General features: G+C 45.0%; 15 protein-coding genes and 1 long non-coding RNA gene across 23 annotated transcripts; 5 read left to right on the top strand and 11 right to left on the bottom strand.

Moving 5' to 3' along the window:
- The first annotated feature begins 6385 nt into the window (after positions 1–6385).
- LRRC43 (leucine rich repeat containing 43) lies at positions 6386–13383 on the top strand. Its single transcript, XM_066562215.1, has 12 exons — positions 6386–6481; positions 6559–6813; positions 7046–7156; positions 7278–7417; positions 8014–8252; positions 8869–9047; positions 9361–9484; positions 9703–9842; positions 9970–10050; positions 10316–10507; positions 11009–11084; positions 13174–13383. The coding sequence occupies exons 1-12, from the start codon at positions 6392–6394 to the stop codon at positions 13332–13334; spliced, it is 1788 nt and encodes a 595-aa protein (XP_066418312.1). The 5' UTR covers positions 6386–6391; the 3' UTR covers positions 13335–13383.
- Positions 13384–13617: 234 nt separating this feature from the next.
- On the top strand, positions 13618–15847 carry B3GNT4 (UDP-GlcNAc:betaGal beta-1,3-N-acetylglucosaminyltransferase 4). Its single transcript, XM_066562141.1, has one exon. The coding sequence runs from the start codon at positions 14049–14051 to the stop codon at positions 15165–15167; it is 1119 nt and encodes a 372-aa protein (XP_066418238.1). The 5' UTR covers positions 13618–14048; the 3' UTR covers positions 15168–15847.
- A 2393-nt stretch (positions 15848–18240) lies between these two features.
- On the bottom strand, positions 18241–22138 carry DIABLO (diablo IAP-binding mitochondrial protein). Of its 2 annotated transcripts, none has more exons than XM_066562447.1 (6): positions 22053–22138; positions 21252–21366; positions 20918–21049; positions 19948–20058; positions 19763–19859; positions 18241–18852 (listed from the first exon to the last, which is right to left on the bottom strand). In XM_066562447.1, the coding sequence occupies exons 1-6, from the start codon at positions 22097–22099 to the stop codon at positions 18644–18646; spliced, it is 711 nt and encodes a 236-aa protein (XP_066418544.1). In that variant the 5' UTR covers positions 22100–22138; the 3' UTR covers positions 18241–18643. The 2 variants fall into 2 exon arrangements, with proteins under 2 accessions (XP_066418544.1, XP_066418546.1); XM_066562449.1 differs by having other exon boundaries at positions 20918–21046.
- A 1451-nt stretch (positions 22139–23589) lies between these two features.
- On the bottom strand, positions 23590–23927 carry LOC136564472 (uncharacterized). The gene has a single exon (XM_066562450.1). It carries the CDS (start codon positions 23818–23820, stop codon positions 23686–23688), a length of 135 nt encoding a protein of 44 aa, XP_066418547.1. The 5' UTR covers positions 23821–23927; the 3' UTR covers positions 23590–23685.
- Positions 23928–26751: 2824 nt separating this feature from the next.
- Positions 26752–35517, bottom strand: VPS33A (VPS33A core subunit of CORVET and HOPS complexes). Its single transcript, XM_066562149.1, has 13 exons — positions 35406–35517; positions 35254–35319; positions 35047–35174; positions 34400–34589; positions 33502–33618; positions 32943–33117; positions 32053–32246; positions 30291–30417; positions 30057–30124; positions 29451–29588; positions 28935–29072; positions 28606–28774; positions 26752–28207 (listed from the first exon to the last, which is right to left on the bottom strand). The coding sequence occupies exons 1-13, from the start codon at positions 35505–35507 to the stop codon at positions 28014–28016; spliced, it is 1806 nt and encodes a 601-aa protein (XP_066418246.1). The 5' UTR covers positions 35508–35517; the 3' UTR covers positions 26752–28013.
- A 1356-nt stretch (positions 35518–36873) lies between these two features.
- Positions 36874–96512, bottom strand: CLIP1 (CAP-Gly domain containing linker protein 1). 3 transcript variants are annotated; one of them, XM_066562148.1, is made up of 28 exons: positions 96425–96512; positions 85839–86025; positions 84803–85371; positions 73201–73325; positions 71992–72208; positions 68570–68767; positions 68106–68209; positions 67525–67585; positions 66457–66489; positions 62988–63092; positions 60751–61695; positions 59493–59609; positions 58562–58619; positions 58246–58329; positions 57509–57665; positions 56783–56948; positions 56484–56699; positions 53202–55433; positions 51935–52072; positions 50693–50799; positions 47978–48101; positions 44071–44123; positions 41971–41991; positions 39389–39506; positions 38988–39147; positions 38829–38884; positions 37889–38013; positions 36874–37296 (listed from the first exon to the last, which is right to left on the bottom strand). In XM_066562148.1, exons 2-28 carry the CDS (start codon positions 85930–85932, stop codon positions 37074–37076), a joined length of 6606 nt encoding a protein of 2201 aa, XP_066418245.1. In that variant the 5' UTR covers positions 85933–86025; positions 96425–96512; the 3' UTR covers positions 36874–37073. The 3 variants fall into 3 exon arrangements, 1 of the variants encoding a protein (XP_066418245.1); XR_010784698.1 differs by lacking the exons at positions 36874–37296; positions 41971–41991; positions 53202–55433; positions 66457–66489 and having other exon boundaries at positions 37900–38013; positions 38124–38884; XR_010784699.1 differs by lacking the exons at positions 36874–37296; positions 41971–41991; positions 53202–55433; positions 62988–63092; positions 66457–66489 and having other exon boundaries at positions 37900–38013; positions 38124–38884.
- A 5711-nt stretch (positions 96513–102223) lies between these two features.
- Positions 102224–114023, bottom strand: ZCCHC8 (zinc finger CCHC-type containing 8). Of its 2 annotated transcripts, none has more exons than XM_066561977.1 (14): positions 113860–114023; positions 113035–113077; positions 112308–112382; positions 111706–111811; positions 110975–111052; positions 110548–110651; positions 109207–109272; positions 108147–108210; positions 107891–108033; positions 107089–107231; positions 105838–105953; positions 105030–105113; positions 104430–104544; positions 102224–103719 (listed from the first exon to the last, which is right to left on the bottom strand). In XM_066561977.1, the coding sequence occupies exons 1-14, from the start codon at positions 114020–114022 to the stop codon at positions 102917–102919; spliced, it is 2103 nt and encodes a 700-aa protein (XP_066418074.1). In that variant the 5' UTR covers position 114023; the 3' UTR covers positions 102224–102916. The 2 variants fall into 2 exon arrangements, with proteins under 2 accessions (XP_066418074.1, XP_066418075.1); XM_066561978.1 differs by having other exon boundaries at positions 108147–108207.
- Positions 114024–114493: 470 nt separating this feature from the next.
- On the bottom strand, positions 114494–128559 carry RSRC2 (arginine and serine rich coiled-coil 2). Of its 2 annotated transcripts, none has more exons than XM_066562076.1 (10): positions 128451–128559; positions 125933–126089; positions 125338–125381; positions 122534–122724; positions 121466–121609; positions 117978–118100; positions 117802–117881; positions 117002–117234; positions 115473–115562; positions 114494–115154 (listed from the first exon to the last, which is right to left on the bottom strand). In XM_066562076.1, exons 1-10 carry the CDS (start codon positions 128454–128456, stop codon positions 114975–114977), a joined length of 1248 nt encoding a protein of 415 aa, XP_066418173.1. In that variant the 5' UTR covers positions 128457–128559; the 3' UTR covers positions 114494–114974. The 2 variants fall into 2 exon arrangements, with proteins under 2 accessions (XP_066418173.1, XP_066418174.1); XM_066562077.1 differs by lacking the exon at positions 128451–128559 and adding an exon at positions 124349–124426 and having other exon boundaries at positions 122534–122746; positions 125933–125983.
- An 807-nt stretch (positions 128560–129366) lies between these two features.
- On the top strand, positions 129367–160606 carry KNTC1 (kinetochore associated 1). The gene is made up of 65 exons (XM_066562476.1): positions 129367–129492; positions 129617–129737; positions 130119–130234; positions 130546–130618; positions 131153–131230; positions 131364–131398; positions 131627–131737; positions 132611–132704; positions 133098–133150; positions 133534–133646; positions 134002–134056; positions 134705–134803; positions 135156–135199; positions 135302–135367; positions 135455–135530; positions 135702–135827; positions 135914–136003; positions 136573–136638; positions 137023–137084; positions 137472–137583; positions 138295–138438; positions 138666–138722; positions 138805–138906; positions 139141–139257; positions 139757–139900; positions 140165–140263; positions 140693–140796; positions 140898–141003; positions 141366–141500; positions 141909–142028; positions 142329–142398; positions 142470–142537; positions 142910–143202; positions 143386–143558; positions 143742–143819; positions 144379–144392; positions 144657–144798; positions 145255–145311; positions 145852–146039; positions 146137–146153; positions 146525–146594; positions 147265–147393; positions 147975–148091; positions 148479–148588; positions 148823–149033; positions 149973–150062; positions 150258–150429; positions 150816–150874; positions 151019–151235; positions 151825–151898; positions 152791–153001; positions 153082–153191; positions 153576–153625; positions 153971–154049; positions 154663–154781; positions 154903–155038; positions 155306–155401; positions 156021–156077; positions 156409–156463; positions 156546–156609; positions 157117–157246; positions 158132–158221; positions 158761–158906; positions 159679–159769; positions 160006–160606. Exons 1-65 carry the CDS (start codon positions 129367–129369, stop codon positions 160051–160053), a joined length of 6675 nt encoding a protein of 2224 aa, XP_066418573.1. The 3' UTR covers positions 160054–160606.
- Positions 160607–160758: 152 nt separating this feature from the next.
- On the bottom strand, positions 160759–165610 carry VPS29 (VPS29 retromer complex component). The gene is made up of 4 exons (XM_066562089.1): positions 165558–165610; positions 162566–162757; positions 162160–162395; positions 160759–161834 (listed from the first exon to the last, which is right to left on the bottom strand). Exons 1-4 carry the CDS (start codon positions 165558–165560, stop codon positions 161717–161719), a joined length of 549 nt encoding a protein of 182 aa, XP_066418186.1. The 5' UTR covers positions 165561–165610; the 3' UTR covers positions 160759–161716.
- An 857-nt stretch (positions 165611–166467) lies between these two features.
- RAD9B (RAD9 checkpoint clamp component B) lies at positions 166468–173860 on the top strand. Its single transcript, XM_066562351.1, is given in 11 exon segments — positions 166468–166501; positions 167171–167241; positions 168052–168201; positions 168422–168536; positions 169122–169221; positions 169323–169429; positions 171095–171201; positions 171625–171689; positions 172842–172955; positions 173253–173688; positions 173690–173860. Coding segments are annotated over 11 exon segments (1470 nt in total).
- A 702-nt stretch (positions 173861–174562) lies between these two features.
- Positions 174563–195542, bottom strand: PPTC7 (protein phosphatase targeting COQ7). Its single transcript, XM_066562288.1, has 6 exons — positions 195240–195542; positions 186060–186239; positions 183174–183372; positions 180946–181069; positions 179172–179301; positions 174563–177849 (listed from the first exon to the last, which is right to left on the bottom strand). Exons 1-6 carry the CDS (start codon positions 195439–195441, stop codon positions 177791–177793), a joined length of 894 nt encoding a protein of 297 aa, XP_066418385.1. The 5' UTR covers positions 195442–195542; the 3' UTR covers positions 174563–177790.
- Positions 195543–200042: 4500 nt separating this feature from the next.
- Positions 200043–213627, top strand: TCTN1 (tectonic family member 1). Its single transcript, XM_066562137.1, has 15 exons — positions 200043–200210; positions 201776–201896; positions 203787–203917; positions 204278–204444; positions 204853–204940; positions 205844–205953; positions 208520–208540; positions 208950–209075; positions 209634–209759; positions 210094–210178; positions 210526–210664; positions 210954–211110; positions 211804–211929; positions 212269–212413; positions 213163–213627. The coding sequence occupies exons 1-14, from the start codon at positions 200066–200068 to the stop codon at positions 212410–212412; spliced, it is 1686 nt and encodes a 561-aa protein (XP_066418234.1). The 5' UTR covers positions 200043–200065; the 3' UTR covers position 212413; positions 213163–213627.
- LOC136564271 (uncharacterized) lies at positions 204762–209502 on the bottom strand. Its single transcript, XR_010784697.1, has 3 exons — positions 208915–209502; positions 208444–208570; positions 204762–204934 (listed from the first exon to the last, which is right to left on the bottom strand). It is a non-coding gene; the product is annotated as an uncharacterized lncRNA (long non-coding RNA).
- HVCN1 (hydrogen voltage gated channel 1) lies at positions 213626–221048 on the bottom strand. 3 transcript variants are annotated; one of them, XM_066562140.1, is made up of 6 exons: positions 220949–221048; positions 217255–217487; positions 216684–216788; positions 216199–216430; positions 214272–214384; positions 213626–213978 (listed from the first exon to the last, which is right to left on the bottom strand). In XM_066562140.1, the coding sequence occupies exons 2-6, from the start codon at positions 217450–217452 to the stop codon at positions 213913–213915; spliced, it is 714 nt and encodes a 237-aa protein (XP_066418237.1). In that variant the 5' UTR covers positions 217453–217487; positions 220949–221048; the 3' UTR covers positions 213626–213912. The 3 variants fall into 3 exon arrangements, with proteins under 3 accessions (XP_066418237.1, XP_066418235.1, XP_066418236.1); XM_066562138.1 differs by lacking the exon at positions 220949–221048 and adding an exon at positions 218919–218974; XM_066562139.1 differs by lacking the exon at positions 220949–221048 and adding an exon at positions 218872–218955.
- A 705-nt stretch (positions 221049–221753) lies between these two features.
- Positions 221754–236697, bottom strand: PPP1CC (protein phosphatase 1 catalytic subunit gamma). Its single transcript, XM_066562170.1, has 7 exons — positions 236471–236697; positions 227588–227719; positions 226333–226563; positions 225141–225245; positions 223979–224202; positions 223444–223578; positions 221754–223008 (listed from the first exon to the last, which is right to left on the bottom strand). Exons 1-7 carry the CDS (start codon positions 236523–236525, stop codon positions 222919–222921), a joined length of 972 nt encoding a protein of 323 aa, XP_066418267.1. The 5' UTR covers positions 236526–236697; the 3' UTR covers positions 221754–222918.
- Between the last annotated feature and the right edge of the window lie 4948 nt (positions 236698–241645).

Genomic DNA, 241645 nt, shown 5'->3' with positions numbered 1-241645 from the left:
AAAATGAAATTAATAAATCTGCCTTTAATGACTGACTTTTGTTTTTCTCTGGTAGGACACTCCAGCTCTCTGTGCTTCAGTTGTCTCCTCCCTGGCATTTTGGATTTTCTTGCCTAGTGGAAGCAGCAGTGAGGCTCTAGTTGAAGTGAAAGGTAATAGAAGAGTGAAAAGAAGGATTTTATTTTAAAATCACCGCACAAGAGTTTGTGCTGGTTGATGTTATCCTTGTGATTGGTGCTTTTGATTTGATATTTCTCATGAGAACTTCTGATGAGTCAGGCCTGCGGTTCCAGGAGGTACAGCAGGGTTCAAAAACCATGCATTTAATTTTTCAGAAATCACAAACTTGATCTCAAATAAAGCAGATTGGTAGGAGTGGAGAGCAGTGCTATTTCAACAGTGATAAACCAACTCTTCAGCCTGCCTTCACTCTTGACCAAGCACTACAGATGCCAGAGTTATTGCAGTGATACTATCAAAGCTCTCTGGGAGGAAGCTGTGGCTGCAGAGCACTGTTTCTGTATTACTGATTTAGTGGTGATTTCAGGGAGGCTGCTGTAACTTCAGCTGAGGTGCCAGAAGAGTTTGTGAAGTGGTTTCTTTTTGTGGCTGGCACTGCTAATCCTTCAACACTGCCAAAAGTGGACCTACACTTGCTCTGTGGAAATGATGCCAAATGAAATCACTGCTGTAAGTGATTTCACAGCCCAGGGCTCTCTTTATTTCTAAAGGAATGGAATGGAATGCTCGCTATATTTTTATTTATTTATTTTAACCTATATTTTCCCTCAGGAGCTCATCTCTGCACTTTCTCCAGGAGATGGGCAGACAAGGAATGGTTATTTGGGTGCTGGGGAAGCTCCCTGTGTGCAAACCCAGAAGAGCCCCTGTTGTCATCCAGACAGATAACATCAGAGCAAGGTGTGTGTGTCACACCCCCAAAGCTTTTCCACCACCAAATGGAAACAAACGCAGGAAAGATGAGACTCATCACATCCCTGGGTCCTGCTGCTCCTTTCTGACACTCCTTAAGAGCCCATCTGTGGCTCCTCTATCCAAACCCTTCATTCCTCACAGGCCTCAAAAGTTTTGTTTTCGACCAGGATAAAAGGGGAACTGCATGTCAGGAGATCTTTGCTGGTGACCAGATCATGGTCACAGCAGAGATGCTCCCTGTGGCACAGGTGTATCCCCCAGTGCAGCCCTTCAGGGCTGGGGAGGATTTATGTGAGCCTGGTAACCCTGCACCAGGAGGGCCACAGGGCTGCAGGTGTGGGGCTGGTGCCTTTTCCTCTCTGCAGTGACTGTCTGAGTGTTCCCTCTGGAGAAGAAAACTCCTCTGTCTCAGGTAGCTCTGAGTGTTCCCCCTGGAGAAGAAAACTCCTCTGTCTCAGGTAGCTCTGAGTGTTCCCCCTGGGGAAGAAAACTCTTCTGTCTCAGGTAGCTCTTCCCATGACGTTTGGACAGACCTTCTGACTCACTTTGACATCTCAGCACTGCTGAGGAAACATTTCCCTTTCTAGGGAAAACACTTTTGTTGAGCTATTTATATCTTCAGAAGGTGAAACAAAAGCCGTGCATGGGAGAGGAAACCACAGGGAGCAGCCCTGTATAATCCTCTGGTTCAGCAAGGCTGAAGTGGTTTGTGTCAGTCCTTCACAGGGGTGATGTTTAACCCTCGGGCTGTGACTGTTTTCCTCCTCTGAGAGGTTTGCTGACCCCACCTGAAAAGGTCAGGCAGGTGTTGACTCAGCCTTGGGGATCAGCACAACCTCAGGCAGTGATATTTTTTTTTTTTCAACTACTCTTCTTTCTCTATTGAAAATGGGGGATAGGAGGTTGAGGTTTTACCTTCTTCATGTCATCACTATGTGACATCTCCACAGTTGTGTCTGAAGTGGGCCCTGTTTGGGAGGAATTCTTCCCCTGGCTCCAGCAAGGAGCTTGATCCCTCAGCTCCTCTTGGGAAACTTGAGTGCTTTTCTAGGATCCCCCCTCAGACTTCTGGGGGGCTGGCAGTGTAACTCAGTTGATATCAAACCCACTTTTCCTGGAGAAGTTTGAGCAGACCAAGGCCAGTGCAAAATATATTGTAGAAAAGAATTTGTAAAAAAGAATCCAGCAATATTTGTTTTATTTAATATTTTAATTAAGTTCCAGTTTCTATCCAAGGGTGGTAACAGGAAATTAGTAAAACCATTCATCTACTACATAGCAAATAGATCCTTCTCAGTATTAAAATATAAGAGTTTAAAATATGAATAAATAAATATATAAACTAATTGCTTAAATAGATTTATAAAAATAGATGTGTTGTATAAATTCATAAATAAAATTCCCTACTAGAGAGAGAAGTACAAGATCAGCCTGCTGACAATCAACTTTTCTTTTGAAAAACAACTGCAAGATAAAAATATAAATAACATTAAAATTACTGAAAATATACTTCGTTTATATATGTCAGGACTAGTTAATTAAATTACCTTGACTCACGTTAGTCCATCCTTATTATATGCTGTTGCAAATAAGACAATATAAATAGTTTTATAATAAATACATTCAATAACACATTCATCCTTTAAATATTAAATTAAACTGGATTATATAGTTAGAGAGAATAGCAAGTATATTATCAATGTCATCAAACTGATCCCATAACCCCTGGTAGGTCTCATTTCCAGAGACCTCTCTTCAAGTTATTTTTTCATCCTGGCACATCAAGCTGCTGCTGTGGAGTACAGCTTTCCCGTGAGCTGCATGATGTCCTCGTATTTCTTTAGCACCCACCAGATGTAGGTTTTTGTGTCTGCCTGGCTCATGCTGTGGCCCTGGGGCTGCAGCTGGGGCAGGTGCTGGCTGCTGCAGGTGTAGAAGGCAGTGCCCTGGCTCAGTGTGGTGCCCAGCTGGTTGAGGTTGGCCTGGACCAGACCCTTGGAGCTCTCTGTGCAGAAGGTTTCTATGTCACCTCCCAGGCTTTTCAGAGCGTCCTGGATGTGGTGCAAAGCACAGCAGTTTGCCTGGAAAGCTGGACAGGTGGGTATTCTGTCTGCCATGTCTCTGGCCTTGGACTCAACTGTCCAGGGCTCAGGGTGGAATGTTGCAGAGATACATTTGTTCTGTGGGGAAGGAAGAGGAGAGAGAAATTGTTAAATTGTTGATCCTTTGGTTTCCCTTTCTCATTTGTGTACCCCTTTGTGGGGTTTTTGGTTGTGTTTCAATCTTGTATTAACCCCTCCATCCCTCTGATCAAGCAGGCATTGCACAGAGTTTGCAGATTCCTGTGCATTGCTTGCCTTGGGTCTCAGCTTTTCTAAACCTTGGGTTCTATTCTTTGCTGTAGGGGCAAAATTTGCCTATTCCAGAGATCTGGTTTGGCCTTTGTGAGTTTCCATCGGTTTTGGCAGAGGTGGTTTTGATTTCAAAAATGAATTTAGAGGAAATGCCAATGTTGATTTTTATCAACATATTCTTGGGAACACAGTCCCAGGAACTGAACTTTGTCTGAGGCATTAGCACCTGGGTTCAGTGAATGTGTTTCCTTTCTAAGGAAAGGATAGGTGAGCAGGATTTTTGGCAGAAGTGCTCAAGCACTAGGGTCAGACTGAAGGGCAAAGCAATTCTCACCACATTTCCAGTGATCTGACTAAATTCCTGCAAGAAGATGCCCAGGGGACTCAAGAGACTGAGAAGGAGCACTGGGAATCAGGAAGATCCCAGCAGGCAGTGACCTGAGGCAAAGTCACCCAAGCTCTCTGCAGCTGCCCTTGCTCCAACTGCCCTGAAATAACACAATAACACTTTCCTTCTTGCATGGAATGCAGAGAACAGCTGCTTTAGGTTTTAACCCAAATACTTCTTTTCTGGTGGTCTTTCTAATGTTTTCTAATAATTCAAGAAAACATTAGACAGACATAGGCACAGCACATGGAAAAGGGTGCACTTACATAGAATTCAAACAACTCGTGTGCTTTCTGTTGTATTACTGATGCATAGGTTGGTATCTCTGTAGTGAAATGATTCTGCCTCTGGCCTGTAGTCACTCTTCTTTCTGATGTCTCTGTCGGTGCCATGGAGCCCAAAGGAACCAGTAAACAGAAGAGGAAGATTGCAAACCTGTTGATCTCTGCATTCAGATGAAGAGAGGAAACCAAAAAGAAAGAGAGAACACAATGATTAGTCTCAATCTTCTGCATAGCTTTTTGCAAATTTTTTTTAATAGTTTTGTGCAAGGTGATACATTTTTAAAGCATACAGGCATGAAGTGGCTGAGCTAGACATGAGCATCAGCCAGGACAACCTTACAGCCTGTAGCAAGGGTAAGTCACACCCACCTGCTCTGCATTCCATGGCGGGATGGGACAGCAGTGGCTTGGCTGGGAGCTGGCCTTGGAGCTGGTTCTGGAGCTTCTGCCTGCCTGGAGTGCTGTGGATGGGGCCAGCCAGGCTGCATTTAAGTGCTGTGGAGTCCTGCGTCAGTGGCTCCCCCACAGTATTTTTTTTTTTTTTTTTTTTGCCAGTGATAATTCGGGGTTTTTTTTCTTTTTTGAAAGATTACATCAAAAGTTGATTCAAATGTGTCTTCACTGATTGTGATCTACGTGCACAGTTTCAAACTGACATAGAGGGTGTCCTGTGTCATCTCTTTGAGCTTGCCTTGGCCATCCCATCTGAATCCTCGGGCTCTCCAAAGTGTGGGATTTAGAACATAAACTCTTGTTTTATTTATAAAGGTGGTTGGAAGTACGTTCCTGCTGCCCAAAGCCATTGCTTCTCCTGCAGAGTCAGTGTAAGAGTGGGCCAATGAAAAACATTGTGTGCAAGGTAGGTCAGGCCTCCAGTTCCATGTATAAATCCTTCTGCTGGATGCCTGTAAGACCCTGTTCCCAAGGAATGCTCAGGATCCCCCCTTCCCATCCCTGTTGCCCATCTCTCCAGCTCCCCTGAGGTTGTTTTCTACTTCTGGTAACCAAATGCAGGAAATTCTCATACACACCAAAATAGTAGGTGCTAAGTAATGCCAAGGAAGAGATGAGTTACCATGGCCTATGGAAAGGACAGTTCTGGCAGACACTTCTTTATTTGAGGGTTTCATTATTATTTGGTGGGAAAATGGAGACACAGAGAGAGAAAGATGTTTCTTTGTGCGTGATGTTCTTTAGGAATGTCCCTACAAAGGCAGTGGTGGGTACAGATGGCTCCTTTCAGGCAGAAGGGTGATCTTGGAAGGTTTCTTTGGAAGCACCCAACCTGCAGAGATGTGGGTGGTCAGTGGCCCACAGGAAGATCTGTGGAAGGTGCAGGAGCTTGTACATAAAAGATGCCACTGGGCACTGCCAGCCCCCTTCCAGCTCTCCCAGATGGGCACAGCCATGGAGTACTGGGATCTGGTCTTCCCCCAAGAGCAGGAGTATCTCTTTGTGCAGCACTGAAAGCAATGGGGCCAAGTTAATTTAAATAGTGATGCAAATAAAAGAAGCAGAATTTTTGCAGCTTCGCTGTTCCACAAACACAATTCAACCACTGGTAATTTTCTTTCAAAGACTTTCAGAAGATTTTACTTCATTTTCTCCTAAGGACAGCACTTTACCTGGTTATTCCACTCCAGGACATGCCGTTATCTCATAGCCTGTACAAGCTGTACACCTCCTTTCCTGTCTGTACGGGGCTGTGATAAGCTGCTGAGCTGATAAGGGAGCAGGTCAGCATCCGTCCTGTAAAACCCAACCTGAGAAGTTCAGCTTTCCACCACGTAACCATCAGACATCACAGGGCAGCTGCAATTCATCTGGTGAAGTTCTGCTGACACACTGCTCTGTCAGCCCTCTAAAATGGAATTTGTGGCCATTGCCGCAACACCTATCGCTGGAAAAAGGAAATCAATCTCTGCCTGTGGAGACCTGATGGTGACCTGAGACACAGCTGTGCCTTTTGTTCCTTGAGCTCACCTACTTTTTCCAAGTGTGGGAGCTGGTATTTTCAGCCATGAGCTTGTTTTCTGGCCTTAGATGGGTGTGTGGCAGTGCCCTCCACGTAAAGGGGAGAGCTGGGCTTTTGGAGCTGGCTGAGTTCTTCTGCTTCTTCCCTGAAGCCTGAGTGACATTCAGGACACAGATAAGGGAAATGGCAAATTCCATGCCACAGGTCCCCAGCCAGGCAAGAATGCTGATGCTGCACCCTGCAAGTGCAGCATGAGGCCACCTGCCCTTTCCCTGGGGGGAAGCAGCCCCCAGAACCCAGTGGGAACCAGAAAACCAGGGATTTATTCCCAGCTGGGAGAGCTTGGTGCTTTTCCAGACCTGCTCCACCTCTGCTTGGAGAGTTTGGTTCCATGGCAGCATCTCCTAGCAACAGGGACACAGAGCCAGGGGCTTCCCTGCCGGGCTGGGGCTGCATGGCAGCACCCGGCAGCGTCTCGGCTGCTTTTCAGGAGTACCTGCAGCACCTGGGACTGCAGGACTTCCCCTGTGGCCTTGGCAGCTGGGTAGGGCTCTGGGGGGCACAGCTGTGGGATGTGGCACAGGGCTGCCATTGCCTCTCCTCTCTCCCTGTTCTCCACAGAACAAATCCCGCTGCAATGCCCGCAGGAGCTCCCGGGCACGGCCAGCAGGGCTGGAGGAGGCTGTGCCACCAGGAGAGGAGAGCCCTGAGGTGCTGCTGGAGCTGCTGAGAGACCAGCACAGCCCCTGGGCACTGCCCCCTGACTGCAGCCCCCAGGCCCAGCGCCTGAGGGAAGTGGTTGTGCTGGCACCCGAGCTCCTCCGTGGCTCCAGAGTCTCCCAGCTTGTCAAGTCCCTGCGGATACTCAACAAGGGGGTAAGTGCAGCTGCTGGTGCCCATAAAGCTGTGTCTTCCTGCTGTCAGGGAAAACATGCTGGGAAAAGGACACCGTCCATCCCATGGTCTTCCCAGGTGCTGCAGCTAGAGTAGAGCTTCTCCCCACAGCCTCCCCAGGATGTTGTGCTAACCCATGTCACACAGATGTGTCCATGTCACCCTGGCCACAAGGTGCCTCAAGGACAAGTTGGCCAAACCCAGCTCTTTGCAGGTGGAGGAGGTGGATGAAGGTCTGCTGCAGTTCCAGCAGCTGGAGGAGCTCATCCTCAGTGCCAACCACATCAGCAGAGTAACCTCAGCCCATCTGCCCCGGACTCTGAAGGTGAGTGAGCAGGATGGGGCAGGAATTCCCATATGGGAACACAGGGAAAGACAGACAGCTCAAGGGGGTGCCAGGAACAGCTAATTTCCAAGGTGTTTGTTGTTCCTTCTGTCCTGGGCAGGTGCTGGAGCTCTGCTACAGTGATGTGGGTGATCTGCAGGACCTGTGTGCTCAGCCACCCCCGGAGCTCCAGCACTTAGGGCTGGGCTACAACCAGCTGTGTGGCCCTTCCCAGGAAAAGCACCTCACTGTGGATTTCTGGTAATGCCACAGGCTGAATGTGGGCTCCTGAAAGGGAAATGAGCAGATGTGAACAGCTGACCTCAAGCCATGGAGGTGGCCCTTTTTGGGAAAATACAGAAGGGAAAATTTTGGGAAAATTCAGAAGGGTTGTTTCTTTGCTCTGTGTCTACTCTCTGTGTGGAGTAGTCTGTCTCTGCTGTCTTCTGTCTCATGCCCAGAGGTTGTTTTGGTCCTTAGCAAGGTGTGGAATGGGGAGATCACCAGAGAAATTGCCCTGACACCCTGCCCATCCCAGTTCCATTTCCCTGGACAGTTTACTTTTTCCGTGTCCTTCCCAAAGCCACTGCTGGAATTTTGTGAGCATCTGAAGCATAGACTGCATCACCAAATGGTGCAGGGGTCATCAATGGATGCTAAAGAAATGTTTTTGTGTTGTGGGGCAAACTGGTGATGGCTCAGGAATTGGAATTGGCCTCCAGATTGGATTCCTCAGTTCAACCCAGTTTGTGCAGGGCAAATATGATTTTTGTTTCTGTTTTTGCTCCAGGGCTGTAGCTTTCTATCCTCAAATAGGTGCTGGCTGCCTTACATCCTTCCCTGGGTTCTCTCCTTAGGCCAAACCTTGTCTCCCTTGACCTGAGCTTTAACAGCCTCACAGACCTGCTGGGGCTGGTCTCCCAGCTGACCACCCTGCAGAACCTCCGCATCCTGCTGCTCCAGGGGAACCCACTGGCTCTCATCCCCCCTTACAGAGGCTTCCTCGTGGACAGCCTGCCCAAGCTGTCCATCCTCGATGACATCTACATATGGCCTGAAGAGAGGCAGCAGTTCCAGGGGCTGGCAGGGCAGCCAGGTGAGCCCTGCCTTTGAGGCTGCCCGTGCTGACCCTGTGATTCAGGAGTGGGGTTTGCATTGTGGTTGTGTCATTACAAGTGAGGTAGTTTCTGACTTAGGCCCAAGAACAACCAACCCCGGTCCCAGCACTGCCTCAGTGTCCTGGCCTGCCTCAGCTTTTCTGTCCAGACACCATCTGGTTTCAGATCATGCATTTCCCTCCCGAGCTGTGGCAGAAGGAACATCAGTACTGGGGGAGGTTCTCACATGGGGCTGCACTGTCTGCACACAGCAGTGCCACCTCTGGGGCACATCCCTGACTGGGATGAGAGCAGGAGGCTGGGGACACCCGGGGTGGGAAACCTCTCTTGATGGCCCCTACTCAGTGAGTTTGTGTGCTGGATGTGCTTTTTGGAGATTCAAACGTTGAAGGAGCAGAGCAGCCAAGGCACGAGGTGTTTGCATGGCTTTTAGTGACGCCACGTGGCAGTGGTTTGTCACAGCATTTGCACAGGCTGGCACCCAGGGATGCCAGCAGGTGGGACATGGGACCTGGAGGTTTCTGCTTGCTCTGTTCCTTCCTCTCTCTGGAAGGGAAGTGCTGCAGGTTCATGGCAGGATTCTCTTCCTTTCAGAGCTGATCAGGAGTGAAGCACGACTGGTTGTGAACATTGGGGAGATGAAGGGACTCCCTAATCCCGAAGATTTTCAGCAGCTGGAAGCTGGCTGTGAGGGTCCAGTGATCACCTGCAGCTACTGTGTGACCTACCAGTTTGCAGAGGGAGAGGAGCTCGAGGACAGGGGCAGTCCTGAGGTTGGTGCTTGATTGTGCTCCTGGAAACAAGCAGCATGGCAGGTCTGCAGGGGGAACTGCATCTCCAGGCTATGGGGTGATGGGCCTGGCATGGGGAGCAGCAGTGTTGGGGACAGAATTCCCATGTGGCTGCATCCAGCAGGACAAGCCCACATTCCACATTCCTCCTGCCCAGAGCTCTGCATGTGAGAGGGAACTCACAGTCTCCCTCCTGCTGACTGTGGCAGACCCTTTCCCTGGCGCTGAAGTCCCTTCTTCCCATGAGGGTGGGCTGGGGAATAGGATTTTGGAGGCAAATCCATCTCTCTTCCAGGGAACAGAAATCCATCAGAGTCCCACAGTGGCCACACTGGATGTGGACAGCTCTGCTCAGGACACAGGAGAGACAAAGAGCCATCAGGAGCCTGCAGCCACAGAGGAGCCCGAGGCCCACTCTGGTAATGAGGAATTATAGATCTTCTGTTCCATGTCTCAGGGCAGGTTTATGGTTCTTTGTGGGGTGTGGTGGCACCAGGATGTCCCTTGCAGTGCCAGAGTGCCAGCTGGGCTGCTCCTGGGACTGATGGACAATGACCTGGCACCAGCTGTGTCCTGGAGGTCCTTCTGTGCTGGGGAAAGAGAGATCTCCTCTGAGCTTTTTTGTGTCCCTACACAGCAAAGGTTTTTGCCACCTCTGCACAGCCCTGGGCAGACACCATCAACTGCAGCTACAGGAAGGAACACATTGCCAAGGACTTGGTGGGGCTGAAGTCCTACCTGGAGGCTGGAACCATTGTCTCAGTTGTGGAGGAGAAGGTGAGGGTGTGGCTGAGCTGGATGAAGGGGGAAGAGCTGCTGGGAGGCCCAGCCAGTGGCGTCACAATCCCTCTGGGAGGCAGGCTGGGATGGCAGTGACCCTGGGCCAGCTCCTCTCTCCGGGCAGGTGCTCTCGTGGCCTGTGGATCCAGACGAAAACTCTGTCACAAGTAAGGAAGGACAGGAGCTGAAGAAGAACGGTGCAAAGGTAGGCTGCCAGGAGAGAACAACGACCAAATTCTATCTCAGTTGCAAAAACAGTGATGGGAGAACAAGGACCCTTCTGCTGGGTCAGTCTGGTGTGTCAGAGAGTCAGACCTCTCCCAAAGTCCCCCCTTTCTGTGGGGGGAAGGCAGCAGCTGTTGGCACACACCTTGGCCAGGATGCAGTGGTGGGCAAGGGGCTGGGTTGGGGTTGCTTTTCTTTGATAAAGGGACCCCAACCTTCTGCTGAGGCCTGTCCCCATGTCCAAGGACAAGCAGAAAAAGAAGAAGAAGAAGAAGTCCTGCGAATACCGCAGTGACCCTCCCATTTGGAGCACCCTGGCCACCACGAGGGTGACCTTGGAGACCCTGCTGGCCACCGAGAGCCTGGTGGCAACTGTGTGTGACTTTGGGATCTTGATCCCTGAGAAACCACCAGAATCACCGGTTCTGGATGAGAAGGTAAAGAGCAGGTCCCAGGGCAGGGCTGCAGGCTGGGGTTCAGCAAATGCCTTCTCTGGCCTGGGCATCCATCCCTCCATCCCTCCATCCCTCCCTCCGTTCTTCTCTCCCCAAAATGGGGCTGAAATAGCCCTGCCTGACCACCATCCATCGTTGCTGGTGTGGTTATTTAAGGCTGATATTAGTGAGCAGTTCTGCTACTTTTTCTGGGCCTAGGAAAATAGATGAGTTTATTTTTCCATTCCAGAATGTGTAAGCAGCCACTCGTGCTTCCTCTGGTGCTCTCTCTCAGCATGGCAGCACATGCCAGCTGTACCAACTTTCTGTTTCCTGGATTCTCTTCTCTGAGCAGCCACCCTGCTGTGCTCCTGCTCCCCCTCACCTCTGTCCCCTGCCCCTGAAATCCCAGTGACAGCACCCAGATGATGACAGCTGGTACAGGACTGAATGAGGGCAGTGAGTATCAACACAGCCTTACTGTGGAAACATCTCTCTCCACAGGAGGCAAAAAAAGGCAAAGACAAGAGCAAAAAACCCAAAGGAGAGAAAGGAGACCAGAAAAACGCGGCTTCCAAAGGTGACAGAGGCTGGAGGTGGCGGGACAGAGGGCGGGGTGTGTGAGAGAGCAAACAGGAGCAGGGCCCGGCCACCCTGCCAGCCGCAGGAGCAGGGACTTACTCACATCCTGAGCCTCGGGCTGTGAATGCAGACATTGACTGCGGGGCTCTCGGAATAGACACAGCCCGGACTCTTTACGAGTCGGTGTCTGCACAAGCACCCGGGGTGGGCTGCCAGCTGCCCTGGGAGACCCACACCTACAGCACCCTGTGCCAGGGGACATCGGCAAAGCAGATTTTTGGGCGAGAAAAGTGCTGCCCACTGTGTCGGCTGCCAAATGTGGGCGGTGGCGTGGGCGGGCAGCTGGAAGGGCTGCCTGGGATGCATAATGAGCTCCTCATTCACTGCCAGCTTGCATCTCCAAGCACTTTGCAGAGGGGATTGTTGTTCTCTCTAGTTTGGAGATGAGATGCACAGAGAGCCCCAGGTGCCCCAGCCAGCCCATGGCAGGGCTGGGAACAGATCCCAGTCTGCTGTCACCCACCAAGAGACCACCCCGATCCCTCCAGGTGTGTCCCCTCCCTCCCCAGTGCAGAGCTCAGGGCTGCTCAGCCAGCAGCCTTGCTTAATCTGCCAGAGGCAAACCTCACCCTGCCTCTTGCAGGTTATTTTTCCATCAATATTGGTTCTGACTGCAAAAATAGCAGGGCCAGCACATCAGAGGGGTAATGCAAGAACGGGAGGAAGTGGGACAGGGAAGGGGTGGCCAGGCAATGCTGAAAAGCTGCTCGTGGGTCATCGAGGGCATGGAGAAGGCCAGGCCTCCCAGCACTGCTCAGAGCTACCAAAGGAGCTTTGTTTTCCTGCTCTGGCATCAGACTTAAGAGTGCAATTAACCCCCAGAGCTCCAGGCTGCTTTCCTGTGCCCTGTCACCCACAGCAAGGTCCCCATCTTTGGGGAGGCTCTCAGAGCTCTGCAGTCCTGGGCTGCATTCACAGAAGCTGGTGGCCTCCCTTAGTGACCTGAAAAGAAGAAAACTCATTGAATTGCTGTCCCCCACAAGAAGATGTGTATTTGCAATGTACACTCAGCCTGTTGCTGAAGCAGGCGGCTGCTGTCAAACAGCTCAGCTTCAGCAGTGGCTGTTCCTTCCTTCCTTCCCTCCCTGGTGTGTGGTCAGTGCGTGCACGAGGTTTCCTTTCAGCTTGAATGAAGGTAAAAGTGCTGTTGTGTGCACAGAAGTTCTGCTGCTGCAGGAAACCCACAGCAATTAGAGATTTGTGCTTAATTTGGTGTCCCCGTGTGCCTGTGCAGGTGGGGGCTGGCTTGGCTGCACTGTGAGGCCACTGAGTGCATAATTCAAAGTTTGAGTGCAAAATTCACAGTGCCTAAAGATGAGCTGCCCCACAGCTTGCTACACCTGCTGTCCCATGGCTGTGACTCACCAGAGCAGCCCAGCTGTGGCTTTTGTGGGGGGCTGCTCGAGCCCTGCTGAGCTCAGTGTCCCACATCCTGCCTGCCCCGTGAGTCACCAGCTGCTCCGGGGGTATTTGACACCTGCACATCACCTGGGGACCGCCCTTGGAGCTGTGACAGTGGCCATGCCCCGGGGCACAGGGGATGACTCCCAGCCCATCAGGGCTGTGCAGGGACCAGCACTCTCACAGCCGGGAGCTGAGGCTGATTTGCATCCCTCAGTTCAGCAAATGCACACAAATAATAAGTCTTCTCAGAGGAATTGGGATCACATCCAGGCTGCTCAAAGAGGAAAGGCAGCGGGCTTTGTCACAAGTGAACCATTTGCCCAGACACTGAAGGATGTCTTCAGAAGTAGTCTCACGTAGGTCTCATTTTACCTCGCACTTGATTTTCCAAGATCCTTGAAATAGTTTATTTCTGCAGCTTTCTTTTGCCCTAGGGCAATTTCACAACAAACAGCAAGGCTGCACCCAGGTCAACTGCCAGCCTAAAGATGCTTTTTGGGCTTATCATCCAAAATCATATTCAGTTTCCCCTGAAGCCCAGTCACTGCTGACACCCTTGCACGCTGCTGCTTTTAGGATCATTTACTCTCCCAAGAGAGTGACAAATGCACTTCTTACCACAGGAAAAGGAAAAAACAAAGACACTGCTGAAGTGGAGGAGGATCAAGAGCCCCAGCCAGTGCCACTGACAGTTCAATTCCAGATGCAGCTGCTTCGATGGCCCTTGGCAGCCAGCACCCAGAGCCAGGAGAACGTGGCCATGGCAGTGGGGAGCACACAGTGATGTGTCCGTAGCAGGAGCATGAGTGGAAATAAACCACACGGGAACGCTGCACGGAGCCTGGTTTAGCTGAACCGCCAGAGCTGGGAGCTGCCCCGGGGCTTCTGGCTGGCTGTGGCTGGTGCTGAGCTTCTGCTGGAGCTGGAGCGGGCAGGGGATGCTGGGTGGGTGTGCGGGGTGTAGGCTGGGTGTCCGCGCCCGGGACACGCTGCCCCGGTGCCGGTGCCAGCCCCCGCATCCTCCGCCGGGGCGGGGCTCGGCAGCGCCGGGGCGGGGCGGGGGCAGCTCCCGGTGAATCGCGGAGGGAGCGGAACGGCAGCTCCCGGTGAATCGCGGAGGGAGCGGAACGGCAGCTCCCGGTGAATCGCGGAGGGAACGGAACGGCAGCTCCCGGTGAATCGCGGAGGGAACGGAACGGCAGCTCCCGGTGAATCGCGGAGGGAGCGGAACGGCAGCTCCCGGTGAATCGCGGAGGAGGTTCCGCAGAGCAGAGCAGAGCGGGGGTTTTGCCGTACGGGGTCACCGTGGAGCGGCGGCTCCAGCCCGGTCTGCGCGCCCCGGCGGGACCGGGGGCTCTGGACCATCCTCACCGGCAGCACCGGGTCCTGGTGAGAAGCGGGGGGAAGCACCGAGCCACGTCCCCGTCCCAGGTAAGGTGGGAGGGAACGGCTCGTCTTCATCTGCCCGCCCGGGGCCGGTCCCGCGCTGGATGCTGCCATGTATCCCAGGATTAAAAGCCTGGCGCTTTACACCTTCTCAATCACGCTGCTGGCCTGCGTGCTTTACATGAAGAAGGAGGCGAAGTTGGCAGCATCATCAGCAGAGCAGAAAGTGGATGTGGTGGATCACAGAGTGCAGCCTTCGGTTCTGGACAGCGCTGAGCAGAGCAAGTGTTTGCCAAACTTGACCTTTGCCAATTCTTCTCTCGCCCTCCCGGAGCCTCACCGAGTCTTCCTAACCTACAAGCACTGCAGGAACTTCTCGGTCCTGCTGAGGCCTTCCAGGTGTAGCAAAGAGATGTTCCTCCTGCTGGCCATCAAGTCTTCCCCCATCAACGTGGACCGGCGCGTGGCCATCAGGAACACGTGGGGGAAGGAGGCGTCCATCGGGGGCAGGCACATCAGGCTGGTGTTCCTCCTAGGGCGCTCCGAGGCCAAAATCCAGCTGCAGCCCCTGCACCAGCTGCTGGCTTATGAGAGCCAGGAGTTCGATGATATCCTGCAGTGGGATTTTGTTGACGACTTCTTCAACCTGACCCTCAAGGAGCTGCATTTCCTCCGCTGGTTCACGGAGGATTGCCAGCACGCCAGGTTCGTGCTGAAGGGCGACGATGACGTGTTTGTCAACACTTACAACATCGTGGAGTTCCTCCAGGAGCTGGACCCTGAACAGGATCTCTTTGTTGGGGACGTGATCGCCAACGCCCGGCCCATCAGGAACACCAAGGTCAAATACTTCATTCCAGAGCCCATGTATGGGGCCACCTTCTATCCTCTCTATGCAGGAGGAGGGGGATATGTGATGTCTAGAGAGACAGTGCGTCGCCTCCAGAGCACCGCAGAGGACATGGAGCTCTTCCCCATAGATGATGTGTTTGTGGGAATGTGTCTGGCAAAGATGTCAGTGACCCCAAAGAACCACGCTGGCTTTAAGACTTTTGGGATCCAGAGACCTTTCAACCCTTTTGATCCATGCTTGTACAAAGAGCTGATGGTTGTGCACAGGCTGAACCCAACGGAGATGTGGATCATGTGGACGCTGGTGAAGGATGACAGCATCAGGTGTGCAGTGTCAGTGACACACAGCTACAGCAGGGGCTGGAAAAGGAGCTACTGATGAGCCCAGGGACTGTGGCTGGTGACAGGGTACTTAAACTAAAAATCAGGTTGTGGTAGAAACACGTCCGTTACTAACAGACTGCACTGGAGCTGTGGTTTGGTTTGCAGCGAGTCTTTTTCTGTTGGGGGTTACTTGAAGCAGTTGAATTGTCACAGGGTGGGGGTGTGCTCAGTGGCTTCCCAGCCAGACTGTGCCAGGGGAAGTCACAAGTGCCATCTGCACTGCTGGCCAAAGTCAGTCTCATGTGGGACAGCCAGCGATGACTAAGAAGTGACAGAGCATTTGAAATTTACTTGAAGGCATGGAAGAAAGGCCAGTATGTCCTGCTGGGTCTGCTGTGCCAGGGCAGCAGCCCCACAGCTCCTACCACACAGCAGGAGAACGGGAGTGGAGAGGGGAAGGAAGAGCTTCAAAATCCATGGCCTTAAGACAGCAGTGATGATGATCTGGGGGACTGGGCTCAGCCTCCAGCCCTTTGGCTTTTGCAGAAACTCACAAAGGTTTACATGCACTAGAAACTTTAGCACAAACACTTTCTGATCTGGTTTGAGAGGAGCCACATGTTTTCAATAATCATGGTGGTAGGAAGAGTGGCTGTAGCTTCCCATGTTGTGTGGGAGGTGTTTGGTTCATTGTTGTTGTAATGTTGTGTATAAATAAAATACTTTTCAAAAGTATTTACATGGGAATATTCTTAGGTCTTCTGAAAGCTAAGAGCCCTAAAAGCCAGGGAAAGCTGAGATCTGGTGCTGGGTATTTGCATTAAAGAGGAAAATGTTAGTGGAAATGGATATTTGCCACTTCTTTTTTGTGAGCTGTTCTCTGCCCTACTCAGACAAGATGCACTGACACAAAAGTGATAAATCTGAACGTGCTGGAGATGTTAATTTGAGAAAAGATCAAATATAGGACTAAGTTTTGGTGGTTTTTTTTTTTTTTTGTGAAGCTTATCAGTATCTTGCTGCTAGAGCAGGAGCTGTGGATGAGCAGGAAGCAGCCTGGAAGCCTTAGGGGAAAAAACAAGCAAATGAGTAAAGAGGAAGTGTGTGATTAGAGCGAGCAGAGTCCTTTGTGCTGTGCTGTCTGTCATTGCTCTCTGTAGTGCCAGCTGCCCAGCATCCATCCCCCACCAGATGGGAGCTGGAGCTTTCAGAAGGGCCTAGGAAGTGCTGCCAGGAGGCTCCTGCTTGTCCTACAGGCAGGGACACCCTGAGAGCAGAGGTGAGGGAGCTCTCAGTGGGATGTTGGGGGACTGCTGGTAGGATGTGCTCCCTTGGCCCTCTGGAGCACCTGGGGTAGCTCTGGCTGAGCCCCAGGGCTGACCCAGGCTCTTGGGGCAAAGGTGCCACCTCACAGGAGCTGTTTCTGTGCCAGGTGTGAGAAGGGGTTTGTCTCAAAGAATTGGTGGGTGTCTATCCTCAGGGTGGTCTTGTGCAAGCTGTTACTGTGTTTTCTGGCTGCAGCTCCAACAGGGTGTCTTTAACTGTAGTTGAGAAAGTGCCTGTGTGTAGTTTCAGGTGTGTAAACAAGGCTGAGTGTCAGCAGCAAGCCCAGGTTCTGGGCACTGGGCTCTGCTGCTGGTCCTGGAGAGGAGACTGCACAGGGCAGGCACCGTGGTGCCCTGTGAGCTGCTGTGCCAGCATTTTGTGATCCACTCGATGATTCCCAGTGCAAACTCAGGAGCACAGAGCATGATGTCATGTCTGTTGTGGGCTTAGGTGTGTGGGCTAACCCCCAGCTGGCAGCTCTCACTTCCTGACAAAGGTGAGGGACTCCTTTCTGCCCTGTTTTGGGGTGATTTGTGCTCCTCACCCCGACTTTGACTTGGCTGCGCTGCCTGGTTGGTTCCAGGCACGTTGGGCTGGATGTGTGTGGGAAGAGCTCTCGAGCAGAAAAAGCAGTACGTGCAGTGAAACGAGAAGTGGGGTCACAGCAGGGCTGGGAGCAGGCCCTGAAAGGGGAAGAGGGACTTTCCTGGCTTAGCAGGCTCCTGGCAGTGCCATGCAAACATCTGAGAAGAGTTACTGTGGCATCCTGAAAGGTACACAACTTGTTTGTGCACTCGGGTCAGGGCCTTGGCGGATGTTCTTCAACTGCACGAGGTACCAAAGGCGAGCAGTTGTGGTTAGAGGTTGACCTGAGACTGCATCTGGCTCCTGAGGGCTCAGCTGTGCCACCACCCCAGTAATCCTCTCATCACAGGTGTTTTTCCCCTAATGCTCCAGCCCAGAGCAGACGTGGGCAGCTCCCTGCAAGCTGAACTCCAGACTGTGCCATCCTCCTTGGATACAGCAGCACCCAGTGAGGAGCAAGGAAAGATGGTTTGGTAATTTTCTTTTTACGACTTAATCTATAAATGAACAGTGCTGTGCGCCTGAGATTGCATTTGTTCCAGAGGCAGCCAAAATGAGCCATCTTTTATGCTGCAGGTAAGAAAATTCAGGCACAACTCAATTTAGTAACACCAACCTTGATACAGATACATCAGATGCTAATCTGTGGTGAAAAAGCTTTGATTAATGTGTGATTTCTTACACAACCTGGCAGATAGGGATCCAATCATCAGTGATAAAGTTCAAGTGGATGCTGTTCTACAAAGCAAATTTCACACCAGCTGTTAAGTTAGGAAATTAACAGTGAAGGACACTCATGGTTTTGAAACGTGCAGTGAAACATTAAGCTTGCAAAATAAATAATTAAGATTATTTCCTGAAACTTGCATGGGGAAGCATTCAAATATGTAAAACTTTTGCTCAGTGCTTTGTAGAACAGTACACAGCAGCTGCCAAAACAATACTGTTTGTAAGTACAGTATATTGAAAATCAAACTTCCCCATTGCTTCCTGGGGAACCTCCCCCAGAGGTGATTCTGGGTGAAATAAGTTGCTGAGCTGAAAAAAACTGCACCAAGAGCCTGGGTGACTCCATGGGAAGTTCTCAGCTCCAGAGCAAATACTTCCCCTGACTGCAGCTCTGTAATTTGGTGCAGCAGCCAACTAGGAGGTTAAAAACTTTTAAATTCAAATAGAAAGCAAGGCCTAATTTCTTGCCCAAATGGCCACACCCACAATGAGCTTTTGCACAGTTTAATAGAGGCATCTCCTCACAGACATCATTTACCTCACAGGTTAAAAACAAGGATTTTTAAATACACTTCTCTGGCTGATCCCACAAACACACCAAGGGAGCAGCAGGACCCTCCAAGCAGAGACACAATTACCACCAGGCCATCCCTGATAACAGTCTTCACATTTGCATAGATAAACATTTAAATAAATGAATCCAAAAGTATTACAAACAAAGTAAGTTACAAACAAAACTGAAGCCTTCCAAATACCTGATTTGCAAAGCAATCCTTTTTTGGGAGGGGGGAAATATGGAATCACAGGCTTATTTCAGCAGTTTTACACTATCCCACACTTCAGAGCTTGGGACTGTTCCATTTGTGACTGACCCTAAGAGCTCAGTTCTGCTCAGTCCTCCCGAAGGTAAGGGTCATCATCTGAGTTCCCTAAAACACCCTGTGGCAATGAGGAGTCCTCTCCTCGGGCTTTGATGAGCTCATCTGTCTGAGCTTCAGCTAATTTGGTCTCTGCTTTCTGGGACAGCAGCCTCACCTCCTGCACCTGGGACTTCAGCACCTGGATGTGGCTGCGGGCTGTCACCGAGGCCTGGTCTGCACCTGCAGGGAAGGATTGACACCCTGGGTCACAGGAGCACAACCTGGGCAAACCTTCAGCTGAGGAAATGGATGGGACATCATCTGCTTTGCTGTGTGGTGAGGGCTTTTGGGCTGTATAAATGCACTTACTGTTCATTTACCTCAAGCCTTTTGTCTGCTTTGAGGTGTCACTGCTCCCTTGAATTCTCCCATCTTGGTGGGATACAGCTGAGGTTGGACAGGAGGGATCACCTTGTGCCAGTGGGTTTGAGAGCTGAGCCCAGCCCAGTCCCTGCCAGAACCTTTCAGTCCTCATCCCATCCTGGCACCTACAGCAGTGGCACTGCTGAATTCCCACCATTCTCCTCCCATGCTCCCACAGGTTTCTGGGTCTTCTCCAGGCACTTACAGAATTAGGGTGTCTCTGTATATTCACTGCTTTCCCTCCCTTCTCCCCTCCAGTAACTCTGCCCATTTACCACAAGCCAGTCCATAACTCAGTCTCAGAGCTCTCAAATCTCTCCAGGGAGAAAAAACCAAAATTAGTATATTTGCCTTTTTTAATATAACTAAATCCAGTTGGAAATTCCTCCTGGATTCATAGGCAGCCTTGGTTCTGTGGCTCCCAGGACTGTGTTTGAGCCTTGCATTTAAAAATAACGGAACTTTTCTCTCAGACATTTTTGGCCATGCTTAGTCCTGACCTAAACCACAAGTGAAGTTTCCAGGCCTAGCTCTCAGGATGCATCTACAGACTCGCAGCCTAAAGCAGAATGTACGTGCTCAGCACCTCTAAAAAGCAGGCACCAGCTGTCAGCTGTGGTGTTAACTGAGTGTACACTGTGTGTCTGAACTGGGCTGAGAGAGGGACAAGGGGCAGAGGGACAAGGGGCAGAGGGACAAGGGGCAGAGGCTCAGTGCTGCTGCTCACCTGACTGATACGCGGCCTCTGCCGCCATCTCCGACAGCCGCAGCGCCGTCATCCAGCTGGACTCCAGCCTGAGGTACTCCTGCTGCTTGGTGGTCATCTGGGAGAAAGAATCAACAAGGTGTAACACACCTGAGAGCTCTCCTGAGCTGTGAGAGGCAGATGGTGAGGGAGGTTGGTTTGCTCACATCCACTCTGGCTCCTATGACCACCTGCCAGACCGCGTCCACCTCTTCCGAGTTCATTTTCCCAAGGAGATTTGAGTATTGCTTGTAGAGAGACACCAGGGTATAAACTGCCTGTCAAGGAATCATTTTGCACAGTTACCATGACAGCCTGCACAGCTCTGGTGTTGGCTCAGTATTAATTAGCAAAATTACTCTCCATACACTTGATCTACTGACAAGGATGTAAACTGGAATGCAAATACTTTACTCAAATTGGCACTTTATTTGCAAAATTAAAACTGTGTCTTCTTGTTTCAGACTTCAGTATGGCTCAAGCCATTCTTCTGATGGAACTCAGTTCATGGTCTTAGAAAGGCTGAGAAGGGCAATAAAATGCCCAAGAACAGAGAGCTCAGTACACAGGTAATACAAATCACTGATATGAGTTTCTTCAGCCCCAGCTGTGAGTTTCAGGGTCATTTTGCCTAAGTAAAAAAAGGGACTTCTTAAAAGAGCATGGAATGACAGGACAAGGGGAATGGATTCATGCAGACAGAGGGCAGGGTTGGATGGGATGTTAGGGAAAAATTCTTGGCTCTGAGGGTGGGGAGGCCCTGGCACAGGCTGCCCAGAGAAGCTGTGGCTGCTCAATCCCTGGAGTGTCCAAGGCCAGGTTGGACGGGCCTTGGAGCACCCTGGGACAGTGAAAGGTGTCCCTGCTCATTGGACTGGATGAGCTTTAAGGTCCTTCCAACCCCAAACCATTCTGGGGCTGCCTAATTTTAACCCCAAAGCAACAGTTTAACAAAGCTAAAAGTAACTTCCACATCTGGTGTAGAACAGTGACCCCACAGCTCCCGAGGGACCTGACATCTTCAACCCTCCTCACTTTGGTTTGCAAAAGCCCATTTTGAGTGTGGTTTAAAGGGTGCAGCCAGTGGCAGAGCAGCTGGCAGTGCCAGCAGTGGGGGGTGCCAGGTGTGGGGCTCACCTTGGTGTACTCGGTGAGCGCCTCGATCAGCGCGTACGTGGTCTGGGAGAGCAGCGTGGCCGTGCTGTCTGTCACCAGGGACACGGCTCTTCTGATCAGGGCATCATTGCTGAGGGACCCTGAGCTCTGCTGCTGCAACACAAGACACCTGTGTGACCCTGTGTGACCCTGTGTGACCTGGCCACCGCCCTCCCCATGGACAACACTCAAACGCAACAATTAGGAAAAGCTGTGAGAACCAAACTCTCCCTGAGGATGCAACCCCAGGGGAGAACCAGGACAGGCAGGTGGGTTTGGGTGTTAAACTGGTGCAAGGAGGGGGTGCTGGGGGTACCTCCACGACGGGGACAGCGCACAGGGCCACCCCCAGCCCCACAGCCTGGTGCCACTGCCCACTCCTGCCCGCGAGGCCTCGCTGCCGGACGCTGGCCAGGACAGGGAAGCTGCGCCTGGAAAAGCAAGAGGCAAAGTTTAGCAGCAGGAACATCCCAGTGTGGGGTGGGAAATAGAGGCAAAGATTAGCAGCAGAAACATCCCAGTGTGGGCTGGGAAACTGGGATCAGTGAGGAGAAGAACACCCAGAAGCTGTTCAAGGGGAGCTTGTCTATGCCAGGTTTTTGTGATGCAGCTGCGTGACAGCGGATGAGTAAGTTTGTTTCAAATTTTGTATTATTGTTTAATCGTAAGTGCAAGAAAAGGCAAGCACAGTTATTAGTGCAATATTAATACTTCCAGAGAGAAAATGTATGTTAGCTGGTATGGGCACATTACTGATAGTCAATAATACTGGAAAATAGGTTAAGAAACATGCTTAAAAGTGGTGTGTGGTACATGCAGGTGAGAAATGTGACACGTTTGTTACAATCCAGCGACACTTGGGTCTCTGTGGGCAGTTTTATTTACAACCCAAGCTGTGTAAATGCCCTGGGGTCAGGGTCTATCACGGAAATACTCGAGCGGAAAAACAGAAGCACAGAGCAATGACAGGATTTTTTGTTGTTCTACAGCCATTTAATGAAAACAACCAGTGAATTTTCCTTCCTTTATGCCGCGTACTCTTTAGCCTACAGCCTGCGGGTGGGGAGCGCGGTGCGGGCAGTCCCCCTCAGCCTCTCCCCCCGGCCCGCCGCGGTACCTGAGCACGGAGCAGCAGCTCCGCAGCCACCGCCCGCCCGCCGCCATCTTGGCCCGCCCGCCCGGCGCGCGGGAAGTGACGTCACCCCGCACACCTGAGTGGGCGGGGTTGGGTGGGCGGGGCCTAGCGCGGCGCGTGCGCAGAGCGCGTGCGCGTGCAGAGGGCGGGAGCGGCGCGTGCCGGACCGTGAGGGCAGCGGCGGGAACGTGAGGGGAGCGACCTGGAGATGTCCCCGGGGGTGTCCCCGCGGCCCCTCCGCCGTCACGGCCCTGTGGAGCACCCCGACACCTCCTTTGTACTTCGCCGGTATGCCCAACATCAGAAATAGGGTCAGAAATAGGCAACGATTTACCCAGCTGCTGGGAGTGAGAAGGAGATTATGAAACATTGTTACAAAATGTGGAATGTGTAAAAATTCTCTTTAGAACGGGTTGTTCTTTGGTGTTTGGTTCTGTGGCTTTCAAGCTGGATAAGAATATTTCATCTGTGAAACAGAGCAGCCAACAAGCTTTGAGTGATGTCCAGGTGTTAGAAAACCAGATTACTTGGAGGTGGAATGGCCTTGATAAGGTTTTAGGGCTTGGTGTGTTTTAGTGATATTAGATTTGGGAAAGGTGAACAAAGCTTGGGAAGAAGGATTTGGACAAAAGGAATGTGGAACTTAAGGGTCATGAAGACATTGGGCAGAACTCCCCAGATAAGGAAGAAATTGAAAAATCCAACTTTGTTTCTGTGTTGCAAGCAGCTCCATTGGGTAAAAGGGAATTCCAGCAGGGCCAGATCGTGACCACCAACTCAGAGACACCAGTGCTCCTCACGGCCCTGGTTTAATTCATCTTTATTGTTCTAAAGTACACGATGCTGCTTTGATTTTGGGTAGTTCCATGCTAGTGATAATCTCCACCTTCTCCACCAAAGGTTTCCTGTGCAATTCCACACAAAACGGCCTTAATCAATTAAATATATTCTTTTTAGTTATAGCAGGAATTCCTGTTCTCTCTCCTGTTTTCAGAGACTGAGTCAGCACAGGTGACTTTACTGAGGCAGTGCTGTATCACACATTTTTCATCTAACTCCATGCTTTGAACATTTGTTCTAAAGCCTGGCACACCTGAGAGCACCAGGTAACAACTCTGTACCTTGTAAAACTGTAGGGAGAGGGGAACATAGTGCTGATCTGAAATGTCTTTTTCCAGAACTTCTAAAACAAATTACAAGTAATTTCTGTGTGTCTGCCTTCACACCCTTAATGAGGCAGAGCAGGACAAGGCAGGACTTGTTTGTTGAGATGTTGGAGTGGTGTTGCATCCCTGCCATCCCCTGTGTTGTGCTCAGCAGGGTGGGAATCTCAGGAGAAAACTGCTGGGAGGCTTTTAAATAGTTCAGAGTCCAGGAGACACAAAGAATCTGCGAGAGCCACAAGGATCTGTAAAGTGCATGCACAGGGATACCTTTTCTCTTTTAACCTTTATTGTTTTTACACAGGAAGAGAAGAGTGCGGTGAGGCAGCGAGGGCACAGAGCTCCTGCAGGTTCGGCGCAGGGGGAAGGCGCCTCCATCCCGTGTGCGGAGCTGTGCCCTGGAGCCGGCTGCCTCTGGAAAGGCTGTGGGAGCAGGAGCAGGGGCCGAGCCCTCACTTGAGCACCAGGAAGTAGGTGGTCCAGCCGGCCAGCAGCAGCGCCCCCAGCAGCACCGTGTAGCTGAACAGCACGAAGGCCAGCAGCTCCCGCAGCACCTTGAGGAAGTGGATGGCGAAGGAGTCCGGCATGGCTCTCCCAGATCCTGGGGCTGGCTGCTCCCTGCTCCTGCCGCGCCTGGAGCAGAGGAACAAGGTGAGTCTTCACAGCAGGGACAGCAGCCTGCCACGGGGAGAGCTCCTGTGACCACCTGGAAGGTTGTTAGTGACTGGTGTGGGCCTGTTCAGAGCCCTGCCGAGGTGGTGAAAAAACGTTTGGGATCTGATCAAAGTGTCCAGATGAGGACTGGTAAGGAAGCAGCTGGAAATACAGAGCCAGGCAGCGGGCACGGCCATGGGGGTGAGGCTGGGGCTGTTGCAGAGTCCAGCTGCTGGCTCCTGGGATCTCTCCCCTGGGGCTGTGCCTCCAGGAAGCGCCAGGATCAGAGCGGCCGCTGATGGTGCATTACCAACAGCCTGTTCTGATCAAAGTGGTCAATTCCTCCAAGGAAGCCACCATTAATATTTAATTCTATAATTGCATCTAATGGAGGGACTGGCACAAACTGAGCCTTTTGTTTAGGAATGACGAAAACTGAGGCTTAAATACAAGTTTGCACAGGCAAATATTTATATCTTGCGTTAAAAATAACCATTAATGGGAGACATGGGATAAGATGCCTTAGAATTCATCTTCTAGCAGTATTGTATAGTCATATGTACACATTGCTTTGGAAGTGATTGCTCATTTGTTAGTTTAAATTAAATCTGAACTTTTCCCCTAAAGTCACTGCCTTCTTAGATTTGAAGCTGTGAAAACCCACCTCAAACATTCTATTATCTCTTTAATTTACGTGTTCTTTTAAATTTTGATTGCAACCGTGCCTGATCAACAATATTGACGCTCTTGGTCAAGCACGAAAAGGGAGTTTAAAATCAGACTTAGGATAAAAACTAACCCACAAGGATTATTTCTCTTCTGAACAGCCTAAAGCCAGATAAACTAAACTGAATTCCTGTCCTGCTGCTTGGAATGTTTTTTAAAGAGCACTTCTGATAAGGAATTCACTTTTTGGTGTTGTTTAACAAGTTCAGCCATTCCATTCCAAGCTCAGGCACCTGTATACAGTACAGGAGTTACAGCATTTTAAAACCAGTTGTGGTTTCTCTGTTCAGAGCCTTACAGATTTCTGTCCATAGGCTGAGCGAGATTGCTGGTTATCAGAAAGATGCTGAGAAAGAAATAAACTGCTTACCCAGGCAGATGACGGGCTCCGCTTCGGCAAGTTCGTGTTCCTCCCTAGTTTTGTTCTGCAGCTGTCCCTTTTGCAGGGTCTGTGCTGTAGGCTGATCCTGCTGTGATCCAGGAGCAGAGTGAGTGTGTGTGTGTGTGTGTGTGTGTGTGCAGCCCACAGCAGGACTGAGCTCTAGGTGTGGTCAGCACTGGTTATGATCCGACAGCGCCGTGGTGCTCGCGGTGCTCGGAGCAGCCAAACACTCCCCTTCCCCTGGGGGCTTTGGCAACAGCACTTCCAGAGCTCCAGTGCCAGGGCTTGGAGTCACCAAAATCTGCATTTGTTGAGATGTGGGGTTTGCCTCTAACAAAACCTTGTGTCATCTTACACGTTTTATTTTGTTATCTCGAAGGCTGCAGTGCCTCTTGCTCTGTTCCCTGAGTGCCCTGTGCTCTGTCAGCCACTCGGGGGAGGAGGATGCTCACACACAGCTGGGGCTCATCCCCAGGGTGGGGCTGTGCAGGCTGAGCCAGGATCTTTTACCAGCAGTCAGTGAGGGCTGAAGGCAGCCTAATCCCTGCATGGTCCCCTGCAGGGTCACTGCTGTAGTGTCACCCTTACCCTCCCTCCCAAGGAGTCATCCCAGCCTTTTAGAGCTGAAATGATGCAGCTCCTTTGCAGTGAGGGGAGGAGGGAACCAGGCTCTATGTTTATTCTTAGCAAAACTGCTTCTGATAATGTATGAAAAGTGAAAGTGGAGGGGTAGGGGTACAGGTTGGGTAATATTTTCTTTTTTTTTTGGTAGTAATGTAGACAGCAGAGAAGGAAGATTATGTACTGCAAATCAAATCTCTTACCTACAAAGATATTATGATGTAGAAAATGGTCCCTTAATTTAATTAGGTTCTCTTGTTATCAAATTATTACCCACATGGTCAGCAGGGCCTTGGACAGAAGCAGAACATCATCAGCTGCTCAGGAAGCCTGTTAGATAGTAATTGCTCCTCCAGGGAATTGATCAGCGTCAGGATGGCTTTTATTTTCTTGTTGAATAGTTCCAGGAAGAGGCTTTGGCTAGGTGGAGGGGTTACACAGTTCTAGTGTAGGCTGCAATGTTGGTGATGATTTCAGAGTTTACCAAGTGTCTGGTGTAAACTCTTAACCAAAAAAAGTTTTGCCTGTAGTGTTACTGATTGCTGGCCAGGGAAAGGTGAGCACTAAAGGTGAGCCACTCTGTGTTTTCCTTTATTCACCTGTGGTGTAGCTCAGAAACCAGCCTGGTCAGTATTTCCTTGGGATTAGTTCAACTGTTAAAATTTAATTAAAAAAAATCTGGAAATTGTGATACTACAGAAACCTTTCAAGGCCAACCCAAGGACGCTCTTGTTGCTCTGAGTCAACTTCTTGTTTTTCTCTGCACAGTAATTTTTGATCCAAGCTTAATTCAGTTTTCCTTTTAAATACTCTGAAATTAGCTACTTTAAATGGAACTTGCAGAGCAAACAATCCATGTTTGCTCTTCTTGCATCAGAGGTTGCACCATGTTTTTTGTGAAGTCTGTCTACAAGCTGCCTTCCCACCTGAAAAAGGAGGTCTCCACTGACTGAAATTGTATTTTTCTTCAAAAGTTCAGAAATTCCACTTCTAATGTAGTATTACAGGTGGCAGAACAAAATTAAATTTTATGTGAGCCTTCGTTAAAAAACACCTGGGTGTTAGAAAAAGAGTTTCAACTTAAGTAACTCAGTTATCCATTTATCCTGGGACAGGGAGACATGGACACAGCTACTACAGTGCAGAGTTTTATTTTATTTTTGTATTCTAGAGAAAGAGAGAGTGCAAACACTTCCAAACAAAGATTAAATACATCTTTATTTAATGTCATTTAATAAGTCAGCTGGAGTTAAACAGAGAGAGGGGCTCCATGGAGGGTCTGACTTGGTGGACTTCAGTCTTAGAAAATAAAACAGATCAAAACCCACAGTCACAACTGTGACAACTTGGAAAATTGAGGGATTTATTGGGACATATTATACATGATAACTGAGGCAGTAATGTTTGCTAAGAGAGTGATTTAAGGTGAGGAGTGGGCTTTTTTTCTAGTTGTGTTTAAGAGTGAACTGCAGTGTGGAAGAGTCCCCAGTGGCTGTGAGGACACCAACAGTGCCCAGCCCAGCACAGGCACCACCACAGGCCCTGCTCTGCCTTCCCCTCTGCAGCCAGGAGCTGCCTCTTGCACAAAGGGCCCAGCCACCAGGCCCGTGGAAAATTCCATTTTACAAGTTTGAGCTCTACAACAGCTTGTGACAGCAAGCACCACAGTTTATAACCTGAACAGGAGGTGAAAAAAGTGTCTGTTTAGAACCCACTGTTTACTGGGTCCCTGCTCTTGCTATTTTTGGCCCCCACACAGGGAGTGTTTGTGTGTCTTCAACCATAAACTCAGGACACACTGATGTCATTCATACTCTGGAGGAGCTTTCCAGAGTCAGGTGGGTGTACCCAGGACAAAGGAGTCACAGCGATCCCTTCAGGGGACAAGTGAAGGAAAAGGCTCGAGGATCACAGGCACAGCTGAGTACAGATCTCTGACACATCCAATGCACCCATGGAATGGATCAGGCACCAGAGAGAGACAAACAGTATGGGAACACTGCTATGAAGTCAGGAATATAGAACATCCTGCCTCCTCAGCACCTTAGCAGGGTAAAAGCAGAAATCACATCTCCCACCAAAGCTAAACTGAAAGAAAAAAAGCAGCAATTGGCCACAGAGAAGGACCAGGGCCCATTCCTGCTGCCCCAGGCTTTGGCTGCCAGGTCAGACCATGAGCAGGGATCTCCCTCTTCCCCACTGTTTATCATTAATGCCTTCCAACCCTGCTTGTTTCCTTGGCAGTTCCACAGACAGCTGGAACACAAGTGCAGAAGGGATGAGGGTCATGAGCTGGTCCCAGGAGAGCTCCCTTCACTGCTGTGCTTCTCCAACAGAGCAGCCGTGCCAGCTGTGTCACACAGGGCCCCTCACATTTACTGTCTCTCACCACACACCCTAGAAAGGGGCAGGCTCCAGTTTCTCCATCAAGGATTTGATCCAGGTTGTGCCGTTGATCAGTTTTGTAGTGGCAATGATGTACTCTGTGCCCCCATCCTCCATCTGCGACAGGAACCTCAGCGCGGCGATTTCTGCGTACGTGACCCCGCCCAGGAAGAACACCAGGGTCACTCTGTTCTCACCGTGCTGACCTGTGGCTCCACAAAAAAGGTCCAGGTTGGCTTGGTTTGATTTTTACAGCTCCCCTGCATCAACTGTCAGTCAAACTCAAATGACCTGAATTAGAGGCTGGGACATAGAAATCCACAGTCTGCTCCCAGGATGTTTCTGTTTGAGACTGATGCTGACCCTCTTGCACATAACATTACTTATTAGCATCACAGTGTAAGTTTAGGGTTTATTTTAGTACTCTGATGAGAAGTTAAACCATTTGTCAAAGGAGAGTTAGGTCAATCTAACACTGCTGTGGGACAGGGGGATGACAGAGAGACCTGGACTCTGCCTGCCCTGATTTCAGTTTGCCTCACTCCCTGCTCAGACAGACAGACATATTTTCCTGTAAAGCACAGGAAAACAAACCCAAACTTACGCTTTTTCTGCAGGCCAGTGGGGAGCTGCTGCCTCTCCTCGAAGTGGGGCCCTGGCAGCATCTTCAGAACCTCCTCGATGCTGCGCCAGCCCGGCCGGGCCAGCAGCTGTGCCAGGCGCACGCTCAGCGGGGCGTAGCCGCTGTACACGTACGAGATGTCATTGGGGTTCTGGGGGACACAGACAGAGGGAGGGGACAGCAGGTCAGTGCTACCTCATGCTGCAAAACAGCCTCAAGGAAATCAGAAGCATTAAATAAAAAAGGAGGTTTTCTTGCTGCATATAATTCTATAGTTAGAGGTAATGTGTGCTGCTGAGGCGCCCATTTACCTGCTCATTAACATCGTCCATCCACAGGCGCAGCGTTTTCCTGATTGTTGGGTAGTTATTCCTGCCACCTGTCTGGGGTTTCAGGAGTCCAGCCTTTTCCAGGTTGTTTAAGGTCAATATATGTTCATAGCCATAAGTCTGTAATATGAAGAAATAACCTTTAATACTATGGCAATAACCCATGACCAGTGTCTAAAACAGGAAAAAAAAAAAACAGCAAAGATGTTTGTTTAAAAAAGATGTTTGTTTTAAAAAAGCTTTTTGGTTAAGATCTCTGTAGAGTATATCCAATTTAGAGTGTTGAAATAATATTAGTAAAAAGTGATATAAACCTCTGTATCTACATGTTGTAACACACAAAAGCACCTCCCAAGTATCTGCCCAAACAGAAACCCAGTGCTCCCTCTGTGCACGTTATTCAGGTGTAAGATGTGTCTGTCTAGAATTGAAGTGTAGAGCTGAAGATTTGATGTGGATTTTCTCAGGAATTTCTTCCTCCAAATGTTAGAGCCTAACCTGGAGAATCTCTCTTTTGTAATGGTCCAGAACCTTCTGCTTCAGCCCACTATTGCACACGGATTGCAAGCAGACTAGACGCAAGATCTTGATTAATGGATGTTTCTGAGCTATGCAGTCTTCAATATAATTGTTAACCTATGAAATAAAATACATGAGTGATTATTTAAAGAATCGTTAAAGTGCCCATCAGACCTGGAAATAAAGATCTGGTTTGCGTGGTTCTCCAAAACAGCAAGAAAGAGGAGCAGCTGCTCTCCAGGCAGCTCAGGACCATCTGAAAAAGTGACCCAGCTCTGGTTCCACCTGGGCTCTCCCCAGAGCAATCCCTCACTCAGTAGCCAGATGTTGCACTGAAAAATTCTTATTAATCATCTTCTATGTTCCACTGATCCCTCAGAGCATGGGGTGCCCCTGGACAGGTCAGGCACCCCAGCTGTGCACAGGCAGTGAGAGGTAACTCAGAGATCCATTTCACTGGACATCATCTAGATCAGATGTTTCCTCTCAAAAAAAGCAAAACGAAACAAAAAACCAGAAAAAAGCAAATGGAAAAAGAAAGTTTTTTGAAGATGTAAGAGTGGCTAATTGCCATTATCTGCTTACCTTGTCTGTGTCTATTCCAGACATGAACTCTTGCTCCACTGTTAAATTATCAAAGAAATCTTCAGATGCTTTGGGAAAAGAATGAAAATCAATACAAGAGCAACTGACAGCTTATGTTTTACAATTAACATTTCAGCAGAGATGCACTGGATGGTGCAAAGCCAGTTTTTGCCAGGCTGAGTGATGTCCACCAGGTTATCTGGCATCCTGCTGGATTTAAAGGATTCTACTCACTGGTGATGTCTTTGATGAGCTCTGCGATGGAGGTGTGGTTGGCCAGCGAGCTCCTCGCCGCCTGCATGTGAGGCAGCTGGGACACAAACTGCTTAATCTCTCCAACAGTCTTGGCGTGGTGCCTTTCCTGAGGAAATCCATCACTTGGGTTAGGCCTTGTTCATGTTAGTAACACCAAACAGATCATTTTATCTGCAGTAACAAGAATTGTTACTGCACTCCCTGCAGGGAGTTAGAGCTACGCAGCCTTTTAGACAAAGATGCTTACACTGAAGTCACAGCATTACCTGTAACAGCACTTGGATCATGGGCAGAGGCAGCACGTAATACAGCAGGATCATTAGACTGTTATTTTCCATTATCCCAGTGTAGTAAATAATTTTATCCACATTTGTCTGACTCCAGCCAGCACTAGCTGCTCCTCAATTTCCCTACCAGGGCAAACTGCCTTTTTCACACAAAGAGGAATTAGTTTGCTGCCTGACAGGGAGCTCTAGGCCAATGCTGTCAGAGCTGGGGAACGTCTCCCCTTGGAGCAGGAGTGAAAGGTGCAGAGGAATTGGCCTGGCAGGGTCTGCCATTCACTCTACTTGGTGGCAACAACATGCCAGGTTTTGGGGCAGGATGTGCTGAAGCACCATGCAGAGTTCAGCTCCAGAGGCCTGCACTGCATTTGGGCTACTTGCCTCTTGCTGCAACTTGGAATAAAAATAGTAATAATTTGACTCATATGTGAAGGATTTAAATGGGCAAGTGCAGGCAGGAGAGTCATGATGGAGCCTGTGACTGAAGAAGTCCTCTGCTGCCAATATGCTGCTGTTTCATTATCACCTATTACTGCTGACAATTTCTTAGAATTCTCTTTTTTAACAAGCAGTATGAACAATCCATCTTTAGCACCTCCAGCACTAATAGTGCAGAAGCAGAGCTGCACTGGGGAATGAGGCTGAGCACTCAGTATTTCAGTTAAAGTACCACCACCTCGTTTTAGATGTGGCAGAGGTTAAGCCAAAAAAGCCCCACCAAGGAAATACAATCAAAGAGTGAACAAGTTCTCTTGAGAGTCCCCATGAGATCAGAAAAATAAGATATAGAATCTCAGTTTATGAATCATCAACAGGATGTTTTCAACAAAACCACAAACATGCCCCACACAGCTCTCCAGATTTGTCTGTGACAAGCATGAATTTACAGTTCAAACCTCCTGCATGACAACTGACTTTTGCACATTTCTGTTGGTTCTGATGCCAGCCATATACTCTGTGAAAGTACATTCTGGTGTTTTATTGCTTAAAGCTTTTTGTCTGCATTCTGAAGGGAAAAACACCTTTCAATGAACAGGTAACAAGAGCAGCCAATTGGAATTGATCAGCACACTAAAAATCACCTTTGGCTTCTTGCAGAGGGAAGCAGCACCTGACTCCTGCAGACTGAAGAGAACAATTCCTGTTAGGGGATCTGTGGGCTCACACAGCACAAGGCTGGATTAGGAAAGCTCTGAGCAGAGGGAAAGCACCAGAACAGAGGTGTGGGGAGAAATGAGGAACCACATTACTACAGGCTTACTAAAAGGTGTCCTGATCTACTCAGAACAGTCCAAGTGGAGCTGACCTCACCCCAGGGCAGGGGAACAGACTGGAACAGCTTCCTGTTTTTTCTCTGGATGGGGGATTACTGTGTGGGAGCAGCTTGAGCTGCCAGTCCCAGCCCTGCTGAACACAGACTGTCAATTATCTGATGCACTGTAGAACACAGGCCTCACCTCAAAGGCTGCTGAAATGATCTTGGCTTTCTTGCTCAGCACTGACCCCACAGCATTGAAGTTCTTGTCTCGGATTTCGGCATAAAGCTCTTCTGCAGAGTTCAGCTGGAGCTTCTTGGGTTCTGTGGGGAGATCTTTCCCACCCTCCCCCTGCTTCTTCGGGGCAAACTTCTCAGGAGGGAGTTTCACATAAGCTACCGAATGAAAATAACCCTTGTAAGGACTGGAACTTCATCAGCAGAAGTTAAGATCAGCAGGCTGTGGAAATGTGTCCCCGTCAGAGCTGGAAAGAGCTCTGAGGAGCAAAGCAATATTAACACTCAAACCACTCAGTGCCTGTGTGTTAATGCAGGAGAGTCTGCCTGCACTCAGCCAGGGACCTACACAAACATCAGAACCCAAGTGCCAGCTGCCCTGCTTTCAGTGAGGCTTGGAGGCAGCCCAGCAGCCAGTCCATTCCAGCAGGAGGGATTACAGCCCATAAATGCCTCCCTGGAGTTTTCTTACCCCCTGAGGAGCAGGACAGCATTCTGAAAATGGCATTTCACAAACTGTCCCTGTCCCCTCAGTGTGGCACGTGATCCAGGCAGGATGGATGCTGAAGGCACACTTAACATTCCCACTCACACACTCCCTGTTCTGTCACTGTGCCTGCACCCAGCCAACAGCCAAAAGGTGCCTTTCAGTAACCATGGACTGTACTTGGCTCCCCTACCCAAGCAAAAAGAGCCAGAGTGGATCCTGATGGGCTCCAGCTTGGGACTGAACAACCCCCACACTGATTTCAGCTGAGCTGCTCCCACATCACATTTAGTGAAGCACAAACCCACCCAAGACACTGCAGCCTGCCCCAGGACACGGGCCAGCCGCTCCTTCCCCACAGGACTCACTGTTCTGGATGCCATAGATCTCATCGATCAGCCCCTCGTACGTCAGCTGCGTGGCCAGCGGCGTCAGCAGGTCCACGTTGCGGTCCAGCAGCAGGAGGGTATCAAAGACAGGAAATATGGAATTCTGGCTCCCAGGGAACTCCCGCTTCATCCTGATCATCATGTTGGCCACGTGCTGCAAGGAAGTCACATTGCTCTGGTTAGAGTGCAGGCCAGAGCAGATGGATGTGACCTCTGGGCCCTGCAGGCACATGCAGGTAAAGGAAGGGGGCGGCAGGAGGTACAGAGTGGCTGATGGATGGGGCAGGAGACACTGAGAAAACACAAGTCCTTCTCTGCTGCTCTCTGCAGCTCAGCAAGACAACAATGGCCAAAGCACTGCATTCACCTCAAGCTGCTCCCTCACCACAAAAAAATACCAATTAAACAATGGGTAATCAGAGAGAAGCAGAAAGGATGTGTGTGTGTCCTGGCTGGATTAAAAAAAACCCAGAGGTGCATTTAACCAAAGAATCCTTAAGGCAGTTTCAAAGAACAAGATGCATTTGTTCAGCCTCACCCGAGCACAATCGCCCTTCCCAAAAATCTGTGGGATGGTTCCGTAGAGAGCCTGCAGGGTCATCAGCCCCTTTGCTGCATGGTACAGACTGGTCTGGTCACTCTCCAGGTAACATTCCTAAAGAACAAGAGGGATTCTGATGGGAGATGTCAATCCAATACAGATGCTTCCACAGCAGAGCAGGGCCCATGTGAACAGTTCAGAGGAGACACAGGCTGGGGGACAAACTATAGCTGTTTACATATATGGACCTTATTACCTGTGCTGTCATTACATCAAATCATTTTTTTGATCACTAGACTCTACTATTTTTGAACTCCAGACACAAATCCAGTTTGATGGAGTAGAAGAAAGTGACTGGAAGGACCTTCTCCTGCTAATTAGGCCAATCAGAGCACCCAACACCTCATTACAGCTGCAAGCCCTGCCACATAGGGATACACATAGGACAGAGAGGGCCAAGAAACTGCCAAACTGTCCTGTCCTTGGATGCAACACTCTGGGAATGCAGGACATGCAGCTGGGATGTGACAGCTGTTAATGCTCAGTGCAGTGAGAACCATCACACAGCTCCCTGGCTGTGCAGGAACACAAACTGTGCTGGCTCCTTGTGACAACTGAGCGCTTCAATCCTCAGGAATGCTCCATTTGTGACAGTAACACCGGCAGCTGAAGCTGCAGGAACTGGGGTGCAGCTCGGTGTAGTGACGGTTCCTTCAGCATTTAGTGTGAAAACACACAGGGAAGTTCAGGCTTCAGGATCAAGCCAGGTTTGCTCTGCAAAGCCTTTCCTTGCTGTGCAGGTCACTCACAAACCCTCTGGGAGCTGCTGCACCAGCACCAACATCCAGCACAAAACCACAATCTGCTTTCCCTCGAGGAGGAGGTGAGCGCGCACCTTGAAGGCGCTCTCGGACTCCATGGAGAGCAGGTCCCCGTCGAAGGGGATCAGGTCCAGGCTGTACTGCTCGCGGTGGATGAAGGAGCCCAGCACGCCCTGCTCCTTCAGCCACTGCTCGCACAGGAGGCTGCGGCGCGGCACGAACAGGATGTGGAAATCCCTCTGCGGAGAGCGGCCTCTGTCTTCCCTGCAGGAGCAGAGCACTCGGTCACTCGCTGCACACGGAGCAGCACAGAGCACGGGCAGGGGGCACTGGAGTCACACAAAACAGGAACGCTGCACTGGGCCATTGCTGACTCCTGGATGTGTCAGTGTTCAACCCTGTGCAGCCACAGCTCTTGACACCAGGGCAGGGGGATGTGGCTGTCCCGCAGCTCCCAAAAGGCACAGCAATCCAAGCATGGCTCATTCCAGCTAATTAGAAGGAGTGTACGTCCTCGCAGGGAGGAACGCGCCCTCTGCATCCCAGCCAAGGTGAAGCCCCTCTGCCCACTTAAGCCGCACAGTGGCTGTGCTGCGGTTTGGTGTCTGCACATCGCTCTCGTTCTCTGCACAGGTGTAACAAAGCACACGGTGACTCGGGCCACGCCTGTCCCCTCCTCACGGCCGCCCTGCCCTGCCCTGCCCTGCCCTGCCCGCGGTACCTGAGCACGTTGTCCGTGATGATGTCCATCAGCTCCAGCTTGGGCCTGACGAAGAAGATGATGTTCTTGACGTCGGCCGGGGGCAGCCGGCCCGGCTTGAGCGTGAACATTTTCTCCACCTCATGCTCCTGCGCGGAAGCACGGCCGTCAGCCGAGTGCGGGAGCGCCGGGGCCCGGCCGCCTGCCCCCGGCCCCCGCGGCGCTTACCTTGAGCAGCGAGTACTGCGCGATGAGCCCGAAGGGGCCGGTCAGGTACTCGTCCCACACGATGGCCTGCGGGAAGGGACGGCGGGATCAGAGCGGCCCCGCCACACACGGGACCCCCCGGCCCCGCCGATCCCCGGCCCCGCCGTGCCCACCTTGGAGCCCGCGCACTTGTCCAGGAACTCGCGCAGCTCGCGCCGCCCCGCCTCGCGCAGCGCCGTCAGGTTCACCCGGCCCGAGCTCAGGTGCGCCGCCATGGCCGCCCCACCGCGCGTGACCGCGGGGCGGGGCCGCGCAGCCGCACAGAGCGCGGGGCGGGGCCGCGAGCGGCAGGGCCACGGCCGGGAACGGTCATGCGTCATGTGTGACCATGTGTGTGTCATGTGTGATCATGTGTGTGTCATGTGTGGCCATGTGTGTGTCATGTGTGACCATGTGTGTGTCATGCGTGAGCATGTGTATGTCATGTGTGACCATGTGTGTGTGTCATGTGTGATCATGTGTGTGGCCGCTGGCACCGGGCTGCACCCGGGACTGTGACCGGCCGCACCAGGGAACTGCTTCCCCCCTGCACTGGGCACTGCTGAGGCCGCATCTGGAGCCCCGTGTGCAGGACAGTGAGGGGCTGGAGTGTGTCCAGGGCAGGAAATGGAGCTGGGAAGGGGCTGGAGCCCCAGGAGAGGCTGAGGGAGCTGGGAAGGGGCTCAGCCTGGAGAAAAGGAGGCTCAGGGGGCCCCTTGGCTCCACACAACTCCTGACAGGAGGGAACAGGTGGGGGGGTCGAGCTCTGCTCGCAGGGAGCAGGGGCAGGGAATGGCCTAAAGCTGCACCAGAAGGGGTTCAGGTTGGACATCAGGAGGAATCTTCACTGCAAGAGTGATTAAATATTGCCCAGGGAGGCAGTGGAGTCCCTGTCCCTGGAGATAATTAAATGAGGATTGGATGTGGCACTCAGTAGTACCCTGGGCATGTTGACAAGGTAGTGTTGAATCACAGATTTGGTCTCTTCCCAGTTGATAGATTCTGTGATTTCCAGTGCAGCCCTTGGGCACATCTGTCCCAATGCAGAACCCCTCACACTCTGAATGAAAATGCAGAAAAGAAAACACTTTTTTTTTTTTTTCCAAAATATAACTTTATTATATATATGCATATATACACACACACCACACTCACTATATAGAAGCTGAAAGAATGCAAAACAGGGATGGCCCACAAACTGTTCCAGGTGTGCACAGGTGTGCACAGCATACAGGTTTCCAAAACCCCCAGCAGCTCCTTACCTGCGTCACTTCCACGTTTCACACCAAACCACAACCCAGAGCTCACGGCACCGAGCGACATCGCAATCAAAGGAGTAAATGAAAATAAAGATGAAATATTTCTCAACTCAGTCCAGTGTCAAAAAAAAGCTTAAAAATCTAAATGTACAAATTCAGCCTTAAAATGGTTTAGTGCAAATATGAAAATTAACAGCATATTTTTAAGGTATTTAAATAAGCTTTAATATAACTCTAGTGCTTCGTTCCTATACATGTTTTCCCACCAATAGATCCAACAGCACAGGGGCGTTTCCTGTTAAGGGCAGGACAAACCCAGAACCTGGGAAGAAACAGCATAAAGTCACTTGTTAAATCATTTATTTATCTTTCACTGAAGTTTGTTAAAAAGGGACAGGGGGTATTTATTAGTGGAAGATCAAAATATTTATGCTTGTAGGGACTCCGGAGCGGGCGGGCAGGGGAGCGGGGTCACTGTCCCTTGTCCTGACATTCAGCACAGGCGGCTGCTGGTGGTGCGGAGCTCGGGGGCGCTGTCCCCCCTCAGAAGGTCTCGTCGTCGTTGCAGTCGGCCGTCCAGTGGCCGAACACCTCGCAGGTGTCGCAGTAGGGCCGCTCCTCCCGCCGGCTGCCGTGGTGCGCCGAGTGCGGCGGCTCCTCCAGCGCCTGCGCCTGCGTCGGGCAGTCCTCGGTGTCGTGCAGGTCGAAGCAGCCGCAGATGTCGCAGAAGAGACGCGGCTTCTTCTTGGACAGGCTCTCCTCCTCACTGCAAGAGCAGCACCAGTCACACAGGAGCTCGTGCTTACTGAGACTCAGGAAACGCCACAGAGCTCCTCCAAAAATAGGATACAAACCCTTCTCCACCACCCTGCAGTGCCCCCACCATCCCCTACACTCTAATATTTACTGAACAAGATGCTGTTTGTGCAAGTATTTGCACGGAGACATTTAAAAGAAACACATGTAAAAGAGTTTCTCTTTTCCCTTAAGAGAGCTGAAGTTATGATACATCAAATAGGTTTTAGTTGTATTTATCTGGATTGGTTTTTCCCATCCCAACACAGCTAAAGCCTCGTGGGACCAAAGATTCTTCTGCACTTGGAAAGGGCCAGATTCACCAAGTCATACAACAGACATGTCACCATACATCAGTGTTTGGGACTGGTAACTACAGAGCACCACCCGCACCCCCAGTTACACCACAGTGTAAAGAGAACCCTGGATTCAACACTGAACTCAGGGAAAGCTCTGTCTGTCCCTCCTGACAGCTGAGATCAGACTGGAGCATTGTGCAGCTGCCAAGCAGCTCCACCAACAGTTCCCAAGACAAGAGCCAAGGTTTCCTTTAGGATTTGTACCTGTCATAGTTATTTATCTCCTCTTCGTTGCCATTGAGGGCTGCTTCACACATTCTTTGTATCTTCAAGTTCAATTCTTCATTTCTCCTTTGAAGATCCACTATCACTGAATTCAGGAAGTCGATCTAGGAGAGCCAAGGACAAGGACAGTCAGAGGGGCAGGGGGATGGCACCTCCCCCATGTGACCAAGGAACACTTGGGAAATTAACAGGGGAGGGAAGAAGTGGGACCAACCTCGCCCTGGCGGAAGGAAGGGTTGCCATCAGCAGGTGAATCCAGGGAAGCAGAAAACCAGAGAAAGATTGGTGGTTAGTGTATATTCATGACAGCTCTGGTGGCTGCACAACTGGGAAGGACATTTTTTAATCACTGTGCCTGACATTCATGATGTAACAAAGGCTTTAGCATAAGCAGCAGGTGATTCTATTCCAACCGTATTTTTCAGGCATTTCTTGGCACAGGCCCCTGAGGTCACTGTGACTGTCCTAGTCCAAATCCCATCTTCCTGTGCCAGCTGAGCACCTTCCTTCTCCATTGCTGCCAACCCTTGTTCTGAGTCCAGTTCTGCAGTTAGGAAGAACTGCAGAGCTTAGAGGTACCCAGGAGCCCATTTCTCCAAGCTGGCAAGCACCAGCTTCAGCTGGGCCACAGCTTTTCCTCAGGCACATCCAAGAAACCTTTGGGAATGCCAAGGAGCAGTGAGTGCTCTGCTGGGCTGCAGGGCACAACTTGCCACCCTCATTTCCTGTTTGTTCCTCACAATCCCTTGTTTCTCCAGTATCACTCATCACTTGATTTAGTATTTACTGTCACTGACATTTCCCTTTGGAAGCTGAGGAGCTACAAGATAAATCTGCCCATTAAAGCCCAGTAAGGACTGCCTTTGGAATAACCCCCTCTCCTACAGCCCCACTGCTGGTTCAGCATGCTCATGTGCACATCCAATACCTGCTTCTCTCTTGCAATTTCCTCCTGAAGCAGAGTAGCAGCGTCACCTTTAAAGGAAAACACCAGAGAAGGTACAATGTGACCATGGCTCAGTCAGAAATAATGTCACAGGCTCTGAGGGCACAGCCACTGGAGTGGCTCTCGCTTTACCTGAGGGGCTCATTACAGTCAAAGGCTGCTCGTTGCTTTCCTTGAGTTTCTGCTCCAAGTTCTTCACCTTTTCCTCAAGTTTCAGTTTGTCAGACTCCAGTGACTTCACCACTGACTGCAGCGTTTTTGCAGAAGCGTTTTCTCCGCGGAGCACCGTGATCTGGAAGAGTTGTTTGACAACACTTGGACCTTCCAGCACCAAGCCAGAGCACCAAGGCCAGGGCCCTTAAAGCAAGGGCTGAACAGCCACAAAAGCACCTGCCAGGAGTCACCTGGCTCAGCACAGGCAGCTGAAGATGCCAAGATTTAACTATGCCCCGTGAAAGAAAAATTATCAGCCAGCACACAAAGCCTCTGGCCGCAACTTAACTGAAATTAGGAATCATCCATTCCTCATTTACCTCATGCCTGAGTTTTTCCAGTTCCTCATCTTTTTGTGTGATCAAGGCACTAGTGACATTGATGGATTTCTGTAAAGATGCTCTCTCTTCATCAATTTCTTTTTTTAAAGTCGATTCTCTAAAAGAAAACCAAGTAAAGCCACAAGTCATCTAATGAATGGGTAACTGTGGTGGCCTAAAGTAATTTCATTTAATTTCAAGTATTAAACTACTGTAAGAAATGGTTCTTAAAAAACAAATTACAATTTACTACTTGACTAAAGTTTTATATATGTACAGGCATTTCAGGTGTTACAACTGTGGAAACAAAGCAAAAACTTTACCTAGGTAGTACATGCCAGAATCTGCATAGCACCGTATCCATTTGAATTTAAAGGAGCAAGTTAACAGACTGGGGAGATACAGGATAAACAAACATGTTGCACAATGTTCCACAAAACCTAACTTGAGAGTTTTGTTACTTCTTGAAAATTACTAACAAGCAACAAAACAGGCATGCAAAGCTCATTGTACAAGTTGTCATGCAAAGCATGGATGAGGCTGGAAATATCAGCTGGTCCTCACTAATTTCAGTGACATCATCATCATTTCCTGCACATGGAGAAACCACATGGGATTTGTTTTACTTCATGGGAGAAGCGTTAAAAAGAAATCCTCCAAAGCAGGCACAACTCTCTCCTGTGTACATATATCCAGTTTTCCCAACATTTTCCATGGATCTAACAGAGATAAAAGGCTCCTGCCTTAAGGCACCACTGCTGTGACACCCTCACACTGGTGATCTTCCTGACAGGTCACAGAACACACACAGTGAGTAACTGTCCTCTGATGGGAGGAGCATTGCTACAAATTTCCTTACAAGCTGAAAGATTTTGGTTAAAAAAGAAAACAACAAAGAAGTGACTTCAAACCATTAACTCTCCTCCAAGAGGAGCTGGCTCTTCAGTGCAGGCAGCAGCGCTGCTCTCAGCTCTGAGCTCCTGCAGGGACTCTGAACTGCTCTACACTCCCCAGCACTGCTGGGGGATCAGGAGCAGAGCCCATCCATGTGGGAGGAGGCTCAGGAGACAGCTATCGAGCAAAAATGGCAAAGTTTCCATCTCTGTGGTATCTACAGTTAGTGAGAGCCACGATACCCAGACCATGAAACACAGGAAATCTCACCCGCTCGAGAGCAACTCAACAATGAGAGCACAATCAATGCAGTTCTTTCATTGTTCAGATTGTACTCAGGAATGGAAGCAGCAAGTGGAGAATCTGGGGTTTAGAAAAGCTGAGGCAGCTACCAAACAAGAACCAAAATTTGATTTGGGTTTGGTACATTTTTACAATGAGAGAATCAACAGAAGTGGAAACACAACAACTTGCAGACTTGTGATCTTGTGGGATCTTGCCTTCAAATACAAGTTACAGTGTTAATAAAACCCAAAAGGGCACAGGCATGGAAAGGTTCCCTGGCCAGCCCTGAGCCAGCCGAGCACTCAAGAGCTCCACAGCCACCTCGGTGTCCTCCTGCAGGGCTCCCCAGGCTCTGCCTCCCTGGGGTGCTCAGTGCTCTGTCCATGGATCACAGGTGCTGTGGGAAGGATGTGCCACCAGTGCATGGGTGCTGCTGACAGAGCAGAGCTGCAAATCCAGGATCTGCTGGGGAGAAAGCCCTGAGGACATCTGGGAATCACATCTGGAAGTTGCTGCTCACGAGCTCTGCTGCACCCGAGTTCTCCCGAGCGTTCCCGAGCTGCGCATGCGGCTGGGGAAGGGCAGATGGAACCCCAGTGACTCAGCCCATGCTCAAGAGCTTGTGATTCAGCCAATGTTTCCACTTGGTCAGATCTTCATGGAGAGATCAGGACCAAACAGATGCTTTTGGCACAAATGTGGTGAATTTGCCATTTGTTGGGCTCGGCTTCAACCAGCACAACGCTGAGGTGGTTGAAAAAGGCAAACAGGGTGTAAGGATAGAAATAAAATATTTACAGACTCAGTACAGGAGCCTCGAATGCTAAAACACAAGGGGAGAGAAAGGAGAGAAGAAAAGAGGAGAGAAAACAGGAGGGGAAGAAGGTCCCTGTGCTGGAGCTTCGGGTTTTCTTTCCCTGGACAGTCTCTCCAGGAGCTGCTCCAGTGGGGGACCCAAAGATGCTGGACCTGGAGGAGCTCCAACCAAGGAAGGTGCTGAGCCCCAAGTGTGGATCACTCCCAGGTCACTTCCAGGCAGAGCCTGTGTGGAGTCACACACAGGGAATGGGAAATAACTGCACTGGGGGAGCTTGCAAGGAAAATCTTGTGGAAACTATTTTATTGAAAAAAAAATTGATTTAGTGAACTTAAACTCTTTTCCTGCCAATTCAAGTTCAAAACATCTGCTTACCAGCAGGGGGGAAATCAAAACAATAAAAATTACTTTTTAATTTAAATGCCATTTAAAAGCTTCACTTTCTTGAGAAGCTTAAACCATATTTTGAACAGTGTGTGGAAGGTGTGGGAGAAAGGGTTTTTTTTTGATTTAGCATTAGGAAAAAAAATCACCCAGATTCTTCCCTTACTACAAAAATAAGAAATTCTAAGAATGAAGCAAATACCTTAAAGTGCTACTGGGTAAGCTTTAAAAATGCAAGATAACAAGAACCACATGTTAGAAACATGGAGTACAAATGCAAAATACTTTAAGGAAGAACAATATTTGCACCAAGGGCCTTTTCTGTTTTGGTAAAAAATATATAGACCTTTTTTTTATTTTATATATATATATAGAGAGAGAGAGAGAGAGAGCTGAGTGTTTTACAAAACAAAAGCAAGACACCAAGGGACAAAGGCAGCCAAAATATGTACAACAACTTTACTAAAAAAAAAAAAAAAATTATTTATTGTAACGTGGATAGACTTTCTTGAGTCTTACCATTAAAGACACACAGATATAGCAAGGGAAGCAAGGGCAGGAAAGGGAAGAGAGAGGAATGAGATGAGTATCCATAAACAGCGAAGCTCAAAGACAGTCAGACAGCAACCCACACTGAACCCCAGAGCTGAGCCACACAGAGCCCCCAGCACCATCCACACCAAACTGCTGGCACTCCCAGCTGGAGCACTGCACACAGGGGGTGCCAAAACTGAGGGGGAGAATTCCTGGGGGTGGAAGGAAGGTGAGAAAACCACCCCTAGAGATTTGACCTAATTGAAACACAAAGATGGCTCTTGTTCAGCAGCTCGAATTCTTAAGGCAAAAGGAGGAAATTATCATCTTCCCATCACCAAATTCTGTGGATTTTGGGAATTCAGAGACTTTTCTCATTATTTTTACTTAATTAGCTCTTTATTCAGCCAAACCTTTTTCATTAGCACTGATGCCACATGTTGACACGTTCTGAGCCCCAGTGCCTGCAGTTTGCCTCAGCCAGGCTCTTCCTGTTGCTCATTTTCTCTTCTATTGCAGTTTATTCAACACTGCTGAGCAATGTCATTAAGCCAGTCACAGACTGGGGCACCTCAGTGTAACCAACTGAAGGTAAAGTCAAGGTAAAATTCACTTCACTGATTTAATTACTGTCTGAATTATTTCAGGCAGCTCACCCAGAGTCAAACAGGAGAAGGAAGATCAGAGCCACACGTTCCTCTGCAGAACTTACAAAGAGTTTGTCTTTGAAAATGTTCTCTGTGAAACAGAACAGCTGAAAGTACTGAATGACTTGGTGCCCACTCCCTCCTTCCTCTCCTCAAGTGACTTCCAGGAGTTACACTACTGAAAACATTCTCAAACCTGTTCAGTAACAGGCTGGTGATGCAGCTCATGGGGCTGCCTAAAGCTGGAGGTTCAGCTGATCCAGCTCTGACATTCCCTGGGGAACACCCCATGTGCCTGCTGGCCTTTGGAACCACCCCCCAGAGAACAGAGTGTCAGGGAATGACGAGCAGAGGAACAGTGATAATACTGAGTGGCCAAGGATGTGCATAAACACCCAAAAGCCACTCACTGTTCTTTGTTGTGGCCATTATAAATCCAGGAAATTCAGCAGGGTTGGTTTGTTTTTCCTGGAACAGCTGAGGTGTCGTGGGGAGCTGTGTTGTTCTCTAAGGATTTATGGAACTGCTTTTGGAAAGCCCCATCTCCCTCCAGGCACAGGGGCCAATCAGCTTCCCAAGCACACGCTGCAGACACTCACACTGGTGACCTGGGGCCTTTCCCTGAACAGCAGTTTACAAAGGGATGCCCCAGACACCCAGGACAAATGTCCTGGCATTGAGCAGCAGTGCTGAATGAACTGCAATAACCCACAAGGAACGCACAGCCTGAAACCATGAGAGCAGCAAGTGCTCAGTAACTTTTCCTTCCTTTTCCCTTTCCCTCTGATAACCCCCCTCAGCTTCACTGTATTGTCCATTATTTGTCAGGAGCTCACCAGGTCAGATCTGTGCACACACATTTTATCAGACTGAGGGACAATCCAACATTCCAGAGCACACTAAAACCAAACATTAAACTGGTCACTGCAAATAAGAATTACCACAATGTGGGAGGTGTGGAACTAAAGCAAATGTGGATGCTTCCATCTCTAATCCAAAGAGTGCAACAACTCAGCATTTTTCACCATGACACAACAGAAAAGAACAGCTCTTGGCAGTGTTTCTGTGTTCCATTTCTCTAGGACTGTGGGGTTAAACACACATCAGCAGGAACAACTTACCTCTTTTTCATCTCTAATAACTGGTTATTGAGTACTGATCTCTCCTCTTCCAGCTAAAACACAAGTACAGACAGACTCCAGTTAATACACCACAGATTGTTTCCTTGGTGTGATATATCAGAGCATCATTATCATAAAAGAGACGTGGGAGAGGCTGCAGAGCCCCCAGGTCCTCAAAGCAGCAGATTTTCTACTGGCACAGCACCTGCACCCAAACACAAACTGCTCAGTGACCAAACCTCAGCTAGTGAGGGCCTGGAGGTGCTTTGTGAGCATTTCCATGTCCTGTGCACACAGCAGAGGTGAGACCAGTGCTAAAGGACATTCCCAGGCCCCCCCAAGAACCCTCTGTGTCCCTGGCCATGGCTTCCAGCCCAGCCCTGGGGAATTGCTGGGTGTGCTGTGCTGATCATTGCACCACTGCCCCGGATTTGTTACTGCCCCTCTGTTACTCAGAGATGAATTATTGATCCCAAAGCTGCTGCCTGGTGTTTGTTACCACATCCTGAACCTGCAACTCAGTGAGGCCACTCTTAAAACCTGCAAAGCCTTCAGCTGAAATTATTGCTGTTGGTTCTTGGGTCTAAACTGGGCTAGGAAATGCAAAGCAACAGAAAGGCCCAACACAGAAACACTGGGGCAAGTGATCTTCTGGAATGGTTTAGAAAATAAGTCTTTTTCAGGCAAATTAATTATTTTTCACCAACTCCTCCTTCCTTCTTATTCAAAGGCCAAAGCCAGCAATTACTGCTCTGAGAACTGTCTGTACCAGCACTCCCTGAGCACAGGCTCCAGGGGGATTTCACAACTGCCAGGGTTCATCCTCAAGGTCAGCAACACATACATTTATAATGGCAACCCCAGAGCCCTGACAACAGCTCCTGTCCCTGACACAGGGAATTCTTTCAGCATTTGCAGATCCTGAGGTTCAGCACAGAAGGTGTTAAACACGTTTCCTTGAGCAGGCAGGGTGTCTGCCAGCCCCCAGCTCTCAGCTAAATGCAGCTCCCTGAGAGCAGCCATCTCCTCCACATTTCCTGACAAGTTACCTTCTCCTTCCCTGTGCTGCAGTGCTGCTAAACCCTCCAGGTCTGGGATTAACCAGGATTAATCACACAACTTTATTGATACAAAAAATAGATACTAGAAGGGTGTAGAGAGTTTTCTATAAATAATTCTTAAAGCAAATCAAGATGTGTCTCTCAAGGCAAGTGCCCACTGTGGGAGAGCAGAGCATCAAGGCACTATTGGGGTATGGCCCAGTTTGTCCTGCAGGTCAAACTCAGTCAAAACCCAGTTCCACCAGCAGCACCAGAGCAGCCCCTGATTCCCAGTTTCTGTCTGGTTCCCTGCCCAGAGGCAGCCTGTGTGAACTCCTGACATCTGTACAGGCTGCTGAAAGAAAGGGACAAATATGACAAGTCTGAGAAATGGGACTCCAGGGAGCTGCAGCTTCTCCAGAGCCCCAGTCTGACCCCTGGGTTCCAGGCCCTCTCCTCCAGCAGATTTCCTGAGTGAGGGCACTCAGCTCCTGCCCATCACACTTCCCTGCTGGCTTTTTGGATTCCTTGTCCTCTGCCAGCACTGGCATTTCTCTACAGTCACACTCAGCACCCTCAGAGCAGACCTTGCACACTGTTAATAAAAGATGGGCCAGGTGAGCTGCTGGGTATTTTTACACCTTCTCCAATGAAGTCCAAATGCCTGAGCAGGTCTGAGGCTCCCAAAATGCCACAACAAATAATCTGAGGCCAGCAAAGTTGCCCGAGCTCAGTATCTATCTGAATGTGACTCTTTAACTAATTACAATCAGCTAATTATTAATGGATCAATACAGATAAGCTCCAGCAGCATCTTTGGCATGAGACACTTTAACCTTTAGATGTCCAGATAAATCATTCATGACACAGAATTCATTAAACTTGCAAAGTGTGTCACAAGCAGCCACAGATTGTCTAACCCAGTTGACAACACACTTGTTAGAATTTATGTGGTTACCACAGCAACAGCTCAAAATTCCCAATCCTGTGTGTGCCCTTCCTGATGCATTTCACAGGTACCTGCACAGACCCTGCAGCCTGCACAGCTCTGCTGTGCTCTGCTTTCCTCCCCACTGCCCAGATTGCTGTGGGAAACCCTTCACTGCCACCATGGACACTCCAAAATCTCCTGGAGGAATCTTTGTGGTGACATTTTTGCTGAACCCAGGGAGCCCAAAGCCTGTGGCCACTGAGCATGGTGTGACAGCAGAGGGGAGGTGTTGGATACCAAAGGCCTCTCCCAGGATTTTGGGAGGCTGAGCTGTTCACCAGATCTCAGAGCCCAAATGCAACGTTTGGGAACTGCAACAGGCAGCGTTCCCACATTCCCCAGCTTCAGATCCCATGTTCCAGAAGGGGACACAGTGCAACACAAAGGGCTGGAGAAGGCAAGCGGGCTGTGCAGCCAAGCTCCAGCAGCTCCTCCAGGCCCTTGCTCTTGGAGCCACCTCCTCATGGGCAGGACAGGCTGAGCTGAGACAATTCCAGTTTGTGAGGTGCTGGATGCATCCCTGTGCATCCCCCATTCCCACACTACAGCTGTGTGTCCTGGCAGGGACAGGGATCCCTGCTGACAGACCCACAGCCAGCAGGGTGCACACAGCAGGAATCCTCCCCGAGGGCAGCTGCAAACAGGGGAGGTCACAGAGGGAGCGCAGGGACACAGCCAGCCCATGGCTCAGGGTCCCCTCCCTCGGGGCCACTCCGGGTGACAAAATGCAGGAAGATTTGACCAATGCTGCCCAATCCTTCTGGAGTTACAACTCTCCCTGAAAATAACAGGTTGCCTCAAGGACTCTGAAATAATTTAGGAAAGCCTGTGGGAGTGGGGAGCAGCTCCCACTGGCTGTTTGGGATGTGCCCTCCCCACCGTGCTCCTCAGATGGGGAATGAGTCAGTGCTGAGCCCACACGTCTGGGACTCTGCTCCTCACCTCCAAAGGCTCCTGAGGACCAAGGAGCCTGAGCATTACTCCTGCCAGCAGCTAAAGGGATTTACAAACTAGCCAGGGATGCAGTCACCCATCCTCAGGACTTCCAAACAGGATCCTTGGGGAAAAATCAGCTCTTGGCTTTAAAAATATTGAGCCTGTTGCAGGGTGGAAGAGTCTGTGCCCTGTCACGGGGAACAGGATCCCCTCCCTGCACAGGAGCTCTCTCAGAAAGGCAGGACACAAACCTCAGTCTCTGACATCCCTGCTTTTGGATCTTTTGGATGCAATCTTCCACAGATTCCTTCACAGCGTGCCTGTCACTGGAACTGCTTCACAAGAACTAAACCCTCCACATTAGGGGCTGTAAATCTGTTTTATCTTTTGGCAAGTACCACTGACACAAGCTGAGTAACTTGCCCATATTTTAGGATTCCAACAACGTGTTCAGATGTAACAGTAAAAAGTAAAAAGAATTAAGTACCACCAGAAAAATCCCTTGCAGGGGTTCTGTTCCCTGGACCCACGGCCTGGCTGCAGCACTGTGTGAAGTTTGAGCAGACACAAGTCCAACCAACCAGTTTTACACAGTATTCTGAAATGCATCCTAAATCCTCTTTGTTTTCAGTGGGGAGAGCAGGAATAAGAATTAAAGAACTACATTTCCTTAGTGGTGGTGGATGGACATTTCCACAGTTGTGTAACAAAATCACTCCCGACAGAAATAGCAACTCTCTGTTAATACACTTGGCTAAAGCACGTTTCATTTCTGCTCATTCCCAAGCCTTCCCAAGTACCCTTCCCGGGTTATGTAACCTTCTGTCAGCCTGCACTTCCAACCTCCCCGTGCAGGTGGCTTCCACATTTATTCCTGAACACTCCCAGCACCTCAGCTCCTTTCCAGCCGGGCTCCCCCCGCCCGCGGCGGCCGCTCTACCTTGTGGTGGTGGCTCGAGACCTCGTCCCTGCTCCTGCCCAGCTCCTCGGCCAGTTTCACGTTCTCCTCCTGCAGAGCCTCGAGCTGCTGGGACTTGTGAGCCGCTGCCAGCTTGAGCGCCTCGCTGCGAGCACACAGAGAGCATCGTTACCATGGGAACCGGAGAGGCGAGGGAAAACCGGGGGAGAGAGGCGGCTTCACAGCTCGGAAAAATCCCAACTCCAGCGGGGTCACGGGGCTGGGGATCGGCAACAGCCGTGCCAACGCCGGGGACACCGCGGGGACGGGGTGAACCCTGCCAGGGCTCCAGGTACTCGGGAATTCCCACGGCTGGGATTTGGGCAGGGCAGCGGCTGCAGCCTGGGCTGCTCGCTGAAGGGAACTCTGCAGCCAGAGGTAAAACAGAATTGCTTAAAGGCATAAAAGAAGAAAGAAAACTCGGAAAAAAGGCAACAACAACAAAAAAAAACCAGCTTTGAGCTCCACTTATTTAACTACTCCCTATCAGCTCTGACATCCAAAAGTGCAGGACCACAGGAAGCAAAACCTGATCTATTCCATTATTTTAACAGACACAAAACTGCAAATGAGACGAAACCAAAGCTGAAGGAAAAAAGGCTTTGCAGCTTTCATCAGCCTGTGTTGCTACTAATGAGTATAGTTCCCTTAAAATACATTCATTTGCAACAAATCTTTAAAAACATTTAGCATGCTGGCTGTAACATGAGTGACTAACAAAAAATCTTTAAGATTTGTCATCTTTCAAAAAGTACAAAAGATACCCTTAATTTCACTGAATAGTAATCTTTATTACTCTTTTGTTTTTTAAAAAAGGAGATGCAGTACTCCTGTGTGCCAATACTACAGACTTGACTGGAATATTAAAAATACTTTTATAACTGTGGGAAGTAGAAGAACCCTTACGTCAGAAACTTATTCAAGCACTCCAAAATACAAGGATCTGTTGGCATATTTAGGCAAAAGTCTGATTTTAGTTCAGCATCTCACGAGACTCTGATTTTTCCTTTTACCTGGTCTCACCTTGGCAAATGCCCACCCTGATCCCCTGGACTGGAGCAAGCTGCTCCCAGCTCTCAGTGACTCCTGCTGGGCAGGAACACACCTATTTCCAGCCCTGCTTCCTTGCTGAGGTGCAGCACTAACCCCTCCTCCTCTTTCTTCTGGCATTAAGGCACAGATTATTTATGGTGTTAAAAAAACCCCACACCCAGTACTGGGGTCACTGAAATGCTCCCGTGTTTGTTGGGAATTCCTGGGCAAGGAGTTCCCAAGGGATGGCCCTGGGAGCAGCCTCAGGCACTGCAGCTTCCCCTCAGCCTTTCCCAAAGGACCCCCTGGCCCTGTCCCACCCCCTGCTCCAAGGGCACCACATTCCCTCTGCCCTCCTCACCTCTCACAGCTCCCCCTGAGCTCTGCTCTCTGCTGCTCAGCAATCCCTGGCACCAAGCTAATCCTTACTGTCACTAAAACAGGGCAACACACAAAACAACCAGCAAAGATCAATTAAAAACTACACAGGCTTCCCTTTGTCCCCAAGGTCTCAGCTCTGATGATCACAGGCCACATTCAATCTAAGAAATAACAGCATTAACCCCCTCAGAGTGATCAGGGTCCTGAGGACACCTGGTGGGGCTGGAGATTTTCAAGGCAGCATCTCCTATAAATAATTCCTGCCTGGTAAATTACAGCCCAGTATCTGCTGCCTTTCCCCAGGACCAGAGCAGACATTTCCTGTGTCATGTCCCACGAGCACAGGCAGGAGTTGCTCCTGGAAGGAAATCCTGCCTTTCTCAAAGGGGTCTGTGCAGGTTTTCCAAAGCCACAGCCAGACACTGAATTCTGTGAGCTGGTGGCCCCTGTGCCCTGGTGTCACCACAGAGCTGTCACAAAATGACAGATGGAACTCCAATAATATTAATATAATATTAATTAGTCAGAGCTGCTCTTAAGCTGTCAGCAAGATTCCAGCTCAAGCTCCATGAGCCAAGCAATTCCCTGGGAGCACAGGTGGAAGTGGTTTGTGATTTAATGCAGGGCACCTCTGAGAGCTGGGGATGTGCAGCCCCTGCAGGGCAGCAGGAACTGGGATCTTTATTCCCTGTGGCACAGCAGCAGCTTTGCTGCAATGAGATTCCACAGGGCAAATTTCATGGTTCCAAATGCTTTCAGTTCATTTGCCTGTGGCCAGTGGTACACATTGTCAAATGTTGGTTTTCAATGAAGCAGCTCAAATAAAGAACAATTAACTCAAGTTTTATATCCCATGTACAGGATTTGGTTTACACCATTTAGGAAATAAATACACAAAAATAAACTTCAGAAAGCCATCAATGAAAAAATAAAAGCAGAGCCAAGTTTCTATGAGCAAAGCCACCTAAAACTCCAAGTGTACTTGTAATTAAATCAGAATTCTCTTCTAATAAAGATTTTAATATTATCTCGTGCCCTTGGGTGGCAGAACCCTCCAACAAACAAATTGTTTCAAACTATTATCCAAGGATTTCTTTAATTCCCTTCAGCAATTTAGTAGCAACATTCTCATGTCAAGTTTTGCACAAGCCAAACATTTGGCAGACAATTTTGACCCAATATCTGCTTTATAAGTCAGGATACCAGAAAGTTGCTGAAAGACAATTAAAAAAAAAAGGTAAATGTACCCACAAAAACGAACAGATTTAACAGTGAAATACTTACAATTCCTTTTTAAGTTCTTCCACTTTCTTGTTCTCCAGATTTAGAAGCTCTTTTGACTTATTAAGTTCCTCTTCGTTTTTCAGGTTGTTTTGTTTAAGCATGTCCAACTTAAAGAGGAGAAAAACCCTCATTACATCAATGAAATCACACAGTTCTCAGGAAACAGCCCTCAGCCAAATGGAGGCTTGAGCTCTTCCATTTTCTATCTTTTATATCTATCTATCTATCTATCTATCTATCTATCTATCTATCTATCTATCTATCTATCTATACATCTTTAGCCCCTAAATTAACCCAGACCCAGCCTGTCTGGACTGATGAGTTTGTCCAACAGCAGCTGTTACAAGACCTCTACATTCAACCAGAGCAGCACAAAGAATTCCAAGCCCACTGGAGGGCAGTTTCCAGGAATGTGGGCTCAACACCCCAAGGTAAAGCCCAAGGCACCTCCATTAACTGCTGCAGCCCTCAGAGCATTATTTGGTTTTTAAATGCAGAGCTTGTTGCTAAAACCAGCTGTCCCCTTGATGTCTATTCCTCTAAGATAACTCATGAATTCTGCTTTTCCATACCTTATTTTCTGAGAGTCAGGAGGGCTGAATGCTGTGCCTGCACCCCAGGAAATGAATTCCTTGCAGAGATGTTGCTGCATGGGACAAAGTGCTGGGCACGGATTTCCTGAGCTCGTGTCCCCCACCAGCAGCTCATGGAGCTGATTTGTTTTCATGCACCACAGAGTGTATTTATTATTACATAACAGATAATCTGCAGCCATTCTCATGGCATTGCAGGACCCTGTGGATTTTTTTAATCCAGGAAGGGAACCCCTCCCACATGAACGTCACCAATTCTAATTCTGCACTGGCAGATCCCGCTGGAATCAGTGGGGGCAGCCCAGCTGCTCACCCCCAGAGCTCAGCCCCAGTGCTCTGGCAGTGCTGAACAGCCAAGGGCCAGGGCATCCTCCCCTTCCTCGGGCCCTGGAGCAGCCCAGAGTGGTGGGAAGACATGGACAGGACACAGACACCAAAGGGAACTGCTGCACCTCGGACTGACACAAAATACAAAATAACCGTGACCAGAAAACCACGTGCATTTTCCATCACTCTGTGCTCATCCAGTAATTTTTCACAGTGGGAAAACCACAGAATCTTCTCCTGCCTATCTCAATTCTCTACAATTCAACAGCTGCTCTCACAAAGCAGGCAAAACTTTTCACACATAAGCATTCAGTGTGATTACTTCATTCTGCAGCTTCTGGTTTGTCTGTCTTGAGTTCTCCAGAGAGGCCAAAGTTTCAATCTTTTCTTTGTGAATGGCATCCTTCTCCTTGGTCACCTGCTCCACTGCCTGGGAAACATCTTCTGCCAGTTTGGCCACCTGGACATAAAGGGAGGTGGGGAAAAAGCCCCAGTTATTCCCAACAGAACTCTGCCAGCAAAAGATCAACACCTCATGCACAGCTCCGTGGTTTGTCAGCTGCTTCCAGGTAAGTAAGTCTTAAACTAGGAATTTATTTTGCATTTTGGAGCTGCATAAAGTATAAAATGAACTGAGGATTCAGTTCCATGCAGATTATAACCCCATGCTCATGTCACATCTGAGCAATTTTAATTCCTGGATTTCTCACTAGCACCACTGTGATTGCCCTCACCTCTTTAGGCAGTAGTAATTCAACAGATATTCACTTCCAACAGCCTGGTGTATTTTCAGGAATATGGAATTACAAAACCTCAAATATTTGGAAAATAATGGAATTGGAGATAAAGCAAATTATTGCATTATTTCAGTGTTGTTCATTATGGCCTCATAAAGGAAATACTTCACAATGATATTAAAATACTTAGGCAGGTGTAATCTATAACATCTCCTGATTCCAATTTGCATTCAATGTGATTTTCTGGGCTTCAAGCCACACAAACTGAAAATCAAAGTATTTTATAAAGAATTTGTTGGTGGTGAATACAAAACACTTCTGTGAATAAAAAGAACCCCAGCATTCTCAACATCTTTCCCTTTCTCTCACACTGCTTTTATCCAATTTACAGAAGCAGCACATTCTTTCATGTTTTTGGAGTAACTCAGGTTGGTATTTTGCTGTAATTGCACATAAAATTACACAAAGATCCAATTTAAAACCTTATCTGTCACTACTTTAAATTTTATGTTGCAGAGTCCTTCACCAGAAGGAGCTGCTCAACGTCTCCTCCCAGATTCAGGGAACACAACTTCCTTTTATTCACAGTTTATGTTGTTTTCTTGCAACATTCAGCAACAATAGAGGTTTTTGTAGTTAAAAATATTTAAGAAAAAAAAAAAGTGTCTTTTAGACTCACAGTTGCAACTTGCAACAACCCCCAAGTGCCACACTGAGAGCCCACAAGTGCAGTGTGTTATGCAGCGCTGAGTGTGCAGGGAAGTGAGGGAAGTGCACACAGGACACCAGGATTAGTGCTCAGGATTAGTAGAACCAGCCCCAGACTTGACTTTAATCTATGAATTTCAATACCTCTGGTTTCTGTACTACTGCTTGGGCCTGGAGAGTCTCAATTTCTTTTACTTTCAAAATCAGATTTTTCATTTGCTCCTGCAGCATCTGATTTTGGCCCTGAGACTCCAACAATTTGCCTGACAGGTCACTGTTAGTTTGTTCTAAAAGTTTAACCTCCTCATAGAGTCTGTAATAATCCTGGAATAACATCCCCTTCTCCTTCACTAGTCCCTCCTGACTGAGGAGCAGATTTTTCTGCTCCTTCCTCAGGATCTCCAGCTCCTGAAGGTACTCAGTTCCCTCCTTCTCCATCAGCTCCATCTCGTGCTCCAGCACATCCATCTTCCTGGCGATGCCGCTGTGCACGCCGCGGAACTCGGCTGCTGTTCTGGACACGGAGGCAAAGTTACTCTTCAGTCTCTTCATGTTGGCAGTGACATGCTCCTTCTCTGCACAGATGACTTGTTCCTCTCTCATTATTTCCACCAGTTTCATTTCACATTTCTCTTTCTCCTCAATTAAAAGTGTTTTCTCAGCCAGAACTTTATTTTTCTCTCTCAGTTCTTCTAGCTCCTTCTCCAAGCAGCTGATATTCCTTTGAAGTTCTGTACGTCCCAACAAAAACGATTTCTCGTCCAGTTTTCGAGCTTCCTTTTCCAAGGTTAAGGATTCTTTCACAAGAGCAACCTCTTTGTCTAATTTCTGACACTCCTCCTGCAGCTCATCCCTCTCCCTGGTCAGCATTTCCCTGGCAAAGGAGCAGGTGTCCAAGGAAGACGACAGGACCTGCTTGGTGTGTGCTGCAGCTGCCAGCTCAGCTTCCAGTGCTCTTTTGGCATCCTGGGCCTTCTTCAGGAGGTTGGAAAGGTCACATTTACAGGCCATTAACTCTTGATTTTCTACAGTTTTCTTACTGAGTTCTCCCTTCAGGGCTTCAATGGAATTCCGGAGTGTGGCATTCTCTTCAGCCAGAGCATTCCTGGACAAGAGGTCCAGCTCACGTTCTCTCTTCAGATCAGAAACTGCCTTTGCACAAGACTCGTTTTCATCAAGAAGCTCCAAGTATTTTGTCTCCAGTTCCTTCCTCTCTTGGAGAAGAGCCTCATTGTGCTTTTCAAACTGCAACAACTTCTGAAGGACAGATTCCTTCTCCAAGGTCAGCTTGTTCATTTTCTCAGTGCAGATTCTCTCACAAAGCTCAGCATATGCTGGGGCCTCCAGAAGCCTCTCAGCAGTTGCCTTATTTTCATTGAGAAATTGCTCCCTTTCAGCCAAAAGCCTTTGCTCTGATGAGGAAAGAGCCTCTTTCTCTTGATGTAAGTGATTACATTCCAAACTGAGTGTGTCTCTTGAGGCTTTCATTTCCTCCAGGAGACAAGTGAGGCTCTCGAGGGAATTCTGCAGCTCCTTGGAGTCTTTCATCGCTTTGGTGAGCTGGGTTTGCATCTCCTCCTCTCTCACTTTTAACACTTGGTTTTCACTGACTGCCTGCTCTAAACTCACTTGCAGCTTTTCTGTGCCTTTGAGGAGCATCTCCTTCTCTTCCTGCAGGCCTGTCAAGACCCTGCCCAGCTCCTCTTCCAGGGCTTTGTGTCTGTCTTGAAGAGCCAAGAGCTCCCCTAGGGCTGACACTCTCTCTGCAGCCAGAGCTGACACTTGTTGCTGGAGCTCCCTTTGGTCTCTGGCCAAGGCCTCACAAGAACTTCCCAGCTTCTGGATAACATCATCTTTGTCTTTCAGAACTGCATCTTTCTCTTCCAAAAGTCTCTTCTGATAACTCTCCAGCTCTTCCCATTCTCTGACATGTTTCTGACACGCCACATCCATGGCATCTTTGCTGGCCTGAAGTTCCTCCAGCTTTTGGAACAAGGTTAACTCCAAGGACTGGAGAGCCTCGTTTTCCTGAGCTGCCTTCAGCAGCTTTGCCTGCACTGCCTCGAGTTCAGAGAGTAATTTGCTTTTCTCAGAAGCCAACGTTCCCTTTTCTGTGCTCTCCTGCCGGCTTTTGGCCTCAGCTTCTTCCTTCTGCTTTAGGATTCTTTTATTTTCTGCCTTCAGTTCTTCTTGGTCTTGTTGCATTAACGAAATCTTTGATTCCAATTCTTTAAGTTTTGATAACAAGGGACCTCTCTCTAATTTTAAAGTATTCCCCTCCTGTGCCAAAGTCTCTTTTTCTGATATCAAAGCCCTCATCTTGTCTGACATTTGTTCGATTTCTTTTCTGGATGAGGCTAACACAGAGCTTAAGGACTAAAGAAATAAAGTCGGGGAGAAGGGAAAACAAAAATCAAGTCAAGCAGACAAATGAGAAATGTGCTTTAAGGGCAAATAGAGCAACTTAATTTAAGTTTTAAAAGTGTATACACTGACACACAGTGCCTGCTTGAACTCAACTGCTGGCAGACACCCCTGTTACATTACAGAACACGCATCGTCCACAGGAGGTTTTTAGTGGCTAAATAATATTAAAAGTATCATGGTTTAAAGGTTCCTCCATCCAAAATTTCATGTAATTTCTAAAAGTACTCTCAATGAATTGACTGACTGTAAATTGTTCAAAAGAAGAGCCACAGAATGATTTCATGAGACTCTATGTGAATTAAAATGCAAGGAGTGCTATTAGAAACTGACTTCCAATTCTCAGCTTCACCTCCTCATGATTTTCTCAAAAATATGTTGTCATGATCCCTTTAATTTTATCCCTTTAATTCAAAACACCACAGCAGTGCTGTCAATATTGTGTGTCAATTTATACACTAAGTAATTTGCTAAATCAAACAGCAAAGATTATAGCAAATAATTGCTGAGGCATGAAAGCAAGCAGTAAAGTCAAAGAAACGGGAGGAAAAATTAAAATTGCTAAAGTCAAGCTACACACGGAATAGCTGCAGATCATACTACAAAATGAAAGGTGTGTAGCACTTCTAAATGAAGCAGTTCACAATGCATCTTAAAATGCAAGCATATAAAAAACCAGGGAATGACATCTGGCTCCAGCTGGCTGTGCTGAGCCAGATCTAGGAACATAAAATGTTAACTGATATTAAAGAACTGAACATAAAATGTTAACTGATAATAAAGAACTGAACTGATCAACTCTTGTGTAACTGAGAACAGAACTAACAACCAGCTTGTCCTGTGGGCTTCTCCTCCCTAACCCATACCCACATACCCTGGGAAAGCTCAAAACAGAAAAACTACAAAAATCTGGCTATGAAAGCTTGAAGCAGAGAGAAAACGAGTCACTGAGACAGAAAATTTGAACTTTAAGTCCCTTGCAGAGTGACAAAAGCCACTTACTCTGGCCTGCTCTGCTTGTTTCTGCAGCTCCTCAGCCTGGGCCTCCAGCTCGCTGTTTTTCCTCTGAGCACTTTTCAGTGCCTCTTCTGCATCCTGCAGGTTCTGCTTAAACCCTTGGATATCTGCATCATGTTTAGCCACCAGCTCAGAAATTTCTTTTTCATGCTTTGCCTGAAGATCTTTGTACTCATGTTGGCTGCTCTCAATCTGCTTTTTCTGGTGGAAGATAAGAAACACAGTTCAAGCAGCAGTGGGACCATTTTTCTGCACAGTTTTAGTGCTTTTAAAATTGCTCTTACCATGTCTGTTAAATGGTCCTGCAGAGTTTTCAGTTCTGCTTGATGAATCTTGAGAGTTTCCTGCTGACTCTGCTCAGCTTTCTGGGCTGTCTGCTCCACGTTTTCCTCAAGCTGAGCAGCCTTTTCATTTGCTTTTGTGAGCTCGAGCTGTATTTGCTCCAACTGCCTGGAAAGACCAAAAGAAAGAACATCACTTTCTGCTGACAGCACCACAAGCACAGAGATGGAAGAGCCAAGATTGTGCTGGAGTTCTATATTCTGACCGAGCATTTAGAAAGAGATTTCATTGTTTAACAGACAGTGCTCTGCTAAACAGGGAAGGTCAATATTCCCCCCAGTATTGTACATACAATTTTTATTTGGGAAAACCCCCCCACATTTTCTCTCACAAAAATGTGACCCAAGTCTTTTATATATCTAAAAAACTGAGTTTATCAGGTAATCAAATAATCATGAAGCACAATCACAAAACAGTCTGGATTATTCAAGAGGTCATTTACTGTGGGCAATGAGAAGCACCTTATGTAAGAATTTTGGAATTATCAGTGTTGGATGCTCTTCAAACCACTCCCAGGGGACTGTTTTGATTGATTTAGTTTGCTAGAATAAGCTCACTTGTCAAATCAATGTGACACTCAGGAGCATCTTGTTCAGATATTTACAGAAAAATCAAATGAGAAGCCGGCAGTGTGGGAGTGGAGGTGTGATGTGACAGTGATCAAATACCTTTCTTTGAACCTCAGCTCATCGTTCATCCTTGTCAGCTGGGCAGAGCTGTCTCCTGATGACTTCATGATCTCTGCAATGTCATTTTCAAGTTTGGCTTTTGCTTCCATCAGCTGCTGCTCCCTCTCTTCTCGCTCCCTCAGCTTCCTCTCCATCTCTGAGCAAAACAAAGGTGGTTAAGCTGTAAATTCTAGAGGAAGGGTATGCAAAGAACAGCTGGAGAACTGTAAAGAACTAAAACCAGCAATACTGATGCTCCAGACCTCACAGATCAACCATTTAAAAAGAAAAATGATGATTGATTGAACTGGTAACTGCAGCAGAAGGTTAAGGACTCTTCAGCAAAGAGCAGCTGGACACGAGCCCTTTGTTTCAGAAGGGATTCCCTCCAGGCCATGAGATGTTGGTACAAGTTCTGCTGTCTCAGAGGGGAAGGAAGCAATGGAGGAAGAGACCTGCAGGTCTTGCAGGTGAAGTCACTCATCAGCTGCTCAGCACAGCAGCAGAAAATGAACAAGGAAGGGAGCACAGAGCTCCAGGGCAGGGCAGGCGCTGCCAGGGGCAGGGGCAGCCTTGGGGTCACTTCTCCCAGCAGGCAAGGTTTGCTTGAGGGCACAAATCCCCTGCACTGGCTCCACAGAGATCTAAAGGGATGGAAGGTACAGGAAAGCCTCCCACAGGCTCCAGAGCACCGAGCTGATGCCTTTCCAGAACATTCCACTTCATCCCTTCCTTACCAGTCAAACTAGACTTGAGCTGCTCCAGTTCTGAAGACATGAGTGCAAACTGCTCTTCTTTTTGGTTCAGCTTCTTCACCGTTTCTAGGCAAGTGAAATTTGGAAAACAAAGTTAGTAACTACTTGAATGCAGACAATTCTACCTACTTGCAAGGTATGTCACCCTTCAGAGAGGCTACAAATAATCCTGCCCTTTCCACAGCCCCTGAAACTGCTGGGACATCAGCTATGAGCTTCAAAGCGTTTAAAAAAGCCATTTTGTTGGCATTTCATTGCTGCAGCTTTTTAGTTCTCTGTTTATTTTAGCAGCACGTACCTTGCATAGCTTGTTGAACATTCTCTGCTTCATCAGCTGCACTAGTAAATTTTTCTTTCTGAAAAATTGATAAAGACTTAAGGTAAGGCTTGGTAGGAACAGAACAATTCAACCACTGAATTTGTATTTGGTATTTTTCATGTACAAATAGAACAATCTTTGCTCCTATCATAAACAGATCTCAAGTTTTTGAGTTACAGCTCAGCACAGATCTTCCCTTGCCTTGGCTGCAAGTCCCTCAACATTTCAAGCAACTTCTCCATCAGCTGCCAGATTCCAGGGTGGGAAACAAGAATTTGGGTTTTCTACCCCTGCTGCTCCCAGGCTGCACTGGGGACACCTGGGAGCCATCTCCTACCAGGCTTCTCCAGTTTTACCAGCAGGAATTGATGCCAGACAATGAAGAAAAGGGAGGATTTTCAGGAAGGCAAGTGAGGCTCTTCCACCAAGAATATTTACTATTGGCCATGGAAAGACCAAAATCCCACTGGTACTAATGGCAGTGTAGTTGCTCAGGGAAACCCCACCAAGAACACCCAAGTGTTTGGAAATGTATTTAAATGAGAAATGTCTTTTAAAACCATTTATAAGAAGCGTGTAGCAAGTATTAATTGGCACAACAGCTACAATAAAGGGCCATTAGTGTTCCTAAATTTAAACTGCTGCTGCTTTTGATTTGGTTTAATTTTATCTGCAATCCATAAATAGATGAGTTCTATTTAGACAAAACACCTGATAAAGCAGGACTGAGGTGAAATGCTCTTTTTATTCTGAGGAAGGTCCCATCAGCCATGAACCCTTCCCATTTTTTTCCTTGAGTAAAACACCTTTGGAAGGCTTTGCTCAGAGCTGATCCACAGACTTCCATGACACTCTCACCATGAAACCCAAAATCCAAAGAGTAAAGTCAAAATTTTGGGGTATTACTCACCAAAACTTGAAGTTCCTTTTCCAAAGAATCTTTAACTTGATTTACTGCACTCAAGTTTTTCTCAAAGTCAAGAAGCTTTTGCTCTTTGCCCTGCAGTTCTTTGGCCAGATTACTGGCCTAACAAAGGTGATGAAATGGAGTAAAATAAAATGAGAAACATGAAAGAAAAATTAGGAAAATTAAAAGGTGAATCTGAAAGAAATAACTGTAATATCAAAACACTCTAAGATGAAAAAGAAAAAAAAAAAAAGAAAAAACCATGATGGGTTAATTGAGTGAAGCTGATTTCCACTGATGACTGCATACATCACAGCACTAATTGCATCTTGGAATAGATTTGAAATCATTAAAATTTAGTTTTTCTGCCATTAATTGTGAATACATTATTTAATGACAGACATTTTTGGATACTATCACAATTTCAAAGCTTCAGCATTAGTTCAATCAGTGGTTTTGGTTCTTTATTGTTTTCATTCTTTGAACTGATTGATTTGTGCTTCAATTGGCTGATCAGATCAATACACACACACAGGGAGGGAATCTCTGTACCACACCCAGTGCAGAAATCCACTGTGGCCTCAAAAAAGAGTCAAAGGTAAAAATTTGGTATCTTGGAACCACCTGTGAAGAGTTTAGGGAAGCTTTTTCCAGTTATTTCCCCACTACTCTTGACTACCATCAGCTTTACAGAGGTTTCATCCAAACCCAAGGAAAATCCTGCACCAAGTTGCAGCCTGTGCCCCAAAGTGCTGGCAAACAGTGCCAAAAACATCCCTGCAGAGCCTTGGTCTAAAGAAAAGTTCTACCAGGATTTTCTGTGCCTTCTTTTATTTTAAAAGCCTCCCCCATCACCTTGTCAGAGGAGGGGAAAGGTAATGGAGGAAATGTTTCCCCACTGAGTCCCAAGTCCCCCTTGTCTATCCCCAAAGATTAAAGCCTTAGGGTGTGTGGACCCTTCTCCCAAACGAGCCAACAACTCTTCCATAGCAGGAAGATTTCAGCACAGACATGCCCAAATCTGCAGCAAGGAAGTGCAGAAGGAATTTTTTTTTCCTTTTGCTGATTGGTGCAGGTGGAGCAGCAAAACCTGTTGAGACAGGACCCAGTTACTGCTCCCTCTAAACCTCTTCAGATGGTCCCAAGATACACATTCACTAAAACTCCTTTTTTCTGTGATGTATTTCTTATGGCAGATTAAAAGGGTACAAATGTAAAATAAAAGCAAAAGCAAATGAAAAGGATGGATGTTGATACAAACCTGGCTAATTCCATCACCCTTTTCAGTCTCTAAAGTCTGAATTTGTTTCTCAGCTGCCTCAAGCTGCTTGCTAAGTTTCTCGATTTCCAATTTACCTTCAGAATTGGCTTTCTCAAGTGCAGCAAGGTCCAAAAGCTTTTCTTCAGCAGCTTTGATCTGTGGTGTAAGACTATCAATAACTTTGGTTTGTTCATTGTACTTGGCTTGCAGTACCTCTAGCTCCTTTACCTTTATCTCAGCTTCCTGCAATTTGTTTAAAGTGTCTTCCATTTCTACTAGGTGCTGATCTTCCACACTTTCCAGTTTGGTCTTCAGGCTTTCCAGGTTTTGCTCTTTCTCCTCCGTGACTGCCACCAGTTTTGCTTTCAGGGACTCGATCTCTTTCAAGTGCTGAGATCTCTCATTTTCCTGCTTCAGTTTTAGATTTGCCATTTCATTCTCATAGTCTAATTTCATCTTCTCAATCTGAGTCTTTAACTCAGCGAATTCTGCTGTCTGAGCCCCAACACCTTTGCTGAAAGAAACTTTCAGCTCTTCCATTGCTTGCTGATGGGAGGCAATTGCAGATTCCAGCTTGGACTTCCACAGCTCAATCACGTCAGAATTCTCCTTGTTGGCGTGGTCAAGCTTGCTTTTCAGGGATTCGTTTTCCTTTGCCATTCTCTCATTTGAAGCTGAAAGGGACTTGATCTCTTTCTGCAAGGCTTCCTCACTCAGGCCAAACTTCTCTTTCAGCGAGTTCATCTCGTTCTGGTGTTCTTTGCCAGCTGCTGCCATTTTTTCTTGCAAAGAGCTGATTTCTTGTAGCAGGGAGAGAGAAGTGTCCACGTCGTCGATGTGTTTGCTGGAATCCAGCCTCCCTCGGAGCTCAGCCACCTCCTTCACCCTCAGTGCCAGGTCCCTCTCCAGCTCCATGATCCGGGACTTTTCTGACACTGTGGCCACCTATGATCAACAGCATTTTAAGAAAAGAAGAATTATAAAATACACATTTCATACAAAGACACTCAGGCCTTGCTGAAAAGCTTCCACTGAGCGTTGCAAATTGCTTCAGAAAGGGAAAAATGTCCACAGTTCATGTGACAAACATCTTTTATTGTCTATAAATAAAGAATTTGCTAAAATTCGTTCTTCTGGTAGTTATCTAGAAATAATTTGCTAAAAAATTTCCAAGCCACCCTGATGGGTATTATCAATGATTAACAAAGTGTTCCTCAGAACCATTTCAAGGCAGACTGGAAAAGAATGGAGAACCTTGAGGTCTTTGTTGAAATAATTCCTTCCAAATTCATCTCACACCAGCTACAAGACTGTCAGAAATTGATAAACACATTTTGAACTGATAAATCCTGTGAAATCCCTTCTATATCTGCTTCTCTCTGAAAAAGTGTCCTGGCACTATCTGAGCTTTTCACTGACTGTTGGAGCAGTTTTTGCTACAGAAAAGCTCCCAGAATTAATTCTAATTAGGAAGTTACTGCTTTGACCTCCTGGAAAAGATATTACTTACCCACAGCTGCCCTTTAAAAGTACTTATTACACATTAAAATGTTGGTTTCATATTCATCCTGGGTTTTTTATTCATCCTACCTGACCTTCAAGAAAATCCCCATGTGTGAGTATGAGTATGTGTGTGTGTGTATATCTACTTCTCTTTAAGAATTGACATCTGCTGAACTTCTGACTTGGTACCAAGTATGTCAGTAATATTCTGACAGGCAGCAGTATTACTAATTACTGGGATAATCATTAAAAGATTATGTCATTGGTGGGAAAAAAGAGCTAAAAAGCCACTGCAAACTATGATTTAGCAAAGCAAATAGTGCAGCAGCTACTGAAGAGCTCAGAAACCAAGCCCCAAATACTCAGTTTGTGTTAAAAGGACTGGCACGTCCAATCTTAGTTCTTTTGGGTTTAATGAACTCTGCTAATTTTTAAAATGAGCTACTGAATGTGCCCTTCTGTCAGCTCATGATCCCATCCTGCTACTTTTGGATCCAAGGGTTACTTTGGCAGTGTGAAGACATCTTACCTGAGTTCTTGTACGAGTCACATGTCCAGGCACACACACACACCCCATGGAAGCTCAAAATTAATCCTAATTTTTTACAGTGTTGCAGCTCTGGCTACGGCAGGAGCAAGGACCTGTTCCAGCAGGTGTCACCCCCGGCACTGTGCCATCAGAAATCTTCCACAACACAGATCAGGCTCGTTATTCAAACAGGGAAAACCATTACCCTAGTGTCTTCTAACTCCCTCTGGAGTTTGTCAGCTTTGGTCTTTTCAAAGAGCAGGCTCTGTTCAAGCTCCTTAATGCGGGCATGCTCCAGTTTGGTCTGCGTCTGTTAGTGGAGAGGGAGAGGAAGAGAACACAACGGTGCCACCATCACATGCCAGCACAAGAGGAGGAGCCACATGCAGGCCGTGCTGCCAGAGCCTTCTAACAGGTGAGCAGAGAGGATGCAAGGGGGGGAAATGGACAGGAAAATGCTATGGATGAGGAGGATGGGCTGAAGGTGTGAATGGACGGGCGTGTAAAAATGAAATCAAATGTGTAAAATAAATAAATAAATAAATGAATGAACAGCAAACGGAGAAATGGGAACAAAAAAAAGTTTCATGCAGCTGAGTAGAAGTTATTTATCAGTACATGAAGTTTTCAGCACAAATTAGAATAGTTATGTCAAAAATATATATATGTGCATATATATCTCTTCCTGTTCTACCAGGATGGTAAATCCCTTTCCTTGTCATTCCACTACCTTTTCCTTTAATGCCTTTGGCTGATTTTATAAAAAAATTACTTATGAACAAGGGGACAAAAATTCTCCACTGAAGCTCATGTGACAAATCAAAACTTTAACTTGTTTTTGATAGTAGCTGTCTCTAAGTCTCAGCCATAAAAATGCTTCTGGCCAAGAGCTGGGAACATGAAGGCTCCTCTGTCACTATGGTTTGAATTATCTGAACAGAAATAGAAAGAGAAGGGTTGTCTGTATCTCCAAAATCCTCCTCTTTTTCCCCCTCTTCTCCTCTTTCAGGAAGGAAGCAAGCAAGATTCCTCAAAACCAGATAAAAAAGTGAATCAGCCTGGTTGCTCTGCAGTTATGGATGTCTAAATATATTGAAGAATATGTGGAAGTAAGAAAAAAGAAAGATCTTTGGAATTCTAACAGGTTCCTAAAGAGGTGTAGGACACAGATGAGAACCCAAGTGAGCAGGTACCTCCTGCTTTTTGCTCACAAACGGAATTTTAGCAAGAACACAGAATCTTTGATATTCTGGCTTGATATTCAGATAGTCCCTGAGGCCTGCAAGAGAGCCTGAAGTTTGGGAGGTGCAGGGAAAGTCCAGCAGGTAATTCAAACCTGACCTGCACCTCTGAAGTAGGGAAGAGAGAAAAATGAAAGAGAAATATAAAGATGGGGACGAGCTCCTTATCTGCTTCTCCAAACACAGAATTCCTTGTGGCAGCAGCAAGTTCTTCCTTCCCAAAAGCACCCAGATATCCACGTTTTTGAACAGTTGAAAATAGTTGCCCATGTTTCTATGGAGTTCTTGATCCACAAACACTTGAAAGTTGCTCCTTAGGTCTGCTGATGTTTTCATTCTGCAGCAGATCTGTTTCTCTCTCAGTGGAAGATCCTCAGGGTGTGACAGGCAAAAATGCTCCAAGAACACAGATTATTGTTTTTCCTGCCCATAGCCTTTGAAAATGGATTTAAGTATTCTAAGGGAAATAATATTTAATAAGTGGCTACAATTCAGTTTTCTCTCTGACATAGGTCAGTATTAGTTTTGATCTACAGCCAAATTTTAATTAAGTCTGAAAAACAATCTGCTTTAAAAGATAGAAATTCAAACCTTACTTGCTCTAATTCACCAAGGGGATCTACTAAAGCCCAAGAAATCCCAAATCTCATGGTTACAGAATTCCCCCTGTGTGCCTTTGGAATATGCAACCTTATGGGTTTTTATGCTACATAAAACCCAAACTCTTTGATCCTTAATTTTATAGACAGTGCTTTCCTGCCTCAAAGATCAGACAGACCATCACTGATTACTAGGTTTTTTGAAATCCCATCTCTTATACACTATAAAGGCAAGCAAGTTAAAATCCTGCCAAAATGGAAATAAAAGATTAAAAAGAATACTCCAGAGATCTTTGTTTGACACCTTTTTCCCAATTTAGAGATGAGAGATTATCCTTTAATCAAATCTGATCTCCAAGGGACAGATTCCAGATTTACTGAGGTAAAAATCACTGCGAAATTTTGAACTGCTCAAATTTCTCTCCTGATGATGTGGAAAGAAATTCTTACTGATTATGGTTCTCTTTGAGGAAACTCAGAACTGAGAAGAGAGAGTACCCCAAAAAGAAGAAAATAATTTGATTGCAAACCTTAACTTGGATGGAAAAGAAAAGCAGGAAAGAAAAGAACAGACAACAAAGCCAAAGGAATCATCTTCCCCTTCTCCAGAGCTCCACAATCAGGGAGGTGATGTGGAAATGGGATTCTGACTCTGCCTTCAACCTCCCAGAACTCCACCCAAACTTGGAGGCTGCACATCAGCCTTTTGCAGCACCTCTGTGCTCTGGCTATTCCTTCACTCCAGAACAAACCTCCCTGTGACATTCTCCATCCAGCTGGGAAATTGTGCTGAGGCCACAATTCCTGACAATCAGTTCTAGGGAGGGGCAGGGCAGCCCCCGGTCCCCTCGTGCTGGGACACAACCACAGGACACCACCAGGGTCAGCCTGGAAAGTCTCCCCTGGGGAGTGAAAATGCCCATTTTTAATGGAAACATCAGAACAGGGAAGTCAGGAGAACAGATGGGATCAAAGAAGGAGCACACAAAACCAGAGAAAGGAAGGGCACATGCAGATTTATTTCTAACAAAGCATCAGCCTGATGGGGAGACTGGAGGAGAAACAGATCCCTGGGGATCTCTGCAAAGGAACCCCTGAGGATGCACAGCAGGATCCAGTTCTAGTCTTGAGAACTCCCTGTCTTGGCTGGGGATGCAGCAGAAGAGGCAGCCTGAGATAAATTTACCTTTAAAATTCCACTATTCTGAGCTGGGGAAGCAAGAGGGCTCCTCAAACGTCTCACATGGCCATTTCTGTTATCAAGTAACGCATTGCTCCTACAGAATTTGAAGAGGAGCTACATAAGGATATAGTAAAATCAGACAGCTTTGTAAAGTAATTGTTCAGATGGTTTTAATCATCTCTCCCCTTAGCATTTCATATGGAAAAAGGAAACAAATATGGGAAGATGAAGAACAGACAGATTTTTTTCCCTCAGAAAAATTGTCATCTATTGAATGGCAGCAGGATCTCATAGGAGAGCAGGCAGGATTTTGTGAAGAAAACAGCTAAAATCCCACATTTAAATTAAGGCCACTGCAGGATGCTGGTCATGTTCTGCAAGCTCCTGGACTCTGCAGGGAGCTGCAAAGGCTGTGACCCTAAAGGACTCTAAAGGCACACTGGCCCTGGCTGCAGTCAATGGCATTGCCACGTTTGCTCACTACACACATTCTTCCCAAGAAATGTTGGAACTGCTCTGAAAGCAACATGCACACAAATACCAGAGTCAATGTCTCAATAACAGATTATGCAGTTAGTGAATCAGTAGAAGCATTTTCTGCACACAATCTGTTAACATGGGATGTCTCTGCACATTGAAGTGCCCTCTTACATTTTCTGGGTCTTCCGAAATCTGCCTCTTTCGCTATCAGTAAAATTAAAAAAACAAACAAACAAAAATGTTTCACCTGCAGACTCAGCACTACCATTCCAACACAAACAACAGGAGATATTCCATCAGCTTGAATTCAGTTTAAACCCCCAAGTTAAGCAGCTTGACAAACCAGAGTCTTTAGGATGGTTTGCCATGACTATCGATTGATTTAACAGAAAATAAAAAACTAAAATATTTCCATGGACTAAACAATAAAAGGAGCATTCTATGAAGAGTCTAGATAGGTCTTAAAATGAATGGAAGACTAAAATAAAAGAAATGTTATATGAAATGAGTATTTTCCATAAGGCTAGCACTTCAATCACAAATGCTTTGTAGCAACACAGTTAACTAAGTTTGTACTTTATGCTTCTGATTAGACAATAGAGTAGAGCAACTAAAATTATCTTGCTTATTAATTGGAATTTTGGGATAAAAATTTGGCAGTGCTCAAATACCTGAAAGCAATCCTTCCCTAAATATTTTCTATTCTGATTGTGCAATAACACAATGTGCTGCAGCCCAACATTACAATTCTATAACCAATAGATAAAAGTTACACACATGAATTGCTATTTAGATTTTATGTGCAAACTCTCCATTAATCAACCTTCTCCAAGGGAGGCACAGGAATTACTCAAGAAATGGATCAAACAGGACAAGTCTTCAATATTCATTTTCAAAAGCATAAATATTAACTTGCAATTTTGTAACTTCAAAACAATTTTAGTTTTGGTTAAACTTCTTAGTGGTTACTTTTAACAGCAAAAGGTAGAGTTTTCTAGGAATTAATTTTATTTCTCTAAGTATTACAGCCTTTCTATAGGCTCTACTACAGCCTTTCCATGGCACAGCCCTTGCTGAAGTGTGCAACTGAATTTGGGGTGCAATCCTGCAATTTTGGGACAATTGGCTTACTAAAGACTGCAGAAATGGGTATCATTTTCATGTGGCTGGACCAGGATTGTATCTTTTAATGATTCCTGCCCTCCTGGATATCCTTTTACAAAGCTGGAGATATTTTACCTCTAGGTCTCCTTTGGTAATGGATTCTTCTTCCACACGGAACTGAAGGTCTTCAACTTTCCTGTGGAGACAACTCATTAAAATGCAGGTAATTTTGGAAGCAAATGCTTTCAAGCTCACTTTTCAGTGGAAATCAGAATGACAGTGACAACATTCCCACTGTAGCAGCAAACTGCCAGGAACATTAAGGAGAAATATCTCCCAGGAAGCATCAGAGGGAGGGAAATTTCTGTCCCTAAAACACTACCAGTGCCAAAGCCAGGCATCACTGCTCCTGCAGCTCTTAAGAGGGCATTTTGTATTAAAACCCTTTAAATCCTCATTGATTCTCTCCTTTTGTCACCCTTCTGATGATCTGAGGTGACCTAAGTTTGATCTCACATTCTATACATTCTACCATTCATGAAGGAAACTGTCAGAAATTCAGGACACATCCAAGGCATCCACAGGACTTCAAGATGTGACAATTGCATCGAAACTCCAGCACTGAGAAACGTGTCTGGGTCAGGATGAACAGCAAGATGCACAAGGGGAGCACAAGAAGAACATTAATTACACTCATGAGGACAGTTTGGGGTTACCTTTTCTCTTCCTCAAGCTGATTGAGGAGCTCCACTTTCTCCCTGTCAGCTGCCTCCACCATAGCTCGGAGCTGGTCCATTTTTGCCTCCATCTCCAGCACGTGCTAATCAGGAAGAGGAACAAAACCAAACTTTACTAAGCTGGGAAATACAGGAATTTTTTCCAAGTTATGTACCTGTACCTCAGTAACCAGGATTTGGTGAAGTGATGGGCCAAGTGACAGGAATGTTATCAAATATGGACATGAGCAAAGACTGCAGTGAAGTCCAACAAAAACGAGTTAAATCCAGCAGATCTGCTATCTCATAAACCAAAGATCCCACAAGGGAGATCTCACAGGTATGGATTATTTTACTTTTAGCACACCACCTCTCACTCCCAGCCCTTTTCAGTAAGAAAAGCCCATTTTGGAGGTTAAGTCCATTGTGTTAACTCTGTTCCAGAGGAACAAAAACTCCCTCACCCGGTCGTGCCCATCGCGAACCAGAGCCAATTCCTGCTCGATCTCCCCGACGTGGCTCGTTGCTTTTGCAACTTCTGCCCTCTCCAGGTCCCTTTCTGCCAGGAGCTGCTCAATGTGCTGCTGCTTCTCCTTCAGGGCCTCCTGGAGCGCTGTGGTGCCCGAAATTTTTCTTGCATAGCGGGAAGAGGTTTCTGTCAACTTCACAAAATAAATGAGTTAAAAATCATTCTGCGCCTAGAGAAAGGAAACAGGGGTGTAGTGGGCACCTCCAGATCCACAAACACAGGGTTAGTAGAGCAAATGCTTTCTGTGACCTACTGCACCTTCTCCTTTTACACTTAAATGACCTCATTTTCCAGAATTTAACAGTGGCCACCACGTGTGGTCAGAGCCCTGTAAGGAGGAGCAGCCAGAAGAAGAGGCAGGAGGGATGAAGTGAAAATAAAAGGCCTCAGTGGAAGGTGTAGACTCACACAAAGGCTGGCTCAGGATGCTCCTAAGCATCTTTTTGCATCAAAAAAAAGAAAGGCAGCTTTCTAGCAAGCCAAATCCATCATGTCACTGTTTAACAGGTCATTATCTTGGGTCACCAGCAGCAGTCCAACACTTCCAAATGCTCCATGAAAAGCTTTGGCAACTCCCACCAGCATCTGGCACCTCTACCATGGCAAAAGCAGCCAGGATAAAGAGCAGTTACCTCGACCTAAGCCAGCCCTACAGCTAAAACCTTGTGAAGAACAACAGCTGGTATATAAAATAAAAGATATGTTTCTATCACTTGGAATTAAATTACTTCTGGGAAAAGGATCTGGAATATTAAGTTTCAAGAATGCAGATTAAAATCAATCAGGAGAATTGCAGCTAAAATGAAACCAGGTTTTCCTTGACCTTGCCTCACTGAATGGAATCAGTACAAGAGAAAATTCATTATGGCCCTACCAGCTACACCCTCATGAGTTCCTGAGCTAGAAGGGAAAGCAAATAACCTGAAATTACAAAGTAAAGTGAGCAATAGTTGTGAAAAAGGCAAAAATTTAGCAAAAACCCCCAAGTGCTGTTCATAAAACCTGACTTTAACAGCTGAGAAATTTGATTAAATGAGAATGACAGCTCAGTAATTTTTTTTTAAAAACCCAAATCATGAAGATTTTCTGCTGTATCCTTTAGCTCTGCCTAATCACCCCAAATCAGGAGCACGATGAGAACATTGAATAGCTGCCACAGGCAGCCTGGAGAGCTGGCACTGCCCACAGCCCAGCTGAGAGCACAGCAGGGATTTTTCTGCTGCCAGCACAGCCACCTCCCCTGCCCTGCTGCCCAATCCCTGCCCCAGCTCCTGCCAGCCTGGATCCCAGCCTGCACACTCTGCAATCCCCTGCTGCTGCCCTTCCAGGGCCAGACAGAACAAACCACCTTCCCTCTGATGCTTTCTTGGTTGTTTCAGACCCTCCCAGTTTCCAGAAAATATCCAATTTTAGAGTGTATTGCCTTCTAACAGTTTGAGGTGTTCAAATCACCCTTCACTCCCAACTGCAAAACAAATCCAAAACTCTTGAGAGAAATATCAGCTTCCTTCAGACTTGGAAATAAACACCAATGGCATCAGACAGCCCCTTAAATCATTGGATCTTCTACTCTGACAGCTGCTTTTATTACAGAGGAAAAAGAAAGTAGAAACAGGCCTGAACAACTGAGCAGTCAATGTAGGAGTCCAGAAATCTCCAGAAAAGTTTTCGTTTTTGTAGAAACTGAAGCAGGAAAAGTCTGCTGGGTCAAAACTGATTACAGGAAATCTCGTTTCCCCAGCAGCTTAACTTTTAAAGAAAAAGTCTCCAAATTATTTGTACAATCCTTTTAACTTGGATGGCCACCAAATGCTCACACTGCCTGAGAAAGCTGGAATTTTAATTCCAGATATAATGGATTACAGCAGCTTTGTATTTTATGACCCAAATCATGCAAAATCTCTGGGACACAACAAAATAAGCAAACAGATTTTAGACACTCACAAGGTGTAACCTGGGGGATGACAGCACAGGGAATAAAGCACTTGGTTCCACGTGTTAGTGCTTTGATCCCAAACTAGAGGGCACTCTGCAGCTGCAAGTGCAACTTCCAGAATGGATTAAGTGATGGAGTCCCAGTGTTTGTGCCAAATAAAAATCCTTTTTGTGGCCAGGTATTAACCCCGGTGCCCTGACCGACTGCTGACCTCTGTTAATCTGCTTCAGTCCTGCAGGAGCAGGGGCAGTCACCTCTCTGGGCACCTGCTGGTCACTGGGACAGTGGGACAGGGAACCTGCTCCACATCACTGGGACTCACTCCTTCCTAATTAGATCTATCTAATGTGGTTTAAAAAAAAGAAAGGAAAAAGCTAGAGCGACTGTGGAAAAATCCAATTATTTCTATGTTTTCAATTACCATAAAAGAGACTTCTCAAAATTCAGCCTTCCCAGATTTCCATTTTACTGCTGCAACCCAAGATTAGGACATTTATGTAACAGAGCAACTTCAAAAGAATCCATAGTAAGTGTATTAGGTGGAATTAGTACTGTGTTAGATTTCACCTGAGCCACTGCACTTGGCAACACTCAGCCTTTATGAATTCATAGGATTAAAGCCAAATCTAAAAGAAAAGAAAGAGGCTTCTTGTCAGCAGAGACTTGGAAATTGCTCCTGCTGCATTTCTCAGCTGACTCATCTCTTGAACAGCAAAAGGAAATTTGGAACATTTTAGCCAACGTGAAGCTTCCTGCTTAAACAAACTGAGTGTGACATCTGGAAGCTTCAGAAAATGAATCAAATGCAGATTGCTGTCACAGACACATTTTATGAAAATCCTTTCCTTAGGAATTTTTCTCCTGAGAAGCTGAGAGGCCTCAGGAACAAAATGTGAACAATGGTTATCTGCTGCTGTGGAATGCAACAGGAGAATCTGGGATTGGCCCATGTGGTTGTTTCTCATTCATGGCCAATCACAGCCCAGCTGGCTGGACTGTCTCGGTCAGTCACAAGCCTTTGTTATCGTTATTTCTTTTTCTATTCTTAGCTAGCCTTCAGATGAAATCCTTTCTTCTATTCTTTTAGTATAGTTTTAATATAATATAGATCATAAAATAATAAATCAGCCTTCTGAAACATGGAGTCAACATTCTCCTCTCTGCGAGCACCATCACAGACTGCAGCCAGAGAAATCAGTTGGCATCCTAAGCCCCTTTCTTATTGCAATCACTCTGTTAGCTTGAATTAAATATTCAACTATTCAGCTGCTCTCCAGGGCGAGCTAAGATTTCCTTCCTTCGTGCATGCTTTCAATGAGGAGGAGGAGGAGCACCACGAACCCCGCAGGAGCGGCTCTGCCGGGCTGGGCGGCTCCGGGGCTGGGCAGGAGGGGGAGCATGCGAAGGGAAAATCAGCTTACGAGTCCTGTGCGGCTGGGCTTGCTGCTTACGGAGGAGGCCACGGAGCTGAGCGAGCTCAGGGAGGAGGCGCTGGGGCTGCGCTTCAGGGCCGTGGGCGTGGGCAGCACCTTGCGCACGGCGGGCTTGGCCTTGGCCGGGGTGGTGGAGGGGAAGCCGATCTTGGTCACCTTGTGCACCGGGGCAAAGAGCCCGTACTTGGGCTGGCACTGGAAATACCTTCCAAGGGCAAAGCAAGCACAGCAGAGAGGGAATTAATTTCTTTTCTGGGTTCGTGAAGAGTTCTGGATCAGGAGTAGGAAAGTGTTAAAGGCATTGGAGTGCAATTCTGTTTAACACCCGTTTGGGAAAGGGGCTTTGAGAGTCTCAAACAGCATGATCACATCAGACTTCAGAAATTCAGAGTAAACACTACAGCTCTAGTGCCTAAAAAATTCCATTCAGATGCAGTTTTATATCCACAGCTTTCCCCTTCATCACATTCCTCTGAGCTGCCAACAGATGTGATGGCTCAGGGTTAAAAATAGAAATCAGCTTTTAATTAAATCAAGTAGTTTTATATTTTATTACATACATACCATTTATGTATATTTGATGATACAGAACATATATCTTTGGTTAAATATAGACAAAAGCCACTTATAATTTTAAGCTGTGATCACCTATGTTAAGGTGAGACAATCTTTGTAAAACCTCTTTTTAATGAGGTAAAAGACTATTCCTATGGCGAATGAGAAAGTTAAATTGTGATATGAATTAATGCCTTCTCATTGTGACTTATTGGAGGGAGCAGCTCCACTGCTCCCATCTCTACCAGGAGGCATCTGTGGGAACAGCAACTTCCAGCTCCTGGGATGCTCTAGGATTTTCCTTAAGCACAACTACTGGATATCCAGAGGTTTTCTTAACTGAGCATTCCTTCCAAGCTGAGAAATCAAACAGGCATCTAAAAGAAGGAAATTGTGGTTTCCATTGCCAGTCTATGAATAAAACTCACATGGGAGGAGAGCTCAGCTCATCCCACGAATGTGAGAGAAGTGTTGGCATCAGAGAATTGAAACCACTGCACACCAACCCTCCCCAGCAGCAGACAAGGCAGCTTTAGAGCCTCCCTCCCTCCCTCCCCTGACTGGAAATTTCATGGAAGATACAAAAACCCAAAAGAGAACACAGAGAAGAATCTCATAAAGTAACTCTGGGGATGCACCAACCTCGTGCCAGCCACAGCTCCATCGTTCTTTCCCAGGGGCTCATCCAGCTCCACCCCACACCATTCTCCTTTTGCAAAGTCAGTTTCTCCCAGAAAACGCACGACTCCAGCCTTTGTTCCTCCAACCTAAAGCAGTGACAAACACACCTGCATTTAATGCTTTTCCAAATAAAACACCAAATCCAGTGCAAAGCTTGTGGTACAACCATGTTCACAAAGCACAGGAATGACAGAACCAGTTCTTATTTCAAGCTGTATAATTTTTTGTTTATGAGTTTGTATTAATGTTGAACAAATACTGATCTTCACAACAGAAAATATATTTAACAAGACGTATATTTAACAAAAAATACATTTAACAGTCTAACCAATGTTCTGAATGCAATAGGTTTGTGCTAGAGTTTCACATGAATTTCTACAGCAGATTAGGATTTCTAAGGTCTGTTTGCTTCTTATTCTAATTCTGTGAGGAAAAATAAAAGAAATTAAATGAGAAAAAATTCCTTTCATATTTTCTCCAAGGAATAATTCAGATAAACGACACAGTACAGCCCTCTTGTATTTAAAATAACTGCTATAAAGCATGATACAGAGCACTTGGCAGCCCTGTAGATATAACCAGGGGAGAGAAGAATCATTTTATCTTTTCTTCACTTTCAAGAATAAAAAAATCCAACCCAAACACTCCTAAATGAAAGCCTAGAGAGCAGTGGCTTTCAAACTTATCATATGAAATATTTACAGCCATTGCAATTACTGGCAATGTCTGTGAGCTACAGCCTTTGCCAATACCCAGGGGATGGAAGAATTAAATTAAGGGAAGAAGGAAAAGGTGTTTTGTGGCTGACACTTGCCAGGAAGAGCCACAGGATTCCTGCAGTTCAGGAAGACAAATGTTGTGCCCTAAATTTGTGCAATCTGTTCAGCCTGCACCCAGCATTGTGAGAACAGGGACATGGAGTTGGGAACCTCTTCAAGAGATTCACAGAATTCCACATGGAAAATGCACCAATGGTTTGAAAATGTCCACCTGTGTTTCCCAGCACACCTTGTACAACCAGGGATATTGTGAGGCAGAGAGCTTGGCTGAAACCTCCTGTTAAAGACTGTGCTTCTCCTTTTGATAAACTAAAAAGCAAATTAGTATTTCATATAATTTTCACAGCAGACATTCTGTTTCTTGGGGGAAATTTCTTCCCAGGATTACAAGGGAAAAAATTTCTATTTCTTCCCAGGATTACTGGAGAACAACGAGCTCCTTGTGCTGTGAATGAAGGTGCATGATCACAGCACAAGAGAAAATTCACATTATTCCAGTTGGGAAGAGTTTACTGTGAGGTCACCTGTGAGGAATTGGGGACTTTACATCTCCACAGAGTCCCAAGTCAGTGGCCAAGAGCTGCCACACACATTTGTGCTCCAGGGGCAAGATGAGGCTTCAGCTGATGAGGAAAAATAATCCCAATGCACACAAACCTCAGAAAAACAGGGAGAATAATGAACTTTTTTTTTTGGATATTATTCCAGTGAGAAAGGGAGCAGAAGCACCACTTGTCCACACTTAAATTAAGGTGGCAGCCTCTGCTCTGCCATTAGAGGCAGTTCTGGAACAAGCACAGGTCACCTTCAGACCCTGCTTTAAAGTGGCACTGTAGCAAATTATTACTCTCCATGGAATAAAAACACACAAAGTTTACAGTTATCAGGACAGCCTAATATAGTAACTCGTAGAACCTTTGGTATTTGGTGTTCTTGGCAGAGAACACACAAACAAGCACTGGGACTGGCTTAGGAAAAAAGAATTGTAACCACCCAAAGAGCTCCAGAGAGTCCAGATCTCTGGCACAGCTGTGAGGAGGGAATCCATAACACTGAGAAAATAATCCCTGGGAAGAACTACCCCTGAAATTGAGGGTTCACCCTCAGACATCAGCTACTTTACTAAAGGGTAAATATCTTAAATACGGACATTAAAAAAAATTAACTGCACTGTGAGTCCATACTGAGTTCCAAGTTCTCCTCCTCATTCCTTTACTAGCAAGCCTGGGTAGGGGCTTTTGTCTCTTTAGGTGAAAAGACTGGTTAGTTCTGCTATCAGAAGCTATTTCCCCACTCAGTTTTGTTCTGTTTTCTACCTGAAAAAACAAGAGTTCAATCAGAAGAGGCTCTACAAACCCATTTAAGAAATGAGACAGGAAAACCAGAACAATGGCCTGGATAAAGAGGATAAGGAGCATCCCTTCAAAGGCAGCAGTCAGGTTTGGGGCTGCACAGAGAGGTTCCTCAAGCTCCTTCTCCACAACCCTTGGGCCAGGCAATGGAATTTTTTCCTGTGTCTGTGGTGATTTTTTGAAACAAACCCAAATGAATTACCCAAACACAGCCACCCAGCACCTCTCCACAGGAAGGTGAGTGGGGTCAGTGAGGTAAGGGGTGTCTGAAGCACTGGGGTGGAACAGGATAAATCCATGCAGGGATTCCCAGGGACAGGACAAACTGCTGCCATCTGTTCCCTCCTGTTCACTCTGCACATCAACCCCTAGAGAAGGGATGCTGGCTCCAGGATAGCACAGGGTAAACTCTGGGCTGAAAATTCTTCCTTTTCTGGTTCATACCTTGGCCCTGCTCATCTTCTGTGTTTATGTAAAAAATGGGAAGTTTCTTATGAAGAGGCCACACTCAAAGCACAAAGTGGGAGACACAACCTGGAGGAATCTGGCAGTGCCCAGGGTGCCCTGGAGCTGCTCCAGCCCCTGCAGTGACCCAGGGCTGGTGGGAGCCAGGAAATGCAGGAGTTCAGGTCCCAGAGCAGATGGGGCTGCTCCACACCAGATTCCCAGCAGGAGCAGCCAAGGGTACCCGTGGTACCTGGGTTATTTTCAACAGGACTCAAGGGAGGATGCCAAAGAATTTCTGCTTTTTTTTCCAAACCCAGTCCAGCTTCTTTGGATAATCAGCTACTCCATTCTCTCTCTGCACATTCTGTGTGTCCTTACAAGAGCAGGAATTGGAGCACCCTGTGGCTGTAACGTGCTCAGAGAATCAGTGAAGGTCTACATGGGCAGTTTTGCTCAGTTTTAAGCAAAATATTTCTGAATTTCAGCTTTAAAGAGAGCTCAGCCCTCCTTTATAAAGCCTGAGACTACTGAAGGCTTCCAATCATTGCAGACATCTCTCCCAAAAAGTGCATTTACCTCCAGCTGCAATTAGTACCTGCCTTGAAGTGACAACACCTGCCTTGAAAAGAAAATAACAATAATTTATTCCCTTGGTAGTACAGTGTGAGGTGCTACTGTACAAGACAGAGTGGTGAAGGCCTTTCATGATTAAAGTTGCTGTACATATACAGAATTAATAGTGCCATAAATGGGAAAAAAGATCCTGACATGATTAAACTCAACTGTTCCAACCAATATGAAAAAAGAATTGTATTTACAGAGTATAGCATCTGTTATAGAAAAATTATTTTTAAAAACTGGGAGAATTACAGCCAAAAAAAGGTAAAAAACCCAACCCCAAACCCCAAACCAGCTGCATTTGCCAGCAGATCTACTTCCCAGTAATGCATGAAGGACTAAAATAAAAACCATCAGTTTCTAAAAGAAACAGGGGAAAAAATATAAAAAGGCCTCTGAAAGTTCTATGAAAAACCAGAGTACAACTACCACAAAGAGAGCTTTCCATGACCTTCTTTCATGCTAAGGCAGGTCACTAAATAATGGATAGAGAAAAGAAGTGCCAGACGTTTTCTCAGTCAGTTCCCACACTCCATGAGTCAAGCTGGAAAACACAAAGCTGCAATACTCCAGAGAATCTGGGTTAGCCTGCAGGTCATGGTGAGGTGAGGAATTTAGCTTGGAACTCACTAGAGTTGTATCAAACACATGCAAAAAGTGATTAAATTCCATTTATCCAATTATACCTGAGCTTCCATTAATTTGCGGCCAGGTAAAGTGAAAGAGCAAAATGGGTTTGGAAACCTGAGGTGGTGAAGAAGCTCCTGGTGAAAGGACAGGGGGGTGAACACATCAGACCTTGTGAGAACCTTTGTGGAGCCACATTTCCAAAGATAAGGAGAAGCACAAAACAAATAATCCAGTGTAATCCAGGGGGAAAAAGAGAGATAGTCTAAAAAATGAGAGTGATCTGAGCAGTGCTGGTGGAAAAGAGGCCAGGCAGGGTCTGACCACTGGCAGTGTAACAATATCACTCATTCAAACCTGCCCAGAGAAGGTGAAAGGTGAATTAACAACTGCTCTGTCTCCCATTCTGCCCGGGCACGAACTTGTGGTGACTCCTGAAAGCATCTCTTGGGTATTTCTGCATTTTCTCTTGGGTATTTCTGCATTTTCAGGACAATTCAGCACCACAGTGTGCAGCACTTGGCAAAGCAAAACCCACACAGAGCCTTTGAAACACCTGGGAGCCACTAATCAGGTTCCAATCAGAATCATCTTCCTCCTGTTTCTCCAGATTTAGTGGAGCTGCTTCCAGCTGGCAACAGAAATGGTGTTTAATTGATTTGTTCACCCCTCCAAGGCCAGAGGGGACAAAGTGATCAGCTCCTCTGGTTCTCATGGAACAGGTCTGTACATTTTACCCAGTTCCACCTGTAATTAACCCTGTGACTGCACTGAGCTAATTTCTGTGGGGATGTTTCTGCAGCAGAGCTGATGTCCATCAGGAAACACCCAAACCTGGACTGGATTTTGCCTGGAGTCCTAAACAGAACAGGGAAATCAGCACCACCAGGCACTCTATGAGATCATTAGCATTTAGAGAAGATTTGAAACCTTAGAAAAATAAGAGTGACTTCTGCTGTTTCCACTGATTGGAACAGGATTCAGACAAGCCTTGATCATGTGGATTCTGTGACATGCAAAGTTCTGTGAAGGCAAATTCAGCTTTTCCAGAACTGTGGGCAGAGTCTCCACCTTCTATTGGGCTGTTTCCATGGAACTTAGAAGAATTTGCTTTGAAACCTCTCCACTTCTACCCAATTTGGTTGCAGTCAACTTGCAAGCTCAAAAGCAAGGCCAAAGTGGGCAAAAAACCTCATGTGCAGTAAGATACACACTGTGCTACCACACAATCCTTCACTTCCAGAGAAAACAGTTTGGTAACTAAAGCTGACATGCTATTGAGGTTTAATTCATCCATCCAACTCAAAAGGAAACAAAAAAAACCCCACTCTAACAGCAATTCCATACTACAAAAACCACATGTGAATTCATCACCACCACACACACACAAAAAAAAAGCAAAAACTAAAGTAAATAAACTGTTCCTTCTCCCATCCTGTGCTGAAATGACTGAGGACAACGTGTTCCTGGATATTCCCCCTTGGGAAGGCAGGGAGAGGGGAAGGGAGCCAGAGAATCCCCACAGAAAAAAGGAATTCAGGACTGCCAAGGCATGTGGGGAGTCACCAGCCCCTGCCATTACAGCCCAGGAACTCACATGCAATTGGAATTTAAATAAGGAGTTGCCAAAAGAGAGTGACTCAGACAGGACTCGTGCCTTGTTTTAAGATAACTTTGACACCTGAGTTGTGAGCAGATAGGTAATGCCATGTCCTGAAAAATGCTTAAAAGTGACATTAAAAGAAAGCAGAGGCTTGCACAGGGAAAATCACCCAGATGAGGAATTGCAAGAAAAGCCTTTGGACACCCCTTACCCCTCAGATATTTGCTCATATGAGGATTTCCTGCTGCAGCAGCCACTTAGCAAACTAATCTACATCACAGATCAGAGGAGGCACAGCCCTGTGCCTAAGTAGTCATACATAAATATAAGAATTACTTTAATCCTTGACTTAACATGACAAAGCCATCAAAATAGCTCACAGTCACCTCAGCCCAAGGATAAAGCAAAAGTGTGACTGAGCAGTTAAAATTGTCACATTTGATGGAGGAGGCTCCAGGGAAGAGCCCCAGGGGAGCACAAACCACTCACACGTTGCCAACTTCCACATTTTTCTTCCTTTTCCATCCTTGCATGCATTGTGCCAAATATTTTTGCACTGTTTTAACTGTAACACCACCAATGAATATTTGTTCTCATAACAGTTAAATATTATCATAGACTTTTAAACAGGCTAAACTCAGAAGTGCATTTTCTATTGAGAAAGTTGTAAAATCCAGAAAAAGAAAACCTTAAAAACACCACAGTGACAGTGCTGAAGGGAGAAACTCCTCTCTACATGAGAAGTTTCTTTTTCCCTTGGCTGCTTTTCAGAGCCCTGGAATGTAATCAGTTGACAGCCCTACGTCATGTTTACTTGCAGATAGGTTACATGGGTGGAAACAAATCTGACAATAATCTCCTATCAGCCCCTGCCTGTTCCAGCACCACAGACCTTGGGAAGAAACAACAGAGCCCAGAGTAACTTACAGGCAGATCTGGAAAACAGGGAATAAAGTGAAATGAGCTGTCACCCGTGCACAGGGAGGACTCTGCAGAAAGGCCACATCAGCACATGCCTGTAAATTGAGTTTGCATCTTTTTGGGACCATATGGACAGAGGCCGAGGTGCAGCTTTGCAGCTCAGCCCCAGAAGCAGCAGATCTGGCAGGCTGTGATGAAGCTGTAACTGGTTAAATGAATGAAAGCACTTTAATCCCTTGAGAAGGCTAAGGCCCCTTAGGTTGATAAGATTGTTATTTATTTATTTATTTATTTAAAATACAGCATCTGGTCCCTTCAGGGAAAAGCTGACAGCGCTGTCAAAGCTGCTTCAACTTTTGGTACTGGCAACAGTTGTCACATGGAGCAGATTCCTCTCTTGTGTTCACAAGCTTTGTTTTGTTGGGTAGCTCAGGGGGGTTTGTTTGTTTGTTTGTTTTTAAAATCAACTTTGCATTGGGCTCTTAAGAAATCCTAAGTGTGCAACACCAGGGCAAACAGGTTCTGTGGGCAGAGCTCACACAGGAAACCCAGACTGGCTGAGCCTGAAAGTAATTGTAATTTGTTTTCTGAATTGGTTTTCTGTTGTTCTTTCCCCATCTGGTTTAGCACCGAGCACTTCCACTGGCACTTACTGCACAGCAATTCTTATTCAGAGCAGGTTCAAATGCTGGAGCTGGAGCCTGATTTTCAGCAGGAAAATCAACTGCAGTTCTGGCACTGTGTCATTAACCCCACAAAGGCTGGATGAGGTCAGTGAGGGAAGTGCAGATTTCCACATCAATTTTCCTGTGTTACAGAATCCCCAACTACAAGATCAGCCTGTCCAGGGTTAATGTTCTAACTGTTAAATCACATCCAGATTCCAGAACATACATCATGTCTTAAGAATGGAAATTATGCCTAATACAGAGCTGTTTGTATCACTCTTTGCATTAATAATTCTTCTTTGGTTTAGCCCAATTTTGATTCAGTAAAAGATACATCAGTGCACCAAAAGAAAAGCTGAATAGTGAATTACACATAAGAAACCACAATTCTTTGATACATCCAAACTTATCTACCTATATTTTCAACATTTCCAAGTATGATCATGATGGTTTCTTGTTAGTGAAAGGAAAACTGAGCACAAGCTTGCTGAATACAGCTCAGATACACTGGGATTTGAGTGAGACAGATTTATCATCAGAGATTCCCAAGATAGCAGAGCACAGGGTGCTGTTGCAATTATTCATCTTTGAGGAGTAAACTACAGAAATCTAAAGGTTCTTCTCCACTACAACATCCATTTAGGGCTGTAATAGTTCAGTGAATGCTTGTGTATTCACTCAGTTTGATTTGCTTTTGATTTGCTTTGACTCCTCTGGAACCTCAAGCAAGAGAACTTCTAAGACAAGAGGACAATGGGAATTTCTCCACAATTATTATATTTCCCTTATGGGCATTGATGTCCACCATGAGTTATTTTTCTGATGTTTACAACTCAATTTAATGGCCTGGAAATGTCTTCTTCAAATTGAGGGGAAAAGCCAGGCAAGGTTGTAGCTGATAGCTGTATTTTTCTGCAGGCACCCACAGCTGACATATCCAATACCTTGAAGCACTGTCTGTGTTGATGTCAGTGTCTTTTTAATATCCAAGGTCTTTTGGGAAAAGAGGTTTTTCTGCCCCCTGAAAAAGTGAGGATGCCTCTTTTTATCTCTGTCTCTCTAGCACTGTTCAGCACAGCCTCACAGGAGATGCTGTGAGCAAGCCTGGTCTGGAGAACACACAGGTGATCCCCTACAGCCCTGCTTGCTTTCTGCACTGGAATTTATTTTCCCTGGTATTTCTTTTCTCTGTTTTTTTTTTTTTTTTCCCTCTGGAAATTTTCTTTCTTTTACTTCTCTGGAATATCTTTTCTTTAACTCTGAATAAGTGTCCCAAGCAATCTGTATGTAACCACTATTCTTCCTAATGTGAATGAAGGAAAGATCTGTAGGGTACCTGTCTTCATAACCAAATAAATCAGGGTATATTCACTGGAAGCTTCCTTTATTACTAACCCTTTATATTTGGAAGATCTTAGCTCTCCTGTAGAACTTTGGGAGGACTCTCATATGGGACCACTTAGCATTTGGTAATTCTATCTTAAAATGTACAAAAGACTGGTGAAACCACCAGAGATCAAAACAATAAGAAGAAATCCCTAAGGCATCTTTTCTCTGCACACAAAACAATCCAGGCCACACACTGGAGCTTTAATCACCTCCTCAAGACCTCTTTGCTCCTAACAGCCTTTAACCAAAGCACCTCACCCCAGCACCACTGGGGCAGAAGTTGCTGGGACAGTGCAGAAGCAAACCCGAGGAGTGGCAGCTGCTTTTCCTGGAGAGGGGCAGCAGGAACATCTCTGCAGGAACAGCAGAATGCTCCAACAAAGCTGAGCTGCTGGGAAAGCCTGAAATTGAACCCAACATTTCAGGTTCCAACTTGTGCCCAATTTGCATCCGTGTAATGTAAAAAGTTGAGATGTGAATTAGTAACCACTGTCTGAGTGGCCTCTTGTTCCTTGCTAGTCCAGACTGGGTAGACAAAAAGAGCTGTTAAGATTTTGCCTTTTTTTGTTGAAATCCTCTAAAACCCAGCCAGTTACCACCAATAAAAAGAAACTTAAAGCAATTTAACTGATCCACTCAAGGTAACTCCCATGAAGGATATTTTAGAATCCAAGTTAGAGGGGAAAAAAAATGAACAGATTGAAATACTTCATTCCACACCCTGAGATCACACACTAAGATCAACGAAGTTGGGGCCTTCTGATGTCCATTCTGGAATGTAATCTTGGCTGATGAGCTGTGCCTTACCCATCCATGAATCTGCCCTTCAGGATGTCATTTTCCAATTAGCTGTTTTAATAGGGCTCCCAAATGAGCTTTTGTCTATCATAAATTCATTGTTTTGAACTGCAGTTCCACACTGCTGGAGGCTCCCTGTTCTCAAACTGTAATTCCCCACAGCTGCTCTCTCCATGTGTCCATAAGCACCAAAAAACCGTCACAGAATTCTCAGAGCAGTTGGTGCAAGCTGCCAGAACTGATGGATGGTGCAGCACTGAGCCCCTCCAGCCCTGCAATGGTGTGGTCAGGCTGGAACTCTGTGACACCACTTTGTCACTTAGAGGGGAAATTTCTGTGCTGATTTGGGACTGGAAACATCCACCCAGCCCTTCATCCTCTTGGGTAAGTGTTACTGAGGAGGGGCTGCTGTGAGCATAAATAAAATCCAAGGGATGTGGAGCAGGCCAGGTGAATTTGTCCCTCTGATGGAGCAGGAGTGGCTGAGCAGTGACACAAGTGACAGCCAGGTCTCTCCCAACAGCTGGTGTTGGTTGGAAGCTCTGAGGACAGCTCCCAGAATTACTCAGTGACATCTCAACTCTACAGTTCAGTGCTGAGTTCAGTGCCAGGGAAAAATATATTAACAGATGAATCAATTATTCAGCCAAGCTCAGAATTATTTGAACTAAGCTGGCCACTTCAGATATTTACATCTGAATTATTATTAGACATGACAGCAGAGCTGGGATCTACTACAAATAATTAGCATGGGATCCCAAAGGATTGAAAAAGAGTAAACAAGGATCCTGCCCCTTGAACATTCACATTCCTGAGTGTCTTATCCTGGTATAGAAATTATAGTTATGCATCACCAACATACTGTGCTAGGAATTACCCCAAAAAACCTCAAACTACAATTTGGTGATTCACAAGGAAGACTTCAGGCAAACAGAGGTAGTAGAGAGGATGAAATATTAAGTTTAACTTGTCCTACTTAACAATTTGGGACCTTACTATTATCAAAGTGTGGCACTTAGGATATGCTGCTTCTGCAATTTGCACTAATTGGACACAGGGAAGGCAGAGGGATGCCCTCACAGCACCAGAGCATTCTCCCACAAGGGCTGACAAAAGTCCTTGAGGAAAAGGCAAACAAGAGGTTAAAGCCCTGATGTTGTTTGGAGGACAAGAGGGCTCAGTCTCTGACAGAAATAGCCAGGGATAAACCACAAATCTTTGTTTCCATTGGCACTCCAAGAAAACACATCTCAGCCCAAATCCAGCTGTCAGCCAACCCCTGCCCTCACTTCACCTTTGTCTCCTTCTTCAACTTGGCCCTGTGTGTTTTAAGCTCTTCTTAAACAGAAAGAGGAGGCAAATTCTTCCTTCAAAGATACAATAAATTTAATTAAAATATCAATCCGCCTTCACTGCAGAATTATTTTCTAGTGGGGCAGTGCAGGACTAACAATAAAATTCAGGGGATTTTTTTTCTATATAATGCCCTTACAGTAACTCCAGGAATGTTTCTATGCCAGGATACTCACACCTGCCTAATGGAAAGTCTAAAATTGTATCATACATGAGAGAAGATTGTATCAAAATAAGAGAGAGAGAAATCTTTAGCTTAATAATTCACTGGAGTAAATCAAACCTAAAATCAGATTTCTGTTACAGTGATCATAGATCTGGTGAGCATACAAGGATCATTCCAATTATATATAAAGGCAATATAAACAGTCTTTAAATTAAGAATACAACATACACAACCAACCACCAGTTTTCAGATAATAATTTTTAAAAAATGTTAAAACTAACAGAGCAACTCCTTTTTAAAAAGGTGAGATGATACAGTGGCAGAAGCATTTAGGGCTCTGAATTCAGGAAGGGCAGCCAAGTAACGTGGCACATCCCCAAGAGCACCCAGAATTCCTGGCTGATCTGTGGCATTATGAGACTGCCTCTGTTCCTGCCTAGCACCACTCAGGAACAATCAATTCTTGAACTATTTGCTTTCTAAAGGCACAGCCCTGCACAGGGCACAAGACCTGCAGGGAGATCTCACAGGCTTGGTTTGAATTTAGCATAACTGGAGCTCTTGAAGATACAGAGAGATAAGCTACAAAAATGTTGATAAACACTATGTTGTGTTTTAAACAGTGGCAAAACATAATAGATTAAAACCTGCCAAAAGAACCATTTTATCTTGGTTCAGCCAAGATATTCCCACAGCATGCAAAGAGCTTGTTTACAGAAGACACTAGAAAAAGAAAGCTAGGGCATGAATTTACCTTATCTTGACCAAGGAAATGGCAGAAAAGTTTGGAATATTAGCAGAAGTTTTAATTCATCAATCAAAAGCAGCCAGGGAAATCTTACCAGCACTCGATCTCCAATTTTGAGCTCCCTTTCTCCTTTCTTTAGTGATCCAGCTTCTGAGAGGTTTGATATGGATTCACTGGCAGTTTTGGACAGATTGCTAATCTGAGAAGGAGTTGCATGTTCCTTAGCAGCAAGGGGGGTTTTCTGTGGGATTCCTGAAGGGGGAAGTGCAGCAGTGGATGAGGACACGGCGCTGGCAGCTGATGTGGACGTTGGGGACGTGGCTCTGGAGGCGTGAGCTGTCTGGGTGCCGTTGGCTTCGTCCTCTGTCAGCACTTTCCTGCTGAGTTTGGAGGGCCTGGTGAAAATTCCCCTGAGGGGCTCACACTGGAAATAGCGAACCCCGGCCACGGAGCCGTCGTTCTTCCCGATGGGCTCGTCCAGGACGATCCCTGCCCACTGCCCCGGGGCAAACTGCGTCTCCCCCAGGAACTGGATGAAGCCGGGTTTGTTCCCATTGACCCAAACGCGCTCCCCGACCCTGAAATCATCCACAAACTCCTCGTGTGCATCTGCAGGGGCTGTGCTCGAGGTCTTCTCACTGGGAGCTGCTTTTTCTGCTGGAGCTGGAATCAAAGCACGATGAGAAACAACAGCAATCAAAGACACTGATATTCCAGAGAGCATCATTACTGAGTTTCGATGAAACAATGGCCCTACTTAGGGGATCACAACTCTTAATCTTCCTGTGCAAATGCTGTAATCACTGGGAAAAAAAATTCAAAACCTAAGGACAGAGACACTGAATTTAATGAAGGTTTTTGTAACGTTGGTTTTGTAACAACAAAAATCACAGGTCTGACTTCAAAAACTCCCAAAGCATTTCTGTCATGACAAGGTTTGAGGAAAATTGATTTCCAATTAATAACCTTTAGAGTTTTTTAAGTTCTACATGTAATTTTTTAAAATCTGAAATACAAGCAAAAATACATTGGTGTCAAGAGTAAAAATAGTGTATACTAGAGCATTCAAGGTACTTTTTGTCAGAAGATGAATGAGGGAATTGAGATTAAGATATTTAACTGTTCCTTACCAGCAGCAACAGGTGCAGGTGTTTTGAGCAAGGTACTCCCGTGCTTGAGGGTCTTTGAAGGAGCCTTCAGTCCACTTGGTTTTAACATACTCATCTTTTTGCAATTATCCTCCTCGTCTGTAGCAACTATCTTTTTCCAAACATGGAGAAAATATATTGTTCAGGCTTTTTCAACTCTGGAATAAACCTGTATATAAAAAGATCAGACATGAGCAAAGATCAGTGTTAACTCCTGCAGAAGGGATTTCTATATATACACAATCTGTGTATGAAATGCATTATAAAAAATGCTTTCCAGTAGCAACCAGCAGCATTTGAAGGCCATTTCCTGTTAAAACCTAAATCATCAAAAGAACTCACTTTGTTGAATGCTGCTGTATTTATCTTGAGATTTAAACTAAAAGGCTTTTTTAAGAAAGAAAAACAAAGCCCTTAACAGCATAGCTAACATTACACATAGATTTAACTGCTGCACACACACAACTGCTTTCAGTCATATTCTTCCAGCGTTGCAACACCCCAGCAAAACCAACTTGAGACTAGAGAAATAACAGCAACAGAAATCAAGAGAGGCAGGAGTTTCAGGATAAAAGGAGTAAAGTTTCTAAGAGGCTGGAACTGAAAAGCTTAAATTGTTGAAGAGTTACACGATGACAACTGAAAAGCAAAGAGGCACCTGGGCTCTCAGTGACCTCCGATCACCAGATAGGCTGCTCGCAGTCCCCGGCGGTGCCCCAGCTTAGAGGAGGGACTCTTCCCAACGTTGCTAGGATAGAACTTGGAAGGCAGCTCCAAGCTTTTCAGGGAGCTGTGTTTTGCCACAGGAGGCATCTTCTTTCTGATTACAAGAGCTTCAGAAAGGCTTTTTCATCTCTAATGAAAATTCTGTATATTTTTTTTACCTCGAATGCGAATTCAAAGCCGAACTTCAAGGTGACTGCTCTCCCTTTCTTCAAAGGAATAAACTATTCTGTGTGAACACAGCTTGGCTTTGTGCTGACTTTTACACGAGGCACTGCCAGAACAGCTACACCACTTCAGCAGCAGCAGCAGCAGCAGCAGCACACAGCTCCACAAAAAGCTGAGGGGAGAGGGAAAGGGGCAGGCAGCGAGTTTGCTGCAGCGTTTGCTCAGAACTCGTCGAACCAGAAGCGCAGAGCAGGTCCCAGTGCTGCCCCTCACCCAGCACTCTGGCACCTGCCAGGACTCAAACGTGGGCAGTGCAGCCTCCCAGTGCCCAGGGCTGCACACTGGAGCTCAGCAGCCAGGTAAAGGTAAAGGTAAAGCAAACCTGCCAGGACACACAGCTCTGCTGCAGCAAGGAGAAGAAACCAATCCTGAATTTGTGTAGCAGGCTAAGATTTATCCCTCCTGTATTATGAATTATTAATCAGTGTTCCTAAAAATCAATTCACTGCTTTGTGAACCTGAACACCAAAGTGAAACATTCTTTATGTTATTTCAAGACCTGCCATGCCAAATTCAAGGCATTTTCTAAGTCTGCAACAATGTTACATTTTAAAAAGCATGAATAACTACCTTGGATGTAATTGTGTTTGCTTACAATTTAAGTTCTGCTCCATCAAAATGATGAAGTGCTGGGAAGATTTCTGAACCTTTTTTTTCCATAGTGTTGCAGAAGTTTGTCACTCACCTGCCTGCAGAGTTATGACTGCATCATGCACATTTCCTTACCCTTCCTTTCAGAAATCCCCTAAAACTGCACTTTGACCTGACACACCAAGGGTCTGAAAAGTCTTTCTTTCTCCCATACAAATGTGCTCCCTTCCCCAGGCTACAGGCCCTATTCCCTCCTCTCCAACTCCAGAATCTCCATGCTCACCTCCCTTACCTTCCTCAACCCATCAAAATCCACGAAACACAAAAACTTTTCCAGATCAAGAAGGATTTGGTACAAACATAGAAACAGGGGAAGCATCATGGCCAGTCCTTTTTAGTTCAGTCAGTGCCAAAGACCAAACTGATGGAAATTTGGACCAAGGGGAATCCTCCTTGAGGAAGGTTTCTCCTGAAGCCTGGAAGCTGGACCTGGTCCCCAGCACTCTGCCATTTTTCCCATACATCCCCTTTTCTGTGGCCCCCCAGACCATTGCAGCCCCAGCACAGCTGCCCTGAGCAGGGCCAAGTACAGCAAGAGAAAGCACACACTGCATTACCACCCAAATTAGGCTTTGCCAGTTTCAGTTAATTATTTATTAATAGATGGTTACAAGCCCCTGCTCCACAGAAAGTTCGAATGTTCTGCCCCTGCATTTCTTGGCTTGGGGTCCTCATTCAGAGTTTAATCTTGCTCTCCACAGTCATGGGTTATGTATTTGCTGTGTCATTTGCTTTTCTCAACACACAGGCCTTCAATTAGGCCAGAAGTAACACAATCCCTCCTGTCCTGGTTTCAGAGTTACTGAAATTGTACCTGAATTCAGAAAAAACAAAAGCTAAGATGATAGGCAACACTTTTTCATAACTGACTGCCTCACTGCAATGGTTAAAATGCAGATTTTGGTCTTAGGGCCAGGGCCTTTGGAACAGCATTGCCTAATGGAGCTCATAAAACACATAAATTTGCATCAAGTGATTTTAAGCATTACATTCCAACATATCCTAACAGGCTCCAGATGTCAATGATCTCACTTCAGTGCTCATGAAAGACAGCAGCTCACTGCTTGTCTCAATTTGTTCTTTCCTCCCTTGAATCTGACTTGGCTCTCCTGAAAAAGGATCCTTATAAGCAATAGACAAAAATATTACTGTGTCCCCAAAATATCCTGTCAGGAACCTAAGGAAAGGTCCAGAAAGCCTCTGATAATATATTCCTCTGAAGTGTTCTACCAGTAACAAAACTGAGCATAAAAAGACATTTTAAGCACAGGCTTTGCACTTGTGCCATTATTGGAAATACATGACTACACACAATATGAATTTCAACTGATTAATGATATCATTATTTTTTATTTATCTTTTAAAGACCTCTAAGTATTGCATGGATCAAGGAACAAGTTGGTTTAAGTAAATAAATCCTACTAATGTGCTATGTGATAATAATCTTCACTTTCCTGAGAGAAAAACAAGCTCAGCACAAGAAGCACTGTTTGAAGTCTCTGCCTGAACTGCATTTCTCAAATACCTGTTTCATACTTGTTGTCCAGCTGCTGCTGCCAAGCTTGAGGGAGCTCATGAATCATTCCTCAAATATCTGGAGTTTAGAGAAAGTAACTTGGAATTCTGAACCTGGAGAGATTTCCCCTGCAGTCCATGAGTTACTCCAAGAGCTCTGACCCTACACAGTTACGAACACAACTCCTAAAATTACTGCAGCCTTAAAGCTAAAGCACATAAACATGTTCTCCATGATTCAGATCCAATTCCTACAGCTCCACAGGTTGTATTTGCAGGCTGCTGGGCTGTTATTACACTCCTGTAAAAATTGACTATTTATATTTACAAAAGCACTGAATAGTTTCAGTTGAATTGATAAGCTTTTGAAATTCATACCTGATTTAAAAATACAACCCCATTTTGGCTTTGAACAAAACCAATGCCTTCTCCTTGCACTGCTCTTGCTGCTTGCTACCTCTTGAAGAATATTTCTGTGTGTGCAAGAATGAGCCAGATCAGAGCCAAACTTGTGGGGGATTCTGAGGGGAGCAATTCCTGCACTGCAGGTGCACAAACTGACCAGAGTGGGACATGCACAGCAGCATCCTCACAGGAACAATTCTGGAGGGAGGGGGCACAAGAGGAGCTGAATCCTGCAACAAAAATCTTCCTAATCCTGACTCTCCCTCTGTTGCATTCTGGGTCCATTGGAGAAATTTCTTACTGGACACCCAAAAATCTGAATAACCACTCTGCAAGCAATGGATTACATTTACAGTGAAATATTGCAGAGCACACAATATCCACTGTAAAAGTCTCACTCAGCTTCAAAGCCAGTCCTGCCCAATTCCAAGTTGCTAAACCAGAAGGATGGATTTGGAAGCCCTCATGTATTCACTTTACAGAGCCTCTCTGGAGTGATGCAGCACTCCTGGCCACTCCCTACTTAAATACAACAATTTTGGAGCAATGAACTCACATCCAGGTCTCTCTGCATTGATCCACCAAAGCCAGACAGTGAAAAGGCAAATGAACTTCTCTGTGACCCTCATGCTCCTGCCCTACTGCAAATCCCATGTGTTTTGTCAGCTCTGATGCATTTATTGAATGGGCAGCAAGCTCAGACTGAGGCACACCAGAAAGCACCGGAGGCATTTGTTAACAAAGAGAGGCCCAAACACAAAATGTGGTGGGAGTGAGGTGAGGAAACAAACAGCCTCTGAGGGCCACTGTCACAGCAAACTGAGCATCTGAGCTGGGCCAAGCTTCTAACTGCACTGCTCAGGGACTACACGGGAATTAGAGGCATCCTCAGGTATCAGCCACATTGAAAGGAAGATGATTTAAGAAAGAATTTATATAGAAAACAGAAAACAAATAGAAGTAAGAATTTAAGATTTCAATACAAGAGCTGGCATTTGGAAGTCAATGTTTGATTACTCATTTAACACACAGCAATTAGAGAAAGGGAGCATTTAAAAACATGGCTTCAGTTTCATTTTGTCTTCCAGAAACCATTGATTTTTATGTCAATTACTCAAGTCATGTTATGATCTGAATATAGCTTTCAGATACAGCACTACTAGAAGAAAAGACATTATTTCATTCAATGTTTGTTATGCCAAGTGCCATGAAAACATATAAACATATTTATTTGGGTTACTATGCTCTGCTTAGTGCCAACATCAAAACATGACACTGGGACCTGCACATCAAACCAGTGTTTTGTACCTCACCCTTAAAGGAAGAAAAAAACTGCATTTATAACTCATCTGATCAGGTAGAAAATAACAAAAGAAGTTCAGACTTTTCAGATCTGTTGTTTGCAGGTACTGGAACAGGAAATAACAATTTTGTAAGGAAATAAACAAGAAGATCTCATAACTTCCACAGGGTCCTTATGTCATTCTGCTTTCCAGCCCAATCCAACAGAACCATCACAGGAATTCCAGAGTCAACCCTTCACAAGGCAAACACTTATTCTACAGAAACCTCAAAGCCACAGTTTCTTATATTCTGTTTTTTAACATAAATGTGAATTTTCCTAGAGACAGACTCTTGAAGAAGTGCATCTCTATTTAATTTAACCAGGCATAACTCTTACATTACAGAACAAAAGCAATTCTGGCTCTTCTGAGGTGCCCTCACAGCAGCAACCAGGGTAACTCCAGGAAATTACTGCTGCATGCAACTTTCAGTAGGGCTTTAGCCTAACCCAAACACAGTTTGCTTTTGCTGCCATACTAACACGAGCCCAAAGCCTGCAGGAATTTGGGAACTTTGCCCACTGGGATGACACAGCTCCTCTGACAGTGGCACTGATGTGATGAACCCAGCCTCAAAGGAAGAGTGGCAAAAACCAAGAGAAAGTGAAACAGAGCTATCCTATCAGTGGCAGAGGGCCTGAAAAACCTTCAACTCGTTTTTGCAGGGCGCTGGTTTGGATGAAGACTCCTCAGTGTGAGGCAGGCAGTGTGTATCAGTGAGAAGGAGCAGGCAGGGATGGTCCCTGAGCAGTCCCAGGGCTGTAACACAAACACTCAGCCTTGCCAGCACTCATCCCACCATGGAACCACTGCCCGGGGCTGAGGACATCCCAGAATAACCCAAAGAGCAAATCCCTGCTTCCTTCAGAGCTCAGAGATGCAGAGATGTATCTCTCTGCTACACTGAGAGGGACTGGGGAAGGATGTTTGGGAATCCCAGAGCCCCACAGCACTAGCCCTCATTAAGGAACCCACAGCTCAACCAGCAACTTCAGGTTTATTCCTTAACTGAAATCAACAGCAGAAGTTGTGTTTCTGTACTGGAACTGCTCTCTACGTGAGTTCACAGATCCCAGGGTATTCAAACCAAAGATTTTAGATCATCTTTCAACATCAGCCAGGCCTGCACACAAATCTATATTTCTCCTTTGATTTTGAGCTGCTGGGTGATTTCAACTAAATAAAAAGAAAAGGCAGGAGATCTCTAATAAAAATAAATCCTATTGCTACAAGTTTCACAGAAGCAGGTGAACCAGGAGGAGAGGGAGTTGTGTTTAAAGAGCTGAGTTTCTCCCAGTACCTTTAGAACAACTGATTTCTGAAGCAAATTGGCCATCAACACATCTGGCAGCAGCAGGTTAGCAGTTTACTGGGAGATAATATAAACCTTGAACTTAATACAGTTAGGAAGGAAACCATCATGAGACCCAAAGCCACTGAAAATTGGTTTCAGGGAATTTAGCTGAGCTGCTAAATAAGATACAAGGCTGTTTTCCCACCTTGGGAAGTGCAGGATATTTGCTGCAAATTGTATAAACAGGATTGTCCCAGCACATGCCAGGGACAGGGAAAAGTGGGGTGAGTTTTTCTAACTCAGGAACTGTTCTAAGAAGATGAATCAGATCAAAGATTGTAAGAGGCTTAGGAAACCATCAGTCAGATATTACAGCACTGCTATGAGGAAGGTAATTCATCAAAGCTTCTGCTTATGGATTTTAATTCTGCATCAAGGACATTTCAGTCACCCTTTTTTATCATTCTAGAACTTGCTATGCTCATTCAGATTCCCAAATGCCTCAGGATCCTCAGGGAAGAAGCACTGAAACACAGCCTGTGGAATATGAAGCACAAATGTAAAAAACTATTTTGGGCCATCAATTTGTGAGTAATTTTTTCTCAATCTATTTCTATTTCAAACACAGCCTGATCAGTCCTTTTAAAAAGATTCTGCCTATCTTTAATTAATCAGGAAGAGCTGATAATTGTTAATATGATGCAAACTCTAACACTTCAAGTTGCCACTGTGCACACAGATTATAAAAACATTTCTGCTCTGGTCTATTAAAAGATCAGAAAGCACATGATCCTCCCTTCTCAGCACATCATTCCCTACAGAAGGAGTCAAGGATTGAGGTGTGGAAAAAGTTTCCAACCAAGTAAATAATTGCCACCTCTTCTGATAATCCTGTTGTCATCACTTACTAATTTCCTTACATTTTTCCCAGGAAATTCTTGTCTTTCTCCAAATGCCTCCATTTCATTCAGAAAGAACAATTTGTTTGACTGTCCACACTGCCTTCTGTTTATGATAATGCACTTCAGCCATCCCAGTAAGTGCCATCAGGATAAAATGATGACTTTGGAATAGCAGAGCCTCAAGTTTAAGTTATTTGGGATCTACAATTTCAATTTTGAGAAAGAAAACATCATCTCCCTTCAGCCTCAAGCCCAAAGCATTTAAAGGCACAAAGGCTTCTCCCTCATACAATCACAACCCAAGCAGCTGAAACAAAGACGCTGCTTTTTATAGTAAGGATTTAATTTTGCCAGACTTGGGTGAAACTGTAACTGTTTCACACTGGGTGAAACCATCAAGTCAGCTCCTGTTTATAGCTCAGCCTTTGAAACGAGCACCATGAGCGCTGCATGGCTGGCAGAGAGCTCGGGAGAAGCACAAATTCAGAACTTGGATAAATGCTGCTGTGATGGAGGGGATGCTGCTGCCAAGCAGAGCAGCAGAATGAGAGTGTCAAATAAGCTGATTCTATACAAGACTGAGTTTCTCTCTCTGCCTTGCAATTTCCCCTCATAATAAGCTAAAAATACAGACAGTAAGATTATAAGGATCAGGAAAATGAATAGCTTTTAATGCTGGTTCTTCTGGAAACAGTGAAGACATATCTTACACATTAAAAGAATGTATGCTACTATTTTTATGAGTTTTTACAAATAATTAATGAGATGTTCCACGTGGAAAAACTTAGGTTGGTGTTAAAGCATAAACTTGTACAGCCTGTCCTTAGATGCATCTCCTGAATCCTTCACAGCCTTTTGGGGGCCAGGAGCCAGTACCAGATTTGTATTTCTAAGGGGCAGGCACAGAGTGCAGCTTCACTCTACAAAACCAAATGGATGTGGAGGGCAGACACCTGCACAAGCAGGAGGTGTTTCAATCATTCAGGGAGCTGCTGGTCCACACCAAGGCAATGGCTGCCCCAGCAGACACTGGCATGGGGCTGAGAGCAGCTGAGATTACAGCTAATGCAGTATAAAATTGCCTTTCATGAAATAACAAAACACCAGCCATCTGAGGCATTTCCAAACATGCTGCTCCAATAAGGATTCCAGTGAGTTACTCTTTATACATGCCAGCAGAGCCAGTAGTCCCTAAGGAATGCCAAAGGATTAAACAAGAGCTGCATTCATTCATGGTTGTCATGTTCAAACATTAGAAATCTTGCATTCAACATACACAGTTAACATTTGACCCGAGTGTTTTAGAAAGAGAAAGAAAAGCAGCTCTGAAAAATCATATTGGCAAGGCAGAGCTCTCTATTTCTTTTTAAGGAGGATCTATTTTGATATATTCTCAGTCCCTCCCAAGAAAAACTTTAACAGGGCTGAAAGATAAAGGGAGGAACACTAAATGAATTATGCAATCTGCCCAAGCTGAGTAAATAAAGGCTGTCCTGGCCATCCACGCTCAGAAGATGGCAAGCAGATACAAGCTGAAAGTCAGACAGGAAATCTTCAGGAGCTCTAGGAAGTTGTAGCAATCAGCAGAGAGAGCACTGCTCCTTCCTACAGTGCAATCCCACGAGGAAAGATGCAGCTATTCCCCACAGAATACATCTGGAACGAGCCCACAGGACAGCTGGGGTTCTGCCCTCCCTACAAAGCTGAGATCTTCTCTTTAAGGGAAACCATACAAATTATGTAAAACTCTTTTTTGCCAAATAGAATCTCCCTCTTGATCCCTAAAGATATGGACATTTAAGGTCACATTCCCAAGCTTTTCTGCTTCAGACAACTCAACCCTCTCCCTTCAGTACACAGAAAGCTTTAGTGCACAGTACAGCTAGAAAATCACCCAGCATGTATACAAGGACTGGGCAGGAAAAGAACCCTGAAATCTTGTCATTTTACAGCAAGAACTAACAATCCTCAGCAGTTAAAGGTGAACAGTTAAACCTTCCTTGGAATAAGAAATGCTGCTGTGGGTGGAGGGGAGGTGTTTACTTTTCCTTCACAGTATCTACTTTGCAATCTTCCTACTCTTGCAGCAGGTGCACATGGACACACTTCAGGAAAACCACTCTGCCACTGCTAGTTTCAAATTTACATTGCATTCAGAATGCATATTTCTGTTCTTTCAATAAAATACTTTGCAAAGCAGCCAGCATCAAGGCACTTCCTCTTTTGTACCTCTTTTTCTTTCTTCTTCCTACGTGTCAACCCAAGTATCACATGTTTTAAAATCCCTCTGCTCAAAGATCTCAAAGCAACCTGTGAACTTCTATAAAACCCTGCCCATTCAGCACAGTGGTTAAATGAAGGGGTGGAGAGGAACAAATCTTCATTTCACAGTCATATATTTAATCATCAACATATACAACCACAGAGTAAACTTTCCTCCACATGCTCTATTTTGGAAAATTTCTTTGGTGTTGGCTTTTGTTTATGTCTTGAAAAATTATTTAAAACACGGAATCAGCGCCAAGATGAAAGGAAAAACTAACTGCTGATTTTTTTATGCAGCAGGAGCCACATTACCCTGTGAGTAAGAGCACCAATTACCTTGTGCCCCATGACAGCTCTGGCACAGAAAAGGGAGCACTGCATCGCCCGAGGTCCAGCGCTATAGCGGGAACAGGAGGGGCCTGGAGCAGCGCCTGTGCCCGGGAATCCCGCAGCTCCCGCACTGCCCAGAACATGGCAGCGAACCCTCCCGAGCCACCTGAGGGGATGCCAGAGCAGCTCACCTGGAAACAGTAGGTTTTGTAACGCGAGGATGGGCAGCGGCCATAAAAAACACATCCAAAAAATGCCAAGGTAGATTACTAGTAAAATATCCGTATGTAAATGCTGGGAACTGCAGGTCAGCGCTTACCAAGGAATATAAGGAATACCCAGACCTCTTCCCTCAGAATCAGCCGCTCAAGCCACCACCAACCAAGCACAGCGCCGCAGCTTCCCAGGGCGAGACTCCAGCAGAGGCTGCGATCCAACCTTCGCGTCCCCGCTCCGCACAACCACGGCGGGGGCTGAGGGAGCCGAGGCCGTCCCGCTGCTGCTCCGCGCCGGCCCCGCGTCCGCAGCGCCCCGTCCCGCCGGGGCTCGGCCGGGCCCCCGCCGGAGCGGCCGCTGCGGGGCGGCGCGGGCAGCACGTGCGGCGGCCGCTAACAGCCCTCAGCGCCGGGGCCCGGCCCGCCGCCGCCCCTCACGGCCCCGCCGCCGCCCCTCACGGCCCCGCCGCCGCCCCTCACGGCCCCGCCGCCGCCCCTCACGGCCCCGCCGCCGCCCCTCACGGCCCCTCGGCACCGACCCCCGCGCCCTCAGACCCGCCCAGCGCGGCGCCCGGACGGGAAGCGCGGAGGCCCCGAGGCGGGAGGCGGCGGACGCGGCTCCCCCCGCCCTCAGACGCCGCCGTCGCCCCACGCGCTCCTCAGGGCGGCCCCCTCAGCCCCGGCTCCGCCGCCTCACCGGCCCCGCCGCCAGCGCCGCTCCCGCCGCCGCCTCCTCCGGCTGCTGCTCCCGCTCCTGTTCCTGCTCCCGCGGCCCCTCTGCAGCGGCGCCGCCCCGGCTCGCAGGAGGCGGAGCGGGGCGGGCACAACGTCTGCGCCCGCCGGGGCGGGGACTGCACCAGCGGTAGCGGCACCGGCGGTGCCCCCGAGCTCCCCGCGCCCCCTCCTCTCTCTTTGTCCGCCCCCCGCTTTGTTCGCCCCGCGGCAGCCGCAGCTCGGGGGAGGGAGGAGCGGCCGTGCCCCGGCTCGGGGTGACCCCGCCGCGCCCGGTGGTCCCGGAGCCGCCGCTGCGGCACAGCCCGGCTGGGTGGGAGGGGGAGAGGGTGGGCACAGACGGGGAGGTGTGAAGCACATCGCTCTAGTGGGTGAATAACTTCACTGTCTGCTGCTTCGCTCCATTTTCCTTTTGTCCTGATGCCCAGAAATTCATCATGCAGAAATTTATTATCCCAAAGTACTGAATATTTTTATTTTCATTGTGTTTGTGAAGCAACACATTGGAAGCTGGCGTTATCCCACCGCTAAAGTTTAAACAGCTGGAGCAGCAGCTCTAATGCCATCATCAACCATTTAATGCCGATTTTCAAGGCTGAATCAAACAGCTCTGCTCCACTTCTTCCCCTCTTGTAACGAGGCAGCGGAGCCCAGCCAGAGCTGGCCCATCACCACCAAATTCCTCACAAAGCAAACCTCGGTTTGCAGCCTCGTAGCTTGTTGGGTTTCTGCATGATGCCATTGGAACAAAAGGGTGATGAGAAAGCAGTTCCATTGCTGGGGACTGATTGCAATTTGTTTCGTTTTGGCTTTGTTCTTTGGCATTAATCCAGCACGGTAAAGCACAAAATGGTGTGATGCACTCCCCCAAATAATAGGTTTCAACTACATCAGCATTTAGCAATGTTTGTTAGAATTTCACTTCCTAAAGGTTACACACAATCTCTTGCCATGGCCATTATATGGTGAAACAAAATTTGAATCCATGTACAGCCACCCCTCTTTCTCCCTGCAAAATTTGATAAAAGTTTTGCTAAATAAGGACTTCAGGATTTAAACATTCGGTTCTATTCACAAGTGCAGAGCCAGCAAAGGATTGCTTTTTAAAAAAAAGATATGACCTGACAGCCCCTAGCTATGGAAATAATCCCACAAAAATTGCAGTAAGGGTAGAAACTGGGGAGTTGTACAACTTCACAGAACACTTGCCTAAAATATCTGCTGGCTTGAGAGCTACAGTGGTGAACCTCTGGGCTTTCTTTCTGTCGGTGCAGATTTGAGCTTTCTGTACTGATCTGATGCTAACGTGGAATGGGTTTTTCTCTAAGTGTATCTATCATTCTCCATCGTTAATTTGATGTTTTGTCTCTCAGTTAATTTGCCACCATGTAAGTCCATCTCAAATGCTTGCAGTTCAGTGCACAGCATTAAATTTGTATAAACGATATCAGACTGATGCATCTAGGACACAGCACAGCCACTACAAGACAGCTTAAAGATGAAAACTAGAAGCTGCAACTTTGTACTGTTATTGTAGAACTTATCATGTGGGAGCAGTAACAGTGGGGAAATAATGGATAAAATATGTTTAAATCTGTAAATATTTTGATTCACTCCCTTGTAAAACTATGGTAAAAATGTTCTGGACAAAGGCAGGAATTGAGACTGTCACACAGATCAAGAGAATGTGCCACTGTTTTTTCCAGTTATTTCCTACTGAACAGACAGCTTCAAGATCCTGTAGGAGAAAAAGAGAGTTTGTTATTCATTCTTTGACCAGAACCAACTTCATACCATGAAAATGTAGCTTTGGAGCAACTGCAACTTCAGTTCATCCCAGCTGGAAATGGCTGACAGCCCCTGGGTACCAGTCTGCACCTGCAGGGCACAGCCAATTTGTAGGAATCGTTGTAATAAAAGATCCTGGTACTACAAACCACACTCTGTACAGGATTAGCTGTGATTGAAAGCCAGAATATCTTTGATTCCAGTCCTGGTGGCTGTTTTGTGATCTGCATGATCAGATCAGTCAACAAATAATATACAGGCATTTTCATAATTCCATGAGAACAGGAATTGCTGGATGCTCTGGGGAAATTCAGGATGCCAACATAACTACTGGCATCCTGGCCACAAGTACAAGGCTCACTTTGAAATTAGGATTCTCAATAATGTGGGAACACCAGTTGCAGTTGTTTCTGCCCTTTTTCAGATTTGTGAAGGCTCCAAGGTTGTTGAAGCTTTCTAAAGAGCTAAAATGTTGTCCTTTGAATGTAAGGATCTCTTGACAGAAGAAATCCATTTTTTTATTTAATGGGATGTATTCACCCAAGTACAATAATTCTGAGAAAAGATTTTTTTTTTCCATCTGAATGATCTCTTCAATATGCACATCTGGCAATTCCTATACAGAACTGATGGTCACATCTGCTACAGAAAAGGCAGCTAATTGCTTTTTTTTTTTAATCTCAGAAGTGCTGCTTCAAAAATCCCAGCACTTGCACTACTATTTTCTGTAGTTTCTTTTCTGTCAAGGCTGCTTTTCACTGCTAATGTACTTACTGCTTCCCTTCCCCAGGTCAGCCAGACTACCCAATAAAAGCAGCAATAAAAGAAAAAGCTCTCCAAACCCATGTTTCTTTGGTGGGCTACTCAAGACAAGCCTTCATCCAATTTTACATTATTTGTTCTACCCTAGCATGGGTAAAACAGTGGAGAGCGGTATTTGAACAAATTAAAAAAGAATCCTTTCTGCATTCTGGTTTAAACAAGATACTTAAATTAACAGTAATGTTCCTCTTGCTGAGTGTTTCATTTCCCTGATAACTGAGGAACCAGTCTATTAATAAAGATGCAAATGATTCCAGCACTTATGTAAATAGCAATAAAAGCTGAATTCTCACCTACGGCAAAGCAAAGCAGAAGGATTTTGTTCCTATTGAGTGCTGCATTCTAAAGAAGGGGTAAATAAATTTTCATTCAGTCATGGGTCACAACTAAATACATGTTGCAAAAAATCTTACATAACATCTCTGCTGCTGTAGTTGTCTGAAGTCTAGGAAGTGTCCAATTGTCACACAGTAATTACCAGGCTATTAAACCCATCCTGTTTTCTAAAAGCTGCTCCAGGAATCACGACCAATTCCTCCCTCTGACTCATCCCCTCCCACCCCCCAAAAAGGAGCAGTGACTCTGCACTGTGCTCAGGAGCAGCAGCAGCAATCTTCAGTGGCTCTCCCTTCCCAGGGGCAGCGCAGCCATGGCACAGAATGAAGGTGCTACGGGCTTCCATGGCAACTGAAGCACTTGCATTACATTGGAGCTTTTTCCTCCTCTTCATTTCTCTTTTTTTTTTTTTTTCTATTTCCCCAGCTATGCTGCCTCACAGAGCTTGCAGTGAAATAATTATTTTTAGCAGCTACCACGTCTTTCAGATATCTTCTAGAATCTCAGCTGTTTCTCTTTTCTTGATGTTTTGAGCGCTGTGAATTGGGTTATAAAAAATTTAGAGTCGGGAATTTGGATCTTTTTAAGACACAACTTCCCACCTGACTGATACTCAGAATATTTTGCAGAGATTTGATTTTTTAGACGTGCATGAGCATTTTAAAATATTTCTGGTGTTCCAAGTGCTGTAAATAAACACGAGGGCTATGCCAACAGGAATCTGTGGGAAAATGTGAGTGATGCCTGCTCATGCTATACCCACCTCGTTACAGATTTTATTACTCATTCATTTTAGTAAGCTCTAATCTAGGCTATGATGCCACACCCATCACCATGGGAATGGCACTTAAAAGCACCCAAAATACTTTGCTATTCAGCTTTTCCTTGGGATTTAAGAGTGTGATCTGATTGCAGTTTCAATATACAAAACCCATTTGAGTAGTTACAGCTGACAGATTAAAAACCTCACTAATTACACACATCCTTCAGTGCAACAATATGTAGCACTTGATAGAACAGTGAATTATAGATAAATAGCTAAGAGATGCAGATGAATGAATTCCTCATCATGAGAGAAGCAGCAGAGATAACTGCCCATCCCTAATTAACTGTCTTACAGCACAGGTAAATACAGGAGGAGTTTTACTTACTGGTTCACTTTTCTCACAGCATTATCCGTGCTGACTGCCACCTCCAAAGAAAGGACAATTCCAAAGAGAAGATTTAAAAGAACAATTTAAAGATATACCTGAGCACTCTCAGAGAATTTTGTATTATTATCCTTATTTGAAATTAAATTATTAAAATTAAATCCAGAAAATAAACAGTTACTGCCTGCTTTTCTGAGATCAAAACATATCATAAAAATATTATCTTAAGAAATAAAATAAGCATTACAGGAACATTTATAACACTGCAATTTGAAAGACAAAAGAATAACAGAAGAAAGACAAAAGAATAACAGTACTTTAGTCACAACTGTTTTGCTTATCTGTTGTGACCAATTAATTATGTGGAAGGGTGATTGAGGATGGACCATACAGAGCACTGAAAGGCTCTAAGCACATAAAGATGATTTTTATCTTGTGTGCTCTTCTGCCTTGCACACAGAAACCACCAGCACTGCTCAAGCTTAGGCTGCACGTCCTGCTCAAGCAGCAGCATTTCCTAAGAGCCATTAAAAGCAGGTCTTTAAGGTGTGGTGAGAGAACTGCATGTTTCAAACATGAGCTGCACAACACACCCAGAAGGTGTGCACTGGCAATCATCACCTCCTGCCCTGCATCCCTTGATCATCCACGTGGCAATGGTGCAGCACACAAAGGCTCCTGGAAACTGGCATTACTGGCTTTTAATTCCATGGAAGGAGGAGGAGCAAATGTGCCAGACCTCCATATGCTTCCCAACAGAGCTTTCTTGAAATGTGTGCAGAAGGTGGAAACAGCACATTATTTCATTGTCCACTCCTGTTATAAAAGTACTATTTCTCCTATAAATTAGGAAGAAAAATGCCATTCATTTTAGAACACATGATGAACATTTACCTTGACTTGCTTTCCAAGTGCAACCAAATAAACTCAACTGGTAAATGCTGCAAAAAGATTTTTCAGCCTCTCAGAGTTCACACATAAAGGTGCTTTGGTTCTGCCTTCCTGTAAAGTTTAGGGAGAAACAAAAGAAAGAGAAATAAATAAAGGCTTTAACTGCAAAAAGCCTGGGGTTCTCATTGAGATTGAAATGCAGAGTGTACCAATATATTGTATGTGAAAGATCTTTGGGCAATATGCATTAACTGCTAAGCTGAAACTTTGAAAGAATTAATTTCAGTCTCTAACATTATCTTATGGACATTCCCCTTCACAAGTTTTTAGTCAGATACCTGAAAATGCTTTGGTTTACTCGACTTTACACTTGGCTGGGGAAACTTCCTGCATTTCTGGAAGGAAAATGCTTACATCAATCTAGTGCTCCCTCTCTTGGCAACCGAACAACGTGCAGCCACTTCAGCCACAGCTCCCTCCAGAGACAAGAAGGAAAAGAAGTGTTAGAACGATTAATCAGCATGATTCCAACATTTCTAAACATTCATAAGAGGGCAGCTCTTCAGATTATGAAAACTGAATAGTATGGCAAGGTTCTGTTTAAGTAACTAAGACAATTTTAACAGATTCTTGATTAAGAAAACCTGAAGCTGACAGTTGTGGCCCTTCCTAAAATATTTCACTATACTCATCCTTATTTTGCTCAGCTTGTTTTCCCAACTTTTCTTCAGCAGCTGATTTTCAAAACCCAGCATTTTGCTGCTTCAGGACTCCAATTAAAAGCTCTTTAGCTAAAAGCTCATTTATTAAACCTCTGTAGACAACCACGAACATGTCTGTACAGCAAGTTTACATGAAGGACGATGCTACAAAAGATACAGTGGCAATTAAAACAGACCCACATAAATAATTTATAAAAATACTTGAAATGGTGAAAATAGCATTGTAATCCCCAATTATTTTCTTCCAATTGCCAGGACTTTGATGTGGGAAATCTTAACATCAGACCTTTATAAACATTCAGAATATATTAAACTTATCTACAGGATAATTAGCAAAATGTATAAAGTATAGATTATTGTACAAAGGACAGATATTAAAAAAATCACCAATCCACCTGAAACTCAAGGACAATATAAATCTTAGCCAAAATAATGAACACCAAACCACAAACTCTGCATTTTAGAGCTTTGAGTATTGGCAAATAAAATGCTCTTAACAAATCATCAGTCCTGTTATTCCTTAGTGGGAGCTTGCAATTTGGGAAAATTCTACATTTGCTGGCTGCACTGGTGGTCCTGATCAAGATGGAAACCTGCACTGATTTCAGTACCAAGGAAGAATAGGGCAGACCTGCATTTGTCAAGATTTTCTCTTCTCCACAAGATGAGGGAGGTTATCTGAGTTTGTAAAACTGGTGGGGAAACAGAAGGGATTTGGATATAACAAAACAAAAGACCAATTAAGATTTAAGTCTTTTTCCTTTGCTGGTTTCTTGGGGAATTTTTCAACAGGCTTCTTATCCGTAGATAAACCCCAGTTGATTCTGCCATATTTTCAAATTCGAATGGTGTGATGCCTGCAGCAAACTTGCTCATGTCAGGAACAAGTCCAGATTTCCTCACAGATGATCCAGTGCTTGTGGGCACTTTATTACCACCTGTGTTCTCCCCCTCCTTGACCTCAGGGCTGGCAGCAGGCAGGGTGTCATCCAGCAGGCCTTCAGAAACTGCATTATCAGGATTTTCCTTTAGGTCAAGCAAACTGTCCTCTAGATTGGGGCTGGCTGGAGAATGTTCATTTTCTGGGATCTGCTCACTGATGTCAGAAAACTCTGTTTCCACTGAGATCACTTTCTCAGGTGACCTGACTTCTGCCACCAGCTCTGCTTCATTCCTGGCTGGTGATGATGTCAGGGAATTGCCAGTTAAAGGTGTGTCCACAGGAACATCAGAGTCACTGGTGGTGCTCTCTGCCTGCTCCAGAGCTGCCCAGATTAACCTCTGCTGCTCCTCCAGCTCCTCCAGGGTCAGTGTGTCCTCATCCATCACTGAGTCCACAATTTTGGGCTCAGGATTGTCACTGGCAGAGTTTGGTGCTGGGGCAGGCCTGGGGAGGGGAGAGGGGCTGGGTGTGGAAGGCTGGGGGGGGGTGAGTGGGGGCGTTCCTCGGGGCATGGGGGGGGGACTGGACATGGATGGAGATCCCGGTGGCAGAGGAGGCTGGAACTGAAAACTGTTGGGAGTTTGAGATCTCTGTGCTCCTTCCAGATCTAGAAAGAGATTAAAAGACACCTTTTAGGACCTGAAATCTGACCAGGACAAGATTCAAAGTGCCAATGTTCTGATTAACTACCAGATTTATGTCTTCTCATCCTTGGTGTTCAGCTGAGACAGAACAAGCTTTGTGAGGGTTTTCATATCCATCAAAGCCATCTTTTTTTGGATTTTAACTCTGCCAGCCATTCAAGGAAAAAAAATTACTCCTGAAGGTATTAAGAACAAACCCATTCCACATGAGACACACTGAAGGATTCCTCATGGCAGATTTCAAAAGGAGAGCCAGAAGTTTCTCCAGCTGCTCTAACACTTAACCTCTTTGAGTCTGCCTCATTTTTAAGAAGCTGCAAGCTTGCAAATTTATGTTATTTCATGCAAATATTTAGGGATTTGGGGGTCTTTACAGAAGTTTCTTTAGGATGGTCCTGGAGTAAAGAGATCAGAATTTTTAACTGAACATTGCAATTGCTCTGAGCACACCAGAAACCTCCTGCTTGGAACTGGAAGATATAAAAACCACAGTGACAATCACAGCAAATGCCACTGCAGGAGGACACTGCTGGTTCTGTCAACACTGCCTTTAATTCCCACCACAATACTAACACACTGGCTTCTCCTTTGAACTCTCACATTTCAATCCAGAGCAAGTTATTCTGAAAATAAAAGCTGAAACCAGGAAAAGCAAAAATCAGAGTGACTGTACCAGAGTCCAGGTCCATGTCAGCTGCTGCCACCTCTGAAGTGTCTTCTCTTGCTCGTTTGGAATGACGAGACTTGGACTGAGGTGCAGCCCTTTTGCTGCTGGGTTTTGGACTTGGCTGCAGAGAAATTATCCACAAGACCAAAAAGAATTAGCATCATCCTGTACAGGGCAACGTTTCCAGCTGTAAGAATGAAAGCAATTTTCTAACTCTGCAATCACTGGGGACCCAGTGTGTAAACAGACATTGACATTTGAGGGATGCCATGGCCATGGAAACCAAACTTCTCATTTCTTAGGGGAGTCTGGAACTTCCAGCCTGTGTAAATTCATGGCAATTTTTTTCCAAACTGCTTACAAATCTTTGCACAACTGGGATCTGTTTCTATTAAGTGAAATAATGGAAATAATTTTAAACATGAAGCCATTTTTTGTTAAAACAGATAAGCCAGATGAGCATTTCACCCTCACTAGTAGTGTGAGGGTGAAATGTCAATAAGAATCTGTCCCTTTGTGCAGAAAGAAGATGCAAGCAAGAAATCATCATGACCTACACTAACCAAAAGACAACATTTTTTTTCAATAACAAGGAGATATATTCACCTCCTGATAATTAGAAAGGTAGTGAGCAAAAACATCCTTCTGTTGAGATGGCTGCATGGGGATGGAACCAAACATCTGCCACTCCTACAGCAAAAAAGAAAAAGAAAAGAGAAAAGAGAAATAATGTTGCATATGGTTGGTTAATAACAGGATTTTGGTTAGTAGCACTGAATGAAAAAACACATTTGGAGGCCACTAAATGGGCAAATGTAAAGGTGTAAACACACAAGTGCTTCTTTTTAATGCTCAGGCATTCAGAGCAGTGATGGAATTCACTGACAGAAGGTTAAAATGCTTTTGAAGATGAAAGTGCAGCACCCACAGGGGATTTCTTGTGTGCTCTGTGCTTAAGAGGGCACCCACTATGTGGCTCTTCTGCTATGACTTGTTTAATTCCAGCTGTTACAGAGCTTGGCAGAAGTTGTGCACTGGTCTGATGTATTTTTTTGTGATCAAAATTATAATTAGTGATTTTCATATTCCAAGAACATTCAGAAAATTTACATGTGTGGGGAAAAAAAAGCCATTCATGTGTGAAGTTCTGTGTTTAAAAAATACCAAATTATTGATCTCATAATGGAAATAATCCTCACAGAAGCACTGCCAGACCCTAGCACAAGAATCATGGCAAGTGTCAGTTGTCACATTAATTACAACCCCCAAAGCAAGGGCTTAGAAAGAAGAGACTCTTCAAAGGGAATTGTTGACTTAAAAGGGAATTGTCAGGTGCAGATACAAAGCATTAACTCTTGGCTAAAAGCAGCTCCTGTCCCTGAGCACATTCAGAAGGCAGAGGACAGCTACTCACATCTGGGATCCCACTGGGAGTGGATATGTTAAAGCCTGGGTAATTCACCAACTTGGACACATCGTAAGTGACACGTCTGGGCTGGGGAGAGCCCTCATCTTCTGCTTCAACTTCACCTATGATGGAACAGAATTATTATTGATGTTAATTAAGAATACCACTGGAAAAATCCCACAGGATTTAAGAACAGGGGCAGTGCCATAACATCACATAAAACAGCTGGGTTCCAAGAAATGTTTTGTTTGCTTGCTGGTGGTTTTGTTCCTGTGTAAGAGTAACTTATTGAGGGCTGTGGCTTCTTCCATGAAAAGTAAGAGAAAAAGAGAGAGGAAATTGGACAAGAAGAGATTTGCAAGTCTTGCAGTTTCACAACTCCAGGTTCTAACAGTGAAATCCCACTGCCAGTCTCCATCTCTGCAACACAACCATTATGGAATTTGTTTTGTTTTGTTGTTACATCACAGCATGTCCTAGGTTGACTATATGATGCTTTTATCCCCAGACATCCTGTTTATGCTGAATAATAAGTTTTGCACCTTTAAGACTTGATCCAGAGAGTGAAGGGGGGAGAACCTTTGGGGGTTCTCTCCAAAATTTGCCCTGAACCAGGACACAGCTGATAAAAGGTGTATTTTTATATGAATAAAACATGTAAAAATATTTTATTAATTTGCATCTTTTCCACGAGGAAGATGAAGCTTTACAAAACAGATAATTTATTATCTCCTGAAGAGGATGCAGCCAGCACAGAGCCTCATGGTAAAGTTGCATCTCAGCCCCACATTTCTCACCTTTGCCATTGCACAGAGCCAGCCCTGAGTGCTCCATCTCAGCCCCACATTTCTCACCTTTGCCAGCCCTGAGTGCTCCATCCCAGCCCTGAGTGCTCCATCCCAGCCCCACATTTCTCACCTTTGCCATCATACAGAGCCAGCCCTGAGTGCTCCATCCCAGCCCTGAGTGCTCCATCCCAGCCCCACATTTCTCACCTTTGCCATTGTATAAAGGCAGCCCTGAGTGCTCCATCCCAGCCCCACATTTCTCACCTTTGCCAGCCCTGAGTGCTCCATCCCAGCCCTGAGTGCTCCATCCCAGCCCCACATTTCTCACCTTTGCCATTGCACAGAGCCAGCCCTGAGTGCTCTATCCCAGCCCTGAGTGCTCCATCCCAGCCCCACATTTCTCACCTTTGCCAGCCCTGAGTGCTCCATCCCAGCCCTGAGTGCTCCATCCCAGCCCCACATTCCTCACCTTTGCCATCGTACAGAGCCAGCCCTGAGTGCTCCATCTCAGCCTCCTTGAGCCAGCCAGGGGGGTAGCCCAGCTGCCGCATGCGGTAAATGAACGGGGGCAGGCTCTTGTCTGTCACACCAAGGGCATCCTGAAGGACCCCACTGAGCCAAGAGAACAAACAGAAAACAAAATGTCATCCAGAGAAATCCCTCAGGTGGTGACAAAAAGGTTATGAATGTTTTGTGGAGTTTTCACTGAGTTGTAGCTCAAAGTGTGTTGCATTTCCACTCCAGATGTAAATGAAAATCAGCTCTGATATTAAACAGATGTGCTGATGTGCTTAAACATTTTATTAGAATTAATTCTACACCAAGAATAACACACTTGACCTACTGCTTCTGACTCATGGCCTTGACTGCAGCTATCAACAGGAAGGGTGGACCTTGACACTGAATTTACTGGTGATTTTTTTGGAGACTGCCACACAATTCTGTGGTTTCTCTGAACATTTTGAATAGAGAGGAAGGGACGCTCAAAGCTCAAAATTTGCAGACTTTTGAATACATTTTTAGTAGGAACATAATACAATTTGAAAAGTCAAAGAGTAATATTTACCACCCTGCATTAGAGAAAGGGTAGGACTGTCAAGCCAGCAGGGAGTGTTCATTTGAAAGATAGTTCTACAATTTATTTAAATTCTATTTAGCAAATTCTAACATAATAGTTAAGAGCAGCAGGTAATAAACTCTAGAAATTAAAATCTGGCACACCAAAGGCAGAAGAGGTATTCCAGAAAAGCAAATGGAAAGAAAAGAGATACCTAATTACGCCTGGCTTAAATTTTCCAAACCTCTCTTCTATTTCTTCTTCATGGTAACGCTGCTGAAAACTCTGATTGCTCGAATCACCACAAGCTTCCAAAAACTCCTTTCTCTTCTCATTTATACGAGCTGCATTTCGTGGCTTAAAGATAATACAATTGGGAAGTTTAGAGTTGGACAACTCACAACTGATGCACTCCTTCACCCAACACAAAGCTTGGAGAGCAGCAGTCTGTGGAATACTGGTGACTTTACCTTTGGGCAGTCCTTCATTTGATGGTCTTCAGAACCACAATTGAAACAATGAGGTTTGGGCCTGCTTGAAAAATGCACAACAAATTAAACCTGAAAACAACTCTGCAATGTTAAATACACCTGATTATTTTCATTCTTGACAGATTTTAAGGTTTAGACTTGAGAAAGACAAAGCCAAAAGCAAAGATGCCAATGTCATGTGCTGTCATCTGCTTCCTTTAAACTTACATCCATCCTTAACTAGAGAATATTGCAGATTTCACAGTGCTGAGGAGCACATGGGAAATGAGGAAAGGGCAGAGGGAAATAGGAAATGGTATCACCAAAGGTCTGATCTGATCCCTTCCACAGTACTGGGAATCAGCAGAAACAAAGAGCAGAGCAAAACCATTTCTTTGGAAAGCCCTGGCCCACAGTTTCAAGCAATTCATTTTGAGAAACTGCACTGAAAACCTGGAATGGAAGTGCAGCTGGCTTCACCTTAAATCTTCCTTGTGAATTCACACCATGGCAGGAAACATTTGCAATATTACTGGGGTGAAATACCAAGATTTTAGAGGAAGATTTATTTTCTGAGCATTCATTTTTACTGAATTAGGATGGGAACCAGAAGTGGAGACAAAAAGTGTGGCACAAGTCCAAGGTAACTCCAGCTGGAAACTGAATTTCCTTCACTTCTGACCTCCCATAAAAACTACACCATCAATTCTCAGATCAGTCTGTCTTAAAAATCTATCCAATAAATCAGACAGGAGTTGTTCTACAGAACAGTAACCATGACACAGCACCAGTGCAAAGATGACAAACCAAGCACTAAAGAGACAAGAAGCAGAAGAACTAAGGATAAAAATTCAGGAAGTTTTCACACACTGACTTTAGGCCCTTCCTAAAGAAACTCAATAAAAAGACAGATTCACTGACTGCAATGCTCAGCTCTGGCTTATTTAATTTAAATTTAAATATTGCACAAGTATGTCCAAGGGTTTATTAACTGGGAAACCATCACAGAGTGCATCTGAACTTTTCAGCTCAAAATTTTACATTGAAGAATAATACAAACCTTTTGGGTTTTACTTGTATTTCTTGTCCATCTAGGGAGAGAATGTGGCTGAAAACTTGCTGATATCTTTAGATTTCAATAAGGAACTGCTACTGGATGAAGCAAAATTTCAATTTTGTTTAAAATACCAATGAACACTTAATAGTGCTTTGAACAGAACACTGACTCATCTGCATTAAAAAATTACAAATGGGTCCTAGCTATGAACTCCTGAGTATAAACTATAAAATGGTATCTACTATAAAGTATTTGCTAAGATGAGCTTATGCTGCTTCCTCCTACAAATTTCTACCCAATACTTTATCAGCACTTGCTAAAACTACAACCCTCTTGTTTACAGGTGGAAATTTCCACATAATAGTTCTGAAATGTTTCACAGGAATTTGATCAAACCACGTTTTGGTAGAGTTTCAGAATGACAGGTTCACTGAGAGCAGGACTTTGGTGGTTTAGAAGCCAGTGCCTGATGAACCACTTCACTCAGAATCACTTCAGCCACACTCAATGTGGCATTTAAGGAGAAATTCCCATGAGGAATCTACTTCCTTCACCCAGGGGTTGGGAGATGGTGAATTTAGAATTTAAGTTCATTTATAAATAATTTTCTAACACTGACATGACCTTGATTACAAACTGGATATTGCAGAAATAAACTCTGAAACTGCTTCTTGTCCTGAGTCTTTCCAGGACAGAAACACCACTGGAAGTCAGGGGGGATGATGTTACTTGAGACATTTCTTGTCCAATTTCTTTTGTCATGGAAGACATCAATATTAAAAAACTTCTCAACATTTCCCAGCTTCTTCAGCATTTCCCTCAATTTCACTTTTCCAACATTGGCTTTAATAAACAATAAGGAAGCAAATTTAAAATGGATGCGTGTTAAGAGCATACCATAATTCAAGTTTCATGAAAGACTTCCCCTGTAGCTCCCACATTTGGAAAAGAGCATTTCACAGCATGTTTGAGTTTCCCAAACCCTTTTTTTCTCCCAAAGAGTGGATTTGATGGAGAGAGAATACTGATTCAATCTGCAATGAGCTGTCACTCCAAACCTAACTGGGGACTGGCCAAGGAAATCCCTAAATTCATGAGATGCATTTATGGGGATAAAGCATTCACTCTCAGGATAGAAATCAGCAAGTCAATGATATCAAAATACTCATTTGTTTTGAATAAAAGAGCCATTAATGAGCCATTAAATCATCCCATCTATAATGACTGGTATGGTTTTGCTAGAAACACAAAACCCACTGAAGAGAATTTGAGTTCAATTTACCCACTGGAATTCTTTGGATTTGACACATGGACCAAAGAAAGGTGTTTTAGCAAACAGGATACTTAGGTATTTCCCATCCTTCTGTCAGCTGTGGATTCTCATTTAAAATAGGCTGTCCCAGTTTATCGAGACAAAAATTGGTAAAATACAGAACACTTCCTACAACCTGTAGAAAAAAAGTCAGAGAATTGTCAGAAATGTGTCAGTATTTAGGTGAGATTGGCAGCATTTCTATAAATTCACACTACCTGAAATACTTCCAGGTTTTATTCCCCCATTCTGTAAGAATTTACAATTAATACAAGCCCAAACCTGTACACATAAGATTTTTTTTTTTTTTGCACTGATGTAGCCCAAACATGCTGAATTTAAATTTAATTTATCAGTGTAATAACAGCAGTTAGGAGATCTTATTTTATTGGCAGTTTACATTGAATGTGGAGAATGAAGAGTCAGACCTAACATGGAAGAGCACAGTCAAAAACTTACACTAAAAGCTTCTTTCACTTTTTTAGCAGAACTTGAGCTGGTTCCTTTACTGTCCTCTTCCAAAACAACGCTGGAGGGCTGACAGGAAAAGCAAAAATAGAAATAATTCACTTGAATCAACCTGAATTAGTAATGTAAAAGGCACAGAATTGGGGTTCAGCTTCTGTCCTTGCACCAAGAGCAGGATGGAAATGTCCATGTCAGTCATGAAGCTGCCCACAGCCCAAAGCACAGCTCCTTTCTAAGGCTTTCCTGATGAGAAATGCATCATTACATTTTCATTCTCACCAAAAAAGCTAAGGCAAAGACACAGAGAAATGTGCCATTCCACCCTTGCACTCAAAGTGAATGTTGAGTTAAGAATCACAATTTTAAACCAGGAGGAGAAAGTGTAAATTTTCAGATTCTGGTGTTCATCTGTTTTCTTATACATACTTGGGAGCTGGGCCAAACACTATCAGAAGATACATTAAGTTTTCTTCTTAATGATTTAAACCAACTTATTAATTTTCTTTCACTGAAATGTCACTAGGGATGATTTTCAAGAACCATTTTCATGGGCAGAAAGGATCTTTCCTTTCTCTCTATTTTTTTGAACAAACAGTTGTAAAACATTTGTTTGACACCTACTTGATTTGAATTTTGTCACTGTTTAACAGTGCAATATTTCAATATTCTCATTACAGAGATGGAGAAGCAGCACTTTGGAACAATTTTGAGTTTTAAAGTACCTGTGGCTTAGCATTCAAGTGTGATTTTTCTTGCTCACTTTTCTTCTGCTCTTCATATTTTTGAACTAAACTACAAATAAAATCTTCAATTTCTTGATGATACCGCCTGCAATTAAGTAGAGAGAGATGAGACATGAGCAAGGCTGAAACAAAGGGCAGACATCTCTTTTCTTAAGCATTTATCATTTACTAAAGAACTCAGAAAAGGGGAAAATCCAATTCTTTTTTGTCCCACTCTCAACCCCCACCAACACAAATGCAATCTGATATTTGAGAGCACCCGAGTGTGGCAAAAAAAAAATCAACCCAGAGGCAGGGAAAGATAATTTCCTTCTATTTTACCCACAACATTCCTGAAATTCAAGCTGCTCTTCAGACTCACTCCAAGTTCCTGGAAGTCCCCCTTCATTTCATGGTAAGAGCAGATATTGCTAATGAACAGAACTCTTGTTATACAGCCCATTATCCCTTCTCCACTCCAAGCTTTCAAAGGTTAATGTGATTGAATAAAATCCACATCTACGATTTGGGCACAGCACTGCTAGATCCAAACAAACAAGAAAAGGCCCCATTTCCTGTCAGGGTTGTTTTTTCATACTTACTTAGTAATGACATTGTTCATAAATAAAATCTGCAACAGAGGTCCATCAACTTTGGGGTTTTCCACTGAGATTCCACTAGAACAGCACAGAACACAGACAATGGGTACAGTAAATATTGCCCCCAGTTTTATCATAGCTCAGGCTGGACATCACAGAGAGAGGAAGGTTTGGTCAAAATAAAATTATATTTTTAAGAAGTTTCTATCCTTTTAAACAGAAATTATGCTCTTGAGCAAAGCAGGTTGGTGTGAGGTGGAAGGAGGACAAAACACCCTCAAACTACAGAAATATTTAATTCTGTATGAACAGAATTCTCTTCCTGCTAGTATAATTTCAATAGACTTACACAATCTTCTAACTAAGATTCATTCAACCATTTGAATGTCATTTTTCCTCACTGCTGTACGTGCTTCCCTGAAGACCAAGTGAGTTTCATTAAACAGATAGACACAAATAAATAAAAGTCACAGCAACACCAACTGAAATACTGCTATTCAACTCCAAAAGACTTTTCAGGAACTGGAATGGCATTTTAGAAGCCCAGGACCTGAGCAGGGACTGGGACATGGAAACAAGATGTGGCAGATTGTTACCACAGACAGCTTCTATCTTAGATAAACTCTATTTACATACACAATATAAATAAATATATTCTCTCTGTATAGATATAAATAAATATATTCTCTCTGTCTAGTTCATACAGTGTTTCAAGTCAGCATTAACATACCTAGGACGAGTCAGAATTCTCAGCTTCCTTTTAAGTTCCTGATGTTAACTTATTGTTAAGGACTATGATTTTCTTTGGAAGACACAAACCCACACCCAAAGCAAGCAAGAAAACACTGAGCAAGAATTTCATAGAACAATAAATAAGGTTTTGGTCCTCCCCTTTCATTGCACAGGGGATTATTTAAAAATCCACCTGTTGCTGGAGAAACACTAAACTGGAAAAATCAAAAAAGCCACCAAAAAAAGAGGACTAGCTGTGACAATCCAAATAGTGCCATTCTTTACATGCAATGATTATATTAACAGATTCATAGTATTTTATTTTTAAAATATCTGTGATCATCACCAAAAGAAAGGGGATGGTAGTACACGTGTACTTTTAAATGGGCACCAAATCACAACATATTTCAGATTCCACTCTGCTGCAGCAGCAAACCCAAAAACCCTTTAGGGAACCTGTCACAATTCAAACATTTGTAAGTATTTGTAGCTGAATTAGAAGGTGGAACGCAGGGATTCAGTGAGAGCCGTTTCAAAAGCCATCCCTGCATCCCGGGGCCCGGCCGCTCTGGGGATAAAAGTTTCTCTGGAGAGAGAACGTGCTCTGAGGGAGCCTGGGAGCACCAGGAGCTCCCTCCCCGCCCAGCTCAGCCCTCTCCCCGCTGGGGCCCGGCGGAGACCGAGGGCTCGCTCCCACAGAGCCCGGGGAGCAGCCGGAGCCCCGCTGAGGGCCGGGACCGGCTGGCCCGGAAGGGAACCGGCAGCGGCGGCGCGCCCGCCTTCCCCCGCCCCGCCGCGGGCCCTGCCTCTCCCGCCAGGATATTCTCCGCCTGAAGCCGCTGCACCGTCTCGTCGCGGTCGCGCAGCCGCTCGTAGAGCTGCAGCAGCGGGTCCGGCTCCTCCAGGGCGGGCGGCGAGGGCGGCCCGGGCTCGCCCTCCAGCTGCCCGAAGAGCTCGCGGTCCCCGAAGTCCACCTCCGCCGCCATCTTGGCCGCCGCAGGAAGGGCGGGGCGGGGGGCCGAGGGCGGCGGGAAACGCGGGGCGGGCGGGACTAAGAATGCCGCGGACTACAACTCCCAGCGTGCACCGGGGTCACGGACCGCAGAGCCGGCGGCTGCGAGGCGCGGGGCACGCTGGGAGGTGTAGGCGGTGCGGCGCTGAGGCGGCACCGCTGCGCTTGTCGTACTCACAATGGAGGGAGGACGCGCTCCTGCCCCTAGAACCGGCACCGCTCCCGATTTTGGAGATTTTCTTTCTCTTCTGAGAAAGGGTGAGCGGTGGAGACAGCAGCGTGCAGGACAAAAGGATTTGGAACAGGGTATCTGCAGCAAGGCCCCTCACTGCAATATTTTACACAAATCCTACTTCAAAGGAACCAAAGCAAAACCTCCTTAAGTTTTCCCTTCTCTTAAGTGGTTTATGGGAGTTCGGCCCAAAGGACAAATTACTATATGACCTTAGAGAAAAAAAAGTCTTTATTATTAACCAGTTTTTTTGCACTGGATTATGTGCCTATTGGCCCAGACCGCTAAATAACATCTACACAATGTTTCTTTCATGTTTCAAGAATTGAAAATAACTGTACAAGGTTAAAGTACAAAAGTACACAAGACAGTGGACACGAAATATCCATGTATGAGCTCTTCCCATCTGCTGCTTGGTTTGAAAAGTAGAACTTTAACTAAAAAATACTGTCCCCTCCTCTAGTTCTGTCAAGTTTAATGGAAGTGGGTATAACCTGATTACAACACTAACACCAGTATCACTAATCTGATATTTACAAAAAAAATTGTATTTTTCAATAAATTAAAGTCAATGCAACACCCATGCAAGCTAGAATGCTAGCTTTTTGGTGAACAAGGACCCAACATGTGAACAAGAACCTTCCACAGTCTCAAAACTTCAAAACAGCCTTTTTTGTTTGTTTGTTTTCATTTTTCAAACTGCATCCATTCCTCGCATGGAAGATGTGAACCCCAATCCCATTCCTCTTTGTGTGTGAGTCTGTGATCTGGCCATTTCATACTGTGCATCCAGATTTCTGAACACCTCCTCCTGCTGCTTCAGGGTTTTGTAACTCTCCTCATCCACGGAGCTGCAGCCAGCTTCATCCTCGCTCTGCAAACACAACACAAACATCAGCTCTGGCAAGAGAGGTTCACAAATTCTGTCAAAAGTAAGAATTCAAGTATTTGGGTTTATTGCTGCAACATTCTAGTGCAGATCTTCTCTCTCAAGAAACACACAGGCCTTTACCCAGTTGATTTTTGAATTAAATTCAAGTTTAGATGCTGCTCTTGAGCTTAATAAATACTTAAAAGCTCTTAACTACATCAGGTTAACTTAAAATCTTTACTGGATAAGGCACACTAAAATAGAAAGTGAAATCATTATCTTGCAATTAATCAACTTAATTACATATTCAGAATTCTTTACCTTAATGCCCATCAGTTTTCTGAATTTAACATTTTGGTCCTTGTTTCCAAAATTTAGTTTTTCCCATATTTCTGCAGACTGTGATTTGTCCTGTTCAGATTAAAAAAAAAAAAGGTGTCACCTTTTTATATAAGATTCCATTAATAGCACAATAGAGCAGCAAGCAAAGGAGCAGTGCTGGAGACAAACCCATTCTGTACCAGAGCTGGAAGTAAAAGGTTTCCAAGTCTGACATTCCTCCTGCAGCATCCTCCTCACAGGAGCTCTTTGTGAGGGAAGCTTTTCTAACCATAATGTTCAAAACACAGGAATGTTCCTTCCTTTGGCATTTCCAAAGGTCTGGAAGCTTGGTTGGAATTCAAAATGATGGAAAAATGAATTTGTTTATTGCAATTGATCAATATCCAGCACAATTCAGGAAGAACTGCCCAGAGAGCCCTCAGGGCTCTGCTGCCCTCCCTTTGTCTCCCACCATTGCCATGGAAACTGGTTTGTTTTTCACATCTTCGGGAACAGTCTGTAAAGGTAAGGGAGCTTGTTGTGTAACTGCTGCAAGATGGAAACAGCCTAACAAACACCCCTTTACCAGAGGAACAAAACACAAAAATACAAATATTATAGTGGCCGTTTTCCCCACAGTATCAGCAGGCAAAAGCTCTACTGAAATCCAGCAACTTTCTGGAAAAGCAACTGCCACAGGTGCCTTCCTTACTTCACTAATTGCAAAGGCATTTGACAGAGCACAAAAACCTGAAAGCTTATTTGTATTTCTGACTTTTGTTAGGGTTAATATTGCATTACTCTGCTCCTGAAAAGTTACCAGCGAGGTGGACAGATTTGCCTTTGAAATTTGCAATTGGAGAGGACACAACCATGACGTGAGAAATCTCTGCAGTCCCAGCAAAGAGAGGTTACACATTCCATCCCTCAGCCATTCCCTCCCAGTAAAGGGAGACCACCTGGGTTTGATGGTGAGCTGCAAGCTGTAGGTAAACTCACAACAACAACACTAAGATTCAACTATACCTCTGAAGCTTTATCACACTCAGGGTTTCCTTGAGTCTTGTGTCACAACCATTTATCACTGAAGGAATAATTCTCTTAGTCCTTTCACTCCTAAATCACAGAATATTCTGAGTTGGAAGGGACCCACAAGGATCATCAAAGTCCAACTTCTAGTTTTACTGAACTTTTATTTCAGAGTGATATTAAAACTTGCTAAGAGATATGAAACCTGGAAATAACACACACCAGCATCCTTGAACTGAATACAAGCTATTCCCAAACAAGTGTTCCCAAACACCTTTCCCAGATTTGCCATAACCAGTAAGCTGAGATGCACAAAGGTGTTTCTGTAATTTTTTAAATTAAATGTTATTATCACTCATTGGGGGCAACGGCTAACTTGACAACAGCCACTTCCCATGGCATTCAGATATTCTCTTTCTTCTGTTTGCAACCTGGGCAGCATTTACAAACATCATGAAATGCCGACTGAAGGTACAAAGGTAAGAAAAGCCAACATTTACCCCTTCCTTTTTGCCTTGCCAAAGCATCTTCCGCTTTTTCTCTTGCTCAGCAAATTTCATGGGGTTCACTGCTGCTGGGTTGTAATAGCTGGGCACAGCTATGCCAGTCTCTGCCAGTGCCTTGGCCTGGAGCGCTGCCATCTGAGCTGCCATGGCGATCTGAGGGGTCACCTGTGTCCCCGAGGCCAGCAGAGCGGCCACGTTGATGACGGAGCCTCCTGTGGCTGCGGCCGCTGAGGAGCAAAGGGAACTTGTCAGGAAGGACTTTGGATTCTGGGGAAAAAACCCAACCCACGCAAAAGCCAACCACCAACTGCCCCAGAACCAAGGAAAAAGCCAAACCACCCAAACACTTCCCTTCAATAGAAGTTGGAAGTGCACAGGGAACAAGTGAATGATAAAATAGATGTGATTTCTCAACTAAGGAAAATGTCCCCAGGAGTTTTAGTAAACCAGAAGCTACAAGTGCAAGTAAAGCACTTTGTGGTTCTAAACACCCCTGAGCAAACAGCAGCCCAATGGCCATCATGAAATCATTCACAGCCCAAACACACAACATTTTTCTTGTACACTCAGCAAATAGTAAGAAATCCCAATCATTTTTGTTGGGGTTTTGTTTCTGATTTTTAGTTTTGGTGGTTTTCTAAACATTTCCTAGTTCTTGTTGTTTTTCTTATTAACAATTCCATAGAGACAACCTGCCCATCTGTTGGGTAAGACTGTAACACTCTTGTAACAGGAGCCTATGTATCTTCCACTGATACTACTGCTCAGAAACTCATCTCATACACAAGCACTACCTGCAGCCATTTCCTGTTGCTTCTGTTTTTCAACCATTTCCTTCTCTCTCTGTTCTTGCAATTTCTTCGCTCTTTCCAGCCTAGAGATACATGAAAATAAAAACATTTAGACATGCAAAATCAACATCAGGAGCTTATTCACATCACATTTCATCAAAATGACCACAATTCCTGACCTTCTGGCTAAGGCCTCCTGTGCATCCATAGCTGTGTTTCGTCCCCGGAATGGCGGCGGGCTCGGGCTCCGGCTGTGGCTCCTGCTGAACCTTCGGGGCTTTTCAATTCTCTTCTTTCGCTCTCTGTAACCAAATTTAACACTTGCTAAAACAATAAAGGCACACATGCAGCTTAATATTTCATAAAGTATTTGATCACAGCATTGAAAATTTGCTTTATGGTTCATGTGGAGCTCTCAAGAAAAGCTTTCAGAGAGTTTATACTGCAACAGTCGCCTTGTAAGAACACAGAGGTAGAACTGAAGATTTCCAGCTGGAACAGAATGTGCAATTCTGGGTATTCATTCACCCTCTCATACTCAGTGTTCAGAACAAATAGATCTGCTCTAGAGATTCTAAATCCTAAGGAAAATCATCGAATTTCTGGTTAAAATTGCAAGAGAACTTGAATGAATCAAGCTAGAAGAATGTTTTAAAACCATAAGAGACCTCAAAGCACTGTAATTATGTTAATAAGAGGCATTTTGAAGAGGCCCCATTTAAGAAGTGGAGTAGTACTTCAGGAAATTACTATTACTCTCCCCTCTGTATCCTCCTCCCTAAATGTGCTTTGAGGGACTCTCCTAAGCTGAACATGTGATTTGTCCTGGGTTTCTCTTGGGAAGAGAACTCTGAAGCATGAATTACCTGGAGCCTGCCCATCTGAAAAGAACACAGTTAAAATGTATTTTTAAGCAAAATACCAAAACATTCAGTTCAACTCCTCTTCACTAACCTTTTCTCCACCTCCTTCCAAGCAGGAGACATTCTTAGGACATCTGTATCTAATCCCATCTAAACAACAGCTACCCAAAACACACAGAAAAAGTGCTATGAGCAGCAGTTCTCTGTGCCAGGACCATCAATATCTGCAGTACAAGAGATAAGGGTTTATCCCAGTTTAAGCCTCTGACACTGGTGTTTCAAACAAAGAAGTCACAGACACTGGAAGTGCTCAACAAAGGTTCATTTACAGGAGACATCACTCACACTTCTCCCAGATTTGCCATAACCAGTAAGCTGAGATGCACAAAGGTGTTTCTGTAATTTTTTAAATTAAATGTTATTATCACTCATTGGGGGCAACAGCTAACTGGGGATAATGGCTGACTTGACAACAGCCACTTCCCATGGCACTCAGATATTCTCTCTTCTGTTTGCAGCCTGGGCAGCATTTACAAACATCATGAAATGCAGACTGAAGTTACAAAAAGATCCTTGTTTACATGACAAATCTGGTAGAATACAAAGGAGGCAAGACTTATCTTTTCAGAGAAGATGGCAAGATGCAGATTCAGCACTGGGAAGTGACAGATCTGCATTCCTGAGATAAGATGTAATGCCTGTTTCAAAGATACCTCCATTTTTCCCGTGCTGACTATTGTTGTTTGGTCTTGTCTTTGGTCTGTGATGCTTTATTGCACTGGTAAACATCAAGGAAATAAATATTTGAGCTTTTGTATTGAAGTATTTCCATTTGAAACAAGCAGCTGCTGTTTTCCACCTAGCACTTAATCAGAGCCAAACCACTGAAGAACTGCCAGGAGGTTTTATGCACTCACAAACCAAAAGATTGCTTTAAATGCCCATGAGAACAAATCCCCTGAAAATGTGAGCTTGAGATTATGCAAAGAACCATCAAGAGAAGGCCAAGCTCTGCTTACAAACGCTTCTGTCACAGCCTGCTCACTGTAACACAACAAAAACTGCATGTCAGGAATGATGGAATCCCTTCCCAGGTGAGTTTTAACAGGTACAGAGTTAAACAGGTACTCTGCTCTGGCTTGTGCAGAGTTTGCCCTGAAGACTGCCCCATAAGTCACCTTCTTTTCCAGACTTGTCTGAGCCCTGAACTTGATGAAGTGCTCCAGCTCCACATAAAAAAGATTTATGCCTCATTTACTTCCATCCTCAAGGATTTGTGAGACACAAACATAACTTAAAAGAAAAGGACTCTTGCAGTATGTCCACCAGCATCCCACAAGGCCTGTTTCCAGCTGCAGAAATTCCTAAGCTATAACTATCCCTTACTTTTTCTTCCCACATTTGATGTTCTGTTTCAGGCAACTTGAATTCCACTGCAGAAGCCAAAATCTATTCTGGGACAGAAGTTTTCATGGAGCCATTACACACAATGTTCAAAGTAACTTTTAAACAGAGCATATTATCTACAATAACTGGAAAAAACAGGGAGCTGAAGCCTTGCACAACATGCTGAATGTAGCTGAAATACCATCCATTAAATACAAGTAACTGCACCAACTGCAGACCCAGCTCTACTCACCCCAGCTCAATGTTTGGTAGGAAGTGCATGTCAAAAACATGACACAAAGCAGGGAATTCAACTACTTCTTCAGAAAGGTTAAGTCTTCTGACCACTTTCACAAGGGATGTTGTAGCATTACACGAGTGTGATGGTTAAAACTCCAATGTTCCACTGTAATGCTGAGCAGTCATAACCAGGCATAGAACAATTAAAATATTCTGGTGAACACACTATGAAGAGAACTGGAACAGTCAACATTTTCTAGCAGCTCTGCAGGGACGCTGATTTTCATTCAAACTCCTTTCAACAAAGTATGTGTAGCAGTCATTAAGTTGTATTTCAGCTTCACCCTTGAGAAAACCCCACAGGGCATTAAGAATGCAAAGGTGATACAGAGGCTCTGCACCAAAATACTGAATGCATTATCAGTATTAGAAAACATTAACACAGAGATGAAAATGGCAACTCCAGCATATCCCAGGTGAGGTATGGAAACTTCACTCTGTCAAACAGCCCCAGACCAAGCCAGAATGTGTCTGGATCAAGTGCTTCTAGAATTTAAGGAAGAAATCAAAGCACTCAGGGAGAAAAATTAATGTGATAAATATTCTCAAGCTGCACTTGACAAAGAGGAGCTGGTAATCACTAACACTGAAGAGTACATTTATATCAGAAATAATCCATCTAAACCAAAATTTATCTTAACACCATACGAACTGCCACTTCACAGAAAAACTAAGTTGACTTTGTGGAGCTGATCAGAATTAGCTTCTGATCTATTTATCTGCACTGACAGCCAATGATTCCCAGTTAAACTTTCCTTTTATCACATGTATACAAAATGAAGGGATAAATACAGCAGTATGCCAACCACACTACTATTGTATCAAACACAGGAAAGGTCACCTGTATCTTATTCTTCACTTCTTCCCACTAAAGTACTATTGCTAACAAGAAGCCACACTATGAAAAGCCAAGAGCTCGAGATGCTTCAGCTGCCCAGGACAAATGTTTCTGTAAGACCAAGCAAACTGCCCAGTCCTGACCCTGCTCTCAGTACTGGTGAGAAAAAGCCAAACACATTGAACTGCACTGAACAGACGTGACCTGGCAAACCCATCCCATCGGCCCAGCACAGAACGTCCAACCAAGCATCACCACATACATGGAGGGTAACACTCACCTGCTTCTGCTCCTAGTTCTGCTTTTACTCCTGCTCCTGTGTCTGTGTCTGGACCTTGACCTCGAGCGGGATCTGATCCGTCGCTTTCTCTCTCTGCTGCGGGATCGGGATTTTTTCCTATCGCGACTTCTGCTCCGATGGCGTCTGGAACACAGGCCCTGAATCCTTACAGGTGTCCAAATGCAGTTTGTACTCAAGGACTCACACAGGGGTTTGCCCACAGGGCAAAATGCATCAGGCAGGGTGGGGAGACTGCACACTACACACAGAAATGCTCATGCCCAGAACTGGTTAAGCTGTAGGTCTGAGGATGAAATGGGAAAGGAACCAAAGCCACCACCAGCCACAGTTGAGCTGTAGAGTTTCTGTAAATAACCATACTCATCAACACTGCTGTATTTAGCAGTTCATTAAAGTGTAGACCTCAAAAGAAACACAAAGCCAAACGAATCTGATGCAGGAGTCTTAAATCCAAGGCAACACAACCCTGCTTTTCTCCTTGGTATTCCAGAGCTTGGTGAAGAGGTGCCCAAGCTGCAGCCTGTGAGTCACCTCCAGTCCCTCAGCCTGTCAATAGCCAAAGCTTGTTCCTCACTACCCTGTCTGCTGTACATCCCTCAGCTACACAGGGAGAAGCTCTGCTGCAGCAGCCTGCTTGTCCCAGGCAATTTTCCTACCCTCAGAATGTGCTGGGTGGGCTACCAGGCAAGGAGGATTGGCCACACTCCCTCTGAGGAAGCTCTTGATTTAGGAGGTAAAGAGCCATGTCACTGTAAGGTGTATATGCTTTCCTGTCACTGAAAATAAGGGACATTTAATAATCTTTTTTGTATTTCCTACACCAATTATAAATGTGAGACACATCCCTATATAAGGTCTTAGTGCAATATTGTACTTTTATTTTGAAGTAATCTGCAAAATAACTACCTACAAACGCACTACCCAGTGAAAACTGAGACATGCAATGTAAACTGATGCTTTACACTAGGTCAGGAATGGAACTCTACAGAAATTCCCAAGATGGCTTTTGGAAATGCACTCACACAACAATCACGTGCAGCAACTCACCTTTCCCGAGACCTGGATCTGGAATGACTCCTCCCTCTGGATGACTTTCTCTCTTTGCGTTTATGCCTCTCCTCACCATTTTCAGATGAATTTAGGCTGTCTCTTCCCTTGTCAGAAGAATGCTCTTTGTCATTGTGATCTTCAGATTTGTGCTTCTTGGAGGACTTCTCTTTGGATTCATGTCTTCTTGCCTGTTTTAAGAAGAAGTTGGTTCTTTCAGGAAAATAGTGCAACAAAGAGAGTTAGTATGGGTATCAGAAGATAAAAATGCTAAGTTGTGATGCAACATTAGTAACCTTAGGAGTGTGACTCAATGATGAGCCACGGCTGCTTTACCTAATGCCACCAACTACCCAAAGCTGTAAATGCACATTATCATTTTTCCCCCTTTTCCCTCCTCCCACTGTCTAGAAAGGATTTTAAAGGTATCCATCCAGGTATCTTTACAGTGCTTCCATATAAGACTCACAGCATTGTAACAAAAACCTGTCATTTTCAGTTACTGTCTCCAGTCCAAGCACTTAAGGACCTATCTTAAAGAACCTGACAATTTATGAATATGCATATACATAAACACAGTGGCAGTGATTATTTAATATTTGCCTGAGCCTTCCATGTAGAAAGTTACTAAAATCCACACGTAGTTCCAGACAAACTATTTTGCTTTTAGAATGAAAAAAAACTTCTAGTCATCATTAGGTTATTATTTTCTAGAGCAAAACTCTCTTCAGTAACTTCCAACAGTTTTTGCAAAGCAAAGTGATCATTTACATGGCTGACATCCCATTTTTAGTATTTCAAATGAACATGCATCACTCAGACTTCCCACAGTAGTTTGAAATTACAGATTTGCTGCTCCACTATACCGCAATTCCTTCCTGCAGTGCCTCTTAAAAAAAAAAAAGATCCCTTTTTATAGCTGCAATGCCAAAAATATTTAGCAAGGTCAGGCCTGATTTTTGCCAGTGCTTTCCTTAGAGACTAAGTCGTGACATCAACACCCTTTCTTAATATATCCAGTGTGTTCTGCAACCTTTCTGCACAAAAGCATAGCCCATTCAAGCATTCAAGTCTTATGTTTAAATAATGTTCTGCTCAAGTCACAAACTAAGCATGACACATTCATTTTAGATAAATCCCAATTATCCAGAAGTTGTTTGTTTGGTTTTCTTGCTTATCTAAATATGTTAACTATTCATAAAGCCTTTTCTTCCATCAGAACTCTCTCTCAAATGAGTCTGGAGAAGATGCTATAATTGGTTTTTACCCATTTGCCCAAGCCTAATTCTTTATTAATATGTATCCACTTCTAAATAAATTTGATTATTGTTCTTTAAGTAAGCAAGAATATTACATAATTTTCCTGCTTTCACGGTATTTTATTCTTAGCTCCTTTAATAATCAGTTCTTACATTTGAGATTACCTGCACACTAATTTTAAGTATATATTTATATAAGTAGTTGTTCTCACATACTAAGAAGAATTACTGATATTCAGCACTCAGTCTACAGACAGAGATTAATCTTGCAAATGAATGACAACAGTACATCTACTGTGGGAGATCATTTCTCATCTGTTCACTCTGCAAAACTTAAAAGCTGCTAAATAAATTGTGTAAGATTAGATCCAACAGCCTGGCAAAGCACTGGACAGGATTTTAAACAGCTTTTTTTAAAAAAATAACTAAAGAAAGTCTTAGAATTTTTTTCATCACATTTTCCAGACACACACTTAGTAATAAAACCACCATTATATCCCATAACGGTTTTAAGATATTTTTAAGGGAAATATGAGTTTGAATGACTAATAGTTACCTTATCATGAAGTAGGCTTATAATTTTGCTATCTGAGTCTGCAGCGTCTTCAGTTCAGTCTCTTCGCGCATTAGCACGCTGAGTATGATTTATTATAGAAATGTTATCATGTGAGCTAAACAATAGATTATTCAATTTCACAAAAACTCGCCTAGATTTTTCTTTCCTCCTGTTTTTTTTTTCTTTTTAACAGAGCTTCCATTGGGATGGGGGAAGGAGACGTTCCTGACCCGGGTTTGAAGTTACAAAGTGCCTTAAGTGTTCCAGCCTATGGCCCCACATGGCTTAAGCTTCTTTATGACTATTTCGATGCTCCTGCTTTGCTTGTTTCAGCTCTTCTCTGGTGTGTGAGCCAGTTATTTTTAAGGCATTATTGATGCTGTCTCTTCTCACTCCCCTATATATTCACACACACACTTATTCATTTATTTTAAGAGACAGCCCTCTGAAATTTTTGCTGCCACAGTCGCATTTCCAGCTGACTCAGCTTGTTTGTCAAGCTATGACAGCCTTTACAATTAAAGGATGCAATAAACAGAGCTCAGTCCGATGGCAAATTACTTTTAATACACCTAAGTAGACAGGTATGCATTATTCAAAGTCCTGAACACTGACCAGGAACAAGGCCACCCAAGGCTTTTGGATAATGGAAGCTCTGTAAAAGTGTTCAAGAACACCATTCTACTTCTCCACATGAACTCTCTCTTTTGGATGTTTCCACAAAAATATAAAAAAAAAAAGAAAAAAAAAAAGAAAGAAATTAAGTTACTAGTTTCTGAAAGCATTTTCTATAAAACTATTACCTTGTCAACATGATGGCTGCAATCATGCTTCACTATGAAAGGCTCTCCATATCCATTTTTAAGCTTAAAGTTCTCAATTTCTTGTACTTACCATAAAGTCATTTCTATAAGTTTACACATATGTGCATTACTACAAGATACTTTTTAAGATGTACAATTACCTAAACGCTACAAAGTGTTAATTACCTCTTTGCTTCTGCTCCGGCTTCTGTGTTTTCTTCCTTCAGTATCTGCAGAAGAAAACATTTGCTGTCATTTACCAAGATAAGAGGAGATCACCTGGCTATAATCCTTCCAGCTCCTTTCAGTTATTCCATCCCTTGTAGGGATGGATTTATAAAGATTTAAAAAGCAAACAGCACTATTTGAGTATCTACTGCAGAAAGCAAACTCTGGCTGTTAGTTCCAGTGCTTTGCATTTATTTAAGCTCTGACAGTGAAAAACTAACCCACATCACACTCCAATCATGTTCTTCTGCCAAGTAACTTTATTCTTGTTACAACTATGCAAAAGTATCCCAGCCTATGCTTATCTAATCAAAATGGAACAAAATGGGACAGTTTCCTGTTTGGTGCGGTCTGACCGTGTCCCCCCCTCCCTGATCCCCTCAACACTGATGGGACCTTTTCCCTCAACAGTTTCAATACTTAGGATACAACCCAAAAGTAGCAGATCCATTTTTTTCCCAATTCTAACACTAGGGCTAAGTCTGTCTATTTTCCCCAAAATTGCTTCTGAGAGAATTCAGCTGCCCAGGAATCTGCTCCCATGCAGGCCTACCTGACTTCCGTCTCCTCTCCCTGGAGCGCGAGCGCGATCTCGAGTGGTGATGCTTTGATGTTCTGGGGGAACTGGAGGCGTCTGATTGCTCCTTTTTCTTCTCTCTTTCTGGAGAGGACTTTTCTGGGACTACTCCATCTCGTTCTGTATCACTACCCTGCACACGAGGACAGAATCTTTAAGAAACAGAAGCTTAGGACTGAAAACCAAGGAAAAAAGAGACATCTAACTTTTTAATAAAGAGACTTTATATCAAGTTCACATTTTATTCTCTCACTACATGAAATTGTACTTTACTTTTCCCATGTACTCCTGAGAGTATCAGTATCACTAAACTCTGAGGCAGAGTTTTCTCTAAATGGTGTTTGGAGGTCAATCACTTTTTAGCATTTCCATGACCAGGATTACTTAGGGTCAGTGCTGTCCCAACAGATCTGGGTGACAAGTTTGGGCATTACTGAGGCACAGCACAAAATGCCCAGAAAGTTCTGAAGCATGGAATGAACTCTGAAGGGAAATGCAGGAAGGTGCATGAGGAAACACCTCAACAGTATCTCTGCAAAAAGATTTATTTGTAGGAGACCACACACAGGTCACTTAGACCTGTTCCAAGATCACATTTTTACCAGATAATGAAAACCAAGATGTTCCTTCCACTCCTTCTAAACCTCGATGTAGGAGGATTAAATCCAAAGCCTGATTTTGTGACACCAAGAAAACTCTGTGACTCAGTGTGTGAGGGGGGAATGGGTACAAGTGGTGCACAGTGCCCTGACAGGAACAGAGTGAGCAGCACACGCTGAGAGGGTCAATGTGCTCCCAGGAACGATCTCACAGCCTCGCTGCTCTTGCTCTCATCTCCTCTCCAGCCATAATCAAACCCTCTGCACAACAGAAGTGGGGCTGCAGCAGATGTCACTAAGGACAACGTCTGGCCCAGAACTGCTATTCAGGAAGACAATTTAATGTAGCAGAGACTTGAACTTGAACAGTTTTCCACCGGCTGCAACTGGCAGGATGGTTTGCCAACTGAACAAAACAGGAAAACCTCTCAAATGTTCATTTATATCCACTGATTTGAAAATAAAGCAGCTACTTTGTCTTAAACCTCAACAGATATTACAAATTGTCATTAGTACACGTGTGCTAATAGCACACTTTCTTCATGACACCCCACAGGTAAATCTTTGGATTTATATTTCAGCTACTACTGTTTACATTGTGAGGTTACTTGAGAAGAATGAGGATATCAGCTCTGAGTGTAAATCAGGTGGGATTTGAAACACGCTATCCAAGTGAAACCGAGCCCACTGCCACGATTTCCAAGGCTACCAATGCCATTATTTACACAGTGCTGCTCGTTAGTGCCCTTGTGCCCTGCACCTGAGGGAAATCTGTGCTACAGAAAAAAACAGCAATTAAAAACCTGACAGAATTCACTGAGATTATTCTCGGTTCTCAGACTAGCACCAGGCTCAGTGTTACCTTGAATAAGGCCCTCACCTACACTTTAGAGGAACTTCTAAATGCAGTAGTAGCATCTTAAAGTGCAAAAACAAAGTAGTAATAATTAAAGTCCTTTTACAGAAAAATGTACCTTACTCTTAACAGCCTAAGTTATATAACAAAAAAAGAAAAAATCGTTATATAAGAATTCATTTTCTCCAGAAGTTTAAAGTCCCCCTGGCTCTATTTCACCACTGATCAAACTTTCAAGACAAGAACTTTAGCTACCGGACAATGACACCGCAAACTGCTTAAAGTCAGCTTTAAAAAGTTTTATCGCTTTCCAGCCCTGCTTGTTTATTGGGTTTTTTGTTCTGGGAATTTTTTGCGCTCAAAACTATTTAACAACTTTTGAAAAAACTGACCACATCAGGTTAACTCTTTGGTAACTCTTACTGATTCTTCAACACAATTAGAGGCGAAATATCCTTGTACACTACCAGATCACAAAATCTTTTCAGAGAAAATAAAACCACACTTAGACCCTGCTTGAACATAAAGGACAGTGGTAACTACAGCAGAGGCATTTCCCATCGATATTAACCATAAAAAGCAGGATGGGAGCGAATTAATTGACTGCAAAAAAGCCTGTGACCAAACACAAAGAAAAAGAGCGAAGAAAAGTAGAGAAAGGAAAATTTAGCACGGCCCAGACACCAGGTCGCTCCCCTCACAGGGAAGCTGCGCCCCACAGTCCCCACGAGAAACGCCAGTACAACCACAGCACTTCTCCCCACAGCCGTGGACCCACCAGGGCTCAGTCCCAGGGAGTCGTCTCCTCTCCCCAAGCCCCGAGGAACGAACCAGAAACTTCTGGAGACAGGGATGGAAGCGCCGGGAGCAGCGCGGCCGCCCCTCCCCGAGCCCATCATGGCGCCGCAGCCGAAGGCGCGGCGGGCGCCATTTTGTGCCTCCGCGCACACGGCTCCCGACCGGGCCCTCCCCGGCTCTGCCCCCCACAGCCCCTTCCCCGCCACCCTCGCCCCAAAACCCGGCAGCGACCGCCGCTCACCGCCATGACCGAGCGCCCGGGCCGCCGCCCCTCAGCAACGTCCTCGCAGGGCTCGACCTCGCTCGGCTGCGCGGCCACAGCGATCGCGCGGCCCCGCCCGCCCTCAGCGCGGGTGCCCGGATGTGGCGCTGGGGGGAGCGCGGGGGAGCGCGGGGCGTTATGGGCCGGGGAGGCGCCTTCGCGTTCGAGGAGGTTTGGCCGCAGCCGCGACCCGTCGAGCCTGTCCCGGCTCCCGCCAAATTGAAACCCAGGAGAAGACGAAGGGGCGCAGTCAGGGGAGCGGGGGAGCCCCGAGGGGACGGGAGTGTCACCGGTGAGGGGATCGGGGGAGCCCCGAGGGGACGGGAGTGTCACCGGTGAGGGGATCGGGGTATCCGAGGGACGGGAGTGTCATCGGTGTGGGGAGCGGGGTACCTGAGGGCACGGGAGTGTCACTGGTGAGGGGATGGGAGGCACGGGAGTGTCACCGGTGAGGGGATCGGGGGCACGGCAGTGTCACCGGTGAGGGGATCGGGGGTTCCCCGAGGGCACGGCAGTGTCACCGGTGAAGGGTCCCTCTGGAAATAGCGATGTCACCGTCGCAGTGAGGGATTGGGGTCCCTGTGGGCAGGGGTTTGTCACCAGTGAGGGGATGAGGGTCCCTGAGGGCAGGGAATGTGTCCCTGTGAGCAGGGACACTCACAACATGGTCGGGAGCACTGGCAGTGAATTTAGTTGGTGAAATCTCTTCTCCCCAAGCTGCCTTCAGCCAGGCCGGCATCCACATTTGGCTTTAAATAAACTCCTTATCCTCACAAGGCTTCTTGTACACAGTGCCCCCATACAGCAATAAAACGAATAACTTACCTGTAGCCACGTAACATTTTAGAGCTGCCTGCTCTACAAGGTGTTCCTGAAATGTTTATCCCAGGCAAAGATGTGGAACGAGATCGAGCTCCTGCTGAACGAGGACACCGGGCAGCTCCCGGTGGGGCTGGGCCAGGAGTGTGGCACTGCCTTGTACCAGGTGGATACCCTGCTGCAAATCACATCCTCAGAGAAGGTACAGCCCGTCAAAGCCGTGCTTTTGTCTTTAATTAATTTGTCTTTTTTGTTTAATAACTGCCTGGGCTCTTTTGTTGTGTTTTCTGGAGTGTTCCTGTGTGAAACAACCTTTCCCTTGCCAGGTCTCTGTGAACCCCCAGCTCCATGCATGCAGCTCCAGGGATGGCAGCATTGTTGCTGTGGACAGATCTGTGGCACTTCTGGACAGCACTGGGCTGTCTCTTCTCATGCACATCCAGTTTGGTGAGTTCTTCCCTTTGGAATTCCACTTGGCAAGTGAAAACTGGCTTTTAAAATACCTTGGTTTGGACTGCAAAACGCAGCAAGTGTCTGACTAGCCTGTAAAGGGAAGCATTATAACAAGTACCTAAATAATAAAAAGTGATTTTGGCTTCTGAAAACAATTATTTCAGTACAATTTCACTAGAATCCTTTCTAAGTTCTCACTGAAGTGGAAATAATGGATACTGAAACCACTCCCTGTAGGCCACTTCCCACATTTCATTTAGTCAGAATAACTTCTTTTGAAGAAATCTGGGACACAGTGTTGTCCAGTTCTTGTGTTAATATTTATTCATAAAACCCAAATCTTAACATCTGACATTTTGCCATGAATCTTTTCAGACACTAACGTGGATGTGGTGGGTATGTGTCAAGACAAACAATTCCTTGTGGTTGGTGAGAGAAGTGGCAGTTTACATCTTATCCACATCCCATCCAAACAAACCTTGCTAACAAAGGTACAGTAACCTTTCTATTTAATTTTGCTCAGAACATTTTGTTCTCAGACTTTCTGGAGGTTTTTTAAATAATTTTTCCAAAATACCAAAGCACAAACATCCTTGGCCTTTTTGACCACATGTTGTAACTAAACAGGTGAAACAGGCACTTCTGTTCCCATGAGTAATGAATAAGGAAAATCTATTTAGGAATGGCATGCATAAACAAGAACCTTCATTAAAAAAAGTTTAAAGTTTGAACTGATGATCAACATTTCTTTTTTTTTTTTGTGAAATACAGAATAATAGTCTTTATGCTGTTTCTATTTTAGATTTTGGTTGAACAATCTACAAGTGAAAAAACCTACTTAAATCTCTTTTTTGTTAAAGATAATGCAGATGCAGGTAAGAACTGAATGATTTTTTTTCTTCCCTTTGTCTGAATTTTTGTGATTTTGTTCTCCTTTAATTGCTCTCACGGAAAGAGATTACAAAATAAATAATACAGAAAAGCATAAAGAAAAGTTAATTTTATGTGCACAATGCAAAGCAAAGTTGTAGAAGATTCTTTATCTCATTAATTATTTTACAAAAGCCATAGGAAACAAATACTCAGAACTCAATACCTTTTTCTTTTGAGACTGTGCTAAACATAGGAAAAGGCTTAAAAAAGGAAGAATTCCTTCTCTCTTCAATCAGAGTTCAGTGGTTCTGTCCTATGAGCTCCCAGCCCTGTTCTGTCACAATAGAAGATATTATATCATATATATATTATTCTGCTCCTAGTTAGAAATGACAAAATTGTCGTTTAAAATAGTTTCATCTATTGGTCAGATGATTTTTTGGGGTCAGTTATTTCACTGCCCTGTTTACAAGCAAGTCTTCTCTTTACTTGCTCTTGAATACTTCAGTTTGAAATATTTCTGTTGGGTTTTTTAGGTGTTTATCACATGTTCATCCTCACAAGCAATGGATGCTTCTGCATTATGTGTGTCCCTCTTGGAAAAACACAGGAAGGTAGGATGAGCTACAGACCCCTTGGGATTTTTCATTGGAACAGGGAGACCTGTATTCAAAAACTTCCTTTTTTGCCTTTTTAAAATTTTGAAAAACTTATTTAACACTGCTTTTATTTTTTTTTAATATTTAGCAATTGAGAAGATGGATATGACTACAGCAAAGCAAGTAAGAAACACCTGCAAAACTGGCCAAATTATTAAAAATACAGGGTTTGTCACCAAACTTTGCTCTGTGCATTGCACTGACAGTTTACCAGTCCATCATTCCCCCTCATAGCTGTGATTGTTACTTTTTCTGTACATTTAGAAATGAGCAGAGATTTTTATCCACTGCTTCTATAACCAACTCTTTTTCTTCCCCATTTGTGGCCATCCCTGCTCTCCCACCCACAAGTTACAAGGACAGATAAAGACAACTTTCATTGCCACGGGAGAGCATCACAGCCTGGGCTGTCAGGATTTTGTCATCAGCAGCTCAGTGAACAAAATCCATCTCATCATTGGGGTAAGCACTAAGAACATGAACAATTTCCATGTGATCACTGATGGCATTTTTGGATCTGCAACAAACTTTGTCTCCAGACATTTGTGTCTCTTTTTCAAGCAGCTCTTCAGCTTTTTTGCACTGTTTTGCTTTTCATTTCCTTCACTGTCAATTTTAAGGTTGTCACTTGTGCAGCCTGTCCATAGTTTTTCTCATAAGGAAATAACTGCTGTCATTTCCAAAATGACTTTGTTGTGATGGATGAGGGGAAAATATTTTCACCCTGAGTTTCTGAGCTTAGAAATCACCAGTTCCTGGTCTGTACAGGCTGGATTGTTTACAGATTTTATCCTTGGGCTCACAGACAAAACCAAGGCTGGCAAGAATCTTCCAATCAGCTTCTCATTCAACAAGGCCTGCTAAAATAACAAGGTCTAATTCAACAAAGCTTTTAAGCATGAATTAAATACAGCAACTAATAAAGAAATTAAAATATAGACTTGCTTTGAATGTCATTTGCAAACTTGCAAATAAGTTCTCCGAGTTGATTTTTTGAAGGCTGTTGAATTCAGTGGGATTCTCCTCAGTAGGCCCAGAGTAATTTCATTCAGCTTTTATGTTCTGTGAGAAAAAAACGTGGATATTTGGAAATACTGTTTTTCAAAGAGCCAGAAACTGCTGAGTGTAACAATCACTGCAACAAAGGCTGGCCTTGAAAGGAGAAGGGAAAAATGATAAATTAAAAATAAAGAAATCAATGGTTTTTTCTGAACTTCAGTAGAGGACTAAAGTTAAATTGAGTTTTGCAGCTTTCCAAGTTACAAATCAATGGTAGAAGGAGTCAGTGGTCAACATCTCCTGTCTAACCCCATTTTCCTTTGCCTCTCCTCTCAGGGTAAAGGGGATTATGTGCTCTCCAAATGGGAAGTGGACCCCACCAATGCCCTGGTGGCTGCTCAAAGTTTTGCTGATTCAAGTCTGATCCAAGGTAAAGGAGGTTTTATCTTTTTATAGACAAGTGTAGATTTCATATTTAATTGCAGACTGTACTCTTTTTTTGTTATTTCATTGTTTTTAATAAATTAATTTCATTAAATTTCATTTTCATCTATTCAATTCGTTTCATTGGTTTTAATAAATTCACATGTGCCAAACAGAACATTTTTGTAAAGGTACAGCCAAAATGTGGGCTTCAAAATTGCAGTTTAACTTAGTTACATAAATCACAATTCACATTAAGCTCAACTTTGCACAGTCCTAGGAATTCCATGAGGTTAAACCATGAGGTTTCCAATACTTGGTTGTGTATTTGAATGTGGTTTTGCTTCTGATACATACCTCAAGAAAAATTATGAATTTATGTGAGTATTCATATTTTTAGGTGCTGCAAAACTTCAAGTCCTTGACAATCAGCTGTTTGTTTTGGATACAGAGGTATGGGTAATGATTTCCTTTAATCTTCACTGTACAATGCTCTTGAACCAGCTTATAAACATATTTTTTTAAGGTTTAGAGTGAAATTTCTGTAAAATGAAGGTTTACAGAAATTTAATTTCTGTATATAAATACAGAAATTATATATATACATAAATTTAAAGAAATTTAATTTCTGTATATAAATACAGAAATTATAAATAATTTCTATTTAAATTTCTATTTAAATTTGTATTTACTTATATCAAGAGCATCTTGATCTTCCTGTATTTTTTTTTTCATTCTACTCCTGTTCATTATTTAGGCCAAGAAATGTAGTATTTACTCAAAAACTGTCTTCTATGAGGAAAATATAAACTCATCTCTGATTTTTTTAAATCTAGAACATCTTAAGCACGTGGGATATTTATTCCCTCACTCTAATTTGGGATTGGCCTTTAATACATATTGAAGAATTTCTTCTCACTACTGAGTCAGATTCCTCTCAAGTCACATGGTAAGTGGAGAGTTACTACAGCACCCACCCTGAGAAGTGAAATGTTGTCTGGGGCTGTGATTTCTATGAAATATCTCATTGTTTTGGCCCAGATGCTGCTGCAAAACATCATGTCCTTGTTAGAAATTCCTTTTCTTAAAAACTAAGATTAAACAGAATGTGTGACAAAGTGTAACTGCTGTTTTAAAGTGTGAGAAAGTGCTAGAAACTATTCAGCTATATATTAAAATATAAAGGGATTTGTTGTCGTGGAATGCAAAATTTCCTAAAACAAAGAAACAAAAATATTTCACAGTTTTAACCTCAGATTCCTACAGCAAATTTTGCTTTCTTTTCTCTCTTTCTCATTCATTAGGCAAGGGCTTGCCAATGTGAAACTGATTGTGATGACAGTGCCAGATGCCAAACAGGTAAAATCTCCTGTTCTGTGTTCTGCTCCTTAATTGGGATGCAATTGCTCATAGGAAAAAAAAAGGGAGAGAGGGATGGAGGTGGCAAAATATTTGGGGCACAGAGAATTCTGAGGAGCTGAAATCCAACCTGAAATGTGGCCATTTACATCTCAGGGTGTGGCAAATGGGGGCTGTTGGGATTCTTGTGGGGGTGTCCAGGCCAAGCTGGCCCTGGCTGGGGTTTTTCTGGATGGTTTGGGGTTTATTTGTTTGGTTCTTTGAGGCAGGCAGATAAGGAAGAGCAGCAAAATGCATCATTGTCTTCCAGCCCTTCCCAGATTGCTTCAGAACAATATCTCTGCTGCCACAGTCAGTGCACTCAACTGAAATCACATACCAGGATGGACATTGTGCAATTGTAAAAATCAGATTAAACCTGATTAAACCTATACATAATAGGCCTAGAGAGAGAGAGGGAGAAAGGCAACATCTGAAGCTTCATTAAACTTCCTCAGACTGGAGATCTGCATTCCATAAAAAGTCCTACAAGTACTGCCTTCTAATTCCATAAGGATTCAGAAATGCTTCTGCAAATATCACTCTCTCACCAGAAAAAAAACCAATTCTGACTTCTTGGTTTGTTTTCTCCCTTTTGTTTTTTAATAGATGAGAAGCCTCATGGTTTTTGCATTGCCCACTATGCAACAGCTCTACTCTCTGCAAGTGTCTCCTGTTTCTTCCCTTGTTCAAAGTGGGATCTGCACTGTAGGTTTTGATGATTTTTTTGTTGTTCTTTGAAGAAATGCAGTTGTCTTAATATGTGTAAATATTAAAGAGGGCAGTGAGTTATTCTTGTTAGGTTAGAACCAATTTCTGCTAGAAACTATGCAGGAGCCACACAAAGAAAGATTAAGTGATGTCCCCAAAGGATAGAGAAAAATATCCTATTATGAAGCAAAGTGAACAATTTCAATTTAGTCTGAGGTCTCTTGCACTATTTAAGTGCTGCTAAAAACTGAGGGAAGTTTTTAAAGTTCTCTTAGCATAGAAAAATGCTCTGAATTTATTTGGAATTCAATTCATTTCACCTGATGGTTTCTGTCATTGCTCACTACAGGATACAATACACTTCTTGGAAGGAATTCATGAAAAGCATCAGATGTAAGATCATATTTTGTTTGTAACTATCTCATTATTATAGAAAAATGGCAGCTTACTTCCACATAGAGTTGATAAATTCACAGAATTCCCTCTCATCCTCAGGCCCTCTGAAGACCCAGTTTCTATAGTAGTGATGAGAAGTTTAACTGAAGCCTTGCCAGAAAATAGGTACTGGTTTCTGTGAAAAAACATTGCATTATTATTTTTTTTTAATCTGGACTTACATTGAAGTGATTTATTTTATTTCCTCCCCAGACTAAGTCGTTTACTGCACAAACACAAATTCACTGAAGCAGAGAGTTTTGCTCTTCAGTTTGGACTGGATGTTGAGGTGAGTTTTTCATTCATGAGAAACACATTAGAGATTAATGAGCATAACTGAAATTATGAGAAGGTCCTTGCCCTATAGTCCAACAGAAAGTATTAAAAATATTACAGATATTACCAAGGCAGTGGAATCTTATAAAACAACTCACCATATTTGTATTATTTTTTTCAACAGCTTGTCTACAAAGTAAAGGCAAACACTATTTTAGAGAAACTGGCCTCAGCTTCTCTTGGGAGTTATGGCCAGGAAGCCTTGCTGGATCTTGGCAATGAAGCCAAGGAAAATTTGCAAAAAATTCAGGTTTGTTTGTATTTCTACCCTCTCTCCCTACTAAAACAACTCAAAGGATCTTGGGATTAATGTCAGTTGTTTCCTTATGCCCACAGGACAGCCAGTTTGTTGTGAATTACTGCATCCATGCTCCCTGGCCGCTGCATGAAACCACTCGAGAAATGCTGAATTATGCTAAAGTCAGAGTAAGGGTTTTATTTATTTCTGTTTCTTCTACTCTTCAACTGCTATTCCACCCTTCTGTACAACTTGAGAAGGGCACAGAGCAGTTGCAGTCATTCCAAAAGGCAAAAGTAAAGGCATTGTAAATCCTCTGTAACCAAACAAAAATCCTTTGTAACCAGACACGAAGAAGCAGCAACTCCTGTTCCAATCTCATTCTTGGTGTTGCTCAAGGGCAAGAAAGAGCTCACAGTTTTATTTTTCTATCACAAAGCAGGGTTTAGTTTTGAGTAGCAGTTTTTTTAAGTACCTTTAAAATATTAATTTTCAAACTAAAGCTCAAAGTAGGTCACAGTTTTTGGTTTTATTTTAGTCTTATCAAACAGAAGCAGAGGGATACACAGGATCTGTCTGATCCTCCATCCATGCAGAAACCCAGGCAGGTTAGACTGGGCCAGGTTAGATCCAATCTAACATTGTAAAATCTCAATTTACAGGGTCCTGACTTCTTGCTCATGTTTTTACTGCACTCACAGTCCTGTCTGGCACATTTGGAGTTGTCAGCCAAACCCTTTCATGTCCTTTTTTTCAGATTTTGAAGAAAGATAACAGAACCAATGCTCCACCATCTGATGGGGCTCCAGTATCCATAGCTGAGGTGAGGACAAATTTTTTGGATCTACAGTCTCATATAAACAATTGTAATGTAGAGTTTTACAAACTGGAATTTCAAATTAGAACTGTAAACTGTTGAATTTTAAAACATCTAAGCAAAATTAAATTTTATAGTATGAAAGAGAACCACAGTAATGACAGATCCAGAAATAAGCCATTCCTTCAGTCATAGAAAGATTCAGTTTCAGATGCTCCATAAATTGAAGGCAGAACCTTTCCTAAAGTACTTTTTGGAGTTTCATTTTGGTTTTTGTTCAGTCCTGTTGTAAACTGGCCTCATCTTCCTTCCAGGAGAATCAGGGCTCTAAACATGTAATAGAACAACATCTTCAGCCAGATATTAACCTTAAATCTCATCTGCATTCAGGTGTTGAGAGCTCAGGCAAGGCTTACAACATTCTGTGAAGCTTTTGGACTAGAGAAATTCAGGTTGGTTTGTGTTTGAGATTTATAGTAAATTTAATTGTGATTGTTAAGCCTGTACCACTGAAATTAAGATTATTTTTTTGTTTTTTAATATGAATTCACTGAACTTCAAGCCCTTAAGTTTCCCATCCTGTGCTGTGGAGATGGGAGAATGCAGAGCTTGAGTCATCCTATACGTTGAAAACATAAATTATCTGTTGCACATCCACTTAAACAGTTGGGATTTTTTTGTTCAATGGGTGTAGGAGGGATTGTGGTTTTATAACAAACCCCAAGTACTACTCCTGTTGTTTCTTACAACATCCAGCACTAGGCAGAGAGGTTTGGAAGTTATCCCCAGTTTCTTTGTTAATAACATTTAACAAAGCTTCTCTTCCCCCTCACTTTTAGCGGCATTGCTTGGACAGAATTCCTGAATAACGAGGACATGTTCAAGATTATTGTTTTTCAGCTGGAAGAAGGAAATTTGCCTTGTGCACAGTACCTCTGGCTTAGGCATCAGGTGAGGAGGTGGCCCAGAATCTCTGCCATTCATGGAGGGGTTAAATCTCTCCAATTTTCCAGCCTAATTTCACAGGAGCTGTTACAAAACAGCTCCTCAGAGAAGCAAAGGTGCATGGCAGCATCTCATCACTTATCACAATGATTGCCTGTTCACCTGGATGCTTAGGAGGCTGAGCTTTTTATTGATTTAGGAATAAACTGGTATTTCTGGCGTCAGAATTCATATTTCTGAGTCATGGCAATTTGATTTATTCTGCTTGTAATCTTCCACTCACTTTTTTGCAAGCACAGCTCTCAGAATTCAGTGGATGTTTGCTGCCTGCCTTAAAATCCTTTAAAAATAATCACACAGACTCCTTACTCTGAATGCCACATTTAAGATTGTGTGTTTGTGTGCTGTTATTTTATTTTTTAGTGCAGGACTTTGAGTTCCATGTCTGTTGTTTTCTCACTAAGACAGAACTATAGAATGAGTGTGCCAGTAATAGAACAGAGTTATTTGTAAAGAAATTCCTTCAATTAGATCTTTTTTTAAGAAGACCAAACTCTAGTTTTACTGAACAGAGCTTAATTTAATTTCTGTCTATGGCTACTGAGATTTTCTCTTTGTGAAATTTACTGGCTCTTCCTATGAGTAAAACAGCTTTACAGACTACCAGATGAACATTTACTCCATGGGTTTGTAATTGTTCTGGTCTAATATTTTTAGGCTGATTTTGAAAGCAGCTTTGATGAGAAAATGCTGAAGGATTTGCTCAATGCCATCCATTTCCCTGCTCCTTTGAAGGAACTTTGTGTGTGGCTTAAAAATTTTGTGATCCCTTTCTCAAGAAGGGTTGTGCCAGATGGACAGGTGAGACTGATTTAAGAACTGTCAATTGTCATTTTCTCACACTAAGATAATTTTACTGTCAAACCTCCAGACTTCTGAATGTCAGGAACTTCTTCCTCTGTCTTTCAAATAGATTCTTTTCCCTAGCATTTATATTTGAAATTATTTCTTTAGAAAGAAGCTTCTAATGGCAAATTTTCCTTTGATAGATAGCATAATGCTACTTATTACTGTATTTTTTTTTCCAGAAAATATTGGCAAAATGGCTGGAGCAAGCTGCTCGAAACCTTGAACTAACTGACAAGGTAAATCACACTGCAGAAACTTGGCCTATCCTGTATTTCTAGATGTATCACATGGTTTGCTAACATCAATTCTTTTGGACAGGCAAACTGGCCTGAAAATGGACTCCAAGTGGCAGAGATTTTTTTTACAAGTAGAAATCAAGGTGAACTGGGAGTGACAACTTTTGGCAAGTGGACTCCTTTGGTAAGAAATGTAACAAAGACAAGAATTGGCTACTAAGAAACCTCAAACAGTTGCTGTGTGCTAGAGCTGGAGTGGAGGATAATTACACCACTGGTGGCTTTGGTGAAGATTTCATTTCCATTCCATGAAAGGAAAGAATTCCAATTTTCTTGTGTTTAATGATTTTAAAAGAAGTAGATGACAGCCTCTCAATGGCCTTGTCTCCTAACATTTCACTTCTCAACACTGTTTCAGAGGTGTGGTGACTGTGAGGAGATACAGAGGTTAAAGAAGCTGGTAAATGATTTACAAGAATTGAGAAATCTGTACAGAAAATACAACTGCAGGCTGGCATTCTGTGATTTTGAAAAGGTAACACTGCAGACACTTGAAAAAGTGCTTTTCAGGTTGTTCTGAAAAGGAGAATCTTATAGCATGTACTTTAAAATCAGACAAAAGAGAAATCCTGATGGATGTGGGTTCAATTTCCATCCATAAGCTGCTGGGACTATTTGAGAAGTTGTGTTACAAATTTTCCTTCAATTCAGGTTATAAATATAACCTAAGACACTGAGAAGCTGTGGCTCAAACTCTGTGGGTTGCAGATTATTACAGATCATCTACTGTGGAACAAGGATTGGCTACAGAGAAATTGAAAGTACAACTGAACAAGAAAAGCTTTGTAGATGAAAGGGTTGATTTGAGCTAGAGAGGGATTCTTTAAAGATTCTAAATCTAAAGACTCTAAAGAGGGAAATCTTTCAGTTGATTTCAGTGATCTCTGGATGTTGGGTCATGTATCAGAGATGAAAATGGCCTTGCACTGACAGGAGGGATGTTCTAACATGGCCTTTTCCCACTTGCTGCCCAGGAAAATGCAGCCACTATTGTGTTTCGCATGCTTGATAAAATTTTGGCACCAGAGCTGCTCCCATCAATTTTGGAGAAGTTTATAAAGCCCTACCTGTGTGAACACAACCTGCAGAAAGATGAGCTGCTTCTACAGTATGTCAAGGTATCCATATTTTCTTCCTTTTGAAGAAAGCTATTTCAACATCAGGAAGCAGAAGCCAAGTCTGATGAATGCTTGAATTTACAACTGAATTTTAGGCCCAGCTTTTAGATTAATCCTATTCCTGTCAACGAACTTAATGATAGTTACCATTGCAGTTATGAAACAATCCCTTAATGCCCAGAAACCTTCACACTTTGGTTCATATTATGAGACACTCCTGTCTTTTCTGATTTCAAGTGTTCTGATCACCTTTATTAAACCCAGGAGCTGCTGGAGCGCTGTCGGACACGATCCATTTCTGTCTTTGAAACCGCCTGGGAGGCCAAGGCAGTGGCTGTCATTGGCTGCATCTCTGACACTGAGGTGAGTATGTTCCATGAAGGGCACCAAGGGACCCCAGCACATCAGTTCAGAGCAAAAGATGATTTTTCTATAATGCTCTGAGTACATTTTTACTGAGTACCATGAAGAGAAGATAGTATGTTATGATCTTATCTTCTTACTCTATTATAGCCATCTCCCCTGTGGTATTTTTTGAGGATATAAGTGTAGCTGTGATGTCATCACATGGAAAACACACCAATTTTAATATATATGGAACCACAGAGTCATGAATGACTGCAATCATTTTCTAATTGAACTTGACAATCATATGAAGCCCTTTTTATGCAAGTGAGATTGGGCAAGGAAATAAAATACTTGCCTAAAGGGATCAGTCACACATGAACAATACTTCAAGGGACTAGTTTGAAATTTATTTTGCCAAGTGAGCTGTTTGTGTCCTTTTTGCAGCTGAAATTTGATGCAGTGCTGCAGATAATGCATGGAGCTGTGGTGCCATGGAGTGCAGCAGTGGAGCAGCTGGTCAGACAGCACCTGGAAATGAATCATGCCAAGTAAGCAGCATCCTCTTGGCTGTGTGTGTGGTGTGGGGTGATGGTTACATCCCACAGCTGGGGGTAGCAGAGGAATTCATGAGGATTGAATTTGTTCCCAGAGTGAAGTTACTGCAGGAAAGTTACAGACTGATGGAGATGAAGAAGCTCTTGAGAGCCTATGGGATAAGGGATACCAATCTTCTGAAGGACAAGCAGATGATAATGGTAAGTTACCAAGAGTTCAGATTTCTCCAAAGGTGAACAGCAGTGAACAACACTTGGTGATTTATTTTTACCATTTGAGTTGGGCTTTTTAACATCTCCCCTTCATTAGAAGACATGAATATTTCTGGAGAAATTCCTCAATATCACCAGACAAATTTTCAGATTTCCCAGGCTAATTCAGTCTCCAACCCTGTTTTCTCCCAGTTACATTTCAGTCAGCTTTTCTCTAGATAAAGAAGTTTTAAGCTTCCAGGTAACTTGATACAAACTGAACAATTCCATTGGTAAAGTAGTTTGTATAAATTAATTCCTTTGTTATCCTGGACATCCACAAACTAAAGTCCTTTTCTGTTTTCTTACAGAGGCTTGTCAGATACATTCTCAAACAAGACACCCCCACTTGCCTGGAGGATGCCTTAAAAATTGTGGAAGCCTACCTGCTGCCCACTGGGGAAGTGTATTTCCTGAGGATGATGGACCTGATTGCCAAAGGAAGGGTAGGGAAATACTTCATGGCAGTTGATCCTGGAATTTACAGACACTGAGGCCTCTTGACAAAGCAGGGACGAGTTTGCTGAAATCTTATAAGCAGTTTGTATAAGTATTTTTAATTTAAATTGTTAATTTGCTGCCTAAGTGCCTTAGCAGCAATGTTTAGCATTGAAAATGAGTTCTTTGTCAGAGTTTTATTCTTCTTTTGTGGCAGAATAGGGTGTAATACACCAGATGAGTTTGGAATTGAAGTCTCTACACATTTTCATGTATTGTTATTTACCCTCATGGCCATTCTGCAGCCATTGCAGCAGAACAAGAATGTACACATAACTCAGCTTTTCCAAATGCAAATGCCCTTTCCTTTTCAATATTTCTGCTCTAATTTTGTTTGTTTCTTTTTCTCCCTTCAGGAAGGGGAGTCTCTGACTTTGTTAAAATCTCTGCCTCTTGCCAAGGCTGAGGAAGTTGCAGAGAGATTGACTCTGTGGGGAAGACTGGTGTTACAGAGCAAGGCAGATGATCCTGAGGAGGTACCAAGGCCTTTCCCACCACAAAGTGTGCACACAAGTTATTCTGGAAAGGGAGAGGTGTGGATATTTCCTGTGAGAGCTGACAGACTGTGGAGTTAACACATATTACACCTATAAAATATTTACTGTTCTATAAAGATTAATATGTAAAATAACTTTGCTTTTCAACTGGTTGTGCCTTAGACTTGGTAACTGCTCCTTAAGAAGTTTGTGGAACTTTGCATTGTGCTTTAAGAGCTGAAGACAAGTCTGTTCTGGCAACATTTTAACCAAAAAAACCAAACTCTTCCTTTCCTGCAGCAAAAAACACAAATGCTTGTGACTAAGACACTGGTGGAAGTCCTCAAATTCTGGTGCAGCATTCAAAAAGGTAAAGGTACAACTTCAACATCTTCCCTGTGTAAATGGAATCAAAATCTAATTGTTTTTATCCTCCAACAGACAATCCTGTGAAGAAATACGAATGTGAAGAAAACTTAAAGTTGTTTGAAACACTTGCTGCCCTGCAGGTGGGTATTTTTATTGTTTTAAATCCTTTTTGATTTACTGTGGTTACTCCAATTGTTCTTATCACATGGATCATATTGAAAGTTAATTGTATTTACAACGTGCATGCAAAGGTTGTTTTTATTACTGACTTCAAATTGATTCTAAGCCTAATCTAGCAATTTACCCTAATCTGGGGAAGTTCCCAATTAGAACTCAGGTGTCTATTTAAACCAAAAATTAGATACTGTCACTGAAGCCTCAATTACTAACACTTCAAAGAGCTCACGCTAGAGTGCTGTAAGAATTTATGAAGATTTCAGGACAGTAGGCAAAAAAAGCAATTTAAAAGAAGTTATATGGATACAAATACATGGGTTTTTTTGTTGTTACAGGAGTATTTTGGTATCTTTCTCTCAGATGAGGAATACAGGAACCCCTCACTGATATCTGCACTTCTTGAGGGTCACATAAGCTCTTACGAACGTGCCAGATCTGCATCCAAGTCTAGAAATGTGCAAGCAGTGAATTGTAATTCAGAGGGTGGCAAGCCCCAAACCCCTCCCACTGCATCCAGGCTGTACAGACTGGCTTTGCTCCTGCAAGTCTCAGAGCATGAACTGGGAGAAAAACTGGCCTTGAGAGCCCTGGATGATGGCAAAGTGGAAGTGGCTGTCAATATATGCAGGTAAAACTGCAGAGCTTCTCGAGATCATCACTTTCAATGGGCTTCTCTGAACTGTTTCTGCCCCTTTTTGAAGGGCAAAGGAAAGGGTTTTCTGTTTTAGTTAAATAATTGGAACAGAATTAAGTAAAAACCCTAAGAATTACTGGCTTTTCCTTTTAAACACCCTTTTCTTTCTTAATATAGGGAGTTCTATGAAAACAGCTGGAATGAAAAGACAGGGAAGCTGCTGTTTGCAGTGTGCCAAAGGCTCTGCCACATGCTGGGAGCTGATGTTCCAATGATCACTCCTGCTGGGATGGACCTCCCAGCGCTGCTCCATGAGCTGGCTGGCCAAGCAGCCACGCTCTGCAGTCCAGGTAATTCCTGTTCCCATTTTTAGCTCATGTTAGGAGTCCAACTTTCCAAGCAGAGTTCAACAAACCTGAAAACCAAGTGAATTTCTAGACCTGCATCTGTGAAAATAGGTGCTGCAATATTGTTTCCTTTTAATTGGACAGGTGAACCTTCCATTCCTGCTAATGATCTCAATATTTTCACAGATTTAGTGCTGGATTGTCTGGAACTGTGTAAATACACTTCACTTGCCAAGGAAATTCATGGACAATGCCAAATGGACAGCTATGAATTTACTGCAGAGGTATTTTCTGTGCTGTTCACTGCATGTATTCTTTTCCCTCTCATTTCTCCAGCACTCCTAAATCAAAAAGCCAATAACAACAACAAAAAAAAAATCCAAAAGTAAAAATAAACTAGAATTTCCTAGAATTTGTGTGTTCTTCAGCTTAAGGAATAAAGTGATTTGAGTCCTAAAAGCATTCCAGCTGTGAGACAAGCACAAGTAGCATTCTCCACTTACATTTCAGTCCAATAAATCCTGCTGAAAATAGGGATTTTATCAAACAGCTTCTGCCAGGACTGGCAGAGAGCTGGCATGAAAATACATCCATTTAAAAACCAAACCCCCCCTGCCACACTATGTGAAAGCTTTCCCAAGAGTTCTGTAAAACTTTAAGATGATCAAGTTCTTGAATTGCAGCTTTGTTTTCTGTTTAGGTCAAGCAGTGCTTTGGGCTACTTGAAATGAATGGGCTCTTACAGCTGGAGTGGAGTAGAGCAGAGTGGCTGGGCTTGTTTATCCACAAAATATTATTTTTCTAGAAAATGGCCCATTTGCAGAATGTTTGCTTATGGTATTTGGCCAGGAATGTTTATGAAAGCCTCCATTAAATTGAATAAGAGTACATTTTGGCTTTACAACTAAACAGCTGCAATGGGAAAGACAAATGTGGCCACTCTAGGTAGGAAATGGATTTTTTGCCACTGGCCATTTAACAGAATTACTACTTTCAAATAGAACATCATGTTCTATTCCTGTTTTCCAAAGCAGAAACCTGTTAGTGGACTCATTAACTCTGCCCTTTACTGTGTGTGCTTTTGACAATGCTCCTACTTAGACAACATCTTCTGGAGGAGATAAAGACCCTTACAAAGAGTGGACTTATGATGATTTCTTTAAAGAAGATGGGATAGTCCTGGATCCTCAGACATCCCTTCCAGTTGCATATGAGCTCATTTCTGCTCTTCTGCCTATCTCTGGTAAGCTTCTTCTCCTCAACATTGACACAATGGAAAATCTGTGTTTCTCACTGATTTTTATCTAGAAATAGAAATAATTCCCTTCATGTGTGGAAATTATCACCTCAGTTAGACAAACTCATGGTAGAAACACCCATCAGGGGGTGTAGAATGGCAAGATGACTTTGGGTTTGGTTCCTGTTTCCACAGATGAAGAGTTTCATGTTGACTGTCCCATGCAAGGGATTCACACACAAAGTAGTTACTGAAAACTGTTGGATTCCTTTGTGAGTCTGAAAGATATTCCCTCCTAAAAAATAAATTCTGAGCAGGCACAGTTAAAAGTAGCATCAATGGCTCTTGGGGTTCACATGTCTCCATTTTATGTCCTGTCCTGTGGTATTTTAGGATTCTCCCAGACTTGCTGCTGCTGCTGGGTTCCTGGCATGCTGTTGATGAGCATTTTCTGTCTTTCAGAGGACAAGCTGTACCCCCTGGAGTCTCAAAGCCTGGCACACAGAACGTTCATGGAAGGTATCACACCTTGCTTGGCTGGGAAAGGACCTTAAAAATCACCCAGTTCCAGGGGCATGAGGGCAGATCCACCACAATGAAAGTCTAAAGAGACCCCTGCAAAACATGAGGGTTAACTTCACCCTCCACAGGCATGACTGACTCATAGGGGGTTCTACAGGTGCCTAAATGTTCCCATTAAGGCCATATTTTAGGGGGTGGTTTGGTTGAGCACAGAAATCACCAGTTTGGGTGCTAATTCCCACCCTGGGATTTTTGGGCATCTCCAAACCTGTGCTTCAGGACAGTTCTACCACTGTGAGTGAAGATCATCAAGGCCTGTCCAAGAAGACGACTTCTGGTGAAAAATTCATGGATTTTGGACTAAAATGGGAATCTGTATTAAATTAAAAGCCCTGAGAATTTTAGGTTTTAAAGGGAACTAAGGCAAACCCTGAGTCATAACTCTAATGAAGAAAAAGAGAAACTGCTCTGATATTAACTCCCAGCACAATGTGGTTCATAATTACTTTCTGGGGTCGTTTTTGAAATATTTTCCAGGACACAACTTCCTGCTGCCTGTTGGATCTCCCTTCTCTGCAGCAGTGCAGAACCTGCTGGAGTGCAGCCAGTTCCAGCTGCTCCTGCAGCTCACAGTCTGTGCCTTCGGCTCCTGCCTCCAGCATGGCATTTCAAACACCATGGAGCTGTCCCCGAGTCCAGAGGTGACTTTTGGCAAGTTTAGAACAGTTCTCCAAGGATTTAGAGAATTAAATCTCTAAGGCTCTCACCATGACCTTGTATTAGCACCACTTGATCAGATGTTTGATCAGTTTATGAAAGGAGCTGGTGGTTTCTTCCCAGTTTTTCATGGTCCTCTCCCTTTGCAAAATGTGTTCAGAATTGAGCTTTTATTCCTGACTTTCCTGCAGAGACTAGAATGAGTGCTAATCATGGTTTACTCTGTTCCTTTGTTTTAATATGGGAAAAGTCACAAGTGGAATATTCAAGAAACATTCCTCAGTTCAAAAGCACTTGGAAAACAGAAATCCTTTTCTGTCTAGAAGAAATCTTAGTAAGGCCTTAAATGAACCTGAAAATAAAATTATTGTAGCACCTCCTACTGTACTGTAAATGACAAGAAGTTGAAGATTTAGAATTTCTTTTTAATGAGATGCTGTTTTCTTCTATAACAGCCACATGACAACGATCTGCTACTCACTGAAACCAGAAGCTTCCTCATAGCTATGAAGGAGAGGAGCAGTTCAGTAATCAAAACCTCTGTCCTGAACTTACTACACAAGGTAAGAATCCCCTGGAAATGTGGGGGAGCCACTTCTGCTCTGCCTGGCAGCCACATGGAATTGTTTCAGTTGGAAAAGACCCTTGAGATCCTGGAGCCCAACCCTTGAACTGAAGCCAGGTCCATCCCAAAGTGTCCTGAGATCCACATTTTAAACTCCTTCAGCAGGGGTGTCTCAAGCACCTCCCTGAAGAGCCTTTTCCAAAGAGTCTTTGAGCCCCTCTGGGGCTGTTCCTGCTCAATTTGCTCTGCTTGGAAGGTTCTGGACAGTGGGAGCCTCACCTTTGGGGGATCCTTTAGGGTCCCAAAGGGCTGTAATGGCCTTTAGGATCTGTAGGTATTCCCTATCTCATTTGGAATCCTGGAGTTGTTTAGATTGGGAGTTTTCTTAGGTGGGGGCAGGTTTTAAAAAGCTCTGTGCAAAACCTGCAATTTAGCATCTTCTAAGGCAGCTTAAACTAAGGGAAGTCACTTTCAGGCTGGCTTCAGGATATTCAGATGTTAAATTTTAAATTCTGAAATGCATTTTTATTCTTTTTCCTCCCTAACTTAGAGACCCAATATTTGTCTAAATTCTGGAGTATTTTTCCCTGAGTTACACTTGATACAAAGAGACCTATTGAAGAAATTAAATAAATTCCTAAAGTTTATCATTTTTCCCCAAACCACAGGTGTTCAACTCCCGTGTCATTGATCAGAACCTGGCCCTGGGCTACTGCACTGTTTTACCCAAGGAAGAAATGTTCAATAAGCTGTGGGAGGTCATAAACAACTCGTGGCAGAATTATAGAAAAGTTTTGGTAAATTCCCAAGGCCTTGAGTTTCTTCAGCAAACAGAGAATATTCAAGAGATCCTTCCTTTAGGGCCCTGGGGGAGGAGCTGCCTCTGTACCACAGTGGGAAGTTGCTGTCAATATTAATGTGATTTTCAACCTCATCAGAACTTATTCCAAAGCTTTAAATGATTTATTTCAGTCCCATCATAATTGATATCTGTGTTATAGTTTGGATAAGTTGTTCTCTGGCAGCAGCTCTCAAGAATGGAATGAGTGAATATTAAAATACAAAGGAAGATGAGAAGTAAAGAAATGGGATGGGAGAGTAATGCAAATTCTGAGAAAATGCCTAAAAGTACCTTTTGTATTACTTACTACAATGTTAGGAAAATATTTTAGAGAAAGTAAATTTTCAAGCAGCTTTGAGCTGCCAGCTCAGGAGGTGGGCTAGTCCTGACACCTTCCCTGAGGTTTATTTTCGTTTTACACAGTTGTCTGATCATTTATGAATTGTTTGAAGTTCCTCTAAGGGTTTAGCCCTCAGGATTCCCAATTTTCAAATTATTTCTTAGCCTTTTATTCACTTCTTTTCTCCTTCCTTCTAGGCAGTAGCTCTGGTGGGAGCAGAGCTTGCTGACCAATATGGTGAAGAAGAAGAAAAGAGAAAGTTCCAGGAATTGGTTATTGATGCAGAATGGGGCATCCAGCTTGGTAAATTTGGTGTAAGTTTTTATTTATTACTTATTTTAGGGCTTTATTAACTAATCAGTTAATAATATCAGTGTAATCTGAGATGTGTGTGAGTTTTTAGGCAGATTAACCATTCAAATGTAAGCAAAGTTGGGGTTTTGTTTTTGGTTTTTCATTCTGCTTGTCTGCATAAATAAACATGAAAAATGGAAATTCAATAATTGAGGAGGCTGAAAAAGAAAAACTTAAGTTCTTGAGTATTATTTGACACAGGGGATAATCAGCAAATCCACTGCTTTTTCCTGCTCTGAAAGTGTCTGGATTGAAACTAAAAGAAGTCAGAGCTTCACTGTGTAAGGAATTAGTTTTGATTTGTCTAAAGGACTCCCTTGAGCAGATGAATGTGGTTTTATCTGCAGATTTCTTTTGAGACTGTGTTTAGACAGCCACCAGTAAGGAAGAAAGAGCTCATAAGAGTGCTGGTACAGAACCCAGGAGTGGACACAGCTCTCATCCTGAATTACTGCAGGTACTGATTCCATGAAATCTATTGCTGCAAAAACAACCATGGCCCCTGAGATCTCTTTTGCTTTAAGTAAATCCTAATTAATATAAAATGCAAACTCTTCTTAAAAAAGAAAAAAAAAAAAGCTATTCAGAATACATCCTGCCTTGGATTAATTTATTAATTTATTTCTGATGAAAGAAGCTCCTTGATGACACCAAAGCTCCCAGAGAAAATCCCATTCTGTTCTTTTCCTAGCACTTTCATGCTGGACAGTGATGCTGCACTGCAGCTCTGCATTGAAACCCTTCTGCTCCAGAATTCAAACACAAATGATGCTGAAGATGACTCTGCAGAAAGCAGTGAGAGGCAACCTCATTCCACATTACTGGCTAGAGCACTAAAAATAATCCCTCTGCTGAACAGCACCAAACACCTGGTCATGAGCCTCAGTGGAATATTGTACAAGGTAAAAAAATATCAAATAAAACAAAAAACCAACACAGCCACATTGCTGGAATCTACAGCTAAGAATTGCTGCATGTCACTTGAATATTGTACAAGGTAAAAATATATATAAAAAAAAATAAAACAAAAAACCAACACAGCCACATTCCTGGAATCTACAGCTAAGAATTGCTGCATGTCACTTGAATATTGTACAAGGTAAAAAATATATATAAAATAAAATAAAACAAAAAAACCAACACAGCCACATTGCTGGAATCTACAGCTAGGAATTGCTGCATGTCACTTGAATATTGTACTAGGTAAAAACAATATATAAAATAAAACAAAAAAACAACACAGCCACATTGCTGGAATCTACAGCTAGGAATTGCTGCATGTCACTTGAATGACAGAGGAATAATTCCACAGAGACTGAAAAGGTTTTTTCTAAATTTTCTTAAACTTGTAAATGTTAAGGTTCAGTTTTTTGCTTCTCTACAAAAGAAATGACAGCCACATTTCTAATTTTCTCAAAAGAGAGGCAGGAGTCTTTTATCCCCACTTCCCTTAAAAACTGACCAGCCAGAAAATCAAACTAAGTCATTTCTAACTACACTGGAAGAGTTCTACATTAAAAATAGGTTAAAAATGATATGTTGGGGGTGGTTTTGTTTGGTTGGGGTTTGATTTTGTGTTTTGGAGGGTTGGGGTTTTTGTGGGGTGAGTTTTTTGGGGTTTATTTTGTTTCCAAACTTATTGTTTGCTCTTTCTCTAAAACTCTGATGCCTTTTTTAGGATTTAAGAAAGGGTTTAAGAGATTTATGTCATGATGCTTATATCAACATAACACTGAAGAAACAGTAATTGGTATTAAAATTGGGAAAAAAAATCAACACACTTGTGTGTTTTTATAAGACAAATCATGTAAAACCTTATAAAACATGATTATTTTCAACAGCTGGATCCTTATGACTATGAAACACTGGAAATTGTCCTGAGAGTGATCCAAAGTGCTGATGAGAAGAACACCAGCATCCAGCTGAGCCAGGTGTGTCCAGATGTGTGACCTTGCCAATGGCACCTCAATCCTGCTTTGTTTATTTATTGATGGAGCCATTCAGCACTTTTGAAATTAAATTAATTATTCCATGCACACATTAAATTAATTATTCCTCAGAAAACAGCCTGAAAAAGGTGATTTCTGGTAATTTCTCAGTGATTTATATCATTTTTTCCCCCCTAGGCTTTGAGCCTCCTCAAACACCTGAAGTCCTACACCAGGATTTCTCCACCAGTGGACCTGGAACACCAATATGTGTTGGAGCAGATGATTCCCCTGGCCCCAGCTGCTCACACCAGGCTGCCCTTTCACCTGCTCTTCTTCAGGACTCCCCAGTGTTTCTGGAACATTATTTGTAAGTTCAGGATCTCAAATTCCCTTTCTCTGCTCTCTCTGACCTTCAAAGTGCCCCAGTTTGTGTTGTATATGAACTCTAATATTTCATTAATGCAATAAATTAATATTTCATTAATTTTCATCCCAACTGCTCCTAAAGCACTTCTTGTGCTCCCAAATTGCTGCCCAGAGGAGCTCAGATGATAAAGACATTGCAGGGTTTGTCCTCAAATTCTTTCCTAGGACCTCCAAGATTTCTCCCCACATGCCACTGCCAGGCCAGAGGGGATGATGAGGATCAGATCCTTTCTCTCCTCCCCATCCACATAAACTCTGAGTGCTTCATTTCCCAGAGGAAGCTGCCAGTGGATTGTGAGACTCTCACAGGCAACTTTTCCTTTTCAGCTGCAGAGCTCAGTGAGGAAACCTTCCCAACCCTTCTGTTGATTTCCAAACTAATGAAGGTACAGTAGCAGCTTGAAGGAATTGATTTCAATATTATTCCCCCCCCACACCCCCAAAAAAAGAAATTCCCATTGTTCTTTTGCATGATGTTGGCCTCACTGGAGAAGCTCTGACAACTCTCCATCTACCTGACACTTTCCCAGGTTTCCCTGGATACTTTCCACATGTCTGCAGCTCGACATGTCTTTGAAAAGAAACTGAAACCAAAAATATTGGAAATGAGAAGCAGTGGCTGCACCTCCATTGTTAACAAGGAAACCATGAAAACTGTGCAGGCCCTTCAGTCCTACCTGCTGGCCATAGTCAACCCAGAGTGGGCTGTGGCCATGGCTCACAAGATTGCCCAGGAATTCCCCACAGGTGAGTGGCAAAGGGCTGGGGAAGGGCTGGGACAAGCAGAGCCCAAACTTTTGTTCGTGATCTGAGTAACACCAGCAAAGCAAACCCCACCCAAACACCCCAGCAAAGCTGGAGAGTGAAAATGAATTCATCTCCTGCATCCAGTTTGGAGCAATAGGTTGCAAAAACACCCACTTGATATCACAGCATCACCACCAAATCCTTTTTCCCCTCTTTTTGTAGAATCCTAGAAAGGCTTTAAGGTCCTTGCAGCCCAAACCTGGGCACCTTCCATTAAACCAGATTGCTCCAAGCCCCACCCAACCTGGCCCTGTTGTCCTGCCAGAAGTTTCTCCATGTTCACACCATCTTCAGACAAGTTTTCTACCAAGAGTCAATATTTCAGCCCAATTCAATCACTTTCTCTGCTACTTGAATTCAAATAAATTTTTGCTCTTTAGACAAAAAAGTTTTCCTAATATTTTAAATAGCTTCTAGGTTTAATTCTTCAAAATAAAATTGATATAGTACATAGTGTTAGAAGGATTAATGAAAACTTAATTTATTTACTTCTTTCCCTTCTTTTTTTGTTTTCTTAATCATTCAAAAGGTCCTGACCATGTCCAGGCACTGAAATTCTGTCTCTATCTGGCTGAGAAGTGGCTGAAGAGTACCACAGCTAAGGTAATGCAAACTGCTTGCCAGATTGTTGTGAAGTCATTACAAAAATCACAAAATACTTATATTTGTATTTAAGTTTGTGGTGTTTTGGGCACTGGTGTGTAAATTGCATCATAACCAACCCTGATGTGGGAAATACTTTTGGGGAAGTGACCTCCAGAAGAATTTCCTCTGTCTTGGAACATTCTCCTGCAAAAATCAGGCTTGAGTTTTCTTGGAGCTTGGACAACAAATGAGCAGATTTAGGGGAGAATAATTTGTTCCTTCTCCTGTTGTGTGCATTTTTCTTGCTGCAGGAGGTGGAATCTGACCCAGCTTTGATCAATAACATTATTAATCTTTGCTTACAGCTCCAAGGCTCTTTGGCTGTTTGCAGGGTTATCCATAAAGAGAATTCTGCTCTGGCTGGATGCTCAGGCTTGTTTTCACATGGTTTCCTTTCACAGGGAAAGGTGAATAAGAATCTCAGCTTTGATATAAATCTCAAACTTCCTGTGGAGTTGTTGAGGCACAAAGAACCCTAAATAGTTCTCTGTGGTGTCTCATGATCAGAGAGAATTATGCCAAAATTAAACTGAAATTTGAGCAGCCATGAGTTTTATAATTCATCTTTTTTCTTCTACATTTACTTCTACATTTTATTGCAGAATCTCTTTCTTTTACCTACTTGTACGTATTTTATTTGGCTCTTTCACAACATAGCTTTGCAATTCTTTTCAAAACACCTTTCCTAGCTGGAGCAATGTGGTTAATCCTCTCTGTCTGCAGAAAAAATAACTGTGGGGACACCTCTGAAGAGCAGATCCTGCTGTCCAGTGTGTAAAAAAGAGGATTTTTCTTGTGCTTTTGAGTAAAAAAAAGCTTTTTTATGTAAAACTCTGGTGTTTTGCTAAAGGATGAGCCACATGAGAAAGCAGAAGTCCTCCAGAGGAACTTACACTTGCAGTATAAGAGAGCAGCAACAGAAAACGTCCTGATAACAAATAACTTGAACACTGGGGAGCATCTAAAATGCATTGGGAAACCAGCAAACCTGATTGTTTTACTGTATGAACACCACAGCATAGACCAGAGGTTCCAAAATCCAGCTGGCAGAGATTATCCAGGTGAGTTTGAGCAGAGAGAAGCTCTTTAAAAAACCCCAGCTCTGTTCTGGAAATAACATTTTGTGCATCTCTTCCTGTAGATATCCACGTGGCAGCTAAGGAGATTGCTGAGATTAACAACTTGGACATGAACAAAATTAGTGACAAGCTGCTGGCCAAATGGCTGTGTCCAAGCACACCACCCCCAGGGGTAAGGAATTTGGGGTTTGAGGGAAATAACCAATTCTATAAAATATGGGCTTTTCTTTTTCTCCACTTGTTCAAAAAACCTGAGGTTATTCTGTACAAACTGCCTGTAGTACTCATGAATGGATTTCAGATTTCAGTACTTCCCTAAAACAGCACAGCAGTGTCTGTGGTGAGAAGGATTTGAAATGTTTTTGAAGGAAATTTTTTTGAAGGAAATTTTTTCCTTCTGTGTAAATTCAAACCTTCCCTTTGGTGCAGCCAGCCTGAAGGGTAAAGCAGCTGTAAATACATCAGCCTCATCAAACACTGCTTTAAGCAGGGATATGACCCAGCTATTTATCCACCAATGTGGGAAACTCATCCAAATTTTCATTTCTTTTTAAAGAAAACCCAAGAAGTCTTTGGAGATGTACAGGAGGATGAAGAGCTGCGAAGGTGTGTGTGTTCTCTTACCTGTAATATGTGAATTATTTTTAACTAACCAGTTAAAAATGACTTTTTCAAGATACCTAACAGTGGGGGTGTGATTCAGAGCTCATTGTTCTTATTTTTACTTTCTGCTGACATCACTTTTGAATCATCCCATATTTATTTATACCACAAAACTCCACTGACAATAACTCACATCTGTAAGTTTTTAAGAGGAGCTTTTTGGAGTTTTCCCCCTCCTTTTTCATATCCTTGCTCCCTTTCTGACAGTGAAATATTCACATTTAAATGACAGATGATGTGTTGTGTTTCAGTAGCTGTTCCTGCATTAAAAACAAACCCTTTTTTTAGGGTTATTTACCTGCTCCAGTCTCGCCCTATGGATTACAGTTCAAGAATGCTTTTTGCAATTACAACATCTGACACATCTGTGAGTTGCTAAATTCTTGGTTTACCTTTTTATCTCTTATTAAAATCAAATGCAGTTTGCTTTACTGCAAGAGCTTCAACTTTTGGCCTTTGCCTCTGTGTTTTGGATGGTTTGTGATTTAAATGAGCTCTGTGTGTTCCTCCCTTCACCAACCTTTGCTTAAAACTGATTTTCACTGAATTTTGCTATTAACTCTCAAGAGCAGCCCTTGAACTCTGGGTTTTCTATTGCTGATTTCTATTTTCTATTGCTGATGTTATCTGAAATAACTTCATGGAACATTTGCTAGAGTGTCCCTTAAGCTGCTGCAAGACATTGGCATCCACTTTGGGTGGAATGAAAGCAGAGTGGTGAAATTATTTTCAGCAGAACCTTGACCTCCAGTTTTCCCACACCTAATTACATTTGTGCTACAATAATCACAAATATTTTGTATATAATACGAATATTTTGTATATAATACGAATATTTTGTATATAATAACCACATGTACTTTTCTTGCCTGTATTAATAATCTGAAACCTAGAAAAGCAGAGGGTTTTATACAGCTGGGATGATCCTTTGCAGTTGTTCAGGCAGTAGCTGTGACTTTGGGACTGTGTTTTCCCCTCAGCCCTTTGGTGACACCCAGCTGACCTTTGCTCACAGGACCAGAGCCTTCAGGTGTTTGCTCTACCTGGCAGACACCAGCACTGTGGAATCCCTCTTCAAGAAACCCATTGAGAAAGTCAAGTAAGAGGGATTTTTTACATATTAAAGGACATTTTTCAGTGTTATCCTGAGCTTGGATTCGTGGATTAAAAGAAGAACATCACTTAACACCTGCTTTGGGGTTGGGGGGTTATTTTCACAGGTATTTTCTGAAGTGCTGCATTTATCTGGCAGAGTTTGAGATCTTGAATATTCCATACACTTATGAATCATTCCACAAGAGCCCTAAGGAAGGCATGATTAAAGGGCTGTGGAAGAACCACAGTCACGAACCCAGGGTAGGAATTTTAAATCCTTTCTAAATTTTGTTACACTCTCTGGGAATTTATACCTCTCTGCAAAGCACAGCCTTTTCTAAACATTTTTTTCAATGTACTCTGGAAATGACAGATAAAAGCTTTACCCTTTATTAGAAGATAAAATACCACATTTAGGTGGTTTAGCTTTTGTTCCTCCCATGTGTGCAATAATTTTGGAAGTGGCTTGGAAAGGTTTGAAGGTGATGAATTTCTGTTAAAATGCAGCATGTCCTTGCTCCCCTTCAGGCTGTGAGACTGGTGACAGAGCTGAGTTTGGAATACCAAGTCTATGACCCCCAGCTCTGGAATGGCCTCCTACAGAAGCTCCTGGGCTTCAACATGGTAAGGGATTTTTTAAGGCTAAAACTCTGCAGCAAGGGGAGAAAAAGGTTGGGTTTATCCAGTGATTTGTGAAGAACAGGATGGGTACAGAAATGATAAACCATTGTTGCTCTGAGACACTGAACTGGTGAAGATTTGAGGAATTTGAATTTTGATCTTAAATTGTTATACTTGGATTTTTTTAAAAGCTGTTCAAAATAAATCTTATAATAACAAATTGAATTTTTTCTTCATATTATTATCAATTTATAATGTAATAGGCACATTCCTGGGTGCAAATCTATACAAACTGTGCACACATGTATTTCCATGTGTGTACATATATCCATGAGCCCTAAAATGTATTTGTGATGATGGAAATCCTGATTGCTGCCATCCAGAATCCTAATTGCCTGAAGTTGCTGCAGCCTGAGGAGGTAACAGATGTACCTGGCAGTGTGGTTGATAATTTAATTCACTGAACTACAGAGCAAATTTCCATAGGTGTCAAAGGAACACAGGTACCTTGAGAAACTCTACATTTGCATGCTGCAGACAAAACAAGCTAAATTTGGCAATAATGTACAGTTTTCTGCCAAATCTGCAGAAACACCAAAGGACTTGAATTTTTTTCTTCCAGATTCAGTATTTAAGAAGAGTTTTGGTTGCAATTACTGGGATTCCTTCATTATGGGAGGTAAGCAAATATTATCTGGCTCCTCATCTTTTTCTTCACTTAACAGGAATTTGGAGTGTTTGTGTGTCAGCCATGAAAAGATTCTTTTTGAATTGCTATTATTCCTGTGACAGTGCAATATAGCAGTAAACACTGGCCAGAATCAGTCAGAATATTGCTAAATCTTAGATCTGAGCTAAGGAAAGCAGCGTTAGGGAATAATTCAGGATAAAGAAAAAGGAACATTGGCAGGTTTCCTCCAGGTGCAGAGGGTCGGGGTGGCTGTGTTTATAACACTTTTGGTTACACCTGGTTTTTGCTGTAACTTGAACATAAACTTTGTTGCCCTCAGATTCCCAGCTTCGGCCGAGCCTGGCGCAGCGTGGTCCTGTCCCCCTTCCTCACAGGTGGGGCTGCACTCCCTGCCCTGCTCCTGGAGTAACTTGGTTGTAGATTTGCTCCACCTTGATCTCTTTCTCTCTTTCTCAGCCTCGTGCCCACCGAGTCCCAGGCAGCTGCAGGAGTGCAGGGAGGGCTTTGTGCTCCTGCTCAGGTGAGGCCCCAGCCCTGCTGTGCATGAGGGACACCTGCCCTGCCTTTGCAGTGTGAACAGCTCATTGCTCCCTTATTCCAGTAGCTCAATGCTCTGACCTGCTCAAAACACCCACCAGAGCTCAGAGAGCCCGACTTGAACCCAAGTTAGTTGGGAGATAAATTAGGTTTGGGTTGGGAGGGACCCTGAAGGTTACCTGGAGAGGGATCCTCCACTGCTGTGCACACACATCTGTGCCAAAGCTCTGCTCTGGGCAAGTGGGCAACAACTGCCCTCAAAATGGGCTCTTTAGACAGAGAAGAGGGAGGTGTGGTTTGGGGTTTTAGGAAATCCTCATGGGTTTGTATTCAGTGAAAGTTCAACTTGCTTGGCTATTTCTGGCATTAATGTGAGGTAGAAATGTGTTGTCCTACCTGACTTCCAAATCTCAGGGCAGATTTGCTGAGAGCTCTGAGCCATCCAGGTAAACAAATCACAGCTGAGAACTTCCCTCCTGATCTCCTGAAGGTGTCCTGTCCTGGCTGACCTGGATCTTGTTGGAATTGCTAAACAATACACCCAGCTGGACCTTCCAGCTTTTGCCCTGGGCTGCCTCCTGGTCATTCCTCACTCTGAGAAGAGAGAGCAGCAAATTCAGGTAAATCAGAAGTTTTGTGTCCTGTCTCTGCAAGGGCAACGTCCTCAAGCATGTCCTGCTCACCAGAGCAGTCAAAGGTGAATTCCAGTTAACTTCAGCACATCCCTACTGATAAATGCTCAACATCTGCCACCATCAAAGGCTTCTAAAGGGATCATGTGAACACCTCCTCCTTCTTCTTTTAAAACTTCAGTCACCCCCAGTGGCTTTGTCATCTGACTTTGCCTTTAGAGAATTTGAGGATGTTTTTATGAGATCCCACCCATAAAGCACATGGAAAAAAAAAAAACAAACCAGTAAAACCCAAGCCAGAGCAGATGGTAAGAAAAGCACTGAATCCTGCTTTGGAAGGGAGTTGAGCTGAAAGCTCCTGACTTCCAAGGAAGGTGTTTGCTATGCACCAGCCCTGATAGAAACCTTCTGCCTTACAGCCATGTCCTCACCACCCATGAACCTTGGCATTTTCCCTGCTCCTCTCATTTGTTTCCATTAATTTCTGCTCTGCATTGTTCTCCCAGATGAAGCATTAGAGGCTGTTCCCATATTTTGCCACCAGCAAACTGGGACCAGTAAAGGCACTTGAAATTCTTTGACTTCCAGTCATTAAATTCCTCTCAGAAAGGTTTCCCCAAATCACAGCTGAGGTGTAAGACACAACCTGCTGGCAATGAGTCCAACAATCCTCTGACAGCTACAGCAAAACACCACTGGAGAGAGCTAAAAGCAACACTTTGAGTCCAAGCACACAGATCCTGGTTTGGTAATTCTGTATTTGCACCTAGAGTTTCAAAAGATTTCTGAATAAATCAAATATTTGTTCTGAAGGGAGTGTTCCTGCTTTAATCAATCACAGAATAATAATGTTTTGTAACTTCTTTTCACAAGGGTTTGTTATCAACCTGTAAGAAAGAAACTGTGCTGCAACAATTGGATGAACACATGGACACTGGAGAACTGGTAGCATTTGCTTCCCAGGTAAATAAATCAAATTTACTTAATTTCCCTTTGACTTGGAGGTTTTTTGATAGAAAAGTGTTCACAGGACCTTCTTTTCTCTCTCCTCTGATCTTGTCCAACCTTACTTGGCTTTGAATGCTCAGAAAATGTAGAATCCTTGTAAAATGCATTTTTATTTCTGTTGTGCAACTGATAAATTTCTTGTACACAGCCAGTGCCATGTTCTGGGCTGTCTCTCTTTGGAGGGCAGCAGAACCACCTTGTTTTTCCTGAGTAAATATTCGAGCCTAAAAAGCCAAAGGGTTTAGGAAATTGCACTTTTGCTTTGCCTTGAGCTGCCTCCCCATGGCCAAGTTTAACTCACTTCCCTCTCTGAATCTGGGATCAGTTTTCAAAAAAATCAGCCAATTCACAGCACTTAAATAAAATGTAAAAAAACCCCAAAACCTATTCTCTGTAGAGTCCAATATGAAAACTATGAGCTCTTTCCATTCAAAAGTAAAATCACATTTGTCTAAAATATTAACACTTCTCATTACTAACACTTAAATCTACAGATCAGCTCTTTGGTTCTGGACAGTATCATCAATGAGAAGCTCTATGAACAGTTCTGGAAAACCAAATATTATCCACTCTTAAAGCAACACCTGATAAACACCCACAGAATAAAAGAGCTGGTGGATTATTTTGCCAAAAACAACTGGTAAGTTAATAAATGGTAAAAAATCAGCTGTAACTGGTAGCAATTGCAGGAATTAAATCTCACCATTATATAATTTTCCTTTGTTTGAAGTCATGAAGGTTTTCTAATATTTAGTCTCCAGGGATTTCTAAGTATTGCTAAGTTAATAAAGAAATAAATTTCACCTCACTAGGACAGAGTTTTACAGCCATTCAAGACCAAGTAACAGATCAAATGCAGTTAAAATAGAAGCAACCAGAGTGAGATAATCAAAACCTTGACCTTACCTTTAGGTGAATCCAGCTCAGGGCATCACAGAGTCACAGTTTCAGCAATAAAAACACTCAGAAAAAAAATAAATGAGCTGCCTGTACTGAAGACTCGGGAATTGGTGGTCTTGCCACAAAGTTTTCAAGAACTAAAAGCCCTTTTTGTGCTCCACTTAAATCACAAAGGGAGCTGGGCTGGGCCCCACTCACCTGGGGCCTCAGAGCACCTGGGGCTGCTCTCACACCTGGGCACACTCAGAGCCCAGCCCTGGCACTGCAGGGCACTGTTACCACTGGTCCTACACTCAGCCAGGGACTGGAACCAAGGAACACTGAAATTCTGCATTTATGGGTTTTATTAACAGCCCAAGGAACAGCCAGGCTTGTTTCCTCTACTGGGAAATGACAGGGCCCATCTGACTTCAAGCTATGGGATCACACTTTGGTTTTTTGCTTCTGTTGTCTGAATTTTTGGCTTTTTAGAGAGCTTAATTTGACAAAGGATCCAATTTTGCCTCTTACAGCCTTGATGATGCAACAACCCTGATTCAAGAGTACCAAAAGAAATGTGGAAACCCTGCTCTGGCAGATGTCCCAGCATCTCATCTCCTGCAGGTAAAACAAAAAACCATCTCTCCTCCTCAGGCAGTATTTTCTCCTTTTTCTCTAAAGGTTTTCACCTGACTTCTTGCAAAAATACTTTGTAGCTGATCTACTTTAGTAACATGTACTGCATATAATAAACTATCCCCTCATTAATTCAAAGAATTCATTCTACCTGAACCACATCTGTGTCCTGGATCACATCCCATTCTCCTAAGCCCTATTAATGTTGTTCTTTCACCTTCCAGATGTACCTGGATGGATCAGAGGGGTCCTGTGTCCTGGAAGTGCCATAAATTAGGTTGAGAATTCCCCTTTTCCCTCCTCCCTGTCCTGGCAGGAGGTTGGGCTGTGCATTCACAACTCTTGTACTGCTCAGGAGAACATCAGACTAAAACCCCAAAGCTTTCACCAGGAGCATCCAGTACCTCTCCACGTTTCCCAGCTGTTCTAGGCTGCTTCTCCTCCATTCCCCACCCCCACAAAAACAGTTCAGGCTCAGCAGAATTTCCTGTTTGGAGTCACCAGTTCATACTCAGCACTTTAGGAAGGAGTAAAGTTTGTTTCCTTTCCTTCTGGCTTTCCCCGTGTTCAGGCCTGCTGCCAGGACCTCTCTGAGATGTCCCCCACAGCAGCAGAACTTTGTCATCCCTGTGATGAACTGTTTAAAACTGCAGGGGCTGTGGTTCATGTAAAATACTTTGTAGACAAATTGTAAGTGTAACTTTACAAACTTATGTATCAGTTTTGGCCTTAAGTAAAAACAAAGAAACTTGTGTGTCAATTTTAGCCTTACAATGTAAATTAAAAAGAAATAAACTTGTGCATCTATTTTGGCCCCTTACAATATTCTATAAACCTCTTAATTATGAATTTGTCAATAAATTGATGTTCCAGTCAATTGAATTCTCTGAATTTCACATGCCAAGGTTTTCTTTTCAACTTTTCTCTGATTGCATGAAGTGCAATTAGCCAGAGGTTCTTGAGACACCAGCCTGAAATGTCTTTTTATCCAGGGCAAAGCAGATTTATTTTGAATAGAAATGAGTTATTCAGTCAGCTCATGACACACACAGAAAGAAGGGTTCCAGCTGATGGAAAAATCATAATCATCCAAAGGCCAAGGAAACTTCCCCCATCCTAAACATTCTGATGGAGGAGGCAAAAGGTAAAAATCGGTTTTGTTGGAAAGTTACAGCAGTTGTGAGAAAGGGGAGCTGTTCAATACATTCAGGTGCCTGCAGCTGTGGGAACAGAGGAGCCAAAGGTGCTGCTCCTGAACAACCCAGGGTTATCCTCAGCAGCTTTGAGTCACATGGAATTCATCACTGAGAGCCTCTGTGCATGGAGCAAAGAGAGCAGGAAATGGAGTGTCAGATGTGAGCCACAAATAAAGGAAAATACAGGGAAGCCTCTCCTCACTGGGTATGGATTGAGTGAGATCGTCACTCAGGAAAGCACAGGGAGAGCTGAAAGACTCAAACTCTACTGAAATTACAAGGTAATTGTAATCCTTTCACAGTCTATCAAGCCATTTTACTCCTTGAACTTAGCTGAGAATGTTAAATTGAGACAATTAAATATAAACTGGGTTCTGGAGCAAACCCAGCCTGGTCCCAGAGCCCTCAGTCTCTGTTCCAGCCCTGTCCAAGCACCCCTTGGAAGGGGAACCCCAAACCACCACAACTGCTGCATTCCTCCCCAACACCACCTCACCAGGCTCAGCTTTTCTATGAAGTGGAGTTTATTACATTAGGGAACAGTATTTAGACAGTTATCTTAATGGAATATTTTACAAATCATACAGAGAAAAGCAAACACAAGGTTGTTTAAATTCATGACAAGAAGTTACATTGTTGAGCTGTTAGAGACAGTGCAGGGCTGTAAACGAGCAAGCAAGTTTTGGAACTTGCAGTTCAGAAGGAGATGGTAAAAATACCAGACAAGCAAAAACATTTCTTAGGATTTCTTGTACTCAATTCTTTCTACTTTCACATCATCTCCAATTAGTTGATAGACATATGTAACTACTGTAGAAGCCTGGATGTCCATCAGCACAAATGAAGGAATGATGTTGCTGGAAAGAGAGGAAAAAATTCACAGTGATTGTTTGTCTATAACCCTCTTAGAGTTTTACCACTATTCAGCAGAAATCACTTCAGGAAAAATGGGAATTAATTCTGTAAGTACAGCACAGAGATCTGAGGCTGTGAGCATTTCATGTTTCAGTCCAGGAGACTGAGCCAGTCCAGCTGGGTGAGTTATACAACTCTAACTATCCCCTCCCTGACACTTAAACCACAAATATTAACCCTCAGGAGTTTGTAGTTCAGTTTTGTACAAAAAAAAAAAAAAAACAACAAAAACAACAAACCAAAAAAATCCCCCCAATATTCACTTACTTCTCTAAGGCATGGTAGGCTCCTGTGGCTGATCCTGGGTTGATATAGAATTTATTTTCATGTTCAAATGCCTCAAATTTGTGTGTGTGCCCTGAAATGAGGATGTCCACATCAAACTGCCTCTGGAGCAGAGCCAGGCTGGCCATGTCACCCCAGGGGATCACCTGATGGCCATGAATCAGCCCAATTTTGAACTGTCCAACAGTCACAACTTTCTGCTCAGGGTAATTCAGGTTCTAAAAGCAAAGAAAATAAACCAAACCCAGATTAGACAGATTTCTCCTTAAACCCAACCCTATTGCACCACCCAGAAGGGGAGAGCTCAGGAACTCATTCCACCTTTTTTACTTGAATCAACTCCAAACGTGACAAACTTAAAGGATACCCCAAAAAAAGCAGACAGTACCTCATCAAAGTCCCCTCTGACAACATGAACATCCCCAGCCAGGGTCTTGAGGTAGTCATAGGTGTCCTTGGTGCAGAGGTTCCCTGTGCACAGGATGTGCTGGATCTTGCCAGGCACCAGCAGCTTCTTGAACTTGGCTGGGAGGCTGTTACAGCGATGGGGGATGTGCAGGTCACCCAGCACCAGCACCAACTGCAGGGACACACAGGGGACACACAGGGACACACAGGGGACACAGGGACAGAGAGAGAGGGGGGACACAGGGACAGACAGGGGACACACAGAGACAGAGAGAGAGAAGGGGGACACAGGGACAGACAGGGGACACACAGGGACAGACAGGGAGGGGGGACACAGGGACAGACAGGGGACACACAGGGACAGAGAGAGAGAAGGGGGACACAGGGACAGACAGGGGACACACAGGGACAGACAGGGAGGGGGGACACAGGGACAGACAGGGGACACACAGGGACAGACAGGGGACACACAGGGACAGGGACAGACACGGGGGACACACAGGGACAGACAGGGGGGACACACAGGGAGAGAGAGAGAGGGGGACACAGGGACAGACAGGGGACACACAGGGACAGACAGGGAGGGGGGACACAGGGACAGAAAGAGGGGACACACAGGGACAGGGACAGACAGGGGGGACACACACGGGGGACACACAGGGACAGACAGAGGGGACACACAGGGACAGAGAGAGAGGGGACACAGGGACAGACAGGGGACACACAGGGACAGACAGAGAGAGGGGACACAGGGACAGAGAGAGAGAGAGGGGACACACAGGGACAGACAGAGGGGACACACAGGGCCAGAGAGAGAGAGAGGGGACACACAGGGCTTAGGGCACAGCCAGCACTGCAGTGTCCCCTGCACTGTCCCCAGCCTGGCATTTAGACCCAAAAGCTGCTGCAGTGAGGATGGAATGGGGATGGGATTTTGCTCCACCAGGGGCTTTGCCAGGCCATGAGCAGAGGGGGCTTTACAAACAGAATTATTTGTGGTTTGTTGCTGAAGGCCCACAGTGCAATAGTTGCACTGCTAACACATTCTTGTTGCATTACCTGATGTATTTTACACAAATTTGGGAGCTGCCATAAACCATCCCACCGTTTTTTCTCTCTCAGACCTGGCTAAACTGCAGCCACTTCTCTTAAAAAAATCTCTTCATCCAAGCTTCTCTCCCCTTATTAAAAAATTAAAAAAAAAAAAAAAACAAAAAAAACCCACAAAAAAAAAAACCCAAAATATTTTTAAAAAGCAGCAAATTTGCAGCATGTGTTAATAGCTGACCAGAGGAGGAAGAGCATTCAGAGTCCTCATGGCAGAAACCACTGAAAAACTGAACAAGGCTAAAAAATAACAACAAAATAGAAACAGGGCACTGCAGAAAAGCCAATCCAGGCCACTGCACAGTGCTCCTGTCACCACCTCTATACATTTACAGTTTCAGATGCCAGAATAAAAATGTAGTGAGGGGCTTCAAAATCAAGGACTGAGATGATGCAAGGCCATGGCTTAACAGCACAGGCCTTAAATCTGCAAATAAAGCAATAATGCAAGCAACACAGGGCAAATTAATTGTGCAAAAAGGGCATGAGAAGCTTTACAAAGCAGGGAATGTTATGGCACTGCTCTGGGAAAACCCTGGATCTGGAAACACTCAGCCCTAGGAACTCAAAGAATGGCTCCAAATTAAAGAGATTTTTATCTTCCACTTCATGTTAGAGGGGCAGTTCCTAAAAGGACACCCTCAAATGTGTTTGTAAAGGACACAGCCCAGATTTATTTCTAGAAACAAATATAACTAGGCTAAGAAATTGTATTTTTAAAGATTATTTTCCCTCATGGGTTTTTAGGCCATGCAGTTACCTTCAGGCTAACAGTCCTCAAGAAGGCAGAGGGAGCTTGGGTGGTATTTTTGATTGGTTTAGGGTTTGTTTTTTTTTTTTTTTATATTAAGAACATCTCAGTGCCACCATCAAACCCACCTGGAGACAGATGGTTGAAAGTATTGGTAATGCAATACAAGAGCTTTTTAATCAATGAGTGACCAATACAAAATGAAACCAAGAGGGAAAAAAAAAGACATTTTTGATGGGTTACCAAAACTGGTAACAGTGATTTGGATTAATAAGTGGCAATAGATAGATTGTCTCACTGTTGCCTGAAGGATTTCAGTGTGCAGTACCATTATGTATTTGATGTTTAATAAAATTAATAAAATTATCCTGCCACTCACACACCCCACTGAGCCAGCAGCGTGTGCTCTCAGCACAGATGTCCCCTGTGCTGACCAAATACCAGCCCCACACTTCCCCAGAATTCCCATTCCAGCTCCCATTCATTGCAGTAACCAAACCAACCGAACAGCACTGCAAGGTTCAATCACCACGCGTATCTAGAGCTTAAAGCAGTGGCGAAAAATGATAAAACACCTGGATTTTGGGGGTGATCTGGTGGGCCAGCAGCCCCTAAATTGTTCGGAGCCAGCTGCCAGTGGCACGGAGGAACACGAAGGAGCCTTTCCCTTCCCAGGGGTGTTAGGAGAGCCAAGGAGTGACTTACTCTGTGCCCAGCCTGATTGGAATGGAGGAGTTGATTGCAGGGGATGAGAAACAGGGCGGAACATGATCAATGTTAAACGAGAGGAAGCAACAGAAGAGAAAACACAGCCAAATGAACGGGCAAATCATAATTAATGAATTGTCGATGTTATGAAAGAAGCGTTAAATAATTAAAAAAAAAATTAATGCGATTACGATAAAATTAATACAAATTATAAAGGGAGCTCCTGCAGCCGCGGCCCGGCCCTCACCCCCCTGGGGGCCTCGCCTCAGCTGGGGGCCGCCCTCCCGCCCGCTCTCCCGCAGCCCGGCCGGGTCGGGCCCGGCTGTTGTGGCCGTGCCGGGGGTTCCGGTGTGCCCGGAGATCCCGGGGAGATCCCGGGGGGCCCCCGGGGTCCCCCCGCTCTCACCATCGCGCCCGCTCCGCTCCGGCCCTCCCGGAACCGCCCGGCACCGCCTCCGCTACGGCGCCTGCGAAGGGACAATAGAGCTCTAAACGCGTCCGTGCCGCGTCCCGCTGGCTGGGTTTTTATACACGTGAAATGAGAGTTGTTCGCAAAACGAGCCAATAATGACGAGAGAGAGAGAGACAAACACTGATTATTTATTTATTTCAGAGTTGCGCAAGCCTGGGCCCTCCGTGGTCTCCCACAATCCAAGCACCCCACCTATCAATTCTTTTTACTCTTTTTGCATTTTAGGAAACAAAAGAATTGATGTTCATTGGCTACAAGCTGCATAGTTACATTATTAATTAGTATTCTATTGTTTATGATTCTCTTGCTTCCCATGCTAATCAGTGCCATGGTCAGCCCTTCTCTTTTGGGTTGGGGGCGTTTCCCGGCTCTGTCCATGGGCTGGTGCTGCCGAGGGCGGCTCCGATCTCTGCTCTGGGACAGGGACAGGACCCGGGGAGCGGCTGGAGCTGTGTCAGGGGGATTCAGGTTGGAGATCAGGGAAAGGTTCTCCCTCAGAGGGTGCTGGGCACTGCCCAGGGAACGGGCACGGCCCGGAGACCACCAGAGCTCCAGGAGAGGCTGGACGATGCTCTCAGGAACGCACAGGGTGGGATTGTCGGGGTGTCTGTGCAGGGCCAGGGGTTGGGCTGAAGATCCCTGAGGGTAACTCGGGACAATCCCCAATTCCACAATTCCATAATTCCATAAAATTCCATAATTCCACAATTCCACAATTCCATAATCCCCGAGTTCCACTTCCGGGGCTCCGCGCGGCGCCCGCCCCGCCCTCACGGCGTTTCCCGCCCTCCGCGGCCGTGAGGGGAGCGGGGGGGCGGCCGTGAGGGGAGGGAGGGGAAGAGCCATGAAGTGCGTGATCGGGGGGGCGCAGCTCCGAGGTACCGGGACCGGGCAGCCCGGCACACGCGGGGATTGGTGCCGGACACCGGGATCGCAGCACCCCCGGCACTGCCCTGAGCGGAACACGAGCCCCGGGAGCGGAGCGGGGCGGGGGTTCCGCCTCTCCCTCATCGCGGCGGGATCGGGCGCTGTGCGGCTGGGCCTGTTGGGATGGACAGGATCTGGGGACAGCCAGGCCTGGCTCCGTGTCCCTGTGCAGCTCCAGGGCACAGCTCCGCTCCATTCTGAGGGAAAAGCTGCTCCGCCGCTGCCGGAGGAGGATCCGCAGGGCCTCTGCTGGGCTCCGCTGTTTCTTAGGATTCCATTTCTCCACATGTCCCTTTGCTTCTCAGGCTTTTCCCCTGCTAAATGTCATTTCTAGCCCCGGTGGTTTTGTCTGATTGACCTAATTTGTGGGAACTCCAGGCGCCGCAAAGCGACATCCGAGGTGCCTCATCAGAGGCAGCTTTCCAAAACATTGAGGGTTTGCATAATTAAAATCTTAATTAAATTGAAAAAATAACAGTTTCCACCATCCATTTTCTTTCGAATGTATAAGAAATTTGTAATGCTTCCTCTTGGATTATTCTGGAGAAAGTGCAGGGCCACCTTTTTATCTTTTTGTTTTAATTTGGAATGCATATTGCAGTGTTTTCTTTCCCTGGCAGTGTTTGGAAGAGCAATACATGCCATAGCACGGATTAGTGATGAATTTTGGTTTGACCCTGTAGAAAAAGGTGTAAGTGAATTTTATTTCTTCTAATTTAAAAATCTTTATTATAAGCCCAGTATTTATGCAATTGGATATTGTGTTTTTCCACAGGTACCTTTCAGTCCATCACATTCTTAGCTCCCTCCACTTTCAATATGGACACATGCCATATTTTCTGTGATTTTAATTATTGTGGAAGATTTCATTCCTACTCTGCCCTAAGATCCTTTGATTTTTTGCTGTCCAGGATATCTGGGTTAATGCCACAGGGGTCAGTCCTGTTGTCACAGGTCACAAGGTTTGGGCTTTGTACCACGCAGGAGTGAAAACAACATGTTTTGAACTGCTGTGACTCAACAGGAAGAACACATCCATTAATGCCTCTGATTAATCAAACCCCATTTCCAGCAGAATTAGTGTTTGCTCCAGAGGTTCCTTAGGTAAAAGTGATCAACTCTCCTTGGCTCACTGGGAGGATGGAAAATCACAACTGGAGATATTTTGTTTTGTACCTGGGGGATTTTGGAGGTGTCTTTGCTCATCTGTATGGATCATGTCCCTCAAATGCAAACACAAGCTGAGTTCTGGGTGTTTGGGTAACTCAATTATTTTTATTTTAAAAATTAAAATAAAATAAAAATGCATATTTAAAAATTTTTGAATCATTTTGAGATGTAAATTCCAGGTTTGCTGGTGGCACTGAAGCCCAGAGGAGGCTCTTTTTAAAAGGTTAAGTTTTGAGTTAATAAATTATTATACTCCTGTTCCCTCAGTGGTTGGATTCAGTGATGCTGGAGTTCTTTTGCAGCCCTAAGGACTCTGTGATTCCATTTCCAGCTTGCCTTAAGATCAGTGAATTCCTCGAGGTCAGCATATGCTTGTGTGTTCTTCTCATCCATGTTTTTCCAGCATTACTGCTGGACAGCTGGGAGCCAGCCCTGTCAGAAGGAGAAGCAGCCATCCCTCCCCTGTAAATTGATAATTAAGGTACATTTTAGTGAGTTGTTACACACAGCAGCAAATTGAGCCAATTTCAGCTGAAATTGTGGTGGGTGAGGATCAGCCTGGGCTCTCCCAGTGTCCCCAGAGCAGTTTGGGGAAGCCTTCAGAGCAGCAGCTTGAGATAAATCAGGGTACAAACCCAGGGAAATTTATATTTATTGCAAAGCTGCTCTGCACTAATTTTTTTTTTGTTTTTTTTTTTCAGTCAGTTCTCCCTGTGTTTAGATGTGTAAATGTGCTGGAAAGGAATGTAGAGAAATGCAGCATCTGCACCAGCCCCAGCGAGCAGCACATCACCTTCCAGCTGCTCTGCAGGCACGGTGAGCTCACTGGGAGCCACAATTAATGCCAGCAGCAGCAGCAGCAGCAGCAGCAGCAGCAGCAGCAGCAGCAGAGCTCTGTCCTCCTGAGCCCAGCAGCACTGGGGGCGTTCATCAGCCCCTGCAGGACAAACCTCATCTCCCCCACGGAGCTGTGTGTGCTGCAGCACGGTCTGTGTGTCACTAAGGGGTCACTGGTGTAGGATAATGCGCTGAGCTGTGTCTGCAGACAGCTGGGCTCCCTCAGCCCACCCTCCCAGAGATCTGCAGGGTTTGTGTTCTGCACTCCACTCCCATTTCTGTTCTTTTCCCAGTTAATTACTGGGGCTCTTTCCCACCCTGCCTTTGTTGGTTTATTTCTTGTGGATCCTTAAAAAGCTCGGATGCTGTCCAGGCACAGCGAACGGGCTGGAGGGAGCCTAAGATGGCAGGTGGATTCTTTTCCTGTTTGTGGTGACTTATTTCCATGGAGCTGGGCTAAGTCACTTGGTTACTTCCTCTATTGAACAATTAATATTAAAAAAAACCCAACAAAACTGAAATTACAGCCAAGCACTGATTTTTGTTCGTTTCCTTCATACTCAGGTGTTGTAAAAACCTATAACCTGACATTTCAGGAGTGTGATCCCTTGCAGGCTGTTTTTGCAAAGCACATGTGTCCAAACATTCTTAAAGTCCACTCCAGGTAACAAACACAGAAATATTTTTTTGAGTTTTACTTTTCAATGTAACAAATGCTAAATAGTCATAGATAGAATTATTTCAGTGTTGAATGACATTTTATAGGCTGCTGGCTGATGTGATGATCCACTTCCCAAGCAGTCAGGAAGAAATAACCCTGTCAGTAACTCCAGTGAAAGTTTGTTTCAAGAGTTACACTGAGGAAGACACTGGTAAGGAAATTCACAATGTGAACCAATCCTTGGGATTTTAACTTTTTTTTTTTTGAGGTGAACTCCAGGAATAATAACTGTCACGACATAAATGTGGGATGAATTTTATGACTGAATGACATTTTTAACAGAACATTAGAGAGAGAGATTTCAAGTCATGCTGCCACCCTCTGGTTTTAATAAATTAAATCAATTTAAATAAATTGAAACATCTTCCTGGTGTCAGTGGCAGATCTCAGACTGAGCAGCCAATTGAAATAAATTATGCCACTTGCTGTAGGCTTTGAAAGAGGTAATTACTGTGCTGCAAGAGCAGCAGCCTGGCAACTGCCAGGAAAAAGGGGATAATTTCATGTTTTAAAAAGAACTATTTAAATCTGAATACCACAATTATAGAATTGATATCATTAGAGAGTATATTTTAGTCTGAGGACAGCACAGTGTGTCAGCAAGCCCTGCACTGTTATGCCATGGTCTCCACATCTCCAGGAGGTGGAGAATGAGCTGGAGGTTCTTGGGGTGTGACTCCAGTTTTGGAGATGAAATTGTGGTTTTGAAGCAGAGGTTCTTGTGTATCATATAATAGAGAGATGCTTTTCATACCTGTGACCAAAGCTGGGGGAAGGACCTGGGAAGAGCTCAGGGCTGGGAGCTGGGCTGGGACCAGGCTAAGAGAAGGATCAAGGGGCAGAAAGTGGCTGGAGTGAAACGGGGCAAAGAAAGAGATTGATTGCATTTTGAATGACACATCTGGTCCCTTCAGAAACATTCACTTCCCACGACTATTGTAAGAAAGAAAGTGAAAAAATGGTTCAAGTGTGAAGAGATACCAAGGGTTCTGTGAGGGAAGGGAGGGGAGGCAGTGAGAGGTGCTGGGAATCTCCCTGGCTGCAGCTCCTCTGTGTCCTTGGCCTGGGGGATCCACAGGAATCAAACACCCCCTGCCACAGCCACAAGGAGCCTCTCAAAGAGCCTCTTTGAACTCCGGGAGACGAAACAAGGGAGCAGAGAAAGGGAAGAGTGGCAATGGCCTGGAGCACTTCCTGCTGTGGGATTTCTCTGAGCTCTCCAGACTGTCACAGCCAGGAAATTGCCCCTCTCACTTTCTCCTCACACACCCACGGACAGCCACGGAGCCACCTCGTGGTAACAAAAACCTGAACACCTGAAAGTGAGCAGCCAATTTCCTGCTGCCACTTTCCTGTGTCAGGAAAAGATTGTCATTTAAAACAAAGAGCCTCTGTCCACCTCCATTGTGCTCTGGTGATTGTCAGTAATTTTGATTAATCTCTTCAAGTCACGCTGCATTTTGGGCTTCCCATCCATGCAACAATAGGCAGCTGGGAATATTATTTGTGATGGATGCCTGTGGAAGAAGCAGATCTGCAAGAACAGCAGCAGGTGCAAGGTTAGATCACACAGCAGAACACGGAATAGGTTCTGTTAAAATCCATTCAGATCTACACAATGTACTGAAAATAAATGGAGGATTTTACTTAATTCTAATATGCATATAAGCTAAACATTTATTAATATTAGCCACTATAAAAACACAATCATTTGTTCAAACAATGCTTATGAAAAAACCTCAGGGTTACAATCACAGCTTTGTTGAGTTCAAACTTCACTGCTGTGAGTCCCTGACTTTGTTGTTATCTCAAACAGACTTTTCAAGGACAATGCTTACTGAGATACAGCTCAGCCCAGAGGAATTTGACTACTTTCAAGTTGGAGTCGATTCTGAAGTGACATTTTGCCTTAAAGAACTGAGGGTAAAGTAAGAATTTGTCTGGGAAGAAAACCCATTTCTCATTGATTTGCTTGACTGGACCAGGACAGCATGGGATGGTCCCTGTGTCCCACCAGCCCTCCTGACTGCAGCAGGGTTTCAGCACCTGGTGAGGATTAGCTTTAAACCCCAGGGTCCTTTGAAAGGCAAACAAACACTTCTGAAACAGGGATGAGGTTTCTGTGCGGGGCAGACACAGCACAGCTGCCCCAGGGAAGCATTGAGCCCAGGGCAGTTCTCCATGCAGAGCCTCCTCTGGCAAGGCTCTGGCAGGGAAGGACAGAAACCAGCTTAGAAGCAGCCGAATTTTCCCCTCTTTTTGCCAGTAAACAGCAGCTGGGATAAACTCCCATTCCAGTATCAGTGTTCTGGTTTAACTTTCACCTCACCCCACCCTTCTCTGCAGGGGCTGCTGGCGTTTGCCGAAGCCGTGAGCGTCCCTGTGTCCGTCCACTCGGACAGGAGTGGGAGGTACGTGTGGGGCTGCCCTGCAGGGCCTGCACTACCCAGGGACACTGAACTGCAGGTTCATCCCAAACAGCTCAATCCCAGAGCCATTCCTAACCTGCACTGCAGAGTTTGTAATTCCACATGAACACTGAACTGCAGGTTCATCTCAAACCCAGAGCCATTCCTAACCTGCACTGCAGAGTTTGTAATTCCATATGAACACTGAACTGCAGGTTCATCCCAAACAGCTCAATCCCAGAGCCATTCCTAACCTGCACTGCAGAGTTTGTAATTCCACATGAACACTGAACTGCAGGTTCATCCCAAACAGCTCAATCCCAGAGCCATTTCTAACCTGCACTGCAGAGTTTGTAATTCCATATAAACACTGAACTGCAGGTTCATCTCAAACAGCTCAATCCCAGAGCCATTCCTAACCTGCACTGCAGAGTTTGTAATTCCATATGAACACTGAACTGCAGGTTCATCCCAAACAGCTCAATCCCAGAGCCATTTCTAACCTGCACTGCAGAGTTTGTAATTCCATATGAACACTGAACTGCAGGTTCATCCCAAACAGCTCAATCCCAGAGCCATTTCTAACCTGCACTGCAGAGTTTGTAATTCCATATGAACACTGAACTGCAGGTTCATCCCAAACAGCTCAATCCCAGAGCCATTTCTGAGCTGCACTGCAGAGTTTGTAATTCCATATAAACACTGAACTGCAGCTCCTCATCTCAATCCCAAAGCCATTTCTAACCTGCACTGCAGAGTTTGTAATTCCATATAAACACTGAACCCAGGCATGGGCATTGCCAAGGCAGCTGTGCTGACTGATGAACTCCTGTGTATAAATTACCTGGACACCTGAGGCTCTCAGTCCCCTGCAGGCAATGATTTATTTATTTATTTAGCACTTTAAAGAAACAATACATTTTCTGAATAAATATCATTTTAATAATTACATATTTAATGCTATCATTTGACTCTGACACTGCACAGCATTTGCTGATTGGAGCAGTGAGATCTATAACAGGAGCCCCTCTCTCATTCCTCAGCAGCAAATCCAGGAGATTTGCAGCTTTTCAGAGGAGGAGCTTTTTAATTGCATAGGTGGAATCACAGGATCTGTAATTCCCTGTGCTGTTTGGTCTCAATCCTTGTGTTCAGACCCATTGCTTTCAGCATTGAGGACCTGCTGCTGGAGGCCAGCTTTATCCTGGCCACCCTGTGTGAGGCTGAGAAGGAGGCAGAGCCTGCCTGCTGCCCACGGCCCCGGGACAGGTAACAGGGGCTGAGGGGGCAGGTGGCCTTAAAGGGGTGAAAACCTCAGGTTTTCACAGGAAAACTGAACTGCAGGGGTTCAGGAACATCTCAGCAGCACAGCAGCACTAAGGGGGTGCAAGAGAGAACGTTCTGTACAAGCTGCTGCTTTCTCATCTCCTCAGGCTCTGGGGGCAGCAGGAGGGAACCTGCTGAGAATCCCCTCTGAAGCTCTGTAATCTTTTCACAAACAGAAAATTAGGATATTCCAATGAAACACAAAGCCAGCTCTAACCTAACCTACTCTGTCCAATCCAGCTCAAGGACTGGCATGGATAAATCTGACCAGACCTCCATGGAGGGAGCCAGCAACGCAGGCACAGCCACTTCCAAAAAGCCACAGCAGAAGGGAAACACTCCGAGCACAGAGCCTGCAAAACCCCCGAGTGCTCTGGCAAAACAAGAGGTAAAAAATATTCCCAGAGGCACCGAGAGGGATGGGCCAGGCAGAGCAGGAGCAGCCACGGCCCAGGCAGCAGCAGGAGAGGCCACAGAGGCTCCTTATGCCAAGGTGAGGGAACTCCCCACGGTGCCAGCACTGGAACCCCACGGCTGCTGCTGGGCTGAGCACCCCCACGTGCACTGGGGGTTTCAGCGGGATCAGCACAGCTGGAAAACCCCAGCACAGCTGGAAAACCCCAGCACAGCTGGGAGACTCCTGGGGGGCAGGTGGGTTTCACTGGGAAACGCTGCTGGCTGAGAGAGATCTTAGAGTGGCAAAAGCTTCACAAATAATTGATGCCCAAATTCTGCATCACACAATTCTTACCTGTACAAATGTTGCATTTTCCAGTTCCACTCCTTGTTCTTCGGAGCTGTCTCTTACAAGGAGAAGGCCATTGGTGGCACCTTCCAGAGTCTGGTGACAGCCAGTGACACCGAGGAGGAGCTGGGTGCCTTGCAGAGCTCCCCAGTGCTGTAGTGCAGGGACAGTGGGGAGCACCCGGGAGGGAAGGGCAGGGCAGGCCCAGCCTTTGTCACTGGTGCTGTGACCCAGCAGCACAGAACGTTCTGGAACCCTCAGTGCTCTTGTAATGGCACAAATTTAGGTCACGATTGACTCTGTTGAGGTTTGTGTGCTCTGCAGGAACTGCTGGGGGTTCAGAACACTCTCACTGGAGAGAGGCTCAGTTTGAATTCAAGCTCTGTTACCACATCAGGCACATGAAGCCGCTGTTCTGGTTAAGGGAGAGCTCAGGGTTTTACAGGTTCTCCAGAACCAGCCTGTAACTGAAAAACTGAAGTTGTCACAGGACTTTAAAAAATAAAGGTTTGTGTTTGAGACTTGCATTATTCTTTTCCTTCCCTGTGTCTCTCCCAGCACACGTCAGGGCAGTGCAGTGTTTCCAAAGTCACACTGGAACACGACACTGAACGTCCCAGTCAATTGAAGGGTCCTTATCTGTCTGCCAGACGGCTGCAGGAGGCGTTGGGTGACACTCAGGCGTGGCTGAGGGCAGGGCAGGGAGGGCACAGTGACAGCCCAGCCCCCAGCCCTGGCTGTGCCACCAACCACATCCCCACAACAAACAGAGCGTTTTGCAGGCAACTTGACTTGAAAAAGCACATTTTAGTATAAATACTATATTTATTAAATATCTTTACAATTTATTTAAATGTATTTACAGAACTATTCCTGCATAAGTTATACCTCAGACATGAAATTCACATAATTGCCTCTTGGGTAAGCATAGATGATAGTCTCATTTTAACAGCAACAAAAAAGCATCCTCAGATACAGACTCAGATTTGCTTCATTGTTTCAGCTATCTTTGTCAGAAACTACTGCATACAGTCGGGTTCTCCACACAGCAGCTGCTCCTCCCCTGGACACAGGATGTCCCTCACCAAGGGATGGACATTCCATCACTAAACCCTCCCATCCCTGCCAGATCATCACCTCTCCCTTCTCAACTCACTTGTAACTGCCTGGTCCCAAATCTGGTTTTTGGTTTGGTTTTGTTTTCAGCCTGACAAGGACATTTAGGACTGTATGTGGCAGCTCTCCCAAAGATAGCCAGGAAACAGCAAAAGCCTCAGAGCTTCTCCAATTCCCCACATTTCGCCCTGTCCCACCCAATCCCCGCGGCCGCTGCTGCAGCAATCCCGGGTTCCTGGGGCACTAAATACCCATTGATCCTGGGCTCCTCCAGGTCCCTGCTCCCAAGCCAGCAGCTCCCAACACAAACCACAACCCTCTGCAGCAGCTCCAAGGCTCAGCAAACACCTCTCTGTACATTCCTCTCGTGAACATTCCCACTGACCTAACCCTAGCAAGTGTTACTGCTTCATGCATCGCTGGGAATTATTTTTGATAGGATGGGCCCTGTCCTTTCCTTCTCCAAAGATCAGTTGTGCGCAGACAGCATTAAGTTCATAGGAAAAAATCAGGTTTGATATGTTCAGAGTGCACGTCTTAAAAAAAACCCAAAACAATCAAGCATGTGATAAAAATATCAATTCTTTATAATACAGTATTGCTTTATAAACAGATGGAAAAGCTAAAAGCTTTACTGGTCTTTGGTGTGCCCGGTGAGGGAAAAACTCATGATTTGTAAATCAAAACCCAAATTTGTTCTTTATTTAAAAAAACCCAACAGGTCATGGTGTGATATGAGGCAAACGGCTTTGTGGACACAGACAGGGAAGAGCGGGAATCGGGGAATTCCAGACCCTCTGACCCACACACGTCCCCAGGGAAAGCTCTGGAAAGCCGGGAAGGGAACAGGGAGCGCTGGGGACTGTGCTGAGAGCAGAGAACAGCCCGGGGCCACGGGGCAAAGGAAAAGAAGAATTGATCAAATCTGCTCTAATCCAGAAGCGTGCGAGTAAATACTGGATAAATGTAAAGACAGCCGGAGTCGGGAGAGAAGCCCCTCCCAAAGAAGAAACAAAGCCCTGTTCTGCGTGTGAATACATTCCTCCAAGACAGCCAGAGACAGCTTGTTCAGGTTAAAAACAACAAGGACTGACAGGTTGTGCAAAGTTCTCCACCACTCACTGTTCGTGTGTCGCAAAACTAATTAATTTTTCTTCATTAATATAATCCTCCCAATACCCTCACCAAAATCCTATTTTGGTCAAGTTAGGGTAGTTAAGGCATTTTGACAAGTAATTACAAGGTGATTTAAAGTAGATATCTAACATTATGCCAATTGAGGAATAGCAGATAAATTACTGAAGAGCTCCCAAATTAATCACTTATTATAAATGAAATGCCTGTTACAAGCATGATGCACTGAAATATAGTAAAATGACATGTACATGGTACATGTTAAATGACCTTAAATAAAAGCTTGACATAGTTACGCAAATATACAGTACAAGTCCACAAAAATTCTTTAAACAAGTTGAGGTAACCTCAAACTTAAACAGTTTTAATACAATAAACCAGGTAGTAAAAATCTCCTCTTGAGAGCAGACAAGATTCCTTACTGACCAAGTTTAACTGCACTCACCTAAACAGCAACATTACCCGACTTTTTATATATAAAAACATGGCTTTAATTTATTTCTACATACTTCTCTACCAGCAAAAAAGTTAATGAAAAACTGACCAAAAATATATATATCTTTACAGCTCTCAGCTTTCGTATGAGCCTCAGGAAAGGAAAAGGAAAGCTGGCTGGAAAAGGGGGGACAAACGTGAGCTACTGTCATTGAAAAGGAAATGTCATATTGCAAAGTGGCTGTTAGATAACTGTAAACATCATTTAGGATCATTGAAACCCCTAAACTTTAGTTAAAATGAAATGTAGGCTTTGCTGATTATTCATTAAGTTTCCATTTTCGTACTCGCTGCTGCCGCTGCTGCAGCAGAAGCAGGGAGGCGCCTGTTGGGAGTCAGAAAGGATCAACTGGACTTAAACTGGTGCAGCATATTCTGTTCTACAAGCAAGAGTGGCAATTATTAACACAAATTATGTTTGATATCAACAACAGAATTATCTACCCAAAGTGAAGATGCTCGGAGTTGAGGATGAGCTGTTTCGTGCAACCTCCCACCGTAGCATTTACCATCATCCCATGCTGAGATGGGTTCAAATGCTGAAAGACCTCAACTGTGGCCAGCTCGGCTGTTTGAGACTGAGCTAGAAGTTTTGTTAAAAAAAATAATAATTATCCACAGCCAAAACATCCAGAACCAGGCCCATTATGGACGAATGATCTGCAGAACTTTTAAGATCACAGTTAAGCACCTGAAATCACAAAACACATTTGCATCCATATAACTTGAACTAGGTTTGTTTGAAATCTCGTACTAGAAAAGGCTCCTAAGGCTGACACCATGGATGGCAAGAGCAGAATGTTTACAGCAGTTATAAATCTCCTGAAAACCGGAGCTCAGAAACACAAAACCTGGGCTATCACTGGAACAAGACTATGCTTTATGGAACTGGGTCTGTAACACACCCTCAACAACAGCGAACGTTCCTAGGAAATAGAGTCAGGTGCCCTCTGCAGAGGCGTTACCTACTGATCTAGTGTGAAAGGTGGCCACCAGTCCCACTCCTTGGAAAGTCACATCTCCAACGCAGCAACGCCGCGGGATGGATCCTCCCCTGTTCCAGACAAGGACCAAGCTCTCAAAGACAAGCTCCAAGCCTTGAGCTTCTTTATCTCTTGCTGGCAGACCAAGACCAGTGGACTACGAGTGGTTCTTAGCAAGGGCCTCAGCTGCATCTGGGGCCAGGCTCCGGGCTCAGGAGCAGCTGGGAAGGAAGGAAGGAACAATCCTGCCAGCAGGAAACCGGCCCGGGGGCCCGGGGAGCTCGGGCAGCAGCAGCAGCAGCACCTCAGTCTGTGTACTCGGCTACGATGGACAGGAGGACGGTGATGTCGTCTGGTTTCCCCCCTGCAATGGAAGCAAAACCCTCTTATTGCATCAAACCACAGTGGGGTGTCTGCTGATGATCTGTGATATTCCCCAAGGAAAGCTCTTTTAAAATTGGTTTAAGTGTCCAAAACCTGGTCTGAGTGGACACAAACTCTGCCTCCCCCACGTCCTTTCCAAACCGAGGGGCGCACTGACATTGAACACAGCACTAAACCACTCTCCTTTTAAGCTCCAGTGAGATCAAACTATGAAAAAGAGGTCAGAACCTTGAACATTGCTGGTAGCTGGCAGAGCTCAAAGCCTGTTCCTAGCAGACTCTTTAATAAATGCACAAAACACCTGACACTGCTTTGTTACACGTAAACTGCCATGAAATCAGATCTCCTCAGGAATTTCCATTGTAAATCAAACTCCTCTTTAGCATCTTCTCCAGAACTGCATTGCTTCAGGCCTTCCTAAAAGCTACTTAACATTCTTATTTTTCAATCCTCAACAACCAGAGCAACACACTCAAATCCTGGAGAAACAGCCCAGAAAGAGAAGTTTTCTTATGTGGGAAGTCAAACCAATCCCTTGGACTCTGGAGATCTGCAGCCTCACTACTGAGTGACTGAGCTTGGAGCAACACAGAGCCCAAGGGTGACAGCTGCTACCTGAGGAGAGGGGCTTAAGGTTCTTGCAGGAAACTCTGACCCTCTGATACAGAGATGAGAGTATCTTCACTGGCAGAATTTTGTTTATTTATTTATTTAAAAGTAGAAACTTATTAAAAGAAATGTGTTTGCTCAGGCTCAGAGCTCTGCCAGCTGTTTTGCCAGTACCTTTCTAAAACAGAGAAGTAGAACCAGAGAGATCACTATGGGGATGCCAATTATACAAGGGTTGCAAATTTCAACCAAAAAACCAATCCCAAATCTACCAAAGAGTGGGCAGAAAACAGCTGAAACACAGCAGTAAGAAGAGACCTTAAAAAAACCAAAACAAAAAATACACAACAGCACCCACACACCCGAATGCAAGCAACAAGTCATGTACAGGAGGAGAACTGATCTCGGGCAGGATTCCTGGGGCAGGAATGCACAGATTACAGTAAAAATAAACCCATCAGGGTGCTGTGTTCTCTGTGCTCCAGCTGCTTCCCCACAGGAGGCTCCTGCTCTGCGGTCCCAGGATGCCCCGTGCAGCCCTGGGGGCTTTGCCAAATCCCACACGAGCTTGGTGCTCCCCTGCCAACCACATTCCTACTGTTCTGTTGTCCTGCAGGATTCTGGAACAGCAGAACTTCACTTTGCTAAAGATCTCACCAGGACAGCAGCAGTGGCAGGAGGAGAAGCTCTTACCTCTGACATTCAATCCATTGTCACAGGCAAACTGTGCAAAGGGTGACATGTACGTGGGGTCATAGGCCAGCTCGTGGGCTTGCTCAGCAATGCTCCGTGCAGTCTGCTGGATGCTCTCGTAGTTGGAGTTCTAAATCCATGGGGAGAAGAGTTTATTCTTGTACAGAAGCCTACAGAAGTTTTTGTGCTGATCTGTGTGAGGTTTGGAGATCCCTCACTGCCAAGTCATTAATGATCACTTCCCTTGCAAACAGAGCCTTCCCCATTCTGTAGCCTTTGTAAATTGGGTTACAGCTGTGGATCTTCACAAGGGACAGCCAGACCTCAAATCCCCACCAGCAGCTCAAGACTTGGGTTTGGGGGATTTCCAGAATTTAGAAGCTTAGAAGAATAATACTCAAAGCAGACTAAACTGTGTCACCTGAAGGGAACAGGGCATTTGGCAGCTGTCCCTGCAGGCACCCTGCAAGGACCTTCCCTCCCTCTCTCCCAGGCAGGCTCTGGTGAAGTTTTTGTTTTATTTTGGGTGCAAGCCTTGCACCTCTGGCTCTCTCACCCCAACTGACAAGAGCACCCTTGGGGAGAAGGGGCACTTTAAATTCAGATGAGAAAAACGCACTGAGAGCACACACACTTTCTCCAGGCTGCATTTTAAGGACTTTTTATTTCCTGTTTCAGTAATTCTGCTGCTTTCCTGCCAGGCTTTTCTCACTCCAGCCAACGTGACAGACAAGCACTGCTCTTTTTGTCTGTAACCATTTTTAAATGCCTTGTCATTTCAAGAGCCCTCCCCGCAGGTTTGGGAATTAGCAGGCATTTATGTGATTAACTTTTGGCTGAACCTCTTGGGGAACTCCAGTGCCTTTCCCAAAGGCACCAAAAGGTGGAGCTCAGCTTTCTTCCACAAGGGAATTCCAACTCCAGTGGGCAGCCAGGACAGCCCAACTCTGTGCACAGACAAGGGTGTGGGGAGGCTGCAACCCCTGTGACACATTAGTGACCTGTGGAGCTGCAGGATACAGGAGGCCAAGGTCTCTCAAAACCAAACTGTAATGCTCTTATTTGCATTTCACAGCAAAATAGTTTCCTCAAGGAGTTTATACATATTGATATCTCCTTAAGTGTACTTTCCTTTCTCTAAGTAAATAGCCTGAAGCTAAATGTTCTCAGCCAAAATATTTTAATGTATTCTTACTATTTAAAAAGAACATTTGTGGTCACTAATGTGGGAAAGTTGACAGGATTTTTTTTTTAACAGAAGATTACACTGAAGATTTTCACTGCACGTGCAACTCACAATTCACACAGCCCATTCTATGTCAGAATTACTGGTTAGAGAAGCTGAAAGTTATTTTAAGTGTAAGCTCACCCTCAAGTGACCCAGGACAGGAGAGGCTTCTGTGTTTTGCTGTGTATCAGCTCCAACCTGCAGGTGCAGAGTGTGCCAAAGGCAGCCCCTGCTCTCTCCTCCTTCCCTTCCCTTCCCCTCCTCCTCCTCTCCCTCCCTCAGCAGTTCCTGACATGGAACCAGCTGTTATTTGGCAATTTATGCCCAAGCTGCTGATTCTGGATGCAGATCCAAGAGAAAGCCCTCTGGCCTCAATGTCCCTTGCACTGCTCACGTGGGACATTACCTGAAAAGCCTTTTCAGGATACAGCACTTTGTGGGGGTTTTAATAAAACACAAAGGCTTCAGCTGTCAGAAGTAAAGGAAGGAACTGTAAAGGTTCAGCCAGCACAAAATATGTGAGAGTTTGAGAACACACACACTCACCTTCAGTTTTTTCAACTCCTGCAGGATCATGTAGTCAGGCATGTTGTCAAAGAGCCCATCTGTGGCAGTCAGGATGATGTCCCCAAGCTGGACATCGAAGGAGGTGCTGTCAGCAGCCTCGGGGCTGGGGAGGGACAGAGGTTAAAGCACTGCAGCCCTCACAGACACCAAACACCTCCAGCAGCACATCCACAGCCTCTCACTGCACTCTCTCTGGGCTTTGTGCAAGGGAAAGGGATCATCACTCACTGTGGAGCTTTAGCACCAGCATGGGCTGTCAGCAAGGCCCCACCACAGCCCTGGGACTGCAAACAGGTCCTGCTCCAGCTCCCACACCCAGGATTTGCACTTAAAATTCCCACATGAACAATCCTGCAAACTAATCTGCTTCAGGAGTGTGTCTCCAAGGAAACCAGTAAGCAGAAAGGCAGCTCAGGGTCCCTTCTGCTCATCTAGAAGATGTTAGAGAGTGATACTTGAAAGAACAATTCATAACAGGCCTGGCCCAAACACTTCAGGATTCTGAATCACTTTCTAATTCAATGGAATTGAAACATGTCTGGAAATCACTACCAGGAGACCAGAGTCTTTTGGAATGCTTGTGCCTAACACATTACACAACACCAAGAGCAGAAGACACCCAGTTTGGGCATGAATATTGCTGCAAAGTCTGATTCTCAGAAGCAACATAACAACAAACCTTTCATTTTTAAAGACTCTTCAGGGCTCTGTAAAAAGGAGAAATCACTGCATCCCAGGCCACTGGGCTCTGCCAAAACACAGAGGAGCTGCTTTGTTCAACTGATGTGTGGCTTCAGGAAGGCTGATGGAGTTAAGATTGCCTGCCTGTGCCCATATATAGCCAAATTCACCACTGAACTGGGCCAACAAACAAAAAAGGACAGGAGAAGCGTTTCCACAAGGAGCGTGAGTACTAATTAACGTCAGGAACAGTGCAGGAACCAGCAGAAAGCTGTAATCATGATTCAGAGCTCAAGTGTGGGAGCACATTTATCTTGTGCTTTCCTTATTACTGCATGACTCAGATTACTTGGCTTCCCTGACTTCCACTGGACATTATCAATTATCCTTCTGCTTTTTGTTTTTATCGTCTTCCTACGGATGACAGAGAATCTCAGAAAAATGAACGATTTTTTTACAGCTCTGAAATTTCAAGGGATCATTTAATTTTAGTCTAACAAAGATCTTGGATTACTGAAGGGTTCTAATTGCAGAGTCCTACCCTGGCTTCCTCTCAGCAGTTGCAGAATGAAGAAATTAAACCACATGCAAGAATGGGTCAGTCAGGAGTTTCAACAGCTCAACCAACACTTTCAGAAAAAGCTATTTTGGATTAAAGTCTCAATTTTTACTGCATCAGCCCTGATACTGTATAGACTCAAGCAGGTTGGGTCCAACATTTCAGCTGCCTACTGCATTCCCTTTATTCCATGGCCATTTTTTGGAGATCTTGTTACCACCTCCCTGTGCTCAGATGAGGGATATCACTTTAATGAGTCAGACATTTTGAAAGCTGAATTTTAACACATATTTGAAAGCTGTTTATTTTTGAGTTCCTTTCATATTACATTCACAAAGTCAGGATGGATCAGCCTGACATTCCTAAGGGAAGACACAAGAACAAGCCTGCCTTTGAAACAACTCATTTCTGTGAACAGATTGTCCTTTCCTCATACTCTCATTCCCAGCTTGGTGTTCTGCCAAACAGTTTTTTTGCTGGTTTTGGTCAAATACAATATGCTGCTGGAAACAGCAAGTTGGAAACACAAGTTACAGTCACATGTCCCTCTGCTCTATTCTTCAAGTACTTGCAACCTCAGTGCCAAGATATCTAAATTAGCTACTCCAAACAGTCCCCAGAGAGCACAGGCAGGGATTGGAACCAAAGCTCTGCTGGGAGGCCCAGCCTTGCCCACACTCCAGCTCTAGGGGTGACATCCTCCCATGGATCAGAACAAGCCCATGGCTATGGGAATAAGCCACCATGAACAGACCAATAAATCCAGACTGTGCAACAGGTACAAAGCTAAGTACAAGGTGAGAAATGTTCATGTCACCCAGAGAGGGAGGGTGGCAGGTGCAGGACCTGACTGGATGTGTGTTTATATCCTGTGAGGTACAGGAGAACCCCACAGCAGCAAAACTGCATCATTTGGGGAGCTGCTCACATGCACAGATGAAGAATTCAAGTTCCTCTTCCCCCTTACCTGTCACTTAAGACAACCCCTTCTGCTTCTGGTGGAGCTATGGACAGCTGGAAGGGAGTGTTGAAGTAATGCTGCTGCTCGTCGGATCGATGGACGACTTCTCCACCTCTGACCACCAAAAACCCAGAATCTCCCAAGTTGGCTGTGTGTAAACGGTGACTTGATCTGTCCAGGACTACTATACAAGCTGTGCTGCTCCCTGCAAACACAGGGACTGCAGTCAGCACTACAGAAACTGCTTGTTCTCTCTCTGATCTGATCAACAGGTCAATTATTACAACATTCATCAAAGCTTCAAAGTCAGAGAAATGGAAATACTCAACAACAGCAGAATTAATATAAAATCAAATCAGCAAAATGCTAGAAATCTTTGCAATACAAGCTATGATTTTTGTGTAGAATTTACTCTTCCTGCATTGATTTTGGTAAACACATTATGCTGACAAATACCTGGTTTTGTTTGGCTTTATTTACAGTTTTCCATCCCAACATATGTCAGCACATTCTGCTATAGGACCGGATTTACAGAACTCACATAAAATCCTGAAATTCCAAAATCATGGACATAATAGAATTCTAGCAGCATCCATACAATGCTAGGAGCTCTCCACACAGTTTCACTCAGCTGTAAATAAACCACACCAAGTAAAGAACTGTTTGCAATTAAGTATTAGGCCCTGCTGCATTTCTCTGCTCAGAACAGGAAATGTTTTTCCTCCCAGCCTGGCTCTGCAGAGCTTGCTTCAGGTTTAAAAATAATAATCCTGTCACATCTTCAGGACACCAACTCTACAAGTTTAAGAAAACAAATGTTTCAGAGACAAATACAATTCCAAATTAAAGTAATAGCAGAAAAATGATGTCAATTGTGCTTGGAACTATCCCAGCCATGCTTGAGGGCACTGAGGAATTCTCCATTCATTTACTGGGAAGTAGCCACCAACTGTGCTTGGTTGCAAGCCACAAAAATGCTGTATTGCAAAGAAACCCCAAGTTCTTCACAGCAATCACTCAATTCTGCCAACAGGACAGGACAGCACAGCCACCAAAAGACCTTTCAGTCCCCAAGAGGGGGAAATATGGGGCAGAAGTGCTGTAGCTCCACCAGCAGCTCATGAACTGTCTTCACCTTCTACCCCCATGTTCTTCCAGCAGGGTTTTCCAAGCACAGCCCCATGCTGGGCAGACCACAGGCTTGCAGTGAGCAGAGCTCAGGGTCAGGCTTGCCAGTGCAGAAGGGCAGCTGGCTCCAGGCATTGCCTGTTCCAGACAATTCAATTCCCTTCCTAATACAGAGAGTTCCCTGCAATGCACTTGCCCTGAATCTGTTCTCTAGTGATCACAGAGGACGTTCCTGTCCTTAATGAATGTTAAGTCAAAGCAGTATGTCTGGAAAAAAAATCTGATTTTCCATGTGACAGTGTCCAAAACTGTGCTGCAACACAAGAGTGATTAAATACATGGCACAGTTTCCTCCCATTTCAGTTTTATTTTACACGATTTGCTGCATTCAATCCTGATGAACCTTGCAAGCATCCAGGATTAAAGCACAACAGCAAGGAGAAGCTATTGCCCAATGAATCCTCCTTAATGAAGTCTTCCCCTGTCCCTTTATTTTAAATAAACTCTAAATGCTCATTGCTGAGGTAATTCCAGGGTTTTATTCTTCCTTCTAAAAATACTGTTCTCAGTTAAAGGAGAAACACTAAGGATCATTAGTTTCAAATTCTAACTCTATTAGCAGAGTGTAACCAGGAGGCCATGAGTGGAATTCAGATCTTGTGACTCAGCACACGCTGCTTTTCAGCACTGCAAAGGTCAAGCCCAGCCTCCAAAGGCACAGGGAGAGCTCCCGCCAGTGCCCCACTTTGGAGCTCACTTACAGCTACACCTGCTTTGCACAAATAAGCACCATTCAACACCCCAAATCCTAATGTAATTACTGACCACTGCTATTTCTGTGACACTTAAGGTCACTCCTGAGGTTCCAACCTATTCTTTAGGCGTATAATGCAAGAACATCTGCTCCCAGCTCAGCAGACAGTTAAATATAGCTCACACAGCACTGCTCTGGCACAGGAGCTTAAGGTCAGGTGAGCTGTGCACATTTCGTGCAGGGCAAACACTTTCTTGGAGCAGAAGAGGTCTCATGTCCTTTAGAGAAGTGTCCCCTTGGCAGAGCTGCCAGCTGAGGCTGAGTGTGGCCTCTCTATCTGCTCCCAGTCCCCAGGCAGCTGAATGTCCTGTGTCCCATCAATGCTGACACAGAGTATGGGAAGCATCTACTTCAGCTGGCTCTCAGAAAGATCTGCAATGAATCCCCCCACAAAGTTCATAAAAATAATGATACCAGAGATTGTAAGATAAGAACTACTCAAGTCAACCAACTGGGGTTGAGTCCACTGGACATAAAAGGCAACAGGAGCAGAGTTAGGCCAGAAATGAGCAGAGCTACATCCAATCATGCTCAGAAAATATTTCTCCTTGCATAGCTGAAGCAGAAAGCTGTAACCAGTACCACGAAGAGTTTTCAGCAGAGAACAGTTATTTATACATATAAAATACAGAGTGAGTACATGTGCAGTATGTTCCACTGCAGAACTCACTCTGCAAACTCTGGTGAATTCACCCTTCCCACAGAAAGCCTTTTATTTTATATATAAATACACACACATCAACACTCCCTGCATTACTAAATTAATTAGAACAGTTTTAGAGAAAATAAGGATGCCACCAAGGCGACTGCATTTCTATGCTTTCAGTTAATGAAGAGCAGTTAAGTGCCTGCAGATTTGCTGCAGACAATGACAAGAGATCCAAGCACCCTCAGCAAGCCCATGTGTAACACACAACCCAGACTCAAGTGCCACCTTTTAGGTGTCTTACCAAGCAAAGGGACTTTGTTCTGCAGCAGCTCACAGTAGCCTGCAGTGAGAATTCCAACGGGATTGCTTGGAACAAACCGTCCTTCCTTCACTAAACGTTCACACGTCCGCATCAGAGTCCCTGAGAACTGAGAAGGGTCCACCCCGTAGTCTCTCCAGCCACCAACACCATCTGCCACCCCTGCAAGGAAACACAAAACCAGAGTTACCTCAACAGAAATGGTTTCCAAAACAAGGGGTTTAATTATTAGCAACATTCATGATATTTAGTAACGAAAATGTAGGACATGGCACCTGCCTGGAAAACATTTTTGATTAACAACTGAATTTCTGAGTATTTTGAAGGTATCTTCTGATATCAGCTCCCCAACAAATCTCCAAATAGAATCTGAACTGCTGAAAGGAAGGTAGAAATCTAATGCTGAGAATGAGGAAGATGGGGATTCAATCCCATTAACCTCCCATCAGTCCATTAAAAGGAAAGAGGTTTGATTCATTTCAAAAGTGAAGGTCAACATTTTAGCTAGTACAGAATGACACAGAAACTCCTCCTGCTATACAGCAGCACAGTTTTTCCTCAGACAACCTCCTCATATGAAGGACAATGATTTCTATTTGGTGTTCTCAATTTCTGTAGGAAATAAATCTCCGTTTTACAAGTGTTTTCCAAAATCCATGCAACCAACACAATGCTGGGACCTACCCCTTTCAAGGAGAGTTTGTTGCTTACAGCTTCAGCCAAGCAAGAGAATGAAAACTGACTATAATCCAGAGAATTCTCAGTTATTCAAAACAACCTGGGTATCAGAAAATAAGACCAATTCTGCCAAAGCCTGGGAAGCTTCCAAGCAACAGGGAAAACAGTGACTGTGGTCATGGAAAGGGGTGATCAGAGGGAGGTGAGCAGCAGACACATTTTCTGCTGGTCATTTGGTTCAAGAACTTTGAACTTCTTCCAATTGCCTAAATGATAAAAGCCAAATACTGCTGAAGGTATTATTTGAGATTAGAATGCTACTATGTGGAAATTTTCCCCAAAATCTTTTTGATCCTCAGCACGGGACAAACCATTTCAAGCAGAGATTTCCAAAACACAGCAAAGCTGAAATATGTTCACGATAAAAGCACAAAAAGTGAATGTCAGTGCTCAGACTGTGCTGAAGGACAGTCTCCTCAGGAAAACACCTCTGCTATCATCAAAGGCATGAAAATGTGAGTGAGAAGAGAAAAGTCAATTTGCTCATCTCCCAACGCCCTTCACACGGGACACGGGCTGAAACTGAGCTGGAAGGTTTCGAGCCGACCTTGGCGTGAACTATAATCTGCCAGGAGGTTATGGCCAGATCCTGAACAGCCCATCAACATTAATCAGATTTCTCCCTAAAATAGTGCACAACCTTTTAGACACCTGCTTTGTCCCTCTGCCTCCTCAGAAGAATGTTACAGGAATGCAGATCCCTGCACTCACCTCTTTGAGCAGTCCCTGGGAAGAAGCTGTGCAAAAGCACCCAGCATTCCCAGCAATGACTTTTCTACTCTTCAAGAACAGATTAATCCTCTCCCTACAGCTCTCACCCCCTCAGGTTAATACTGGATTAACCCTTTGCTTTCTGCTGCCACACAGACAAGGCTGGAACAAGAGATCATGAAGGAAAGGTTCTACATCTGCAACTTGAAACAGAAACTCAGCTTCAGGTTAAATGATGGTGCTTTATGTGAAGTTACCAGACCAACATTTTTTTTCCTGCCCTTTAAAATGAACACAGTGCAGATGTATTTCTGCACTGCTTCCCTGACAACAGGGTTAAAGCAATGAAAAGATGTTTGACAAATGCTGCCCAAAGCTCTTGGCTCCCAAGGCAGTTGCAAAGAAAGCTCAGCAGAAGTTACAGAGTTCCCTCAAGCAATCCAGAAAATCCTTTTAGATCAATGTTGGGAAACACTGACACACAAACACTGCAGCTTTAGCACAGAGGACCAGAAAGCCAGCCCAGCAAGCACCTGAGAAGGTCAATTATCAGAACCCATTCCATTTTTAAAGGAAAAATGAGTACACCATCTGCCTGCCTTTGTTCATTTCTTACTCCAGGCAGGAAATGTGAATCCATCATCATGGCAGCACCCTTCATACCCTATCCTGAGCCAGGCACTGCCTTTGTCTGTCTGTCTGCCTTCCTGGCTGCTTTTCACAAGCTATAAACAGCTTTAAGTAGGTTCTGCCAGCACCTTGCAAAGCAAGCACCCTCTGGGTCCCCCAGCAGCTCCCCTGGCTCTGTGTGGCACCACAGCTGAGAGCAGAGGGTGTCTGATCCCACAGCACCAGGACAGCTCTGCTGCCTCCCCACCCCACCCCAAACAGACACAACCACTGCACCAGGAGCAGCCCAGGGGCTCCTTCCTGTGGCACCTCCACAACCCCCCAGCAGACACCAACTCCATTTCTTGGCCTTGCCCCAAATGGAAAAGGTTGGGCTTTATAAAGGTTTGGGCCAAGACCTTTAATCACCCTGTCCAACCTTCAATATGGTTTTAAAATAAACCCAGCACCTTCATGTTCTGCAATCTCTGTAAACTGAGCAGCTTCACCTGGGAAAGGAATATGTGACTTGGAAACAGTTTGAGTAAACTGCTACTGAAAGAGATGAAATGTAAATGAGAATAAAGCTTAAGTAAACTTTGTGCTATTTGATATACAACAAACAAGGAGTGAAACTGTTTCCAACTCCAGAAGTAGCAAAAACTAAAAACCCAGCCTTGATTAATACCAGGTTTTCCCTCTGTCATCAAAAGAAAATTCAATTGTTGCTATTGGCAGGATCACTCCCAAGGAATAATGCCAAGCTCTATTTATATTTAATACCTTTGCTTTTATCCAAGAAAAAAAGAAGGTCTATATTCAAAATAAGGACCTTTTCAACAAATACTGAGGCTTTCCTTTGAGCCATAAGCCATTGAGTTCTAGTATTAACCATGTTAAAAATTTGGAATCACAGGACATTTAAACCAAAATGCATGGCTGAGAATTGCTGAAATTGAACTGTACACAAACCCTGGGCTTTTTTTTTCATTCATGCCATTCAGTAAATGAGAAAATTTTATACAAAGAACATTTCTGTGGCTATTCCTTGTTCAAGCCCATGCAGAAATTACACAAGCATCCACGTGACAGTGCAATGCCTGCAGCCAGATGAACCACCACTGTAAATAAAGCAATTGAAAATTTCACAATAAATTACTTCAAAAGAATAAATACTTCTCAAGTATTTAACTGTATTACAAAGATCTTTCAGAATCTGAGTTAACAGAAATATGCCTGCCAGATAAAATACTTGCTGCATGTGTCAATCCAAAAACTGTCTTTTTCCAGCTCCTCAAAGCCTCAGAATATCAAAATCTCTCCCAGAGAAACACCTGCCAGGCAGTTACAAGACAAAGCACAAATGACTGATGCTGCAGCACTGAAACTGAGCCAGGGAAGATGCTGGTGGTGAAACTTGTTAAAGCTGATTTCAAAATGCTAAAAGCACCTGGGATAAGATTCCAGCTGAAATGCAAATGTGAAGCTGTTCTGCCTGCCAGCACATGAGCTCCCTGCAGAAGCCCAGGGCAAGCCAGCCAGTGCTGAAAGCAGCAATATCTGCTTTTCACCACTCACTTGTGTGAGTGAGATCCAGGTGTTCTCCTGGCTCCCAGCAAATATAAACTCAACAGCCTGAAAGTTCATAAGAAAGCCCTGATACTGATCAAGCCCTGTTTAATATAAATAATGTTATTTATATTAAGGGGCAGTTCTGGTTAGCTGGCAAATGAACCTGCCCACGGTCAGAGTCCAGAAGTACCACCCTGTCCCAAAAGTCTTTTGAGAGTTGGACATTTTGAAATATTGCATCAGCCAAGAATAAAAATCACACACAGAAGCAGCAGGCAGGCACAAGTGTGTCAGCAGGAGCTGCTTTTGCATGCAACCACAATTAACTTTCTAAGGCACTCCGCACATCCTACTGAACTTTCAATTTCTTGAGATCCTTACCTGAAATAGCAATGAATCACTGCTAAAAGAACATCAAAAGGATGTATTTATAACTGAATTTTGCATCAAATATGGAGGCTAAAATGGTAAAAAAGTGCAATGAGTTGCACCACACAAGTCTGAAATGTAGCACCTAGTATTTGTCAACATCAGAACTGAGATAAAATGATAAGGTTTCTTGTTTTATCAGTGGTGGGATAAATCACACACCTAGACAGGTTCTTCATCTAAACCAAGTTCAATGCCCAAAGCCAGCACTGACCCTCAGCAGCTTCCCTGGATCTGTTAGGGCTGAGGGGTGTCTGCCCCCCTCAAGGTTTTGACAAAGAAATAACCCAGTTAAATACAAATCCCTGAGGACAGATGGTGTGTGAGTGCTAACAAGTTACAGAAGGGAAGGTTACTTATTCACACTGTTACAGTAAAACTTCAACTACCCTTGCATGAAAATAGAAAGGTTCTGGAAGAGTAACTGGGTAAGTGACAACAAGGAGCAAGAAGCAAAGGCAAAGTGAGCAATGATCTGAGGAACAAACTGAAGGAGAAACACGAACTGGAAACATTAAATTGTGCATCTACTCCCAGAAGAAAGCAACAGTTCCTTATATCTGTTTTCCCCTCCCACTACAGCACACTTGTTCCTGAAGCAGATTTTTACCAGGAAGATTTCCTCCCTATTTTATTGAAGCCTGAGAAATCACTCAGTGTATCTGGGGAGAACACTGAACTATGAATTATTTCTGCAGGCTTTATAAAAAAATCCCCTGGTTACAACTACCTAATTTCTCAAGGTGTTCAGTGACTGTGAGCTGCTGAGGAAGGGCAGGTACTGGGGGCAGACCCTGAAATCAATCCCTGCCAGCCTGACCCACCCCAGGCTCAGCATTCACAGCATGGAGGAACCAGAGCAAAGAGCAGGAGATTTTTCCAATGCTTCCTATGCACAGGGATGATTATTAACCCTCAGCTCCTGCACTGTGCTCAGCTTTGCTTATTCCCCTCTGATTTCTGACAGAACCTGCTCTTCCTTCAGGCCAAGATCTGTATGAATGGAAAACTGGCTGCCATCAAGAAGCATCAATAGCATTTACAGTTAAAACCAGTGTTCAGCTGGCAATTCTGACCTCAGTACTTGTGTGCAACGTCCTTGCAGAAACTGTGGGAAAGAAGAATAACCAGATAGAAGTTTCATCCTCAGAGGTTACATCCAATGCTGCCCCAGAGCAGCTCTGCTGACACCAGTCAGCCTGTGACTGTTGATGGGGTGGCTCTCAGTCTGTAGTGTCCCTACAAATGCCAGCACTGATGCTCCCACGTTAAACAGAACATTTCCTGTGACCTGTTCCAAACTCAGACTCGTGTGCAGCTGTGCAGATCTCTGATCCTGCCTCTCAGGCTCCCTGAGCTCCCACAGGCAGTGGGTGAAAGGTGACTCCGAGGGAGGAGGGCGATTCTCGGCTCCTTTAGTGTGATAAGTTGTGATAAGGCAGCAATCTCTTTAATAGGTATGATACCAAATAAACCACTTAACACAGTCCTCTATAACCTTCAGGCTTCCAAGGAAGGATCCCTCCCTCCTCTACAGCTGCCAGAACAACCTTGACATTTCACCTACAAATCCTTTTAGGTGCTGAAGTTGACTTTTCCTGGTGACACTAACAATATTCCAGGGCTTTGGCACTCTGCAGTTTTACCTACCTCCTATGCAGGCTGCTGATAACATTTTCAAACCAAGTGCAACTCATTTCATTTTACAGTAGCTGCCCTGCAGCACCAAGACACTCCAAAAACTAAAAATCAAAGATTTGCAGCAAATAGAACAATTGCCAAATTTTAACTCTGCAGTGAACAAACAGTTTCCTGCTGCCAGACAGTTTTTCCTTACTCCAGGGGACAGAAATAGTTTGGAAGAGTCAAGTCCCACTGGCTACACCCAAGAGTTGTGCCCAGCACAGACATTGTATAAGTGATGCTGTCACGGGGTGCGCAGTGGCTGCTGCAATGTTTCAATAATGACTCACACAACAGCTCGGAAAATCCATAAAAAACCAGCAAAGACATCGGGAGCCTGATAAGGCCAGAACAAGCAAGAAAAGGCAGATCCCAACATTAAGGAAAAGAACTATCACTAGCATGTGACACCTCAAAATCTCTAGAGGTGAAAACCTTGGGTTTAACTCTTACTTTTGGTAATTTAGTGAAATGACTGTAAAACTGTTTAGGTGCATTTTTAAAATTTGGCTCATTCCCCGTGTAGTAAAAATCCTACTTGCATGCTAATGAGAAAAAACAGAGGTGTCAGAGTTTTGGTTTTCAGCTTTGAAAAAACAGGATTTCTGTCCTCAAAAGTTCCAAAGGCATCACACATTAAGCAGTACAGAACATCTCCCAGATCTCTGGGAGAGATTTCAATGTTCTGAGGATCTGAACACCCAAGACACTGGCAGTGAATGAACAGATGAGTACATCGTGGTACAAGCAGCAGAGAGAGGAAACAGGCCTGGATTGTAAAGCTCCAGAGATCAACATTAGCAGTAAAGCCATTTCCTTTCCTTAGGGTGATCCCTAAGGAAAAACTCCTGTTCTCAGCTTCTCATTTCTCCCTGTGCTCAGAATGGGAAGAAACTATGCAAAATTGACAAGTATGCTCCAGATAAAAGCAAAACTGAGAGACAAAACCCTCAAGGATTCAAGTACACCAGTAACAGGCCTAATCAAGCCTTGAACTGTGGGAGGACTGGGAAGAACCTGCACCTTCATCAGCCTTCTGCTGGTCTTACTGGGAAAGGATAAAGCTCAGACTAGAAGACACTGTTAAACATTCAGCCTTTGAACTACACAGCACACATACAACAAAAGAAGTGTTTAGCATTTTGATTCTGCCATAAACACACTGCCAAGTCAACTCTTGTTTGACCTAAGAAAATGAATCCCCAAGCACTCATGCCAAGTGCCTGGGAGTAGTTCCTTCACTGCTCCACCACACCCAAGCCATCCCACACAGGCAGGCTCTCCACAGTGCACTGGCTCTAGAAAACTCTGGCACAGAGGAGTGTTACATTCATCATCTGGCTTGCCTTTGTCCCTGAAGACTCCTCACTCCAAGTGGCACCCTTGGAATTTACTGTGCCAGGTGTTCGCTTTGGCTCAAACCACGTGAGCCTCTTCCTTAAATGTCAAAAATTGAAGTTTGAACCCTACCAGTGCAGCTCAGGCAGTTTTGTTGAGGTGCAGAGTTAGGTACTGAGGTAGCACAAAATTTAGGAGGGTCTTAAAAAAAAAATCACGAAGGAACCTCAGAATTGTGGTGGGAATAAGGAACTGAGGGCAGGAAAACTCTGGTGGTGCTGAAATTGTCTCTGCAGCAGTGCAAAAGGGCTGGCTGAGAGAATAAAGAGATGACCTCAGCAGCAGAAACTGGAGAAAACCATGTCTGTAAACCTAGGAGCTACAGATGAAGATGAAAGAGCATCAAGCTAGAAGCATCAAAACCCACCTGAACATTCCTGTTTTTGCAGAAAGTACAGAGAGTTTGGGTTTTCAGTATATATATTAAAAAAGCAATAAAGAACTGACATAAAAATAGCTTTACCGGGGGAGAAATCCCAAAATCAAACAATCCAACAGGCTTTCTATTTAAATTATTTGCTTCTTGGTACTTAGGACATCCTGGGTCAGCTGCCCTGTCTGCTGTTTGATCCTTAAGTGGAGCTACAATTCTGTTTGTTTCCAAGTTGCCATGAAAATTAATGCAAAGACCAACTTAGAAATGCAACTCTGTTGATTCCAGCAGGAACACAAGACAAACTGTAGGTCCACATACACTAATTACCAAATATGGCCAAAACCCCCTAACAATAATCAAATAGGGCTAAATCTGTCTCTTGCCCACACAAAGAGTCCACTTCAAAGTACAGGAGATCCTGCATTTCTCTTAAGGGCAAACACCAATTGCTCAGTTATTTATCAGTGCTGGTCTAGCATGAACTTTAAAGGCAGCCAGGGTTAGTCACATGCTAAAGGAAGGGTGTCCAACAGCTAATTCTAATCCCAAAGAGTTTATCTGGAAGAGGCACCACAGAGAAGATGATGAGTGTCTAAAATGCACCCACCAACCTTCCACATCTTGAGAGTTGTGGCATCACTCTTACAGTAACAGCTTCTTTAAGAATCAGCAGCAATAACTGTTACCTAGCACCAACTTGCAGCTTCCTGAGGAAAACCTTTCAGCTCTGTTAAATGGCAACCAAGTTACAACGACAGCGCCAAACTGAAGAGCCACCAGCCACTTCCACAGCATGAGATAGCACAGGTAACCCCACCGGTATAAAATACATAAATGCAAAACAACAACAACAAAAAAACCAAAACAAAAAACCACGGGGAGGGGCAGGGAGGAGGAAGCTTTTTTTTAAGTGTCAGTAAAAGTTTTGGTAAAAATTTGCTTCTGGTAGTTACACCACGACTGACTTGTGCAGAGTGTCAGTCAGCCAAATTCAACCTTGAGTACACAGGAGAAAGGTCAAAGCACTGTCAAAAGCAATGTTGCTCATAGTCTGAAGATTCTATTGATTATCCATAATTACTCACTCTTTTAAAATTTGAACCCTTAAGATTCATTTCACCAGTGATTCAAAACCAGAGAGGGCAATCAGGCCAGAACAAACAACGAAACTGAAGTTTGACATTTGATTCCGGTCTCAATGTCACTCTGCCTTTCACTTGACAAGGACATTGCACGCGTTAAAATCAGGAAGTGCCCCGTTCAAGCGATCTTGTCTGTTTAAATGCAATACATGTACATGGGGCTCGGGTTTTAAAGAAAGACAGAAAGTGAAACGCACTGGGAGCTGTTTCTCTGAGTTTTGCAGCCACCAGGCCTTACAGGCACCCACAGGTGAGACGCCCGGGTTGGGCCCGGACACCCGGCACACACAATCCCCCACGCCAAGGGCGGGCAGAGCTGCAACAAAGAGCCCGAGAGCTTCCTTGGGAAGCTAAAATAGCGAACTCATGGTGACACTGACAGGCAGAACCAGCTCCTTTGTCTGAGAGCGGGCGTTGAGCCGCTCGCCATGTGCAGCTCCAGGAAGGAGGGGGGGGTCACACCGCGAGGCCGAAGCCACCTCAGCCCCCGGCCCAGCCACTTACCCAGCACATCGGCGGTGCGGTGCCGCGCCACGAAACAGGCGTCATCCCCGTAGCACATGCCTTTCTTGAGGATGCCCTTGCGGAAATCTTTGCCGAAGCCACAGCTGGCCGTCACCAGGCTGTAGTCGCGGGAGTCCGTCTGCGACAGGCCGCCCAGGACCGCCCGCGCCACCAGCCTGCCGTAGGAGAGCACCGAGAACATGGCGTGGGGCGCCCAGCAGCCGAGGGCCAGGAACGCGGGGAGCCACCGGCGCAGCCGCCTCCTGCCCGCCGAGCGCCAGCCGCAGGGCGCCAGCCTTCCTTCCCCTGCCCGCCGGCCCGCGCCGCCGCCGCCGCTCCGAGCCCTGCCCGCCGCGGAGCCTCGTCCCTCCGGCCGCGGCCGCGGTTCACCCGCCCGCGCTGCCCCTCGCGCTGCCCCTCACGGCCGGGCTCGCCGGCAGCGCCCCCGCCTTCCGCGCCACCCTCCCCGCCCCCCGAGGGGGGCCGTGCCAGCTCCCCGCTGCCCACGGAGCTCTCGGGGCTCCCTCCGGGCTCGCTCCCTGCCGCCCGCGGTGCCCGGTCAGAGCCGCCCGCGCCGCCCCCGCGCCCCGCCGCCCGCCGCCGCCGCCATCTTCGCCGCGCGTGCTGAGGTGAGGTGAGGGCCCCGGCGCTGGGCGGGGCGCGCGGCCGGCCCCGCCCCCTCCCCGCCTCCCGACGCGCGTGCGCGGCGGCGGCGCGCGGCCGCCCCCCATTGGCTCCCGCCCCGCTTCATTTGCATATTGCGGGACAATAACAGCGGGCGGCTCCCGGCAGCCCCCGCGGCGCCGAGCGGGGTCGGGGTCCGGGCCCGCGCCCCCGCCCCCGCCGGGCCCCGGCCGCAATTAACGCCATTAACGCAATTAATTAACGCTCTCACAGCGGGCACAGCGCGGCTGCGCCTAACCCACATACTTGCCCTCCACGCCCCGCGTGTCTCGCGTGCTCCGAATAACTGGCGGGGAGTCGCTGGCCGGCGGTGCCCCGTGCCTGCTGAGGACGGTTATGTGAGTCACGGAGCTGTGCCGGGTTTGGTTTGTTCCGAGCGGGACTCGCCCGGTTCTGCCCGGCTCGGAGCGGCCGGGGACACCGCCAGCTCAGCCCCGCGCTGAGAGGCTGCTCTGCAAACCCGTGCAAAGGCTGGCAGTTAATCCATTTTGGTTAAGGAACGTGAAATGCCAAACAAAAGCCTCACGAGAAGGGTGTGTGTTGTGCAGTCATGGCTCAAACCCCATAAAAGCACTGTAATTGTAGCTGAGAGTGACACAAAGCGCTCAGCTGGACAATTTCAACAGCAACCACTTCAAGGCATCAATGCTGCAGAAGCCCAAAAAGACCCAATTCCTCGTTTTCTGCAGCTCGCTTTTCCGTGCTGCTCGTGGGTGTGCAAACAATGGTTTTGTCCCCTTGGAAGTTCCCAGCAGGTTGCTCTGCAAAGTCGTTTAATTCCTCTGGGTACAGGCACGAGAGGCTGCTGCCACTTCTATAACCCCAGACAACAAACAATCGAGGTGTAAATACAGAAGAGGAAAGTGTGAAACCTGCCCCACGAGCTGCCTGCAGCGAAAAGCTCTGTGCTACCATCCACCACAGAACGCTGCTGAAGCACCCTCATTATCACACGGAGGCATTTTGTTCCCTGTGCACCTTGACACAGACAGCATTGCCCCTCTTACACTGCTAAAGGCTTAATGTGTGAGAATTATCCAGCTAAAGCTGAAATTGTATCCAAACTTATGAAAAAATTAATCCTCCTGTTAGAACGGGGAGAAAGGGAATGAACACGAGGAGCAGCCCAGGCCCAGAGTGGTGGTTAGGGAATGGCTGCACAGCTGAATGTGCCAAGGCGCTGGAGATAAGGGCGTGCTGCTGCCAGGGTGTGAGAGCAGACAAACAAGGTAGCTCCTCTCAGTGCCTCACACCCTCCTTTATCAGCAAAGGGAAGCACATATTTGCAGAGCTTCCCCCACAGAATCATTCCTTCCCTTCCTTGAGTCTCCTTCTTCCTCTTCCCTGTCCAGGTCCTGTCTAGTTCAAGCCCAGCCTGGCCTGACCCCTCGTCCTGTGCTGCTGCCTGCCCTGAGGCAGCTCAGGCTGGTGCAAGGTGACCTGTCCTGCATTACCTGGCTGTGCAGTTCTCCATGCCTCAGTGCTGGGTTTTCCAGGGCTGGAAGGGTTCTCTCTGTGCCACTCTGCCCAGCAGCCATGGCTCAAACACTGAGGAACATGGTGAGCTCAGGGCTGACAGACTCATTTGGCAGAGCACGACTCCGTGCTTCCCTAATGCTCCCAAGCCAGGGCACACCAGGAGCTCTTCACACTCCTCCATCCTTGAGAATCTTTCAAACAGCCTCCCTGGGGAAGTGCTGGAGTCACAACCCCTCGAAATGTTCAAAAAATGAGATGTGGCACTTTGTGACACAGTTCAGTGGGCACGGGGGTATTTGGTCAAAGGTTGGGCTTGATCTTGGAAGTCTTTTCCAATCTTAATGATCCCATGATTCTACCCCAGGTCACCCACTCAAGTCTGTCCAGACAGCCAGACAACCTCAAAATTTACATGGTAATTAGTAACCTTTGATGAACTCTGTCACTCCTGCACGAGGATGTTGTGCCCAGACAAACAACTGCTCCTGGTTTTCATTCAGAGGATCTCTGAGCTCCTGAGAGACAAAACCCCAGCTATTTTTAATAAAATGCTTCAGAACTGGTTTTCTGCACTGTTCAGTGTCAGTCTGGACAGCTCTCCCTGAAAATGCCTCCCAGCCCATGCCCTGCTGCCTTACTCAGTGTTATTCTTGTACCCTGAGAGTCGATACCCTGCCAAGTGATATTTGTTTAAAATTCCCCAATGCACAAATTTGGCACAAAAACTGGACCAAAGGGCATCCCCCTGGTTACTGCAGCTGGGTGGAATCTTCCCACCTCAAAGTCCAAGATCTATTTACATCAGCTCACTTAAGCTGCAAAAACAGAATGAACTCTTCCTGCTAGGCTTGTCCAGACCAATAAATGCACTGGGGAGTGCAAAGCAGAAGTGCTGCACAAATTAATCAGCTGCTGAAGGCACAAGCAGGTTTCCAGCTTGTTTTAAAACTGATTCAGTGGGAGCTGACGTCGATCCTCCCTCCCAAGTATCTGAGCCCTGAGATTGGAGTGTGATAAATGTTACCTGTAATGCCATCTGCTGTACAGACTGCCCCAGCTCATCACTATTTATTTATTTAAGGGCTAATCTTGTGCTAGACCAAAATGCAGTTTATTTCAGCCTGCTTTGACTTTGTTTGGACTCTAATTCTAAATGCCTGTCCACTTGGACTTGTAAAGTGATCTGTCATAGGGCAAACCTCGTGTTAGCCCTGGAAAGATGAAGTTCAAGACAGCACAGTTGGATTAAAAAGCAAACTAATGTGAGAAGGACCACATGAGGCTTCCCATGCGAGGAGTCAAGAGAAGATGCAGAGTCAGAAATCACCAACAGGAATCACAGAATGGTTTGGAAGGGCCCTCAAAGATCATCTCATTCCAGCCCCTGCCATGGGCAGGGACCTTCCACTATCCCAGGTTGCTCCAGCCTGGCCCTGGACACTTCCAGGGATGGGGCAGTCACAACTTCTATAATGCTTAAATGCACATCAGAATCTTGCTGCTGAAACAGTAATTGAAACAGTCATAGAGTAAATCCCTGAACATGTTTTTGAATAAACAGGAATCTACTGCCTCTCAAATTGCTTGAATTTTCATTTTATAGGACCTCCCATATAAGGATCACAGTGCCCCTTTTAATTATTAATTAGGTCATGTTGACAGGATAAATTAAATCTGATAGAGAACAAGCATTGTGTATTGATGTCCTGATCTTATCCTACACACTAGGAGTTGCTCTTTGGAACGTTTCACAAGTCCAATACCAGGGTAAGTTTTGTGGTGGGGAGTTTTTCAAATGGTTTTTCTTAGATGTCTTGCCTTTCTCTACATGACAAAGGTGGGTTTTTTCCTATTACAGCAAGTATTTTAAGTGGATTTAGGTGAACTGTTGCTGTGAGTGAAGCCCTAAAAAAAAAAAGGTCACGAGAAAGCCAGATTAATTCCATCCTACTTTGCTTTTGAACAGTTGCCCACTTCTATTCCATTTCAATGGTAGATGCAGTAAGAATTAATACCTCTTTATTCATCCAGCTCCTGCCCACATTCATCCAGGGTGCAATCTGTGCTTTCACATTTCAGCAAGGCTTGGTTTTCATCTTGGAGTCTGGTCCCCTGTGCACCATCAGCTTTGCCAAGTAATTCCTGATGCAAGAAGAATGCATTAAATTCTGTTTTCCCCTGCGCAATGCCATCAGCCCTTTTTGACTGATTTTGGGCTATTTCCCAATTTTTTAATTTTTATATTTTTTAAATGCGGGGCCTTTCAGGAGTTTTTGCCAAACCACCTTCGTGGGTTACACTTGGCCCGCTCCACCTGAACCCCTTCCCGTGGCTCTGAGGGGGCACCGACCCCTCATCACCACCGGGGCTGTTCCTGAGGGCGCTGGGTGGCACAGGCGGCCGCCTGGCACCACCACGACGGCCATATCCAGCCAGAACCCTACGCGTGGCCTCTCCCCGAGGCTCCCCGCGCTGGGGGGCGATGAGGGAGCCCGAAGGCGGCTGAAGGAGCCACAGATACCCAGGGCCGTGCCCTCCTTATGCCCGCCATGTTCGGGGCGCGGCCCTTCCCCTTCACCCGCCAAGTCTCGCGAGAGCGGGATTCGCCTTTCCCGTCATGCCCCGCGCGCCCTGGCAACGCGCCGTTGCTAAGGGCGGCCGCCATGGCGGCGCCGCCGCGGCTCAGGGCTTTCTGCGTCCTCATCCTCCTCCTCCTTCTTCCGCCGCCGCTCCGGGCGGAAGAGCCGGCCGATACAAGTGATGCCGCACAGGCGCGGGTCCGCAGCGCGCCGGCCCCGGTCACGGACGGTGGGTGCCCTCCGTGCGCCGCGGGCACCGGCGGCGCTCCCCGGCTGAGGGAGCCCCGCTGAGGCCTCCCTCGGGCATTCGGTCCTTGGCCTCCCCTTCGCATTGCGGTCGCCCAGGGCTGGCACACCCGCCCGGCTTTGGCGGGGATCTCTGGGGCTCTCTGCTCGGGGCACCCCGGGCAGCTGCAGCCGAGGCCGCTCGGAGCCTCCTCAGGAGGGCTCAGCCAGCCCCGAGCAGGCCCCAGGCCCCGGGCACGCTGATCCTGGCATGGACATCCAGAGCTGGGCATCCCACAGCCCGGAGGGTCCGTGGGGTGGAGGGCAGGGTCTGCTGCCCACCCAGCACTGCTCTGGGCACAGCAGCAGCTCGGAGCTGGCACAGGAGTGCCCTGGGTGTCCTTGGAGAGCTCCAGCACAGCCCGGGCTGGATGCACACTGTGCCCCAAGCGCTGTGGATACATTGTCATAAAACCAGAGCTCACAAGTTTGGTTACTGTGTTCTCAGAAGGTGTTTCCCACTGTATAATTTGCTACACTTTGATGTCACTTTTATATCCTGGTGGTGTTGCCCTCAGCTGAGCTTTCCATGGGATGCTTGCCAAAGGAAAGCCACCCCAGTGCTACCTCCTAGGGAAAAGGGACTTAAATCCCTAATCTCACAGACATAACCTTGCAATCTAATCATCCATGTTTAAACTTCTCTGTTTACGGGGTGAGCTAAGGATCCAGGGCTAAGCTCAGCCAAGAGAACAGTCAGAACTCCAGAGATTCCAGGAAATACCTGGATGCTGTTCAGGTGGTCAGAGAACATCCACAGGGCCACAGGGAAACAGGCAGCAGTCAAAGTGAAATAAAGGAATTAGTTATGAAATTATTCTTTGAATGTCTTTATTTTAAAACACTGGCCTTAATTTTCCTCATCTGTGCTATTCTTAAGTCTAGATTAATTATAGAACAACAACTCTCAAAAACAGATCAGTAGAATAATATCTGTTCTTTGAATTTATAAACTTGAAGACCTCAGAGAGTTTGAAGAATTTGCCAAGTGTAATTTACTGAGCCAGTTTACAGAATTATTAGCAATTTGTCTGTGATTACGATATTTCACAGTATCTAAAAACAGAGATAAAAAACAGTTTCAAAGAAGTCAATTATGGTTGTTTTGGCACATCAGGGAAATGTATTCCTGGCCCCTGAGCCATCTTCAAAACTTGTAAACATCTCTGCTCCTTCAAAATGTTTTATTTTTCTCCCTGATAAACTGAAACAAGCAGATAAACACACCTTGTTGGTACCTCTTATTTTTTTTTTCCTCTGCGAGGCTGAGCAGATTTTCACACCTCCAAAATCCCCATTGGGTTTTGTTTCTCAGGGAACAGTTTTTAGCACAGCTTGGTTTTGTCCACGTGTTCCAAATAAATTTGCTCAGCAGCAGAAAAGATTCCTTTTAGAAATAACTTCAAGAAAACATGAATTTGGAGAAGACTTTTGACCGCTAAAAGGTGAGGTGACAAGGGGAAGTGTGCGGCGTCCCCGCTGCAGCTCTCGTTTCGCTCTCTGCTGCAGTTGCCAGGCTCTGTGTCTGCGACCTGCTGGTGGCACAGTGCGACACCAACTGCTGCTGTGACCCCGACTGCAGCGCCGAGGACTTCAGCCTCTTCACCACGTGCTCCATCCCCGTGGTCATGTGAGTGCAGAAATAACCAGAAAGCACAAAATCCTTCCTTTGCCGCCTGTCCTCTCCCTGCTGTCGTCCTTCCCCAGCCAGGCAGAGCAGCAAATCCGCCTCCCACCCAGTTCTCTCCCTCTCATTCCCTCTTTCCTCCTGTTTCCCGGTGGGCATTTAGGTGGTGCTGCTTTTTTGGGGTAAGAATGATGCATCTTTAGACTTTGATCAATGCAATGTCTGGGAGTTAAAAAAACTGATCCCAAAGGACCAATCTGGCCACTGCTGTAGATCACCAGTTTTTATCAGTAAATTTATCAGTGACCTCTTTGATTACATTTATGATATCAGCTACACACCTAATCCATTCAGAGCTTGTTGAAATAGTGTGAGCATTTTTCTGACCCTAATTTTACAAGTCACCATCCCAACCTGCTCCCCCACTGCCACTTCACAAACAATAAAATGTAACATTATACCAAAAAAGTAAAGCCAGGAGTTGTTTCTTTGCTATTTAATCTGAAAACACCTTCACCCAACTTCATCTTCTCAAAGAGGAGTTAAGAAAGCTCATTTCAAAATAATAATGTGCAAAAAAAATCTCTTGGTGACTTCTCAGAACAATAAGTGCAGCTTTTTCAACCCACCTTCTGTATAAATTATGCCAATCTGAGCACTGGGTTTATTCTTGGTGCTTTGGAATTTGAATTAGCAGTCATGCCAGACTGTGGTTTCTTATTGTTCTGGCACACAAAAGACTCCTGCTCCCCATTTATAGATATTTATATGGATCAGAAAGGTCTAATCAACACCCTCCTGAGTGACACTTTAATTGCCTCAGATGACTGTGCTGCCTTTGTCAACTAGAAATGCCTCAAATGAAATTGTGTTCCTTTGCCCAAATTCTTTTGTGTAAAATGTTTATTTTGCATGAAAAGCCAGGGGATTTTCAGTGTCTGAAGGTGTTGTGGGTCTCATTATTTACATCAGAGCTTATCTACATTTGCATATTTGTGTTATTTTGGCTGATCCCAATGCAGAGGCCGTGAGATCTCTGAAACAGCAGCAGAAGGGTTTGATTTATGGTGGGATCCTATTGGGTTTGATCCTATTAACAAATGACTCACCTCATGGAAGAGCTTAACTCCAGGCTTCAAAATTTCTGACAGTCATTTCACTTCTCCAGGGCCTGTCCTCAGCTGCTCTGTGCTGCTAAAATCCAGTTTCAGAGGGATCATCAGCTGCTGTTTGTGGCATGTGGGGCACTCCAGAGCTGCCAGGCTCTGAACTGGCACATTCTCCCATTGTCCTGCAGCTCCTGATGGGCCCGTGGCACAGCCTTAAACACTTCTCCAAGACAGGCTGGGTTATTTCACCTCCTGTTCCTCTCTCTGCCATTTCTTTCACATCATCTCAAGCAGGAATTCTTCCCATTCCCTGCTCAAATCGAATATTATTCCAACATCCACAGAACTGACCTGGTTTCCTGCTCTGACATCCCACTTGGGTGGTAGGAATGAAAGTGCTGCTGAGCTGTGTGTGGCCTCTGGTGCAGCCCTGCATTTTTGGGGTCTCAACCATCTGGATCCCACCCAATTTGACATTTTCTCTCTCATATTGTCCCTGGTTTTCCCTCCCCCAGTCTGTTTCTTACCTTCCTTCATGTGGCTGCTCACAGTTTCCCCTGCTGAATAAAACATGTGGGAGAATTCTCTATTATTTATTATTAAGCACAGAGTATAAAACAATAGGAACCTTCTAAGGATGCATAATTGTTCTACAAATTATGCTAAATTCAGTAATTTCATGCTTTTAAAATTTTTCTGGTGCTGCCTCAGTAGATTAAAAAACTTTAAAGTCTGGTCAACACTAACTTTGAGTGGATCATTCATTTATTTTGTGTCTTTGCAGAGGTGACAGCCAGCTGTGTAGTCAGAAAGCTGCTGTGTATTCTCTTGATGTTGAAGCAAATCCACCAGAAAGGATATTTAAATTAATTGACCAAGTAAATCCCAGTATTTTCTGCATTCATGCTACAAACTGTAAGTAGAGTTGTAGGCAATGTTAAGCATTGTGGTGTTATTTTTTTGTAAGCTCTTTAGGTACCAGAAAAAAACCTAAATTTAAAACTATTTTTATTTTATTAAACCTCTCAGGAAACTGGTAATTCTGTCTGCTCACTGTCCTTATGTTGTGATCCTTTCACTTGTGAAAACATGAAATTAAACATTTGGTACTCTTGGTCTTGTCTGTTGGAAAAAACAAAATAGTTTGGGGGTTTTTTTTTGTAAATAATTTAGCATCCTAAATAAATAATGTTGAAAGTTGTCTCATTGTTACTAAGTATTGTTTCTGTATCTTTTTTTCCCTTAAATTATCTCCTTCTCTAAATATTTTGTCAGATGAACAAGCCCTGTACCTCAAATCCCCTGAAATCCCAACTGCAGAAAATTTTGATGAGTTGCTTGACAAATTTGGAGGTGCTACTTTCAGTGCTGAGCCTGACAGCTGGAATTTGGATCCAGATGCTCAAAATCCCTCTGAGGCAAATGAAACTTCCAGATATGAGGTAAATTCTCTCTGATTCAATAGGAGGGAAATTATATTTGGTGCAATTAGTATTAAATTATTCCAGAAAGAAGAAATCAGCATTGTTTGCATCTGCTTTTAAATAATGCAGTTCTGCTGGAAGAAGCAAAATTTATATTGGTCTTTAAATATAGAAATGTAAAAAGAAAAATGTAATATTTTGTGTTTAGTTACTTAAAAAGTGAGCTAGATTTTTAAGATCTTTGAAAAATAAGGCACTTTTTTCCTGCCATTTTCAGCACAAAGCTGTAGCAGTGACTGAAAAATTGCTGCACAGAGCATTATTGAGAGACCCTGTGGAAATAAGTACTGCTTTTATTCATATTTGTTGTCAATAAAAACGGGCTGAACCACACCTGTGTACCTGACTGTGGCTTTTTTTTGGCAGTATGGGGTTCCTGTCCAGACAGAGGATGCATTCCTGAGGCTGCCAAGTCCTGTTGTCTCTTCTTGGTGCTCTGATGCAAATCCTGCAGGTTGGAAAATACACTTGAGTCCCAAATTTTTGCTTTTTAGGATTCTGTTCTTAGATCAGTCAGTCAGAAAGCTGGCACACTCCCCATGGAGAATTCAGCTAAGGATTCATAAACAGATGATTTTCAAATCACTTCTGTTTCTCTGTTTTGTTTGGTTTTTTAAGACATAGAATGGAAATTGTGTTGTGTCTCCATTAAACATTCAAAGTGAGATAAGTAAATCCCTGAAAATCTTGTTAGAGGGTTGTTTATCCAACAAGAAAATGTCCTGTTTGGCATAAATGGTTTAAGCAAACAGCACAAGGGTGACACCCTGAGGGAGGAGGGGTTTGCACCAAGCCAGCCCTGGTGCAAAAAATAAAACTATTTTTATTTTATTAAACCTCTCAGGAAACTGGTAATTCTGTCTGCTCACAGTCCTTATGTTGTGATCCTTTCAGCCTTGGCACTTTCCCTTTGCCCAGGGGTTCCTCTCACAAGTCAGATTTGCAGGCTGAGCTCTGCATTTTAACCTTGCACACAATTTCCTGAAAAAAAAAACCCACAACCAAACCCACACCTGCATTTCCCAAAGCCCACTGCCATCATTAAATGTGGTCTCAGTCAGGGTGGTGATTACAGGACTGAAGTCTCTTGTGAAAGAAAAAAAAATCTTATTAAGAGATTCAAAAACTAAGTAATTTTCATGAAGCTTTTTCTGCTTGTTAAGAAGTAATATTTTTTCTTATAGCATTTTTTTGAGAATAGAAAAAGTTTCATTCCTCAAAGCTCACCTAAAACCTTATCTGCAATAGAGATGACATTTACTTTCAATTTTGCTGGTACTTGTATTTTTTTTCATTTATGCTTTTCATAATTGCTCTTTCATTTCCTCCAGTAATACTTGGTGACTTTTTTTTCCAGGCTTTTTAGTAAACCAAGCCACAAAATGCATTAGATCAGTAAGTGTGGAAAAATGTGACAGCATTCAAGCACTTAGCATGTTGTTTTATATCAACTCCAGCATTTTGGCAGTAAGTATGATTTGAAACAGTGATATAGCTGAAATACTCATATTTTATATCTTTTACATCTGCAGGATGAAATAACTTCTGTTTACTGAGGGATATTGTGTTTTATTTGGATTTTTAAATTGTGAGTTGGGAAGAAATGTCTCCCTATACAGCAGATTTTATACAGCCTTTGGGAATGTTTTTACTTCAAGCTTTGGTAACAGAAGCATTTACTGTTCTCTACTTAGCAAAATATAAATAATATAGTCAAAGATAAAGTAAAAAATAATAGTTTTGAAGAGCCAAGGTCGTGGCACTGAGCTAGTGCAGTTTCTTGTTCCTGTGCATGTTCAGGCTTTTCCAAGAAGCCCATTTATCAGAACACATAATTCTAAGAAATCTGAGTTTTAAAGAGTTGCTAAACCTTTGTACTGCAAGGTAAACCTGTCAGGTTTAATCCTTTACATCTGCCCCTTTCCTCCAAGCCTCAGTTTTTGCTAGTGGGGGCCGACACAGCTTTCTTTATGCTCCCAGACAACATGACTGAGAGCAGGTTTCTTTGGATCCTGCCTGCTAAAATCCAGTCTGGGGCTGTTTTTCAAAGCTTTGCCTACTTTTTCATCCCTTTCTGACCTGGGGGATGATGTCTTCTGTACAAATAAATCCCCTGTAAGGATATTCAGGAAGACAAAGAAATCACTCATGAAAAAAATGAAACTGAAATGCATCATACCTTAACATGATGGCTCCTTCCAGAAGCTGAAGGTTGTAAAGAAACAGCAACCTCTTCACCATTAAAATTATTTTAATTTATGTAATTATTTAAATTCATTTAATTAGCAGTGAGGAACTGCTTAAAGACCCCTTCCAGGCTGCTCACAGATTGCAAAGCTCCCAAAGGCAAGGAAAGCCCACTAAGCACTTCACACCCTCACAGATGGGATCATTCTCCTGCTCCTTCAGGATCTCATTGAAATCAACCAAGGATTGCTCCCAAATGTTGGCTTTTGATCCTCCTGCTGTGGAAGAAGTGGAGAAAACCCTGCCTCAGAAGGGCTTTAAGTGTCTCCATGTCCTCCCAAAATTAGTTCTTGTTGGCTGCAGGACCAGAAAAGAGCAAGAGTGGCTCAGGCTGGGCTCCAGCAGCTGAGTGGGTTTGATTTAAAGATGAATTCCCTTTCCTGACTGGAAAATCCATAACCCCTTATCCCTGTGCTGCTTGCCAAGGTAATGGCTGAGCTTGGGAGGGGTCAGAGCTCTGCCCAGAGCACGCTGGGTGTCAGGAGGGATCAGCTGCAGGACCTGGAGGAGGCTGAGAAGCTGCTGGAGATGCTCTGTGGGAAGGTTCCCTTAGAAAAGGGAGCTGGAGGTGACAACAGGAAGGTGATGGCATTGGGACAGGGTGGCCACAGGGCAGAGCAGGAGCGCTCCCAGTGCCAGCAGGTGGAGCTGCCGGCAAAAAAACGGCAAACCAGTAAGAGAGGGAGCCTTACTGGGAGCACTGGGACAGCGGGTCCCACAGAACGCCCCATCCCCAGCATGCCACCCTCCCTGCCTGCACGGGCGGCTGGAGTGAGAACAACGTTTGGGAATTGCTGCAGATAAACTCTGCTCTGTGCCTGGTCAGCAGATCCAAGGAGGGCTGGGGATTCCTGGGATGTCCCAGCTGGATCCTCACACACACCACGCTCAGTGAGGTGGAGCTGCCACAGCAATGAGCTGGCCCTGCCTTTTCTGGGGGGGAGCTGAGGCAGCAGCGTGGCTGCAGTGCTCTGAGTGAGCTCCAGAGACACCATCCATCACCCCAGGCATGACAAACAGAACTTCAGGAGTGGTGCTCACTCCTCCTAGCACCATTCCCTGAAGGATGAGTCTAATCTTTATTACAGAGACTTTTATTCATCCAGCTCATTCTGATGGCTGGGCTGTACTTGGGATGATGAATGTGTGACAAACTGTACCTGCACCACCTTCAGCTCTGCAGCTCCCAGGAATGTGTTCCCTGCTGGGACAGGAGATGAGTCACTGCTCTCAGTATCCCATCATAATTCTGCACAATTGCTTCATGATCAGAGTCCAATCCTTGGTCCCTTCCCAAAGATGTGACCCAAACATTCAGAAAAGTAAAACTTTTGACAAAATTGTACTCCATGGGAGTATTTTTACCTGACTGATAACCTTGGTCTGACATTTTTGCCTTTCCATGAAATATTTCTGGTGGATATTTTTCAGTGGGTCAACTGTATAACAAGAGAGATACTTGCTTCTCTTTTATTGGTTTAGAGACCATGAAACTATGGAACAGGACAACAAAAGCTCTTCATTTGGGAAGCACAGCCTGGCGGGTTTCCTAAACTGGTGGTCTCTGAATAATTCTAAAAGTCAGAAGAAGGAGGGGATTGGATTGTGACAGTTCTTTTCACACTTCCTGGATACTCTGGTTTATATCAAATTAACTCCACAACATAAAAGTTATTGTTATGAGAGAGAGTTAAATAGACAAAGCCTTACCTGCTTTACTTGACTGCTATGTGCAATAGGTCAGATCTTTGCTACTGCTTTAATTTGTCCTTTTATTCTCCCTCAGGTGCCCAAATCAAGTCAGATGGTAAGTATCCTTCTAAATTAGTTGGAAGAGCTGTGGGCAAAATTCTTATTAAGTTATAGTCAGTGGGAATTTTTCACTGATTGATCAAATCTTTACATTTAAAAAATTACATCATTTGCTATCAGTAATGATACTTAGCAACTCCAAGATAAAATGCTGCCTGCAAATACTCAAGCCTGATACATTCCTCTCATATAAAACTCCCTATTTTCAAGAAAATCTCTTTTTTATTTAAACCCAGACCCTTTGCTTGAGCTTCAGCAGCACTTGTAACACAGCAGTTGTTCAGAGAATTACTGCATGCTGTTGCTGTGGAACAGAAACCAGAAAGGTCACAAATATAATAACACAGAAAAAGCCAAAATTAATTATACCCAGTGTTCAGAGCTGACATGAGTCTGTTTTCCAGGTGAATATTACTGTCCAGTCCATAGCTGTCCAGTCTGTGAATGGAATGAGGACTTTCCTGAGCAGTGCTGAAGCCCTGAGGCTCCCCATGGTTTTGGATGGACTGTGCATCAATGCAGTTCTTGGGGTAGGTCTGGCAGCCTTTTCCTCCTCAGAGCTGATGGAAAACATCAAATCACTTCTGATTCCCAAACTGCAAAGCTGTCAGGAGGCCTTGCAGCTTCCATATATTGTGACATCTCCAAAGCAAATATCATGGGAGAAGCACTGATTTTGGGTAAAAGAGAGTGTTTTGCAAGAAAAAAATAACTCTGTACAATATAACATGGAGCCAGGCTGAAATCCTGGTCTTACTTCTGTGTATGTGGCAAAACAGGCAATGATGTGAGTTTAGAATTTACTTTATGCTTGGGACAAAATTATTTCAGGGGCACTAATGACAGAGAGAGGAATAGATGCTGCACATCATCATTAATTTTAAAGTAGATGAATATTGTGTCTGTGCTTAGGTTTATCAAGAAGTCAGTTGTGAAGAGGCTCCAGCCTCTAGGGGATAAAATCCATCCCCACCCTGGAGCTGAGTTTCTTAAGCAAGGAAAAAAGAAAATACTTGCATGGTTTATTTTTTTTTTAAGTTTCTCTTATGTATTTATTCAAATTAATATCTAAAATGTTTAATTTTCAGGTGAATTATCACATTACCCACACAGACACAGGAGAAATAATAGAAGCAGCTGCTGCTTTTGTCTTGGGGGCAATTAGCAGAGAAGCACTTTCAATAGAGCAGAGCTTTGAAATCAGCTTCACTCAGGTAACTGTGGAGATGTCATGGGTGACTTGGTAAAAGACATTTAATTACAAAACTTATTAAACTTGAATCAGAACAATTGTTAGCAGCAAGGTAAAGCAGAACTTGCCCTGGATGCCCAGATGAGGCAGCATTTCAGAGCTGGGCCATGGAGGCCTTCAAAATCTGTCACATTTACAAGCCCCAGCTTGTGACTGTAACAGAGAAAGCAAAGCCTTACTTACAGTTTTGTCCTCATCATTCAAGGCAGGTCATAATCCTAAAATAACTGAAATATTTCTGTGTTTTCCAACCACTTCAGTGCAGGATAAGAACTAATGCTCTGTTTGCATTGCAGGAAAACACACAGCCAGTTCCTCTCAGTGGCAATCCTGGTTATGTTGTTGGGCTGCCTGTCAGAGCAGGATTCCAGCCTCAAGGATATCCTTTCCCTGCTGCATTTCTGTTTGCTGCACTTGCTCTGCTCCATCCTCACAAAGCCTTTCTAGCACGGACATCTACGAAATACATCTGTTCTCTGCCAAAAATAAAAATGTGCTTTTCTGGCTGTGTTTGAGGAGGGAATGACTCAGTCCTGACTGCAATCTCCTGGGACTGTGTACTGAGGTACATTTAGCCCTCCATTGCACACCCCGGTGCTTTTTCACACTGGGACAGGAATCTGGAGCCATTATAGCATTTGCAGCTATATTTTAAGGATATGATTAAGGATTCTTTTTTTGTCCCGATATCCATCAAGCATTTAATTTCCCTTAACTGTGTGTTACATCTGGCATCATTCAGAGTAGTAACAAACACGGCCAACTCACCATTCTGCACAGCACATCCACCCAGGACTGCCTGGCAGCACAGGGAGCCAGAGCCCCAGTATTATTTGGTTATAACATGATATCAGGCTGCAAGTTACGGTAAGAAATTATTTTTTTTTATATTTAATGCTTTTAACCCTCTGACAACCCTTTCCCTTAGGCCCTGTTCAGGTCCTGGGCCATTTATAAAGCTGGAGGAATATTGAGAATAGAGTATTTAATTATAAAAAATGTCATTTAATTAACAATGGTCTTTCTCTTGGAAAGATTGTGTACATTAGCAACTGTAGCCAGAAGGCTTGAACAGAGCAGAGAGCAAGGACAAATGATGACTGTGCCAAACCAATGGATTTTGCTGTAACTCATCTTTTTTTTTTGTTTCTGGAAGAATTACAGCAGCTATGAAATGCCAGCCTTTGGCTCAGACCCTCCTTGATGTGCTGAAGGGCCAAAGCTTTCCTGAGTACGTGGCCTCATTTGGGAATTCTCAAGCCCAGGATGTGCTTGACTGGGTGCCAATAACTCAGCTCCACATCTCAGAACAGGTGAAGTTCAACCACTCCCACCCCTCCACCCTCACGAGATCTGTGCCTGTGCTGCAGCATCAGCTCAGCTTCACACCCTAAAAATGCAGGAACCAACTGGAAGAGAAAATGGGGCTGGGAATGCAGAAATAAGCTGGAAGAAACTCATGGAATATTCACAGAGGGTTTCATTCTTGCTGTAGAAGTTATATTTAATCAAGCTGGTATCCAGGCACCTCAGCTATGGATCAGGGCAAAATACTGGGTAGGAAATGAATTGTTTAAACATAGGTTGGAGAGTTGTTCTTCTAAGGATGAAGCACCAGAGGTGACAGAGGGAAGGAACAGAATCAGGGTTTCCCCTCCTACTCCAGGCCAGGGTAAGAGAGAGAGAGAAGCACAATATCACAATAGAAGACTGTGGATGGTCTCTTGCATGCTTCTGCAGCTAAAGAGTGAATGGTTTCTGTAACCAGAAATGTGAGAGTTCAAGGAGAAATGCCTAAAAATATTTAACATTGTAGCCTTCAAAATTCCGCCCTGGCAGAGTTCAGGATTTTGTCCTGCCCAGCAGCAGTGCAGGGTCCATCTGCTCTGGTAACCTCCCCAGTGAGCTTTGTGGGGACATTCTACCCTTTTAATAACATGAATAATTAATTACTGTGATGGTTTCTGCATAAGGCAGACAATGAGATGATTTCTCACACTTTGCAGAGCTCATGCCAAATACCTGTGTCACTGGGAATAGAAGTGAAGTGGACTAAATATGGATCCCTGGTCAATCCACAAGCCAGGATAGTGAATGTTACAGCCACAATCACTAGCACCACACTGAAGCAGGTATGTAATTAAATTACAGGATTTAAGAAAAAACAAGTGGCTTGTTTTCCTTGGGTATCAGCTGTGTGACAATGACCCAGATAATCTCATTATCTAAAGGCAGCACTTCACATTAGAATGTATTTACACCCAGCAGTTCTCCTCCAGCTCAAACACAGCTGTGGGCTCCTTGCCAAAACACACTTCAATAAAAATCTATATAGCATTTATGGAAAGAAACATAGAACTACATAGAAAAGGAAAAAAAAAAAAGCTTTTTTAGCAAATATAATCCAGACCAAATAAATGATTGTACAAATAGAAAACTGAAGCTAAGTCCTGTTTGTATTTTCATTGCAGCTTCCCTCAGGAAGGGAAAGGATAATTCCTATAACAAGTTCTGTGGTTTTCACTGATATTTCTTCACCTGCAGAGCCAAGCTACAAAGCTTGGCCCACCATTAACATCAAGTTACCCTTTGACTTTTTCTATCCCTTTGTCTAAGGTAAGCATGCATAAAACCCCCCATATTTCTGCTTTATCTTATTTTTAGTCTATTGTTTATCCTGTGACTATGATGGGCCATCATTTTTTTCTAAGTTGTAGATACTGGGCTAAATTTGGCCAAGAGAGGAAGGGTGAGACCTTGTGAGGGTTCTCAGAAGGTTTAGGGTGAAGAAACCCCCCTGAAGTGGAAAGTACCCAATTATAACTGTGCAGGGAGGACAAAGGTTGCAGTTTGAACTCGCTGGTGGCTCTGGCCCAGCCCCAGCCTGGCCAGCAGAGGCAGGAGGGGAAGGGAAGAGCACAGGGACACACAGGGAAAGCAAGTTCATTATCCCACAACAGCAGAGCTAAATTGCTAATTAAACTCATCATGTGCTATTAGATAAGGCCTCTGCTTTATCTCCTTGCATAGATGAATAAGCTACATATTTCTGGCTATTTCCCCCACACCTCTAATTAATTACCTTTTGTAAAAAACCTGAACAGTTGAGTTGTGGTTTCAGTGACCCCTCCAGCTGAGTGGGCTGAAATCCATAGGAGACACCTGCTGCAGTCACCATCTCTCAGAATTCCCACTTCTTAAATCTCACTCTTCAGCTCTCAAACAGCCTCTCCACAGGGACACTCTAGCACCTGAAAAAATTCAAACACCAGCCTGGCCCTTTAGAATTTGCTTCTTTATGGCTTTTCTGGAGTCTGACTGTTCCCAGCAGTGCACTCACCTACATCTGTTCTTACACATTACAGTTCTTTTGATCCATGGATTTATGAGCTGTGGGGACAAAGAACTTTGCAGCCCCAAGGGCTGTGAGGGAGCAGTGAAAAGGGAAGAGAAGATGAGGGAATGCAGAATCAAAACTGGGATCTGCTGCTGGAACAAGGCATTGTTTGACGTAAGATGGCACATGTTTGCCTCTATTTTGGGGCTGATTTCTTTGTCAGGGAAAGGAGTGGTGTGTTGGTGTTTCTGAAATGAATGTTATATAAATAACAAAGTGGCACAAGCAGCAACAGAAATGAGGAAACTACCAACAGTATGAAAAGAATGGTTGGCAAAGAGATGTATTGATGATGAGCAGGCAGCTGGTGGAGAAGAAATTACCTTTTCAGCCTGGGTTGTTATCATTTGTACTGCAAGTTTGCTGCAAATAAAGAATGTTATCACAGATAAAAAAGAAATTATTTTAAATAAGTGGTACTTTTCTGGATGTATAGCTTGTAAAGATGTGTCTTTATTAAATTATTTTTCAGTTTTGACTGTACAACTGTACAAGAATGGAAAAAAAACTTACTGTTTACAGGGACTGTGGGTGAATAATTTTCCAGTAGAACTATTTTTGCCATCCCAAGGTCTGATCAAAGCGGGGTCAAATAGAAAACATTTATAGAAAACACAATCAAGAGGAAGCAAAGAGACAGAAAAACCTTTCAGGTCAAGCTGGCAGATTCCAACACTGCAATCTTCAAGCAGAATTCCCATCTTGGAAAACTGGCCTCTTATTTTTGCTGGCTGAGGAGTCCATGCTGTTTCAATATGTTATTCAGCCTCTCGATTTCTTGCTCCTGTAGGAGACAAAATTCAAATCATGAACAGCCTGCAAACAACTTCCCAGGTCTTCCCACTGCTCTAATGTATCTCCTGCTGCAGGAAAACAGCACAACCTGGCCAGAAGAAGTAGGACAGAGGTAGGGACATCATTCCTCTGAGGAGGAGCAGCCCAGGGAGGCACGGGCAGGGCTGTGCTTCTTCAGCCCAGCTCACCCCACACTTTCCCATGAGGAAACCAAGCCAACAGTGCCAACCTTGCACAAGGATCACCATTAGCAGGTAGACCCAAATTAAACGTGTTTTTTACCTTCTCCAAACAGCTGTGCTCCAGTTGTTCCACCCTCGTGGCAAGTTTCAGGTTTGCTTGCTTTAACCTGGACAGTTGTTGCTCCGAGCGGGTCTTCACCGATAAAATGATTCCTGTGGAACAATTCACAGGGGGTTTGCTTTACATTGTAAAACAGCCACCAGCAGGAGTTCACAGCACACAGGCTCTGTGCTCAAGGAGTTAAACGTGTTCTTCTCCAGCTCAGCTTCTGTCATCTTCAACCACCCTTCCCAAGTGCTTTCCTTAATGAGGAAGGGTTTTAAATCAGCCACCGGAGGGATTTGGATACCCATACTCTGCTGGGGAGAGGCAGCCCGGCCTCAGAGCTGAATTAATCACTCTGACTGTCACTCAATTCCTGAATTTGCTCCCTTGGCAGAGCCCTGGGGTGCAGTTGGGGCAGCTTTGCTGTGTTTTAGCAGTTTTAGGTGTGACAGCAGAGCAAGGCCTGGCCCACAGGGCTCCTCCACCCCCTGGGCCGATCACTGCGGCCTGGCAGAACAGGACCTGGCACATCCTCAGGTCCACAGGGCTGTGGCTTCACCTCGCTCAGCTGCAGTGAGAGCAGGCACTGTCTCCTCATGGCAGAGGTGTCACTTCTCTATGAGCACCATTTGGTGATCCCATGTCAACTCAGCCCCCGCACTGAAGGCATTTTCTTCCCACAAAGATAAAACAAAGCAGCTCGATGAGAGCCTGAAGAACATCACGTTCTCCCTCCTGCCACAGCTCCTCTGGGTCATGGCTGACTCCAGTGCTCCAGGCACCCCTTTGGGCTCTGGGGGTTCAGTTCTCCAGGACAAAGCAGCGCTGCTGCTCATTTGCATTGATAACATCGGCAGGAGCCGTGCCCAGGCACTGACACCCAACACCCCAGCGTGGGGCAGATTCCCTTTGTCCCTCTTTGCTGCAAGCAGGTGGACATTGCATAAAGCTTGGCAGGGAGCCTGGAGCAGCCGAGGATGAGGGGATTTACCCATAATTGCAGTCCTGGCTTTCTGCTGTGCTGTGAGGCTGCCGTGGTTCCCACAGCCCCACACAAATGCAGTTTCTCTCTGACTTTCACTCTGAACTAAGGAAAGCCACAAGCTGCTCTCACATCTCTCTTCTTTCTGGCTGCAGCTGCCGACCAGGCACCTTCTCCCCATTGAAAGGGGCTGAGGGCAATGGGCACAGCCCCAGCAGTCCCCTCTTCTGATCCCAGCTGTGTCAAATGTGGAGCTCCCACCAAAAGTGACACAGGACAGAGCTTGAGCTGAGGTTTCACGCAGGAATTTGAGATCGTTCATTGTCATATTCTTTGGAATCCCAAAATTCCTTCCTCAAGAAGGAAGAAAATGTTTGCAGCTATGCTTGTTTCAGCTATATCCAAATTTATATCTATTTGCAAGAGGTACAGCAGTGAAGTCACTAAAGCCTGATTTGGGGACATTTTCTATTTCTTTTTTTATGGCAAGCCCTTTGAATTCAAGCAAGAAAGATCTAGAGTAAGATCAGGACATGCCCTGCAGCATCCCTGGAGGGGATAATGGAGTCACAGCAGAACAGAGCATTAAAACCTACTCTGCTGTAGCAGCAAATTCAGGAAGACAGGGGCTCCCCTGCCAAAAGGATCCTACAAAGGAAATTCAGAACATGAGCCATCCCTCTCCAGGAGAGGGGTGCAGGAACAGATTAGGGTTCTTTTTAGGGGGAATGTGCCCGGCTGCCATGCACCTGAGGCTCCACACCAACACAAGCAGCAGATTGTCACTGCTCCGAAGAAATGGCAGCCTGATTAAAGTTCCATACAGGTGGAACTCTGAGTTCACTGGGAGAGCAAAACCCCTGGGGTTGGGTTTGAGAAAGGAACAAAGCCCAGGTGATTCAGGGAAGTTTGGCAAACACAGCCCAGCCCTGCACCCACCATTGATGATCCGGGCCACCCTCCAGAGGCGCAGGAGGATCAGGAGCCCCACGGCCTCGAACTCGTGCTCGCGGAAGATGAGGACGATGTCGAGGATGAAGGACACGACGACAACGATCCCATCCAGCACCTCGAACTTGTGGTGGAAGAACTCCCAGCGGTAGACAAAGACTTTAAACCCCACCTCAACCAGGAAGATGGTTAAAATGGACAGGGAGAGGTAGTGGAAAACCTGGAAAAGAGCACAAGTTTAAGGCAGGAAGACCTGCAGAGTGCACAGAGGCAGAGCAGGCTGGAAAGCCTCTGCTGCTTGAGGGCACCTCTGGTTTGGCTCTACAAGGAGAAGGGCTGAGGACTTTTCTTCCACAACCACCGGCTCAGCAAGGCTGGAAGTCCAGGTCCTGCTTTGCCCAGCCTATCCAGGGAGTTTTGAGGCACCAAAGGGAGGGAACTGCTGTTCATGTTGACACTTCCCCACGTTTTACCTTTGGGGTTATATTATATCTGTCTGGAAGGATGATTTTCAAATCCATAAGCAATTCCCCAAGAACCAACAAGGCATCCAGGATCACCAAGCAGACAACCCCAATCTGTTGGAGGAGAAAAACCAACATGAATCCCATGCCAGCACAGACAGAGGAGCAAGAGAAGCCAATGTAGCCCTTCAGACAAACACACCCTGATGCCCACAGCCCTGATTTGGCTGGTTGTGTTTCATGGAGCCTTCCATTGCTCCCACTCCTGCTGCCCCGAATGGTGGGATATTCCACATGGAACCACCTGCCTCCCCACCAGACCCCACTTGGCGTGGAGGGCTCAGGGAGCGGGAGGAGAGCACATGCCAGAGCTGTGGTGATTGTGCACTGGGGCTTGTCTCCTCTCAGGGGACATCTGCACCTGAAGCAGAGCTGCTCTGTTCTGACAGGACAGTTCAGCTCAGCAGCAGCTGCTGCTCTTTGCACCGTGGGGTTCATGACCTCAGTGCTCTCCCTGAGCTCTGTCCCACAACAGCTCTGCTGTCACAAGTGCCCTCGGCCTGGGTTTGTTCTGCCTCACCTGAAACCTGTGAGAGCTGAAGAGCTTTTTCATCATGTACTGGAAGGAGATGTGTCTCCTGGGGGGCTCCAGCTTGATCTCTCCATCTGGCTGCTTCTCCCCAGCCTCCTCCTCCTCCTCCTCCCATTTCCGATAGTCGTTGCTCCATTGCACGGGGTCATCGCCCACCACCGTGAAGTGCTTCAGGTACCTGGACATGGCTCTGGATCAAGCTGGCATCACCCTGCCAACGTCTGAGGGACAAGAGCAGAGTGTCACCTCCCCGTTTGGGGCTGGCCAAGGATGCCAAATCTTGCTTTTTTCACCCAGCGAGGGTGACAAGAGCGTGACGTTCCGACACAGCTGGCTGAGGGGAAGTTGCTTCATGGTGATACCGCTGGTTTTGCATCACCTCCCCCGGCACCACGCGGAGCCCCTGCTGCCTTCCCAGTTCTGTTTGCACCTCACTGTGCTGCTCTACAACAAGGAACTTCCTCACAAGGTATTTCCAAACTTCTCCAAACAAAGCATTGATTACAGGAGCAAAAAGCTCCAGCCCTTATCTGGCACCTCGTGATGGAGGTGGGGGCAGCTGCCCTTGTGTTTCTAACATTGACCCAGGGAAGCTGTTGGTCAAGCTGACCCCAGCATCCTCACCCTCCAGCCACACTGCCAAGATGAGGAACTGCCATAATTTCCCTCCATTAACACCAATGACACCCTGTCATCTCAGCCTTTGCAGGCAAATTAGGCAGGTGATGCCCACATTCCAACCTGGCAGGTGGGTGACATTGTCCTCCCCATCTCCTATGTCCAGAGCTGACCTCACCCTTGGGCATCCTGGCTTCAGCCCATCCCTGTGGGTACCCAGTGAGGGGCAGGACAATCAAACTAAGGTCCTGATGAAGGCCACGCTCCAGCAATGAAAACCATATGAGTGAAACTCTGAGTTCACTGGAAGAGCAGACCCGATGGGCCTCCAGATGGGCTGTGTGGCTGGCTGCAGGAGAGGCTCTCGTGTTCTTATCACAACCCCACCAACCTCCCTTCCTCTTTGGGCAGCCCTGCAGCCTTGGCCCACAAACCCTCCGAGATCCGCTCCTGCCGCCAGCACGTCCCCATCCCGCTCTGCGGGCACCCGTCCTTGTCAGAGCCGCCCGGGGAGCTCAGCAAAAGCCTCCCTTGGCCCTGGTGCCACCACAGGTCCGCCCGTGCCCCCGGGCTGCTCGCCCCTCTCCGCGACTCCCCGGGGCCGCGGTGGGCTCCGCTCCCAGCTCCGGCCACCTCGTCACCTGCCGGGAGGAGGGAGCCGGTCCCACGGTGCCGTCACAGGGGCAGCACCTTCGTTCTCCGCCACCGGGCGCCGAGCGGAGCCTGCGGGGAGCGGCCCCGGGCACGGAGCCCCCTGCCCCGTGCGGGACGGCCTCGGGGCTGCCGCGGGGCCCGGAGCCGCCGGCGGACGGAGCATCCAGGACCCCGGGGCTTCCCAACCTCCCCCGTCCCCAGCACGGACCGGAGCGCGGCCACGGCGTCGCCCAGAGCAGACGGAGCCCGGGGCCGCGGCGGGACCCCGAGGAGAAGGACGTGGCAGCCCCGGGTGGGTCCCGCTGTCCCCCCCCCGCCCCGGCCCGCACCCACCGGGTCGAGCCCCGGGATCCTCCCGGCCGCCCCCCGCTCCCCGGTACCGTGCGCGTCCCGGCTGCGGCCGCCGCCTCCCGCCGCCTCCCCCGGCCCGGCTCCGCCTCCCCCGGCCAGGGGCGGCCCCACCGCCTCCTCCCCACCTCGCCCCGACGGCTCCCCGAGCCAGGCCCCCTTCCATCCCCGACATTTCCCATTTCCGCAGCCTTTTTTCTCCAGGCTGCCCGCACTTCGTCCCTCTGAAACAGGACAGGCCGGATGGAGTTTAAACTTTTTTTTTTTTTCCAATGTTTTTAAACTTTCCCCCCATCACACGAAACAACGAGCAAAGATCCAAGAGAGTCGCAAATTTAAATTGTGACTCTGCTGCTCCCAGTGAGAGCTGCTGAGCACGGACACAGATTAGTCCCATGAAGTCGGTGGAGGTCCAGGGATCAATGTGAGCTGTAAGATCCAGGAAATCAGGCCTGGATTAATCTGCCTCCTTTTATAAGCTCGTGTTTTGTCACAGCCTCTTCATGTTTAGGGTTCCCCTCAATCTCTCAAACACAAACTGGCTTGGGAAGTTCTCAGAAAAATTCAGCTGTGAAAAGCACCTGGGACCCACCTCTGTGGCACCTCTGCTGGGACAAACTGGAAATATTCCTAATTTTCTTCAAAGAATAAACATCTCTCCAGTTCTTCAATTCTAAAATCCAAAGGTATTTCTTTCTTTGAAAGGATTTCCTCCTAGACAGTGCTTAAATCTTTTCCTGCAACTGAAATATTTCCTAGCACCTCATCCCAAAGCACACATTTCTGTTCTCCTTCCCAGGGCGATGGGGAATGAGCACAGGTGAGACCCTCCTGGAGCTGCAAACCCCCATCCCTCAACCATCACCCCAAAACAGCGACTTACAGAGCTCTGGAGTGGGACAGCAAGGGCACAGCCGTGGACCCATGACAGGGAGGTTTAGCCTGGGGCTTCCCAGTTAATTTGGTCATTTTGGTTTCAGCTGAGTCCAGTAAACAGCAATCAGGTAATGGGGGAAGAGCTGCACCTGAGAGCTCATCAGATCCAGCCCCTTTTGGGTGAGGACTGTGGGATTTAGGGAGAAAACCCCCACCATGAGGGGTGTGTCAAAAATCCCCCTATTCCCCTCAGCTCTGCTGGGGACCAGGTCCTGATGCTCCAAGAAAAAGTGATGTGTTGTTGTTGTTGAAGTCAGCCTGACTTGGAGCTGAACACAACAACAGCCCTGACACATCCAAAGCAAACCAGGAACAGGCAAAAATGACCTGTGTGGAAAACCAACCTTTGCACAGCTGGGTGGCAAGGACCCAACATGAGAATGCCCCAGATCTCACCACACTGTCCAGGGCACACGACAGGGATTGAAGAGAATTTGGATTTACCACAATTTCCTGCTACCTGTTGTGGAGACCTCTGGCACAGCCCAGTGCCCCTCCCCACCCAATCCATTCTTTGCACCGTTCACAGAGCTCTGGGCCAGCAGGAACTGTGTTGGGCTGTGGGGACACAGGCCTTGGGAGACTCACAGCTGCTCTGGCCATTCCTTGTGTCAGCTAGAATATTCCTACAAGTACCATTATGGGAAAAAAAATCACAATCAGCATCTACTCCTTCTCTCTTCCTCCAGTGACCAAAACAACCCAACCCCAACCAATGGACATAAAAATGTGCCTGAGCTGTTGGTTACAACTCAAAGCAGGAGCAGCCCCTTCCCTTCCCTTCCCTTCCCTTCCCTTCCCCCAGGGATCCTGAGGAATGACCCAACCTCAGGGAATGCAGCCAGGCAGAGAACACAGCCCAGAATAGGCACCTGTGTCACTGAAACTGTGTTTGGGGAGAGAAGAAAACAAGCCACAGAGGACAAAGGTGTGGCACGGATGGCGAGGAGAGGTGACAGTGTCCCTGCCAGAGCAGACACATCCCAACCTGTCCCACGTGTGCTGTCACCCACAACAGCAATAACAGATATGCAGGGTGTTGGACAAGGAGGGAGAATTATAGAGCTATAAAGGAAACCACAAATGTGATTCAAAGGGTGAAAGTAAATTTGTGAGAAAGCCTTACCAGGTAATCTGTGACATCTGATCTAGCAAGCTCAGCAGAGGTACTTAGAGGTTTTTGATTAATCAGCTGTAGAGGGAAGGGAAAAATGTTTTCAGAGTAGGAAAATGGCTCTTTGATTCTACATTGAAAAAATAAACTCAGTGGCTGCAGACTGCCCAGAAAAAGCATTTGTGGTCCAAGTCCCACTCACTGCGGAGGTGGAGGGGAATTCAGTGGGACACCAGGACAGAGCTGGGCATTCCAGTGACAAACTGGTTCCTCAGCAGATGCAGCAGCGCTGCAGCTGTCCCAGGGCAGGGACAGGGTAGGAACCGGCCACCTCCTCTGAGTGCTGAACACCCCCACAACATTTTCCACATGGCAGTGAAGGAGCCCAGGCTGGTCCTGTGGAGGCCCAGAGCTGGCACACACCTCACCCATCCCCACAGAGCCTCCTGCCCCAACAGCCAGCACCGATAAAATGGACTCGGGTTTCCCCCATTCCACCAGAAATTTAGTTTCCTAATTAAACACCAGAGAGAATGGGTCTGGTCTCAGCTCCAGCCCTCTCAGAGCAGCACTTGCACTCAAGGCCAAGCCCTCAGTGCACAGAACAATGAACAGGAGCCAAGCTGAGCTTGTCCTCCCACGCCCGTCTGCTGCTGCCCAGCCCCGAGCAGGGCTGTGGCAAACACCAGCTCAGGACCAGCGGCCCCACCCTCGGCTGGGAGGGGCCTCTGCCTGAGGCTCCAGATTCAGAATTAAACCCAACACTGCTGTTCAAAATCACCTTTTGCAGCTCAGACAAATCCAAACCAAGAATCCGTGGGTTTCCAGAACAATTTATTTCTCTACGTCAGGCCCTTGGAGAGCAGTAGTGTATATGTTGTGATAAACTGACACTGAGAAGATTTAACAATTTCTTCATTTAATAAGTGATTTTCACTACATGATATTGTACACTGTCATCTGTTCAAAAAAGATCAACAGTTTTTAAAAAACAAGATTCTGTGAGAGATTTATATAAACCGGTGATCAAGATCAACACCTCTGGTTGGCTTATCAAGCGAGTTTCTAGGTTTCTTTGTAGAACAAAGTCTTTATGCTGAAATGCACAAACCCCTTCCAGCAGATCCAGAGCCATTTCCATCACTCCCAGAGCCGTTTGTGTCACTGCCCCGGGACTGCTGTCTCAGCAGTCTGGGATCTGCTCGACTGAACACACGGAAACTGTACAAAAACGTGTTCACTTTGAGCATGGACAAGCCTTTCTGTTTGCTATTTCCAGCCAGCACTTCCTTTTCTCTCCGAGAGGAAGGCGTGGATGGGAAGCCCGGCCAGCTCGGCAGGGGGGTTGTGTACAAACGGGTTTCTAAGCGAACTTTGGCTTCAGGAAGGAGACACAAACACTTAAAATAATGGCTTTGTCATTGGAAGTGTACGGACAGGGACGTGTGTCTGAATTAAATATACATCCTACCAGTGGTGCTGGCAAGGCTGAAGGTTATTCCTAATGTCGACAGCAATAGAACTAACGTGTACATGACAAGACATTAAAAGAAAAGCAATCCCTTTAAAACAAAATTGAACATAAAAAAAAGTTCACAGTGGTTTGTATAAACAGTATGTAATCGCTGACAGGAACAATCTCTACTCTCACAGCACATGAGTGCCCTCTTCAGATGCTAAAGAACAAGGTTTACACTATTCACGGTCCGGGTCCCGCCAGCCCCGCGGTTACCTGGCCGGTGGGGAGATGCTGTGGAGTGTGCAGCTGGAACAACGACACAGGGGGACTCTCAAACTCTTTTCCTGGGAGGGAGCAAAGTCTTTCATTCGCTGTTACAACCAGCAAATGCCATTCATCAAATGGAAAGGAAAACCACAAACACATTATCTATTTTGAGCAAGCTGAACAGCACACATGATAAGTTTAAAAATGGAGGTTATAGACTATGATACAAGTCCCAACAAGGCAGTGCCAAAGGTGACTATTTCTTGGCTTGTTTTGTGATCATACCCCTGGGAGGTGTTACAGGTCTGCTGGAATTGGGCTTCTTCTTCTCTGCAGGTTTCAAGATCTGAAAAGACAGAGGGGTCATTTAGCAAAAAGTTTTAGCTGTCTTCCAGTCCAACAGTAATTCACTGGTAAAGGCCCTACATGGTTCTGGACAAGTCTCAATGTGCCAGAAAATCAATGTGTTTCCTGCTCTGAGCTAGGCCAGGCCTTGGGATCAGCTGCTCCAGAGCCCACAGCAGTGGCAGCAGCTGAGAGACAGCTGCTTTGCCTGGGTGATTTAATTCCAGGATAAAACAGTTCCCCTACTCACACCAGCACAGGGTTATCACCTTTTTGAAGATGTGAGTGCAAACACTGCCCTGCCTACATGTGACAGATGCAAAGATCTATTTGAAACAAGCCTTACTGTTATTTAATAGTAAAACATTGATTCAAAATAGCCCAAATTTAATGTGTGGCCTCACTAAAGAGAAGGGAAGATCTTTAGATACCATACCTGGAAAGAGCACATTAGTGTTTCATCCACGCTCATCATGGCACCCGCGTTATCAAATTCTCCACAGTAATTTGGGGCAGAAAACAGAGTTACCAACTGTCTTTTTGCAAAAAACTCATATCCATCTTCAACCACCTTTAGAGACAAAAGCAGAGGTGTTACTCTGGGCAGCTTCCTCCTGACAAGGTGCAAAGCAACTTTTCCAGAGGCAGCAGCTGAAAACCTGGCTATGTTTAATGAGCATGAGTTTCAAAGTTTTACATTAAAACAGGAGCATCACAAGAACCAGCTCAGCAACAGAGCCCATTAACATTGAGAAAACCCTTGCTCAAGAGAATCAGAATTTCTATGAAAATGTTAATTATAAGGGCTGTTAAACACTGGGACACATTCAGAGAACCTCACACGTATTTACAACTTGGCTGGACAAGACCCTCAGCACCTTGGCTGACACAGGCTTGGCATGGGCCAGGTGACCACCTCGGGTTCCCCAAACCTAAATTATTCTATGGTTTAATGTACAAAATGAAAATACCTGATGAGCTCTACATATGAGATCCAAATCATGCTTATGGAGAAACTTAGCAACCACTTCAGCACCAAAAGTGAAGGACACTCCTCTGTCATTTTCACCCCAGCCCAAGACATCCTTGTCAGGGTCGGACCACAGGAGGTCACACAGGAGGCCTTGGTCCGGTACATCCGTGGGGCGCATGATTCGTCTGATCTGCTCCATTGACTGCAGGTCTGGTGACAAACCTGTTCACAGGGAAGACACAGGCAGGCCCCAGCTTAGTCCAGCTTTGCTCTGCAGCACTGACATTCATCCAGGACAAAAATAACTTGGATTCAAAGTGATTCACCACTGCCATTTTACGTAGCTCAGTGGCGACATTCACTGACGTTTTTTAAATCCAGCATTTTGGTACAGAAGTCACTTTGTAGGAGATTTACTGGAAGCAAGATAAAGCAAGGCCATTTCCACATTTTACAGGATTACAATAATCTCACTAATATTTTCAAAGTGTCTGATAGAAGAGCTGTTAAATAAAAGAGGCATGAACACCAGGAATCACAGGGAATGCTCGCTGTGATGATCAGTGAAATGAAATAAAATATCAAACCAATCTCATACCATTTTTCACTGATGTGAGTCCCTGGGCAGCTGTAATGACTCGCAAGTGATAAAACATTTAAGGTGCAATCTGTATTTTATGACCAGAAAAAGCTGCATCATGTGGCATAAATCAATTTCTACAAATTAAACCCAAATTAAAGCCCATACAGGGCTTGGAGCAACCTAATCTAGTGACAGGAGTCCCTGCCCATGGTGGGGGAATTCTAGTGACTGATCCCCCCAGGTGCCCTCCAACCCAAACCACTCTGGTTCTGTGAAAACAGATGTTTTTGGGACAGACATCACACTCCTGGTCATCTATGTCTCAAAAACCCCTACAAGGACTCTCTACTCCAAAGGAGAGGCTATTAAAGGTGCCTTTGGTGGAAAAGGAAGAGCAGATCGTGTCTGAACCGGCTCCATGATTCACAAACCGACACTCACGGAGCCCAACCCTTCCTCATACACGAGCCAAGGCAGAGAAAAATCCCGAAGTTTTGAAGCTTCAGCAATGTAAACATGAAACTGCCATGGCTGAGCTTTCCAGTTCCTCAAACATCACCAAAGAACTGCTACTCACCCCCGTGACAGCAGAATATTTTCTCATCCACAATAGCTGCAATTGGTAAACAGTTAAAACAGTCTGTGAAGGTTTTCCACAGCTTAATATTGTATCTTCTCTTACCTAGAAGAGATTGGGGAGAAAATCCCAGTCAATGTGCTTTTCTAATACAAACACAACCAATCTAACTTAGATGCCTGAACTTTACTGAGACTTGCAAAAAGCCAGCATTAGAGCCTATACATAATTGATATTTTCTGACTTATTTAATTGTTTAAATGGCAAAGGTCTCTCAGTGTGGCACAGCTTCAAGGACACCATAAGCCTGTTCAACAGTTGGCAATCAGGCTCTCCAGCCTCAACTCTGCTTTGGCAAATTATCCCTTGGAGAATTTGATCTATTGCAGAAAATTTTGCCATTTCTTTCAGGGGAAGACAGCAATTCTTGAAAAGCAGATTTTCTTTAAAATTCTGCTTTACCACATAAACTCACTTTCGGCAAATAAACAGGACTGAAAAACGAAACAGGACTGAAAAACAAAACTGCCACAGTTTTATGAATTTCAAAGGGACTCTCCCAGATATGAACCCTGAACATATTTGTGATATATGACTAAGCCTGTGATTAATCTCTGAGGAGACAACTCTGAAATACCACACATCTTTGTTTCCTCACAGGAGGAGAACACAACATGGAGCGCACATCTCGTCATCATCTGCAAGCCAAGTGTGTCCCACCACACAAGTTCCAGCACGCTTCAGTGCACAATTAATTTAATATCAGCTCTACATCACATCCTTTGAAACAGGAACACTGGCTCCTACTTCACAGCAAAATTACTTGTTGTGTTTGGGTAAGGTCTACATACATCACACAATCTGTACCTATCATCAGATGAGTGAAACAGAGGTTAATCTCTGTAATGCACATCAAATGAAATTCTCCCATCTCTCATTAGATGCCCCTATGAGTTTTACCAGTGAGAATTGTTCGTTAACACAGCAGCCAACAAATAAAATTACCCACTTGGTTGCTGCTTTGTAGCGTGAGGCTCAGACTCCAAGAGGGCCAGGGGAAGGACAGACTCCCCTCTCTAAAACAGGCCAAGGACCCCTCTAAAGAGCACAGAGGGCATTTCAAGTTAGGAAGGAGCCATCTGACACTGCCACCCTGCTGTCCCCAGTGGAGGCACACATGCCTGGTACTTACATTCATCATAAAACCCATAAATTCTATTGATGCTGGCACATTCGTGGTTCCCTCGGAGGAGGAAAAAATTCTCTGGGTATTTAATTTTGTAGGCCAGTAGAAGACAAATTGTTTCTAAAGATTGTTTCCCTCTGTCAACATAATCACCAAGGAACAGGTAGTTGCTCTCTGGTGGAAAACCCCCATATTCAAAGAGTCGGAGCAAGTCATAGTATTGTCCATGGATGTCACCTGCAAGGAGATGCAGACATGACACTTGAGTGACTCTTCACTACATTCTTTGATTGAGAGAAAGAACAAACCAAAAATGCTTCAGAAAGAAAAAAAGCTTGCAGTTAGATACCCCCCATAACATACTTAAAATGGCAGTTAACGTAGATAAAATTATCACATTTTGACATCTGTGCAATGGTAGCTACACAAAAATATTTGTGTGTATAAAACAAAATCAAGATTCCAAGAAACCAACTGTGTTTTCTGGAAACACCCAGTAATTCAAATTCTAGCAGGGAAACTGCATCAAAAATGAAATTGGTATTTCTGCCTTTGCCTTAAATCATGGGCTTGTTTCTGACAAGCAGAACACTAAATCATGATTTTAGACTACCAATATTATAAATATGGAATGAGCTGCTTCAAATAGAAGTCCTCTGTTTTAGAGTTGGATAAAAAACTATTTGCTAGAATCTTTCAAAATTGGATTTATTGAGGCTTTTATGTTGACATTCTTCATTCTTTTAGCATAAGTAGACATGTACATGTGTGCAAAATGAGCACTGCTGTATGCAATATGGTGAGACCAAACTAAAAGCAATTCCAAGAAACAGTACAAAAATCTAAGTTTTCAACAGGGTTTTAAAATACTGTCAAACCTCTGCTCAGCTTTGCATGGCAGCACATTAAATACTGGGGTTCCTCATTGTTTCCCCTTGGTCAGTCACAACTGGCCCAAACATCACTTATTTGATAACTTCTTTCAAAAACTTCATGTGAACCTCTCCCCCAGCCTGGTGAAACTGGACCAGTTGCTTTTTGGGTTTGGATTATTTTGGTCCCAAATACAATTCCCACACGTTACCCCCTCTCTACTCCTCTGCCCTACATATCCAGCAGGGTTTTATTTTGCCTTTTGCTACAATTATTTATTAGTTTCACTGTTAGTAAGTGAAAGTAGCATCTGGCACTTGTTCTCTGCCTACGGTCTGCATTTACCTGACACCTCCCCCAAGATCAAACCAAAACTCACAGTACTCACCACAGATCTTCAGTGGAGCTTCAAGTTCTAGTAGAATAGGCTGACTCAGGAAGATTTCTCTGGATTTCAAGCACAATCCTCTAATTTCATTCTCTTGAAGTTGGACGTTTTTGCCTGGTTTTGACCCTCGCACTGTCAGGAGGAGTCAGAGGACAGTTATCAAAACCAGCAACATCCCTGGTGTTATTTTAAGAGCCTGACTAAATGCCAGAGCAGCACTGAATGAGAAGGTACCAGGGCAGGCTTAGTGTGCTGGGGTGAAATGGAAAGGGGAGTGTGTTCTGTTCCAGTCGTATGTTACTTTCATTTAACAGAATTCATGGCTCAACACTTCCCCCGTTAAAAATGTCACATTTTAAATAGCATCAGTTTAGTTCCATTTAGTTATAAACCCCATCTTGGACAATGTGGCTATTTACATGTTATTTTTTAGTGAAGCAGCTCTTGTTCTCTGAACTCGAGCAAAGGGTGTCTGCCACTCAGTCACCAACAAATGTGCAAGTTTCCCTAAATCAGCAAATCACCTCACCCAACCTAAACAAGACCACAGCATCAGTAAATCTTGCACTGCCCTGTTCTACACTGCAGCTGGAAAACAGGGAAGAAAAATACACACACATGACTGGAAGGGAAGGAGTATGAGTAAAGAAAAAGCTTGGGATCATGATGACAAAGCAGCTGCCATCATCACTGCCTTTGAGCAGGGTAAAGGACAAACCAGTAGAGACCAATCTCCCAGCCCCAAAGCATTTCCCCCTCTCCCAACTCCCATCCTTCACACCCTTCCATCACTGCTTCAATCTCCCCACTGCAACAATTCCTGACAGTTTGTTCCTTTAACATCCATTAAAGCTTTCCTTCCTGCTCTGGACAAGGACATCGGCCTGACCTGAACAGGTTCCACACTCCTGCTTCTGTTGCCCAGAAATACAAAGGACATTTCTACAGCAGCAGCACTGTAACTACAGCCCAAATTGCACAAAACAGGATTTATCAGGGTTAAGACTGGATTTAAAAAAATTATGAGGATGCCATTACTGGTGAAGCCTATATTTTTATTTGTTGTCAAAACCAGTGATAACATAATAGTGATAAGGCTGAAGAAAAAACAGGAGTAAGAGCAGCAGTCATCTACAATGTAACCCATTGGTTCAGCCCCAGCAAAGCCAAACCCGAGTCTCAGACAGCTGGAAACGCTCTGCCAACACCTCCAGAAACAAAATCCCCCCACTGCTAAGGCTGCCAGCTTAGGTGATAACTGTGAGCAAATCTACGGCACTGAGACTGAAAAATCAATGGCCTTATCCAAAAAAGTCTGGTCTTTAACTGCAAAAAACAGCAAGCAACAAGCCTGAATCCTTTCAAACACAAGAACCTATGCAATACTATCTTCCTGCAGCCCTGAATAACTTGGTAGCTAGCTGCCACTTCAGTCTAATTCCTTTGCTACTGTTTCACCTCCGAGTGAGAAATCCGAAAGCTCCAGATGACTCAAATCTCTGCCATCCATCCCTGCGCTGCACGGAGCCAAGTGAGAACTGCAGTGGGAAAGGCTGGGGGTGCTCAAGGCAACTTTTAGGAACAGCAAGAACAAAAAACAGTTGTGTTCCAATTTCTCACTAGCACAGAAGCTCCTGACTTTTCCACAAGCCTCTGATCAAGCACAGCAAACAGTGCTCAGCGAGTGTGCACCTTGTCTAACCATGAATAAAACAATGAAATCCGTGACACTGGATGTGAGCTCTGCCTGCACTGGCGGTGCTGCTGCCACTGCAATCCTTCCCTGAGTGCCAGACCCTGCCAGGGTGGCCCTGCAGAACCACTGGCAGTGCCCTAAACCCCAGCAGCTTTCCCCAAACAAGCTCCAAAACGAAACTGCAGCTCAGATTACAGGTGTGCTCACAGTGACATCAGTGCAGGTCAAAAGCCAGGCCTTTCCCAGTGCTCTCCTTCGGGCTGTACCTCTCCTCTGATCCTCTCTGCCCACGTGCTATCACTCAGCACTGACAGTACATGCCAACACTGGAATTACCTCTGCACTTCATGGCTTTCATTAAAATCTCAGAAGTAATGAAGCATGTAAATGGAAGTTAAATCTTTGTCACAGCAGTTTATCACCAATGAGGCTTTTCATCCATGCAGTAATTTTTTCATCCATACAGTAATTTTCCTAAGACTTCTGAGCAAGAAGCAAGTCACTCAAAATGCCAAATATCCAGAAGCAATAAACAACAGAAATTTCTAGAATTAAATTATAAACTGGCTGAATTGTAAATATAAAATTGACAGTCACTTAATCACAGATTTTACAATTCACTTTTCCTTTTTTTTTTGACATAATTCAGAATACAGTTATACATTATATATACAGAATAATTCAGTTTTCTGTGAAGCCAAAAATTTAATTTGCCATGATTTGGTCTTCTTAGAAATTGCTAAAACCAAACTCTGTACTGCACATCCATAAATTAAAAAGTACAAAATATTATAAAGACTATGCAATGCACTGAGTCACTAAAGCTCATGAATAAAGCATGTGCACTCGTTTTTGCTCAAGATTAAATGAAGATCTGAACACTGTTTCAGACACAGGTTTTCTAGGTTTTTCCAATACATTTTTATTGAACTGGTATAATCCTCACACAGTTTTAGTCACCTGCCTGTAGAAAACCTGGACAAAATGAAATGATGCTTTGCTGCACTTCCCAAACTCCCTAGGACAGATGCCATGGATGAAAGAACAAGAAAATTTGCTTCAGCTCTGCCTGCCAGTGACATTTTCACTGCTTTGTCCATCCTGCACAGAGACAAGTGTGTTAATTTTTTTAATGACATTAACCTGTATGTCCTGAAAAGCTAGAAAAACAAAAGTGGCTTTGGCTTCAGGAGAATCAAAAATGCAGAAGTGCATCTTGGTTTGAGGAATCCATATTTTTAGTGCAAGGATTTTCTCAGACACAATGAAAGAGCTGGCACAGAAATGCAGGATATTCAGTCTTAATGACTTTTTAAAAGGTTTCTCTGGGTCTTCAAGTTACTTAGTCCTTCTAAGAAAGACAAAAATAGAACACTATGAAAAATATGTTGTGTTTACAGTTTGTTTCTCTGCTTTGGACCAAAACAAGGCAGCTTGTGGAGATCAGACAGTATAATGCTAATTGACAGCTTGGTCATGAAGTCAAAAGAGCAGCTCAATAGTACTGTACAGGCACATTTGCCCTTTCAATGCATAAAAAACAACCTCTAAGAAATGACATCCTGGAACTGACAGTGGGACAAGCTAAAGATTAACCATTTGGGGAAAAAATTCAGCCCATTGCAAGTGGTATTTTATTTGTGCCTGAACACACTGCCACAGCATTTCCAGACAGCAAAATATCCCCACCCTCTTTAGGCAGGGATGCTCCTGTTCTTAGAGATGATTTCCCTAGAGCCTGAATTTCAGTGTCCAGTCTGGGCAGTTTTCTAACAGCTCAAATCTTTCTTACTGTACAAACATGAGAAGCTGTGAAGAAATAAGCTCTCCACTGGATGGAAATGACTACAGAAGAAAATCCTTCCCTGCAGCCCAGATGATCTTTGCAGAGGTTCTGCTCTGAACACAAGGTCCACTGCTGAAATCATCCTGGACTTCCAAGACAGGGAGAAACTGATGGAAACAAGAAAATACCGACTCTAAAATGAGTGTATTATAAACAGAGCAGTGTGACAGGTGCCCAGCAGAGGGGGAAAGGAAGGAATAGGAAGAAAAGCAAGAACTTGAGGCATTCAGTCATTCTGGAGCAAGCAAACAGCAGGCACCAAGTGTAGCTGCAGCTGCCAGGAGTCAGAACACTGCCTGACATTGAGAATTTATTCTACATTTCCCTGGAGGGATAAATGGGTCAGGAGCTGGGGGATGCAGAATGTACAACAGTGTGAGACCATATGCATGCAGAGTACAACAGACTCCCACAGCCCAACCCACCCCCAGCATTTTCCAATCTTTGCTTTGGTGCCACAGTCCTTTACGTCACTCAAGGTTAACATGAAAGGGACAGATACTTAGAGAAGGAGTCAAAAATAGCAGGAAGTTCAAAAATGCCAGAAATTGCAGTGATCCAAACATCTCATTTCCATTCAGTATTACATTACAAGAAGCAGCTGAGATACTGTCAACTGAAGTGTGAGAATCGAGTTCTCCTATAGAAAATGTTTTAAGAAAAATAGTCTATCTACAGGTCAGTTCATTTTCCTGCCTTATTAAACAAGTCTCTCAGTTTCACCATATTTTACGTTAAGATGTCTGCAATCATAGTGACATTTCCAAAAATACTGCAGGTTGGTTTTAATCTACTTTTTAGCAGCTCCCAATGACAGTTTCACAGTCAGTTTTGCACCACAGGCACAAAGGGAATAAATAACTTGAAAGTGGTTGATGTAAAAAAGGTTTTACTTCACTGCAGGCACTACCAGCTTTGATCAGATCTCTTCAAACTCAAAACTGAAATGGAAAAGCATCTCCTCAGTGCACAAGGCTCTGAAAAGTTCTCATCTGCCTTCTAGTATGCCAAAAGTTCACAGCAGTGTTATCAAATGAAGATTCTGCATGACTACAGGTTTTTCATCTTGTAACATATTTCCACACTGCAGACAGGTGAGGAGCAACAGGTGCTCACAAACAGAGGGGACAAATTCCTCCTCTTCTCTGACTGGGCAACAGGCACAGAACTCCACAGACTTATCTGAATCCATGGCATTGAGAAGAATCTAATGCTGCTCTTTGGAATGAAGAGTTTCTATTTCCTACTCTTAGAAACTGCTGCACCACAGCAGGAAACAATTAACATCAAGCTACACAAACTAGGGAAAACGATATGGTCTGAGGTCAAAAAGTGTTGCTTGTCCATGAGAAACTTCATCAGAGCATCCCAACTCACCCATGAGTAAATGTGACATTTCAGATTAACATCTCTTAGAATCACTCTTACCCCAGTATATGAAGCTAAAGGTCAAGCAACCCTGCAGACCCAATTAATGCTGTACTTAGCAGAAAAGTGAAAAAAAATTATAGGACTGTATTTGTGAGAAAAAAATCTTCTCTGTGGTGAGCAAAATCTTATCTGTGCTCTTTAGCTCAACTATTTTTAATAAGTAGATGATAATCTTTCCCCATTTAAAGTACATTAAGAGAGAATATCTCCTTGACATCTCTACAACAGGCTTGACTGGGAATAGAAATCTGTGGGTGTATAAACAGAAATGTTGAAGGATTCAGGAGTCTTTTTGCAGATTTTAGTGCACTAGCCAGGATTTCAGTTTTCAGAATGGCTACCACCATTGTAGCCTCGCGTGGCTCTATCCACAGTAGCCTCCATTCATGACTCAATTCTCCCTTCAAGCGCCTGCAGAGGATGCAGCACAGCAGAGATCTGCAGGAACGGATTTCAGCTCGGGTCACTGAGGTGTGCTGCAATTGTTGTTTTACCCGTTATTTACTGTTACCATGGTAAGACTCAGACACTCCAATCCTGTTTTCTAACCAGGTGACTGTGAGCTCCAAACAGACCCCACTCATCTGCAAGAGCTGCCAGCACACGAGATAAGGGAATGGATAAGGGGCTCAGGTTGGAGGAAGCCCATCTGCCATGACACAGAGAGGAAGCCACGCTCACACTCGGGGAGTCTCGGCATTTGTCACTCATTCTTTACTGAGGCAAGCAGGAATTCTGCCATTTCCTGGAGCCCTTGCCCAGGCCATACGGGTGCCATTGATTTTTTATCTCACAAGGAGTTTTTAGCACCTTCTTGTCTGCTGGCATTTTTGACTGGGCACACACAGCTGCAGTTGCTGCCTTCAGTACCCCCTGCAAGAAGGGGCAAAATTTGCTCTTATGTTTGAATAAATTCCATCCAAATCTGAGCCTTTATCAAGGATACTTAAAAACATTTCAGTACTCAGTGCAGGATACTGTTACTCACTACACTTTGCAAGTTCTTGTGGATATTACAGTTACCAGAAGTCACAAAGTCACACAAGCTGTACTCAGGAAATTGCTCCTAGCAGGACACAACCCCCATCAGTAAAAAGGAGAAAATACAAATTCAATTACAGCAAAAAAATGCCAGTATTTTCAATGTTTTCCTTGAATGGCTTTCTAAGGTTGAGAACAATGCTACTGCAAAATGGTTTTTTGTGACATTTCAATGCCAAATGGTTCTGTACTATAAACAATTGGAGCAAGGAAGACTCTTCAAATATTTACCTTAGAATGAGAAGCTGAAGTATGTATTTCCAGGCCTTTTAAAGAACAAGCTAATAATTTCACCTAAATAGCCTAACGTGGGTGGCAGAACATCACTATTTGGGGGAAAAGTAGGAATAATGTCAGTTGAGCAGAGGAGTCAGGATAGAAAGCAGCTGAAATCTCTCACAAATACATTATTAATACCCTGTATTAAGGACAAAAGCAAGAATAATTTATTATTCACCCTTCACTTTACCTCAACCATTAGACTCAATTCACTGCTTCTTCCACCAGGGCAATGCATGATAAAACAAATACCTGACTGTACCTGCTCACTGATTTCCAGTATTTCATCAAGAATCTCCTTAGCACTGGGCTTTGGTACCTTCAGAAAGGGCTAAGCCCCCTGCTCATACTCTTTAAATTTTAGTAGCAAAATCACTTAAATTTAACTGCTATAAAAATGTGTAAGTATTTAAAGTTTAAAGAGAGCTATAATGAAATACCAAATTGCTCTAAAATTACAGCTTGCACAAGGATTTGGGCAATTCAGTTTGTGAGCTGATTATTAAAGAAGATTTTGCAGTGTTTTCATGCCTGAGTATGATTTTAATCTGTGTGCAGCCTTGTCTGAAGGGGTATTGACACAGGGCACACCACACTTTGTGTAACTAACATTATGCACTTGTTCTACCAGAACTGCACTGAAAAACAATCATTTGTTTGGTCTAAATCTAAAATGCAGTGTGTGCTGAAATGCAGCAATGTTTTAGGGAAAAAAAAAGTATAAAAATGACTCCCACAAAGGTCAGTCATTACTCTCTGTCTGGCAAAGACATTTAGAACAGACATTTAATAATCAACAAATAAAGCACTAGCATAGGTTACTAACACCAGTAATTGTTTTAAATATTGAAAGACAATCATTGCCTCAAGGAATCCAAAATCCCAGCTGCAGTATTAATAAAGGAAAAAAAAATTAATTTCAGTTCTGGCAGCTGATGCAACCTCAGGTAAGGTCTGTAATTGCATGAAGCACCTCTTAAAAATGGCAGTAAACCTTCTGAAGGCTGATTTATGAACTCCATTCTGCTCCAACCATCTCATGCTGATATAAACTGAGCAAGAGCAGAACACATTGACACTGTATATCTTACTACTTTTTGAAACTTTAAACAGAGAAATCACTTGCATTTCTTTCTAGGAAAGGTCTAATCCATGCCTCTAAAAATTAAGCTTTACACTTTGAAAATATTGTGTTAGTTACACTAAGGGAAATCAGTAAGAACTGTAACTAATGAGTGCAACTCAACTGAGCATGTATTAATATGTCACCAAACATATGACATACGAGACCTGACATTTACAAGTCGTATTACTGGATTTTCAGGAAAATCCTGGTCTAACTTTATGAAGGGAAGTCTTTAAATAATTGAAACCAGGGCGGTTTAAATTGGTAACAGGCAAAACCCAAACTGGATCAGAGGAAAAACCCCATTTACTTTTACTTATTCAATAATCCCACGATTCATCTACAGGATTTTTTAACTCCAATTTTCTAGAGTAGAATTTTCTGTTCCTCTGCCTGACCTTTTGCTATCCAAGCACTAAACAAGCAAAATCCTGTAAGAACGAAAGTGTGTAAGAAAAGACATTTCTTCATCATTTTTCTCGACATCATCTCAACTGACTTTGTGCCAAATGGAAAAAAGTTAAATCCCTGACCACGCTTTTCAAGAGTAAGTCCAGATAAGATGCCTGCTCTGACACACGTGAAATGAGGCTGGAACAGGACTGCTTCCTTCTCTGCATAATTATACTTTTCCTTGATGCCTGGAAGAGAATTTGTCACTGGCAACTTCTCAGTCTTTTGCCCTAAAATCAGTCGGTCCCAGTCCAGTGCTGATCTCTGCAAGCGAAGGGATGATGCTGGAGACGCCCCCTGCAACTTCCAGGTTTTCCTTTGATTTACAAAGTCCCAGGCAACTCTTTTCATCCCAAAGCACCAACAATAGCAGACAATAAGCCCTTTTTCAGACTGTCTGAAACACCAAACCCCAACCCTCTATTCACACCTAAAAACCCACCATATGTTACGAATTAAGAGCCAAAATCCTGTGGCAGCTTTAATGCAAGCAGCTAATCAAAGCTAAAGCCAGCATACACTGAAACCCAAGGCAGTCTCCTCCCGACTTGCTGAAAAGCTGCCTCAACATTCTTTAAACACGCTGAATCTTATTTCCAGAGCGCCGCGACTGCCCAGCCATGCACGGACCCCATGTGTGTGTGTGAAAGGCAAGAGAACAGCCCAGGCTTTTTAAAAGCCCTTCCTGCAAAATACTACTAAACTAAGCATCCCCTCATTCGAGCACAGGACTAGATTAAGCATCCCCTCAGAACTGCAGGGGAGGAGAAGGGGGCAGCCGGCTGCTCCCAGCATTGCACCGGGGGATCAAAAGGCAGAAACCCACACGGGCTGAGGGGAAAGTTGGGGCTGCGGGGCCGAGTCAGGCGGGGAGGCGGCGGCGGCGACCCCAGGCAGACAAAGCGCCTCTCGCCCCTCCATTTTAGTGCCCCCTCAGCCCCCGCCGGGCGGGCTGGACGCGGCGCATCGGCCCCGCCGCCCCCCCACAACCGCGCCGTCCCCGATCCTCACCCTCCAGCAGCCGTTGGATGATGCTGTCGATGTTGAGCTTGTCTATGTCCGCCATCGCCTCTCAGCGGCCGGGCGGAGCCCTCCCCGCCGCTCCGCTCGCGGCTTGGCCGGCTCGACTCCGCTCCTCGTTCTGTCTCGTTTTTGCCCTTTCCTGCTCTGCGCCTTCCCTCGCTCTCTCTGCCCCCCCCGCCCCCTCAGCACAGAGCCAGCACTGAACAAAATGGCCGCCGTCCCCTCAGCGGGCTCGCCTGGCGCACGGATACTACGAGCGCGACGCGGCCCGTCGGAAACCCTTTATAGGCCGGGCGGGAAGAGCGGGAGGGGTGATGCGGCTCGGCTTGCGGGATCCTACCGCTCCCGGGACGGGAAGTAGTGCGGCGGTGCCGCCTCCCGGTGTCGCGACAGTCGCAGAGCGGCGGAACCCGTGGCGGCGGTCACAGAATCCCAGAATCCATTAGGTTGGAAAAGAGCTCCGAGATCGTTCAGTCCAGCCTATAGCCGAACATCACTATGTCACCTAGACCATGGCACCGAGTGCCACATTCAGTCGTTCCTTGAGGGACAGGGACTCCAGCACGTCCCTGTGCAGCCCGTTCCAATGTCTAATCACCATTTCTGTGGGGAAAGGTCTGTACCTTGTAGGGTTCCTGCAGAGTGGGGTCTGCAGGGAGCAGGAAGGGGCCACCTTGTCCCTCAGGTCGTCCCCTCACTTTGGTCATGGCCCCTCAGACCCACATGTGGGGGAGATGGTGGCTTCAGGTGGGATTTTGGGGACACTTTAGGGCTGGGGAACCACAGCCCTCATGTCCTTCACCTCAGACTGAGCCATCTCTGCCTCACAGGTTGAGGCAAAGTGTCCCAAGCAGCTCCTCAGCTCCAGAGCACTTTCAGACACGTGGCTCTGCACCTGCAAATCCTTCAAGAAACAAACATACAGCACTTTCAAGTCCTTGCAGATGAAGGAATTAACCTCATAGTTCAAAAGCATCTTGCTGTTTATTTCGCACTTCTATTATTTTATTCTATATGTGGCTACAGCTTGGCTACAAGCATTTAAACGAGGTTGTGCTCATAAACTGGATGGTGTTTGTCCAGGAGCCGGGCTGTGCGAGCCTTTCCCACCGTTCAGTCTGTACCTCGGGTTGAATATTATTTAATTGCTTTATTTACTCCTACTTTAATTTGCAGGGCTGGCTGTGTGGAGCTCCTTCCTCCTCCCCTCCCTTCCCTGGCTGGATTGCTCCCACTATCCTGTCGGATTCCTCCTGCCAGCAGTTATACAATATTCATTGCAGCTCATTGCCGTGCCGGCCCGGAGCAGAGTTCGGATTCGTGCGGGTGATAAAGCAAAGGACTTGCAGGCTCAGCACACCTCAGGTCTGAGGAAGGGAGGAAGGAGATAAGAGGATGCAGAGTCTACCTGAAACAGGTTCCAAGCCCTGGCAAGAGCAGCCTCAACGCTCCACTTGCCCGAGCGAACGCTTATCGTATGGAGCACGCCCAGGCTGATATGCTAATCTTAGTCACGCTGGTGTAAACCCAAAGTAACCCCATGGAAAACAATGGAGTTACTTCAGATTTACTTCAACGTGACAGCCTTTGCAGATTTACATCTATTTTTGTACTGCACCTTCTCGGGGAACAGCCCCCTCCGGCTCTTGCACCGAATGCTTTCTTTCTCTTTCAAATCCTTCCTAATTCTGCAGGGCGAGTTGTTCTCTTGGACTTAGCTGAATTATTTAACGAGGAAAATTGGTCCTGTGTTTCCAGAGGAACCTTCCTGGCCTTGTTTTCATTTCTGGAAATATCTTCATCTCATCTCATCTCACCCTTCAGCTGTTACCTCCTCTCCAGGGACAAGTCCTTTGGGGATCTGAGCACCTTTAGTGAATGTTGAGTCCTTTTCACTCCTGTTAACTCTCTGGGAAATGGGATGGAGGGGAAGAGCTTAGCAACCCAGGAGATGTACTTGGGAATTCACCTGGAAACTCTGCACTTCTGAAAGGACAGAACCAGCCCTTCAAAACAAGGTTGGGGCAAAGAATCTGTCTCACTTGCTGACCCATATCAGGCAAGGTCCAGAGCACTGATAATTCTTGTAAAAGGAGGTGTAGCCGGGAGGAAAGAAGAGAAATGACAGATAAAGGTGAATCTGTAAAGGCCTCGTCATCACCTTTATAACCAACTCTCCTTGTTCCAGCTCCAAATCTCAACAGCAGCTGCCAACTCTTGGTGTCCTGTTCAGACGGCGCTGGATTTTTGCACAGGGTCTTTCTCATTCTCATTAAAAAAAAAGGACCCTTCCTTATCAGTAAACTCTGTGGAGAGTCACAGTTATATTAAAATGCCACTACAAAATTACCTTTTTAATAAGGTAGCTTTTCTCTGCAGGAAATAACAAGCCTTGCCCCACACCCTGATTAGAAAAGGGACCCAACCAAGGCGTTATAAATATCATGAAGCTGTTTTGTTCTCCGGTGTTGTTCACAACAAATTTATTTCTAGAGGAGGAACAGATTTATTTCCAGAGAGGGAACAGTCAGGGAAATCCCTTTGTCCTTAAATTCTGCACATGGGCTTGAAACATTCCATAATTTTGAAGCTCACACTTCATATACCAGCAACTCCACCCCTTCTTTCAATTTATCTAAAATTCTTTTCCTACTTTCCTACTAGCTAAATACATGGTGATGAATTATTTGTTCAGCACAAATTACTCACAGCTCACAGCTTTGAGACCTCTGGGTCTTTTCCTCTTTTCCCCCCTTGAAATTCCACAAATCACCACTTTGGTCTCATTCCTTGGAAGCTTCTGTGTAAAACACCTTTCCCCACTGATTTGTCCTCACTCTCCCTTACAAATGTTGCTTTATTGTTGTATTGTTGCTCATAATCTGGTTAAGTTTAAGAATATATAAATGATACATAAAATACCCACCTACATATAGAAGAAAAATAAGATTTCAGTATTGTTCAGTATTGTACATATATATAAATATATATATGCATGCACATGCATATACTGTGAGTACAATATAATCCATATTTACACCATGTACACATACATATGTGTATATATGTGCAAAAAATTATTAAATATTCCCTGATTTATCCCTGTTTGTAGGTGGATGTTGAGAAATGTGAGGCACCCACACTTTTAGATTACATATTTGCTAAGCCCATGAAATCCAATGTGTTTGTGTACATTTCAAACAAAGATCTCCACGGGCTCTTTAAACACTGCCAAAACAAGAATGGGTGACTTGTGGGTCAGGTGTTATTTTTCCTAACTCGTTCCACAGCCAGGATTCCAATGTTTTCATAACTCCTACTGTTTGCACCCAGCTTGCCTGGTGTTACAATTGAGATAAAGCCTCATGCACACCTCTTGCTTTTCACGCCTAAAATATTTTGCTAACCCCCCCAATTTCAGCAGGGTTTTGGGGGTGGGTGGCGCTGATTTGTCAGACAAAAGAGAAGCAGCTGGAACAAGCTGTGAGGCTGATCTGGAGATGGAAGGGTCTGTGTCCTGCTCCAAAGGGAGCTGCTGACGCACAGGCAGGAGTTTTCTTAGTGTCATGTTTTATTTACAAAACACTCAGTGCCACGATCTCCCTCCAGCAGCAAAACTTGTGGGTCCTGCGCGTTCCTGTGCGGAACCTGGCGAGGAGCTCGGGGCCGGCAGCTGCTCCTGAGCTTCCAGCTTTGCCTTGGCGCTCTCCAAGGACTCCAACCTTGTGCAGAAGCTGAATGAGACCTCATTCCCAGCCAGCAGCAGGATTCCTGCTGGAGATTTCCTTACACTCTTCTCACCCTGCACACCAGAGCCAGGCCTTGATTTCCACCAAGCTGGTGGTTCCCAGTCTGAACAACTGGTCTCCATCTGAAACCTCCCCCCAACAGCTGTCAACACCAATGGCAAGTCCATCTCAAGCTTGTTAAAATCACATTTTTGATACCAAAGGTAAAAAAAATTCAGCTCAGAAAATTTTGAGACAGGTAATTTTGACATGGGAAAAATTTGACTTGCCATTTCTCCCCACCTAGTTGGTTTAAAAATTTAAAAAGTTAAAAGTTGATGTACTTCATGGGTTTCTAATGAAAGGTACTTTCAAATGGAAAAATATTCTGTTGGTGAGTTTTGGAAGGTTCATACTCACAAAAATACTGCCAATAAAATCCTTCTCATGTAAAAATGTCATAAGTCCCTTTTTTCCTAATATAGCAGTAACCACAATAGGATTTTTCCTGCTCCACCTCTTTGGATTAGGAAAACTCAACATATTCCACACTCTTGATGAATTTCTCAGATGAATCTGATTTTAAAGCTCCGACATGAGGCACAAGAGCCATTTTGATGTGTCCTGTCCATGAATCCCTGGGCCAGCAGGGCCATTGTCTGCTCTGCTGCTTGGAGAAAGAGGAGAAACAGCTCCAGAGGAGGCTTTGTCCTACTTTAAGTGGAGAGCAGCCGTGGCGGATCAGTTGACGCCGCTCTGGCAGCGAGTGGAGCCCCGTCTTCCCCTCTTCCTCAGGAATCCCTTTGCTCCGCCAAAGGGAGTTGCATAACCAGCTGGAAAGCTCTTGTGGGCTTCCACAGGGCTCAGCTGAGCTGTTCTCCAAGGAGAAAGGGAAAAACACAGACAACAGCCAGTGCTGAACACCCAGCAAAGGGGGTTTTGCCCCTTTTCCAGCTGATTTTCCGTGGGGTGAGCACAACTTTCCCTTTGCAGTGTCAGCAACTCTCAGCACGGCTCACCTGGATGTGGTGGCACAGAGGGATGTGAGCATGCAAAACAAGGAGAAGCCACTCAAGCTCCCACTTTGCTGCTCAAAGTGGGGCATTTCTGTGCAGCTGCAGCCTCACGTGGATGTTCCTCATTGCCCTGGCTGGAGATGCACGTTTGCAGCCTGGGACACGGCCTCTGATCTCAGCCCAGCTTCATGGCTGAGCTGCTTCTCTAATTAAAACCCATGAAAAAGCAGCATCAGGAGGGCTGTCAAGGGAGAGGGAAAGTGGAAATAGGATGAAGGTCTGATGATTTGCTATTGGTCAAACAGCTGCTGTGCCTCTGCCAGTGGGAGACACACCACTGAACACGAGACGCAGGAGCAAGAAAGAGAATTTCCATGCACCCCAGAGATCCCTAATTCATCCATTCATGCCTTTTCCCA

This window comes from Molothrus aeneus, chromosome 18 (genome assembly GCF_037042795.1).
Source record: "Molothrus aeneus isolate 106 chromosome 18, BPBGC_Maene_1.0, whole genome shotgun sequence".
NCBI lineage: Eukaryota > Metazoa > Chordata > Aves > Passeriformes > Icteridae > Molothrus > Molothrus aeneus.
The sequence above is the reverse complement of the archived record's forward strand: the minus strand, read 5'-3'. Positions and strand labels throughout refer to the sequence as shown.

Bases quoted from the DNA above. Each gene is read 5' to 3' on its own strand.
- LRRC43 (XM_066562215.1), top strand. From the start codon at position 6,392: ATGGCAGCACCCGGCAGCGTCTCGGCTGCTTTTCAGGAGTACCTGCAG. The intron at 10,051-10,315 runs GTAGGCTGCCAG...CCCATGTCCAAG, and splicing joins TGAAGAAGAACGGTGCAAAG to GACAAGCAGAAAAAGAAGAA. The intron at 10,508-11,008 runs GTAAAGAGCAGG...CTCTCTCCACAG, and splicing joins CACCGGTTCTGGATGAGAAG to GAGGCAAAAAAAGGCAAAGA.
- B3GNT4 (XM_066562141.1), top strand. From the start codon at position 14,049: ATGTATCCCAGGATTAAAAGCCTGGCGCTTTACACCTTCTCAATCACG.
- DIABLO (XM_066562447.1), bottom strand. From the start codon at position 22,099: ATGGCGGCGGGCGGGCGGTGGCTGCGGAGCTGCTGCTCCGTGCTCAG. The intron at 21,367-22,052 runs GTACCGCGGCGG...TTGCTTTTCCAG, and splicing joins AGCTGCTGCTCCGTGCTCAG to GCGCAGCTTCCCTGTCCTGG. The intron at 18,853-19,762 runs GTGAGCAGCAGC...CCTTCCCTGCAG, and splicing joins AGAGGCCGCGTATCAGTCAG to GTGCAGACCAGGCCTCGGTG.
- LOC136564472 (XM_066562450.1), bottom strand. From the start codon at position 23,820: ATGCCGGACTCCTTCGCCATCCACTTCCTCAAGGTGCTGCGGGAGCTG.
- VPS33A (XM_066562149.1), bottom strand. From the start codon at position 35,507: ATGGCGGCGCACCTGAGCTCGGGCCGGGTGAACCTGACGGCGCTGCGC. The intron at 30,418-32,052 runs GTGAGGCCTGTG...GGATTTCCTCAG, and splicing joins TCATTTCAGCAGCCTTTGAG to GAAAGGCACCACGCCAAGAC. The intron at 29,589-30,056 runs GTAAGCAGATAA...TTTATTTCATAG, and splicing joins CTGGAATAGACACAGACAAG to GTTAACAATTATATTGAAGA.
- CLIP1 (XM_066562148.1), bottom strand. From the start codon at position 85,932: ATGAGTATGTTAAAACCAAGTGGACTGAAGGCTCCTTCAAAGACCCTC. The intron at 61,696-62,987 runs GTAATGGTTTTC...TGTTGATCATAG, and splicing joins GGGAGTTAGAAGACACTAGG to GTGGCCACAGTGTCAGAAAA. The intron at 57,666-58,245 runs GTAAGGAAGGGA...TGTTTTGCTCAG, and splicing joins GCTCAAGTCTAGTTTGACTG to AGATGGAGAGGAAGCTGAGG.
- ZCCHC8 (XM_066561977.1), bottom strand. From the start codon at position 114,022: ATGGCGGCGGAGGTGGACTTCGGGGACCGCGAGCTCTTCGGGCAGCTG. The intron at 109,273-110,547 runs GTATCCTGTTTG...TGAAATCTAAAG, and splicing joins GAAGGATGGGAAATACCTAA to ATATCAGCAAGTTTTCAGCC. The intron at 105,114-105,837 runs GTGAGTAGCTGT...TTTTTGCTGTAG, and splicing joins CTCCCAGTGGGATCCCAGAT to GAGTGGCAGATGTTTGGTTC.
- RSRC2 (XM_066562076.1), bottom strand. The intron at 118,101-121,465 runs GTGAGTGTTACC...ATTTGGTTACAG, and splicing joins AGAACTAGGAGCAGAAGCAG to AGAGCGAAAGAAGAGAATTG. The intron at 115,155-115,472 runs GTAAAGAATTCT...TTGTGTTTGCAG, and splicing joins GAAAACTGATGGGCATTAAG to AGCGAGGATGAAGCTGGCTG.
- KNTC1 (XM_066562476.1), top strand. From the start codon at position 129,367: ATGTGGAACGAGATCGAGCTCCTGCTGAACGAGGACACCGGGCAGCTC. The intron at 130,619-131,152 runs GTAAGAACTGAA...TGGGTTTTTTAG, and splicing joins TAAAGATAATGCAGATGCAG to GTGTTTATCACATGTTCATC. The intron at 150,063-150,257 runs GTGTGTCCAGAT...TTTCCCCCCTAG, and splicing joins CCAGCATCCAGCTGAGCCAG to GCTTTGAGCCTCCTCAAACA.
- VPS29 (XM_066562089.1), bottom strand. The intron at 162,396-162,565 runs GTACTGTCTGCT...CTTTGCTTTTAG, and splicing joins TCAGAGGGGACTTTGATGAG to AACCTGAATTACCCTGAGCA. The intron at 161,835-162,159 runs GTAAGTGAATAT...CTCTCTTTCCAG, and splicing joins GCCTACCATGCCTTAGAGAA to CAACATCATTCCTTCATTTG.
- PPTC7 (XM_066562288.1), bottom strand. From the start codon at position 195,441: ATGTTCTCGGTGCTCTCCTACGGCAGGCTGGTGGCGCGGGCGGTCCTG. The intron at 183,373-186,059 runs GTAAGACACCTA...CTGTGTTTGCAG, and splicing joins GAACAAAGTCCCTTTGCTTG to GGAGCAGCACAGCTTGTATA. The intron at 181,070-183,173 runs GTAAGGGGGAAG...GTCCCTCCCCAG, and splicing joins GGGGTTGTCTTAAGTGACAG to CCCCGAGGCTGCTGACAGCA.
- TCTN1 (XM_066562137.1), top strand. From the start codon at position 200,066: ATGGCGGCGCCGCCGCGGCTCAGGGCTTTCTGCGTCCTCATCCTCCTC. The intron at 205,954-208,519 runs GTAAGTATGATT...ATTCTCCCTCAG, and splicing joins TCAACTCCAGCATTTTGGCA to GTGCCCAAATCAAGTCAGAT. The intron at 208,541-208,949 runs GTAAGTATCCTT...TCTGTTTTCCAG, and splicing joins TGCCCAAATCAAGTCAGATG to GTGAATATTACTGTCCAGTC.
- HVCN1 (XM_066562140.1), bottom strand. From the start codon at position 217,452: ATGTCCAGGTACCTGAAGCACTTCACGGTGGTGGGCGATGACCCCGTG. The intron at 214,385-216,198 runs GTGGGTGCAGGG...ATTGTTCCACAG, and splicing joins GGTGGCCCGGATCATCAATG to GAATCATTTTATCGGTGAAG. The intron at 213,979-214,271 runs GTAAAAAACACG...TGTCTCCTACAG, and splicing joins AGCACAGCTGTTTGGAGAAG to GAGCAAGAAATCGAGAGGCT.
- PPP1CC (XM_066562170.1), bottom strand. From the start codon at position 236,525: ATGGCGGACATAGACAAGCTCAACATCGACAGCATCATCCAACGGCTG. The intron at 225,246-226,332 runs GTAAGTACCAGG...AATCTCTTCTAG, and splicing joins TTATGGGTTTTATGATGAAT to GTAAGAGAAGATACAATATT. The intron at 223,009-223,443 runs GTATGGTATCTA...CTGTCTTTTCAG, and splicing joins CACTAATGTGCTCTTTCCAG to ATCTTGAAACCTGCAGAGAA.